Here is a 283,153-nt window from a genome sequence, read left to right as displayed (position 1 = left end):
TTGGACCATTCATGCTTGGCATCGACCCCTAGGCTGGATGACTGTGAGGCTCAACCCCCAACACAGCATGCCAGCTGCTGTGCAGGTGCTGATCACATGAAGTAGAATTCTCCTTGGCAGGGTTTGGCGCCTGCAAAAATCTCTTATTGGATCCTGCTCTGTTATTCTGAAGCTGGCCACTGGGTGTGTTCGTTCCGGGCCTCTTCTGAAAGACTCCGGTGCAGACCTCTGACAGACGCTGCCTGTGACTGGCCGTGGGCAACCTGTTTGGGGCTGTCAGCAATCCACTTGTGCCTGCCTCTGCTGGGCTTGGGTGCATGTGGAAAGGAACAAACTGTGCACCAAGGCTGGCTTTTACCAGCACTGGGCCCAGAGGCAGGTCTGCAAAAGTCTCAAAGTACCAGATATCGACCTCTGCCTGGAGGCTGCCTGTTAGGCTTAGTCATTGAAAGAGCCTCCAGCTGTACTCCTAAGCAAGTTTTACTCCGTAGGGTAGGGCAAGAGGGATTCCTGCAGGTGGGGCTATTGCTGCCCCTGAGGCTGATGCTGCGTGGAGGAGATTGCTCTGCCTGAGAAAGATGCTTCTGCAGTACAGGGAAATGACTCAGCTGATCCTTTAGGTCTTTTCCCAGAGCCACCAACCTCAGACTTTCCTCACATGGTTCTAGTCCTCTCTCACCTCCCTTCACTGGAGCCCAGGGTAAGTGACTGCAAACAAAATTTTGTGCATTGGCCCTTTAAGAGGGTGGCTGTGTCTCTAGCTGGCTCTCCCTGGTAGACAGAGACCTCGCTGCTTTTCACAGCCAGATGTTATGTGGGTGCCTTTCTCAGTTCTGGTGCTCTAGGCTCGGGGGCCCGGCTTGGGGTTAAACCTCTCACTCCTCAAGGGGAAACCTCCACAGCTGACACATCCCTCCAGAACTTAAGCTGCCACCTGTGGGAGCCCAACCAGCCCTCTCGTGCCTCCACATTTCCTATCAGTCTCGATGTGGCTTCTTCTGTAAGTCCTTGGTTATAAGGCTTCTCTCCAGCTAGTATTCAGCTGATTATTCAAGATGGTTTTTCTATAAATCAGTTGTAATTCCAGTTTGGTCCTGGGAGGAGGTTAGTGTAGCTTCTACCTAATCTGCCATCCTCTTGGATCTCCCAGAATGAATATTTATTGAGCCTCCACAATGTGCTGAGCCTTTGCTGGGCCTGTGCCACAGAAAAGAGCTCAACACCTGTTGGTCAGCTCTACACAAACATGTTAAGTTATAATCGAACCCATTCTTCCTAGAATATTGATTAACATCTTAGGAACAAAGTGAGGGTAGGTTCCCTAGGTGTTAATGACTATTCTACTAAAATGGGTTCAATTGTCATATGACATTTTGGAAATAAAACAGGACTTTGCCTAGATTTTAATATGCTGGTATGTGTTGGGAATCTCTGAGACCAGTGGTATGCAGTCTTCCCCAAACCTGTTAGACCACATTATCTTTCTTAATGGAGTATTTTGATGAAAACCACATGGAGACATTCTGATGAGGAGGAGAAAACAAATATGGGAATGTCTAAAATCCAATGTGGAAGAAGATAAACATGTTAAAAGAAGTACATGCTGTCACTCCTCACTCCCTCCAGTTACATACAGCCCGTAAGTCACAGAATAACCCAGACAGAAATGCAACCAATGAAATTTGCAGTCTTAGGGGATTTTCATGACCTTGCTATGCCAGCCATTATCATTAAAGGAAGCAATCTGATAGTTTATAGACATTGGCTCTTACAAAGGCATAAACATCCTCCATCACCATAGCAACCTGTTCCCTAATTACCAAAGTGCAGAGCTCTGGCTTAGCAACCTCTGTTTTTGCAAAACTGTTGCCCAAGATCCCAGAGTGAAACCAGCAAGAGCAAAGAGCACCACCTGGTGGCTAATCCTCTCTCCTGCATGCTCCGGCCCGTTTGAGAAGCAATGCCAGGCAATCAGAATGACAAGATCTGCCTTTCGCAAGTACCTCCCCGATTTCCAGGAAGAAATGCGCCTTGATCACACAGGATTTGCATAGTAATAAACTCCCATTCTTATCTCAATGGAAAAAAGTCCCAGACCCTGTGGGACTTAATTACGAATTTTTGCTGAATTCTTAAAACATAATAGAAAGCCAAGACAGAAAAGTAGAAACTCAAATGTGGAAATCAAACCACATTTGGTTTTTAACTGAATTTCTATAAAGTAAGTCTCCCATAGACTCTTTCCTGAAGATCTACCTTAACTGCACTCAATACCATCAATGAGAAATGAGTAAATAAGTAAACGAATGTTCTCTTTACAATGAGTGTGTATCCCAGTGCCATGAACAAGCAAACAAAGACGAACTGTTGAAAGCGACTGTAGGAATGGCTTAGGATAGATGGTTGTTAAACGGCAGTACATACACAAGCCGCCAGCCTAAAGCACGCCGCGCCCTCCCTCCCTTGTGGGCCCATGAATTCCCTTTGATGCTTACATTGGTTTCCGATAAATTTCGGTGATCTGTACCAAAAGAATATAGATTAATACATTGCATGTTCTATTTACTGTTCACTTTAAATTTTTTATTTCTCTTTTTTCCTCTGCATTCGGGGAGAAAATCTCAAGCTTGTATTACACTTGGCTTAAACTATCTATGGTGAGTCGTTCACTTATTTATCTTACCAATTTTAGCACGTGTCCTGATTCTGATATGCGTTTTTATTTTCCTTCAATACTTCCCAGTATCACAGACATCTCCATATTTCTTCCTTTCTCTTCTCAGTCCACTTCATGTTACTCTGTTTTCTTATCATTTCTTAAACCTTTGATTTGGTTCATAACTTCTTGAATTTTATCGAGGGACAAAGCAGATGCTATTTAAAATTTATTTCTTTATTCCATGATAATAAATATTATTATCATGGAATAATAATAATGCGTGGTCAAAACAAAACCACGCATTCTTGTACACATCAATATTTTTGTCCTTTTACTTTAAGTCTTTTTGTGCTTTTATATTTAAAGTGTGTTTCTTGCAGGCAGCACACAGGATGAAGGGAAAAATAACCAAAATTTCCCCAGGAATAACAGCAAACATCAAACTGCAGATTCAAGATCCGAGAACTAAGTAGACAAACAAAAGAAGACCTTGAGGGCAGTCAGAGGAAAACACACACAGTAGCCCTCCCTCATCCACCAACCAGCACGCTTCATTTTAAGGTTCCCAGACGCATTTCCTTGGGAATTGGAAGTGTAACTTAGGAGAGTGATGTTAGCATCACGGCGGAGTGACAAAGTATAACTTAGTTTGCCTCATGAAGGATGCACAACATGCCCAAGTTCTCTCAGCCTATAAAAGGCAGAGCCAGCACTGACTGATGTGGCTCAGTGGGTTGGGCGTTGTCCCACAAAGTGAAAGGTCATGGGTTCAATTCCCATTCAAGGCACACGCCTGGCTTGTGGCCCCCTATTGGGGCACGTGTGGGAGGCAATTGATCAATGTTTCTCTCCCACATCGATGTTTTTCTCTCTCCCTCCTTTCCCCTCTCTCTAAAAATAGCAAGTAAACTCCTCAAGAGAGGCAGAGCCAGAATATTCTGGGTGTTGGGAAAGATTATGAGTTCTGTTGTAGAGCTGTTTGGAATGCACATCTTGGTTCTGCCTCTGTGAGAGACCCTGGGCACTATCCTCAGTCTCTGAGACCCTCAGCGCACCCTGTAAAATTGGTGCGTAACACCTTCCTTACGGGGCCACAGTGATGCGCGAACCAGCTCGGGTAACGTGGGCAAAATGCCAGCCACACAACGGGCACACTGTAGGCACCTCACGTCTGCTCTCTTCTCCTGAAATACAAGGTCAAGGTTATAAAATTTCCCTTGGGTATTTATAAAGAAAAAAAATCTAAAATTAAATAAGTGCCACAGGTAATATTTCTAGAAGGTCAATCATATCAAAACAATATTTAACAAAAAGATATTTAACATCTAGTACCATTCACCTTCAGAGAAGCCACAAAAATAGACCAAGGAAGAAAGTGTGAAGATCTCATTACAAATACACTTAGACACGGTTTTCTCTTTCCTGAAGACAGTAAATGCTCCATGGTCTTAATTAAACTTTTCAAGATTCATTTTGATTCTTCCTTCCAGTCCTTTGAAATCTTTTCTACGAGTCTTCAGGCTCTCTTCTTCCCTCATGTACTGCTGGGGCACCTATTAAACCCACACACATACACATTCTCTCTGTCTGTCTGTCTGTCTGTCTCTGTGTGTGTGTCTCCCTACCTCCCTCCTTTCCTTCCCCCAACTCCCACCCTTTGCCCCAAATTGTCTGAGTCCCTTGGAAAAAAATTGCAATGACATCGTATTTCCGCATGGAGTCCCTTCACAATTTTCTTGGCCACAGAACTACAAGGTTCATTGAGTCCAGAACTGTGGGATCACTGTCTGGCAGGCCACGAACAGGCTTATCTTCGCAGATCACGTGATGGCTCCTAATGACCTGTAGATCAAGTCCAAATTCCTCAGTTTGATCATCAAAGCCCTTGCCAAAGGCCCAATCATTCCAGGCTCCTCTTCTGCCAGTCCCATTGCATACGGCGTTCTGGCCACTCTGGGTAACATACTCTTCCCTAAACACACTAGCCTTCCAGAGACCACTGCCTAGAAGTTATACACACCATCGCCTTCACCACGCTGTATGAGCCTTGGAACGCCCTCTCCCCACACATCCCCCATACCTGGCAATGCCCTCCTTATGCTGGGGCTTCACCTTAAATGTCACTCTCACTCAGCCTGGGCTAATGACCCCCTCTTCCATGTCCCCGGTGAACAACAGCAATGGAACCTATCACCTGTTGTTTTGGTTGGTGAGTTGTGCTGCATCCCCCATAGAACACAAATTTCATGGTCCTTTTATTTATATATAATATTTCAGTGCTTTGGGGGTATTATTATGATCTCAGGATATAGGTAGGGCAAAAATTTTATATAAACTTTACTGCTGAAAACAGAAATTAAATCCAATGTGATTACATCCATTTGTGACTGACAGAAAAACAAGTTCTCAAAAACGGGACTTATTTTCCTTTTACGCATCTGAAGTAGGTTTGGTGCCCGCAGTGTGAAGGCCAGGCTTCTGCCACCCTGCTGTGGCCCCAGCATGCTTCCTATCTTCACTCAGGACCCAGATGGGTTGGTGCAGCTCCATCCATCACGCCCACATGCAATCCAGCCAGAGATAGAAAGGGAAGAAAAAGGGTACACTCCTGCAGTTAAAAACACTTCCTGGAAACCACATGGACTGTTTCCATTTCCTGGCCAGGAGTTAGTGAACTGACAACACCTAGCAGTAGGGGAGACCAGGGAGTGTAGAGTCTTCATCTAAAGTTTCACCATGCAAACGAAACGCATATTCGTGAAGCAGACTCCCTGCGACTGCGTGACTTACGATAATTTGATGTTATGTTGCATGCAAATTAATGTGCAATACGTTTAGCATTCATTACTCTAATTCAAGCATATATTTTCACATGCATTACAGCTAGGACTTAAACGTAACTCGCTCATGGGTTAGTATATTATCGCAGTCACTGCCTCTGAGAGTGCCCTTGTCCACTTTTAGCAGGATTGCTCTGCCCAGCTTGGGTTATTAAAACACAGAGCCCCATGACTCCCTGATGGTGTTAATGAAAAACAGCTCATAAGCAAGTTGTGTAACTTAATTGTAGTCAAGAAGTCAGCTTGGTTACATTATTTAAAGAAATCGTATCTTAAATTGAATGCCCCAGCCCTGGCTGGGGTGGCTCAGTGGATTGAGTGCTGGCCTGTCGACTGAAAGGTCGCCGGTTTGATTCCCAGTCAGGGCACATGCCTGGGTTGCAGGCCAGGTCCCCAGTTGGGGGTGTGCAAGAGGCAACCACACAATGATGTTTCTCTCCCTCTCTTTCTCCCTCCCTTCCCCGTCTTTAAAAATAAATAAATAAAATCTTTAAAAAAGTAATGCCCCAAACTTAATCCTTCCCTATGGAAATTTCCCCTCCTCTCATATTCTCATCTTAATCATAGCACCACTATCTGCCCACTTGTTCAAGCCAGGAACCTGGAAATGTCTCTGTTCAGTTACCGAGTTTTGTTGATTCTCCCTGTTTCAGGTCTTTCCTCTAGCCCCTCACGTCACACGCTTAGTTCCGGCTCTCACCCAGCCTGGCCCCCTCCAATCCATTCCTTCCCCAGCCAACTCCCTGCATCTGGTCACCGCCCCTTCCCCCATGCACCCCTGCGGTCAGAATGACTTTGCTAACCCTATGTTGTTCCCCTGCTTTAAATTGGCCTTAACGCTCACAGGGCCACGCCCACACCCCCCGGCTCCCACCCCTCCCTCAGCCTCGAGAAGCCTCAGGACCCTGCCAATCCTTCTGGCTCCAACTCCTGGCACGTCCTCTCATTACCATAAATCCTTCCTTTAGGGAGCTCCTTGTCACTTCCAGAATGCCATGTGACATCCCTCACTTTGAACATGCTGTTCTCTCCATTCCATTCCCCCAGCCTTTTCTTCCTGTCCTCTGCCTGTCTGACCTCCCAGCTACCCTCCGAAAGTCAGCTCAGACAGCATTCTTCTGTGCACCGGTCTCTGCCGCCGCACCCGCCTCCCACTCCACCGACGGGTGGGGCCTTCCCTCCGCTCCACCCTCACAAAACATACAGCACTTTCATTATAGAAATTGTCACGCCTCCCTGACCGCTGTGGCTCAGTTGGTTCGCGCCTTCCTGCAAAGCAGAAGGTCGCTGGTTCGATTTCAGGTCAGGGCACGTGTCTGGGTTGCGGGTTCAGTCCCCAGTTGGGGTGTGTGCGAGAGGCAACCGATGGATGTTTCTCTCCCTCCTTTGCCCTCTCTCTAAAAAGAAATAAGTAAAATATTTAAAAAATTATCATAATATCAAAACACTATTTCATCTAGATTGCAAGACATTTCAGAATGAGAATTTTAACTGTGTTTATATTTGTATCTTCAAAACTTTGCACAATACCTAATACATAATAAGATCTCAATAGAATGAAAACTAAACATATAAATTAGCATGTTGGTGTATTTATGCCTATATAATACGGTTGTGAATTGCAGAGTTGTCTATAACTTGATATCCTGTTTTTTCCATTTAAAATGATGTAATAATGTTACTTTTATTTCAAATGATCTGCTGAATCAAGCTCCTTATAATGCTAAACCTTTTACAAATCTCCATTGTACGACTGTCCGATACTTTCAAAATTATTTCCCTGTTGCTAGACATTCACAATAGTTACATTTTCTATTACATTTGACACTTTGATGAACATTATTGTCCATAAGTCTTTGTATTTCATAATATTTCTTTGCAATACATTCCTAGAAAGAAAGTAACTCAGTCAATGGTGGGCCTGGACGTGTTAAGGGCTGTGTTACATACTGCCCAGTGGTTTGCTAAAATGGCCAAACTGCCCTGGCCGGGTGGCTCAGTTGTTTGCAGTGTCATCCCACACACCAAAAAAAAAAAGGTTGGGGCTTCGATTCCCTGCCAGGGCACACACCTACATGGTGAGTTCAATCCCTGGTCACAGTGCATACGGGAGGCAACCAATCGAAGCTTCACTCTCACATTGATGTTTCTCTCTCAATGTTTAAAATCAATAAGCATATTAAAAGTAAATAAATAAAATAAAGTGGCCAAACCCATTTGGATTCACAAAAGTAGTACATGAGAGTGAGCATCCCATTTTTAGAGAATGTAGGCCAGAAAAAGCATCTGTAACAGAATGAGATACACTTGAGAATTTGTGAGCGCCCCATGCACGTCATTATTGGAGATACATGGAAGGTTTACCTGACACAGTGCTGGACATGGTATATCTGTCATGAGGAAGATACTGCAAAAATACTATCATGAGGAATTGGAAAAGACGTGGGTGTCTTTACAGAGAACAGTGATAGAATATCACTAGTTACTGTTTACTGCACATTAGCTACATGCCAGGCATTATACGAAGCAGTTTAGCTATACTAGTTATTGAATCTTCATTTTACAGGCAGATGACTAAGACTTCACAAATTTTAGTCGCGTAGCCAGAGTCACAGAGGTAATTAATAGCAGATCTGGTATTCGTAAGTCTAGGTCACACTAGTTCTGAATGGATCGCACGTGTTTTTAACCACCGCCCCAGGGTTTCCGACCTTTTGCACCCAGGTGAGCCTAATGGCAGACCAGAGTGAAAGCCGGTCCTTGTGGTATGTTGGGTATGACAGAGCTAACCCTCTATAAGCTAGCGAATTCCTAGAAGCCAGTGTTTTTCTTTAAAAATCCACACACATTTTTGCAACTACTGTGGAAAACAGTAGGGAAGTTTCTCAAAAAAATTAACCTTTGATTGAGCAATTCCATATCTGGATATTTATGTAAAAGAAGGGAAGGAGAGCTCTTGAAGAGATGTGTGTGCACCTACGTTCATTTCAGCATTATTCACATTAGCCACGAGGCGGAGGCAACCCTAGTGTCCATCGATGGATGAATGGGCAACCAAATGCAATGCGTGCACACAACGGGATGTTATTCAGCTTTAAAAAGGAAGGGAATGACCCTGACAGATGTGGCTCAGCTGGTTGGGCACCGTCCTGCAAAGTGAAAGATTGCGGGTTCGATTCCCAGTCAGGGCACATACCTAGGTTGTGGGTTTGGTCCCCTATTGGGGTACGTGTGAGAGGCACCTGATTGATGTTTCTCTCTCACATCGATGTTCCTCTCTCTCTCCCTCCCTCCCTCCTTTCCCCTCTCTAGACAAACAATCAAATAAACAAAGGAAGGGAACACTGTCACATGTTACAATATGGATGAATCTTGATGACATTATGTAAGTGAAATAAATCAGTCATAAAAAGACAGATACTATATGAGTCCCCCAATATTATTTACTTAGAGTAGTTAAAGCCAGAAACAGAGAGTAGCATGGTGATCACCAGGAGCTGGGGAGAAGGGGAAAGGGGAGTTGTTTAATGGCGTAGAACTTTGGTTTTGCAAGATGAAAGAGTTCTGTAAATCTGTTTCACAACAACGTGAATATAATTAGCACGATGAACTGTATACACTTAAAATGGAAACGATGGTAAATTTTGTTATATCTCTCTACTACAATAAAATAAATCTAGGTACATTTTTGTATTGTATTTAATTTTTATATCATCATAACAATGTTTCCCCCTGACTTGTCAATAAACATGATCCTCTCAGAAGACGTGCAGTTTTTCCTGCTACTTCGCATATCCCTGCGTGTCATGTGCCTCGTCTGCATTACACACCCAAGGAAGCCAAACTCAACATTACCCATGAGGTACTGCAGTTTTTATATCTTCATCCAGAGGAACAATTGACCGTTTTCTTTCTTCCATTTCATCGATTTCTGCTTTAATCTTTATGGTTTCCTTCTGGCTACTTTGGGTTTGTTTTTTCTTTTCTAAATCCTTACACCATTGATCTGACATCTTTCTTTTCTAGCACAGGCATTGAAAGATACACATTTCTCTCTAAATTTTTCTTTGCATCCTATAATTTTTGATAGATTGCAGTTTTGTTTTCATTCAGTTCAAAATATTTGTAATTGCCCTTGTGATTTATGTTTTCCCCCAAATGGTTGGGGATTTTCCAGATATAGTTCTGTTACTAATTTCTAGCTTACTTCCATCATGGTGGGAGAACTTGTTTTGTATGGTTTCCATCCCCTTAAGTTTTTTGACACTTGTTTTATAGCCCAGAATATAGCGCACCTGGATGAATTCCAGGCGCACTTGAAAAAGAACGTCTGTTCTGCTGTTGTTGGATATAATGTTCTAGTTGGTCAAGTTGGTCAACTATTTCTCCTTGCAGTTCTATTCTAAGCTCTGTTATTATGTATTCTAAGCTCTGTTATTAGGTGCACATGTATTTAGAATTTGTGCTTTCTCTTGATAAATTGACTTCTTTGTCATTATATGTTGTCCCCCTTTATGCCTGATTAAAATCCTTGTTCTGAAATCTATTTTGTCTGATATGAATATGACACTCTGGCTTTCTTTTGATTAGTGCTTGCATGAAATATCTCTTTTCATTCTTTTACTTTTAACCCATTGTTGTATTTACATTTAAAGTGGGCAACTTATAACTGGCAAAAAAACTGGGTCTTGCTTTTTTGCTCAATATAACAGTCTATGCCTTTTAATTGGAATGTTTATACCACTTACATTTAATGTAATTACAAATATGGTAAGGAAGTTGTTAAGCAAGTAAATCCTAAAATTCTCATCGTAAGGAAAAAACATTTTTGTATCTCCATGAGATGATGGGTGTTCAGGAAGCTGATTGTGGTGATCATCAGTCAAGTCAGCGTGCTGTACACCTTTTCCAGAGTTGTGTGCCAGTCTTATCTCAATAAGACTGGAAAGAAAATGATCAGTACGGTTAGATGTAACTACACCATTTTGCTATTTGTTTTGCATTTGTCTCATTTGTTCTTTGTTCCTTTTCTCCTGTCTTATTTTGGGTTGGATTTTTAAAAAATATTCCACTTATCTCCAGTCTTGGCTTGTCAACTACACCTGTTTCCCTGTTGTCGTTGCTGTTTTAAGTGTTGCCCTCAGACTCAGAATTACACCCTCAACTTATCTCAGCCTATCTTCAAACAACATCATGCCACTGTAGACCCTTACCACAGTGCACTTCCATTCTGCGTCTCTAGTCTAGTGCCTTGTGATACTACATTTCACTTTTCCGTAGTGTAACCAGGCTGAGCCTGCCCCTTGTGTTAACCAAAATTGCTGCTGTGCGTGTCCACAATGCCTTACAGAGGGCGATATTGCCCCTGTTGAGAGCCACAGGCTTGGGATCCTAGGATTTAGAGCGTGCCTCTTTCACTCTGTCCTTCCTTGGCCCCAGTTCCTCATCTTGCCACATCATCAAGAGGATCCCAGAGCCCTTTTCTTTGTATGCTCTTCCTGGATGATGAATTCATTCACTTCGGTGGCTGCAGCTGCTGCCCAATGCTCTTGGCTCCCAACACATCTCCGGCCCACCCTCCGGCTCCTGTCTCTTCTTCTGTTCGAAGTCGGCTCCTCCTTAAAGGCTCAGATCAAGGGCTGCCCACTCCATGAAGGCTTCTCCAATGACTGCTCTTCCTCTTGTCCCTGGAGGTTCCGCCTGTGGTTTAGTTCTGAATTGTACAGAACTCCTCAAACTGGAGTCAGGTTTGGCCCCTAAAAGCCTGGACAATGGCTTGTTAAAAAGTAGGTTTCAAGCAACATCTCCAAAAAAACAACATCTTAGTAAACCTGGTCAATTATTTTCATTTATAAATACCCAAAGGTAAGGAATGTACATTTTAGAAGCTCTCAGGAGGATTTTGATAGAAATTGAAAATCTAAGAACCAGTGCCTTGGACCTTTCATTTCCTGTGTTTCCAAACTGGTGTGTAAACCCTTTCGATGTAGGACCTACTTTTTAATTTTTGGAAGCTAGCCCCATGCTGAGGACATCATTAGAGTTTTCAGTTTTCAGAGCCAGGCATTGGGGATTAGTGGGACCCGGGGGGGCCCCGGTGGGGGGGTGTTAGTCTCTGGCATAAGCTGGATCAGCCATCTCCATTCTTTGATATGTGTGGTTGATAGTGCTTTCTGGGACTCGGATATAGTGTGTCAGTGAAGAGCTATACAAATGACATTTTAACACCAGTACCCTGGACTTTCCTTCAACCAGATTGCTGTTCCTAATGCCATCCCATACAGAAATTCTGGAGCAGCCACAGCCTGGGACACAAACATGAAGAAAGATGGTTCCTGTTTGTAGGGAACTTCAATAGACGAGAGAGATAGGTAAACAAACAATCACATGGTAATCGCATACATATAAGAGGTACAAAAGGACTTGACCAGTATGGTTCAGTTAGTTGGGCATCATTCTCACAAAGCAAAAGGTCACTGGTTCAACTCCCTGTCAGGTCATGTGCCTGGGTTTCCGGTTCAGTCCCCAGCTGGGGGCGTGTGAGAGACAGCTGATAGATGTTTCTCTCTCTCATTGCTGTTTCTCTCCCTTAAAAAGAAGAGGTACGAAAGTATTGGCTAAGTCAGGGTACTTGGTATCTGAGCAGAGTTTAAAGGAATACATAAGAATGAATTCAACCAGGCATGGAAGAGAAACCCAAGCGAGGAAATTGCATGTGCAAGGGATGGAGGTTTGCATCAGTACAGTTAATCAAAGAATGAATGGTAAGTGCAAGAGTTTGGTGAGAGAGAATGGTGGGAATGGACCTTCCTCCTGGCCTTGGACATTCCACTGGGAGGAGAGAGACCCCGATGGGGTAGACTTGTGGGACTACACCCTTCAGGACATTAACATCTCCTGTTACTCAGGAGCAGATAGTTCTTGAAGGCGCGGCCACAGCTCCTCCCTCTCCCAAACACAGCAGGTTCCCAGAGCCCCTGGAGCTGCAGCTCTGGTCCCACATTCACCGTAGAGCACTGACTTTCAAGGGGTTTGATTGCAGCCCCCAGGAAGAAATACATTTCATGCCGTAACCTAGAACTTACACACACAAATATAAAACTGGAACACAATTTTCATAAAATAATACTTTCATTATTGCCTGTGATCCCTTTGATATTTTGTTTTCTACTCTATTCCATTAAAAAAATTAAAATTGGGTGGCACCCACTGAGTTATTGCACAATGCAATGAGTCACAACTCATGGTTTGAGAAATGCTGTCCTGGGAAACACACCCTAGTCTGGGAGCGTCAGGGCCCGGCGCAGTGTGGTGGCTAAGAACTCACACTCGGGAACACTGCTGGGACTGAAGTCCTCGTTCTCTCACTTGTCGCTGTGTGGCCGTGGGCAAGGTACTGGTCCTTCCTATACCGCGGTTTCCTTGTCTTCAGCATGGGAGAGTGACGGCACCTACCTTGTAGGGTTGTTGTGAAGGTTAAGTCATATATATACATAAAATCACCAGACAATTAAGTCGTGTGTGTGTGTATGTATGTGTATATATATTTCCAGACAATTGCCAGGCATCTATTAAGTGCTTCTTAAGTGTCAGCTGCCATTATTATTATTCATCATTATTTTCATCATCATCTTTGCCCCCCTCCTATTACCCCATCCTAAAATGAAGCTAAGCTGCAGTACCACTGGTGGGGGAAAACAATACCAAACAGTTTATTTATAAAGCTATACAAAACTACAGTGCCTGGGGCAAGGTGGGGAGATGCCCTGGGACGTGGCCCACACAGGCTGCCTCCTGCCACACTGCTTTTTGCAGGGGAGAGGAGGGAACTCCTTTACCAGCCCTGGTGGGCGTTCTGGAGAAGGTGACTGCTGGGTCTTCAATGACCCCCTCTGCCTTCCACTAACAAACATTTTATTTCCTCACTTGCTTTTTGTGGCCACCTACAATCCCATGCCCCCCAAGTGCGGAGAACTTCCTTATTACTATGCATCTGGGGAGTCATATTAGAAAGCCAATCCAGAGAAAGATCGGAGTTCTTTTCCCATCAATTCAGTGTACGGAATCCCATAGGGACAGCCCACAAGAAGGCGGAGGAGGACGAGGAGGGGCTGGGGAGGGCGGAGGGGAAGGGGAAGAGCAGTAACTTCTTGGTTATGCCAAAGGCTGGCACATTTCAACCCGCCTCGCCAGCTCAGACGCTCTGATGGTCAAAGTGAGGACCCACAGGGGCATCTGCCCGCTGGTGGGTGGGAACCACATTCACGGACGTTCTCTCAGCCACCCAGAGGGCCAGTTCGGGAAATGAAGAACCGGAGACTTGGAATGAACGTTTCATTGCTCGCGATGATCAAAAGATGACAGCGCGCACGCGCTCAGACCTCACCCCACCGGCGCAGGGCTGAGCGACACCTCTGGGCCCCCCACCCCTCGCTGGGCTCCCCGGCCACACCCTGCAGCCCCTGCCGCACCCAGGCCTCTGTCCTTCACTCAGGCTTCTGCTCCGTTTTCAGCTTCTCTCAACACGCTCCTGGACGCTCACTGTCAAGAAAAGTCGAGGACCTGACATGAGTCTGCGGTGGGCAGGGCTGCAATGTCCGTGAGTCCTTCTTTCTTCATCTCCCTTTCCCCGCTTCTCTCCTCGCCCCTCCCACCCCGTCACTCCTCCCCAGAAACAAATAGGATGGCTTCACTGGTCAATTCTTTACATGTACAAACACCAAAAGCAGAGGAAACACCCCTGGCCACCCCCCTCCCCCCAAACCCCGGTGCTGCGAGAGCAGCCAGCGGTGGGTGAGGCTGCCTCAGGAACTGCGGAGCTGCTGCAGCTGTCCGGCTGTTCTGGAAACTTCTTTGGCCTCTGGGCTTTACCTAGAGGCCTCTTCCTTCAGCTCCTTGTTTTTCCGCACCTCTTCCGCGTGCTTGTCCTGGGAAGGAAGGGAGGGAAAAGGGCAGGTCACACTTGGGGGACAAAGGGAGGGACGAGAGAACCCAAAGAACGGCCATCACCGGAAGTGAAGAGCAGGGTCTCAAGGAGTCCTGAGAAGGGACAGAAGGTGGCAGGTGAGACTGGCAGAAGGCAGGTGAGTGTCTGCTGGTGTGGCCCCAGGGGGCTCCCTGACTGGGGCCAACCTCCCAGGGGACCCACCTCATAGTGACCCCAGTCCCTCACCTGTCCATCCTGGGGTTTGCAATGAATGTGCTGCTTGGCTTACATAAGGAGCCATTCAGCGTAGCTGCCAGAGGAGCAGGCAGGCCGCACTACAGGGGTGCCCCCAACACACATGCAGCCTGACTGCCACTTCAATCTCTTGCCTGTTTCCTTATGAGAGTCGTCCAGCCCCCCTGGTAAGAGATGAGGGCTCTTGAAGTCCAAATGGACTGAAGAATTTTTGGAAAGGTTGTCCAGCCCCCAAAAGGTGAGCTTTCTTACAAGTGTATTAAGAGAACTCTCTTTTGCTTCACAGCATCATCAAGCCAACTGATGGGATTTGACTTCAAAGGCCCATGAGCTCTGTGACCTTGACCAACTCCCTTCACTGATCAGGCCTCAGTTCTCTGGTCTTTAAAGAGCGGGGCATGCATGGGAAGCCCGTGTACTTCTAGAGTTCTGCAGTTCTAGTGTCCGCCTCTCACACTTATCATTACAGCTTGTTCAGGTCCTCCATTGGGTAGCTTCCCCGTGGGCAGCAAGCGTGCCTTGTTCTTTTTGTAACTCCCAGCTCCTCCTAAGGCAGCTTGCCCGTGCTAGGTGCTCGATAAACATTGTGGCTGCCGGACCCTGGCATCCACCCAGATACCATCACATCCAGATACCAAGAATCAGCCCTGAACAGGCACACAGAGGCAGTCTAGGTTCCCAGGATATACCACCTTAAACTATACATCTGTCCCTGCAGAGGTCCTAGAATGTTGCATGGTCCTGGGGAAAGTATGGGGAGTGGTGCATCTAAGGCAGCAGTTCTCAGCCTTGCTACGTGTATCACCATGACCTAGGCAGCTTGTGAAACTGCAGATGCTCAGGCCCCATCCCTGGACAGCCAGCATGAGTGAGTAGGTCTAGGACAGGATCCACGTGTCTGTAGTGTGAACTTGATACCACATGACTCTGGTGCAGGTGGTCAGTGATCCACACAGGTACTGACACAGGCCTTGTTGAAGGTGTCCCTGGCCTGAGCCAGGGCAGAAACCGCATACCCATCTCCTGCTTCACTGGTGCGCAAGGGTGAAGAGAGGCCAAGATCCCAGAGGAGAGAGGCCTGCTCGAATGTCCGCTCCAACAGCTTGCCTCTTTGAGTTACACCTGACCTCCAAAGCTGTTAGCCCAGAGCCTGGGCCTTCCCAATCTCTTGGAATCTACCTTCATGCCCAGCTGAGCTCACTGGGCAGAGCCCTAGGTTTCTGGACTCCCTTTCCTTGGCCCCCAATGTTCTCCTCTCTAACAAAAAGCCAGCGGGCCAACCGGAGCCTGGCTTCCCTGAAACAAGCTGTTGAAAGAGCCTCCTGGACATGTAATCAAAGAACTGGGTTCTAGTCCCAGCTCTACTGCTTAGTGGCTGTGTGACCCTGGGCAGGTCATCTGACCTTCTCTGACATGGTTTCCTCATTGGTGCAACAAGGGTGACACCTGCCCTTCTTACCGCATGGACTGGTTGGGCGGACAGGGGTGCGAAGAAACACAAGTGTTGGGCCCTCTTCCAAATACTGTATCGTGCTCTAGACTCAATGACTTCCTCTGGGTTTGGTCTGGGAGCCCATGCCCCATCCTAGCCCAATCCCATATTTTTTCCTTCAAGAGTTTGCTCCTAGCTATCCCTCAGTAACTGGGGAGGCCTGGCATTGGGCAACATCACTTCCCTCCTATCTGGTACTTGGTGGAGGCCTAGCTGCCCCCAGAAGGATGGAGTAAAAGAGTGGAGGGGCTGTACATGCTGGCCAGCTGCAGGGACTATGTGACATTCAGATCCCCTATCTTTCTAGTAGCTCTTGTGAAGGGCCTGTGACTCTAGGCCGATGGGCAGGAAGGAGCGGGGACCACGCTGCTCACCATGGGACGAGGCCACCGATCGGGTCCAGGGAGTCACCGCGCAGCAGGCGGCTCCTGGAAATAAAACACAGAGCTAGAGCTCTCCCAGGAGCTGCAGGAGAAACTGGGGCAGCCTCGAGACTCAGGAAACGAGGCCAGCATGTCCTCAGCAGAATGCACTGTTATTCTGCTCACATGTGGGACCAACCCCAGCCTCTCACGCTTCTCATATTTAGGTGACACCATTTGGTTTATTGATGAAAGGCAGCATATTGGAAAGACCCGTGACTGCCTCGGCCCATATCAAGAGAGTTGGAAAGAATCACGTTTCCTGCTTAATGGGCAGCTCCGGTCACCACGCCCTTGGCTCAGAGCCAAGAGCTCAAGTCAGCATCTTTCATTGAGTCAAATTGGTCCATGCAAGGATGAAGCCAGGAGTGCACAGCTGCTTGGTTATCCCTCCTCCTTTGTACTAGGTGGGCGTCCTCTAGATGGCAAGAGGTCTAATCTCCCTGAGACAGTGAGAAATTTTGACTATGTAGCTGTGCAGCGCTCCCCCAAGGAATTCAAAGCTCAGTGTGTGTTTCTTGCCTATGACTTCCCAAATCATCCCTTGGAGCTCATTAAGGACCCAGACTAACAGAAACATCGCCATTCCTGCCTGAGGCTGCTTGCTCCCCGAAACGATATATAGGTCCATCATACTTGCCATGGGAGGGAAGAGAGCGTCCCAGGAGTCTCCTTTCCGATCCCAGACCACTTACCTTCTCTTGCAGCCGTTCCAACATAGCGGCAAGGTGGGCCTCTCGGTTCTCCTTATTGGATTCCATCTTCTGGGCCAGTTTTTCTTTAGCCATCTTGATGAAGTTGTTGTTTTCCTCAATGGCTTTTTGGATCACTTCCCGCTCATGTTCCCGTTTCTCCGCCAGGTGCTTTAGGAGCTCAGCTTCCTGATACTAGGGATGCACAAAGGGAGAAAGACACCCTTGAAGGCCAGGGATATTTTTGTCATCGTAACTTAAAAGCTCCACACCAGGTCTCCCTGAGCCTTGTCCTGGCCCATGGCAGGAAGCAGGACGTTTCCTGGATGCTCCCACTGTACCCTCAGTTCTCTTTTCCTCGTGCCCATCGTTCATTCATTCATTTATTCACTCACTCACTCAGAAACACTACATGACCATATACTATGTGCCAGGCACTACTCTAGAAACTCGGGAAAGAAAAAAGGCTATTAGAAGTCAGCCATACGTAAACAACTCGAACCCAGCCTAGCATGTGACATTTGCCTTCAGACGTAGAGAGGAAGTGCTTTAGGAACTCAAGGGAGGAAGAGGTTATTTTCTACTTGAAAGATGAAGAAAAACTTACACAAAAATGACATCAGAATTGGGCCACAGGAATCAATAGGAAACACAGCAGGCACCCTGGGGGGTGCAGTTAACCACATCATGACCTTCCTCCCCCTCCCAAATTAAGAAGCTCCCCCACTGTTTTTTAATTGTCTAGTTTTCCCCTAAATCCTTAGTGTCTGTCAATGCCTTATTCTTGTCGCTGTGAATACAAGGCTACCTCTTGGGTGTCTAACGCAGTGCCTTGTCCCCTTAACCAAACTGTAAGCTGCTGCAGACCAGGGACTTGTCCTTTGCTCCTCTCAGCCATGCCTCCTTCTCTGCCCTGAATATTTTTAGGTTGGTGGTGATTTGACCCTGGCTCAGAGCCACCACCTGTCTCCTCGGGCTCCTTCCCCTTCTGCTAAGGTGGAGGGGAGAAAGGACAGCACTCACCTTCCTTCGCTCTTCTGCTGCTTCTAGTTTCTTCTGTATCTCTTCCAGCGACGGGTCTCTCCGCCTGGGTAAGGAGGCATTGAACTCGGGCACCCCGTCAAAGGAGGGCGGCTTCAGGATGACTTCAAAGGATTGGCCCGAGGTGCATTTGTTCAGTTCGATAACTTCCATGTCAGAAATGACACACCAATTCAGGTCCACCGTGTCTGCTGTAGACAGAAGACAAGGGGCTGCTCACCCCCTGAAGGTTGCATGGGCCCCCACAAAGCATACACACATGCACACAAACGCGGGGGGCCTGGGTGCCCAAGGCAAACCAGTGACTGGAGTTCCGGGCCTGTCTCCAGCATGGCACCTAAGTTCAATGGGCGCCGATGGGGCCCGAGGAGTTGGTAGCCACAGTGAGGTCTCAGGCTCCAAACGGAAGGTCCCAGGTCGTGTGATTTCTAACAAGGGCTGTAGGAACTGCTTTTGCTTCTGCCACAGGGCTCCTCCCATGGCTGAGCTCTTGCTCAGACTGTCATCTCTGGTGGCCACTGTGGTGCTTCCCCGCCGCCCACCACCCGTCCACTCCTCCACTCCTCGTCCCACTACCCATCTGATGGCTCGGCCTGTGGACGCCTCTCCCCCTCTCCCTCCTACCCTGCTCTCTTCTTTCTCTCCAGTCAGCACTGTCTCTCCGCTGGCTTTCATCTTTTCTCCTACACTGTCTCCCACACCAGCCTAAACAACAGAAAAAAACAATCTCAGGTAACCCAAACACCCCCATCTCTCATTTCCAGACCAAACCCATCCCTTCCTTTTAACCCCCAGGAAATTAAGAGGGGACCTGTGCCTTGACCACCCCCAGTCAGGGTGTGGCCGTCCGGTGCTCCAGGCCAGCATCCTGGGACGTGGTGTCCTGGGAGCTGTCAGCACCGCTATCCTGGAGCCTCCCTGAGAGGCTGCAGGTGAAAGTCCTCTCCCCAGCTCTGCACTCTCTCAGAGCATTTTCCACCCTCCCCGGAGGAGTCTTGGTGACCATGGACCCTCTGATTTATACCCGTCTTGCCTGCTCTCTGGTCTAGGTGTCCCTGAGGGCATAGTCTCTGCGTGTCCTCTGCATCCTCCCCAGCATCATTTGTTAAGTGAATGAATGAAAGCTAAGACCTAGAGCTCTCTGCCCAGGGTCTGCGGCAGACCTTCAGCTGCTGTCTGCCCCCCCAGGCCCAGCCCCACGCCTGCCTTCACATGGCGCCCAGACCCTCGGAGTCAGCTGTGGTGACATTACAGGCTCTGGGAAAGGACAGGTGATGTGGGGAGGAGAGGTTCAGGAAACCAGAGTGGGGCGCTGTACTCGTGGGTACAAGCCGCAGAAACCCTCAATCCGTTCCCTTCCCAATTGCGGCCCTCTCTTACCTTCATATTTATAGGATGACTTATTGAGGGGATCGGCCAGGAAACAGGAGCAGAACAATGACACCAGTGGGAGCTCCTTCATCTTCTCTTTGTAGGCTGTGGAAACACGCAGTGGGTGAAGATGGTCACCCTCTCCTAGACTCAGAGCCAGCATCCATGTGAGTCTGGATGCCCCAGCAGCCGGGGGTCCCCGGGCTCTGCAGAGGCACCCAGACCCACCCCTTGGCTGGGGATCCAAGCCCCTGTGCCCCAGACGGCCCTGTTTAGGATTCCTGTGTGTGGTTCAGACTCCATTCTGTCCACCGACTAGACCTGGAGCCTCCCAGAGCTCTCAGATGACCCCAGCTGCTCCCTGCTACATGGTCTCTCTTCCTCAAGCCGCATGCAAAATGCTCTCAGGTGAAGACCGTGAGCACCAATGTCTATGCCCAATCCAGCTGCGCACCCTGGCCCAAGCTCTCTGTCTCCCCACACTTGTCCAGGATCCTCTTTTTTTTTTTTTTTTTTTTTTTTGGCTCCAGGCAGTGTTTTCCTGGAAACCCTGGAGGTAAAGAAGTAGATAAAGCAGCTCACCCCCATCCCTCTGCTCTTGGCCCTCAGTGGGTGGCCAGGTCAGGCTGTGAGCCTTCCCTGCCTTCCCAGCCCAGGGGTCACGGCCAGAGGGGCTGCATCCATGACTGCTAGAGTGGTACCCCCACCCCTGTGTAGTCTCTCTGTGTCTGGGGAGGGTTTGAAAGCCAGAAGGTCACGAATCAGAGCCCGGGCTCCTGGCCTGGCACGTGCTCTGGGCAGCCCCCCTCCCCCGTCCCACCTTGGGACTGATGGGCCTTGTTCTAAGCTCAGGCACACTCAGGCTGTCTCAGCTAATGTCCAGTGCGATGCCTGGACACTCTCTTTCTCTTTTCCTTTTACAAATTGAAAACGTAGTTGACTGCAAAGATAATACATGTGCATTGTAGACACTTTTTAAAGCGCACACACAGAAGAGCCACAGGAAGCGGAGCTTGGCTGTGATTCCTCCCACCGCCTGGAGGTAACCTCTTTCAACCCTGGGCGCAATTCTTTCATCTTTTTCTGTGCACAAGGGAGCACATATGTGCGTATACAGAAACGAGCTGTGCCACGGGGCCCCCTTCACATAAATAGTTTTGCACCTACCAGCGAGAGTCATATTTTCTGGAATGTGAGAGCTGAATCTGACCGCAAGTCACAGAGTAGGTCTGTCACCAGCTCAGGACGCTGTTACAAATTGAGAAAAAGAGAGTGTGTTACCACTGACAGGATATTTGGCCGAGGAAGGTCTTCATTAAAGCAGGGAGGGACCCCAGGAGGTGCCCCCTCCTCCAGGCCCTCTGCACACGGGCTTTCCCTCTCACAGATCCGACCACCTTGTCCACATCACCCTGGTCAGGTTCAGTTTCCAGACACTCGTGATGGCTTTGGAATTGGTTTCCAAGCCCCCTGAGTATGCAGAAATGGGTTTCCCTAAACCGTAGGGATCAAGGGGTGTTTATCTGTCTCCCTGAGCCACTTGCTGGCCTGGCCCAGAGCAAAGATTAGGGTGAGAGACAAATCCTGAATCAAAATTGCCCGGGACACAGTCACAAAACAACTGTTGTGAATTTCTTCTTAAACCCGCCCAGTGCTTTCCAGGGCCCCATTCTGATATGGGTGAGAGAGAACTGACCAGAAGATGCCAAAATGCCTCCCCAGGTGCCCTCTCACTCCCTTCCCCCAGGAAGCACCCTGCTCAGCCCTCCTTGACCTCCCTTAAGACAACCCCAGGCTACAGAAGAACACACCTTATTGAGAAATGATGTCATCAAACTGTAGTTAGTGCAGAGATGGTAAGCGGCACGCAGGCTTACTGTGGGAGTGGACAGAACTCTGCCCTGCATGTGGCCTGGGGAGCCAGGCAGGGCCCTTGGGTGTTAGCAGCACACAATGGAGCCTTAACTGGTAGGTCAGAATCGGTCAGGAGGTGGCAGGGAGAGTGTTCTACCCAGGAACAGCACACACAAAGGGTGGGGCTGAGGAAGCTTGGTCTCAAGAAATCTCAAGATGGTTGATGATGGACCGGAAAGTGGGAAGGAGGAGGGCGTGGTGAAACAGGAGAGGCAGGGAGGGAGTGGACAAGGGAGTATCTGGGACAGCAGGTGACAGAGCTCCACTGAAGGCGACTATTGGATGGAGTGGGAAATAACCGACAGCGGGTGGCTGTCATGGGGACCACTTGTCCCTTGGCCACTGTGATGGTTAACTTCTGGTCAACCAGACTGGGCTAAGGGACGCTCACAATGCTGGTAAACATGGTTTCTGGGGTATGTCTGTGAGGGTGTCTGAAAGAAATGAGCATTTGAACTGAGAGATGGAGTAAAGATGGCCCTCGTCAATGAAGGCAAGCCTCATCCAACCCATTGAGGGCCTGCATAGAACAAAGAGGTGGAGAAGGGATGAATTTGCTCCCTCTGCTGGTGTTGGGACACCCGTATCCTCCTGCCCCAGACATGGGAGCTCCTGGCTCTCAGCCCTTCTGGCTGGATTGGATTACACCGCCAGCTTTCCTGATGGCGGGCTGATCGTGGGCCTTGTCAGTCTCCTTAACTGCACGAGCTGACCCCTCATAGTCACTGTCTTCTTGTGCATCCATGTCCATCCCGTTGGTGCTGTTTCTCTGAAGAGCCCTGACTAATACAGCCTCACTCAGTGGTCACTGTGCCCGCGGAGGGTGGCATGGGCCAATAGCTTCCCCACCAGCACCCTCGCCAGACAAAGGACCCTGAGACCGACTTAGAACCCTGTCTTCTCTGAATGAGGTGTTTTGTTTCTGGGGACCAGGGTCTGCACTGGCTGGGGACAGGCAGGGAGCTGATGGGTGCAGTGGGCTCAGCTCCAGCTTCAGGGCTCGACCATTGAGGAGTCAAACACAGACTTCACCTCCTCGCTAGCTGTCACTAGTCACTCCACACGTCCAACCTTGCTTTCCCCGTCTTAATTTTGCACGAAATTGTACAGATTAGAGGAGAAAAGCATAGGTACAGCATCTAGCAAAAACGAGGTGCGCAGTAAACGTCAGTTTCCCTTCCTCGGCCTTTCCCAGCAGGGTGGTCACCTGGTTCTGCGCACCTGCTGCAAAGTCATTTCCTCTGGTTCTCACCAGCCCTGCCAGGACTGTCACCCCCATTTTCAGATGAGGAAATGGAGGCGCAGTGGGCTTATGTGGCTGGGAAGTAAAAGAATGGAGATTTGAAGCCAGGTCAGCAGGCTGTAAAGCGCTCTCTTCCTGCTGCATCTCCGTGTACCCGCCTGTCCCAGCGCAGCACAATGGGTCTCTCTGCTCCAAGTCAAGCTGCTCCCGACAGTGCCAGTGGGTCCCTGCACAGGGAGGCAGGCCAGAGTGCCTGGACGTGACACCCTGGCCATGGGTCTCCTCGCTACACGGTCTCTGCTCATGACCCACCGACTGTGAAGGCAACTGGTGGAGTGAGGAGCCCTTGCCAGGAGAGGGAGCGGCCTCAGACTTGACCGTGGGTGATGGATCAGAAGTGGGGGCCCAAAGAGATGAAGCGGGGACAGAGAAAGACACCCTGAGAAAGAAGGGGGACCGAGCTGGGCTTTTTGTAAAGGGGCAGGTACCTGGAGTCAGGGAGCTTGCCCCCGGGCATGAGCTGAGAATGGGCATTAAGACCCCACGCTTGTGAAGACATGGCAGGTCACAGGTTCTGTCACCTGCACTATCCCAGGTGACCTAGGCTTGAGGCTGGGCCAGGCTGACAAGGCAGGCATCATCAGCTGCACTTTCAGATGGAGAACCTGGGGCTCAGAGAAGGCACAGCTTAGGCTAGGGTTGCACAGCCAGTTGGAGGTAGAGCTGGTTCTAAGATCCAGTCTTCTGATTTGTTAACTCCTCCTCGTGGGCCGTGGAGGGGCCAGGTGCTAACTGCTCGGCCTTCCACGGTGCTGGGGCTCAGGAAAAGCCAGTCTGGCCTAAGGGCATGATTTAGTTATATATTATATTTAATCATGTGTATATTATATATGGTATAATATATGTACACTACATATATGGTATATATACATTATACCATACGTATAATGCATCTGTATATATTATAATAAGTGCTTTCTACACTTCTATGATGCTACTGTTCTCAGAGTTTGAGGAGCAGGTGGAACCAAGTAGAGGACTCAGGGCAGAGAGGCAGAGGAGGAGACCAGGGCAGGGGACAGGAGCTCCCTGGAGATGGACGGAGGTGTGCGTGGCCCAGGGGTTTGTAGCCCAGAGCACTCACTTTCACAGGGTTGGAATCTGCATAATTAAAAACGTGTGTTTATAAAGCATCTACTGTGTGACAGATGCATTCACTTTAATTTTCATAATAACCTGGTGACAGAGGAATTGCTGTCCCTGTCTCACAGATGTGGGAGTGGAGGCCCAAGGAGGCTGTGACATTTCTAAGATCGTCCATGTGGTGGGTTGAGGTGTCCTCCAGTCACGTATAGCCAAGTCCTAACTCTGGCAACTTGTAAATGTAACTTTATTTGGAAAGAGTCTTTGCAGATTTCATTAAGTTAACGATCTCAAGATGAGCTCATTCTCTATTATCTGGGTGGCACCTAAATCTAGTGACAAGTGTCCTTGTAAGAGACATACAAAGGAGAGACACACAGGGAGAAGAGCATGTAAAGATGGAGGCAGAGATGGGAAGGATGCTGCCATAAGCCAAGGAATGCCTGAGGTCACCAGAGACCACCAGAGTCTCTGGAGGGAGAATGACCTTGATGTTGGACTTCGGGACACCAGAACTGCAAGAGAATCAATGTCTGTTGTTTGAAGCCACTAAGTTTGTGGCAATTTGTTCCAGCAGCCCTAGGAAACTAACACACTCGGTAAGTGACGGAGCCAGAGTTCACACCCATGATTCTTTGGCCTTATCTCATCTACCAGTGTTTTTACACAGTCTGCTATTTTCCTCTGTGTGCACGTACCTACAGGTCCCTTACAGATCTTTGTGCCAATAGTCACCTCATTTCTATTGCACGCAACACCCAGAAGATGTCTCTGCCTGTGGAACATTCTGGGAGAGGATATAAGGGGGCCGTGAGGCAGGCATGGCTCTTTTGAAGGGCCCAGCAAAACAAAGGGGCCCTAAGCCGTTGGCTGGTGGCAGCCACAGCAGGGAGCCCGACTTTACCCCTAGTTCACCTGTGGCACCAGCGTTGGGTAGGGCTGGTCACAGCGCCTCCCCAGCACTCGGCCTGGCTGTGAGAATTCCAGGTTGCCATATGGGTCAGACCTGGTTTGAAGGTACACCACCTGGGAGATCCAGCGATGTTAACCTCAGGCCTGGATGGCCTTCAGAACAGCTCTTAGGCCTCTGTTCTCCCGTCTTAGACACCAACCACCCAGGCCTTTCTCCTGGGCACGTCCAATCAACCCTAGGGCCCACCAACCAGCCATAGTCCTAGAGGCCAGGGCCCTACAAGCTTCTCACAGAGCTATGGGATCTGTAAAATGGCTTGGAGGTTTGGGTCTTACTGTCATGCCTGCAACACCTGCAATGGAGTGGGGCCACCAGGTCTGTCCTGGGGGCAGTCGGGAGCTGTTGCCCAAGGGCAGACAGAACCGAATGCCGGGAATTCCAGCAGGCAGGACAGAGATAAGAGATAATGGAGGCTAGAGCAGGCATGAGGCATCAGCCCCGTCAGTGGGACATTCTAGGAAGGGCATCAGACATCAGGGCACCATAAGGCAAAACCCCATGCCGAGGCAACTCCCTGGCCCTCCCAGAGGCTCCTTGCTGTGTTTTCTGTTAAGGCAGAGGCCGATCCTAGGCCTTGCGTCGCCCCTAACAAGGCCGCGAACTGACTGCAGGCGTTCAACGGTAGCAAGGATCAAAGGGCCCCCCACCTGAAGGTTGGTGTGTCACAACGACTCAGGTGGTAACTACAGAACCAGAGCTCGAGCTCAGGAGGGCGGCCTCCTGACTCCCGCCCAGTGCTTGATCCCAAGCACTTCTGATGGACACAGACAAGAGGCAGGGCCACCCTGGGCTGCCAGTTATGATCCAGCATAGCAGCTGGTGAGAGTGACTCAGGCTTTGGATGCGAAAGGTGGGAGTGTGATGGGGTTATTATGCAATTTAGTTTCTGCAATGCTTCTAATCTTGCAACGGCTTTGGAACTTGACCGTGTGATGGCCGTGTGACTGAGTTTCATGTGGGTGAGGGGGGCCCGTTGGGCAGCCTGGCGGGTGCACTGGGGCTGATTGCTGGAATAGGAAGGGGAAGATCACAGACCTCCAGACCAGGGAAAGAGTTTGTGCTTTATCTCCTTCTCAGTGGGAAGCCACTGATATCTTTTGAAGAAGGGAGAGGAAATGGTGATGCTGACAGCAGCAGTGACAATGGCTACCGTTTCTTGAGCACCTGATTCGTACCAGGAAACCACAGATGTTATCACAGCTTATTCTCTGAGGTTCTGAACCTCTAATAAGGAGATGGGCGCTCAGCAGGGCCAAGCCAATTGCACCACATCCTACGGGGAGCAAGGGGCAGAGCTGGGATTTTCATTCTGAAGCCTGGCTCTATCTTTAGGTTATACTACTGATGCAAGAAGATTCATCTGGCAGCATGACTTTGCGGGGAAGATGAGGAGGGGAAGGCTAGAAGCGGAGACTGGGTGGGAAGCATCGAGGACCTGCCTAGAACAAGTCAAACCCTGGACTGATGGCAACCTGCCCAGCACTGCTTTCCTGTCTGCAAACTGATCCCTACATTACCCCCAGCTCCAGCACCTAAGAAAGAGTCCATATGGAAAGGCAAGTCATCACATATTTTCCCCCCTGATGGACTGAACCATTAGCATACTTGGTAAAATAATTAGTGAGAGCCCCACCAGGCCAGCAGAGATCCGGGGCCATCAGGAGGTAAGACGCAGAATGAGTAAGTTTTGATCTGGGGTGAGGGTGGCTGATAGCGAAGGTCTAGAATCAGGCTTTGGACTGGAGAGGGATCTCCCGGATCCCCCAGCATCCCCTAGCACACTGGAATGTCTCAGGTGGAGGGACATGGCCATCACCAGCCAGCGGTTCTCAACTGGGGGCAGCCTCACTCCCAGGAAGTCCGTGGGACTTTTTGATGGTCACTAGACTGGGGGTGGAACTTGGAGGCACTCAGTGGGCAAGGGCCAGGTAGGTTAAGTATCCTTCACTGCATGCAACAATCCCACACAACCTGCAACTGTCCCTTCTGAGAGGCCAGTGCCCTTCTGCTGGGGACCAAAGATCCTGAGGTCACGCTGAGTTGGTGGCAGAGGTACGATCGGAGTCCAAGCCTCTGGATCACAGTGCCAGGACCCTCCCCTTTGTACTGACCCCTTCTCTCTGCCCCAGACCAGGAAGCGAGTGAACAGCCCACACAGGGCCAGCAGAGCCTCAATACAAAGATGGGGATGCTTAGGGGACACCATAGCTGATAGACTCATTTACATGACCAGAATGGTGACCCACCCTCCCAGGCTCTTTGTAATGCGGTCAATGACCAGCAGCTGACAGAGAAGAGCAACCAGTTCTCAGAGGCCAAATGGCCATTGATTGGGTGCACGCCTGTCATCCTGAGGTGCCTCCGATGGCCCTCTCGGCCAGAGTGAGCAAGCATTTTATTTGTCACTGCAAGGAATGCCTGGGGAATGCCATCAGGATGTGTCAACTCCCATGTGGACTGTTTTTGAGAGATAAGAAGCTAATGCAAATCTAAGTGGTTCGAAGAGAGCGGTTTCTGGCAAGGGTGTTAAGAGACTGTAAGGCACTCAGCACAGAACCAGGGCATGGCAGCCGTGAGTTCTGACCTGGGCCAGGACCACAAGCAGTACGGGGACGCGGCTCTTCAGGTCCTTGCCAACCTGCTGAAGTTACGTATCTCCCTGCAATAAGCGCACAAGCTACCCAACTGTCTTGGAATCATATCATTTCCGCACAGAAACCCTGGTTATTTCATGCTGATCAGAGGCCCTGATTGGCAGCCTTATTTTATTTCGGTTAAAACAAAAACGAAGATAAATTATTTTTTTTCATGAATGTGGTTTTCATTCTTTCCACAATTATTATTGAATATTTAATTCTGTGCCAAGCCCTGGGCTAGGTCCTAAAATATAACAACAGGGGTTTTTGATCATGAATCGTGATGCAGGCCCCCTGCGTGGGAATCTGGAGCCTCTGGAAGTTTCCCGGATGCCCCATGGGCTTCGGGCAGTTCTCTGGCTGCCACGTGGGACATGTTACAACAGGAAAGGAGCGGGTATTAGAGAGCACAGGCTAAGACACATGGAGGGAGACCTGTCAAAGTGGAATAGCGTGCGATTCACCGGTTTTGGGGACTGGTGTTTGTGTGACCGCCCCCCTCACGCTGGTGGTCACCTAACGAGATGAAGAGACACCAGCCAGTACCCAACAGGCTTAGCAACGCCGCTTCAGTTGTGCTTCTAGGAAATAAGGCGGTGCCACTTGTTGGCAAACACAGAGCTCTGGGGTTTGTGTTTCTTTTGGGAGGCAAGCCAGAGAAGGAACATTAAGCCTGGGTGACCGACAGTCCCAAATAATCCACACAGTGATGGCACCTTCCTGGCTATTTTTTTTTTTTGAGTCGATATACACAGAAGAAGCAGCATGTTAAAAGTTAAGTTCAGGGGCACAGATTCCATTCAGTGCTGCTGGATGGGGGGCAGGGCTCTGTGACCCGGGAGGCGCGTGTGGGGCCCCGGGCGGAGCATGGGAGGGACCAGCATGTGGAACGGGCCTGTGTGTTCTTGCTCTAGTCACAGTCACGACGTTGGGGTATTTTGCAGTATTTTCCAGTTGACCAGGCACTTCCACATGCATAAGGGTGCATATGTGCATTCATATGCAGTGCTCTAATTACAGACATATTAGCGTCATATTCCAGACCATCCGTGTGACGGAGAAGAGAAAAATTGCTGGCACCTGGCTACTTTTTGCTATTGGCATTTCCTTGTAGGTTTTTTCCTTGGGTCTGTTTTCTGTAATCTGGGTTTTAATTTAAATATGTTATCATTTCTTTCTCTCTAAATCCTATGAAATAGATACTTTTATATCCATTCTACAGATAGTCAGTTCAGATAAGTGACTTGATTTGCCCAGAAGTCGTACAAGTAAAAAATAATGAAGATGAGATTTGAACCTAAGTCTTCTATTAAAGGCCAAGCTGTTTCTAGTAAACTCCCCTGGTGCTTCCTCAAATCCAAGGCCAAGCATAAATGGAAGCCAGAGACAAGATTGCCTAGAGCCTGAGGCTGAAGGGTGTACAGAGGCTCGTTTGCCCCAAATCTGCCTCTCGCCCGTGGGTGGCCTACGTGCTTCACATTCTCACCGCTCAGCTCCCCCCGAGTCAGGCATTGCCTCGGAGAGCCCCCGGTAAAATGCGCACACACGGCCTCCCAAGTGTAGTAGAGTAAATCATCTTCCTATCAGCACAGCACAGGCGATAGAACTTGGAGACATTTTCAGAAGTCAAGCTCTCTGCCCACAGATGGGAGGGGCCGTGGAGGTTTCTAGCATTTTCATTCCCACCCTTTTTCAGATGAGGAGACAGAGGGCCCAGGAGACCCAGTGCCTTACCCAAGATTAAGTAGGAGTGGCAGCCAGCTCTCGGGCCTGCACGCAGATGCGCCAAAGGGAGACCACCTTTGCGACAACACCCTTGTTTTCTTTGTTCTCTCACTCTCCAGTGCTTTGTAAGTTTTACCTCTTGTTCTATCTTTAAGTTAGTGTCACTTGCACCTATGTTTCACTACACTGAGAATGAAACGGTATCTAGTGGTTTTCTTCGTGTGACATGGCTTTGTCGGAATAATCCGGGTTTTCAGTTATGAATTACTGTTACTGATTTATTTATGGAGAACCTACTATAAGCACTGTGTGAGGTACTAGGAAGGAATACAATGGTGAATTTAACAGACATATTTCCCAGCCTCAAGATATTTGGCAGTGGCATGCTGCTTTATAAATGCGTTCATTATAATTAGGCCAGGATTCTAACTTCTAGTGTTTTCTTCCTTTATGACCGTGATCAACATCCTTTTCGTACCAGAGTTCTCTAATTGGATAAAAAATTGTGGATTAAAAAAAAAGGCTAACTACTTCCGGAGTAATTTGTTTCTAGGAAGCACTCATGAAATGCTTGTTGAGTCCTCATGTGTCTTGCTGGGTGGCAGGTGCAGAAGACAGACCTGTCCCAGCATCAATACTCAAGGTGTGTTTGCCTGTCCGCAGACAGAGCCTCTCCACCTGTTCCCACATACACTGGCCCGTCTCCAGCTGTGGGGCAAGCTCTGGGACCTGAGTCAGTGCCTGAAACTGCGGCTAGCACTGCACTATACACACTAAGTTTTCCCCTGCACATTCATACCTTTTCACTTAAAGGAAGCACTTGACCGTTTCTTTGACACGCCTGCGCTGCCAGCAGCACTAACCTCGCCCTTTGGGGCCATCACTAAATAAAATGAGGGTGACATGGGCACAAGCACCGTGGTGTCATGGGGGCCGGTCTGATGACCGAGATGGTCCTGGGTGGCTAAGGGGTGGAGAGTGAGTGCAGCACAGAGACTCTGGACCCCCCCGGGGGGGACAGAGCAGGACAGAGTGAGACTGCATCATGCTACTCAGAACGGCATGCCAATTAAAGTTTATGAATTGCTCATTTCTGGAATTTTCCATTCAATATTTTCAGACTACTGCTGACCGTGGTAACTGAAACTGTGGAAAGCAAAACCGCGGATAAGGGGGTGGGCGGCTCTACTCAGTTTGAGCCTTGCTCCCTACCTAGTCTGGGTTGCTGGGTACTGACACGCATTCTCTCACCCCCTTCCCCACCGGGTCTTCCTCCCTAGAGTCTGAGCTCAGGTCCTTTTTCTGGCTCACATTCCCTGATTTGTTCTCTGAACTCCCAGGCTGCCTGTGCCCTGTCATAAATGAGGCCAAGCATCCCACACTCCTGCCCCTTCTGACCTGCTCTGTGCTCCTCTTCCCACTGCCCACCTCTGACGGCCAGACCCTACGCAGGAGGGCACATAGCTGTCAGTTTTGAATGATGGAAAAGGCCAGTGAGCTTTGGTGGGAAAGATGGGGAGGGGATACGGAGGTGGGGGTTAATGGACCTACAGCTGTCTGTCTTTCTAGTGGGACTAAACGTGCAAAAAAAAAAAAACAACCCAAAATGCTTTTTACAGCGGCAGGAGAGATTTTTTTGGTCTTTACTCCTCCCCAAAGAAAAACTGAAAAAGTAACCTTTTCCAGACTATCACATCTCTAAATATAGCCAATTCTAACTTTATAGGCACACTAAATTGTATAAGCTGTGAGAGGGAGAGAAAAGGAGAGAATTTGGTTCTTACAAAAATTATAAAAGTTACATTAAAAAAATTATAAGACATTATAAAAATTACATTTTGCATATTTTATAATTCCCCTCTAATTTATACCCCTCTGCAATAAAGTCTCATTTCCAACTACCCATGACTTCAAAATTGCTGGGAATTCAATGCCTCCAAATGGGAATCTCCAGGTAAGTAGGAAATAATATAAAAATATCAAGGAGGCCCAGAGAGAAGATCTTAGAGGTTCAGGAAAAATTCAGCCTTTCTTTAGTTACGATCCTTCCTGTGTGGTTGGGTTAATGAAGACACTATCTCCTCTCTCCCCTCCCCGCTCCTTCTTTGCCTCGTGTCCCTCGTTTCTCCCTGGATCCTGCTTCATCGACCTTCGCTGTTTTGTTTTAAACCTTCTCAGTCGTCCCACTTCTGTCCCAGAGGCGAATGCGGTTCAAACGGCCTGGTTGCCTGGTCAGCTGAGAGAAGGCAGCCAACCTCACTTGGCTCTTAGATTTCTTTTTTCAAGATTTTATTTATTTTAGTCTGGGAGGAAAGGAGGGAGAGGGAGAGAAACAGGGATGCGTGGTTGGTACATCAATAGATTGGTTGCCTCCCAAATGCCCCCACTGGGGACCCGGCTCACAATCCAGGCATGTGCCCTGACTGGGAATCGAACCGGTGACCTTTGGATTTGCAGGCCGGCACTCAATCCACTGTGCTATGCCAGCCAGGGAGGCTCTTGGATTTCTTTTATGGAGCCAAATGAAATCTAGACATTAAGCAAAAATGCAAGACACTCCCACTAACCCACCACCAATAGTGTGTCTGCTCAGCTGTCTGGCAGCTCAGGACACAGGACTTCTCTACCTTTCATGGAGGCTTAGAACAAAGTATCTCCCTAAAGAGATGTAACTCTTTCCCCTCAGTTTTGCCTCTGGGCACTTATTTTGTCCTGGTCATAGGGACACATATGAACAAGTCAGTTCTCCTTCAAGGAGTTAATCCTACAGCATGGGTGGGCCTGGAGGACATTATGCCAAGTGAGATGAATAACGCAGTCACAAAAGACAACTACCGCGTGACTCCCCTTACATGACAGCATATGGAGTGAGGGTGGCCATGGACGGGGCGGGCGGTGACCCGGCATTGTTTAGGGGGACAGAGTCTCCGTTTGAAAGATGAAAGCATTGTGAAGACGGCGGTGCTGGCGGCCCACAGCATCGGGAGTGTGTGCGACGCCCTGAACCGCACGCTTAAAGGCGACTAAAATGGGATGTGTAACATTGTGTGTGTTTCACAACCAGTAAAAATAAAAAAATTTAAAAAGAAGTTTATAGTCTAGTAGGAGTTATCCACAGGCTGACAGTCTTATAGTTAGAAAAAGGAATTACAGGCTTCTCAGCTCAGTGTTTCTCAAACCTTTTCCTTACCGGGATCCATAGTAAAGTTCAACATTATATAGCGTGGCCCAGTATGTACATGTCATGTTGCTGATATGTGTGTGTGTATGCGTGTATATATATGTATACACACATATAGTCATCGACATACACATATATGTAAAGACAGACAGACAGACATGTGAATGTTTATATAACTGAAATATAAGCATAAATATATCAATATCTATATATTTATACATATATACATAACTGAAATATATAACAAAAATGGTACAGGAAACATTATTTACTCTACTATATGGGATGTATTCTGACTTTTTTTTTACACTCTTTTATCTCATTTTATTAAAAGAAATACCAGTTACAATCCGCAAATGATTTTACAATCCACTAGTAGGTCTCGATCTACAGTTTGAAAAACATTAATTTAGACCAGCCTCCAACACAATGCAGAAATCTCCTCTATAGGCACCCTGCTGGTGGTAATCCCCCATCTGCTTGAATGCCTTTTGTGATGGGGAACTCACTCCTTACAAAGCTCTGGGGTGGATCCATGTAGCAACTAAAGATTTCACTCATTCCAAATCTGTCCCAGAAAGGCTCGGACCTGCTGACAGGTGCTCAGGTGCTGGTGAGGGCAAGTGAGCTTCCAGGAGGGGTGAAGGCACAGTTCCAGAGAGCAAGGTGGGGGTTGGGGCGAGTGGAGGAGAGGGGGTTGGCTGGCCCCAGAGGACAGGGCAGGGTGTCTGAGAGACTCGAGCTCTGCTGATTAGACCTTTCGCCTCTGCCTCCTTCCTGCTTGCTCCAGCACTGTGATTATTTCCTCACCTGACAGATGATCTCATTCCCCCAGCACCCTGACTCCCTGCCTGTGGGAGGAGTTTTCTCCCCCTACAGGGGGCCTCGGCCTCTGTAGAGACAGATTCCCCCACCTTCCATCTCAAGCTCCCGCCCTCCCTGCAGGACTCCAGCGGGCCACCCCTGTGGATCCCTCCTGCTATTCTCTTGGTCTTGAAACACGGGGTATCCATGCCCTGGTGTTCAGACATGGGCTGCCTGCATATTTCTGAGCCCCTTGACGGGATCTGGAGACCTGTCCTTTTTCAGGACAATGGGACTCCTCCACACCTGACTGTATTTTACTGGGAGGAATCAAACAAAGACAGCACCGCCACGTGGGGGTAGCTGGCCACCGGGCATCAATCCCTGGGTCCTGCATGAGAAGAGGGCAGTGCCTAAACTCCAGGTGAGGGTGGTGGGCTGAGTGAGCACGGCCCGGCCGAGCTTGGCCACAAGCAGGGACCAGGGCGTGGCAGTGTGCAGCTCTACAGCCAGCCACCCTGCCCAGGTAGGATCCGGGTGACCTCAGGGTGGGGCGGGGCAAGGAGGAGCTGGTGATCTCATTGCCTCCTTAGGACCAAGAGAAAAAAGTAACTCAGTGCAGATAGAGGAGAAAGAAATGGATGATACAAAGGGGAAGGGAGAGGAGAAAAGCTGGGGCTGAGAAAGGAAATGTAAAACACAGGGCAGCTTCTAGCTTGAAAGAGGTCTGGGGGTCAGAGCCAGCTCCAGGGAAGCTGGACTCTGAGCAAAACCATTCTCCCCAGCAACAAACATTTTTATGCAGGAAAAAACTCACCGTGGGCAACTGACCCAGGCAATTCCCGCCCATCTGCTCTCTCCTGAGTTCTGGAATGGAAGGAATGCCTGCAGCCCACCCTCACCCCTCTGCCAAGGCCATTCTTTTCTCCTCACCCAGTTTCCCCCAGGATTTGACAAAGTTTAATTGATTGAGCTAAACCAAAAGGCAATACAATGGGTGCCAGGCCCCTAGCTGCTTCTCCTCTTTGCGGCTGCTGGTTTACTTTTTCTTTTATCTGAAAAGCCTCAAATAATTTGCATTTTATTTCACCTTACCTGCAGTCCAGTTAGAAGCGAGCTGCTCCCTTCCTCACTCCCTCAATTAGTGGTACCCAGGGCTTCTCTCCACATCAGCACCACTGCTCTGCTCTCACCATGACATCACCTTTGAGCTCTGTGATTGGCCAACAGTGGGTTGCTTGGCAATTGGACGGTCTCCTCTGGTGGAGCAGGGATTGCCTGAGTGAGTAACTCTTAGCAGGCCAGGGAGTGGAAGATGATGTCAGACAAATAGCCTGCTTTCCATGCTGCCTGTGGAGCCGGAGGACCAGAGGGTGAGGGTAGGGATGAAGAAAGAAAGAGGGAGTGGTAGGGGAAGGTGGGGGTGAAGGCACAGCTTGCAAGCAGTGAGTGACAGAACCTGGAGAGGGGGATTGGTGAATGATCTCCAGAATTGTTAGCTCTTTCAGATCTGGGTGTGGGAGAATATGGAATCTAGAGGAGAAATCAGAAATCACAGATGAATCCTAAAAATAGCTTCCCAGAGGGCTTGGTGCCTGTTTCCTGCTCCGTCAGCCGGGATGGTGGGTTTGAACAGTGACTCAGAAGGCAAGGAGGGACTGCAGGTATCCCAGACCCTGGGGGAGGGGAAGGCGCAGCACAGGGGTCCCAGGAGAGCGGGGCTTCCCTCTTGCCACCTCACTGTGGTGTTGGCCACCCCTGTGCTGGGGCTACGTGACAGGCGCTGGTGGGTCCTGACTGCCTAGCCAGCCCACGTGGGCCTTCTGTGCCTGGTCTTCCTGATCAGGACTGAAGCTGGGGGTCATTACTAGCCTGGGGGTTTCTAAATGAGGAGGAACCCCTTGGGGAGGCAGTGGGCCATCCCAGGGGCACCTTCAGTCCCCTCGGGGAATGGGGGCAGGGAGTCTCTGATGTAACCTTCTCAAACTGCTCACCCGAGACAGGCAGCTGGATGTGGCAGGGTGAGGCAGTTGAGGGGAGACAGTCTGTGGAGACAGCCCCCCCTGCCCCCCCACCCCCCCTCCCGCCATCGGAGCCTCCCTGGGTCTGTCCTCTTTCACGGGCTCCCAGGGCAGGAACGTCAGCCTGCCACCCAGCCTGGCCTCGCCCCTTTTTTGGGGGCGGGGAGGGGATACATTTTTTTACTATAGTAAAATATACATAACATAAAAAGTATTATTGTAACCATTTCCACGTGCACAGTTCCGGGGCATTAAGTACATTTACACTGCTGTGCTTCCATCACCACCCCACACCCCCAGAGCTTCTTTATCTTCCCAGACGAGTTCTGCAGCCGTTCAGCCCTCACTCCCCATTCGTCCTCCCCATGTGCGCCCCCTCCCAGCTGACCTCTCATCTACTTTTTGTCTCAATGAATTTGCCTATTCTAGCACACTTGTTAGCCCTCATACTACCTCGGTAAGCGGAATCCTACGGTCTTCGTCCTTTTGTCTGGCTTATCTCACAGAGTATCATGTCCTCAAGGCTCCCCCACGTTGTAGTGAGTGCCAGACTGTTGGGACTTCGCCCTTTTCAAGGAGGGCTCATTCGAGTACAAACAATTTCATGGACCCTCACCCTCTGCCACCACCCCCTGACTGAGCGACCGTGTCAGGACAACAGGTCACCTTGAATTCAGCCCAGGCTTTTCATTTACGTGTTTAAACTGCAGGAGCACAAATGAGTGTTTGCACACTGCAGTCCATGTGGGAACCCGTGTCGTGGGGTCACTGCGGGCGGCTGGGGAAGAGGTAGGCTCTCAGGCCCTGGCACCGACCCTGGCCTGCACCCCACAGCCGGGACCCACTGGTTGAGGTCTCACCGTCCAGTGTCCTGTGTGGTTCTCCAGGGGGTGGCCCATGTGGATGTGTATCTCCTAACCCCCCACTTTATGTCAGGCAGAGAGAGCGCCTGTTAGGCTGCCCCCTCTGACTGACCACACCCAGGGGTGGCCAGAATAATGAATGACCCTGACAGCTTTTGGGGGCCTTGGTGTCATCCCCCAGCGGGGCCACCAGGGGAGCTGCAGGAGGCCAGGCTTCTGTCGAACAACATGCTCATTGTGCCTGCCACATGCCACTAACCCCGCCCCTGGGGCCCTGAGCTGGCCCATTTCCCAGGGCATCGGTGTGCCTAAGGATGTCGGGATGGCTTCTCCACATGGGGAGACAACAGAGGCTGCACGGTGCACCAGGCTGGAATGGGAACCAGGCCAACCTGAACCCGGGAGCCTCTCTCCCCTCCGCCTGCTCTCCTTCCTCTTCCTGCCCAACCCTGAGGAGTCTGGAACTCCACAAATCTGTGGCTGGCCCCGGAGGAAATTGAGGGGATGGGGGAAGGAGACAGTGAGTTGCCATGGTGATGGCAGCCAATGAGATATCCTATGCTACTAAGGGAGGGGAGCACTCTGTCTGCGTCCCCCTGACTGATAGGAGGGTGGAGCTGGGACAGAGTGGGGAACAGAAGGGACAGTGACCTGAGAGCAGAGCCCAGGATAGGGGGCAAAGGGCCATCGGGAGGGCTGCCCTGCTTCTGAAACTAGCTAGCTACCATCTGGGTACTAAGCTATTATGGGAGAGAGATGGATTTATATTTCCCCCACAGTGTTGGGCTACCGTCATCACCACCCAGAACTTTTCGTCCTCCCAGACTAAAAACTATGCGCCACGAAACAACAAACCTCCGTTCCCTCCTCCTGGTAACATTTAACCAGCAAATCTCCCAACAGCCTCGTGAGAACGGGCCGCCCAGAGACAGAGAGAGGAAAGGTGAATTGCAAACAGCCTGGCTGTTGAGTAGTGAGGCTGGAGTTGAACTTCTGTTGGGGAGGGGAAACAGTATTGGCAAGAAGGGGAGGAGGCAGAGCCACAGCCCCTGGGGCCTCCCTGGATGGGAGTGTTCCGGGCCTTCCTTGAGGTAACATAAAGCAGTATGGTGATATGGAACAAAGAAAGAAACACGATTTGGGTAGGGAAATGTGCCAAGCATCAAGTCCAAAGGATAAAGGGGGAGAAAAGACCAAAACCAGGAGAGAAATCAGCAAGGTCAAAGCTGGGGGGGTTCAGAGGGGTGGGACTGAAATCAGGAAACAGGCGGGGGAAAGGCAGACAGGTGTGTGCTCCTCACACCTCAATGTCCAAAGCTGGTGTGAGGCTGGCTGAGGAAGGTGGGTGAGCGTAGGCTGTCCCTTGACCTGCTGGGTCCGCTGGGTCTCCTCTCTGTGATCACTCCATCCACATGCAGTGGCTAGACATCGGTCAAGGGGATGTGGGGGCCACGATGCACAGACCTGTGACTTTGCTCTGCTGTCATCACCTTTCACAGCGCAGGTGCACTGTGGCAATGACGTGGGGTGGGGGCAGGCGTGGCCACTCCCTGAATGCCCATGAGCTGCCTGGCTGCACCGTGGGGCTGCCATCATCCACCTCTTCCAAGGGTGGAAACATGACTGTGTAATGCGTGGGAATGGGGACTCCTGTCAATTCCCAAGTGTGGAAAGAGGCAGCAGCAAGCACGATCGATAGAGGACTGATTATCCAGAAGCCAGGCATTGACTCAACTCGACTCACAATAACTTACACGTTTGGCCCCTGGGCCACAGGGGACAGTGCCCAGACCCCAAAGGGGCCCTGCCCGTCACAGAGGTAGTTCTGCTGTAGGGCCAACTGCACAGTCTCATTGGGGACCCTCCACAAACCCCTGCTCTCTTTCCAAACCTCAGGGCATACAGTCCTAGCCTCACACAGCAACTCAGAATATCTGAACACTGCATGTATATTTGCTTCTTTCACACTGATGTAGTTTTATAAATTATATAATGTAGCCCTGGCCAGTGGCTAAGTTGGTCGGAACGTCGTCCTGCACACCGAAAGACTGCGGTGTGACTCCCGGTCAGGGCACACACACCTAGGTTGTGGGTTCAATCCCTGGTGGGGGCGCCTACCGGAGGCAACCTATCAATGTTTCTCTCTCACATCAATGTTTCTCTATCTCCCTTCCTCTCACTCTAAAAATCAATAAATATATCCTCTGGTGAGGATTTAAAAAATCATAAAATGTAAATGGGCGTTTATGTTCTGCCTTTATTTTAGGAGACTACAGCTTGAGGGATTTTTTCTGTAGAATGTGTTGAACTGAGCATTGCCAGGTATTCCCTGAAAATAAATAAAAACGTGTGTGCTATGCAATGTTTTTTGACTGTGAATGCGGTTATTTCATGTGATGAGCAACTGCCCTGACTTGCGCACTCTTGTGACATCAGCGGCTTAGCTACTATTCTTCAGCCGACAGAAACACGAACTCAGCCAGCTCCAATTAGGCAGTGCTGGCCGCCTGGGGCCATTTGTTTATGCTAAGTATGGATAAGCTGAATTGTAATGGCAGTTAGTGACTAGAACCCTGAGATACGATGTTTACAAAAACAGCATACCAAAAGTGAGCTAAATCCTATAAGTCACTGATGTGCCCGACACAAAGTGTGTGCTCAGTACATGTCAGCTATTATTGATTGTCACTGAAGACAAAAATAGAATGCCCATGAGTCTGCAAGTAACAGAAGCCCATTTCAAACTTGTTAACAAAACAAGATAATTTGTATCAAAACTTGACAGTAAACACACACACACACCAGTGAGAAAACGGGCCACGATATGAAGGAATATTTCATCAATGAGGATACACAGACGACAAGCATACATGTGAAAAGAAAAGTTCAACATTACCAGCAATACAGAAAATGAGGTTGAAGCTGACAATGAGATATCACTGTATCGGAACAGGTGGAATAAAAAATGGCAATACCAGATGCTGGCGAGGGAGCAGAGGCGCTTGAACCCAGCCACAGATGGCATGAATGTAGAATGGTTCAGCCACTCCTGAAAAGAGTCTGCCAGCTTCAAACGTATACTTACCATCTATGCAGCAATTGCACTCCTGGGCATTATTCCCAGAGAAATGAAAACATGTTTACAAAAAAACCCATAGACAAATGCTCATAGCAGCTTCGTGTGCAATAGCCCCAGACTGGAAACAGTCCAAGTGCTCCCCTACGTGCTCCAGCCTCTTTGCAAGGCTGCTTCCTTCCTCTCTTTGTAGACAGCCGTCCCTGCTGCGGACCTCTGTCCCTGCTGCGGACCTCTGTCCCTGGTGTAGGCCTCTGTCCCTGCTGTGGACCTCTGTCCCTGGTGTAGATCACTCTCCCTGCTGCGGACCTCTGTCCCTGGTGTAGACCTCTGTCCCTGCTGTGGACCTCTGTCCCTGGTGTGGACCTCTGTCCCTGCTGTGGACCTCTGTCCCTGGTGTGGACCTCTGTCCCTGCTGTGGACCTCTGTCCCTGGTGTAGACCTCTGTCCCTGGTGTGGATCACTCTCCCTGCTGTGGACCACTGTCCCTGGTGTAGATCACTCTGCCTGCTGTGGACCTCTGTCCCTGCTGTGGACCACTGTCCCTGCTGTGGACCTCTGTCCCTGGTGTAGATCACTCTCCCTGCTGTGGACCTCTGTCCCTGGTGTAGACCTCTGTCCCTGCTGTGGACCTCTGTCCCTGGTGTAGACCTCTGTCCCTGCTGTAGACCGCCATCTCTGCCGCTCCTTGCACAGGGCTGCCTCACAGCAGTGAAGAACCCCGTTGCCACCTGGCAGTGCTGGAATCCTATGCAGTTGAGCTGCACAGAGAAATCCATTGGTTCTCTCTTTGATTCAATTCAAAATTCCCAGGAAAACAAAATCACCCTATGCAGGCCAGGATCCTATGCCTTGTCCCACGACAGTGGGTCACCCGCACAGCACAGATGTGTCTGCCAACCCAAACACCTTCGCCACGCCTCATTGAGGCTGTAACACAGGAGCCCCAAACCTGGGAGTTGCTCAAGTGTAGGTGATGTTCCGAAAAGAGCACCAGGAGGACCAGCGGACATGGACACGGCGTTTCTTACTCGCATTACAGGGGAGCGCACCAACAGCGGTGGGTGGGTGCGAGAGAGACCACAGCTCCTCCAGTCTAGGCTCGTTATAAGGGGTCCCACACGAAGGCAGCACGGTCCACGTTACACAAACCTAGGAGTGGCCCGGAACTACATTACATTGGTGTGCACAGTGTAGAAGGAAAGGTCAAAAAGCAGTCACAGGACAAGACACCCCGCCCAAAAGGAGATAAGGAGGGAGTTACAATCCATTCCCCAAACAATACACGTTCCTTCTGGCCAGGGGCCCCCTGGCCAGCCCCTGTCTTAGATGGTGGGATCGCTGTGTATTTACCCCACAGAAGCCCTGATCCCAGGTCATGTCCATTTTTCATCCAAGTCAGTCTCTAGCTGGTGCAGTTAGTGGAGGGATAATAAAATCTGCCGTCTGTATCCCACCTGATAGAGAAAATGGTCACCAGGTATCTGACAAAGCCTGCGGCCTTTGTGTGGTGACTCCTGCAGGCACCTGGGAGAGGTCCTTCGTTAGCCACTATCTGTTCTCTGGGACATGGCCCTTGTTTGCAGTCCTCCTGGGCCACCCCTGGGAGACTCGAGAGGAACTGGCTTTGGGTGTGTGACACCTTCTGAATGGAGGTAGCAGCTTGCTGGATGCCCCACTCTCGGGTAGTCTGCACCCTCTCCCTTGGGGGGCTGCTTTGCTCCTGAGGTTTACCAGGGGGCCAACCCCTGGGGGGTCCACACCCCCTCCACACAAGCAGAGCAGCGCACCACCCTGGAGAGAGGCGAGCATCCACAACAGCCTCAGCTTGTTCCCGGTGGGGGCGGCCCCACAAGATGCAGAGAAGCCACACTTGAGCATAGAACCAAAACTCAGGGGGTGGTTAACCAGGGCTCTAGCTCGTCAGTCAGAATCATCTCACCCCTTCCTTCCCCTTTTGATTGTCCGAACCGGGAAAGAACATCTATAGTAAATAAAACTGTTTCCTTTTGCTATTCATTTTGGCCTGGGATCCAGGCAGAAAACTACACCAGAATCCTTTATGACATAAAGGGTTACGTCATATATTCTGAATTTGAGTCCTTTGTCGGATTACAGGTATCACAAACATCTCCTCTCCCTCTGTGGCTTGTACCATTAGTTTCTTAATGATGTCTTTCGATGAACAGAAGTTCTCAATCTGCATGGAGTCAAGTTCATCAATCTCCTCACTACAGTCAGGTTTTTGTGTGTGCTTTATTTTGCTAACCGAGGTCATGAAAATATTTACATATTTAATCTTCAGAAGCATTATTTGCCTTTCACATTTGGATCTGCAATGTACCCGGTATTATTTTTGTAAACCATGTGGAACTTTGGCTGGAATTGTGTTGCATCTGTAGATCAATTAGAAAAGAGCTGACACTTTAGCAATATTGATTATTATAATCTATGAAATGGTATATCTCTCACTTAGGCCTTCTTTAATTTTTTCAAAAATGTTTGATAATTTCCTGTGTAGAGTCCTGTAAGTATTGTTATACTTATCCTAAATATTTAATTTTTCAATATTATTGAAAAATATTTTATTGAAAATATCTTTTGAGTTTTATATTGTAGTTTCTTGCTAGACTCATTTATTAGTAACAATTTATATGTAGATTGTTTTATTTATACAAATAATTGTATGATCTGCAAGTAATGATGCTTTTAGTTTTTCCTTTTCAATCCTTATACTTTTTATTTCTTTATTTTGCCTTAAGTTATTGGTTAGGGACTCCAAAAAGATGGTGAATAAAAGCAGCGATTGTGGACATCCGGTCTTGGGACCGATTTCAAGAGAAAAGCTTTCCACATCTCATCATTATTAAATATGTTTTCTCTAATTTTTTGTACATCCCCATTCTCAGAAATGGGTATGTACGAAATGGGTATTCTCAAATTCAGAATATATGTCATAAAGGATTCTGGTATAGTTTTCTGCCTAGATCCCCGGCCACAATGAAGAGCAAAAAGAAACATTTTTATTTACTACAGATGTTCTTTCCCAGTTCAGAGAATCCAAAGCGGTGATATGATCCTGAGGGAGGCGCTAGAGCCCTGGTTACCACCCCTGAGTCGGAAAGTTTTCTTCTATTCCTAGCTTCCAAAGAATTTTTTCCTGCTGTTGAATTTGATCAATTATTCTGCATCTACTGAGATGATCATATACTTTCTTCTTTTTTAATGTGATGAAATAATTGATTGATTTTGAACTTTAAGAACAAAGACGAGGGGGCCGGCCGAGCGGGTCAGCTGCGGAGGGCGTGGGAGCGTTCCCCAACTGGAGCTCCCTGGCTCTGGCGCCCAGGCAAGCCGGCCTTTGGCTGAGGAGTCTTTGCTGGTGAATATCCCTTCAGCCTTCCTGGCGTGGCTGTGAGTCTGGTTGCTCTGCTGGGCCCCAACACCTCCTAAAGCTGCATCCTGACTTGTTTCCACACCTGCACACTGAAGGAGCAACGTCTTGCTGAGCTTAAGGATTGTCACAAACATCACAGCATTCTGAAATGTTTTGGTCATTGCAATGACCTTGATTGGGAGATGAGAAAATGCTTGGAGAAGGAGTACAGGGAAGAGAGGACCAAGAGCAGGGAGTGTGGCAACTCAATGTGAAAGGACTTTTTACTTCCCCAGATGCATCTGAAACATAAATTATATTTTCACTGGAAGCCTTGGCTGAGAGAAGACCTAAAGACTTTTGACTGAGAACTGAAAGAATCCTATTTCTTTTGGGCTCCAGAACCTTTTCAATAGCAAGTGACCTTTACCAACACACCAACTTTTAATGTTTCTTTCCTTTGCCTACAACCAGTTAACATTTCAGTAACTTCTATTTCCCTAATAAAATAATGGACTTAAAAAAAAGCTTATAACAAATTCTTGAAATAAACTTAACCTATTTATATACTGTTTTAAAATACTTTAAGATTTGCTTCCCTATTTGTTTAGCGCTTTTTTTTTTTTTTGGTAAGGATCTTTGGTTTTGAAAAAAATTGCTCTATAATTATCATTCTTACGTTTCTCTCGGGTTTTGATTTATAATGCTAATTTCATAAACCAGGGAGTCTTAGTTATGTTATCTCATAGAACTAAGATAATAACTATTGAAACTACAGATAGTGTAAGTACTTACCAAATTTTTAAAGGAAAATAATGCAAAGAAAATACACTTTACAGAGCAAAGTATGTGTGTGGGGGGGGATGAATCAAGCAGAATGACTGTAAAAGTACGTTTTAGATTTTTCTATGAGACATCCCATCTCACGGTCCCACTACAGGCACATGTGCAACAACGACACAGAGAACTAAAACGGAGAGGATGGCTGGCCGTAGCAGACAAACGGGCACAGGTGATGAGAGCAGCACTGTTACGTCAGATGAGATAGGGCCCCAGAGGCAGCAGAGTGCATCCGTTATGTACTGCTGTAAAGACAGTGCTTCAAAACTTAAAACGACCAACATGAATTGTCTGTTTCCGAGGGTCGGTAGCCCAGCTGTGGCTCTAGGCCTGTCACAGGGTTGCAGCCAAGATGCCGGACGGGGCTGTGGTCCCTGGAAGGCCTGACTGGGGCTGGAGGATCTGCTTTGGAAAAAGTTCTCAAGACACAGCGGAGTCACGTAGAGGGAAAGAGCAGCTGCGACGGCAGCTGCAGCCCCTTTAAGTGACCTACTTTCCAAAGTTTCACACGGTCACTTCTGCTTCATTCTGTTCCTTAGAATTGAGTTGCCGAGTCAACCCGTGCTTAGGGAGAGAGGAATTGGATCTCTCCCCTCAAAGGAGGGGCATCAAAGAATTTCTGAACATGTTTTTTTAAACCACTATGTGGAGCATAGAACACCTTAAAAAACGGTTATACAAAAAGGAAGCATCCACAATTACAAACAGCAGCATCACACAGGCTGCCTTCATTGACGTCAATAAATAAAAACGGCCTAAAATTTATATTATAAGGGTAACCGCCAGACCGAAAATAAAAACCTTCCACATTATCAGAAGCAACACATACATGCACACAGATACATAGTGAAACATTTATTTATTTAAAAAAGATTTTATTTATTTACTTTTAGAGAGGGGAAGGGAGGGAGAAAGAGAGGGAGAGAATCAGTGTGTGATTGCCTCTTGTGTGCCCCCTACAGGGGATCTGGTCTGCAACCCAAGCAGGTGCCCTGACTGGGAATCGAACCAGTGACCCTTTGGTTCACAGGCTGGCACTCAGTCCACTGAGCCACACCAGGCAGGGCGATGGTGAAATATTTAAAATTCAGAAGACATAAAACCTGAATCCATAATATAAAGTTAATGACAGAATTAAGTCTAAGCGTATCTGTCATGATAATGATTGCAAATGGACTGAGGTCGCTTAATGAAACAACAGCCCACAGATATGATACTTACGTGTAAGGGTAGTTATCGTTGAATTATTTGTAATGGTGAATATTAGAAATAACCTTAATTTCTCTCAGAAGTGAGGGAAATTTAATTTCCATACAAGGGACGCTACGCAGCTCTTAAAAAGAATGAGGTAACTTTATATGTATTAAATAAGACAATCTTCAAAATGTATCCTATTTTAAAGATCAAGATAAAAATATGTATAGTCCGTGAAAAGAATGTACTTATTTTCAGTATACTTCTGGAAAGATCCATAACAAACCAGTAATATGGTTGCTTATGAGAAGGGAAGGTAGGTGATTGGGAGCAGAGAGGAGAGGGAAACTTACCTTGCCCTGTCTTCTTTTTGAGTTTTATATTCGTACCCGTGTATAGTATTAACTTAAAAAATTTTAATAAAGTTTAATAAAGTTCTAATTAAAACTTTAATTATTTTAACTAAAATAATTAAGTTTTAAATGTTTAATAAAGAATAGACTAATTGAATTGAATTGATGAATAATTATGTAAGGTATTTAAAAAGTGGCCAAAGGATTACCTCCAATGATGGTTCTGGTTCTCTACACTTTCTGCGACCCTGCAATATAAACTATTCCACACGCAGACAAAGAGGAAGGCCGTCCAGCTGCAGCACCAACATGACCGAACACTGAACCCAGACCTGACAAAAGTAGTGTAATGAAAAGCCCGTATATTCACTTATGTACCTATGAAAAACGATTCAAGCAAATACTGTCAGGTTGAAATGAAAAATCTTGCGAGTGGATTAGAAAATGACAAACCTCCTGATATAAAAATGGGCAGAGAAGACAGATAATTCAGAAAGGAGCTGTGAGGCATTGGATACGATTGTGGTCAACATCACTAGTAATGAAGGAAATGGGGCGGGGAAAGATTCATGAGCTACCTTTTGGTACTGGATTGTTAAAGACGTAAATGACTAGACACCCACGTTTGTTTAGGCTGTGAAGAATTGGACACTTTCACGGACTGTTTACAACATTTTTGGAGATCAGTCTGGCAACATGTATGCTAATCTTGGACACTGGAATTTTTCTTCTAGGAATTTATCCTAAGGAATGAGCTGGTCAAGGGTTGTGCAACACAATGTATATACAATAGCGTTCACAGCAGCAGTGACTTGGGCACTTTTAAAATAAATGATGATATATTCATAGAATTCCTTATAGCCAGTAAAAATGATAGTTGAGATTTATATACTGGAAAATGATACACTTATGAAATGCCCATTTAGTTGAAAAGTTTTACAGCCCTTAACTACTGTGCATTTGAAGATTTAAAAATTTTTTTTTGTTTATTTTTAGAGAGAGGGGAGGGGAGGGAGAGAGGGAGAGAAAGAAACATCAATGTATGGTTGCCTCTCACGCCCCCCCATTGGGGACGTGGCTCACAACCCAGGCATGTTTCCTGACTGGGAATCGAACCAGTGACCCTTTGGTTTGCAGGTTGGCACTCAATCCACTGACCCACACCAACCAGGGCTGAAGATTATTAATTTAATAATTTAATTAATTACATATCAATAATTTAATTAAAATTCATAAGTGAATTAAAAAAATGCTGCAGAAATATAGTGAGTTAATTTTCATTAAACTCATATTTTTTAGTTTAAAATATAGAACGAAACTGCATCGAAAAGTTTAATAGTATTAACTTTGGGTAGTGGAATTTTGTGATTCTTTTTACAATTTTCAGAACGAACATGCATTACTTTTATACCATAAAAATTATATCTATCTATACCTATATCTACAAAATCTGGCACCGTCTGACCTTATTTGTTTTATTTCCATCGCCACCTCCTCACTTCCCTACCCTCGAAAAGTACAGTCAAAAACGGATGAGGGGCACTGTTTTTGCTGGCTCCTAAGGCTTAGAAGAGTTAATCAACTCCTAACCTGGGAAGAGCAATTGACTTCAGATTGGATGATGGTGACATCATATCAGTAGCAGTAGCCAATAGTAGCGTACCTGCTTAGGAAGTTTCCTTAAGACCCGGATGCTTCAATGAGGCATCCGGACCAGCTCCCCAGACACTTCCACCCAAGACGTGGCCAGTGGAGCACCGTGGCCACGCCCTGCGGACCTGGACTTCGTCCGCTCAGCCCGTTCTCCAGGCACGCGCTACGGTGGGATCGTCTCCAAACGGGTTCTGGCCTTTGTGCGCTCTAGCTCCCCAGCCCCTCTGTCCCAGAACTTCACCACTTCTTGTCTGAGTACCCCTGCCGCTAGCGTCCGGCTGAAAACACGCAAGGATTCACAATGAGTCAATGCAAATGTTTCCGTTTGTCCCCTTGTGGTCACCCATCCTGTCTCTGGGGACCCAGCCCAGCGGTTACCTCCCTCCCTTGTCTCTGTTAAGGCTTCCTCTCCTAACCTCACAGTTCAGAAAATAAAACCCTTCTTCAAGGACACCAGTAACCACTTAATAGCCACATGTAACACTCTCGTTTTCTCAATGTTACCTTTTTAAGTGTAATGCTTTCTCTCTTTAGAAAACAGGAGGAGCCAGGGAGGAGGAGGAAAAAGAAAGTCATGTGTACAAACACCTCATCCGAACACAGCCATGGTAAACAATATTGGGTATTTGTTTCTAAAATACGGAAGATTTACAAAATTGAAATAGCTCTGATTATTCTTTGTTAGTTAATTTGGCTTTTGTCAAGTATTTCCTCTTGTCTTTAATATTCTTTTATTTATTTAGTGGCTTTGTAGTATTTCAGCATATGGAATAATTCACTGTTCCCCTTCTCTTGTATATTTAGATTTCTGGCTCTTCCTTAGTCGAAATAATTCTGTGATGAACATAAATTGTACATAAATGGTCCCAATATCTGAATATTTTCTCAAGATGAAATCTGAGGGATGTGATCATTTTTCCTCCCAAAATATTTGGTTTAACCCTCCTTGTTGTTTCAAATGAAATTAAAATAACTTTGTCAGATTTCACAACCACACAGCTAGGAATTTGGAGTTATGACTGACTGTCCAGACCCTCCAACTCGTTTCCGTGTGCCTTTATGTTCCTCCTGGGCCCACATTGTTCCCGGACTGTCTGCTCTCTGAAATACATTATGCAAATCCCAGCCAGCCTAGTATCCATAGAAACCAAAATCTCCCATCTTCCTCAGCCTGTTCCCTAGCAAAAGAAACCCACCCAAGTGACACCCACCAACAAGGACAAAGCACCCAGAACAGGGGGGCTTCCTTCTGCCTGGGGGTCACTGGCTCTCTCTCTCTCCTGGTCCTCCAATTGTTGCTGGGGAAAGGAATGGGTGCCACAGTCCAGTGTGAGAAGCTGCATTTTCTTTTTGAAACCTTGAAGGGAGATGCTTCAACCCCCTCCTCGAACAATTCTCTTTGGCCCAATCCAAATAGCTCTGCCGTGGCTGAGATCATATTCACGGTGGATATGAGTCAGGGTTTGACATCATCTTTGTTCTGGCACATACAAGGACATAAGTGACCCATCACTGGAACATGACAATATGATGTTACTCTGCGTGGACTGATTAGTAATTTTAGGAACAATATTTCAAGACCTGCTCCTCCCTAGAATAACCTTTTCTATACTTCAGATATTATGACTCTTTGGTCTTGTCTCCATCCTCAAAACTCAAGGTAAAGCTCCTGGTACCACACCCAGGTTCTTGATTATTGGTTGGCAGCAGTCCCTGCTACATGCAAGAACTAGGTTTTTGCTAGGGACACAAATTGTGGATCACAGGAGGTTAGAATTGGAAAAGACCTTGAAAAAAATATGCAAGTATCCTAGTTTCCCTGCTACAGAAGTTTATCTAAAGTCTCACAGCTATTTAATAGCAGGGCCAGGTAACACAATAGTAGACTCAATTGCAAGTATGTGCCAGACCCTATTCTAAGTGTTTCACACATTTGCTCATTTAATCTCACAACCACCTTGTGAGGCAGGTCATCTCCATTCATCTTAAGCTCTCATACTCTCTCCATCTTTCCCATGATGGAGCTAAGGCACTGAGAAGTTAAGTAAATCTCCCAAGGTCACACAGTGGATGAGTTTGAGTTTGAACCCAGCCTTTCCAATCCTACATCCCAGCCTCTTAATCACCAGGCTATTTACATTACTAGATACCTTTGGGAGGACTGAGATTTTTAAAATGTATCTTGAGGTCTCAGGTTTAAGGTTTATCTTCTAATGTCAGGAGCAACTAAATTCCACCTAGTTCCCCCCCCCCCCCATTTTAAAACCCTAGGGTGAATTATTTTGACAAGGACAAAAAACTAAATCCACCAGTTGAACTGACTGCATGAAAACACCCATGACAAACTGCCCCCTTGAGGGAAGGAAATTATTTTAATAATATCCTTTGTTTTTCTCCTCTTGTTGGGTTGCTTAGAGATACAAATCTAGAGTATCTGCTCTTAAATTATAGTGTATTGGGAGAACCAGATACAGTCATAAACAGAATATTGCTGTGCAGAATATCTCTGGAAGGATTTAAAAAAAAAAAAGATTTTATTTATTTATTTTTAGAGAAACATCAATGTGTGGTTGCCTCTTGAGTGCCCCCTCCTGGGGACCTGGCCTGCAACCCAGGCATATACCCTGACTGGGAATCAAACCAATGACCCTTTGGTTTGCAGGCTGGCACTCAGTCCATTGGGCCACACCAGCCAGGGTTGGAAGGATTGTTTTCTTTTCTTTTTTTTTTTTGTAATTCAAAGTTCATTTTATTTTCTTATTTATTTATTTTTTAAATTTATTTTATTTTTTAAAATATATTTATTGATTATGCTATTACAGTTGTCCCATTCCCCCCCACTCCACTCCATCCTGCCCACCCCCTCCCTCCCACATTCCCCCCCTATAGTTCATGTCCATGGGTCATACTTATAAGTTCTTTGGCTTCTACATTTCCTACACTATTCTTACCCTCCCCCTCTCTATTTTCCACCTATCATCTTTGCTACTTATTCTCTCTACCTTTCCCCCCCTCTCCCCCTCCCCCTCCCCTATTGACAACCCTCCATGTGATCTCCATCTCTATGGTTCTGTTCCTGTTCTAGTTGTTTGCCTAGTTTGCTCTTGTTTTTGTTTTAGGTGTGGTCGTTAATAACTGTGAGTTTGCTGTCATTTTTACTGTTCCTATTTTTGATCTTCTTTTTCTTAGGTAACTCCCTTTAACATTTCATATAATAAGGGCTTGGTGATGATGAACTTCTTTAACTTGACCTTATCTGAGAAGCACTTTATCTTCCCTTCCATTCTAAATGATAGCTTTGCTGGATACAGTAATCTTGGAGGTAGGTCCTTGCCTTTCATGACTTGGAATACTTCTTGTGAGCCCCTTCTTGCCTGTAAGGTCTCTTTGGAGAGATCAGCTGACAGTCTTATGGGAAGTCCTTTGTAGGTAACTGTCTCCTTTTCTCTTGCTGCTTCGAAGATTCTCTCCTTCTGTTTCATCTTGGCTAATGTAATTATGATGTGCCTCGGTGTGTTCCTCCTTGGGTCCAGCTTCTTTGGGACTCTCTGAGCTTCCTGGACTTCCCGGAAGTCTATTTCCTTTGCCAGATTAGGGAAGTTCTCCTTCATTATTGGTTCAAATAAGTTTTCAATTTTTTGTTCTTCCTCTTCTCCTTCTGGCACCCCTATCATTCAGATGTTGGAACGTTTAAAGATGTCCTGGAGGTTCCTAAGCCTCTCCTCATTTTTCCGAATTCTTGTTTCTTCATTCTGTTCTGGTTGGATGTTTCTTTCTTCCTTCTGGTCCACACCGTTGATTTGAGTCCCAGTTTCCTTCGCATCACTATTGGTTCCCTGTACATTTTCCTTTGTTTCTCTTAGCATAGGCTTCATTTTTTCATCTAGTTTTCGAACAGATTCAACCAATTCTGTGAGCGTCTTGATAACCAGTGTTTTGAACTGTACATCTGATAGGTTGGCTATCTCTTCCTCGCTTAGTTGTATTTTTTCTGGAGCTTTGAAGTGTTCTGTCATTTGGGCCATTTTTTTTTTGTCTTGGCGCGTCTGTTACTTTAAGGGGCGGAGCCTTAGGTGTTCCCCGGGGCGGGGTAACGCTGGTCACTGCTGTGTGACACTGTATGTGGGGGAGGGGCCAAGAGGGAGCAATGGCGCCCGCTCCACTCTCCACGGGACTCCAATCTTTCACTCCGATACCCACAATCAAACTGGGCCCCTCTGGTGCTGGTTCCCGAGTCGGTGGGCCTGTGCACGCCCCAGGCCCCTGTGGGTCTCTCCAACGACCTCTCCTGTGAGGCTGGGAGTCTCCCCTGCTGCCGCCCCAACCCCCACGGACGTTTTCAATCAGAGGTTTGAGGTTTTATTTCCCTGCGCTGGAGCCCTGGGTTGCACGGTCTGCTTCGCTCCCCGCCGTTCGTCTGGTTTATCTGTGCGCGAATGTGGGGCTGCGGGGTGCTAACTGCCGCTCTGCCTGCCCCGCTCTCCGCCACTCTGAGTCCGGCCCTCTGGGTTTATCTGTGCAAATGTGGGGCCGCAGGGTCTGCTAGTGGTCGGACTGCCTGCGCCGTTCCTCCCACACTCCGCCAGTCTCTGTCCCGCCACGGCCACACGAGTCCTCTCCGCCCAGGTGCCCGTCTCCGCCCCTCCTACCAGTCTGGATGAATGTTTATTTTTTATTTCCTTGGTGCCGGACTTCCTTGCCGTTCGATTTTCTGTCAGTTCTGGTTGTGTGAGGAGGCGCAGTGTGTCTACCTATGCCGCCATCTTGGTTCTCCTTTATTTTCTTTTTCTTTGGAAGGATTGTTTTCTTAATGGTACTATGATTGCCCACAAGGAGAGGAGCTGAGTGGGAAAAAGTGGGAGAGACTGTTCTAGTACTTTCTGTAGCTTTGGAATATACTGCCATGTGAATGGACTATCTCATCAAACGGTACACAGAAATTAGAGACAGGACCTTGCTTGTCTTTTGGTGTGTGTTGCACGTCTGTGCGCATAACTCTGAACCCAATTCTTCTTGGTTATTATAACATAACCGTGTCCCCATGTCATTGAAACTTTTCATAAACTTAAGTTCCATGTACATATCCTTGTTAAAAATCTCAAGAAATTTGGGTACTTCCAATACAGTTAACTTAGATTTCTGTTTCCTTTGGGATTCTTCATTAATGTGAATCGTAACATTGACATTCAGAACCTCCCACTTTCCAAAGAATTAGCCAACACGTAGAAAGTCTATGTTTAGGTACATGGTATTTGCACCAAAAAAGTACCTCATTTTAATCCTCCAACAGCCTGAGGTAGAAATCGTAATCCTCGGTTTAGATGAGAGCAGAGGTTCAAAAGGTACAGGCAGCTCGTAAATAATGCAGTTGGTATTTGGGACCAGGAATCCGGATTTCAGGTTCTGAGGCTGCCAGTTTTGTGGGATGTTCAGGGACAGCTTCCCTGAACCCCAGCACACACACTCACTAACTGCTTGTCAGGCCCCAGCAGTGTGCCTGGTCTAGCAGCAGAAAGGTGAAGACAATACGCTTCCTGCCCTCAAGTCTCCGCAGAGGTCAGCAAAGGCAGCTCTGCCACCCAAGCGCCCTTCCAGGAGAACAAGTGCGCAATGGGGCCAAGGGAGCCCTGGGCAGGTCGCAGAAGGCGCCACCCGAGTCCAGGCCAACTGAAGGCAAGTTAGGGAAGGCAACAGGCCTGCAGGCAGAAGCCACAAGAGGCGGCTCCCAGGGACATGCACGGACCTGGGGCTCTGCAAGGCTGGGCAGAATCTGTGCAGGGAATGGTGGCGAGGGTAGGTAGAAGCTGCAGGGAAGGCTCTCGAATGCCACTCTTAAGGAGCCAGAAAAATTCCAGGACAGCAGAGTCATTCCATGTGGAAGGTCCTGGCACTGCCATTTCAGGAGCCATGGGGGTCATGAGAGACTTCCACTATTCTGAGCAACAGACAAACTCCGCTGAGATTTCATCCTCTACAAGCAGGAGGAAGGAAGGAAGGAGATGGCCACAGCACTTAATTCTGCCCCCAAAATAACTCGTGGCTGAAGTGGGAGTGACGAGGAGCCAGGGAGGTCAATGAGAGAAACCTATATGATCTCTTTGCCTGCTCCCAATGGCTTCCAACAAGTGTGCTCATGTGGCACAGCACCGCGCAGGCACGCTGCATCAGACCTTAGAAGGTGGACATTGTCCCCGTTTTCATAGATGGGGGCATGAACTCGGGAAAGTCAAGTGTGTGCCCGGGTCACAGCACTTAAGTGTTGGGGCCAATATAACCAGATGTCAGGACATTCCAACTCAAACAGCCAGCTGTATGAAGAAAACCAGGCAGCTGGGTCTGAAGGGTCGCGAGAAGCCCGGGCTGGCAGGGCCGTGTACGCGACAGAAGTCAGGGAACTCCAGGTCCAGAGGCAGAGCTGGAGAAAGGTGAACGCCGAACACTGCCCTCCAAGACTAAGTGTACCTGCGCAGGTAGGGGTGGCGGGCCACTAGGGTGCCAGGTGCAACTGAGGCGGATGCATCTGGCAGCAGCACACGGGATGAACTGAAGGTGGGAGAAACTGGAGAGGGGCAGGCTGCATGGTGGGCTGTTGTCTTCAGCCTGAATGCAGTGAGGAGCAGGAGAGTGAAATAGGGACAAGCCGCAGTGGATGAGGATAGGAGAGGGTTCAAGGAAAGGAAGCACAGGTCCTCGGCCTAGGGCTCCCTGTGGTTAGAATGACTGTCCCCTGCCCGAGCCAAATTCTACAAGTTGGAATATACGGGTTTAAGGGCAGTGTCAAAGGTGAGAGTTCTGGGTAATACAAACAGCAGAAGAAAAAGTAAACAAACTGGACATCATCAAAATTGAAAACTTTCGTGTTTCAAAGGGCATCTTTGAGGAAGTGAAAAGACAACACACAGACTAACAAAATTTTTGTAAATCGTGTATCTGATATGGGACTTGTATCTAGAACGTATAAAGAACTCTTACAACTCAATAATTAGAAATACAAATAACCTAATTAAAATGGGTAAAGGATCTGGAGTCATTTCTCCTGAAAAGACATGCAAGTGGCAAACAGGCCCACGGAAAGACGCCGAGCATCATCAGGCATCAGGGGAATGCCAATTGAAACCACAATGATACACCAGCCCCCCACCAGGATGGCTAAGTTGAAAGACATGCAATAACAAGTGTTACTGAGGATTCGGCACAGTTGAGATCCTCATACACAGCCGGTAAGAATATAAAACGGGACGGCCACGCTGGAAAACAGACTGGCAGTCCCTCCAAAGGCTAAACAGAGTCACCACATGATCCAGCCAATCTACCCCTAGGTATATGCCCAAGAGAACGGAAAACATACGTCCACACAGAAGTTCAGAGCAGCAAGTGGGAACAATCCGCATGCCCACCACCGAGTGGGTAAGTACAATGTAGTCTATGCATACAACAGAGTATCGGCCACTAATAAAAAGGACTAAAGTTGAATACATGCTACAACATGAACTTTTGCTTACAAGAACACTAAAAGGAAAATGTCAAAAAAAAGTGGGTTTTACCCCAAATATCATTTTTGTTTTTGTAAAAAGGGGTCTAGGCTATCCAAATTATTCTGTAAAAAAAACTCTTCCAACATCTAAGGTGGAAATATAAAACACTTTAGGAAGTTTATTGTAACTAACAAAATAACTTCTGGTCAAGGTAACTATGTAAGAATTGCATCAGAAGGGCTAGATAAATACTTGATTTGAGAGAGCGCACACCGGCCTGGGATGTGTTTGGTATTAAAGTGCCATGAGCTTTTCTGAGCGCCTTTAAAGGGGCCCACTCACCAGTTCACTACCATCCTCACACTCCCGACCTGGTTGCCTTTACTCAGTGGCATTTCCTACCATGTCCCTCCCGGGGCCCCTGCCAAAGTATGCACCATGTTTATAATCAATTTATAGTTTTGAATCATCATTTTTGTTTAAAATGTCCACTTCTGTGAACCGGGGGTACACGCAGGAGAAAGGATATGAATCCTTGGGTCAGGAACGTGCCACCCCCAATGTAAGTGTTGCTACTATAAAAAATATTTCCTTTCACAATGCTGCCCCCAGGACGCGGGGATTCGAGCATTAAAAATCACCTGTAGGCGTGCGTGAGGTAAAAAACGTGGAGGTCCATGTCTGGCAGGCATGGCAGAGGGAGAATTTGGGATAAAAACGCAAAAGGCAGCAGAGCAAGCATAAGCAGGCTGAGGTCAGCAAAGACGCAGCTCCCTTGCTTCTCGCTCCCCGGACCCCCAACTATACCCTCTTCCCTTCCCTTCTCCCGCCTGTGGGGCAGTGGCCGGAGGGGCTTCCTCCACAGCAGTTACAGAAGCACATCACCTTCCAGTCCTGCTGTGTCACTTACAGACGGGGAAACCGAGGACCAGAGAGAACACCTATGTTCTCTCTGGTCTAAACTATGGTTTTAAAATTGTGTTTTTTAAGAACTCTGAAATCTCTGTTCAGAGGAAATTATCCAAAAAGTGTCAAGGGATAAATCAGAGTTGATCTGATGGGCTGCCTTGCCTTGAGACGTGCGGGGCCCCAGGGAGGCTCTGTACGGCAGTTTTAAAACACTGGTAAAAAGTGACAGATAAGCCAAACCCTGGTCCTGCCCCAAAGCCACAGCCACGGCCCTGCATCAACTGTATTCCACTGTTTTCTGTATTCTTGATACTGAAATGTGGAGCTCACAGGTCACGGGGCTGCCCCTCCCAGGGCTAGCTGAGCTATCCGGCCCTACACCTGTCCACCCTGTACCTGACTCACCTGTTCCTTCCTGTGAAAACCACAGCAGTCTCCCACCTGTGCTCTGCCCTCCCTCTCTCTGCCTCCCATGGGACCTGGTGCTTCCCTGTGTGTGCCCCCCACCCCCACATCGCACGGCCTCTCTTGGGAACTCTAAGTAACACACACTTCTCTACAGCAATTTTCTCCTGGTCTGTTGGCCTCACCATACCTGAATAATAAAACCTACATTAAAAAATTTTAAAACAGGTCTACTCTAGAGGCAAACATCATCCCCAGAAATAGGGACATTGGGGTTCAGAAAATTCACGTCCTGCCACGACTCTGGGGAGAGCCTGGCCCGCAAGCCATCTAATGGATGACTTTTGACTGGGGATAAAGACCAAGAATGAAGAGGGAGACTTGGGGCCTGGAGCCATGGAGAGGGATCGGACAGTCGGTAGCAAGATCCTGGCAAGAAAGCAGGAGGTAGAGGTGCCCAAGGGAGTGGGCTTTAGGAAGAGGGGCTGAAAGAAAGCAGGACCACGGCCTACACCTGGGCAGCATCTGGCGGGCTCCAGCGGCCTCAGCCATCCAGCTCCTCCTTGATGGTGATGCGCAGGGGGCAGATGCGCATAGGTTTTGGGGGCCCGTCCCCCCGTGTGCCCCCCAGGTAGAAGTAGGGCCGCACCTCCCCAAAGCGGGCATGGAAAGTGTAGAGGTGGTTGTGGCGCTCGGCATCGTAGAAGGACAGCTCGCCCTCCTCACATTCCAGCTCCACACGCAGGCGGCGTGGGATGGAGGGAACCAGCGGTGATGTGGTCGGGTCTGAGGTCACGCAGTGGTCACCCTCCACCCCCTGCGTGCGGCACAAGTACCAGAAGCCGGAGCGAGTGTCCTGGTAGCAGCTGTGGGAGTGGCCCCCGCTGCCAGCATCCTGGCGCATGCGCGCCACGCCCACTCGCCAGCTGGGCAGCGTCCCCAGGTCCACCTCCCAGGCGTGGGAGCCCTGGGAGAAGGTGCGCGAGCCCAGCAGGCAGGGTGCCGAGGAGAAGCGCTCCGGGTTCTCCACCTGAACTCGATAGCCGTGGTTGGTGACACTGGTGAGGTCATCGGACACGGACAGCCAGCCGGCTGCGGTGTTGGGATCAAAGCTGAAGGGCACTGAGAGCAGAGAGGGAGAGCGGGGTGAAATCGGAGAACCTCACCTCCTGCCCTTCGGCCATGCCAGCTGCCGCCCCAGTCCCCCAGACTGACCACCGGTGTCCCAGCTGGCCCCAGTCCAGGGAGGGAGCTGCCGTGGGCTGAGGGGCAGCGTTATGGTTTGAAATGTGCCCCACCAAAAAAGGTATGTGGGCGCCCTAACCTCCAGTACCTCCGGTGGCCTTATTTGTTTCAGACGTCTTTAGGCTGGAATACAGTGGGGCCTTAAGGCAAAGACTGTTGTCCTTACAGAACGAGAAGCAACACAGTGAGGGGAGGAGGTCACGCAACCACAAAGGTGGAGCCAGCAGGGCTGCAGCCCGAACCTCGGATGGCCTGCGAACACCAGGAGTTAGGGAGATAGAGAAGGGTCTTCCCCTACAGGTTTCAGAGGGTGCACAGCCCTGCTGACACCTTGATTTTGGACTTCCAGCTTCTGGCAGTGTGAGAATCCATTTCTGTCATTTTGAGACATCCAGTTTGCAGTCTTTGGTTATGACAGCCAGAGGAAGCCAGTAGAGTTAGGGAGCCGGATGCTCACAGAACTCCCGTGCCATCTTAGAAACGTACGTAATATTCCCGGGGTCACTGACATTTCTCCCAGTAAAATCATGCGTCTCAGTCAGTTGGGGCGGCTATAAAAAGAGTACCACAGACGGGGTGGCCTAAACAAGTTTATTTCTCCCAGTTCTGGAGGCTGAAGTCCAAGATCAGGGTACCCCATGGCCAGGTGCTGGAGAGGGCCCTCTTTTTGGTTTGCAGATGGCCATGTTCTTGCTGTGTCCTCACAAAATGGAGAGACAGGAAGCCAGCTCTCTTGTCTCTTCTCATGAGTACGAATTCCCATCAGAGGGCCCCACCCTTATGATCTCAACTGATCTGAATCACTTCCCAAAGGCCCTGCCTCCCAACACAATCACTCTGAAGGTTAGGACTTCAGCACAAGAATTTGGTGGTGGTTAAAGGGGGACATACGTTCAGCCCACTGCACGTGACACAGTGACCCTGTGGGCTGGAACCACCTCGAGGGAGGCAATCCTGAACCGGGAAGGGCTTTCACTGTGTACATGACACCGTGCTGAATAGAGAGGACAGTCAGTTTCTTTCTCTGAAGCGGTGGCTGAGTGTCATGACTCAAAGAGGAAGGAGTGCTGCTGGGAGGGGTTTGAGCAGCGGGGCAAGGAGTGGAGGAGGGGCAGGGCCAGGACACTGGGGGCCTCTCTGAACGAGGCCGGAGAAGGGATCGGTCAAGGGATGACAAGGTCCGATGAAATGGGAGGCTGGAGAAGGTGAGTTCCGCTGGTTCTGTCATGCATGAAGTGCCCCCTATGACCTGTATCACCTGCCCGCACCCCCACTCACCAGATTCAACAGACATGACCATCTTCCTCCAGACGCGGTACTGTAGGGAGTCCAGGTACTTGCAAATGTCGATGAGCATGCCAGGCTGTATGGGTTCTGGCTCCATGGTGCAGAAGAGGCTGGAGAAGGAGAATTGGGCCTAGTGGGCAGGGCCAGGGCCATGCATCCTGGGCCTATCTAGGTCAGCTGAATTTAACAAACAATAGGACTTCCTCACTTGTCACAGGCCTAACTTCCCCACTGCCCACCCAGGACAAACCCAGACTGGGCTCTGATGGAGGATGAGCCAGGAGCCAATGGGCAGCTCATACCGCTTCAGGATTCAGTCGGAGGGCTCCCCCTGCCCAAGCTGAGATACATATACATAGGACTTTCTCAGACATGGGTCCCATCCTTGTGGGTAGAGATCACACACATCTGCTCATAGGATGTCTGAGTTGAAAGGGACCTCTAACCTCTAGTCCAACAGTATGAAGATGTCACTGGCCTTTGCTTGAACACCTACAGTGACAGGGAACTCACTATTACCCAAAGCACTCTCTTCCATCTTTGTACAGCGACACAGTTCTTCCTTACTCGTCCCTGTGTACAACCATCAACACAAACCAGTATGTGTCCTGAGGCTCTAAGAGGGAGGGGATGGCCAAGAAACAAGCTTAAATGTTGGGGTGACCTGAGAACCAAGCCACACGCAGGATGGCGCTATCTGTCCCCACCCAGGAGATGGTAACGCCTCACACTCAGGAAAACGACACTGTACCAGTGGGATACCTTGAAAGAAGGCCTCTCTGCATCGGCCAGTCCCCACTGCTCCCTCTGTGTTACACCCAGCTGGCTTTTTACCTGCCTGGCCCTGGAGCCACCAGAGTTTGCACCCCTGGTATTTCTGCCCGCTCTTTCCCTCCCCTACATCAGCCTTGGCAACTTACCGGCGTTTTCGGCTCTTGTGTTTCTGAAAGAGAAAAAAATCAGACACAAACATAGACACACAGAAAACATGTAAGTTTCTGATCTCCAAAGGAGCCACACAGCCCATGTGAAGATGGCTGTACCCTCCACATTAACCACAGATTCAATGTAATTTCTATCAAAATTCCAGCTGGATTCCTTGGAGAAACTGATAAGCTGATCCTAAAATTCATCTGAAAGTTCAAGGGACCCAGAATAGCCAAAACAATCTTGGAAAAGAACAAAGATGGTGGCTCACCATCCTCCCTATTTTAAAGCTTATTAAAAGCAATGGCAAGCAAGTCAGCGTGGTACTAACATTCCAGACAGATGTAAGGGTCAGTGGACGTGCAAAGTCTAGAAGTAAACCCTCACGCTTACTGGCGATCGGTTATGTACGAGGGTGCCAGGACCACTCAACAGGAAAAGAACGGTCTGTAACAGACGGTGCTGGGGCAATGGGGTGTCCACATGCAAAGGGATGAGGGCGGGTTCCTACCTTGCACCACGTACAAAAATTAACTCAAAAAGGGTCAAGGACTGAAATGTAGAGAGAAAACCATAGAACTGATGACCTTGGACTAGGCTATGGTTTCTTAGATATGACACCAAAAGCACAAACGAGCAGCAGAAGCAAACAGGTAAGTAGCACTTCATCGAAATGAAAAACGTTAGTGCTTCAAAGGATGCCATCAAGAAACTGAAAAAAACAACTCAGAACGGAAGAAAATATTTATGAATCATATAGCTGATCAAGGTCTAGTATCCACAGTACATAAAAAAACTTACAAATTCAACAAAAAAGACAGGCAACCCAATTTTTAATACGGCTAAAGGACCTGAATGTACATTTCTCCAAAGAAGATATGCAAATGGCCAACAACTACCTAAAAAAAGATGCTCAACATCACCAGCCATCAGGGAAATGCAAATCAAAACTGTAAGAGATACAATTTCACACCCATTGCGATGGCTACAATCAAAGCGACGTAAGTGTTGGCAAGGATGAGGAGCAACTGCAATCCTCATGTACTGTTAGTGGGAATGTAAAATGCTGCAGTCTCTGGGAAAATAGCCTGGCAGTTCCTCAAGGAACTCCGCTCTGATTGAGATCTTTTCAGCCTCTTGACCCAAGCAGAAGGTGTGGTCTGTGAGCTCCTCCAACCCAATGTCTGGAAGCTACGGAAAGACTGGGGTGCTTGCGGCTGCTGGTCTCCTACTGCCCACTGGTTCCTGAACATCCAGTACCTATCACTGACTGAAGACAATGAGCTCCTCACCATGAGAAAAGAAACATCATCTTCCTTCATTTCCATCTGCAGCCGCTCGGTCTCGTGCATCAGAGTCTTCGTGTTTTCCCTGAGCTGCTTCATCTTCTCCTCTGCCAGGAGCTGCTTCTGCCTTGTCTCCTCGGCGACGGCATCCAGGATGGCCTGCTCCTCCACTCTTAAGAACTCTCGAAGCTTATCAAACTCCTGCCGGATCCGCTTTTCCAGCCAGGCAGACTTCTCCTGCAGCAGAGTGGGAAGGAGGCGCAGAGGATCAGGCGTGGAGGGAGCCTCAGCCATGGCCTAGCCCAGTGGCTCTCAGATTTTTAGCAAAGGAACTCTACTTTCAAAAGAAACCATTTGTAGAACCCAAATGGATAAAATATAGATGCAGCTTTCTTAGCACAATTTACCAGTTTAATTTTCAAAATTAGTCAAACAGCATAATGAAGTTTTGATTTCTTAAAAGTTGAAGTTGCTGCTTACACATGACCAATCTAGTCTTGTAACCTCCTCCACACACAGTATTCTGTACCTGTTTACATTGCATGACAGCAAAAGAAACCCTGGATCACGAAAAGTATCGTTGCAAACAGCAACTATTTTTTAAAAATTACCTGCCTTCCAACCTAGGACTTCAAATTTGTTTGAGCAAGAGGCCTACCAAAAGAGGAGTGGGAGTATTTATTTTAAAACAGAATCATTTCAAACAATTTCAATAACATGCATACCCTTAATCCTAACTACAAAAAGCTTTTAAAAAGTTAAAACCACAAATGTACTCAAAGAAAAAGCAGAAAAATATCTCTCCTCTTACGATGAGAAAGACCTTTCTTACTATATTATGAGACTGAGAAGCCTCAAAGAAAGAACGAAGTAACTGAATACATGTAAAAATAAGAAGTTTTGTGTGGCAGGAGACCACTAATACAGGTAAGCACATATTTACGGAAATAGAGAAATTGTGTATTTCATCACGATGACTGTTGGAAAAGCAGCTCAAAGTGTGTGTTCTAGTAGTGGCAGTTAGGGATGCACCTCTGGACTGAAGATTCAATGTATGGTTATGGCGCTGACAATATGATGATAAAATGATTCACTGACAAAGTGAAAATGACCAAAAAAGTGAAAATGAATCACTGAGAAAGAAATGACAAACTAGGAAAAATATTTCCGACATATATATGAAATATATACATATTGTGAATATGTATAAGAATATACATAAGAACATATTTTTCTGAATATGCAAAGTGCTCTTATGATGCACAAGGAGAAAAGAGAAATATTCTAAGAAAAAATGACTGAATTGGCATTCCCAGAAGAAACGCAAATGGTTATTATACTTGTGAAAGGATGTACAAACTTACTAATAATCTGAGAAATGCAAATGAGCAGATTATATGAGCAGAGATGGCCCTGTTGAAATATCAAGCTAAAAAGACTGATAATGTATAGTGGGAGGGAGAGTGAAATCTGGGGTGATTCTTGTCACACAGGAAGAATCAAAACAGTAGGCAGGAAAAACCAGCCAGAAGACTTAGCTCGTGGAAGGGACAGAAAGCAGGCCAGTGTGGCCGAAACAGAGAGTGTAGCCCAGCCTGGGAGGAGATGAAGGTGAGGGGCAGGCAGGGGTTGGGCGAGGGCCTTGGAGGCCATGGTGAGGAGTCGGGATTGTACTGTGTGTCACGGGAGCTGCCGGACAGTTTTAGACAGAGAAGTGACATATCGATGCATTTTTCTAGAACAGTGGTCTACTCTGTGGAGACAGGATTGCAGAATGAGTGGAAGGAAGCAGGGGGCCCAGGTAGCAGGGCAGGTGAGAAGAGATGGTGGCCTGGGGACAAGACTGCTGATGGAGTGGACATGGAGAGTGAGGGGGAAAGAGGAGTAACTAGTGACCCCGGGTCATCACCGGCTTGAGCGCTCAGGTAGATGAAGAAGTGTGCCACTTAAGTTAGTCTGAAACCACAGTGCAGATGGTGAAGGTGGCTTTTTAAAACAAATCCTCACTTGAGGATATGTTCATTGATTTTAGAGAGGGGAGGGGGAAGAGAGGGAGACAAACATCAATCGGTTGCCTCCCCCATGCACCCCAACTGGGGACCAAACCCACAGGCTAGGTAGGCATGTACCCTGATTGGGATAAAACCTGCAAACTTTAGGTGAACAGGACGATGCTCCAACCAACTGAGCCACCTGGCCAGGGAGCAGGTGGCTTTTAAAGCCACTTCTGTGGCTGCTGGCATGACCATGCCCAGGTATTCAAAGAGGCCCCGGCATGATGGCCACAATCAGTGTTCAAGAGCATGGCTATGCCAGACCACCAGAGTGGGGAGGGCTGACTGTGCATCAACAGCCACAGCCAAGGCCAACCCGCCTTCACCTACCCCCCAGATGGCCCCAGGGGGCCCTGGTCTTCAGCGCAGCCTGAGCACTCACTCACCTGATTGTGCTTGGCAATGGCCTGGTAGGAGTGCTGTATGACCAAGGAGGCCTTGGCTTTCTCCCGCAGCGAGTGCTCCATGTTCCTGCACTTGGCCTGATGGGAGGAATGAGGGGGAGGCAAGAAGGCAGGTTAGGAGTGGAGGTCAGACAGGGAGGACGACACATTTACACCTGGAGTTCTGCTCAATCACAATCCTGAACCCAGTCCATCCACAGACTGCAAGGAACAGCAGGAAGTATAGCCCTGACCTTGAACCTGACATTTACAGCATAAAGGGCTCTCAGATATACTCTAACCCAACCCTGTTGTTTTATTCCCACTACAGATAGGGAGATGGGGCTGAGGAGGTCAAGGGACCTACTCCCTCTCAAGCTGGTCACGGTACAGAAAAGAGGGACTGCACCTTGCTCAGGCCTAAAGCTGGTCCAGGCTCAGCCATGAATCTGGAACCGTGTGTATAACTGTGAAGACAATGTGCCCACAGGCTCCCTCTGCGACCTTCTAACGTGCACTGGCCTGCAATCACCAACCAACAGGTCTGACCACAGGGTTCATCCCCTTATTCCCATGGGTCCTTATCTAAACTACATGTCTCCCCACATACTCTAATATGTCTCCCCACATGTCTCCCGATATTCTAATTTTGCTTGGATCATGTGAAATACTTTAATCAGCAAATTCAAATACCTTTTTGTTTAACAGTTTTTGTTTTTTAAACTTTAACCACTGCTCTAATCTCCTTGGACTCCTTGAAGAACTGGGACTAAGTGGGTTTTTTTAAAGATTTTATTTGTTTACTTTTAGAGAGAGGGCAAGGGAGGGAAAAAGCGAGGGAGAGAAACATCAGCGTGCGAGAGATGCATCAATCAGTTGCCTCTCACACATCCCCAACACCCCAACCGGGGGGCCTGGCCCACAACCCAGGCACTGCCCTGACTGGGAGTTGAACTAGCGACCTTTCCGTTCACAGGGCGGCACTCGATCCACTGAACCACAGCAGCCAGGTTAGGACTAGTTTTATGTTGAATTCCCACCTTTTGTATCCAAGGCCTAGCATTTTCTCTGTCTTTACCTATTTCTCACTACATTCTGAGAAAGCTTTTCAAGTTTTTTCTTCGGAAAAATAATTAAAAAAATAACAATTCTAGTAACAATAATTATAAATGACTTTTATTATTTGCCAGGGACTGCACTGATTACAGATATCACTTAATCATCACATTATCCCTATTAGGTAAGAAATATCATTAGCCCCATTTTACAGATGAAAACAACTGAAGCACTGAAGTGGGAAGTGACAAGCCCAAGGGCACACAGGTAGTACATGGCAGAATAAGAACCTGGTAGGCAGCCTCTAAGACAGCCCTGTGATCCCGCACTCCTGTGAGATGAGGTTGTGGCTTTAAGCTGCCCCTTACTTATTTATAGCTACTGGCACTCTAGGCATTGGGAGGTTGAGAAAGTGATCCAGAAAGAGCCAGTTGCCCAGGGCCAGAAGCCTCCCCACAGCCACACAATACAGGGGCCTGCTGGGGGAGCCGGTGACCGACCACATGGGGGATCTCAAGGCTCCATTTCCATGGCCAGGCATTGGGCTCCCGCACCTCTAACCTGAGTGTGCCAAGCTCCAGGTTTCTCGAGTTTCCTCCACACTTGTGCTTCTCAAAGAGGCAAGGGCCACACCCTACTGGCAGAAAGGGTGCGTGGCGTAAGAAGTGGGTGGGGCTGTCTTGAGAACCTAGCCTAAACCCCGCTCGCACGCTAGTGTACGTTCTCTGTTCTCCCAGGCCCCCTGGGATGTTTTGGTGACAAAGGCAGCCTCCATAGGTTACCAGAGTCATCCAGGTGGGGGCCCTGAGGCGACACCAGCAAGCTGGCATCAGGAAGAAGGGCGGGACTGAGCACAGTCAGCTCTGGCAGGCTGGAGTGGCAAGAATAGCGGGCTCAGGGGTGCTGGGTTCCAGTGCTGGTTCGGCCACCACGTGCGCGCTGGGCCACCTCTCTCACACATCCGCGCTTACCCGAAAATCTTGGGCAGTGTCCTTCACTGTCTGCACGCGGTGTCCCTGGTGCCGGGGGTCGGCCTGGCACGAGCAGCACAGTAGCTCCTTGTCATCGATGCAGAATAGGTTGAACTGGCCGCGGTGCAGGCGGCAGAGGCGCGGGAAGCGGTGGCCCTTCCAGCGCGGGCCTTCGGCCTCCTCGCGCAGCAGCTTTTCCACCAGGTTGTTGAGGGTGTGGTTGGTGCGCAGGTCGCCGGAGGCCGCGCGGTCCTTGCACACGGGGCAGGAGGGCGCCGCCTGCGCCTCCCAGCAGCTGGTCACGCACTCGCGGCAGAAGTTGTGGCCGCAGCGCAGAGTCACGGCATCGCGGAAGGGGTCGTAGCAGACAGCGCAGAGCAGTTCTTCCTTGAAGGAGCGGAAAGGCCCGGGGGACACCGCAGGGCCCGGCTCCATGGCAACTACAGACCGCAACTTTCGCTTTCCCCACTCTCACCTACCTCGGGTCTCCAAAGACCCCTGGGTGAGCTGCACCTAGCCCCTTTCCCTCGGAGAGCTAAACGACAGCGGCGCCGACCAATCGTGCGGCGCATGCTTAGAGGCTCCGCCCTACTTCCGGTCTACGCGGGAAAACCCCGGAAGGACGAGGCAGAGCTGGTGTGCTCTATTGTCCCCGCCCACCTGGCGGGCTGTCAGGATTTAGGGAGGAAGAAACTCAACAGCCGAGTTCTAGGACTTCCGTGTCATTGGAAAGGTACTTCCGATATCAAATGGGAAATGAAGACTAGGACCCCCTTCCTTAACCAATCCCCTAAATGTCAGGCCCGCGAGGTAGGAAAAGCGAGAGCTCCCCACTTCCTGGATCGAGGCTGAGTCTGAAAGCGCGGTTAGTGTTTTCACCACTTAGGATTTATAGTGCCCTTTCAAAGATCTGTGGCCACTCTTGCATTAGTTGCTTACTTAATTTTGGCCAGTTTTATTACCCTCTGGGGAAAGGAGGAAACAGGTGAAGGAAGACGCCATTCTTGTTTCCTGATTCAGTAAGTGCGCAAGTCACAATGTTTCAAATCTATTTCCGTGTGTATAAAGGGACGCTAATATCTCTTCTTTCCGTGAGACGTGAGGATTAAAGTGAAATAAGTATGAAAAGTGCGTATTGCATTAGGCAGGCCCTTACTAAAACAGAGTGAGGACTTATCCAAAGTTAGCACTGGGAACTAGCATCCGCCGTCGTGTGGCAGGCAGGCCCGAATCTCTCCGACTCCCCGTTCCTGACCCCCCCCCCCCCCCCCCCCCCCCGCTCGATCACTTCACAGCCTTCAGATGAGGAGTCCTTTCCCTGATATGGAACGAAGCGCTCCCATTCCTGGTTTCCGTTGGAAGACGATTTCCACATGTCTCATGTTTCTGTATGGAGCAGAGACATTGACGGCCTTTTTTGGGGGGGTCTTTCCAAGGATGTTTCTATAGTAAACAGCCTTGGATGGCAGAAATAATAATGTCTCTCTCCAGAAAAAAAAGTCTGGTGATCTCTCCATTATGAAATACTCAGGTTCCCTCAGCTTCAGGCATTTTAAACTCTCCTGTAGTGCAGCCTCCTGGGGCCTTCATGTCATGGGCTTGTGGGAATTAAGGCACAGGAATATGGCCCCAATGATAGTCTGAATAGTGCTATCGCTGTTAGTAATGAACTGTCCGTTGTCTCTGGCCTTGGAGTCTCATCTACCAGAACTCATTAAACTGGCAGACTCACTTGTTAGTTTGCAAGTAGGCTAAAATGGCCTACCTTTTATAGTTCTTGACAATTTTCTTCCAAGCTTTTCCGCAGAATAATCCTTCCTCCACAATGCCAAGGGGATGAATACCACTAATTCTTTTGCCTTCTGCAGTGTTTCTTATACATGATTCATGGCCCCCCTATCTGTAGCTTAACCACTGGGGTCCCTGAGAGATTCCATATGAATTTTAGGATGGATTTTTTTTCTACTTATGCATGAAATACTGTTGGGGTTGCATTAAATCTGTAGATCACTTTGGGTGGTCCTGACAACAATACTGTCTTCTAATTCATGAACACAGGATATCTTTCCATTTATTTGCATCCTATTCTTTCAGCAATGTTTTATATTTTTCAGTCTAGAAGTCTTCCATGTCTTTGGTTAAGTGCATTCTTAACTATTTTATTCTTTTTGATACTACTGTAAATGTAATCCTTTTCTTAATATTCTTTTTGGGTAGTCATCTGCTTTTTCTTAAAAAAAAAAGAAAGGGCCCTGACTGGTGTGGCTCAGTGGGTTGAGCAACGGCCTGCGAACCAAAGGGTCACCGGTTGGATTCCTGGTCAGGGCACATGCCTGGGTTGCAGGCCTGGTCCCCAGTTGGAGGCGCACAAGAGGCAACCACGCATTGATGTTTCTCTCCTTCTCTCTCCCTTCCCCTCTTCTCTAAAAATAAATAAATAAAATCTTAAAAAAAAAAAAAAGAAAGGGAGAAAGAGAGAGAGAGAGAGAGGAAGGAAGGAAGGGCGGAAGGAAGAAAAAAAAACTTGGCTACACTGTTACATTAAGCTTCCTCTCCTGCATGCCAGTCGACTTTTGGGCTGAAGAGCAGTTGCTTCCTATAGGAGGGATGTGTGTTTTCCAGTCCCTGTACAGCCAGCCTTCCTCACATTCCCTGCTTTGCTTCTGCAGGTATTTGGGTTTGGGGTCCCTTGTTCCGATGTCTCCAGTGAGGGTCACACACTGCTGTGACTCACTGAGAAGAAGTTAGGGTGGTAAAATGCTCTGGTACAGACAGGCAACTTAGCAACTTGAAAAAAGTGAAATCTAAGCTGATTTCCCCTGTTCCTGAAGTTTATCTAGAAGCACCCAATTATTTTATTGCAAACATTTGAATAAAAACTTTTTTGAAACATAGTGTATGCTTTTTTCTCTAAAATATAGGATGCAGAACATCATTTAAACTTTTCTTCATGATGTCCAAAGTAGGCAATGGCTACTGTGCTGCGCTGAGTGATAAAGAAGCATGGAGGGCTGTGTGTCCTGTAAATGGCCACAGTGCCCGTGATTGGAGGGTTCTTGCATTTGTTAGGCATTTTTTTGTTTCTTTTCAAGAGGTTCCTCTTGTACTCACAAGGATGCCTGTAGCAATCTACTCTCACTTCCTAGTTGATGCTCCCAGCACAGTGTGGGCTGGGAGCAGATAGCCACATTTGTTAGAATTTGTGAGAATTGCATAGGTCAACAATGGCAAGAAAAGGTTCACAGTCACTCCATTGCTTTAGAGCTTAGTCACAGGCTGCAGCAACCTGGTGAGCTCACTCACAGGTGGGAGCAAGGGGCTGAGAACCGGGAAGGCCATAGTCACAGCAGTCGCGGAGCTGACTCGGAACGGGCAAGGCAGCGGGGCAGGCTGCACCTGTGCGCAGGCAGCCCGCAGGAGTGCGCTGCAGGCCTGACAGCAGAGTCCCGGCTGTGGAAACCGCCTGGCTTCAGGGGCACAGAGGCCCTGCTGGTGGCGCTGTAGTGGAAAAACAAAAGCATTCTTTTGCCTTCTTCATCTGTCCTCCCCCTTGAGTACCCAAATTAATTTCTCAAAGGATTGAATACAATTTTATTTTCCCCAAGAAAATTCACTTTGGATTATGTCCCGGAATTATTATTTTTGTCTGTGGAAAGATTGTATTTGTTGTAACTTTTTTTTCTCTATGAACATTTTTAAAGACAGTATTGGAGAGAACAGTATAATTAACCTCCATATACCTATCATTCAGTGCACGCCAGTTATCAACTTTGCTATTTTTGTTTCTGTTCTCCTCTCCACATGGGGTGGGGCTGTGGAGTATTTTAAAGTAATGCTTATTTTTATTTCCGGGATGCATTTTTTACAATATAATTACAATAGGATAGAATGCCTTCCACTTTTCATCACCCATGAGCCATAGCACTAGCAAGGAAACTTAGAAATATTATTTCAGTCCTTCCAACAACCCTGAAAGGTAAATTATTCCCATTTTATAGACAAGGAAATTGAGGTTTTGCCTTAATTTGTGTACGAAAGAAAACAGGCCAGGTGGTGGCACGTTCGTTAGGGTGCATGCACTAGGCTGTGGTGACAGGAAAGCCCAAAATGTAATAGCCTGAATAACATGTGTCTTTTTCACGTGAAAGTTCACCTAGGTCCAGACTGTTTCAAGGACTAGCATGGTGGTTTGGTGGCCCCAGGAACCTAGACTTCATGTCTCACCGTGTCCAGCTATTCTCAGCACCACAGATCAAGATGGCTGCTCCGGTTGTCACCATCAGGTGGCATGGAACAGGGAGTAGTGGAGGGTATGTCCATTCCCTTGAAGGCACCATCCTGACATTGCACAAGCAACTTCTCACCAACCATTGCCAGGAACTTATTACACCCGTGAGGAACACTGGGAAATGTAGTCTTTATTTTGGGCAGCCTAAGACCAACTAAAAATCAGGGATTCTATTGCAAGGGAAGCAAGGGGGACAACCAGGAGTGCTTTCATGGATGGAGGAAAGAGTTTTTTGAAGTCAAGGACATGGTTTTGAGTTTTTCATTTTGGCTTCAACTGTGGTCCATTTAGTAAACCTAGTAGTACCTGATTAAATTAGAGATGGATATCCTTTGGTGAGGAAGGACCTCAATGATTTAGCTCTGTGCCCATAAGACTGTTTTTTGTTCCTTTTTTGTGTTTAGAACACTTATAACCATACTATTCTTTAAAAATGAAATTTATTTTAATAGTAAATTTATATTATGTGATTTAATTCCATTATCCCCAGTGGAAAGACCCCCAATTATATACCATCACAGCACTGCCAATGATGGTTTGAGATTCAGCTCCACTCTTGAACACCTGGGGGGGTGGTAGACAAGTTATTTTCCTTCTTCAAGCCTCCTTTTCCTTTCTACAAAATAGAAGAACTCTTACAACCTCGGTTGTGAAGACTAAATAGATGATGGATGAAAGTTCTTTGCTCACAGAGAACACTGAACAAGTTATATCTATTAACAGATACATATGTGGTATCTCCTCTCTAATCCTGGCCTATTTAATTGCTATGATTTCTAAAAATAATAATTACCGCGTTTTCATACCTATCACTTACCCTAGTGGCAGGTCTCCCTTGTACCCTGTGAAATATGTAGAGCCGCTAATACTTCCGCTTCTACTTTTCCTGCTTAGGAAATACAAACTCAGAGCGATGAATTTGCTTGCCCAAGGTCATGTCTTCTCTCTTAGCTGGATCCTGCTAGTGCATTTAAACCTGCTCCACTAGCTACCATGTTAAACCAGTGACAAGACAGCCCTCTTTCGACCCACAACTCCCTCCACCACCACCTAGCCCCTGATTCCCCTTCCAGCTAAGCTCTTCAAAAGTAATTGGCACGTGCTGCCTCCACGTCTTCACTTCTGGTTTGTGCATCAACCCGCCCCATTTGACATAGGCCTCTTCTCTGAGTTTGCTTCTGGCAAGGGCCTGACCTTCAGGTCTCTGCTTCCTCTTACTCCTGCTGCAGACAGTCTCATCCATTCCTGTGGTTTCAGAAGCCGTCCCAGAAGTTCATCACCCACGCAGGCCAGTTTTCTGAGCTCCAGCCCCAATTACTCTTGGGGTGAGAGTGGAGGACAGGTTAGCAGAACCCTTTTCACAAGAGTCTGGTTGTAAGCCAGAGACTATGAACCCGAGAGGCAATAGGGTAAGAGAATGATAAGTAGGAAAGGTGCTGGAAAGGGTCCCCAGGGCGTGAGATTGAACGGCTATGAGGTAAGGAGGAAGGATAGATAGTCAAAGGTGACTAGGATTTTAGCTTTTGGCGTCTGGGTAAATGCTGACACTCTTGGGGAAGACTGGCAGGGGATCTAGCAGTATTGTGCGCAGTTGAAGACCTGAATGTGGGGTGAAGGTGAAGCATTTAAATGGGAAGGTCAGTCTTCTTTTCCGTATAGTTTTCTCTGCCTGCTGAAGTGCCCACACGTTTCCCCACTTCCAGCCAGGGCCTGCACAGTAGCACCATCTCTGCTTGGACACAGAGAGAAGCAGACTGAAGGAAAATAGTTTCGCTTCTCCACTGGGGTATATCACTATCCCAACCCACAATGAGCCCTCAATAGAAAAGTTTTAGAGCACCTACATGGACTTCTAGGCTCCTGTAAGCATTTCTGAGGGTTTTTTTTTTTAAAGGCAGGCACCAGACAGACATATGTGATGCTTTCACTTTAGCTCCTACACTGGACAAAACATAAGCGACCTGAAAGCAGAGTTGGCTATCCGAGGGAGTTTTTCAAGGTCTCTTTCATAGATAAAACCTATGATTCTACTAGTCTAAGAGCTAAGTTTAGGAGCTTCAAAAAAATCGCTGAAGAATTCAACAACCTCTGGAAACTGAGTATCTGATTAACTTTTCTTTCTGGAATCAGGGCCTAACGAAGTTGTAGTTCACAGACTTGGCCACGGGGGGGCAGTATATACACACTCACCTTTTCTTAAACCTGTGTGGCTCGGTCGCGCACTTAGCTCCCACTGTCACCGCCCTAGCACAGACCCTGAGCAATTCACGCAGGTGTCTAACCTTCACACCACTAGCACTTCCTCACCTCCCTCCATGCACGGGGATACAGAAGGGCCATCCGCTTTCCAAAGCCATCTGACAACTTCCTTGCAGTGTGGTCAGTTAGTCACCTGTCTCTCCCACACATCCCCTGCTCTCTCCAGTTTACTCTGACTTGCTCTGTCTCCCCAAGCCCTCGCCAAGATCCTCCTAGACACCCACTTGGCCGCCTTCTGCATGCTATGCGGTCACCAGCGTTACTCCCAAGATTCCAAGTGAGTGCTGGGACCATGATGGATGGGTGAAAAAGGACAGTTGTGGCTATGAGCTCCCATCAGATGGTTTGTAGTTACCTTGTCGGGACAGGTGGGCCCCAGGCTCAGTGATGCTGATTTTCAGTAGACCTGGGGTCGTGCCCAGGTATCTGTGTTTTAAAAGCTACAAGTAGTCCACTGATATTACTTTGAGAAACGATGACTTTCTGACTTGGTGGCCAGATGTGTTAGTTAAGTCTCCATTTTCTTTGCAGAAAATGGGGAGAATTAAATAAAATCATGTAAACTGGGTGCTTCCTTAGCACAGTGGTTGGCATTTAGACATGCTCACCAAATACTGGCATTTCCTGCTGTTCCCCTGGGGCAGCTGCTCAGCTGGGCTTGGGGATGGAGGTCAGCATGTGTTCTGGGGGTCAGCACGTGTCATGGGGGTCAGCACGTGTCGTGGGGGTGGTTGTGTATTGCTGGGCTGTCACACGTGGCCGCACCACTGCAGGAGCTGCCATCCTCAGGGCTGACCTTTTGAAGAGCATCCTCTAGCTGTGCGGGGTCCCGGTCCTTCACAGGACACAGGATGAAGACGTTTGGGGCGGGGACCCTGGAGAGGAGCTTTAAGGATGTGGGGGACACTGAGCACACACTGACTTTTTGACCTTACACTAAATCCAGTTCACCTCTTTCTATTCAGGACAAAGTCTGGAACCTTGCTAGTGGCAGGGGAAAAGGTCTCTCAGTGCCCTTGGGTGACTGCCTTGGATCTCACTGCCCCCCTGGCCTGAGTTCTGCCAAGCCCCTGGTAACGTTCACCTGATGTCCGGTGTCCTGAAAAGGGGCTGGCACTTTCGGACATGGGGAAACAGGTGCTGAGAGTATGGGAGGCAGGTACAGTCTCTGGCTCTGCAATATGTCTGGAGGCTAGAGAGGAAACAGCAACCTCTAAGTGTGCCCTCCAAAAGTCTGCAGGTGGAGTGGGAGGAGGGAGGAGTGGTAGGGATTGGGGGGCAGGTGTCCCCAGAGGGCACATAGCAGGAGACGGCGTCTGAGGTGGGTGAGCACGTGCAGCTCAGGGAATGAAGGCGGCGTCTATTTCAGAGTTTATGGTAAGAGGCTTGAGCAGGCACACACTCAGCACCACAGACAACACACCCCACCCTTTAAGGAAGTGGGGAGGAGAGCAGTAGGGGTGTGGTTAACTAAGAGGAGGAGAGGGGAAAACACAAATCTCTTACTCAGCGGAGGCCTCCAGAGCCTCCGTGAGCCCCGTACCTGCCACAGCCCTGACGGACTCACCTGTACCTTCTCAGCCCCGTCTCACCTGGCCGCGCCAAGAGCCACCGCTGGAGCCGGCGCTTCCCTCCGCGTGAGTCCTGTGCCGCGATTCGGGCTGAGCACCAGCCAGAAGTTGGCTGGACAAGGTGGAAGGGGTGGAGGTGGGTTCTTTGGAAATGTGGGTACCTAGACGGGACTGAGTTCCTGGTAACGCAACCTGGGACCCAGCAGGCGGAGCTGCGGGTACGCTGTCCTCCGGGCTTGCTAATCTTCCGCAGGGGGAGAGGGAGTCTGTTTTGGAGTTCATTTGAGACTAAAAGGTGTTTCTCCCTCATTTTCGTCCTTAACGTACTTGGAGCGGGGAGTCTGGGGGCCGCGATGAGAAGGCACAGAAAGGTGATCTACCGCTACAGGTCAGATCAGAGAGCCTCGTGCAGGGCTTTTCAGAGCCCTGCCTTTGGGCAGCTCCCTGTGCCCCACTCTCGCCCCTCTCCCCAAGCCCTCAGACCCCCACCCTGGCCAGGCTCCCACGCGCACCTCACTGCACTTGCATCCACTTCTTACCCCCGAGAGAGCATCTTCCCAATCAAGCCCGCACTGGGAGCAAGCAGGAGTCTGCAAGGGGGAAGAGGCAGAGCTCTGGGGCATGTGTTTATGTGTGTGAGTGTTTTGTGGGGGCTAAAGTTAACCACTAGCCACCACGCTGCTTCTTTGTGAAACTACCTTCCGAATGCCGCTAAAGGGTTAAGTTCTGTGCTGCCTTCTCCTGTCAGGCTGTGCGTGGGCAAAGCCTTGGGTGGGTGAACAGGGAACATATGGGTGATGTTCTGAGCCCACCGAGCCCCACCACCTGCCCTAACCCTCCGCCATCTGACCCTGGCATCTCCCCACACCCCACACTTGGAGCTCAGTCCAATTAGATTCCTCTCAAAGGGTCAGGGGGACAAGGAGAGCAGAAGTTGGGACACGGCGGGGGCATTCACAGGAGGATTTGTAACTCAGAGGAGGAAGAGCTGAGCTTTCTGCTGACCTGTAGCAGGGCTTGAGCCGACAGGGGCAGTTGACTTGGCATGATCAGCTAGGGGACATGAGGAGGTCCTTCTGTGCTACAGCGTCTGTCCCCTCACCTGAGTCCTGGCCAAGAAATGCTGCTGTGGACCTAAACCCAGCCTTTCACAGCTCCTCTAGGGGAGGGAGAAGAGGAGGCAGAGATGAAAAAGTAAGTCAAGATGGAAGGGAGGAAGGAAGTAGTCGCATTTAAGAGACTAAGCTCTGGCAGGATGTCTGCCTGCCTGCATTCATTCATTCATTCGATAAGCATTTACTGACTTCCTACTTGAGGCCAGACTGGGTGGGGGGAGACAACAGTGTGTGTGACCCAGCCCCTGCTCCCTAGAGCAATGTGGTAGATGCTGGGGTCCTGGATAGGAAGGAGCACTAACCAACCCAGCGCTGGAGGATTGTGGGAGGAGAGGGTCAGGGGTGCACCCCAGGAAGGCTTCCTGGCAAAAGTGATGCTAAGTGGAGACCTGAAGGATCCACAGGAATTAGCTGGGGAGGGGAAAGGGGGGGAAGAGCAGGCACAGAGCACAGCAAGTGCTAAGACAGCTGGCCAGAAGCAGCATGACGCATCTGAGGAAACTGAAAGCAGCTCAGAGTGTTCAGCACATGGAGGGTTGCAGGGGCGAGGTGAAGCGGGAGAGGTAAGTGGAGACAGCTCCAGAACGGCCTGCTCAGGCTGCCATGGCAACTCAGCGTGGAGCAACACTTGGGACCTGGAGCCAGGCCTGAGACTTCCCAGCATGCCTCCCACTCTAGGGTGGGCTGCCAGATTTAGCAAATAAAAATACAGGATACTCAGATTTGAATTTCCAGTAAGCAATGAATATTTTTCAGCTATAAGTATGTCCCATGCAGTATTTGGGGATATACTTATATTTAGCAATCATTCACTGTTTATCTGAAACTCAAGTTGAACTGGGTGCCTGGTATTTTATCAGGCGGCTCTTCTCTAGAAGAAAGCTGAGGGCCGCTGTGATGGGGTGAGAAGGGTGGGTAGCGCCCAGGGGCCAGAAGAAGAGTTTCAGGACAGATTCACCTTGTAATCAGTTTTCCTGGATTCCAGGCTGGGACTTGTCCACTGACTGACAATGTTATTTCTTAAAAACACAAACAAACAAAAAATAATATTAATTCCTTGCTCAGCTCGTTTATCTCCACAGCCGAAGGAGGATGGTACCCTCAGAAAGAAATTGGGCTTTGGGTTGGACCTGGGCTCAAATCCCAGCCTGGCCACTTGCCTACTGTGAGGCCTCACAGAAGCCACTGAGCTTCTCTGAGCCCAGAATCTTGTCTCTGAAATGAGGACAAGAATCTCTGTTGGGTTTGCTGGGAGGATCGGTGATAATGTATGTGGATTGCCTAGTAAGTACAAAAGAAAAAGTCGTGATATTAATTTCTGTAACACCTCAAGGCCACCAAAGTAGCAACCATGAAGTGCTCAGGGCTCATGTATTTCCATTTCCATTTATGGAGCACTCAGAGGCCCCAGGGGGAATAGTGGTGGGGAGTCTTGCTTCTAGTGAGAGAGCAGGTGAGCTCCTGTGCAGACAGGGAGAGTTGGAATCATTTCTTCAGGTTTGCTATTCCCTTCCCATAGGACTGGCTTCCTGGGGAGGAGATATCCAGCCCTCCTGCTGGAGGGCAGTGGGGGGGGGGGGAGGGAGTAGCTCAAAGTAGAATTAACTGAAAGGAAATGTGAATGAATGAATTGAAAGAGAGAACCCACGTAAAACACCTAGGACAGTACCTGACACAGACGAATGCACCTTAAAATTTGTCTGGCATTATTCCATTTGTATAATGAGTGCCTTATTAGGTAAATAAAGCTCAGGGGTAGGTAGATGAAGTAGGGGTGCCTTGGGAACAATGGTTGGACTTTAGTTGGGGGCATTTCTAAAAGCACAGTAGGGGCTTCCTAAAAGGGAACCAGAAGGGAGTTAAGAATTGGTAAGAGAAAGAGGAAATGGAAAGTGTGTTTCTCTTGTGGGAACTGCTGGCTTAGAAATGGTCCCTCTTTCCAGTGGCTAAATCTTCCCACCCCCTTGCCCAGGGATAAGCCCTTTGTCACCCGTTCTTTAGAGCGGCATTTGCCAAATGATGTTCAGAGAAGCTCTGTGCCATGAGGTAGTTCCAGGTGCTCCACTGGTGAAACGTTCGGATGCGCCCTCTTGGAGATTTGTCGTCCGTGTTGGCACCGTCAAGGTCATGGCAAGTCCTCCAGAAAAGATGCCTGTATCACTAGGCTCACTAGCGTTCCCTAAATCTGACTGTACAGCCCGTGCGGGGGCATGAGGGGGACACCTGGTACTGTACTAAAGACAATAGTGCTCCCCACCCAGTGAGTATGGGTGCAGTTCTGGGACCAAGCCAGTCTTTCAGGGGTCATCACTCATCCCATCCTTCTAGCCAGGATGGACCTAGACTTGGCAGTGTCCAACTTATAGAAGATCCCGAGAGACTGAGCGCTTGAGTGCCAGGGTCCCAGCCTCTCCCACGGACCCAGACTCCTCCCCCGTCAGCCTTAATCTTTCTGCTGCAACGTACACGCCTTCCCATTGGTTAGAAGACCTGGGAAAAGTGTGTTCCTTAGCCTGTAGCCCTCTCTGGGGGTGGCAGTCACTCCGTGTGTCCTGAATTCTGCTGAGACAAGAACGATCGATTGGGAGGTAGGGGAAGAGAAAGGGCATACCTGGGGTGGACCCCAAGTCATAGGCCTCCTGCCCCCAGTGTCCCCCTTTGTCAGCCCAGGAGTTGTGGGCTGACAAAGGGTGCTCTGAGGTGGCCGCACGGGGTTGTCTGGAGCACAGTCACACACCTGCTGGTCCGCGCGGGGCTGAAAGGATGGGAATGAAGAGGAGTTCTTGTTGGCCTGGTGATCGGGAGTTTCCCTCAGACTCTGCCTCAGGTCTGCGGTAGAGGGGGAGAGCGAGGACAGCGTGGCATCTCTGTAGCAGGAACATGGCTGGTGGTCCGGTGGTCGAGTCATCTGGGTCCTGGCTCCAGCTCTGCACTCAGTGTGTGACGTTAGGCAAGTTGCTGAGCCCTGTCTTCCTCACCTGTAAGGTGGAGATGGTAACAGGGCTTCGTGTGAGGGTGGAGTGGGATTGTGTACCAGGAGTCAAACTCAAAATATCAGCAGCCTCGAAAGCATGGGCAGGCATCTCACAGAACCGACATGAGCCATGGCCCTGAGTGGGATCAGCGAGACCCCCCGGGGTCGGGCACCTGGGGGCGGAGGAGTCAGGCAGCCCGGAGGCTGGGGTGGCAGACAGTTACCACCCCCTATGGACTATTTCAGGATTTGAGCCTCCTAGATGGCCACATGCACCAGCTTAAAAATAGCCTTGTCTACACCTAAAACATCCAGTCCTTCACCAGGCAGCACACAGTAGGCCTTCGCTCTGGGTTTTTGTTTTTTTTTTTTTGAGTTCATCCTGTTTTTAACTTATGGTCAGTCTGACCTGATGGGGAAACACTCTCTTTCCCCGCTGGGGAAAGAGGCCATTTGCTGCGGGGCAGGCATCCTGTGAGTGCCAACTCGTGGACACGCATCGCTCGGACAACAGTACTTGTTTCTTGCTCCCCTTCCCTGCCCCTCAGTTCACTGTGTTTGATGAACACCCAGGCCTACTCGGCTCTTCAACCAGCAAAGAGACTTCTCCGACTGCCCATCAGACATGGGAGTCCAAATGGCCCTGTAAGGCCCTGAGAGAGCCGACGGGCAGGAAAAAATGGTGGCTTCCCTCTCCAGGGTTCTCGGCAGAGCTGAGCTGTGTGAGGGGGTGGCGCTGGGGGGAGGGGGCAGGGTTTTGAGTCACTCTGCTGTTTCTCAAGGCATAAATTATTACTCACGATGACAGTTTGATTAAGAGAGCGTACTGGAAACTGCATGTTCCCCTGCACTTTTTACCTAGACTCATGGTTGGAGAGCTGGGATTGCAGGATTTAATCTTCGAGGCCCCCCCCAGGGATGCTATGAGCAGGCTGCAGGAAGGGACGGCCTTCTGGTTTCCCGGGTCTCCCCCAGCTCGTACCTTCTCCCGGCACTAAGGCTCCCCCCGCTCTTATGAGGCAGCCAGTCAACATGATTGGGACTAAGACCAGCGACGGCCACTACCCACGGAAGGGTGCGCCTTCTGCTTTTCTGTCTTAGCTACAGTTCACTAACATTTTCCTCCTCTCCAATCCCCTGCTTCCCTTTTATGTTCTGAAATCCACCTAGACAGAATCTGGCAACATCCCTCACTGGAGAGGGGACTCAGAGGGATGCACCTCGCCCAGGATTTAGAACCTGGGCCGGCTTTAGTTCTTGTCTTATGGACTAGTCTCCCTTTCAGTGGGGGCAGTTCTTCCAACAACTCTTGAGGGTGGGCACCAGGACCGCTTCTTCCAGCCCCTTCTTTCCCTGAGGGTCCTGCGTCTGACTCTCGGACTCTCCCAGCTGTTGTGATCCCACTGTGTCACAGGTGGGCCCCCAAGCTCCTTGAAGACCTGCTAGGAATTCTGCCCTGAGGTTGGGCTTTGCTCTTCTGGGGGTTCCCTTTGCCAGCCGATCCCTCCTCTGGTCCCGGCCACTAGAAATATCATATCTTTTCCTGGTTTCTAAATTAATGCAGTTTGTCCCTTCCTAACCTCAAGCGTGTCTCTTTGTTCTCCAGGAGCATTTGGAGCCAGGGTCTGGCTGCTCTCACTTCCGCTCAGGTTAACACTCTCCCCACCCCCAGTTCCTGCTCCAGGCAGGTTACAGATGACTGGATCCACAGGCACAGCTGGAAGAGCTCCTACCAGCATCCAGTTAGGGTCCTGGTCCCCAGCCCCCAGTGCAAGGCAGGCAGCCGGGGTGGGAAGGCGATCTGGAGTCAGGAGATAGGCCCCTAGGTTGGGGTCTGCCCCTTGCTGGCTGGGTGCCTTTGGGTGAGTCCTTCACTCTTCCAGGCCTCACTTGTCTCACTTGAAAATGAAGAAATGGTGCGGCATCCCTCCAAGGGGCACTGATTGACATTTTTGACTCTGCGAAAGTGCCCTGTAAACTCCTGCCAGGCACTCTCCCTGGAAAGATAAGGAGTTTGGGGTCAGAAAGAGGTGGGTCTCAGTCTTCACTCTGTCACTTTCCACCCCTGTGGCATTGCCAAGTCGCATAATCCCTCTGAGCCTTCGTTTTCCTATTTGTAGCTTGTGCTGGGCATTTGTTTAGTATTTCTTCACCTCTTCACCCCCGTCATGCTCAGGGCATGTTCTTATTTCCCCACGTTTGAGGGACTGTATCTGTCCTCAGTGAGTTTACAGTCTGGTAGGGGAGGTAAGACGTAAAGATAAATAGCTGTTAGACAAGGTGGAGACTTATGGTGACATAAAAGAGGTACCGATAAAGTGCAATGAGGTTAGAGGATGGAGAGATTACTTCTGTCGGCATAATCTAGGAGTGCTTCCTGGAGGAAGTGACATTTGGAAAAGCTTTGGAAGGATGGGTAGGGTATGGCCATAGAAATTTGGGATGGTGGTTGTGTCAAAGAAGAGTGTAAATAAAAGCAGGTGAGTGGGAAGTCATCATTCCGTGACTCATTTTGGGTGGAGCCAAGGGTACTGAAGGAGAATGAAGATAAGGTATAAGGGCAGAAAGTAAGATAAAGCTTGACCATGGCAGCTGAAGAGTTTTGACATTATTCTGAAGGCCGTAGGGAGCTGTTGAACTTCACTCTGAAGGCTTCAGGGAGCAGTTGAGATACTGTCTTGGGTGAAGGAACCTTGATCGGATTTGGGCAGCAGTGTGTAAAGTAGATCAGAGCGAAGAAAGCTTGCAAGAGGAGCAGGTAGGCGATTATAATAAATAGTTTAGGTCTTACTTAGGAGGCTGGATAAATTGTGTAATTCAGGATGCTTTGGGGGTCCTGGAGAGGATCTGCAGGTCACTTGGAGCTTCTACATTCTCTGAGTTGAAATTGGTCCTTAGATAAATGTAAAAGACCTAGGGTTTATGGGAGCATCGCATTGTTTAGGCTACACATGTAATTTGCCATTCTCCTTAATTTCCTTTCGTGCTCTTGATTCACAGGTAAGTCCTTTCCCCCAGACCTCGTCTTGGCTGGGTATACATGAGCTGTCAGCCTGTCTAGAGGGCTAATGGCCGCACCTGCATGGCGGTCTCCTCTAGAATTGAGGAGGAACACGCACTTCGATCTGCCCCCATCCACCCTCATCGGTTCAGAGGACTCCTGGGCTCCACCTCTAGACTGACCCCCCTCCCTTCTTCAGCTCTCCACTTGCAAAAGGCTGCAAGACAGTGCCACTGAAGGAACCCATCTGCAATGCAACATGTCTGGAACTAATTCATCATCTTCTCACACCAAACCATCTTTCCCTTCTGGTGTCCTTCCTTTTGTTCATGCCTTTGTCGTTCTTCTTGGTACAGTATTTTTCAGACTATAAGATGCTGTCCCCCCAAATTTGGGAGGAAAAGGGGTGTGTATCTTATAGTCTGAATGTAGCTTACCTGGCTCGCTGTGGGGTGGGGTGGGGGGGCGGTGGTGGCGCGGGGTCACAGGAGCAGGACCACATTTTTTGCTTCAAAATTTTTTTTTCCTATTTTCCTCCTCTAAAACTTGGGTGCGTCTTATGGTCTGGTGTGTCATATAGTCCGAAAAATATGGTACTTGGGTCAAAAACAAAGAGTTATCTTCCCTTTCTCTTCTTCTCTGCTTTTCTGCACTCATATTGTCCCCCTCACTAATGGGTCCTACAGATTCTACATGCCTCTCATTCCTTCCTTCCCTTTTCCCTGGCCGGCCCTGCTGTAGCCAAGCCTGTTACCTAATATCACCCAACATTACCCAAGAGCCTCTCCCCTTCCTAGCTCTAGCTCCCACGGTGCCTCTGGGCAAACCCAGGCCCCTTAAGTTTACTTCCCCAGGGCCCTCCATAATGTGACCTTGTCTACCTGGCTCACCTAATTTCTCCCCATACTTTTCCCATCTGCTCACTGGTCCTCATCAAACCTTTACTCAAGTCCCGTTTCCTGCCCCCCCAGCCTGATGCCCTTGGCTCAGCTCCCGACCTGGGAAACCTCCTGCAGTCTCCGGGCTTGGGCTTGGGCTTGGGGGTGTGAAATTCCTCAGGGCAGGGAGGTGCTTTTCCCTTGACTTTCCTTCCAAACTCCCTCAAATTCCAAGAATAGGAGGTCCATTTCCCTCCTTGCGCACTTACTCATGCCTGGTTCACTTGCGCCAGATGGGTCCTCCTCATTGCCTGTCCTGGGTGACACGACAGCCGGTCGACCAGCACAGGGACCACATTCTCCCTTGAGATCAGGACGCATTCCCTGCCTCTCCGGAGCGTGGAGGGTTCCTAGAGCCCGGAGAGGGAGTCAGGGTGCAGAGCAGGAGCTTGATGGTCCCTCTGCTACACTCCTCTGTGTCTCTAACCCGTCACATCCTTGCCTTTCCCTTTTCCCTCATCCTCCAGCTTACTGAGCCCATCTAGGCCAGGCTAAATGACAAAGAAAAGCGTAGGAAAAAAGACAGGGTGCCTTTGTAGAGGGTGAACTCGCTGTAGGGGTCCCAGAGAGAGATCAGCCAGGCGGGAGCTGGCCGGTTTAGTAAACTGGACTTTGACCTTCGCAGCGCAGGCACAGCGCTTGCCGTGGGAATTGTAAGTGGAGCTTTCTGGGTTTCGCGTTCCGGAGATCTGAAAATACTTAGTCCACTTTGACACCTTTATCTCCAGAGGGTGGTCCTCTGTTGTCCCCAGAGTGCCTCTTTGTTTGCTTCTCTGTGCAGACAAATCCTTCCCACACCTGTTGGACAAACACTTAGCCACCCACCTGTGTTCACTTTCAGAAAAAGGTGTGAGGGACAGAGAGGGTGCTGCTCTGTTACGGAGTCCTGGGGAGCCCTGGGTGTGGTCGCTGGTGGCTCTGTCACTGTCCCACCACATGACCTTTGTTGAGTCACCTGGGTAAGCCTGGTCAAGCCTCAGGGTTTTCATTTGCACATACAGCAAGGGGGAGGGGAGATGGATTTGTTAACAAGCGGAGAATTTTCTTCCAAAAGGATGTTAGGAGAAAGCCCAGTATATAGGATTACAGAAGGCCCTCCCAGGGCCGGTGTGGGGAGGGCTGGTGCCTGCCGGACACTGGACCCATTTCTGCGGTGGTCCCTGGGCCCTGATCATCTTGGCTCTTTTTCAGGCCTCCAGGCCTTGAGGTCCTCATTGCTCATGAGCGACAAGGGCTGGATGGTGGGTCTGGATTCAAGTGGGTTCAGCAAAGAATGATCTCAGGGAAGGAATCCACCTGGGCCACGGCAGGTGCATGTGCTGGGGCCAGGGGCAGTGCATACATGCACACCCGGAGAAAAGACGCACAGTGTTCACCTTGGAGCCAGTACACGTGTTTCTGGGAGGGAAGTCCAGGGCTTTCTCTGAGCACCAGGCCACTTCGGCTGCCCAGACATGGAGAACAATGCACGAGGCTTTACCATCATTTGTACAAACTTTTCATAGTAGTTGCCTCAAGCTCAAGTCTCATTTTAATTAGGATGCACTGGCTTAAGCTCCATTGAGGCCAGAACCCTCTCTGTACTGGGGTCAAGGTCAGGACTCCAGGACGCAGCCGGGTTTGATGAGCACAATGTGGGCTTCCCGGAAGGAGGGTTGTTGAAAACAGTGACTGTGAATGTTTCAGGGTGATATTTAGTACATCGTTTTGGTGATACATGGTTTGAATCACAGACTATATAAAATAATACATAAAATTAAAAAATACGGCTTTTCCCCAACCCTCCCTGTGGGTACAACGTCCAGACGCCTCTCTCACGCCTTTGACTTCACTGCTCCTCCTCCCAGAGCCTCTTTGAACCAGCTGTCTGTGTTCCGACCCATGTCCTTGTCCCGAAGGAGAGCTGGCCATTTCTCATTAGGCCAGAGGGTGCTCGTTTATTTAATTAATTAATTTATTTATGTGTAGTTAGCATACAATCTTATATTGATTATGTTAGTTTCAGGTGTACAATATAGTGATTTAGCATTTTTATACCTTACAATATGATCACCCCACTAATGGTTTTTTAAAAGAAAATAATGGCTTCTTTTTGGAGATCTAATTCACATACCATAAAATTCTTCCTTAAAAAATGTACAGTTTAGTGAATTCACAGAGTTGCGCAAGAATCACCGCTGTGTCTTTGAAGAACATTTCATCACCCCCAAAAGAACCCATTAGCGGTCACTCCTTATTCTCCCCTCCCCTCCGTTCCTGGCAACCACTGATCTACTTTAAATATGATTTGCCTATTCTGGACATTTCATATTAATGGAATTGTGCAACATTGTGACTTTTGTGACTAGTTTCTTTCACTTTGCATAATGTTTTCAAGGTTCATTCATGCTGTAAGCCGTATCAGTCTATTCCTTTTTTTATTGCCAAATAATATTCCGTTGTGTGGATATGTAACATTTTGTTTAACCGTTTATTTGTTGATGAAGATTTGAGTTGTTGCTACTTTTTGACCACTATAAATCATGTTGCTATGAGCACTCGTGTACAGGTTTTGGTGTGGACATAGGTTTTCATTTCTCTTAGTTTTACACCTTGGAGGAGAATTGCTGGGCTGTGTGATAACTGTGTTTAACATTCTGAGTGATTGCTGAACTGCTTTCCACAGCTGCCGCACCATTTTACATTCCCATTATCAAATGTGGAGGCTTTCCCCCCAATTTCTCCCCATTCTTACTGACGCTTTGTCACTGTCTGTAATTTTGATCACAGCCATTCTCGTGGGCATGGAGTGGTAGCTCACTGTGGTTTTAACTTGCCTTTCCCTTATGACTAATGACACTGAGCATCTTTTCATGTACTTACTGGCCATTTGTATGTCTGCTTTGGAGAAACGTCGAATCAGATCCTTTAGAAGGTGTTTCTTTTAGATATCCACAATAGACCACTTAGTATATTGCTTTTAAATGATCTTTTAAATGTTTGTTTACAACGAAATTCAGTACTCGTAGTTGTGAGGCCAGACCCCCAAGAAAAGTTACTAAACCTGCACTAAAGTACCATGCTTAAAAAACCCAGCAGCTCCACCCAGTGACTTTGTCAGCATCCAAGGCTTGCATTGACTGAACGGGAGTCAGGTTAATTAATATTTTTCCCCAAACAGTGTATTTTTGTTCAAAACAGAGAAATTGAGAAAGAATTCTGTCAAGGGCTAGAATATAAACTTCCTCTGTTCTGACGGATAATTTGGGGGAGGGGGAGAGCTTTACCTTATATTTCAACATGTACACTACTTAAACGTGAGTGGTGGATGGACAGATGGACAAATGACTTTAGGTGTGAATGAATGAAGGAAAGAAGGAAGGAATGCAAGCCGGTAAGCCAGTCGGCCAAGCAGCCACCCTGATCTGACTCTCTGCATTCCCTCTTAATTCCCACCCAGAAAACCAGCGTTGGTCTTTGTCTTATACTCTACAGAATCATATTTAAAATTGTGTAGGAAACAGGTTTGCAGTCACAAGTTAGAAACAAAACACCATATTTTCTGTTGTCTGGAATATCTTTATCATCTTCTTTTGAAATGGGAGAGCCTGAGTCGGCCCAGTTTCCTGGAGGTGACCGAGACACCCGAAGACCGAGTGACGTGGCTGTAGGATTTGACTGGGGGCCTCGCTGCTGGAGCAGAACCTTTAGGGCTGTGACGTGCTGCCAGGATTCTCTTGGGGTTTGCCTTGTTCACGCCCCGAGCCCACTGCTGCCCTTGCGCCAGCGTGAGGACTTCGGGGTTGCTGGTGCCTCATTTAAGGGTCTTTGCCTTCTCCCTTCTCTGTGGTGGGATAGTCACACCCTTTTCCAAACCACGCTTACTAGGGATTCACCAGCGAATTCCACACACTGCCCCATCCAGTCTTCCCCTTTGGTCTTCTGTTGAGAAGACACATGCGAACTGGAGAATAGGACTCTGGATTCTGGGGTAGAGTGAGGAAAGAAGAGAGAAAGAATAGCAGGTAAAGGGACAAAAATGGAAACTGTGGCCAGACATATGAAGAAGTGACAGAGACATGGGCTAAAGCTGTAGAGGTGGCTTTTAAAGGCACAAACTCTGGAGGGGGAATAAGTGACAGTTGATTGCTCTCTGGAGGGACCTTCGTGGCAGCCACAAGCTCCTGCCTGTGTGTTTACTCTGCAGTGTGTGTGGCTGGAGTTGAGGTCAGGGAGCGGGGGACAGGGGAAGGACATGGGGCCATGGCCTGGACTCCTTCCTTTACAATGGTGGTCTGTACAGAATGTCAGGGGTTCAGGTCTGAGTGTGTCAGGCGAGCATCTGGGTCCATCCCATAGGCTTTTAGTCCATTCCTGGATGGGACCCCAGGGACGGTGACAGCTAGCCTTTCCTTCTGTGCCATGGCAGGACCGAGGCTAAACTGTCCCCCAGTTGGTTTTTAAACCTCTGCCAGGACGGAGAGTTTCTCGTCTTCCTCCTTGCAGTCCTGCTTCTTGTTTTGAGGGTGTGGGCTCAGTGGCTCTGACGTGGTGAATCTGAGACCCACTCAGCTCCCCATTTCTCAGCACCTACCATGGGCCAGGTGTTGTGCTAGGCTCGGGGATACAAATGTGAATGAGAGACCGTCCTCAAAGTCCTGAGCAGTGCGACGGGTCCAGTGGAACCAGCTGTGTTGTGAGAGGGTGGGCAAATACCTCGGCACGGGAGGCTCAAAGGGCTTGACAAACGAGTGCTTCCAGGAAGGGTTTTGAAGGATGGATGGGGTGCACCAGGCAGAAAAAGGGCAGGAGATGCTCTCCCAGGTAGAGAGCACAGTGTGTTTAAAGATAAGAAGGCACCGAATAGCATGGCCTGTTTGGGAAACTGTGAACCGCTCCGGGAAGCTGAATCCAGCAGGACCGAGGAATCGCCCTTTGTCGCGGTCTCTTGGTGTTGGACATTATTCTCTAACAACAGGACGCTGTAGGACATATAAGATAATCATATCCTTAGGCTATATTGCTCTGGGAGTTTTTAACCAGGGTAGAGAGTCAGATTTTTATTTTGGAAAAGAGGACTCTGGCCCCGGGTCAGAGCAGCTCTGGTGCCAAACACAGAGAAGGCTCTGGATTGGAGACCCTGAGACAGGCATTTCTGGGGCTTGGACAAAGGCTGCCATGCCTGTGGCCTGGAGTGCTGCTGTCGGCTTGGGTGTCTCAGCTACCCACACTGCTGGCTGGCCAGAGAGGGTGGTGGCAAGGGTTGGCCCACAGGGCTGGCTCGGAGGAGGAACCCACTTCCTGCCTTCTTCCCCTTCGCATCTGTGTGCAGAGGGGAGTGGGGCAGAGAGAACAGGGCCAGGCTTGTCCGGATGAGCCTGAATCCAGTGGGAAAGTGCCCTCTGGTGAGAAGGTGCTTCCTCTACAGGAATCGGGAATCTATGAAGAAGTCACCTACCTGGAGAGCGAGGGGGTGGACAGGTATCTAATTTTTGCCCAACAGTAGGAGTAGGGTGTTCCACTGGAGGTATGGAGCAGACGGGATACTCAGGACTGGGAGCCTCTGGTGGAGGGAAAGGGACTGGGCATGGGACAGAAGCTCCCGTGCCACCTTCCGGCACTTCTTCTGCCAGAGCTCTTGGCTGTGCCAGCTGTTTAGGCCAGGCACATGCTGCCTGGAGATAAAATTATTTTTCACAAGTACATGCCTTGCTAAGCAGAGCGGGGGAAGGCAAGGACCATGTCTGGTGTCCCTTTGCCTCCCAGTCATTTTCTAGCAAATGTCAGGATGTGAACGTTGCACTCGGCCAACGTTAGCTGGGATCTGAGGAGGTTTTAGGGAGACGAGCTGAGGAAGAAGTGTAATTTAGAGCGGGTCTCCAACACCTGTGGAAGTGAGCGTGTCAGAGGGACTTACATGAAAACGAGACGCACACAGATTCACCAGCTGCTAAAAAAGACCTGGCAGCAGGGGCTTCCTGGTCCCAGGGTGAGCGTACTCAGGAGACATCTGAGTGGGAGCAGCCTGGGCCCTCCAGTGTAGCATGGAGTGGAGCTTCTTGAAGGTCAGTCCCTGGGATAGCACAGACTGCTGACTCCAACTCCAGACTCACCACTGCATTTTGTCTGGGTGGGGGCCCGAGAACCTGCGTTTCCCACAGTCTTGCAGGTGAGGCGAATTCTGCTGGCCTGGGAGCCACACGTTGCGAACCATCAGTGCGGAGCCAGTTCTGTCACTCAGGGGCTAGTGCTTAGAACACCCCCAACACCCCCCCTCTGCAGTCAGGCCCAGGCAACCATTTCTTCCTTTTTTGGTTTTGCTTTTCTTTCTTTTTTAAAGATTTTATTTATTTATTTTTAGAGAGAGGGTTAGGAAGGGAGAAAGAGAGAAAGAGGGAGAGAAACATCAATGTGTGAGAGATACATCAATTGGTTGCCTCTCGCACACCCCCATCTGGGGAACTGGCCAGCAACCCAGGCATGTGCCCTGACTGGGAATCGAACCGGTGACCTTTCAGTTCTCAGGCAGCACTCCATCCACCGAGCCACACCAGCCATGGGTGCTTTCTTTTGTTCCTAACACTCCAAACATGATTTTGATGCCCACCATTCCCTAGCACCCACCCTGGCTCCATGGACTCTGCCATTGAGCCCCACCTTTCATCTGCCCAAGGCTGCCTGAGGGCTTGGTGGACTTCCTGGCTCTGGCCTTGGTCCATGCTCTTCTCCCCGTCAGGAATGCCTCTCCTGGGCTAAATTCCACCTCTCAGACCCCTCTAGGCCTTTGCCCTCATGCCAACTTGGAGTGCCCTTCTGCCACCATGCCCTCAGTCTGGCTTCCTTCCCATCCTCTCTGTTCCTTCAATGCTCTTCCTGACTCTGACGGGACTTTCCCTCTGCCTTATTTTGTTGCTGATTATATGTGTGCCTCTGTCTTAGTTGGTGTGGGCTGTCATAACAAAATACCATCGAGCACGTGGCTTAAACAACAGACATTTATTTCTCACAGTTTGGCAGCTGGAAGTCAGACCAGGGTGCAGCATGGTCAGTCTCTGGTGTAGGCTGTTTTCATGGCCCCAGGCCTCGGCCTTCTTGCCGTGTCTTCTCCTGGCCTTTCCTCGGTGTGTGCGCACCAAGTCAAGAGAGAGAGAGGGTGGGGGGGAGAGAATGCTCTGGTCATTCTCCCTTTTCTTACAGGGATACTAAATCTGCTGGGTCAGGGCTCATACCACCTCCAGGTACAGTCACAGAGGTTAGGGCTTCCGCATTTGTATCTTGGAGGGACAAAAACACTCAGTCCAGAACGCTGTCTCTCCCAATTAGACTGTAACTCTTGGCGGTCACCATCATGGCGCCCGTGTCTGCCCTCAGTGGCTATGGTGGGAGTTGGTCCATCAGTGTCTGCTTAATCACTGAGAAGTTTTGAAAAACAGATCAAAACAAGCCAAGGCCTGTTTGTTTACTTTGGCCCTTACTGGCCCCTAGGTCTCCAAATGTATCCACAAAGGCCAAGGAGATGGAGAAGAAGGTGCTGGCTGCGCCCCGTCCATGAGGTGGTGTGGCTGTGTGCCAGAGCTGTCAGTGGGCCCATCAGCCTTGAAAATACTGTGATTACTAATCTGTATCAGTCAGGGAACTACCACCCCCAGATCTGTATTAAGAATGTTTTCCTCAGGCAAAAAAAAAAAAAAAAGCGCTGCCTTTGGCATCCAAGTCCGCCTCGGGAATCTCATTTTATGACGGATCCTTCTCTTTTTTTGCTCCTTCCTGCACTTCCCCCAGATCTGCACCTTCCGATTCTCCGTCTCCAGATAGCCGAGCCCTTGTTCTGCTTTCTTCAATACTTGAATAACTTCCAAACATGGTTCCTTTCCTGAAGACTGTATTTTAGTTCTTACTGTTTTGCCTTGTTCCTCTCCAATGAAACCTCTGAGGTTCCCCAGGCTCATGGTATCCCCTGGCCTGAGGACCCACACGAGTCCTAGAAGCCCAAGAGGCCCAGATACATTTTTGGGAACTACTGCCCTTTGCTGTCTATTTACAATGGTTTGATGACAAGCCCCGGGGAGACTCCCAGAATGTGCCTTGAACTGGTCATAGCTTATTTCTCCTCCAGCCTCTACCGTATTCATGAGCCTTGTTCCCTGCCTTCTGGCCTTTCCCTATTTTTTCTTTTTTTCCTATTTCTCTGAGTCTCCTGGATAAAGGAAAAAGAATGGAAACATGCCCTATGTTTGGAAAAAAGGTTCCTAGACTCAGTTCTCAACCCCATCTTTCACTCTTTAGGCAAACGGCAAGCTCCTCAGCTTACTTCTTTGTGTGCCATCCCACCACTCCATACCTGCCCTCCCCTCCCCCTCCCCTCCCAGCACACACTTGAGCCCGATATCATCGCTCCTTTAAATATGGAGCAGTCCAGTCTCCCAGTGGAGTCAAGGGAACATCCGCCTTCACACAAACAACTCTCAATCCATCAGCAGGCAGTGTTCATAATGGTTAGGAGCAAGCCCTCACACTCAAGGTGTGGCTCCTCACTTCCTGGAGATGTGGCTTCAAATGCATTCTTAACCCCTCCAATCCTCAGCTTTCCTGCAGCCTAATGGTGATAACGGTAGTGCTTTCCTTAAAGAGATAGTGCAAAGATTAAGAAGAGGTAATATATTTACATGCATAAAGCACTTAGCATTGGTGCATGGCACATAAGTACTCAATACGTTGAACAATTATTTTAATCAATGGTACTTGCTATTAGAACACAGTAACTGAGATGTCACCTGTGTCCCCCCCCCCACCCATCTATCACACTTGGTGGACACCTCGGCCCTGCAGGCTATGGCAGCCCAAGGTCCCGCCCTAGGATCTCCACCAGTTCTACACTCACTTCCTTGTGCCCTGGCTGCCTCTGTGCTGTGAGGTCTTGTTTGGTCTCATCGCCCCAAGGCCCAGAGCTCAGACCATTCACCCATGACCCGAGAAGTCCAAACCCACAAAATGCTTGATTTTATGATTTTACTGAGGAACTGGAGGGAGGAGGAAGAGTGTCACAGAGAGGGTCAGGTCCTGCGGCATTTGTCTCTTTTTCTGCTCTCCTTCCCCTCCTCCTTCCTTTGCTTTTCCAGAGCAATGAACAAATTATACCTGCCCAGCCTCCCTGAGCCTCATCTAACTGCAGCGATTTAGTGCAGTGTTATCTAGTCATTTGGGCTGCCATCACAAAACACTGTGGCCTGGGTAGCTGGTCGACAGCCTTTCTTTCTCATAGTTGTAGAGGCTGGACAGTCCAAGATTGAGGCCCCAGTGCACTCGTTGTCTGGTGGGACCTGCTTCCCGGTTCGTAGACAGTCTTCTCACTGTCCTCGCCTGGTGGAAGGGGTGAGGAGTCTCCCTCTTTTATAAGGACACAAGTCCTACTGTAAGGGCCCCACCCCCCCTCATGACCTAGCCCCCTCCCAAAGGCCTTACCTCCTAATACCATCAATTTGGGGGTTAGGATTTCCACATAGGAATTTGAGGGGAATACAACTATTCAATCCATAGCAGGCATATTTCTAAACAAATACAGTTTTCTTCCTGGAGGAATTCTGTTACCCTCTCCTAAGGAAATAGAAACGTCATCTTTTACTCGTGTTTAAACAAAAATGCACCCTTGGGGCAGGACAGTCCGTGCAGACATCTGGGTGAGCCTCAGTGGTGAGCGGGGAGGCGATGGTGAGGGCTCGGAGGACAGGGCCTGTGGGAACAGACGCCCGTCCCCAGCAGAGGCAAACTGGGCCAGAACTGGGTTCTTTGCAGCTCGCCAAAGGAAGCGGTTGCCTTCCCCAGACTGCAGATCTGACTTTCTGGCCATGGGACTTTGTAACCCATCAAAAATGTAAGAAGTAGACAAATTATATTACACAGGGTTGGTTCAGGCATGAAAAGTGAACAAGACCTGTGACGGGGTCAACACATATGGGAAGATGGCTCAGGTAAGAATGTACACACGCCGCCATGAAGGAGACCAGGAGCTCATCGCCCTGGGGGTCACGGTGAGGCTCTGGGCTGTGGCGGGAATTTTGAGGAGCAGGAGAGGCTCATGCCACTGGCTGCAAGTGACTGGCCTTTGGGACCTGTCGTTTCCAAAGATGCCCGCATTCCTCATTTCTCAAAATGGTATTCATGTCTCACCTTTGTCAGAAGAGCTTTTCTTCTACCCAAATGCTCCTCGCTGTCCCTTACTTCCTCATTCTTTTTATTCGTCCTTTGAAGTCCTCCTCAGCTTTTGGCTGCTCCTCCTCTGCCTTCCTGATCTCCTCTTGCCTGTGGTCAGAATGACTGGCCCTGTTCTCATTGCGTACCCAGCACATGGCCTTGGGTGACAATGGCCACTTCCTCCTTTGGACTCTCAGGGAGCTGTGTAAGACCACCTTACCTATCCTTAAATCCACTCTCAGCCCTATCTGGTGGCTTAGGCAGTGTCTGGCATACAATAAATTCTCCACATATCTTTTTGTAAATATTCACCAGAGGATGTGCTTATTGATGAGAGAGAGGGAGAGAGAGCGAGAGAGAGAGGAACATTGATGTGAGACAGAAACATTGATTGCTTGCCTCTCGTACGTGCCCCCAACAGGGGATCGAACCTGCAGCCTTTCGGTGTATGGGATGATGCTCCATCCAACCGAGCCACCCGCCAGGGCTCCACATGTGGTTTAAAAATCCATTCACTGTGATTCTGAAGTGACGGAGAGTCTCATTCAGCTACAAGTCTGGTCACTCCAGACCATGGTATTTGTGACAGGCAGTTTGCCCTCTTGGAATTTCCATTTCCCACTTGTGGATGAGGAAGAAAGAGCTCAAGAAAGGGGCTCTGTGAATCCTTATTTTTACTTTGTTCTTGTAGAACTACTTGCTTTCTGCTTGCCATGCTGCTGTGATTAATGGGGAAAGTGATGGAGAATTTTCTTCAATTGCAGAAAAGTGGAGCATCTTAAAGGGCCAGAAATGTCCCCCCCACACCTCCCCTGGAACAAGAATTATTTGGGGAAGGAGTGAATAGACTGCAAAGTCAGCTAGTCTAAACTCCATCCCTGGGAGAAAGGTCTTCTTTCTTTTGAGCACCTGTGGAACATGTCTCCGCAGAGAGCTCATCATTGTGGGAAAAGTCTTATTGCTAGAAGGTCCTTACTTTCACAGAGCTGAACTCTCTAAAACACTCCTGCTGGAGCTGGAACTGCCCTCTGCAACAGCCCAGAATGCTGACTGGTTCTCTAGACGACAGCCCTCAAAGAGAGCTCAAAGAGAGAACCAGCCCTCCTGGCTCTCTGGACCACCCCTCCATTAATCTCTGACCCAGACCTAACATGAAGAGCAGTCTCCCACCCCTTCCTTGAGTGACATGGTTTTCGGATGCCCTGCCTTTCTGGCTCTCCACTTCTGCATAAATCATTTGTCACTGTCTTAAAGTGTCACAGCCAGTAGTGTACATAACACTCCCCAGGAAACAAGACCTCTTAGCTGGTGGTTCCCAGACTGCGTCACTGGGGGCTCCTGTCTTTCCCCTCTCCAAGTGGGCCTTTTGTTTGGAAACACTCTGCTAGTTGATCTCGCTGAGTAAACCCGTCTACAAATCCCATTATGTTTGAATTCCTCGGCCTGGCTTTCACGGCCCTGGACCCCTCTGCAGTCTGTGTCTGGTCCACTCTCCCAGCCTCACTTCTTGTCATTCCTGTATTAGCCAGTACAGGCTGCTGTAACAGATACCACCAGCTGGGCAGCTTAAACCAAAGACATCTTTTTCCTCACAGTTCTGGAGGCTGGAAGTCCAAGATTGAGGTGTCAACAAGGTTGGTTTCTTCTGAGGCGTCTGTCCTTGGCTTGTAGATGGTTGACTTCTCCCTGTGTCCTCACATGGCCTTCCCTCTGTTCGTGTCCTCGTCCTGGACCAAATTTTCTCTTCTTCTAGGGACATTGGTTGTATTAGATTAGCAACCACCCTAATAACCTTATTCTACCTTAATTACCTCATTAAAGTTCCTATCTATAAACACAGTCACATTCTGCAGTACTGGAGGTTAGGGCTTCAACATGGGAATTTGGGAGGGCACAATTCTGCCCCTGACATTCTCTACCCTACCTTTGTCCAGTTAAGCTGATTTTACCTTGTCTTCTTAGAACATAGCCTTTATTTTTAGTTCTGATGCCTCTGTTCCTCTGCCTCTTGCCCTGCCTCCCCTACTTCTCTTTCAAGGCCAGTCTTCCAAGAAGCTTTCATGCCAAGTGGTTGTCCAGCCCATTTAGACCCACAAAGATGGAGAACTCCCTTCCTCCCAAGCCAGCCTGTTCTGCTGGCTCAGACAGCATTCCATTCTAGCAACATAGTCCCAGAAAGGACTCACGTTTCACAAACCGAAGGTGCTCTTCCTTCGAATTCAGATAAAATGATCTCTCGATTAAAAGAAAAACAAAGCATCTCCAGATAAAATGAGAGCTGAGTAGCATGGGGGGAAATAAATCTGAAATATCCCAGAAGTTGAAAACTAGTGAAACTAGATGCCTGAAACCTGTCTACTCTGAGATACTGTTCTTGGGGGGCAGTCTCACCCAGAACTTGGTCCTCTTTCTATGTTGTGAACACCCGGACATTTCTTAATTGGTTCCCTGTACTTCAGGAGTATTGCCACCCACGTTCCCTCTGCAGGACAGGGCTCTCCTAGACTTGACTGCCAAGATCCCTCAGTCAAAGCAAAAGCAACAGAGCCCACTTTTCTCTCCACTCCACTCTGCAGTTCCACCCCAGCATGCACACACTCCAACACACACACACACACACACACACACACACACACCCCTCCTAGAGCTTCAGCCTTGTATACCGTCTTAATGCTGTTGCTTAGCAACCAGTAAGGGAAGTGTGATAGCACCTCCTAGCACTGTCCATGGAACACAGCAGACAATACAAACAGTTCCCTGGCTTCTCTCTGCAACTAGAGGGAGGTAGCTGTCAGAGGTGGCCAGCATTATGCTCCCTGGCTTATCATCCAGGGGGCCCAAATTGGTTGCTGCTTTGCTTTTACTTGGCATTGGGTAATGTCTTTGTGGGGGCGGCTGGGTAGGTGGTTCTTGAAGGGCCGGATCTCTCTGCTTGCACTTGTTCTCAGGATGCCTGTGATGCAGAAGGGCAGCTTGCAGAATCCTCTCTGCTCCCACGCAGCCCTGCCCTGCACCAAGCCCGTGTCCCACCAGCCACGGTGTTTCCTGCAGTCTTTTCCATTTGGAGGTTGTTCCACAATGCTGCGGCCCTGCTCTGCCCTGGCCCCCTTCTTGAAGCCATCTGTGCTTCTGGTCCCTGGTTCCTCTGTCTTTTGGATGCAACTCCACACTGCTGGACAGCCCCCTACTCCTCAGATCACCCACGTCCCTCCCCAATCTCTGTCCCTTACATTCCTTACATCCCAGCCTCAGACCACTGGGCCGGATGCCACACAGGTGGCATCTGAGGTCCACCTGCTCTCTGTTGGTGTTCTGATCAGGGAATTCCCAGATGTTGTCTAGCATGAAACAGCAGAGAAGGCTAGAGGGTCTAGAATCTGAAAACATACATTTCAATTCTAGATCCTTTTTTCTTTTGTCTTGACTATGTGATTTAGGTCAAGTTTTTCTAACTTCTCTGAATCTTTGTTTTCCAAGGGGATGGGAGTATTTACCTCACTCAGTTATTATGATAATTATATAAACTAACAAATAGAAGGAACCCAGCAAAATACACAGCATACAGTTGGGGAACTCCAGTCCCTTTCTGTCCTTGCACCTCTCCTTCTGTGTTCTTCCTTCGGCACCTGCTCTTCCTCAGGCAAAAACTGGTCTGCTGGCTGGATTCTCCGAGGCAGTGCCACGTCATGACAAGTCATTGGCCGGGAGGCAGAGGGTCAGTTCGAGGTCGACCACTTAGTACCTCTGACCTTGGGTCCTGCACTCAGCAGCCCCCAGGTTCCTTTTGCTCACCTGGGAAATGGGACTAAGAACACCTGGCTTGTCTAAGGCAGAGTTGCTGTGAAGCTCAAAGGAGATAATAAAGTCTGTTAATGTCCTTTACACATGTCAAAGTCTTTTACAGATTTAGAGATAAGAGTTCTCTCAGACAAACCTGGTCCTACCCCTCCACCTTGTAAAGTGAAGGAATTAGAGTCCAACATGTCTCAAGTGCCCTGAAGTTCTAGAACTGTGGCACACTGAGAGATGACAGCCACTGGCCCCCAAGGCCTCAGCAGACAGAACCGAATCCTTCTTCAGAGACACAGTATTTGTCTTGTGACTGTGAGAATAATTTGCCTAGATATTTCTACTCCCTAATCCCTAGGGTCCCATGAGCGAGCTGGCTGGTTATCACCCAGTCAAAACCTCACCCAGGAACATTCTGGAGGCTTCTTATAGCTCTGGCTTGGGAATGCATATGGCCCTGTCCTTTCAATAAGGAAGCTGAATGAGTCAGAACATGCCCACAGAGTGACAGAGGTACCTGGGAAGCAACCACTGGCGCAGGTGTGCGAAGCGGTACTTCCCCGGTGGCAACGTGCTTAGTAGTGGCCTGAAAAAGAGCTGAATTTGCAAATACTTGAAATAAGAGATATTAACATATGTAACATCAGTAATTTACAGTAATTTAAGTAAAAGTAGGACCAACAAATAGAATTTGGATATTATCGAAGTCTTGAAGATGGGGAGGCTGGCTAAGGATGAACAAACATTCCAGAGATATCTGCATCCTCTTCAGTGAGATTTCCTCCGGGCAATTGTGGAGTCTCCTTATAGAGGATCCCAGCAGGAAATGCGGGTGATGCCAGCCGTTCTTAAAGCTCTGGCTTGGCTTGGAAGAAGGGTGCAGCTTCACTCAGGGACTGTACTGCCACTGCCCTCTCTAATCCCATGACTTCAGGGGGAAGATGAAAAGAGCCTTCTGTTAAAAAGTTGGGAACTCCTGCTGTATAATAAGGTTGCAAGAGGTCAGATATAATGCAAGTGTCAAAGATTAGCCACAGTACCACTGACTCCTTAGAAATATAGCTATTTGGTGGGGGAGGGGCAGTAGAGAGACAGATGTGGTCTCTGCTCTGACTGGATTCATGGGATAATAATCAGAATTAGAGAATGTCAAATTGGAAAGGACTTGGCAATTGTCAAGTCCAACCTTTATAGTAACATAAGAGAATGGTCACCAACATGTTAACAGTGGTCAGTCAATTTGGGGTTTTGGAAATGTGGGTGATTGTTATTTTCTAGGTTGTTTCTTTTACTTTTTTAAATAAAAATGCAAAAGTAAGAAAACAGGAAAGTGACTTGCCTAAGGCCTGTGTTGTAGCAACATGGAGGCAGCACTTGCCTGGCCCCCAAATCTGCTGACTTTCATCCCTTGTCTCAAGGGGATGGGGTGGGGGTGGGGGTTCTGTCTGAGACTAGAACTGGGCTTCTAAAAAGATCTCTTACCATAAGAATATAATCATGCTGTCCATTAGTCTTCACCATTTAAAATTTAACTTTAAATTATCCACATCTTAAAATTTCTAGGATAATTTTATAAACCTTTTCTTCTGAATAAAACATAGGCTTATTCTACAGGAAAAGTTAAAAATAAAATGTCAGTTGTAAGCAAATCTCTCAGCCCACACCTGGTTCTAAGGGTTAAAACCACCCACCGAAGGATAATGTGGAAATGGAACCTGTGTTTGGTTTTCTTATCCTGCATCCCACGTAGCCCATCACTTTAGGAAAGAGGAACACAGCTAATGGGGTGGGCAGAATGCTGTGAATACCGTCCCCCACACAGGCCCCTGTCTACAGCCTTTGTTCCATGGTTTTGCTGATACATATGACTCAGTCTGCTGTTTGGGCTCCGCCTTCCCTGCGCTCTGCTGTGCCTGCCATAGGTGACTCAGGGGGCCCTCGGGTCGTGCTGCCTCTCATCAACCCAGCTGACCAAACTCCCTTCTGTGGGTCTGAGCCCTGAGATCCTCCGCCCTTCCCAGCTTTCAAAGCACCGGTTAGTATAGGATGCTGTCACCCCCACCATCCCATTTTTTTGAAGAAAGTGCTGTGCATTTATCTTGACAAACTGCCAAAGTGCTTTTGCCGTCCACCTACTCACCTATAAAATTCGTAGTCTTCAGCACATGCCTGATGGCCAGAAGGCCAAGGAAAGGTCAAAATGTGTTCCTGTGAACAAGAAAAACAAAAGACAGGAAAGCCTCCCAATCACCTCTATTCTTGTAAATGCCTGTGAGAGCAAGCACATGATATGCTTCGTGTGGCCAGAGGGTGGGTCACCTGGGCCAGCCCACACTTGCGGACTTGTTGTGGCTGGAAGAGTCACGGTAGGAATTGCAATTTTTTTGCAGGCACTTTATTTTGAACTCAAGGGAATAGTAAAATGTCCCAGCATTTTCTACAATGAAAATAACAAAAAGCATTCAAAAAGAAGCATGGGGTCTCCTTCTTCTAAGCCACTGAGGCCACAGTCACCTCAAGGAGCGAGAGAGGTGGCACACTGCCTGTGCCTGGGGCTGCTGACCTAGGCTCAGGATTAAAGGGGATTTAATGCCAAAAATATTTCTGTAGCAGCCACTATGAAAGAGGCCCAGAAGGTCTACAGCACAAATTTGCCATGAGCATGAACCAGGCTGTGCTTTATCAGATGCCCAAGATAAAGGCAATGTGGTTACTACGTCAAGCCAGTGAGACACCCCGAGTATGGGGGTTGTTGTGCCCTGTGTAAGAAGGTACTGTTGTTTGCCAGGACATCTTGGATGGAGGGCCCATCGCTTGCCCATCTGTGGTAGGATTTTTCTCCCTCCTTCCACTTTCTTCTCATGGAATAGGAAGGGCCCATCTTGGCCTAATTGTACATGGTGTTTCTGAGTATGAGGAAGCAAAGTCCCTAATGCACTTGCTCACATGTGAGTTCTCTCTCTCTCTCTCTCTCTCTCTCTCTCTCTCACACACACACACACACACATACACACACAGAGTCATATTTTGGTCAACACACCCCCATCCTACCCTGTAGTGGCAGATGAGACCAGTTTTGGAACCAATGAGGCATGTTAGTGGTTGGGTGGTTCTAGGGGGATGTTGCTTTGGGGGTGTGATCTCCCACAGTCCATCTGCTCCGGAAGGAATAGCCTGGGAACACCAACTCGTTTAGCCTGTCAGTCACTGAAATCTGACCAAGGGTGGCTTTGGAAGACTTTCCCCGAGAATAGGAGAAATACAACGTCAGTGGATACAAGCCTACTACTGAGGATGAAGTGAGGAAAGGAAGGCACCACACACCTGTTAGTATCATAGTCAGTACTCTTAGAGTTGCAGGTGATGGGAACCCCAAAGAGGGGGTTTGCTGGCTACAAACTCAAACTAAAGGAAGATTCGGGAAGCCGCTGAACTCAGAGATGACTGTAACTGGAAGCTTAGACACGACCAAATGTCTCTGTGGGTAATCCCTTTGCCTCTTTGGTCCTCTCTGCATGTTAGCTTCATTCTTTCAGGACAGCTTTGGCAAAAGACAGGGGCGCATAGCTGCTGATGGCATCCAAGCTCTCATCCATAGCCTTTTCAACCACAGGAAAAAGACTTTCCCCTAAGATAAAGTTTTTAAAATGCCAAGGAAGAACTATGATTGGTTTAGCTAAGATCATGTGTCCAGGTTGGACCAATCCCCCCAGCCAGGAGGGTGAGGAGCCATGTTTGCCCTCGTTTGAGTAATGCATCACATCTGTGGTCCAGACTACAGGGAAGAGGTAGGAGAGAGGGTCTACCACGATGGCAGCCTCCTTGAGCACTAGCCAGTTGCCATGGGAGGAGGAATACTTCCCTGCAAAGACTGTGGGTGAAATTTCTGCGAAGGGGGAGGAGATGTTGCAGGCAGACAAAACAATTGTGGTCCCCAGCAATAAATTCGCAAGCTTTGGTCATGTAGCAGTTTGTGATCTGTGGCGAGCAGATATGTGAATCTGTTGGGAGGGTCATTAAATTTGAGGAACAATAACATCTAAAGTGCTTGGGAATTGGTGATGTATAATTGTGTTATGGCTAAGAACTAAAGGAAACTTTGCAGAGAAGACAGGCAGCAAGCTCATGAATTGTACGTCAATAAATCGTTTACATACTGCTAGACTGTTTGACAATGGTTAATATATAAAAGAGATAACTGAGCTTGCCTTCCTGGTCAGGTTGGCCTATTTATAAGATTTAACAGACCAAGTCACATGTTTACAGGTTGTTCTTTCTTTCCTGGGCTTGAACGCAATGTCAATATTAGGGACAGTCTTCTCACAGAGTCATCCCTGGTTTTTTATTGTGCTGCATGTGTCTGAAATTGAAAACTGACCTTGCCCTTCTATCTTGGGTGAATGATGTTCTTAGAGTAAATGGCTATTTTTGATTCTGCCTCTTAACTCTTTGGACTGTGCTTTACTCTTGTTCAAAGGGAGTCTTAATGTTTTAATACGGGTGGGTACATAATAATGGCCTGCCAAAGATGTCTGTGTCTCATCCAAAAACCTGTGAATATGTTAATTTATATGGCAAAAGAGACTTTGCAGGTGTGAATAAATTAAGAAAATTTGGAGTTGGGGAAATTATCCTGGATTATCAGGGTGGACCTAATGTTATCACAGGGTCCTTGTAAGAGTGAGATAGGAGGGTCAGAGCAGGCATGGACAGAAGGAAATATGACAACAGAAACAGAAGTTAGAGAGAGAGCGCGAGTTGAAGATGCTACTCTGTTGTCTTTGAAGATGGAGGAAGGGACCATGAGCCAAGGAATGCACAGTTTCTAGAGGCTGAAAAAAGCAAAGAAAAAGATTTTCCCCTAGAACCTCCAGAAAGAACATGACCCAGATGGCACCTTAATTTTGGGACTTCTGACCTCCCAAACTGTAAGACAAATTTGTGTTGTTTTAAGCCATGAAGTTTGTGGTAATTTGGTATAGCAACAGTAGAAAACTAATACAACTTACCTCTCTGGAAAGCAACTTGGCAACATGTACTTCAAGATACAAGAGTTTATGCTTCCAACTCAGTCATTCCACTTCTAGGACTCTCCCAATGAAACAATCAGATATGCAGAAATGTACTTATCTATTAAGAGATTCATTATAATATTATCTATAATAGCAAAACCTTGGAACCACCTGAAGACCCTACTGGTGGTCTTATCTTTATTTCAGTCACAACATTGTTCAAGTAAGAATACATGGCCCGCTGGGTCATGGCCATCCTCCTTGAAATGTCGCTTCTAGAGTGTGTTGTAATCACACGTGGGGATGGCCTGTGCTAGAAAATGACCAGGATGACAGTATTGCTGTTAATCTACTGATTCAACAAATACTGAGACCTGTGCTGGTTGGGGGTGGTATACAGGGTCCAAGGACACATGGGATTATGGGAGCTGTAGGATCCTGGCCAGAGGGTTGGTTATCAACACAAAGCCTTCTCAGGAAAGGTGATGTTCCACTTAAAACTTGAAGGATCAGTAGGAATGAGCTGCAATGGAAAAGCCAGCTCACGGAGTGCGGTCATTTCCCCATGCTACGCATGCATAGTGCCTGAACGTGTACTGCTCATCAGGAATTCAGAAGGCTCTGCAGTCTGAAGTAAAACTAATTGACTTCTTGTTAAAGAGCTACAGAAAAAAGCTGGAAACAACCTAGATACCTTTCAGTGTGTGATTGGTATAGCCATGACATAAAATACTGCTCAACAATAAAAAGGAATGGACTTGATACATGCAATAACCTGGATAGATCTCAAGGGCATTATGTGTTGTGAAAACAAGTCAATCTCAAAAGGTTTCATACTATATGATTCCATTTGTGTAACATTCTTAAAAGGACAAAAGTAGAGAGATAGAGAACAAATTAGTGTAGTCATGCATTGCTTAATAATGGACATGGTCTAAGAAGTGCATTGTTAGGCAATCTTGTTGTACGAACATCATAGAGTGCACTTCCAAAACCCTAGATGGTATAGCCTACTACACACCTAGGCTACATGGTATATCCTATTGCTCCTAGGCTACAAGCCTATCAGCATGTCATTATACAAAGCAACCTGAGATTAAATCAAGCACAAGATAAAATGATGCAACCAACAGTAGACATGAGATGTATGAGGCTGCTGCAGGCATAATGTGGCATACTGTTACAAAACTTTTCCTATAAGTAGAAAGAGTACACTCTGACTTCCAGTCAAGATGGAGGCATAGGTGGACCACTTCACCTCCTTGTGCGACCACAAAAAGGAATTACAACTAAATCTCAAAACAAATAACACCCAGAACTGTCAGAAAATTGAACTGTATGGAAGTCTGACAACCCAGGATTTAAAGAAGACACATTCATCTAGATGGGTAGGAGGGGCAGAGGTGCGGAGTTGGGGTGGAGAGGTGAGGAGATGTGTGTGGTGTGGTGTGGTAGGGCCACGGTGGCGGTGGAACGGGCACGGGCAGTCCCTCATTCATGTGTGGTGGGTAAAAACTGGCAGGATACCTTGGGATTGAGTGTTCCCAGCCCCAGTCCAAACTAGGATTCCAGTGCTGGGAAAATGAATCTCCATAATTCTGGCTGTAAAAATCAGTGGGGGTTGGGGTGGTGGGATAACACTGCCAGATTTTCAGAAAACTTCACTTAAAGGGTCCACATAGTTTTAAAATGTATGCAAACCTACCTACTCTGGGATTCAACACCAGGGCAACAGCTGGGAGGGTGCCAGTACATATGGGGAGTGGGTGAAGTGACTGGAAATGGGGCGAGTGCCAGGCAAGCCCCCAGAAGCCAGGCAGTGGCACAGTCCCCTCTCCAAGCCCTCCCCCCACACAGAGCCACAAAGCAGTGAAGTGATTTGCTCTACCCTGGCCATTACCTAAGGCTCCGCCCCACACAGTTTACAGGTGCCTTTTACAGGGAGCCAAAGCAACTCTACCTAATACACAGAAACAAACACAGGGAGGCTGCCAATTGAGGAGACAAAGAAATATGGCCCAACTTAAAGAACAGAACAAAAACCCAGAAAAAGAACTGAATGAAATAGAGATAGCCAACCTATCAGATGCAGAGTTCAAAACACTGGTGATCAGGATGCTCAAAGAGTACGGCAACAACATGAAGGAAGAAATGTAGGTTAACACTGAGTGAAATAAAGAAAAATCTACAGGGTACCAACAGTGAAGGGAAGGAATCCAGGATTCAGATCAACGATTTGGAACTTAAGGAAGAAATAATCATTTAACCAGAACAGAAAGAAGAAATAAGAATTCAAAAAAAATGAGGATAGCATAAGAAGACTCTGGGACATCTTCAAATGTGCCAACATCGAATTATAGGGATGCCATAAGGAGAAGAGGAAGAGCCAGAAATTGAAAACTTATTTGAAAAAATAATGAAAGAAATTTGGTGAAGGAAATAGACACACCGGTCCAGAAAGCACAGAGTGTCCCAAACAAATTGGATCCAAAGAGGACCACACCAAGACACATCATGATTAAAATGTCAAAGGTTAAAAATAGAGAATCTTTTAAAAAATTTTTTATTTATTTTTTAGAGAGAGGGGAAGGGAAGGAGAAAGAGAGGGAGGGAAACATCAATGTGTGGTTACCCCTCACATGCCTCCAACTGGAGGCCTGGTCCACAACCCAGGCATGTGCTCTGACTGTGAATTGAACCGGCAACCCTTTGATTGTAGGCCCGTGAGCAATCCACTGAGCTACACCAGCCAGGGCAATAAAGAGAGAATCTTAAAAGCAGAAAGAGAAAAGCAGAGTTACCTACAAAGGAGTTCCCAAAAGACTATCAGCTGATTTCTCAAAAGAAACTTTGCAGGCAAGAAGGGACTGGCAAGAAGTACTCAAAGTGATAAAAAGCAAGGACCTCAGCCTAGATTACTGTATCCAGCAAAGCTATCATTTAGAATGGAAGGGCAGATAAAATGCTTCACAGACAAAGCAGAGCTAAAGGAGTCCATCATCACCAAGTCATTATAACATGAAATGTTAAAGGAAGTTATTTAAGGAAAAGAAGATCAAAACTGTGAACATTAAAAGGGCAACAAATTCACAATTATCAATAACTGAATCTAAAAAAACAACCTAAGCAAACAACCAGACAGGAACAGAATCACAGAAATGGAGATCACATGGAGGGTTATCAGCTGGGAGGGGTAAGGGAAAGAATGGGGAGAAAGGTGCAGGGATTAAGAAGCATAATCAGTAGGTAGAAAATAGACAGGAGCATGTTAAGAACAGTATAGGAAATGGAGAAGCCAAAGAACTTATATGCATGACCCATAGACATGAACTAAGGGGGGGATTGCTGAAGGGAAGGGGGATACTGGGTGGAGAGGGACTAAAGGGTTAAATTGAGAGAACTATAATAGCATAATCCATAAAATATATTAAAAAAGTATAATTGGTAGGTACAAAACAGACAGGGGGATGTTGAGAATAGTATAGGAAATGGAGAAGCCAAAGAACTTACATCACCCATGGACATGAACTAAGGGGGGGATTGCTGGAGGGAAGGGGGTACTGGGCAGAGGGAAGCAAAGGGGGTAAATCGGGACAACTGTAATAACATAATCAATAAAATATACTTAAAAAAAGAAAGAGTACACTTTGAAGTAACCATAAAAAATAGTACAGTAAACACATACACCTGTGATAGAGTCATTAGTTATCATTATCAAATATTAGGTACTGTACATAATTGTATGTGCTACCCTTTTGCACGGCTGGAAGAGTAGTAGTTTTTTTACACCAGCATCGCCACAAACACGTGCGTAATGCATTGCTACACGCTGTTATGAAGGCTATGCCATCCCAGGCGGTGGAACATTTTTAGCTCCATTGTAGTTTTACGGGATCGCTACGGCATATGCTGTCTGTCATTGACTGAACCATTGCTGTTGGCGCGTGACTATAGTTGCAAAAAGCGGGAGGCGAGTATGGCTGTAAAGAGGTAACATAAGGCAGATCCTTCACGGTGATAGAACAGCTCTGTATCTTGACTATGGAGTAGTTACAAAATCATATACATGGGATAAAATCGCATGGAACCACACACACAAGTCCATGTTAAAAATGGTGAAAATGGAATTAGAGCTGTTGTCTCATCACAGTATTGTATCAATGTCATTTCCCTGGGTTTGCCGTTAAACTACAAGATGTCACCATTAGGGGGAAGGCGGGTCAGGGTACACGAGACTCTCTGTGCTCGTTTTGCAACTTCCCATGAATCTATAATGATTTCAAAATAAACTTTCTGGTTTTTGAAATTTGCACTCCGACCTCTGAAACCGCTGGTGGTGGGTTCAGTTGCTGACAGCACAAATTCATCGAATTACGCCAAGGATTGGATTATTTCAAGAGCCCTGGTCTCAGGAGAAGTTTAGACTTTCACACGGGGCCAGTGGTTCATTTAAAACACAAAACAAAAAAGATTTTTTAATCCTAAGAATTAACTAACACCCAAAATGCTGCCTTGACTCATGAGACCCATTAGCTCTGACGTCATCGAGACCTGCAACCAGAACTCCACTGTCAAATCTTTTTGGACACGTGTTAGGTTTCTGAGAAAACTTTGTTTACATGTAAACTTCACACCACACTGTCAATTTTTGTCTTAATAAAATTGTGTAGATTCATAAAAAACCAAAGAGCCACAGACTAAAATTCCTCTGCCTGGTGACACCACTTCTGTCCCCGAGAACTTTCGCCCCTCTCAAATAGTTCCAGGTCTATCTCAATTGGTGTTGAAATACTTCACGGTTCCCCCATCATTTCTAGGCATCGGCTCATGGCCACATGGGACGGAAAGGTGATGCCAGTGACTGACAGCAGAGGATCCCCTCCCAAATCTGGGAGGCACTAGGCCCGCCTGTGCCTGCCCGCTCCCTCAACAACCATCAGGAGCACCATTTCCCAGCCAACCGCCTGTGGGGAGATGGGCTGTGTTTGTGAGACACCCTGGACATGCTGTAAGAGCCCTACTTTCTTCTCTCTCCTCGACCAACTCTGGATGAGGGACCAGAAGTAGTCTGCAAACGGGCTAGAGGGAGGACAAGCCTTTGTAGAAGGGGAGATTTGGGTGAAGTGAAGAGGCAGCGCGTAGGTGCTCTGGCATAATGGCAAAAGCACAGGCTTGAAGTATCTATTATCTGAATGCATTCATTTATTCAAGCAGGTGTCTTTGTTTAGGCTGCTACCACAGAGAAACTATAGACTGGGCAGCTTAAACCACAGTTCTGAAGGCTGGGAAGTCCAAGACGAAGCCACTGGCAGGTTTGGTGTCTGATGAGGACTCACATTCTGGTTCATAGACAGTTTTCTTTTTTCTGTGCCCTCACTTGGTGGAAGGGGCTCAGGGCAATGAAACCCAATGCGGGGGTGGCAGCGGCAGGATTTCCCCTGGCACGATGCCCTAAAATGCTGCGAACTGCCCCTAAATAATGCCACATATGCTGTAAAAAAAGAAGGATGTGAGAAACTGTCTATAGAACATTGCACCTGGTGTATTTTGACTAGCAGAATGGAGGGGGGAAAAAAGCCAGAACAGTATTTCTTTTGCCTTCTGGGTCTAGAGTTGGGGATTTCTCTCTTTCCAGATGACAACCAGGAAAAAGAGCCCTCGATTATTCTCTAAATAAAATGTTTTGGTCATTCAAATAACCAGTGGGGCAATGAAGGGAAGGGTGGAGAAGATTTGGTTTCTTAAAGGAAAGAGCTCTGGGCTGGGAGAGCCACGGCCCAGCTCTCCCTCCCACTCCCTGGTGGCACCATGGGTCAGGGGCACATGGGAACCAGGCTCTTTTTATGTAAAATTAGGAGGTTACACTAAGGGAGCTGGAAGGACCCTTCTTCCTCTGGTAGCCAAGATGGTCTCCAGGGGAGACAGGGTGCAGCTGAGGCCCCAGCCGCCCTGCATTTCCGGGGTTCCCAATGAGCAGCAGTTCCTTGGGCCTTGAGACCCAGGTTCTCTGGGCTTTGGAGCAGCTTTCCTACCCACCTCCCTACCCCCACTTCCTGTCACTGATAACCTGGGGGATCCAACATGCTCCATCAGGAATGTTTCTCATCCTCAAATCCATCTGAGCAGCCAGCCCTGCTCAACTGTGCCAAGAAAATACAGTCTCTGTGTCATGAAGGTGAGCTGAGTGTGTGCGTCCTTGGTGTTTACTAACCTGCCTGGGTTGGGCTGGTGGGAAGGGAAGGCCCTGCCCTCCCTTTGGAACTTCCTTTTATGGACGCAGACTGCTGACCAATCACTGGCAGGTCTGCTCTAATCTCGGTCTGGCCTGGAGCCTCCCATCGTTTTGCTGACCCAGTCTGTAACACTGGAGGCAGGGCCAGAAGAGTTGTAAAGTTAGTGAAAAGTTAGCGCCTGTGGCACTGCCAGCAGCCAGCACTGCCCAGGGCCTGGGCCCTCCTCCCCTTTCCCCACCCTTTTCTGGGACAACGGGTTCTGTCTTTTTCACTTCCTGGGCGTGACTCACCCAGGGGCTCCCTCTCAGCATGGCAGGTATGTGTCATTTCCTTGTGTTGGTGAGACCCAGACTTTCAGTGTCCCTCCTTCCCAGGACAGATTTAGTCTGGTTGAAAGGGATGAAGGGGTTGGCCCCTGCAGGCCACAGCATAATAGATCCTGGTGAAGATTTATTATTGGGGTGAATTTACGCCCTGTGGGAGGCTTTCTGTGTGTTCACGGAGAGATGTTTGGGAGAAATGGGGGCCTGGGACAGTCTGGTTCATCCTCTTTCCTGCCACCCCCATCCCTGTCCCCAGTCCCACTGCCATCCCCAGAACTGCTCCACTTTCCCCTTACCTATCCCCCACCCCAACTTTCTGGGGACCCTTTGGCTTTGTGGGAAGCCCCTTGGTAGTGTCACCAAACAGGGGCCTGGCCCTGAGAGGCCCGTCTGCCCAGGTCCAGTCGGGGTGTGTGGCTTCTTGACTTCACGTAGGAAAGATTTCACTACATGAGGCCAGGTGACTGTGAGGATACATGTATTTACTTATTTATTTATTTATTTTAAGATTTCATTTATTTATTTTTCGAGAGAAGGGAAGGGAGGGAGAAAGAGAGGAAGAGAAGGAACCGTTGATGTACGAGAGATACACGGATGGATTGCCTCTCACACACCCCCAACTGAGGACCTGGCCCGCATCCCAGGCATGTGCCCTGGCTGGGAGTCAAACCAGGAACCTTTTGGTTCACAGGTCAGGGCAAGGTACATTTATTAAAGTGGGACAGTAAAACGAGGAAGGGCATAGCATGAGGAAGCAACAGGGGAGCCTGGGCAGAGCTGCTGTAGCCCACTGGGAAGTCAGAGAGGAGGGGCCTTGGGGACAGGTTTGGGGGATCAGCCTGGGACAAGCTGCCAGCTGCCAGCTGCCTTAGAGTTTAGGAGACACACATGCTCCTGGGGAAAGAAGTGGGGGAAGAAGTGAAAGGAAATGCATCTGGCTGCTCCCCAGAGGGAGATTGCAGGCTGGGTCCTTTGTCTAGAGGCTGTTGTCTCTCCCTTGCAGGTGGGAATCTTAGGGGCAGTCTCAGGGGAGGGTTTCAGTAGAATAGTCATCAGTTTTCCAGATGTGCTCTTTTAGGGTCGTGGTCTCCACGGATTGGTCAGTGGCAGGGCAGGTGGTATTAGTCACTGCAGTTGGTCCTGGAGTTGCCCACCTGGTTTTGCTGCTTTTCTGCGCCTAGAGCTGAAGTACAACTGAGGCCTAGATGTCATCTCCAGGGAGGAAAGGCCAGGGGAGGAGGGGGTGAGGCCCTTGTTTTCCCAGTTTTACCCTCTGTCAGGCACTCAGGCCTTCTGCCCTGGTGACCTCTGCTCCTGACTGTGAATTGCTGGGCCATTGTGTTCAGCTACCTTGTTGGATTCCTTATTTCACTTCCCAAGGAATTTTCCTGGCTTCTCACTATCCTGTCTCAGTAGCATCCTGACCCTCAATGGCAAGGCTAGAGGCTAGCAGGGGTGATGCTGAGCCCCGTGATTGGGCAGGGGGGACCCAGCATCGCAAATCCATCACTGGCCAAGTCCATCGCAGGCTGACCTGGTTAGTGCTTCTCTGTCAGGCCAGGATGAGAGAGAGTCAGCGTGCAGGCAAAGAACCATTCCCATGTGAAATTGAAAGCCACTGGGTGGAAGTGAGGTTCATTTAGTCAGTGCTGGTATTGTCAAAACTGCTTTACCAGCATCGTCTCAGAGAGACCCACGGGGCCAGGGTGGCTGGGAATTCGTATGATATCGGCTCCTGAGTCAGGTCTTCCAAGGATAGCAGCCATCGAGCTCCCCTCATGGTGGAAAATGGGAAAAAGTGCAGGTATTCCCTGGGGCCTGGGAAAATCTCCCTGTTGGGGTAGGGACTAGAGAAGGGCCAATACATTCTATCGGTACTTCTGTGGTCCCGGACCCGGTTTTGAGGGCCCCGACTTGAGCTAGTGTGAAAGAGTTTCCTGGGGGTATCCATCTAGGGAGGTGAAGGACCTGAAGAATGCATCTTGTGAGACTGAAGGACACAAGGAGGTTTAGACTAGAGAAGCTGGAGGAGCAGGTGAACTGTTGTTTATATGGGAAGGTTGTTGGGTGGAAGTGAAATGAGTTCTGCTCTGTGTATGGCAGACCCAGGAAGTGACAGAAAAGTGTAATCGGGCTGAATATAAATAAAACAAGGCTTTCTTATCATTAGAGGTCTGAGCAATGGAACAGGCTGCTAACATTTTGAGGTAGTGAGTTCCTTATCATGAGAAGAATTCAAGCAGCAGGTGACCGGGAGGGAACTCCTGCACCAGGCTGGAGTTCGGACTGCATGGACTCTTACATCTCTTCCCACGCTAAGCCTCTGTGAGGCTCCGATTTGGCTCCAGCCCTGCCCTTTCCTCCTACTCCACAATGCTCCCGTAGCCTATCTCCACCTTTCTCATCACAGGCCTCCTTCCTTGAGCAAGCCAGAGACACCCGGTCTGTCCTGTGCCTGTGCCTGTGCCTGGGGTGGGGCTTGGTGACAGCTCTCGGCAGAAGCCCCAGGAGGGTCTGCCACATGCAGAGCTGGTACCGTCACTAAGCGTTTCTGTGGCATGTTTCTGTGAATTCTTACCGGTCATCTCAGCCACCCCAGTCCTGTGGGTCAAGATTACTCTGCCGAGTGCTGCAGATGAGGAAGTAAGGAAATACCCAGGGCCACTGCAGGGCTAAGATTAGACCTGGACTCTGCCCTCCAGTTCCCGACGCCATTTGTGGAGTGCCTGGGTGCGTGTCTGTGTGCTGTACGTAGCCTCGGGTGGAATCCTAGTGCAGCCCTGAAACAGCTGCATTATTGCCCTATTTCACAGAGGAGGAAACCAAGGCTCAGAATCATCGGAACTGTGTCTGGGACACAGCTAGTAAGGGATACAGCTATGCTGTTAGCTCCTCCACCAGAGCTGCAAGGGATAGTCCCGAACATGCAGGGAGGGGGGCCCCGGGCAGCTGTGAAATGTACGTCAGGGGACTGGCTGTGGCCCCTGAATTTCATCTCCCAGGTGAGTGATGGCCTGCTTCATACGTTCCAGGTCCTGTGCTAAATGCAACTGGAAACAGTGTGTAAGGTACTATTCCCGGCTTACGAGAACCCTGTAGCCCCAACCAGCGAGCCTGACATGTTTACAATAAACAAGATGTGCCTAATACAGAGCAAGAGCTGATCTTATTAAGGGATGGGAAGGAAAGCTTTGTGACAGAGAGGGGAACGAGAAGTGCGCTTTGCAAAAAGCCTTAGACAGGCAGACACACAGGGGCATGGGACTGGGAGACACTGTGTTCAGTGCCACATGGACCAAACGGAATCGGGCCCCTGAATTCTGGAGTTTTTATTAAGCAAGCCTGATTGGCCCTCCCATTTTCCTCTACCCATCCATGGGTGGCCCCAGCCCCAAACACGACTTTCCAGCCCATCTTCTCATCCTCTGACTTAATGAATGACCTCACTGTGGTCCCACGTGCTAGAAAAGGTTGTAGATGACTCAGGCTCCTCCTCCAACTGGCTACCAATCCCTGAGGATTCCAGAAACCTTCCTGTATCCATCCCTTATTGTTGCCCCCCATTTAGGGTGAGACTAATTCTTCTTGCTTAAATGAATGCATCAACCACCAAATTGCCGCCCCAATCTATCTTAGGCATGGCTGTTGGGTAGAGTCACCTTCATAAAGAAGCCTTAGCACTTTGAATCTGAAACCAGAAAAGACACTGGAGCTCATGCTGCCTGTCACTTGCCAAACCCAATAAGCAGAGACGGAGGTTGAATCTTTACGGGCACTTTATTCAGATGGCCGTGGATCTGAGAACAGGCAGGTTCACGCCCTAAGACAAACGGTCTTACATTTTCTCTCCAGGCCAATGTTTTTATAACAGGGAATAAACAAGGTGCAGTGAGGGGTTTTGAAATTCAGGGAAAATTAGATTTAAAAACTGAGTATTATTGCCCTGGGCAATTAGCTGTTCCCGGGGTAGGTGGTCTTCTGTCTCTTCCTGGAACACATTGCCTCCACTTATTTCCAGGTGGTAATCTTTAGCAGTGCCCTAGGAGGTGGGCTGTCTCTCCCAGGAGCCAGGATGGGCCTTATCTGTAGGTTCTGAAACAAAAGCTTTAACATATTCATTACTTACTAAGCTTATAACTATTTACCTTAAACTAAAATTTTCTAACTCTCGAGTCCCCTATCAAATCCTTATCAAGCCTTCACTTTTCTGCAGTCTCGTCCACATTCATTCTAAGTTTTGCTGACAACCTTCCACATCCACCTCCCTTGTTTACAAACTCATCATCCTGGAAGGCCCAGCCTGGAGGCTGCCCTTCCCAATCAGGTGAAGTTAACCCCTTTCTCTTTGGTTGCTCCTCGGGTGTAATTTGATTTGTGGACACATCTGTCTACCCAACTTGGTTATAAGTTCCTGCCTCACACTTTGCCTCCTTTGTATTCTCTCTCTTGTCCTCCCACTTGGTGGGAGCTTAGTGATGTTGTTGAGTTGATTGTAATCACAGCCCCAGGCTGAGGGAGGGCAGGCTGAGAAAGCTGGGAAAGAGGCTGCTCGGGCACAGAACTTACCACAACGCAGCACGCTTTCTATGGGGAAAGAAACAACTTAGCAAGAACGGGGCCTGCCAAAGCCCTGGCTGCTTTCCTCCAACTACTGACCTCTCTGCTTCACTGATAAGTTTTCTCTCCTTGACCAAATTTTACTCAGGCTCCCCTGAGACCTCTTCTCAACTAGGCCTCACCCTTTGCCTGCTGTCCTTGGCCTGACAAGCTCAGTTCAGCAAGAGTCCCCTCACCCTCGATACCTAACCTAGTTCCTCTTAGTGATTTCCATCCACTGATTCCCTCACCTTGCCCATAGGCTGTAAACTCCCAGCTGCCCCTGTTGTGTCTAGAGATGCCTTCAAGCTCTCTCCCTATTGCAATAGTCTCGGATAAAGTCTTCCTTGCCCATTGAACTCCATCTCACACCATTTTTCTTTGTGCCTGCGTGTGCACACACACACACTCTTAACACAGCACGCTTCGCAAACTCCCTGTGTTCTCTTGGGCTGTCTTACGCTCTCTCCTGTGCTCAGAAAAGCTTTGGGGAAAGGATATTCAGGTATGGGAAGAAGAAAGCCATCTGTCACACCTGGCCATGCCATCCCTGTCAGCGAGGAGCTGATCACTCGTACTAGGGCCTGTGAGTGACTGCAAGGCCATGCCCTGCTCTGCAGCCTTTCAGCTCTGTGTCCATGAGGCTGTGGAAAGGACCACTGCTGCCACGGGCTGGGAGGGAGAGGGAGGGGAGCCAGCAGGCGGGAGTGGAAAGAGCACCCAAGGGTGTCTCCCTTCCAGGCTCTTCTCTGCTCTCATCCCTTGGAAAGGGCTGTTCTAACCTTGGTTCCCGCAGATTTCTCTGTCATTAGAGGCGGTTCTTGGCATATCTATTTTGGAGCTGCAGCTGGTTGCTTCTCAGAATAAACAGAGCTGTGATATTGGGATAAAAGAAGAAAGACATATTATCTGCTCTATGCCCTCCCTCTTCCCAATGTTTTCCAACCTCCACTGCTCTCTTTCTAAGGGCCTTGCCCTCAGACCCCTTCCACCTCGCCCCTGCCCTGTAGCTCTTCTTCTGCCCTCTTATAATCAATCCCAGGCTCCCCTCCCAGGTGTGAGGGCCCTGCTATGGCCAGGCCCTTGCTGGGCACGGGGCTCCAAGGCTCGCGTAGAACTCAACGTCAAGTTATACAGTAATTCATACATTGAGGACTTAAGCCAAAGAATCTAAGAGCTGGTCCAGCTCCTCATGCTTAGACGAAGCAGCTGAGGTCCCCACTGGGGACGTGAGGTGCTCAGGGTCTCAGAGCTCCTGGGGGTTAAGGTAGGAGCGGTGGCACCCTGACCGTGAAGTTGTTCTCGCACTTTCCTGTGTCATTATCAAAACGGCTGTGCGTTAATGAAATTGAAATGGGAGCTTGCTGCTGCAGGGACAGGAAGAGAAATCAGACTGTTGTTTGGGACACAGCAGATGTGAGGGTACCCTGTGTATTTATGGACTGACATGGCTTCCACGAGGGAGGAAGGCAATCGGGGATACTTTCTGGAGGTTGGAGGGTCTGGTCAGTGAGGAGAGAATGAAGAGGCTTGTGTGTGTGGCCACATTCAAGACCAAGTTTCTCATCGCCCCTCGTCGTGTGTGCGTTACACCTGGAACTGACAGGTGCAGGTGCACTGACAGGTGGATCTGACAGTGCACCCCTGGTTGTGCAAGCCTGCTACCTACCTGCTCTGGTCTAGCGGGAGCCCTTCCTTCACTGCCTGTGTCCTTTCCCACCTCCTGCCTCTTCCCTGTGCTTGCTGCGCCTTCCCTTTCATGAGCTGCACCTAACTCCCCGCCTGGCCAGCCCTGTATCTGCAGCCTGTAGTGCGGCCTGGCCCCCATGGGGTTACAGAGACGGAAGAGAAAAGGGGACAAGCCAAGGCTGCTGCAGTGGGTTTCCTTTCTTGCTCTTGTTTCATTTTCAAAAGATGAAACTGTGGTTAAATTCTCATATTAGTCTTGGGAAACTTCAGTGGACCACCAGCAGCGGAGCTGCTGCTGAGGGGTGCTGAGCTGTGAAGGGCCTACACTCTGAGCACCCCCACTGGCAGAGAGAGTTGTAGGTGTGAATGTCAAGGTCAGACACTGGAGACAGCCTGGCTCTTCCATGCACCCTGGGAGGGGGTAGAGGGTCAGGAATGTGCATTTTGAATTCAAGTGAACTTGAGATTGTGTCTCTGCTCTATCATTTCTTAGCCCTGTGACCTTGGGCTGGTTATTTAAGTGTCTTTGGAACTCTATTTCCTCATCTGTAATATGGAGCTATTAACAGTATCTATTTTGAAGAACAGTCCATCCCTTAATTCGATGCATAGTTAATTGAGCATTTTCTCCTAACCAAGCCCTGGCCCAGGCGTGATCGCAGGCTGTGGTGGGCAGGACTTGCGCACCGCCTGTCCTTGCGGTGCTCCTGTGTTCTGATAAGGGAACAGGGTGCATACACACCCTGACTTAATGCCACGATGATGCACAAACGTGCTCGATAAGTCGTAATTGTTAGTATTATGTTCAACACTAAAAATGTGGTATAAATAGTCAGGTAGAGAACCAGAAAACGTGCTTCCACTCTATAAAATGTGTAGCTTCTTCTTTAGATTTATAGCTCTTTTTTGGTTAAAGAGAGCATATTAGTCAAGGTTTCCCAGAGAAACAGAACCAATAGCACAGAGATGCATATGTCTTATGCATATGCATGTAAATATGCATATACAGCCTAAATATATGATGCATATAAATGACACATACATATGTGTATGTGCACAAGGACATTTATTATAAGCAGTTTGCTCACGTGGTTACGGAGGCTGACAGTTCCCAGGATCTGTAGTAGGCCAGCTGGACACCCAGAGGAGGCAAGGGCATAGTTCTTGTACGAAGGCTAGCAGGCTCGGGACTCGAACTTGAAAGGCAGGAAAAAGCCAGTGTCCTATTTCAAAGGCCATTGGTCAGGAAGAATTCTTTCTTATGCCAGAGAAGGCCCGCCTTTTTGTTCTATTGGACCTTCACCTGATTGGACGAGGCCCATACACGTGGGGAAAGGCAATCTGCTCACTCAGTCTCTAGATTCAAATGTTACCCTCACCCAAAAACACCTCACAGAGACACCCAGAAGAAGCTCTGACTATCTGGGCACCCCGTGGCCCAGTCAAGTTGACATGCGAAATTAACTAGCACAGGGCACCGTGGTTGGAGGATGTTGTGGCTGAGAAAGCCCTCGGGGAAGAGCTGAGTGCCCACCCTGTCCTGAAGGGGAGGGGACCCCTGGCTGAGGTCAGGGTGAGATTCAGACTAGTGGTCCTGGGGCTCAGTCCAATCCAAAGGTCTGTTTTCATTAGTTTACACTATGTTTTGTAAGTTTGTGCCAACACTTAAAAATGAAAGAGTTCACATTTAAATCTGAATTTCTTACTTCTTATGAAAAATTTAACGAAGTGGTCATGTGGAGGTCAGGAGCCGGGCTGGCTTTCCTGTTGGCTTAGCCTTCAGCACCTGTGCCTGACCCGCCGCACTCCTGTTTGGTACTACTCCCCTGCTTTATGAGAAGAGATCTGAACTTCAGGCCCCTCCCCATCCCAGTGGGGAGCCTGTCCACTGCATGCTATGTTATCTGGTGAGAGTGGGGCGGCGGGCAGCATGAGGCTGTGTTCAGTGCACACACCCATGATCTTGCCCCTGGTACCCTATAAGCTTCTTTAACAAGTGTCTGCTAATGAACCCCCAAGGATCGTAGACCTTCCGGGGATCTTTGACAGGAAGGGCCCTTGAGCAGGGGTGAAAAGCTCTGTCCCCTCCCACTAAGGAAGAGCCAAGCCACCCAGCGGACTTGGTCTTGCACAAGTGGCTGGGGGAGGACCAGCAGCTTCTCTCTGCTTATCATGTTCTGTAAGTTTGTACCAACATTTAAAAATTAGAGGCTTCACATTCAAAATCTCATGAAATACTAGAAGTGGTTGCCTGGAGATCAGGCATCTTTCCAGGTCAGGGTGTCTTTTCTTTTCCTTCAGGCTTGACCTTCAGACATGAGTGTTGAGGTGGAAAGTTCTTGAACCACAGAATCATGAAAAGCATGTGTCTTGACGTATGAGGCACAATGAAGGAACTGGGGGTGTTTACACAGAAGAAACACCTCTTAGCAGACCAAGATCTACAGGTTTGAACCAATTCTGAATGTCCCCAGAGGGCAGGAGTCCAGCCGGGGACCAATAGCTGTGAAAAGGCAGGTCTGTGGTGAGCACGATGCAGACTTTTCCAGCAATGCCAGTGCCTTAGAAATAGAAAGGCCTGGTGTATAAGTCAGTAGGGCCCCATGGCTGGGAGGCAGTGGGGGCTAGAGAGGGGGTTTGATGATTGGGTGAAAGGTAGACTGGATCAGGAGTTCCAAACCTTTTCATGTGTGGTACACACAGACAATGAAAATACAGGTAGACTGGAGGGGATTTGAACCCCCAAAGGGGTTGCCCACAGTTCCAGAGGTTCGGGCCATGGCAGGCCTGTTTGAGGGGACCCAGCATTTATCTTAAGCAGGAATGGTAAGGCACGCAGACTCAGAGACGACTCTCATGAAGGAAGTAGTTTATACTCACAGGTCCCGGGCAACAGGAGCACAGGACACTATGCAGGGCCACGTGGGGAAGCACCAGGTCAGTCGGGAGGCAGAGGGAGCAAGGGAGGAATGTGTGCAAGAGTCTTTAATGTGGTTTTCTTGGGAAGGAACAGGTGAGGCAGGGTTCGCAGGTTTAGGATGGACTAGTTCGGGTCATTTCAGTGGGTCGGGGAGCACAGGGTCTGTCCCTAGTTGTCTGGGGCGATTAGGAGTGTACGAGCAGGTAAAGGAGGTGGGGGTGGGGGTGGGGGTGGGGGTGTGAGCTCTGGATTGGCTGGTTCCTCCCTGAAGGCGCCCTCCCAACAACTGGCTAGCACTGGGAGGAATAGTCCAGAGTCGCATGGCCCCAGAGGTCAAAGAAGCAACTGCAGAAGAAATCGGAAAACATGGTTATCACAGGGTCCTGCCCACATGCCTGAGGGTTGAGATCTGTTTCTCAACATGTTGTCTATACCTCTTTCTGGCCCTGAGGTGCTGCAACCAGATAGCACATTCAAACCAGAAGTGGCCTGTGGGTCCAGACTTACTCCCTCTTTGTCAGAGAGGAAGCTGACCCCAGAGGGGTGAACCGACTTGGTCGAAAGCTCAGAGTTAAGTTGCAGAGCAGGGCCTGGAACCCAGTGCTCTCTCGGTCAGTTGTGCAGTTGGAAGGGACTGGAGGTGGCAGGCATGGGGTCTTCATCCATGAGAGTTCCCTGTAGGATTACCTGACCTAGGAAAGGCCTTTACCTGCTGCCTTGAGGGTTCCCAGGGCAGTAGGAAGACTGGGGGTCCAAAGTGCAGTCTCTGCCAGAACATCTCTCCTGGCTCCCCCTACTCTGCCCTGGACACGCAAGGAAGACTTAGAACCTAGGTCTCAGAGCTCGATGCAGCCTGGGATGAGAAGACCTGATGCAGGTCTCAGCTTTGCCCAGCACCGAGTGTCTGCTTGGACAGTTCATTTCCCTCCCTGGCGTCAGCCTTGCCAACTGAGATCCAGTCATCGCCAACTTGCTGTATAACATCCTTCCTGTTAAAATAACCATTCCTGTCCCTTCGCCCCACCTGCTCGTTCTGATCGACAGCCTCACGGTAGGCCACCTGTCTTGGCCTTCGCCTGAGGGGTCTCCACAAGACTGGAAACCACCAGACCGGATCACCTCAGAAACCCACTCTGAGACTAAACCTACATTGTTCAGGCCCTCTGGGCTGGTCCATGTGGGTAATTCATTAGCACCTCACTGCAGAGGCCGTGGAGGAGGGACTAGAGAGCCAAACTAACTCACTTCTTAAGGTCACAGCTCCTGGGTAGGGAAGGGGTAGAGACCAGAACCCAGGACCCTTGCCTGTGGCAGTCTGACCACAGACTGGGAGACTTGAACAGCAGACATTTATTTCTCACGTTCTGGAGGCGGGAAGTCAAAGATCAAGGTGTTGGCAGGGTTGGTTTCTTCTGAGGCCTCTTTTTGCTTACAGAGGGCTGCCTTCTTGTTATCCTCACGTGGTCTTTTCTCTGCTTGCAGCTGCTGTCTCTGTGTGTCCAAGTAGACTCTTCTTATGAGGACACCAGTCAGATTGGGTCAGCACCCACCCTAATGGCCTCATTTTGTCTTTAATCACCACTTTAAAGGCCCTGTCTCTAAATGCAGTCCCATTGTGAGGTGCTGCGGGTCAGGGCTTCAGCATTGGCAGTCTGTAACCCTGCCTCCCAGGCTGTGTTCTTCCCTCTGCTCTGAATGCCTCTTCCATGGTTGCCTCTCCCTCCCCCAGGTATGCACTTAGCACTGCTCCCGACCTTAGTGGGCCCAGCTGTGTATACTAAGTGTATCATGTCCATCCACGTCTGGTTCAGTATTTGTTCCTACGGCCTGTTTGTTCCCAGAAGGGCTGTGGGCTGCCAGAGAAAGCAGGGAAGCCTGTGTTCTGGAGTCTTTATTCCCCTGACCTGGCGCACAGCCATGTTCAGTTAGGCTCTTGACAAATGATGGCGATGTGATGGCGATGTTGACAGCCCAGAATAGAACCTGTGAGTGGGAGGTTAGTCTGCTCAGCTGGTGCTGTGGGACCAAGAGGGTTGTGGTTGCCACCTCAGCTCAAGGATGAGCAGGGACCATAGTTCGGATTGAGCATTGAGCAGGAGCCACCGCTGTGACTGCAAGGCCGTGGGAGAAGGTCCAGGGGTGTGTGACCTTCAGTGTCCATATGCAGCTCTAAAATCCTAAGAACTGAAGTCTAGACCCAGAGAGCTGAGAGCTTCAGGCCAGGCTCTGGCCAGGCAAGCCGGGCAGGCCCTGGAGGCTTGACTGCCAGCACCCCCCAAGCCCCAGTCTGCTGCTGGTAGGCTGAATGGCCCCTGGAGGTGTCTGCATCACTGATGTCAGGGTAGCTCATCCAAAATGATTTCTATGGGCTTCTTGAGTTGACGTTAAAATGTATAGGAGCAGTTGGTGGTCCTGGAATGATCTGTGTATTTCTGAGCCAGTGTTCCCTCCCGTATAAAGGGGCCTGCAATGCCTCCAGAAAGAGGAGGAAGGAGAAAGGACCAGCGCTTTGGGAGCTTGCTGCTTGTTACAGCATGTGGAATGGGAGAGTGTGTCTACTTCAGGCCACCATTACAATGCGGGCTCCCCTTCTGGGGAGGCAAGCACATTGGCTCAGGCTGGAAGACGCCTCTCCCAATAGGCCAGGTCCTGGGGGGCAGGGGGAGGTAAAGACCAGGGAGGTGTTGGATGCAGGTGCAGAAGGTTCCCGAAGACAGAGGCCTTCTCCTCTGTTTGACTCTGTAGCTGGCTGGCATCACAGTTAGTTCATACAGGTCACGGGGACTCCAGCATGTACCGGGGGATTTACTTTGGGTGAGCCGGGCCTCCTGAAAAGGATTCAGGTCCTTTAGCTCTGTGGTTACACGCCCTCAAAGGGCCCCGCGCTCCCTGTCCCTCGCAGTGAAGATGTCTGCTTCGATGACTCTGACCCCAGTTTTCTCATCCGTAAACCAAAGGAAGTAAAACAGATCGTTTATAAGTCCCCTCACCACCGTTCTCACCACCTGTGTCTTAGCTGTTATATTTTCTCACTTGTCAATATGCTACATCCTTTTTCTTTCCTTCCTAACTACTTCCTGGTCTCTTACATTTTTTTTTTTCTCGCAGCCCTCACATCTTGCTCAAGGACCCAGGGTCTCTCGTTGGGGCTTAGATTTTAGCTCTCAGAATTTTAAATCCAAGAGGGCACTTTGAGAAGCATCTAATCTGGTCCAGTGGCTTTAACCTGAAATTTAGGGCCACTGAAAGATGTTTTGGGGGGTTCTGCAAACCTTGAAACATTTTCAGCCAAACATGAAAAATTAAGTCACCTCAGGATCCAGGCTATCACTTTGAACAGCTGGGAATATCCATGCTTAAGACTTCATTGCAAACACGTTCCTCTCACCTAATTCCTCACTTTTTTCCATGAGAACACTGAGGTCTGGACAGGTGAGGAGGCTTGGCCCAGTTATCTAAGTGTGTTTCTGGCATTGAACTTGAATGTGATTCAAAAGAAAATTCTCAGTCCCTAGGAGAGAAGTCCTAGACCCAGTTCCTCTGGGGGCTCCTGAAGACCCGGACGTGGAGGCAGCTCCCTTGAGACCCTCTCACCCACTTCGGCCAGGCCCTCCCTGCTCGCCCCGCGTGGTCTCTCCGCGTGGTCTCTCACTGCGGCAGGCTCATTCTGGGGTCTGCTCTGCTCTCTCCCCCTCGGGCCTGTCTGCGGCAAAGCTGTGGAGAAATGGGTTGCTGTTAGTTTTTTTCAGACTTCCTGTATGCTTCAGAAACCTCAATGAAAGAAGAGCTAAAGTAAAAAGGACCGTTATGCCAAACGTAGTCTTGTATCCGACATAGGGGAAGCTGAATTCATGATTTTTATAGAACTAACGCCCAGGGCTCGGATACTGCCCCGTCCAACTTGGCTGCTGGGGAATATAAGTGCTTGGGCTAGAAGTAGGTAGTGGGGTCTGGTCATTCTCAGACTTGGGTCAAATGTACCTATAGAGATGGCCAAAGTGATTCTTGGGAGGTATTTATCATTGAAACCAAACCCATCAAAAGGAAAACGTAATTACCTGTCTACTACAACTGTTAGAACGTTCTGTGTCTCTTTTCTGTACATGACCCAGTTGTAACCATGGGAGCATATTTGTGTAGCAAATATGAATATAATCTTTAGAGTTTTTACATTACTTTAATTGCATATGCCTAAGTAGTCTCCTTATCAATTACCTTTAGGACTGACAGGAATTAATTTATGGGGGGAGTTTTTTACCTGGGTGAGAAGGACAGTATTATGGAGAAACATTATGCTTCTTTTCTTTCCTTCCTTCCTTCCTTCCTTCCTTCCATTTTTTAAAGATTTTATTTATTTATTTTAGAGAGAGGGGAAGGGAGGGAGAAAGAGAGGGAGAGAAACGTTAATGTGTGGTTGCCTCTCACGCACCCCCTACTGGGGACCTGGCCCGCAACCTAGGCGTGTGCCCTGACTGGGAATCTAAGGGGCGACAATTTGGTTCGCAGCCAGCACTCAGTCCACTGAGCCACACCAGCCAGGGCATCTTTCCTTCCTTCCTCCCTCCCTCCCTCCCTTCCTTCCTTCTTTTCTTCCTCCCATTTTCTTTCTTTCTTTTTTCTTTTCATGCACGTTGCTGAGCTGTGTGTCCAAACCTCTCATTCTCGGGGCCTCCTACTCAAACTGTGGCTCACAGGGGCCCCTAAGGATCAGTCCTTTCCTGGCCTAGCCTGGCCACCTGGCTCTGAGTTTGTATGCCTGACCTTAGGTCCGTGAGACCTTTCTCTTCCACAGCTCTTTTCAAAGAATAACTAATTTTGCTACTTTTTGGGCTCAGGAAATTTTGGGTTGGGTTTTCCCGTTGTATTTGGTTTTTGTTTTTCTAACCAGGAAAGGAAAAAAAAAATCCTACCGCAGTTTGAGTAGTGGTTGGGAAGACCGAGGGAGAAGGGCCCTGAGCTGGGGACTTTCTTGCCGCTGCACTTGGGGTTACCCTACCTCGGAACGACCATGGCTGGAGTTGTAAGCAACCAGAGCTCCCCATAATTTTCTGATTTTCTGAGCTCTGAAAAACTGAAACCACCTGTTTCTTCTCTCTCTATTTCCCCATAATGGGCTTGGGTAACATCAGCAAATGAAAACAGAAACCACAACTGCTGTGAAGTCAGAGATTCAAAGATACCCAGGAAGGTCCTGAATTTGAAAACGGAAACTCACTGCCAAAGGTCATTCCACCAAGTATTTGTCAGTCACCACACTGGGGGCAGGAGGCCTGGGCCCCAGCTCAGAGTCCTCGCATTGCCGTCCCTCTGAAATCCAGTACTCCCCAGCGAGACAATGGCTAACCCAGCCCTACCCTCCCTGGGTGTGTATCAGAATTACCTGGGTGTTATTTAAAAATACAGATGGCTGTGCCTCAGTTCCTGAGGTGGGACTAAGGCTTGAGATATGTCTACATAAGTATGTATGTAGTGTTACAAAATTATTCAGACACGTTAAAAAAAACAGCAAAGCAGACTTTATTGGCAGGGCTACCGCAATGGGGTTTTGCAGTCGGGCACGGGTGCCAACGTCATTTTCACCAGGGGCCACATCAGCCTCCTGGTTGCCTTCAAAGGGCCGAATGTAATTTCAACTCCTTAACAGTTAAGGAGTAGTTACATTTACACAGTCCTAAAATTATTTCGGCCCTTTGAAGTCAACTGTGAGGCTGATGTGGCCCCCGGTTAAAATGAGTTTGGCACCCCTGGTAGGGAAAAGAAATTGCAATAAAACAAGGGAAAGTGGGGATTTATAGCCATGGAGCAGGGTGGGGTGAGTGGATGAAAAATTACTAGGACAGTAGGGTGATTCTTTTCTAAATTGACCTAACCAGATTCTTGCCGAAGGCAGACCAAAGTGATCAAATATCCCCCAGGGGATGGGGCTGGTGTGTGTGTGTGTGTGTGTGTGTGTGTGTGAAATTTGATCAGATAGCAAGTGTACTTAGCCATAGAAAGTGGGGAATTCTGTCTGCACCCACTGAGCAGGATTCTTGCTAAATCTGGACTCTACAAGGACAGAGATGGAAACTGAGATTTGGGTCTAGGCCAGCAGAGAACTCAGAGAAGTCTGAAATTTGATCAAGGAAAGAATCTTTATCAGTATCTCTATGGCCACGTATGCACAGCCAGGGCGTAGAAGCCACAGGACCAAGTGCTGTTTGAGGAGATATTCCAGGCCCCACAGTCCACTCTTCTCCCCACGAGAACCCAGAGCCCAGGGGCCATTACCCTGGGGCATCTATGAGCCACGGCTGCCTTTCACGAGCAGTCCCCGACTCTAGATTACTGCAGGGCATAGCGGTCAAGACCACACCTGGAGCCCCTCTGACTTTGTTTGAATCATGGGTCTGCTCTCTGCTTGCAGTATGACCTATGGGAAGTCTCTTTGCTCAGCCTCAGTCGCCTCATCTGTGAGATGGGTGGTAACAGAACCTACCTGGGGGGTTTGTTATTAGGATTGAATGGGCCCATTGTGCATGAGAAGTGCTGGCCCAGGGCAGGTCTGGGGAAGAGCTCTGTGTTAAGTACTGTTAGCTCTCAGAGGTGAGCCCTTTGACAGGCATGCAGGGCGAGAGGAAGGAGGAGGACATGCGCTTGGGGTCTCGGTGATGGAGAGGGAATGAAGTCACCGTGGGCAAAGACCCCAGCCTGCCGCAGGCATTGCCAGTCCCTCTGTTCTCTTGGAAGATGGCCTCAAGTTGAGATAACATTCTGTAGTCCCAGGGTTCTCTTGGCAGATTTCACTGCAGTATCTTTCTATGCTATTTGCTCTAATCCTGATTTTGGATAGGATTCAGAAATCTAGATTTCAGGATCATATTGACTCTCTAGTCTAGCTTTGGGGCAAGAAAACTGGCTAGTCTCTGGGCTATGTGGAGAATCCAGAAAGTAAGACTGTGTCCGAGGAGGAGCTCAAGGTAGATGACAGAAAGAGAGCTGGCTTCTATCCTTGTGGAAAACCCTTATTTTTAAATACATATGAGAATAACCGATATAATCATAAGAGAACTTAAGATCTCTTAATTGCATGTAATTCTAAATATAGAAGCATCTTATGTAGTTACAATGACTATGTTAACTCCATTCTCTTTTAATATTTTATATAGCATTTTCATGTATTATCACCACTCATACTGTCATCAGAGTTAATCGTCATTGATATTGCTTAGAATGGTTCCTGAGCATTTTGTTTTGATTTCACTATTTAATTTTAAATAATACAGCTACGAACATCTCTGTGCAAATGACCCATGCCCACCCCTTTAGAGATAGGTGGGGGTGGGGAGCGTTTCCCAAAGTTGGGTGACCTGGTCAACATGTGTGACTCATTACGTATTTAAGAAGCTTGCTCTTCAGAGAACCAGTTCTGAATCAACTGGCCATTGTACCAGTTTCATTGAAGCCCATAAACAAAAGATTTTAATATTTTTATCTTGGCATCTTGGCTTGTTTCATAGGTTTGTACTGCTACCTCCAAAGTTGTTTCCTGTAGCATTTCTAACTGCTGAGGATTTTTCTATCTATTTTAAATTTTCCCCATCGTTTTACACACAGGTGACATCCTGTCTGCTTGACAGGGCACCTGAAGTGCTGTTTTAGCCGGTTCCCATGGAAATGAAACTGATGGCTGCAGCGTGCAGATGGGGACGTCACCGTGTTGAATGGTTTTGATGTCTGTTTACGTAAAGCAAATTTGTGGTGTGTGCTGGCTTTGCAAAGAGTAGCAAATTGGGGCCTGGCAGGTGGAGAAGCTTGTTCAAGAGGATGCTCTAGTTGTTTTCAGGGCGGTAACAGACCAGTGGACAACAGCTGCACGTTCGTTATGGGTTTGTACGTTCCGGTTGAAAAAAGACACTACTTGAGTTCATTTGTTATTCTCATTTTTCCTGTTTATTAAATGCATCATAAAAGATAATAATAAAATTGCATTTGCCATCATTCTTATGCATATTAATAAACCAAAAAGCCAGTGTTCCTTTCAGTGCCGCACGGCTGGAACTGCTGAGCTTATGCGGAAGTTTCTGTGTGAGCAGAATTCTGGGGCCACGTCAGGAAAGCGGTGTTCTGAGCGTCCCTCTTTGGCACAGACATAACCTCGATGTGTGGACACAAAGCCCAGAGTACTGGGCTCACTGGTGGAACTTGGGCGGTAGGCTGGGTCTGTTGGGCTCAGATGGGAAATCTGAGATCTTGACCTGCCTCCACCACTTAACAAAGGTGACCCTGGGCAGACCAAAACTGCTTGGTCACTTTTCCTCATCCTCCAAATGGGACCCACATCTGCCTTGAAGACATTGGCAAGGTAGCGAGTGGGCCAACATTCTAGAAAGAGATGCAGAGTGTGTAGTCTGCAGACATAGAGACCCTCATCCCTTCTGTGTGTTGCACTTTTTTTTTTGAACTTTGATTTGGATGAAGAGGTTGGGTCCATCTTTTGCGTGGCAACCCTACGACCATTTAAAGCCAGCAATGCTGTCATCACTTCTCAAGACGCCCCTGTCCCTTTAGTTTTCAGAATCTGTTTCATGTGACAAGGTCCCCAGCCACAGAGAACTCTGAAGGTCCTCGCTCTAGAACACAGTCTCTCTAACCACAGGGCCCTGGACTGGCAGCGCGTCGATAAGGTCGCGTCTGTGCAGAGCCCCGCGGGAAATCACCGTCCTTATTTTAAAGATATGCCGGTAACCCTGACATTGCATGAACTTTGGCAGCCATATCACGGTGACTAACTATGAGTTCACAGTTAGCCTAAGCCCCGTTTTTTAAAATATCCGTCATTGCTAAGCCACATCTTCCTCATCCCAGTTTGGGGAAGAATTTTTAAAAAAATCTATATGGAGAACTTCATATGTATCCTACTTCACGAGTTGTATTTGGTAACACTTGGCTTGTCTCGCTCGCCTGTGTAGATTTAGGGAATCTTTGTGGTCTGCAGTGAAAGTCACAATCTCCCTTAATCCTGTGCTCAGCTTGGCGCTTCCTGTCTGGTAACCACAGACTCCTTAATGCCTAATTAAAAGGTGTGAACAAGGGCCAATTAAAACAACAGCCGGTCCTTGGCATACTATGGACATTTGGTCAGCAGCCATGGGGAGAAACCATTTGACCAGTTGTGAATCCGCCTCCTTGTCATCTGGCTTCTCATTAGCCTCTTAGGAAAATGGGGAAGAACTCCATCAAATACCCAACTGAAGTGTTGATTCATCATGATGCCAAATTTCCCTGCTCGCCAGCCAACTCCTTAACTCTCACAGAGAAGGGAGTGATATTCACCAGAGTTGAAGGCTGGGGGAGAAAGAAAAGTTTGAGACCATGACTTTGAGTGAAGAGGTTGGAGAACAGTTCAGTGTGGGGTTAAAGATGACAAAGAATGTGGTTTGAGACCACGACTTCAAGTGGAGAAGTTGGAGAACAATTTAGATTGGGGTTAAAGATGACAAAGAGTGTGGTTTTCAAAACTACAAGCATTAGGAGACTGGAGAGTAACAGAAGGTCCTTGGAGGGAGGCACGCGTCTTAAATTCTTTCGTACACCTTGTACCTTGCTGTCTTGAAGTGCTGAGTTGTGATACCACTGCGGGGACCAGGTGACATCAGGGTCAGAGGCAGGCTTGAGGCAGGTGACTCTGAAGTCTGCCCTCCCCGCCCCCCGGGGTCTCTCGCTGTTCGGGCAGTGGTATGCTGGAACCAGCTCTCGCATAACTGGCGGCACCCATTTCTGCCCAAGCCTCTTTCAGTGAGGTCAACTCAAAATTAGCAATCATGGAAGCACAGCAGAGCAATTGGCAAATGCTGCCAATCAAGTCACAACTCCTCTGGGTTGCTGTGGAACATATCCTGGCCTCCCTAGAATTGCTCCTGCTGCCTCCTCGCTCATGCCTGTGCTTCTGCCTATGGCCAGAATTATATTTTTTTAAGTGAATAGCTGCTTCTCCACAGGGTAAAATTCAGATTCTTTAGCATGTTGCCCCCATCTCATCCCATTTCCCAACAACCCCGTACTACGCTCGTCGACAGCCTTACATCAGGGCATGCAGTTTCCCCATCAAGCTGGGTTGCCTTTTCCCGAGTTCCCAGGGCTCCTGCGAGTTCCCTTCCGAGCTCCTCTGGCACCGAGCTTAGACCCCTATCAGCCCATGTTGTGTTCAGGCTGCTCTGTTTTCCTCTTTTTCCTCTTTACTGGATCATGAGCCTCTGGCGGACAGGGACCCTCTTCTGTTTCTCTCTGTATGTTCAGAGTCTGGCATGCCCTCCACCCCCAGACACAGAGGGCAGGGTGAGGGTGCTATGGAAGAAAGTGGGAAGGTGGAAAGAGGGGAAGAGGAGAAGAAAAGCAAGAAAAGAGGGAAGAAAGGAGAGAAGGATGGAGGGAGGAGGGAAAGGGGGAAAGAGGAAGAAGGAAGGGAAGGGAGGGGGAGTGACTGAGGGAGGGAGAAAGAAGGGAGAAAACAGACCAGCCAAAGTCACTCTTGAACTGGCAAATAAGGAGGAGGGTAAGCGATTGTTCTGAAGGATTGGAGCGATGGTGGAGACCAGAGGTCCCACAGGAAGTAAGAAAAATCTGACCAGCTGTGGGGATCACACTTGTTGAACTAGTGAGGTTCCATGAACAAAGGTGGATGAGTAACGCATCCCTGTTTCTCCCCTCCTGCCCCCTGGAAGCCAGCCCCAAGTCAGCTGACCTCTGGGCTGGCAGGTACTGGTGAGAGAATGATCCTGAGTGGGTAATGCGTGCGAGGGGTGGTGGGCTGAAAGTGTGCTCGAGTCTCACTAAATGTTTTTGAATGACATTGAATTATAGCTGGCGATAACCGCCATTTTCCTGGTTCCTTCCTTTGGAAGGTAATGGGGAGGGGCACTTGGAAAGCATGGGAAGGGATTAGCCAAAAGGTATATTGGGCGGCTCTGGAAAGGGAGGATGCTGGTCTCTGGGAACTGGGGACCGAAAGGGCTTGGGCTGGGGAGGGCTTGCTGTGTGGAGCCATTGGGGCTCAGCTTGCCCAGAAACGCAGGCCTGGCTCCCTGAGACTGCTAGGTCACTGCCAAGTAGTTAAGTGGCTGTTCTCAGCAGGCCTTTGCAGAGGAAAGGCAAGTGTTCCCCATTTTGTTGATGTGGAAACGGCAAGAGGAAGTGACTCAGAGATGGAGTGGAAATAAAGTGGGTCTTGTGACATTCTGGCTTCTGTGAGATCCAGAGGGCTGGTGTTTTGAAGTTGCTGTGAGGCTTCCTTCCACACATCTGTGGTGTCCTCAGGGCAGACGACGGCCCTAGGTGTGGGCAGCGAGGAGGAGGTAGAGGCGGGCAGGTGGATGGAGGGAGGCGGGTGTTGACGGGCAGGCGGCCGCAGAGAACTCGAGACAGAAGGGGCTGCCGCAACCACTCGACCCTGGACTTGCCAGGCCAGTTTAATTTTTTGCAAGTGAGAACTAGTATTGGGTTTCTGATCCTTTCTTCTGCCAAGTTACAGGCATTTAAAAATTACATGTGCCAGGGAGCTGACATAAGTAATCTTTGATTCTCCAGAAACTTCTGTAGAAAGGATCGCGTTAGCCTCAGATCTCAAGAGAGGAAGCCGAGGCCTTGGGAGGTGACCTTGTCCAGGTTACATAACCGGTAAGTGGCAGAACTTCCAATTCTGGAGACAATGCATTTTTAGCCTCAGGCTCCCAGTGTCTGCTTTTGTGCGGGTTTCCCAAGAGGCCAAGCTTCCCAGTCAATTTCCATAGACTATTGTTGCCGTTTCACTAGGGAACGAACATTGGAAACACCTCAGAATGTGGAAAGACACAATGTCAGAATGAAAGACCGCCCTCCAGCTGGAATATGTTGAGCTTTATGGTAAATTCTCTCCAGTGTCCTTATTTTCTCCATTTTGCCATGGACGTGGAAAACATCATCGAAGGCTATCACCCACCTACCGGCTGCTGTTTGGGAGCTCTGACCCATCTGGCCTGATGTCTCGAGGCATTAGAGCCAGTCAGTGGCAGAGCTGGGCACTAACTCCAAAGCACGGTGGCAGGGTAGCATGACACCAGCCGTCTGGGCTTCGGCCGTTGACATTGAAGCTTGGCCTCTTGGGAAGCCCGATGTGAGCGCAGATGCTGAAGAGTCCCAAGGATAAAATACGTTGTCTTGAGGATTGAAAGTTATGCCCTGGATTTAAGGGAGAATGAAAAGGGGACAATTAGTCATAGAGGTGGCACTTTGTCATGGGAGAAGGTGCACACACATCTGACTCATCGAGCCTGGGTTTAAACTTGTGTCCTCAGGGCCGTGATGCCGCACCAGGCTGGGACGTTACTCATGAAGGACCTCAGAGTTGGTGGTGTGGTGTGGACAGTCCCCTCGCTAGGCCTCGGTTTCCTCTCTTACAGTCTGAGGCTGACGTTACCAGCCCTACAGAACTTTCCTAGAGACTAAAAGATTACTTACATACACTCCCGGGCACACAGAAAGTGTTCAGTAAGACGCAATGTGACCCTGCAATGTCTTCAATGCAAGATTGTACTTTTCTGGGATATTGGCCCCTATAACCCGGATATGACATCTTCCCACGCCAGGAACACAACCCTGGGTAAGCTGACAAACCAGAGACACTGAAGGGACTTAAATTCTGCTGCAGCCCCCCTTCCTTCAGGCAGGTGAGTGTCTTACCATTCAGGAAGAGTGTCATTTATTTTCTTCCTGAGGGCCTCAGAGATTGCACAGCCTTTCTTAGTACGCTTCGCAGGTTTGGGCCAAGACGTTCTCATGGCCAATCAAAACTTTTCCTGTTTTAATTTGCGCCCATTTCCTTGTGTTTGTTATTCTTTGACTTTGACTTAGGCAGATCTGGGGGTTGGGAGGCAAGCTGGAGCCCACGATGGCTCAGAGCCAGGGTTTTTGCTGGTGTGGTGGGATGCACTCTCTGGCACTGCTCACGGGGTCTGGGACAGGCCAGGATGCAGGGAGCAGGGATTGCTGGGCTGGGGGTCGAGGTCTGGACTGGAGAAAGGGGCCGGGCTTTTGGCTCACAACTTGAGAGTCAGAGGATTTTGTGATCACATGACTAAGTCCTAGCTTGGGAAGGGGTTTTGCTCTTTAAGCCAAGAGGACTTCAGGATTCTTCATGGGCTGGGAATAACTAGTGCTGGGGTGATCGATTTCTTCCTTTGTGCCAACCTCAGTGATATCGAGAGATGCTGCTTCCTTCAGAGAAAGATAGGAAAGTGGGAAAGACTTTGAGTTTGGATTCGAATCTGCTTTGGGATCCAAGTTTGCTATTCGAGAAGTGAGAATCCTGGACCAGATGGCCTAAACTTTCTTGAGTATGTTTTCTCATCCATACATGGGCTTAATCGTCCCCTGCTCATCTCCCAGAATTGTGGCGAAAAAAGAAGTGTGTTTGTTTTAAAGCTTTAAAATCATAATTTTTTTGGAAATAAATAACCCAAGGTGACTGTTGCACAGAACTGAAGGCAGAGAGAGGAGCTTGCATCAGGCTGAAGGCAAAGGTAGATCCTGGGGGACCGAAATGACTTGGCTAAAATGTTTCAGGGGAGCCCTGTTGTCCACTGTGAATGACGGCGCCTGAAGCAAGGGTCAGGACACACCGACGATGATGAGACGCCAGCGTCCTTCAGGCATGTTGGTGACAGCCAGCTCATCCCTCTGGGTGGGCCGTGCTCAGCCAGATATACGATATGAGCATTTCTCTTTGGTCAGGGCGGGGTAGGGGCTGACTCCCGAGTGGGCTGGACACTGTGCAGCCTGGGCGGGGGTCAACTATTGTGCTGTGGTTTCTCAGCATTACATTTTTTTCTTAATAATTATTTTTAAAGAATAGTTTTAGGGTCACAACAAAATTGAAAGGAAGGTACAGAGATTTCCTACATACCCCTTGCCCCCGCACTGCGCACCGCCCCCTCCACTGTTGACACCCCCCACCGGAGTGGGACATTTGTTACGCTATGAACCTACCTATGTTGACACGTCACAATCACGCGAAGTCCATTGTTTACATTAGAGTTGTACTCTTGGTGTTGTGCATTTGTCCAAACTCATAGGATGTACAACCCTAATATAAACTATGGACTTGGGTGATTATGGTGTGTCAGTGTAGGTAGGTTCTTGGTGTAACAAGTGTCCCTCTCTGGTGGGGGATGTCAACAGTATCATTCGGAGTCTGTTCATTGACCTAAACGCCTGTGCTTCCCTTAGTCATCGCTCCCCCCTCCAGACCCTGGCAACCACCTGGTCTTTTTATTTTCTCCGCAGTTTTGCCTTTCCCAGAATGCCCTGTGGTTAGAATCAGAGAGTATCTAGCCTTTCAGATTGGCTTCTTTTACTTCGCGATACACCTTTAAGGTTCTTCCATGTATTTTCATGGCTTAACAGAGCACATTCTTTAGCACTGAGTGATATTCCATTGCCTGGCTGTGCCCCAGTTTGTCTATCCGTCCACCTATTGCAGGGCATCTCGGTTGCGTCTAAGTCACGGCAATTGTTATGAATAGAGCTGCGGTAAACATCCATCTGCAGAGTTTTGTGTGGACATGGGTTTTCCGCTCCTTTCGGTAACTACCAAGAAGCGTGACTGCTGGGCTGTATGGTGGGAGCGTGTCTAGTTTTGTAAAAACCACGCGGCTGGCTTCCAGAGTGTGCACCAGCAATGAAGGAGAGTTCCCGTTGCTCCACGTCCTCATTACACGTGTATATTTTCTCGGTTCCTCAAGTTTAGAAAAGGGCCGCATTTCATTGCCCTGTTGGCGGTAGCTGCACAGGTTTAAAAACACTGTGGGGTCTAATCCCTTTCTACCCTCTCCCTACCCAAGACTGCCCTGGCCTCTCTCCTATGCCACGGTGCTCTGCTTTTCAGGAAGGGTTTATCTCCCTCACTGTCCTCTTCAGGAAATGATGCACAAACTGTGTGCAAATAGGGCTTCTTAGATTGCACCAACCAGATCTCTTGAATTTTACTGACATCTTATTTCTACGCAACTGCTCTCTTTCACACTCTTCCCTGGTGTTTCAGGGAGTTCCTGGGGGGTCTCCTATTGGCTCATTGCACTAGCAACATTTGATTGAAAAGATTACTTGGGCCAGGAGGATATGTCCCAAGTGGCACCCCTCCATCCCCTTCAATTTGAATGCCCAGAAGCCGCGTGGTATAACCTGCAGATGTGAATATAATGTTCTTCTTTCCAGCTCTGAGTTCGAGTTCCCACCAACCAATATGGCAGCACTGATTCTGCCCCTGGTTTCCAAATGGCCTTTGGCCTGCAGGCCCTCTGGCTTCCCTTAGTAGGAACTAGTCCCTGGGGACAGACGCCATCAGCCACTTCATTTCTTCCTACCCCAGATACCTGTTTTGCAAAACTGCCTCATGAAGGCCCTGCCTGGAAAGTAGTTTATACAAATAAAAGCCGGGATGGTGGGGCCCCTGGCTCAGTAGACACCGCGGATCCCGAATCTGTGTGCGTTGGTTACTTGCCTGCGCGTCTACTGCGCTGGTTTATCTCCATACTGGAGTGCACGCTCTTCAGGGGCAGGACGCCCTCGTCTCATTTTCACATCAGGTAGCAGGTCTGTCACTGTTCCCTCTGATAGCCCCTCAGGCCTGGTCATTTCTGTATCTCCCTGCTTCCTTCTCCACGCTAGTGTCTGCACCTTTGTCCCTGGGGGCGTTCTCTGGTTCCCAGAACCGGCTGAAAGCCTGGGAACAATGGCTATAAGAAGTGGAATGGAAATGCCCAGGCCCCTTCCTCCCTGGGGGGAGTGGCTCACTCTGTAGGGTTACTGGGCGGTTGCCCAGGTGCTGATAACTGAATCTGTAACCCTTCTTTGGCCGTTTCCCCTCCCAGTCACACACTTCCCACTCCTGTGGTGGCTTCCCCTCAAGCCACTTCCCCTTGAGTCCCTGTTGAGGGTCTGGGGAAGCTTGGGGACATGTCTTTTACATAGTGGAGAACTGGCACATAGGACATGCTTAGACGATATTTGTTGAGAAATGATGGATACTTCTAGAATGTTCATATTAGTCTCCAAAACAAAACAGACTGGAGATTCTTTTCTCCATTTGTCTTGTCCCAAATTCTGGCTGCCCTGTGGCCGCGGGCTGCCGCTCGGCCCATTGTCTGCTTGCCCCCCATGGAAGGGGCACACGCCCTGCTCCTTTCCTCGTCCTCACAGTCTCCTTCTCGTGTCTCCTAATACACATTCCCCCCCCCCAAAGGAACGACTCTCTGAAGCTAATGAGTGTGTGTGCATCTCCCTTTCTAGCGCCCAGCAGTGTGAATGAATGAACACAGACTTTGCTCCCACTTCTAAAATATTTGACTCTGCATTTGTATTTTAACATTGCTAACTCCATCTTTTTGCCCCTAACTCTGGTCTAGGGGTATCCCCTTAAGTGTCCCCCAGTCTTTTGTTAGAAGGGAGATGTCTTTCTGTAGGTATGGGTTCAGAATGAGAGCAAAGCTTAGTCTAGAGCAGTGGTTCCCAACCCAGGCTGAATGTTAGAAAAATCCTTGGAAACTTAAAAATACTAATGCCAGGCCTCCCCACAGACCAGCTCAGTGGTAATCTCTGAGCCTAGGGCCTGGGTTCAGGCTTTCTTAAAACCTACCCAGAGGATGTTAATGCAGAGCTGCGGTTGACATCATCAGGCCGGAGATAGAGCTTCCATCGCTTCCTTCGGGCCCCCTGCTGTAGACCCGGGTGGGCGGAGGAGTACACTCAACAGTGTTATGTTGGATCACAAGGGCCAGTTTTGCTGAGATTCAGGGTGAACTAAATACTCCTAGGGTTCTTATCATCCATGTAAGTGTCAACCAAATTGTCATCAGAACTGGGTGGGTGGGTCTTCTAGGGGCCCAGTCCAGCCGCCTTCCTCCCAGCAGAAAGGCTTCCCAAACTGGGCAGCTGGAGTGATGTTCCTCTTGGACTCTCCTGCATGCAGTGAATGCTGTGCTGTGCGATGAGTTCCCGTGGACTGAGGCCTCCTGCCCGGAAGGTTTGGGCTGGTGGCTTCGGGTGGGGCTTACAAAGCTATCAGCTATCATAGCCTGGCCCCCTCTCCCCCAACTTGGGCCCTTTCCTGCCTTGTTCCTCCGGGCCACCCTGTTTTCAGTTCTGTTTCTTCTTGGTTTTTCCCTCTGTCCCTGAGTCTCTCCTGCTATTTTCCACTGTCCTGTTTGCTTTTTCTGCTCAGCTGTGCCTTGGAAGCATGCTGTGGCCGCCTCCTCTCACAGCTTCATTTGCAAAGTATGGGCCCCTTGCCTAGGAGCCGGTGGGTGTGGGAGGAGAAAAGGAATGGGAGAGGGGAGTTCTGGAAGAGAGTGCTTACAGCCTGGGAGTTTGAGGTCTGGGTTTCATACCTGGATGTTTATGCAAACTGATCCTTTGTGCTTCAGCTTCCCCTAGTCAAAAAATCCCAGTGCCTTCAAGAGAGGTTTCTGGGAATGGGGGAATGTGTTGTCTGCGTGGGTCTCAGCTTGGTGTGTGCTGTCTCGGGGTGGGGGGGTGAGGCATGTGGGCCTACACAGACTCGCTTCAGGGCTGTCCCTCCACTGTCTCTGCAGGACTGCGATGTGCTGGCCCTAGCTGCTGTCTGAGAGGATGTCTGGGGTGTCCGAGCCCCTGAGCCGAGTGAAGGTGGGCACGTTAGGTCGGCCGGAAGGCCCCCCTGAGCCCATGGTGGTGCCAGTAGACGTGGAAAAGGAAGACGTACGGATCCTCAAGGTCTGCTTCTATGGCAACAGCTTCAACCCTGGGAAGAACTTCAAACTGGTTAAATGCACTGTGCAGACCGAGATCCGGGTGAGTGTGGCAGGCGGTGCCTGCTCTGTCTGTTTGTCTGTTTCTCCCTCTCCTTCCTGGGCAGCTGAGTGTCTCTCCTTCAGCTGAGCGTCTCTCCTTCAGCTGAGCAGGCTCCCCTGTAGCCACCCCTGGGCTGGGGGCACCAAGGGAGAAGCTCTCAGCTTGCAGAGCCAGGCCTACTCTCAAGTAGTCTGCAGCCCACTTCGCCAGTGGCCTGGGGGACAGATTTTGTAGCTTTCGTTAGAACCCCAGATCATTTGCTTGGTCTTTGCTTCAACTCATTTCCACTCCTTAAATATATATGACATTCGAGTCTCTGTAAGAGATATAAGAGCTCCCACCCTCAAAGAGTTTACACTCTGGTGGAATTGGAATTAGAGAGATACACCAGTGATGAAATTGAAAATAGAGCAAAAATGGTATAAGACGTGTGCTGGGTGCTTAGACAAGGGAGGTGCGGTGGGGGCATTTAGAGGATGATGATGCCCTAGAGATGCCCTAGCACAAGTGAATGGTCGGCAGGCCCTTTCTGAGGCAATACATCAATCAGCTCATTCTCATCCAGCCTCATGGAATCTGTTTTGCAAGTTCCGGTATCCACCATCATCAGGACACCTAGGCACCAGGAAGCCAGTTCAGCTCAACCAAACATATAAGACCTTGTCATCAGAAGTAGAGTTACAATACAGTGATTGATTTAAGTGCCTACATTGATCGAACAATTACTGTGTACAGCCTGGATAAATTCCTCTAGGTACATTATTTCACTGAATTTTCCCAGCGACCCCATGAGGTTAGATAACAGTGAGGACATCCCCTTTTACTGCCCTTTCTATTCCTTTCTGTATTCCTTTCTAATGATGCAAATGAAAGCCAAATTGGTTCTCAAAAGGTTGCTTGGTAGGGTGATAATTTGAACAGTGGAGGCAGGGGACTTTTGGGAAAACTCACCAGGTCTGAGAAATCTGGATGAAGTAGCGCCAGTGCTCTCATTACCAATCCTCCCCCGCCTAAAAGTCAGTATCCCCCAAACTCAGTGAGTGTCTCTTCTGGTCGGTGCTGGCAGCGCCCTCTGCATGTCTGTCTGCCAGGCTGCCTTCCATCTATTACAGCGCACTCTATGCTTCAACACACCAGAGTAATTGCTTAGGTCATTGCTTGGAGAGTTACCTCAATTGATTACGGTTTGGTTACTCCCTCGGTTTCCTGTAACTGATTTGATTAGGGCCTTATTTGCTCATCTCATGGTTCGGGAAATGTAGGTACAATTGTGTACTTAGAGTAAGCCCTGGACATCTTCTTCCAGGAGGGTCTTTTCGTATCTCTTTAACCCTCTACTTCTTGAGTCTTCCTTTGGGTGCATCATCTTTACAGATAGCTGATGCCATCCACTGTGGGTTTTGCTGGTGTAACTTTCAGAGGTTAACCTGACTTCCAAGTTTGGGGGCACCTCTTTGCCTTTTTGCTGAAAACCAGAGAGCGCCTGGATGGCCCGGATCAGGGTGTGTTCTGTGGAGTTAGTGAAAAGGGACCCAAAGGACAGGCAGATTTGAGGCAGCAACTCTGAGGACAGCAGAGGGCTTTCCACGAGGAGGGGACAGCAAGAACAAAGGCAGGGAGGCTGCTAAACAGTGAGTAGTTTGGTTAGGCTGGAGTGTGGCTTACATTCAGAAAAGTGTCTAAAGTCAAGATCAGAAGGGGAAGTTGATGGCAGGTAAGGGAGGGCCTAGAACACCAGGCTGAGGAGTTTGGACTTATTCAGGCACACAGTTTCCAGGCCGGGGAGAGGCTTTCCTGGAGCTGTCTGATGTCTTGCTGGGTGTTTAAGGGGAAAAAACACAACAGGCCCCAGAAAGGGCAATGAGACCCAAGTCTGAGAAGAATGGCTAGCACCCAAGGCGTTATCTGGAGGTATGAGAACAGAGATGGAGAACAAAGAAAAATGTAACAGGCTTCTAGGAATTTATGTCCAAGCCTTCTGGTTTTTCCTGTTTCTAATCCTGCAGGCAGAATATCACCTGTTTATTGCCAATAGCCATGGCTTTAAAGCCACCTAGACCTTGAGCCAAATACTGCTTTCTACCAATAGGTTATGTGGTCTTATAGACCTAATACCTAACCAACCTGGCTTCGGGCTCCTCATTGGGTATCATGCCCATAGGGAGCCTGTTGTAAGCATTAGAGATGATAGATGAGAAGTGGCTACATATAGCAGGAGCTCAATCATCGGAAGCTATTGATTGTGTAGGTATTAGATTGTTACCTCACTCAGGAATCTCCAAGGTTTTCTAATTACCCGTACAATAAAGTTCAAATTATCTTCTTTTAATGTTTACCCACGTATCCATCATATTTTCAAACAGAGAAGTAAGGTGATCAGATTTGTGTTTTGAAGCGGTACACAGTATCCTGCAAGATGTTAAGAGGTGTTTCATGGAGAAGGGGTTTTATGGCCAAAGAAGTTTGAGAAATGCTTGGTTAGTCAATTCCAAACGGATTTCTTTGCGACAGGACTTATCAGAACCTTCGATATGTGGCTGTGCACGGCGGGTCACTAAGGGCAGGGCCGCAGAGGGGACGTTTTCTTACGTAAGCCACTTCTTAATTGCCTAAGAAACCCTTCTTTAAATGCTGGACCACTAGTTCTCTGGAAAATCATTTAGGGATCTCTGCTCCCTAAACTCTGACAGCAGTACAAAAGGGGCAGGAGAGAGGAAGGGCTGGTGAGGGGGAGATGGACTAGAGAGCTGTGGCCACAGTGCTGGTGGGAAATGATGAGGGCCTGAACTAAGGGAGTGGCATCGGGAACAGAGACAACTCAGTAGATCTGAGTGCATCTGAGGAGGCAGAATCTACAGAATGGATGATTAACTAGATATGGGGAAGGAGAGCTGTAGGAGACGAGACGACTCAAGCTTTTGCTTGGACAATTGAATGGGTGTTGATACCATTCATTGAGCTAGCACCAGAGAAAGAAGGGGAGTTCTGAGATTTCAGCTTTCCACATATTGTGTTTATGAGACAGCTCCATGGAGGGAAGTGGGCCTGGAGCTCGGGAGGGAGGGAGAAAGGACCCAGAGATGAGGATTTTGGAGTCATTATGCAATGGACACCATGTGAATGGATAGAATCACTCACAGAGAATGAGTAGAGCAAGTGAAAAGAATTAGGAAATCTTGGGAAATCAGCTTCTGAGGGGCTGGTAGAGAAAGAAGAACAAATGAAAGAAAAAGATGAATCATCCAGAGAAAGATCAAAAGAAACAAAAGAACAGGCAGGGGAGAGGAAGGAAGAAGAAACTTTGAGGAAAGAGAGGTTAGCAGTGTCACAAAGATCGAGTCAGATAAGGCTAAGAATAGATTTATTGGTTTCAGCAACAGGTGACATAATGACTTCTTGCTGGAAAGTTGCAGTGGAGAGATGGGGGTAGAAGGCATCCTGCAGCCAGTCAGAGTGGAGACAGGGAGTACAGGCAGCATTTCAGAGAGATTATGATCGTGAAGGGCAGGGAAGAGAAGGCAAGAGAAACGGTGTTACCAACAGAAGGAAAAGCACATGATGTAGAAAAGCACAGGACAGGTTTGAGGCTAAAGAACAGCCAAGGCTAGCTATTTAGGCCACATTAATGATTTTGGATTCTACCCGATCTCTTGTGGGAAGCTACTGATTTAGTGTAAGCATATGAATGACACGAGATTGGAGGAAATGGATTGGAGGAAGGCAGGAATGAGTGTGGGGAGGTGTTGGGTGGCTATTGCAGTAATCCAGGTGGGAGACATGGTATCTTAGATTAGGGTGATAGTCAGGGTGAGGACTGTCCACGGTAATGATGGTGGTAGTGATAATGACATCTGTGATGGTGTTGGTGGCGATAATGAGGACGGTGGTAATGGTGATGGTGCCGATGGTGATTGTGGTGGTGATGACGACGACGGTGATGGTGGGAATGGGGTTTGATGATGATGATAGCGATGATGATGTGGTGACGATGATGGTAATGCTGCTGCTGAAGGTCAAGGTGGTGGGCGTGATGGTAGCAGCTAGCACTTTTGAAAGCACAGCATATGCATTATCCTACTGACTGCCCAAAAGAACCCTATGAAGCACGTAGTGTTACTATCTCCACTTTGTGTAGCAGGCCGTAAGGTCCAGAGGAGTCAAGCAAATTGCTAGTAAGTGGCAGAGCCTATTTGCAAACCCAGTCAACCCACCTCTGGAGCCTGCGCTCTTAACCACCGTGGTGTGTGGGGAGGAGCAATTATAATGCGAGGGATTTAGGAGATGGAAATGAAAGGTTTTGCTGAAAGACAGGAGGTGTAGGGACAGGGAAGAAGGAGGTGTCAAGACTGGCAGCCCTGCTTCAGATGGACAGGGTCCCACTCCCTAAAATGAGGGACACTGGAGGAGAAGCTAATGGGGAGTGGGGAGGTCACAGTTCAGTTTTGGACCCCTCAAGGGCAATTGAGAGGCTCTAACATTTTCATGGGAAACTGCTGAGTGGACTGTTTGAGACATGATTCTAGAGGAGAGACCTGGGCTGGAGACAGAGGTTCGAGTGTTGTCCGGTGGGAGAGATCACTAATCAAAGAGCCCTGAACGAGTTCATCATCCATTCCACAAATGTTTGTTGCGTGCCCCATGTACCTGCACCATGCTTGTCGTGCCTGGGAAATATCATCGTACCTCAAAACGCAGACATGCTCCCTGCTTTCATGGAGCTTCCAGGCCAAGGGTGAACCTGACATTGACTCACACTGATGAATGAAACTTTGCAAGAGGAGGCAAGTACTCTGGCAGGAAGAAAGAGGTTCTGTGAGCGTACAGAGTACAAAAGATCTTGGCCCAAACATCGAGAAACAGCTTTGCTATTCAGGGCCGTTTGTGGACGCCGCATCTGGCCATGTAGGTCCGGACTAAGCATCCCTGCCTGAGACCCTCCTAGAGGGGCCCCTCCCTCCCCTCCCTCCCTCTGCTTCCTGACCTCTTCTTGCGCTTTCCTTCCCTAGCTAGGTTTTGTCCTTTGATGGATTTTTCTACTTCAGCTCCATAGCTTCTTTCACCATCCTCCCCGAGCTCAAAATGCTGCCAGCCCTTTCAAACTTGCCAAGCACTTGTCCTTCTGTAAGAACACTCCTCAAGTCCCAGCACCCCCCCATCCCCCCGTCTAGCTGTGTCTGATCAAATAGACGCAATCCAGAACCACCTTGGCGCAGTCCATTGCTGGCACATTTCCAAATCATAGTTACTCCATGCATACTTGCTGAATTCATGCGTTTCTTTTTATTTTCCACTTCTTTCTATGTGAATATAATAGCCTCATGATGCTTTCTCTGTGCTGTTGAGAGCTGTGTGAGTAAGAGCTGGCCCTTGGGCTTAGGGCCCAGCAGACATTAGATAGGTGTTGAAGAGAACAGAGCAATGAGCTGAATTTTGCTCCCCCTGATTTTCCATTTCCCTTTTGTTTGACATTTGTTGGAAATTGTGTTTGTTTAGGAGCTCTGAATCTCTGCAGCAAGTGGAGGCTTATATCATTATATATTTCTCTAACATGCTAATTTGCTTGTCTGGGAAAGGGGTTAAGATAACACTTTGTAAACACCCAGCAGAGTGCCGCCCAGACGTGCCCACACAGGGCGTCTCTCCGACTCTTACAGCCTCTCTTTCGTATCCTCTCTCTCTCTCTCTCTCTCTCTCTCTCTCTCTTGCTCTCTCCTCCCTGCCCCCTCTCCTTTCTCTTTCTCCTCTTTGCTCACTGGGGTCTGTTGGATGTGTTGACCATACGTCCTGGTTTGCCTCACACAGTCCCGGTTTACACACGCTGTCCAGGGGTGACTGTTAACACTGCCCCTGCCAGTGTCAAGAACATGATTCTTGGGATAAGTTATCTGGTCACCTACTGCTAAGTGCCCTATTTGCTCCTCTCTCTGCTTCTCACTGACTGGCTGAAAGTGTGTTTTCTTTCTCTGGATGATCTCAGATGACCCACTCTCCGCAGGGACCCATCTCTGTCCACCGTCGGACCATCCGTATCTCACAAGGAGGACCTTAAGCAGAAGAGCAGGCACTTGTCTGTGCGATATGGTGTGGTTCCCAAGGTGCAGACAGAGCCCCCACTTCCCAGACCCTCTCCCTCAGCCAGCCTCTATCATGCTGAAAAGCTGTGTTCAAGATCCATGCTTGTTTTTTCTCAGAGCATCACCTCACTTAGATCCACATTTACATCCCCGGGAGGCAGAGACCGAGCCATCCTGTGCCCTTCCCACCAGGTCCGGTCGTGTCCCCTCCCAGGCTGCAGAGGTGGCAGGTGGGTGCTGCTTGCCTGATGTGTGAGGAGGGCAGAGGCCAGTCCCAAATGCAGCCTGCTCTGCCCATGTCGGCACTCACTGCCTTCCCCAGTGAGTTCAGTGGTCACACAAGTCATCCCAGAACGTTCCCAGAGAAGCAGATTTCGGATGCTGTGGTCTGTTCTCCCCTGTGCTGACCAGAAGAGCCCCAGTTAGTTTGGAGGTCCACCCTACCACTTAGCCAGACACAGGGTGTTGTGGACTGCGAGCTGTGTCTCCCACCCCCACATTCCTGTGCCGAAGTCCCAGCCCCCAGTGGGGAGTATTAGGAGGTGAAGCCTTTGGGAAGTCCTGAGGTTTGATGAGGTCATGAGGGCTCCCATGATGGGCTTCGTGTCCTTGTCAGAAGGTGAAGAGACTCGAGCTCTCTCCCTGCTGTGTGAGGACACAGCGAGAAGGTGGCCATCTGCAAATGAGGAAGAGGGCCCTCACCCCAAAACCAAACGAGCTATGAGAAATGAATGTCTGTCATTAGGCCACCCAGTGGCTGGTATTCTGTCAGAGCAGCCAGCTGCTCTGTGTGGGCAGAGGAGGAGTCTCCAGCCCACAGTGCATCCGCTCAGGTTCTTTGTTTCCAGAACAATCCCTGCAGCTCGCCTTCAGGTGCCTCTAGGGGAAAGACCACAAGATTTGCGGTGCAAGAAGGGAAGAAGGCAGGATTACCTGTTCTGGGAAGTTGCTGTTTCTAACAGAAAGGTTACCCTACAGAGAATGAGCAAAGCCGGACAAGGCTACCCCCACACCTGCTATGTGAGAACAGTCCCTGGAAACCTGAGAGGAAAGGGTTCAGCCAGGAAACCACAAACTGTTACCACAGAGACACTCACAGCAATGAAAAAGAGGTACATTCACAAGCACCTTCTCCTTTCTGCAACGCCCCCTCCCAACTTCCTGTATGTGCTCACCAGGCCGGCCACCCCTACCCACAGCCGCCTGCAGGTGGGGGCTCAGGCATGCAGAACTCTGGGTCTGTCTTTATTTATCCGTATGACTACATTCATTATATCGACAAATTAGCAGTCAGGTGCCTGTGCTTTCATGTCTATTTTTGCTCTGGCAGTTGCGTTTCTGAATGTCCTGGTTAGAGACAGGCTTTTATCACATCAGAATGAATGCATTCAGAGTGGGATATTATGCTAACTTTTATTATTATGTTCATCAATCACTTTTAAAAAAATGATCCCTTAAGTGTATTGAGAACTTGGAACTTGTGTAGCTATTGTTCTTGGTTCCTAGGGCTGCTATAACAAATTACCACAAAAGAACCCCCACCAAAAAATGGCGGTTTAAAAGAACGGAACCATGTTCTCTCATGCTTCTGGAGGCCGGCGGGACGGTGCCACCTCCAAAGGCTCGAGGGGAGGAAGCTCCCTCACCTCCTCCAGCTTCTGGTGGCTCTGGGTTTCCTTGGCTTTATGGCTGCGTGACTTCTGTCTCTGCCTCTGTCTCCACATCCCCTTCTCTTCTTCTCTCTGTGTGTCTTTTACAAGGACATGTCATTAGATTTAGGAGCCACCCAGATAGTCCGGAATGATCTTGTCTTGAGATCTTTGACTTAATTATCTGTGCCAACCCCTTTTTCCCACTGAGGTCCCATCACAGGTTCCAGGGGTTAGGGCTTGGTCATATCTATTGGGGGCCACCATTCAGCCCACTACGGCCATCAGCTGGGATCACAGTGTCTGTTGCTGGTACCCCCATTTCAGCTGGACACAGTCCCATGTACACAGTGTGCAGGTGAGAGTGAGCAATGTGCCCACATACGCACACCCACGCTGACGCGCAAAGCCCAGCCAGGAAATGACCACAGGGCGCAGACTGATGAAAGCCTCTTTTCCTACTGCTGCCGGGGTTCTCAGTTGCCAGGCAGCCTGTGGCCGGCCTGTGCCTTGGCACAGTATTTCCTGTGACGTTGTCAGGCTGTGTGATGCCACAGGCTGGTCCCTCGTCACTCCTCAGGTGATCTCATCTAGTCATATAGCTTGAAATTCTAATTTTAACCAGGGGAGCCCAAATTTGTAATGCTGGCTCTGATTGCCTGCTGCGACTCCAGCTCACTGTCCACCTGCCTCCTCGCCAGCTCCAGGGGCCGTCTAACTGCCATGCGAAGGCTCAGACTGGCAACCTGCTCCCGAAAGTCTCCTCCTCTCCCAGCCTGTCCCGGTTCCATCGATTGCAGCTCTGTTCTCTCAGGTCTGTCCGAGTCATTCTGGGATTCTTTTTCCTCTCGCACTCCGTGTTCAGTCCATCAGGAAATGCTGCCAGCCCTACCATCAAAACATATCTGGCCCTGGCCGGGCGGTTCAGTTGGTTGGAGCATCATCCCATACACCAAAATGTTGTGGGTTCATTCCCAAGTCAGGAAACATACGTAGGCTTGTGGGTTCGATCCCCAGTCAGGGTACATAGAGGAGGCAACCAATTGATGTTTCTTTCTCACGTCGATGTTTATCTCTCTTTCTCTCTCCCTTCTTCTCTCTAAAATCAATAACATATCCTCGGGTAAGGAGTTAAAAAAAAAAAAAGATCTGAATTCTGACCACTTTATTCTCACCACATGTACTGCCTCTACTCTGGTCCAGGCCATCAGCATCTCTTACCTATTGCCTCCTAACTGCTTCTGCCCTCCTACCCCTGTGGTTCATTCCATAGGCAGGGAAAGTCTGTAGAGCCCGTGGCTGGCCAGAGGCGGCGCCAGAGCACTTCCATTTTCGCCCTTCTAGCACTCATGGGTCTCTGCGCAGAAGTGGCCTCCTGGAGAGCAGGGGCTCTGTCTTGCTCACCGTTGCATCCTCAGTGCCTACGTGGAGCCTAACACGAAGTAGACACGCAGTAGATGTTTGTAGAGTGAATGAATGAACTGATGCCTAGAGGGTGCTCACATGAGGCCAGTAATCTCCTAGATCACTTGATATGAAGACCGAGTAGGAAGCTGACTGGAGGGAAGATTAGCATTCATAAATGATAAAGTGTAGGAGGTTAATAGAATTTCAGCTCGTCTAAAATAGCATTCCCTGTGTATCCTTGAGCAAGTCCCCTGACCTCCCTAGGTCTCAATTTCCTTGTATAAAAACGGAGTCAATGTAAATGATCTCTACATTTACTTAAGGCTCTAAAATTCCAGTCTTAAGTTTTACGAGCTTACTAAACATCTGCACAGTTGAGTACCGATAGAGCTGTAGCTCTTACTTCTGTGGCTGTGCCGGTAAGGGCTGCTTCCCCAGCTGGGCTACCAGGCGGAATATGTCATCTGTTCAGCCTAGGTTCATCGGGACCCGAGTGAGTTTTGGCTATTCTTTTGCTCTCTGGCCCTGTGACGTGTACTGCCTGGTCAGCACTTTTGTTTTAGAGTTGTACCTCTTACAGTGGATTTATTCACCTCTAAGAAGCTGAGCTTTACCGGTAGAGTGCGAGGTCCCCGCTTGGTAGCACATGAGCCACGCACACCGGCATGAGCAGTGGCATCTATCTCACTCTGGAAGATAAGGTCTGTTCCTCTTATTTCACTTTGAATGTTTTATGTCTAATCTGCAAAACCAAGCTTATCATAGCTAAAGCCAAACATTTATTTTAGAAGAGATATTTTTACAATTATCAAATGAATATATGAATGCTACACGTGAAAGGAAAACTACAGACCAGCATTGCTCATGAATATAGACGCAAAAATCCTTCGCAAAATGTTAGCAAGTTGAATCCAATATTATATAAAGTGAATACATCTTTATTGAATAATAATGGTATATTCCTTTAGCATTGCTATTCACAAAGCCCTGAGCTCCTTACTTGTATCATCTGATTTAATCATCAAAAGAACCCGACGAGAGAGGAATGTTCTTACATTTTACAAATGACCAGTCGGAGAAGTTCATTTACCCAAAGTCACAAAGCACATCAGAGATGAAAAGTTTCTGACTCTGAGGCCATCCTCTTAACTACAACATTATATATAAAAGTCCAAACACAGGAAACCTGGAAGAATAAAAATCTGCGTGTGTATGATTGCACTAACCCAAGACCACACTGTTCCCATTTTGACATACTGCATTCTGGGTTTGCTTGTCTCTGCTTCTATCACTGCCATACTTTATCATAACACAAACAAGAAGTCCAGGAGTTGAGTGATATGCGGAAACCCCATTAGAAGGTGGAGGGGGGCTGGTGTCACGTGCTTATAATTTGATATCTGCTCTTTTTATTTACACCACATGCTGTCTGATCCTGCCCCTTCTACAGATGGGGAAATGGGGGTTAGGTGCCCAGATCCTTTAGGCTCCAAAGCCTGCAGTGGGGTTAATCACCACACTCCTGATGTTTTGAATGTTTTTTGATGGTAGGTCGCCATCCTTCATGAGCCCAGCTTGTTGTCCACGGAGCTGGCCACTATTTATTTCCTCAGTAGTGGAGGACCTTCTGTGTGCCAGGCACTGCGCTTGGGATTGGAGATGATATTTTATGTAAGGTTTGGCTTCTGACCCTGATTTGAAAGGTTAGGAAGACAAATATGGTCTTAGTTCTAATTGGTAAATGTCTATATTAGTTTCTTAGGGGTGCCATAACAAAGGACCACACATGGGGTGACTCCAAACAACAGAAATTCATTCTCTTGCATTTCTCGAGGCTGGAAGTCCAAGATCAAGGTGTCGGCAAGGCCACGCTCCCTCTGAAACCCGTAGAGAAGGGTGCTTCCTTGCCTCTGACCAGCTGCTGGCCATCTTGCCCACTAGGTTGCTGGCGATCTCGAGCGTTCCTTGGCTTGTAGCTGTGGCGCTCGTGTCCTCCGTGCTCACACGACATCCTCCCTGTGTGCACGTCTCTCTCTGTTCAATTTTCCCCTTGTGTGAGGACATCGGTCATATGCATTGGGGCCACCCCAGTGACTTTGTGTAATTTTGTTGGTCTGTAACATATAGATATTTCCAAATAAGGTCACGTTGTAAGGTACTGGCTATAAGGACTTCAACATATCTTTTTTGAGGGACATGATTTTTTAAAACATTATTTATTTATTTTTAGACAGAGGGGAAGGGAAGGAGAAAGAGGGGGAGAGAAACATCAATGTATGGTTGTCTCTCGCGCGCCCCCAACTGGGGACCTGGCCTATAACCCAGGCCTGTGCCCTAACTGGGAATTGAACCAGTGACCCTTTGGTTCGCAGGCTGTTGCTCAATCCACTGAGCCACACTAGCCGGGGCTGGTGACACAATTTAACCCATGACAGTATCTTGCTGGATGTGTATGTAAAGGTTTTGGGGAATCCAGAGGAGGAAACAAACCCTTCAAGGCGAGTCAGGGGGAAGCTTTCCAGACCTCACAGTACTGATTGGGTTTAAAGAGTAACTGGAAGCTCCCCCGGACGAGAGGACAGGAGGGAGTGGGAAACCAGGCATCCTCCAGGCAAGACGAACATGCTGTGCTTGGAGAAGAAAGCGAGTCAGCCTGGGAGGTTGGAGCTGAGAGCACGGCACGGATGGGAGTGGGGGCCGAGACCGGGGAGAACACGCGCAGGAAAATTCCGAAGGGCGTTTCTGCCTCCTGCTAATGAGCTTGGATCTTATTCCAGCACGTAGAGAATGAGGAGCCAATGAGGATTTTCAACAGAAAGTCACCTGTTTGAAAATGCCCTCAATTTCAACGTGACACTTTTTTAAATAGCATTCAGGCAACAAGACTTTTTGGAAGGAAGGCTTTGATTTATTAAAATTTTAAATTCTGTCACTTCTAAAAAGAGGAGCATTTGACTTCCTAGAGCAAAAAGCAAGGAGGGTGAGTCCAATCAAGCCTGAAAGCAGTCTGAGGGCCAGCGCCCTCAGTGTCCCAGGAAAGCAGACCCCAAGAAGGTGGTCTGCACGTGTGGAACGTGTCATGGATACTCTCGGGAAACTCGCCTGGGCGGAGTGAGGGACGTGAGATGGGCAGAGGGAGAAGGTGGGCTGTGATGCTGTCATGACCCAGGGAGCTCTGAAGCTGGGATGTCCCAGCAGAACTGTCCCAAATTGGGATGAAAGGACAGAGCCTTTACACCCCTGAAGTGACCAGTCACCAGATGCAGGCTGCCCCCAGCAAGAGGTGAGACTTTAGTGAAGGTGAGGCCAGTTCTAATAGAAGGGGTGGAGGGGTCTCAGTTATCACAATGCTTCTAAAAACCCAGTCACTAATGTGAAATACGTTTTTTAAATTCAAGAATAAAAAAAAAGTTTAGATATTTTATTTTTAGAAAAAGGTGGGCCGAAGAAAATCGTGAGACTGCCGAGATTACTACAGAAGTTATCAAATGTGGCTGAGGTACAGGGATAGACTATTAGGAGAAGGGAACAGAGAAAGACAAGAAACAGCCCCACACATACGTTGCCTAATGTTAGACATCCTTGTAAAAACAAATCAATTTTAAACGACGCGATACACAAACATCAATTTCCGATGGGGGTTAAAAATGTGACTGAGTCCTGATAAAGGAGGAGAAAGTGGACTGAGAAATTGATTGCTCCGGTGACCTTTCTCTGTTTTGGAAAGAACTTAACCCGGGCATGGAGATAAGCATCCAGTCCTTTGTTTCTGACCTGTAAGAGGAAATGCCAGAGAAGAGGGACAGAGGCAGAGGCAGTCTGGGCTCTTCACACTATTTGATAAAGAGAATAAATCAACGTTAGTCCAGCAGGAAGGAAAGCCATAGAAATCCCACTGTTCCCAGTAAAGCACCAGACGCATGAGCCACGGACAACCTGAGGGCCCACTTTTCAGTGGCTCTCACATGAGCAGAAGTTTTTCCTGTAGCAAAAAAGAATCCTGGTGTTATCTAAATAGCGACTGATAAAACTAAGACAGCTTTTTCTTTTTTCCTATCATGTTATCGATAAGAACTTAGTGAGTAGGCAGACATCTCATACTGTAGTTTTTAAAAAGTGGTTTGTTAATAGAGAAAGAAATATTGAGTCCTTCATGACAGTGCGTGAGCTGGGGGCAGAGGGCTCGTTTCGCCGCTCCCATTGCTGGCTTGCGCAGCCGTGTGAATATTTGGAGTGGCAGTAAAGGGTGAGGGAGGCAGGGCTGACCCAAAAGCCTCCACAGTGAGATCGTGCCAAACCTCAAATGTTTTCTTTGTTTAAACTGATGCCTTACTCCACTCTGGGAACCCCTCAATTTAAGCTGCTTTCTTCTGCCCACCCACCCAGTAGAAGCTCCTTGTGGTGTGGGCTCCTGTGTGCACTGGGGCGCCTGGGGGTGCTCTGCATGGTATGTCATAGATTGTTGCTGATGGTTTGAATGGAGGAAACGCTGCAGCTTCACATGACGAGGTGGAGACTGGGGTTCAGGGCGTGAGTCATCCTGCCGGAAGTTTGTGTTGGAACTGGGGCCAGACCCTGGGATCGTGTGACTCCTAAATGAGTGCTCCTTCTCTGTCACCTGTGGTGGTCAGCCTCGCCGCTCCCCACTGTGAAGCGCACCTGAAGGGCTAGTGCACCTGACGGCGCCATTCTGGAGCCAGCACAGGCTTCCCGGGTCGAGCCTACGGTGCCCTACCAGACACCCCTACTGCGACCCCAGTCTCAAACTCCAGGGTTCTCGGGCCACCCACACGTAACTGGCTACAAAATTAACTGGATTCAAACACCTAACTGGCTACAGACTTAAGGGTTCTTGGGTCTAGGACCGCACGCTGCATTTAGTTGTCCTATCTCTTCGGTCCCCTCCAATCTGAAAGAGTTCATGAGTCTGAAAGAGGGCAGGCCTTTTGTTCTCTCCATCTCTGAGAAGGCCCCTCGCCCTGGCTGTCGTGACTCGACTCACGAGCTTTTGGCAGAAACATCTCAGAAATGGTGCTGTGTTCTTCTTGGTGGATCAAGGTGAGAGACACGCTGTGTTTGCCTGTTCTCCCGATGGCGATGATGTTAGCATGGGTGGCCTGGTCACTTGCGTCTGCCAGGTTTTCCTGGGCCTACACTTAGTGTCTGAGGGAAGGGACGTGAAGACCATGTCACTGTCCCATGTATCATCCGAACTCCCCCCTCCAGCTTTGTCATCCACTGATGAATCATGCCTGAGTGAACCGATGCTGGTTGGCATGCTACTGTAAGGAAGATCGTTCCCTTCCCCTCCTTTCTTTCTTTGTCTATCTCAGATTCTGTTTGTTCAGTGGGATGTAATCTATTCCTAGCTTGCATATTTTAATGCTCAGGTTGTCCCGGATGTGGCCAGTGCCAACGCTTTTAAGTTGATCCTGTTTCCTTGATAGATAGCCCAGACATTGTCCAAACTCTCCTTTTTTTCCCTAGCACAAAAACATATTCCAGGCTCATTTTGTACTTTATTTGCCCCATCCCTGGAACCAACCATTTCTTCCAGGAGCCCTGCCTCCTCTCTCCCCCACCCCCTCTCTCCCTCTCTCCCGGTGAGTTCTCACCAGTACTTCCGATTCCAATCCCTCACCAAGGGTTCTCTCTGTCCCTCCCCTCTCCATATTTCAAGTGCTTTCTCCAATGGTAAGAAACCCATTTCCCACTGTCTTCAATGCATTCACTCCTTTGCTCAATCTCCCTGTATGTAACCAATCGCCTACCCACTCTGGCCATTGCTGCCCAGCCCCATCTCTTCCTTTGCTCCGATTCTGGCTTGGCAGCCACCCCTCAGCCTCACGACTGTGACCCGTGGCCATCCCATCACCCCCAAGAGAAGAAAAACAAGGAGATTAAGAAGGTCAAGAATAAAGCAGATTTTTGTTTTGTTTTTTCAGTCTTTCTTTGTTTTCACAAAAGCACCAGAATTGCCACTGGATTGCTGTGTTAAAACAATGCTAGCTTTTTTTTTTTTTTTTTTTTTTTTTTTTTAGTATTTACCTCATGCTGCGTTTTGTCCTGAGGAGTTTTGCCTAATTTAATCCTCATACAATCATTTAAAATAGGTGCTGTTATTTTCTCCATGTTATAAATGGTTGTATGTAGGCTCGGGGATAGGCACATTGCCAAGATATGCCACAGAGATTGATCAGTGCCTGAGAGTTTCAAAATTTGCCTTCGAGGGTCCTCTCTGCCCTGCCAGGAGTAGGTTCGATTCACCAGTTACGTATGGAACCACATGAGAAACCTGAGTTAAACTGGAACCCACGTGATTCAGAAGCAGGCACGGCCTTATAGGTGGGCTCCCAGGCAGCTGCCTAACTGCCCTCCTCTTCATTCAGCTCCGGCTCTAGGCCAGGCAGCTACGGCATCAGGATGTCAGGCAGGCTGACTTCGGGTCCAGAAAGCAGGAATAAGGAAGGCTCCTAATTTCTAATAGAGAGTACTCTATTTCCTGTGGTCACGCTTCTTGTGTGGAGAGTGCCACTCAGTCCCTTAATGCAAGTCCTGTCCTTCCGTCTTGCCCAGCCCCACCATTCCACAAAGCAGCTCGGTCTAGTGGAAACCCTCAGAGTCCAGTGGACCAGGGTTGGAAGATCCCAGCTTAATTCCATGAGCTGTGTGGCCTCCATCAGTTTTCTTACCAGCCAAATGGGGATGTAACACCTACTTTCCTGTGTTGTATGGATTTAACAAAATAATGAATGCCAAGTGCCTAGAAGTGCCTCCTGCAGACCCTGAGTAATACTAGCTAACCTGGAAACCATTCAGAGGGTGCTTTTTGCATGGTGGATGCTTGATAATTATTAGTTGGTTTGGTTGGACTGAAATGCAGAAGCACGGAATTCAGGCTCTTTGCCTCACTGCATTTCCCCTTTGCTTGTGCTCTCTTCTCTTGGTTCCTCTGTCTCTACCTCATTTTGCCAGTTTGTTCATTCATTTGACAGAGCCCACTGTGTACCAGGCCTTGCACTGAGAGCTAGAGAATCGCAGATGAATAAAACGCTAAGATGGAACCTCACCCTAGAGTCACGCTTCTGGGGCTGCATGAGGGGGGCGGCAGCCTGGGAGGAGGCGCCTCTGAGTCGTGTCCCTGTCTCCTCCTCCGCAGGAGGTCATTGCCTCCATCCTGCTGAGCGGGCGGATCGGGCCCAACATCCAGCTGGCTGAGTGCTATGGGCTGCGGCTGAAGCACATGAAGTCGGACGAGATCCACTGGCTGCACCCGCAGATGACAGTGGGCGAGGTGCAGGACAAGTACGCGTGTCTGCACATGGAAGCCGAGTGGAGGTAGGACAGGAGCCCTGGGCCCAAATGGGGGGACATGAGTGTGGCATGGGGAGGCCCTGGGAGCACTTCCCAACCACTGAGAATCTTCTAGAACATCTAAGTTGACATTTTAGGCTTAGTCCTCCTATAGCGTCCAATGCATGCATTTGCCAAGGCTTAACGTGGGCTCCCAGCACATACCCACCCAGGGCTTGGCACCATGGAGGAGGAACAGAAGTGCTGGGAGGAGGGTGAGCCAGGCCAGTGGCTGGTCCAAGGAAAACCATTGCCAGGAAGAGCAAGTATGGGGGGTCAGCACTAGAACTGACCACCACCTGTTGGCCACCCCTCTGTCCTCCGTGGTTCTCCACCCAAAAGTCCTAAATGGGTGGCCAGGAACCATATGGGAGCCCCTTGGGTGTGATGGACGAGGTTGCTTCTGCCCTTGGCTGGTCCTACTCCTCCTTTAAATACAAGAGAGTCTCAATTTCCTGTCCCAGGTATGACCTTCAAATCCGCTACTTACCAGAAGACTTCATGGAGAGCCTGAAAAAAGACAGGACTACACTGCTTTATTTTTACCAACAGGTAAAAGATAATTCTTGTGCCCAGGGTCATATTACACCTTAAATGCCAAGTACTACCCATGCTCTCCTAGGAGATGGAAGGACAAGCCCTGGAGGTCCCAGTCAAGGACACTTCACTTGGGGACGTTCCTTGGCCCCTGGTTAGTTGTCCAGCTCTGCTTCTCTCACAGCTAATTGAGTGCAGCTAACCCTGCTCCACATGCTCACAGCTCCTCTTGGAACTTCCCTGGTGGCTGTTTATTGCCCAGGAGACCTGGCTGGTGAACCAGGCAGGGCAGGTTTGAGGAGAAGGCTGTCGTCTCAGACACGCAGGCTCTGCCGTCTGAATCACTTGCTTTCTTGTCCAGCTCTGCCACTTACTAACCTGGTACCCTCGGGACTTCACCTGCCTGAAGCTGTTTCCTCTTGTATAAAATGGGGATGATGATAATAATAACGACGCCTACTTTGTAGGGTTGTTGTGAGGACCAAATGATATCATTAGCCATGTGCTGGTAAGCCCGCCCCCTGAAGCAACAATACCTGATTTGTAGGACTTCCAATTCCCATGGTGTAAATAGGCCTGTTTTAAGCTGCTGATGTGATATCAGCCAGCTTGCAACATTTCAAAAATTTAATAACTGGCTCTGACGAGCTGTCTGGAGCTCCTCCAACACACTGACAGCAGTACGTGTAAAGCGCCCAATGTGAGACCCGGCACTGAGTGAGCGCCGGGCACAATGAGGTGCCATCACTCCATTCTGCCAAACCTCCGCTCCCTCCTGTGTGTCTCCTGGTTTGCTGGAGACCAAGCCGACTTTTCTTGTAGAGTGAGTGACATCTGTCACTGCTTACCAGCAAGGCTCTGGATAAATTACCAACTCCTCCCCCAGAGCCCAGTTTTCACATCTCCAAAATAAGGAGTGGGGGAGGGGAATCTGAATTTCCTGCCTTGTGTAGCCCGTGGGAACATGTCCAAAGTACCTCAACAACCCGAACGCCCAGTCCTGTGGAGGCTTGATCAGCACTGCCGGGGTTCTGGAGGGAAGCCGAGGCAGAGCAGAGGGCGGGCCGCCCCTTCTGCTCTTCATCCCCTGCTACGTGTTTGTGCGTGGCAGGCGGGTGAGGGAGACAGCCCAGGGGGACAGGGCTGTGTTCAAGGCACCCGCCAGCTCCTGGGGCCTCTGCTCAGGAAAACAGGGAATGAGGGTGGGAGTTTCAACCTTGGCCTTTCTCCCCACCCCCAGCTCCGGATTGACTACATGCAACGCTACGCCAGCAAGGTCAGCGAGGGCATGGCCCTGCAGCTGGGCTGTCTGGAGCTCAGGTAGGTGGCCTTGTGGCCTCTCCAGGGAGGGTGCTGTGTCTCCCCTCCTGTGTTGGGCTCCCGGGCCACTCAACTGTCCTCCAGTGCGGGAAGCAAGAGTGGATATGTGAGCTGGGAGGGGACAAGTGGTGTCCGACAGAGGGTCAGGCCCCGAGGTACTTGCCGTCTGTCCCCTGGGATAGAAGTAAGTGCCAAGTCCTCTCGGGCTGGTGTCCCCATCTTCCTTTGGCTGCCACTGTGCTTGCCTCCAGGATGCCTGCTTCTTCCCTCTGGCTGCCATCCTAGTGATTCAGTAAACGTTTCTTTGAGCCTTAGGTGAGATTCTGGGAGGTATTCAAATATAGAGAATCCCATCTGTGTTGTTCGCCGCCATGGCCCCAGCTCCTGCAGGCACTACTAAATATGTACGAAATTAGAGAATCATCCAGAGAGGCCCTTAAACGTACGGTGTTTGGGAAATGACAGGTGTGTTTACAAGTGATCATAATACAAGGCAGGATGAAATACGTGCCAGCCAGATGTACATATAGGAGCCATTAATCCTGCCCTAGGGCATCAGGAGGAGGAGATTGGAACCGCTCCAGGAAGGAAGAGAGAGCCTCCCAGCGGGAGGTACTGGGGCAGGCGCGGGCAGGGGAGTGTGCATGCTGGGCTCTGTGGCCAGAGGCCCGCGGGAGGAAAAGACCAGACTGGAGGATAGAAGTTGTGGGAGGCGGGTGGGGGCTGATGGTGGGAGACTTTGAGTGACAGTCTAAGAAGTAGGTCTTACTCTGGGCTGTTGGGCCAAGGAGGGTGATGTGGTTAAACCTGTGTTCTAGTACATTCTTGCCCAAAGCAGCACCATTCAGTTCGCCACCCATCATCATCCATCTGCCCCTTCCACCCTCCCACTGCTTTTTCTGTAACCCCTTATCAGTCTTACAACAGTGGTTCCAGAATCTGGGTGCAAATCGTAATCACCTGGGAGCGTATTAAACTAGAATAACGCTAACCCCACCCTTAGAAATCCTAGTTTCCTGAGCCGGATGGGACTTCAGGGTGTGCATTTCTGACAACCGCCCCCTCCCTACCTCAAACATGGTTATTTAGCCTCTTGAGTGGATGCAGGGACATCCAAGACCATTGCCGGGGAAACCCTTGGCAAAGGGTGACTTTTGCTTTGCTTGGAATGTGGTTGCAGGAAGTCCTGACCCTGTCTGTGACATTGAAGTTACAGAGAGTGGGACCCTGCCGCTGCTTCGGGGGGCCGTGCAGGAGTCCTGGCTTCCATCCAGAGTCTCAGAGAGAGTGCTGAGGCGTCCCCTAGGGAGGGCTGTGGGATGGGAAGGGGAGGACCTCACTTTTATCTCCACATCTGAGACTGCTGGCGTTTGTGCCAGAAGGTCAAGGACAGCCTCGGAGGGCTCCTCATTGGTTTCCTGCTTGGCGACTCTGACTCAACAAGCCGGGGAACACGAGGGTCCTCTGTGCAGAGGACGTCTGTAGCCTGTGATGCTAATTGGGAGACAGACCACCTGGCCACAGTTGGCGGTGGCCCTGGGGGCTCGGTGCTGGTGGCTTGGGAGTTATCTGTGAAGCTTACTTACTACGTGTGCTGTTTTATACCTTCCAAGACCACGGCAACTCCTATAACGTGCATCCCATCTTACACAGTCTTATCTCCTCTGAAATTAGATACCTCAGAAAAGCTTACCTTTCCCTTTTCATCTGTGGCTCTCACACCCAGGACTCTGCATTCACTTTGAGACGTCAATCATTTAAGTCACCTCTCAAAATTCCATCACTTAGTTGTCACTTAACAGTAATGAGAAGACCGTTTAGTATTCTATCTTATTCTTGTTTTATTTTTATTTCCTTGAATCATTCCTGAGTTATTACCGGTAATAATAATAATAACAACAACGACAACAACAAACAACAACAACAACAACAATTATTATTATTATTATCATCTAGCGCCAGGCACTGAACCAGACGCACTGGAGGACACAATGAGCTCTCGACGTGTTTCACGGCGTCTGCTGCCTTATCAGCTCAGGCTTACTCCAGATGCTGTGTCTGGTAATGGCGGGGACACATTGTTTCCTGTCTCCTGGGTCTGAGGAACAGAGTCAGATAGATGTTCCTACTCCTACAGGTTGATCTTTGAGTTACAGGTTATGTGATATTTGGGAGAGAATGTGGGAAATGCCTATTTTGTAAGTTTAATAGAAGATTTAAAAACCTATGATTTTTAAAGTCAAATACAAAACTCTACCTTACCATACACCATATATCATATGGTCTATATGATTTTACTGTATAAAATCAAGTTATAGCTATTTCTCACCAAGAGAAAAGGATACATTTCTGAAAACTGGGCCGTAAGGCAGAATTTTCCAGGGCCGGAACCTGCAAAGTTTCCAAAATGCAGTCTGCCCACAGACCACAGGCAAAGTTCCTTGTCCTATTAACATATTTGATTATATCACCTAGGGAAAAAAGTATGGTGTCTCTGGAAAAAAAATTCTTTCCTGGCTTAAAAAAGAAGTATGATATATGCACAAGATAAGAGGTTAGCAAGATGAATCCTCAATGGATTCAATTCATATCAAGGAGCAACTGGGCATGACGATGAAGAACACAGGGCCTGAAGCTGGGCTGCCTGGAGGGTCCTAGGTCTTCCGTTTCCTGGGCAAGTCACTTAAGCTCTTTGTGCCTCAGTTTTTCTGTCTGTAAAATGGGAATGATAATTATAGCAGCAACCATATAGGATTGTTATGAGGAATAAATGAATTAATGCATTTAAAATACTTAGAACAATGATAGGGACCGATAAGTAGCCAATAATTATTTATTATTTGTACTAATTATTTTTCTGTTTACCCTTATTCATTCTTTTAAAATTTATTTTAATAGACTTTATTTCTTAGAGCAGTATTAGGTTCCCAGCAAAATTAAGGGGCAGGTACAGAGATTTCCCATATGCCCCCTGCGCCCACACAGGCACCGCCTCCCCTCTTATCAACATCCCCCACCAGAGCGCTACGCTTGTTACAGTCTTCGAACCTCTGCTGAGACCATTATCACCGAAGTCCATCGTTTACATTTAGGTTCACTGTTGACGTTGTATATTCAATGGGTCTTCACAAGTACATGCTGACATGTGGCCACCATCACAATATCATCCAAAATAATTTCGCTGTCCTAGAAATCCTCTGTGCTCCACCTATGTGTTCCTCCTTCCCTCCAACCCCTGGCAACCACTGATATTTTTACTGTCTTCATAGTTTTGCTTTTTCCAGAATTTCATATTGTTGAAATCATTCCTGATCAATTTAATGAATTTATCGGAGGTGCTTTATAAATGCCAAGTGTATTATTTTATCTACGTGCCCCCCAATAAGTTAAAATGTGAAATTCATGGCCCGGATGCCATGAATTAGTACCTGCCCAGTGTGAGGAACCAAATAGCTTCCCCTTCACCTGAGACATCAGGACCGTTGCCAACCCCTGGGTGTCAGAGTTCCAGACACTGTGACCTGAAAGCTCAGAGTGAATGTGGAGCCCAATATAGTTAACTAGTAACTAATAATACGTAGAGATCAGACAGAAAACACTCAGCTGGGTTCAAAAGGCATTTCATCCCATAGTTTACAAATGTTAGTGATGAATCAGTATTTTTATTGTTTTTTAGAAGGAAAACAACCCACTGGATTTTCAAAGATGTTTCTTTACTTTCTGCTGTCCTCACCTGGGTAAAAGTCATGGACTTGTGCCTGCCCTTGGGCCCTCTGTCCCCTCCATGTGTTAGCCGGTCACCATGGCAGCCCTGGGCTGGGGAGAACCAGCCAGGCACTAGAGGGCGCTCCTAGCAGGCACATTCTCATTCAAAGACGGCAGTTGAGGCAGGGTGGGGGTCATTGGGTGCTCATGGACAGCAGCTGAGAGGGGGCTCAGTCCAGAAGACTGTGAAGCTCAGTCTCTGGAAAAAGCAGTACGTCTGATTAGCAGTGGTGACTGGCTTTCTCAGACACCCCGGTGATGTCCAACTGTCCAAATGTTAGAAATGCACAGATCACGGCCCCCTTGAGTGGCTGCGTACCCGGGTCAGGAATAACGAACACAATAGTCGATATTCAGCGCACGAGGCGGGGCATCAGTGATGTAGGGAGTACGCCGATTTCAACAGACTGGGACGACCTAGGAATGTTACTGAGTTACCTTTTCCCTGATTAAACATTTTCCCATTCACCACCCACTTAATCACTTTAAAACTGCTGTTATTTTCGTATGTTTTAATTCCTCAGTGTTTATGTCAAAATTTGTTTACCCTTCCATTTAACCAACCCCAACTTTTGTTTTGCTAAGGCTTATTTAAATATTCTAGTCCTCAAAAGTATTTTATCCATCCCTAGTCTCAATTCTCATTCATTCATTCAACAATGATCATAAACCAGGAGTGACATTAACGGACCCGTGGTTTGGGACTCGGAAGCAGCTCTCACCCCCTTAGTGAGTAATGCATCCCCTCTGTCTGTCATACTCTTCTCATTTCCCTTTTCGGCCTGGTAAACTATGCTTCATTTTGGAAGCTTTAGAAAATTTACTAAGCCAGGATTGCCTGCGTGCCCTCTGCATTCGTAGAAAACCTCAGAGCACACCTGTGAGGTGCCGATAATAAGCAATTTGGTGGCCATAGGCTCTTCCTGCAAAGCCAGCTCAAGGATTTCTCCACCTGGAAGCCTGTCCTTCCCCTGCCCACCCCACCCACCCCACCCACCCCACCCACCCCACCCACCCTGCCCGAGGCACCGATTGGCTTGGCTCACGTGCACTAGACTGTGAACTCTTGTCAAATCCTTGAAGTCAGGGTTGGCATTCCCTTCACCTAGCACTCAGTGAGGGCACAGTCCATATTTGAATGAATGGATAACCCCAAAAGATCTAAATTTCTCCTCCCTCGTGCACTTTTGCCAACACTTATTCTGTAAGAATTAAATAATTGCGTATGGCAAGCCAATTTGTTCAGTCTCCTAAGAGTTCCTTTCGTAGCTCACTCAGCCAGTGGGAATTGTGGACGGCCACCTCGTGCTTGGAACCGACGCCTTGCAGGAGTGCTCTGAAGTTTTCTATGAAAGTGGAGGGCAGGTGACACTGACTCAGAATACTTCCTAAATCTGTCATCATTGGCTCTGTGGAAATTTGGGATCTTAACCACAAGCACCTCCGGTAAAAGTAGGATGAAATGATTTTCCTCCAGAGGGGAATCCTGGATAGGGTTCATGGTTTTTTTTTTTAGTTGCAGTTGACATACGGTCTTGTCTCAGGCATCCCCATGATTAGAGATTTGTATAACTTATGAAGTGATCACCCTGATAAATCTAGTACCCACCTGACACCGTACACAGTTTTTACAATATTATTGACTGTATTCCCTGTGCTGTACTTTGCATCCCCACGACTATTCTGTAACTACCACTTTGTACTGCTAAATTGCTTTGCACCTTTTTCACCCTGCCCCCAACCGCTCTCCCATCTGGCAGCCGTTAAAATGTTCTCTGTATCTATGAGTCTGTTTCTGTTCTGCTTGTTCATTTATTTTGGTTTTTTAGATTCCATATATAAGTGAAATCATCTGGCATTTGTCTTTCCCTGTCCGACTTATTTCACTTAGCACGATACCCTGTAGGTCCACCCATGTTGTTGCAGATGGCAAGATTTCATTCTTTTTTTATGGCTGAATCATATTCCATTGTACACATGCACCACTTCTTCTTCATGCACTCATCTATTGGTGGACTCTTAGGCTGCTTCCATATCTTGGCTATTGTAAATAATGTTGCAATAAACATATGGACATATGGGGTTCTTATGTTCTATAACGGATTCTCTTCCCTGCTTACCTGTTGTCTGGCTTCCAAGGGTCAGACTTGCCCCAGTCTGCTGGAACACTTCGCTAGCCTCTGCTATCTTGTTCTGTCAGACACCTGATAGAGAGAAGGGTTGGGGAAGAGCCACACTTCCTAGTTCCCTAAGTTCTCTCCTCGAATCAAGCTGCCAGGGCTTCTCAACCTCAGCAATGGGACATTTTGAGCTGTGTAGTTCTTTGTCATTGAGGCCATCCTGTGCTTTGTGGGACACTTAGCAGCCTCCCTGGCCTCTACACACTGGAGGCTGGTAGTGAAACAACCAGGTATGGCAATCATAAAGGTCCCCCTACATTGCCAATGTCTCCAGGCTGGGGAGGAGGTCAAAACTGCCTCCGGTTGAGAACCACTGAGTGAGACCATTGGAAGGCCATATATACTTGCACCGCTAAATGTTAGACCTGCCAACCATCACACTGATGGAATTGGGCTTGAATGTAATATCATTTCTATTTACCAAAATTGCAATGGGAGAAAAAGGGACATATAATATTGCCTTCTCATTTTTTTGGTAAAATAAATATTGAGAATATTAATTGTCTTTCAATAAATAGTTTTTCAAACTTTTTATTTTAAGAAATGAAATCTCTCTTTCATGGTAAATGTTTTCACTGGTGAATTATACACTTAGTGAGACCTTCTATCCAATATCCTGGCTTCCTGGACAACTGAACCCCAAACCACAAATTTGCCACATTCTTTAGCTCATTTATCACATTGCCTGGTTTCTTTCTAGGCCTGTTTTATTTAAATATGTAAACTGTGTATCCTCTCATCTTTCCTTGGAGGGGCACAGGCTAGAAATGTGTCTCCATATTGAAAGATATCATTTAGCAATATTCACTGAGCCACCATTAAATATTGTTACTCCTTAGTGCTCATTCTAATGTGCCCATTTTGGGTTCTATCAGATGAATTTTATATCAAAGACTTTATCTTTTGCTTTCCCTTCATTCCAGCTACTGGCGTTGGAAACAACCCAACTTGCCCCAGCTAGAAAGAGCCACCAGCATTATTGCGCCCTTCTCCCCACACAGACCTGCCCCTCGTCCTCATTGGTACTTCACCTCTTCTCCTCTCCTCTGAGTGAAGCAGTTGAGGTAGCTGAGGATGGTGACTTGGGGTGTGTGTGTGGGGGGCTGGGAAGACAGAGGGGGCCATACTGAGGACAGAGGTCAGGATTAAATAATTACTTTCAAACATATGATACCTAAGAAAGGAATTAAATTGAACATTTGTAGCTCCAGGGGCCCAGAGAGAGGAAGGGAAAGGAACAAAGAACCTTCTGCCACGTGGCCGTGGAGCTCCGGAGGGGCTACCTCGGCAGGCAGTGAGCGCAGACAGCTTGCATTGTGACGGACTGGATAACCTCACCGCCTTAATTTTTTCAAGTAAAAGGAGTAATACTTGTTCAATATGGAATATTTGGAGCATGTAGAAAAGGAGGAAAAAACGGACTCACCTGCAATTTCATTAACCAGAGCTAATTTCCGTTAATAAGGTAGATCCAGTCTGATTGTTTCCAATGCAGTTTTTCTAAAATTGAAACCATATTTATTAAAAAGTAGCTACTTAACATGCTTGACAATATATTTAAACCCAGCATGTATTGAGGTGAAGGGATAAGCAGTTCACGTCGGTGGCTGCAGAATAGCCACAGAGACGTGGGTTGCGGCCTGGGGCGTGCAGTCCGTAACTGGGAGATGATGAGGTATGGGGCCGGCCGCGTGCTTGGGGCGGTGCGGGCGGGACCAGAGTGCGTGGGTGTCCAGCCACTGAAACTGGCGTGCAATGGGGTTGAGTGTAAGCGGTCACTGAATAATAAAGTGCACTTAAATTAAATTTTAAAACCACCAATCATTATTATCGCTTCTCGGCCTTTGGCTAAGATCAAGTGTAGTATCTGCTCTTATCCATTTAAAAACACCAGTTATTAAACAGTATTAAATAAATATACTTACACACACACGATGAAAGATTATGCAGCGATAAAAAAGAGAGAAATCTTGCCATGTGCAACGACACGGATGGGCCTAAAGCATATTATGCTCAGTGGGACAAGTCAGACATGGAAAGGCAAACACCGTGGGGCTCCACGTATGGTGGCGTCTGAAGACAAAACATGCAAACAAGTAAAACACAGCGGGCTCATGGAGGCGGAGACCAAAGGGACGGTTACCAGAAGGAGGGGGGGGTGGGTGAAAAAGGGAATGCAGTTAATAATACTGTGATAAGTTGACAAGGTGACCGATGATTGGTAGAATTAGTGGGGTGGTCATATTGTAAAGTATAAAAATGTCAAATCACTATATTGTACACCCGAAACTAATATAACCAATAGAAGATAGTATACAAACTATAATGAAATTGAAAAGAAATTAAAAACAAAACAAAAACACACCATTTATTAAGAGTTGCTAAGGATACAACATTATGTGTTTTAATTGGGGGTTTCGTCTATGATTTCATGCTTTCGATGTTCTTTCCAATCCCACGACGGGGGAGTATTTTCCCAGATTTTCTTATAATTTGACAATGACTTTATTGTTCCATTTACCCCTGTAGCCCATCTAGAATAAGTGTTTAAAATAAACTGTGAGATGAAGATCTAATCTTAATATTTTCTACTCATAGTTCGTTGTCTAAATTCCTACCTTTGGAGTCAGACGTTGCTTGCCTCTCCCTGCTTGTGGTGTCACAGCAAACTGTTCTCAGAGGTGTAGGCACAGCTGGCTGAAGGAACGGAGTCACTCTCGTGTCAGATGAAAGTGTGACAGTGTCTGCAACAGTCAGAGAAATCCCTAGACACGGTGATCCAGGCAGAGCAGGATGGAGACACAAGTGGGGACATTGGCCATTTGACCTTTCCTTAAACAGCAATTGCTATACATAAATAATACATAACCATCTCCATCCAGACATACATTTAATGGGACTTAGAGAATATACATATATTAAAAAATTAATACATGTCCCCCCTGGCCCTAGGATTATGGATTACTTTTATTTTTCTTCTTCTGCTCCACACGTTCTAAAGTTTTCATATGCACTACCTTTAATAACTATTTAAATGAACACACCAGCACACACACATGTGATGTTTCAGGGAGAGCCAAGAGGGAGAAGGAGATCGCGCAGGGCACACAGGCCCTGCAGGTGGTGGTCAGTGTCCTTAAACTGACAGCTGCAGGGCTGGCGGCCCCCGGCCATTCGTTTTCAGAGGCCACAGAGCTGCCACTTTCCTCCTCTGCCAACAGCTGGGCAGCCCCAGAACGGAGCCTCCCAGAGTGCAGGGCTGGAATCTTTTCTAGAAATGAGATTTTGGGGTTTTCCTGGTTTTCTAGGTATCAAGCTTTTTGACTCTCCTAACTTTCTCCTTCCCAGTGGCTCCCACATGTGACAGGGGAGGGGGGCTTCTAGGCCAATGTGTGGGCGTCGGGCGACCTGGCTCTGACGGCTCCTTGCTCCGGCCTTCAGCCTCCCCATGGCTTCTCTCTCTCTAGGCGGTTCTTCAAGGACATGCCCCATAATGCGCTTGACAAAAAGTCCAACTTCGAGCTCCTGGAGTAAGTCCCGAGACTGGCCCCGGCCTCTCCTCCCTTCTTGCTGCCCTGCTTTTCCTGCTCACCCTCTACTCCACTCATCCCCAGACCAGAGAAAGGCAGGGCCACGCCTCTCCCCCCACCCCCACTCCCATCCTCTCACCCTCTCACCTCTGCCTGACTGGCCAGAAGTCCTGGGTTGGGGGAGAGGGGGTGTCAAATGATGCTTTTCTTTTTCTTCTTTCAGGAAGGAAGTAGGGCTTGATCTGTTTTTCCCAAAGCAGATGCAGGAGAACTTAAAGGTAGGTGGGCAAGGGGCCCAGAAAGACCCCCTTTGTGCTGGTCCCCAGGACAGGTATTCCCCAGGTATTGCGCTGGGGAATACCAGGGACAGCCAGGATGTCTGTGTCATCTTGGGCCACCTGGACATAGGACCACAAAATGCGTCCAGTGGGCCCTTTCCATGGCAGGGGATCAGGAAACCTGGCTCTAATTCCACATCGGAGGCCAATTAGCTGTGTCCCCCCCGGCAAGCACTGGCCTCCCCTGCCTCCCTTCCAGGGCTGTGGTGAGCCTCGTTTGAGACATCAGGTGTGTGCTCTAGGTAAGAGACCCCCAGTGCTCTCACTGCAGAGGCCCTGACGTCCTACAGCAGCAGGCAGGCTCTCCGAGACCCTGAGGGAAGGAACCAGAGCTGGGAGGGGCCTGCTCAGCCCTGCCCGTCTCCCCACAGCCCAAGCAGTTCCGGAAGATGATCCAGCAGACGTTCCAGCAGTACGCGTCGCTCAGGGAGGAGGAGTGCGTCATGAAGTTCTTCAACACCCTCGCCGGCTTTGCCAGCATCGACCAGGAGACCTATCGCTGTGAACTCATTGTAATTCTCTCCTCCACCTGAATTCCGGGCCTCTTGGGAGAGGGAGCCAGGAGACCATCAAAGGGGAGGCGGGGTCAGGAAGGGGCTTTGCTTGCTTGTACTGACCTGCCCTAAAATGCATCCAATGTTAATCTACTTGCCTCAGGAAAGGAACTGAAATCTTGGCTCCAACTCTGGGAGGTGGGCAGGGTTTGGGGACGGGGACAACCTCTGTGGCAGGAGTTTAGAGTGGAAGGAGCTGGAGGGCCCAGGAGACAGTAGCCTGTGTCTAGCATTGTGTTTTTGTTTTCAAACTTTCTGAACTAGGAGGAGGGCAGGGCTTGGGTAACCATTCCTTCCTTTCATTCCAGCAAGGATGGAACATTACTGTGGACCTGGTCATTGGCCCTAAAGGCATCCGCCAGCTTACAAGTCAAGATGCAAAGGTAGAGAGACACTGGGGGCGTGCCCCACCCTGCCCTAGGCTGAGCTGCCTTCCCTCTCTCTGCCTCCTACACTGGCTTGCCCCATCCGTTCTTCCTGCCCATGGGCATGAGCAGCTGTAGTGAGAGTGTTTGACATAACACCATGGGGCTGATGGCTCTTTGTTGCCCTGTGACTACCCCCTGCGCAGAGGCTGGGGGGCAGGGAGGGCTTGAGGGTGTGGAGCAGAGGGAAGGTCACTATTTTGGCTCTTCTGGCTCAGATAGGAGAGTTGCTCTTTCAGTGGCCAGATGGGGCCATCCCTCCCCTGGGAGTCAGAAGACCTGGGTCTAGTCCTGGCTCTCCCACCGACTCAGCATATGACCTTGGGCAAGTCCTGGCTTTCTCCAGACTCATGTTCTCATCTGCAAAGCCAGGGGCTTGGACTAGATGATCCTTCCAGCCTTAATAGTCTTTGATTCTCTCTTCACCCTGCTGAGAGACTCCCAAATCCCACTTTTTCCTTGTGCCCCCACCCCCCCATACTGACCAGTTTCCATGGCCTGATCCCAGGAGTAGGGTGGTCTGACTGCCCCTCCCTTCCTCCCCTACAGCCCACCTGCCTGGCCGAGTTCAAGCAGATCAGGTCCATCAGGTGCCTCCTGCTGGAGGAGGGCCAGGCAGCGCTGCAGCTGGGCATCGAGGGTGCCCCCCAGGTGAGCGTCTCTGGGAACCCGGAAGCTCCAAAACAATGGACTCCAACTGCAAGTTGGGTGTTCTTGCACAGGTAGTCAGGAAGCTGGGGATTCTCCAGCTTCTGAGATCCTGCTGAAAAAAAACTGGACCTGGTTCTCAGACAAAGTTCCAGGACGATGATACATTATATGGAAGATAGCTCAGGACCCAAGCTATTGTCAAAGGTGTTAAAAAAAAGCTGGGGAGTTTTCCGGGCCGGGGCTGAGGGTAGGGGGAGTAAAGGTGACCAGAAATCTGGTGCGAATGAGAGGCCTCACTTTGCACAAGCAAACCGTGACTCAGAATTAAGACCTCAAGGACCCAGGATTTTGTGTGGGTGTGAGAATCAGAGAGACCTCAGACTGAAAACAGATTTCTATCTCTCCTTTCATTCATACATCCCCTGCCCCCTCGCTCCCTCTTCCCTTTTCTGTTTCTGTTCTTGTGTATTTTGTACCTACCAGGCATGGAGAGATTAAAATAAACCGGACCTGGAACTGGCCTTCCTAGTTTAAGGCAGTCAGTTGGGAGGGATGACGAGAGCGCTCCCTGGTGGCTGGTGGGGAAATGCAAGCCAAGCCACAGAAGAGGCGCCAATGGATTTTTTGGCTGGGGGTGGACGGCAGGAATGTGCAATTTCTTCTCTTTCCCATGGGTTAGACTGCAGCCGAGGCTCTGGGGTCTCATGCTTGGCTGGTCTCTTCTCTGCAGTCCTTGTCCATCAAAACCTCCTCTCTGGCAGAGGCCGAGAACATGGCTGACCTCATAGATGGTTACTGCCGGCTGCAGGGGGAGCACAATGCCTCTCTCATCGTTCATCCCAAGAAAGGTGCGTTTCCACTTACAGGCAAACTGGCCCAGTGGGCATCTGGTGGCACAGCTGAGCCAAGCTGCCTCCCCCTCTCTCCCCCCTCTCCCCCCCTGGGGAAAGTAGGGGAAGCTAAGCCATTGGCCAACGTGTGAAAGAAGTGGCTGTGATGGTGTGTGGAAGTGCTCACCTGGCCCCTCAGGGTGTCCCCTGTGGTCCCACCTGAGTCCCAAGCTGCAGGCCCCAGCCCCACTGGTCAGTGGTGGCCTGGAGGCCAACTTCTGGAGGAAAGGTCATGGTAGCCCCAGGAAGACCAAAGCTGTTGCTAGAACCTGGCCGGTTTCTCTTGTGTGGGTGCCTCTGCTTTGGAATGGGATCAGGAAGCAGGGGCCTGGGCTGGAGGAAGCCCAATAGTTTCTTCTATGAAGAGGGTTCCAATTCAGGACCGAGGCTGCATAGCTTCCACGCAGGCTTTCAGAGGGCACAGAATGGTGGGGAGGGTCTCCCTTCTGCGGGCTCGTAGCAGCTGTGAGGTCGGCTGACCAGCAGGACCTGTGTCTCTGGCTCCATCTCCTTTCCTTCCTCCCCTCTTCCCAGATGGTGAGAAGCGGAACAGCCTGCCCCAGATCCCTGCGCTGTGAGTACAGCCAGACGGCAGGGAACAGGCCCAGCCCTCGGCCTGTCTTCCCGGGAGAAGGCAGAACAAACAGGGAGCCTCCAGCCCCGTGGTTTCCGGTCCCCAGGGGAGAACGCTGGAACCCAGCATGTCACGAGTGGCAATTTTTTGTCAGTAAATTTCTCCCAGTAAAGTCTTACAGGGATAGTCATATGTTCTAATGCCACCTGGCATTTAATCCTAGGGAATATTGTCCCTTCCTTCCTGCCCCCAGGTTAGGATAACCTGGCCATGCTCCCGGGTTATTGCCGTTAGGACAGGCTGTGGACCCAGTGTCGCTGGCCCTCCGGGTGGGATGGTGGGACAGGGTGTGCCACGACTGCCCGGGGGAGTGTTGCCAGGCTCTGAGCTCACTCGCTCCTGCGCTCTCATCTCCTCCTACAGAAACCTGGAGGCTCAGCGGCCCTGCCTCTCAGAAAGCTGCAGCATAGGTAAGCCTGCCCGCCCGCTGTCCACCACCTGCGGCCAGAGCCTCTCTTCTGCTTGCTCCTGTGACGTTGTCAGGGATCCCCTCAGAATTCCACAAACACGAACTTCCCCTAGGATGTCTCAGTGATGGTGTAAAATGCCCATCAGTCACAATAGCAAACGTGTTTTGAGTAGTTCGTATGTGGCACCATGTCTGTCTCAGCTCAGGCCACCATAACAAAGCGCCGCAGACTGGGCGGCTCATACAACAGACATTTATTTCTCACAGCTCTGGAGGCTGGGATTGTAAGAGCCACGTCCGGCACGGTCAGGTTCTGGTGCGCATACTCGTCCCGGTTTGCAGACAGCTGCCTTCTCTCTGTTCCCATGTGGTGGACAGATGGAGAGCTCTGGGCTCTTCCTCTTCTTATAAGGGCGCTCTTTCCATCACAGGAGCTCTACCTCATGACCTTGTCTAAACCTACCTGCCCCCCCAAGGCCCCGCCCCCAAATACCATCACACTGGGGCTCAGGGCTTCAACATATGAATTTGGCAGGGGGCATCACAAATGGTCAATCCGTAACAGCATTAGATACATTAGAGATGGTTGTTCATGTGACCTTTAGGATGTTACCCAGAAACATTCATTTTACAGGAAAGGAAACTGAGATTAAGGGGGAGTAACCAACTTGCCCTAAATGAGGCAACCGGGCAGTAGCAAGCAGGGGCCCCAGCCAGGTACCCTGGGCTCTGTGGCCACTTAAAATCTACGCCTCCTCCCCTCTCCCCTCCCACTGAGGTCAGCCTTGGTTCCCCTGGCCTGATGTGGGAGCCACACCCCTGGGTCCTGGGGGTGCCGTCCGGGCGGGGGGAAGGGCATCGTGCCCATGGGATGTTCTTCCCTGTCATTGCAGAGTCAGACATCTATGCCGAGATTCCCGACGAGACTCTGCGAAGGCCAGGAGGTAGATCCTTGACCCCACCGCGTAGGCCACAGCCAGGGCCCTGTGCAGGGACACATGTGACCCCGCAGGGGGACTTTCTTTCTCTGTCCTCTCCCACGTGTGATTCAGACAGGGGCAGCCTGAGCAGGGCACCTTTGGTTTGGGGCTCCTAGGAGTGTGGCCATGGGACGCGCTTCCAGAGGGAATGGGGCAATGGCTTTTCCCTGTGTCTGAGAAAACAGGATATTCTAGCACCCCTTTCCCAGCCCCGCTCCCCGTTCTTGGCTGTGGTGTTGCAGGGGGTCTGGGTACACCTGAGCAGAAGGGGAGCAGAGCCTGGCATTACAGCCTGGGGACGCTCAGATTCTCGGGTGTCAGCCGGTTTCTGAACTCTGGGACTCCGCTCTGTCCCTGTGCGCAGGCCCACAGTATGGTATCGCCCGGGAAGATGTGGTTCTGAATCGAATTCTTGGGGAAGGCTTTTTTGGGGAGGTCCACGAAGGTGTCTACACGAATCACGTGAGTTCCAAATCTTCCCCGACGCCCCGCTTCCACTTTGTGTAGGGTGAGGGAGGAGCACGAACCTTCCAGGGCTGGAGGCGGCAGCCATGCTGTGTGGGTCTTCACGCACTTGGCAATTGCAGTATTTGTGAAATACCCAGGGTGTGATGGCAACAAGAGTCATTTCCAAGGACAGCGATGCCAGGGATCAAAACAGAGGCAGCTCCAGGACAGGGGCGACTGACCCTTGGTGGGAGAATAGGAGCGGGGAGGCGCGATACCATGCGGTTCTGAGGACGGGGAGGGCGGATCTGAGGCAGGAGTTAGTGCTGAGGCCACCGATGGGGTGGACGTCGTTTGTGACTGTGCTTCCACCAGGCCTGGGGAACAGGCAGAGCGGAAGGAAAGGGGCAGGAGAAATGTGAAAACTGGCAATAAAGAGAGAAAGACGCCTGGAGGCTGGGTCTGATGATGGCCTCACACCTGCTCCACAGATGCCCGCTTACCTGGGGCAGGTCCCTTGGCCCCTCAGCCTCCGTTTCCTCATCTGCACAGCCAGGGACTCGAGTTACCGGATCTTCAAAGTCACTCCAGTCCTTACACACCCTGACCAGGAAGAGAGAGTGGGGAGGAGAGGAGAAGGGACGAGATGAGGAAGAAAGGGCAGGAATGAGCTATGCAGACACCCGGAGGCCAGATGTCACCGGCCTTCCCTTGGCTGGCTGGGAAGCCTGTGGGGAGATGGCGGTGGCACCTGGAAGGGACACTTTCTTTTGGGCACTGGGCTGGGCCGAGGGGCCCTGAGCTCACTCTCGTTGCAGAAAGGGGAGAAAATCAACGTAGCTGTGAAGACGTGCAAGAAGGACTGCACTCTGGACAACAAGGAGAAGTTCATGAGTGAGGCAGGTAGGTGTCTGCTGAGGAGGGACACAGCGCCCGAGAGCTGGAGAAGACCCCGAGGCGACACAGACCTGCCGGACGGCAGAGGGGCCCGGAATTCGGGAAGGGGGTGGTGTGGGCAGTGCTGGGACCCACACAGGAGGGGGTGTTCCTCCCCGTTCCTCCCAGTGGGGACAGCAAAGCACGTTTCTCCCAGTGGACCTCAGAGCTGCCCCAGCCTGTCGCTCTCACCCCCAATTTCAGTGATCATGAAGAACCTGGACCACCCGCACATTGTGAAGCTGATAGGCATCATCGAAGAGGAGCCCACCTGGATCATAATGGAACTGTATTCCTATGGGGAGGTGAGCGGGAGGTGGCAGTAGGGGAGCCCTGTGATGGCGGCTGGGCCGCAGTGGAGTGGGGTGGCATGCGTTTAGAAGGAGGGGCCCTTAACTCCCAGCTTCCTGCCTTCTGTGTTCAGCTGAAACAACCCAGAGACCATTTGTAGACGAAATCCCTGGGACCTCTTGCAGCCTGGGTTGGCCTTCCCCTTCACCGCCCCCGCCCGCACCCTTTGGCCTGTCTCCCAGGCTCAGGCCAAGGCCGTGCCCAAATCTTGATGGCACCTTCCCCCTTCTGGCAGCTGGGCCACTACCTGGAGCGAAACAAGAACTCCCTGAAGGTGCTCACTCTCGTCCTGTACTCGCTGCAGATTTGTAAGGCCATGGCCTACCTGGAGAGCATCAACTGTGTCCACAGGTGCGGATGGGGTTGAAGCCGGGCCCCTTGATCTGACCCTGCAGAGCTCGGGGTAAAGCAGGGCCCTGGTGCCACACAGACCATGTCAAACCCCCAGCTCTAATGTGACAACGTGAACACCTTCTATGAACCTGTTCCCTCATCTGATGAGTGGAAATAAGAATATGTACCTCATAGGATTGCTATTAAGGATGAATCTAAAGTCCTAGGTATCTGATGGTAACTGGGTGCATCCTCGCCCGCGTCCCTGTGGGTTCCAGGAAATTGCTTCCCACTTGCTCTCTTCCCCCTAGCCCATTTGGTGGCACAGAACCCAGGCAGGAGGGACTGGGCTAGGGCAGCGCTGGGAAGATCCCGGGGTTTGGGCCCTTCCAGCCAGAGTGGCTGGCAGTGCCCGGCACCCCCAGGCTACCAAGTCCAATCCTCCCTGTCTGTGCCGCCAGCCCCTTCTCCTGGCTTTGCTGCCTCCCTAAAAGGAGGTCCCTACCACGGGGGACGTGATCCCCTGGAGGAAACAGAAGGATGCTCTCAGAGCACTAAGGTGTACAGGTGACTTCTTTAGTCCCGCACCATGGATGTCAGCTGTGTGGCCTTGTGAGTGATGTTATGCAAAGCAGTGTTGGGGGATATAAACATTCACTCATTCATTCATTCATCACTCATTCATTCATTCACTCGTTCAACAATCCTGTGCAGCTCTCGCCCTGTGCCTCCGGGTGCTGTCCTGGGCTTTGGGATAAAGTAATAAAACAGAGAAAAACCCCTCTCTTGTGGAGCTTACCTTCTAGCATGAGGCTAAAATGAGACGGAAACAGTCATGGGGTGAAGATGGTGGGGTAACAGATTTGTTTCCTCTGTTTGTGTGACATCTTTTCAATAATAAAGATGAGTGGCTGGGAGGGAGCCTACCTGTGAGAAACAAGCAGACCAGCCAGTTTGGGGTCAGAAGTGATGCAGGAACACGGGGTAAACCACGTCAGCAAGTGCTGCCCTGTGAGGGTGAGGCTGCCTCCTTTCCTACCAGCACCCTGCTGGGCCAGCTCCTCCTCTGCCGGGGGTGCAGGGGTCTCTCTATCACCACGGGCTCCGCTGCTCTGAGCCGTGCGCAGTCCTCTGCATGCATGAAGACAGAACAGCTGTGGCCGGTCAAATGGTCGGGGTTCTTGTCTGGAGAATCAGCAGGGGGACAGCACCCCTGGCAGAGGGACAATACAGGCACAGGGCCGGAGAGTGTAGGGAGCAAGTCCCGGGAGCCCGAAACGGGCTTCGAGGTTGGAGACACAGGAGAAATGATGGGAGTGAAGACTCAATGGTGACGTGAAGAGGGACGACAAAGGGCCTGGTGTGTGGTGGGGGTTGGAGGGCCACCTAGGCTCCCACCTGGGCTGGGCTTCAGTAAGATGACTCGGTGGGTCAGGGAAGCTGCCTGACTCCACTCCAAGGCCGGGTCCCGGCCAGCACTCTCGTTTGTCTCTCTGTTCATCCGTCGGTCTGCCTGTCTGTCTGAGGCATTCCGAACTGCCTTACCCTTGTCTTTACATCCTTTTTCCAGGGACATCGCTGTCCGAAACATCCTGGTGGCCTCCCCTGAGTGTGTGAAGCTGGGGGACTTCGGCCTGTCCCGCTACATTGAGGAGGAGGACTATTACAAAGGTGAGGGGGCGTTCTGGCCTCTGCTTCGCCCCTGGAGAGGGCGCTGAAGCCGAAGTCCCAGGACAAAAGACTACGGTCAGAGGTCTGTGGGTCCTGGGCCTCCAGAGAATAGGCTGTAGTTTTTGATAATTCTGGAACTTTCTTCCCTAAATACCACCTGTAAACCTCTACACTACTCAAAGCCTCTGTGACGCGTCTACCCATCAAATGGATGTCACCTGAGTCCATTAACTTCCGCCGCTTCACCACGGCCAGCGATGTCTGGATGTTCGGTGAGTTGAATTTCAGAAGGGTTTCGATTCTCACCCCATGACCAGGCTAAGGGGAAGTGTGGGAGCAGGGCTCTGGCCTTCTGCTGGGTGGCAGGGTTCTGCTTTGCTGCGTCCCCTGAAAAGCGTCAGAAGGGAGAGGCTGGTGGTGGCGGGGTGATAGGGGCTCAGGGTCAGCCTGGGCAGTGTGGGTTAATCTTCCTGGAAATGGCTCTTGAAGTGAGCATGTGTGCCACCAGCCAGCCCCGGGAACTAGTGTGGGGACACCGGGGAGGGATCCTCAAAGGCAAACAGGTTTTTTCCGAGAAGGAGGTACAGGGAGAGGGGAGGACGCACCCAGGTGACAGACAGACAGCCCCTTACAGAGCCACGGCCTCGTAGATTACCTCTCTCAGTTCTCCTCAGCCAACCAGTGAAATCTCATCACTATTATGCCCAGTTTCCAGATACAGAAGCTGAGGCTCAGGCAGGTCAGGGGCTTCCCCTTGATCACATAGGCAGCAAGTATTGGCTTCAAACCCCACCTTTCCGATGGATGCCATACTCCTTCCTAAGGGAAGGTACCAGTGGTCCCAACGACGTGCCCTTGACTGCCCCACCCCACCCCACCCCACAGAACTGTAATAGCTGCATGTAGAGGGGACACAGAGAGGGGGACCTTTGTTCACTTACAGATGCAGTGACTGGTCCCTCAATGACCACTCTGGTGAATAGGACCCTGGGGGTGCCCAAGGGGGAGGCAAGGGAACACGGGAGCTCCTCCCTGCAGGGATGGAGAGCTGATGGGTATGGCTGCTCCTGGAGGGGGCGCACTGACCCCTCCAGGCAAGTCCCTGCCCCAGCGCGGGTCCTAAGCCCTCTCCTCCCGCTCGCAGCTGTGTGCATGTGGGAGATCCTGAGCTTTGGCAAGCAGCCCTTCTTCTGGCTGGAGAACAAGGATGTCATCGGGGTGCTCGAGAAGGGTGACCGGCTGCCCAAGCCTGACCTCTGCCCGCCTGTCCTCTATACCCTTATGACCCGGTGCTGGGACTACGACCCCAGTGAGCGGCCCCGCTTCACCGAGCTTGCGTGCAGCCTCAGGTGAGCATGCAGCAGGGGTGGGGGCTGCGGGCACAGGATCCCGAGGAAGCCAGGCTTCTCTGCTGCAGCACTTACGGGTTTACAGTGTACTTTCCTAAACAAGACTCAAGGCGTCCTTGTCCGCACCCTGTGGATCAGAGAATCAGGTTTAGAGCTGGTGACTCACCCAAGGCAGTAGCAGGTGGGGCTGGGACTGGCGCTGGGACCTCCCCTCTGACCTACATGGAGCTCCTTGTCCAAGTGGAATTAGCCAATCCCTCAGCAGAAGCGCGGACCCTTTGTTTGTTCCTCCCAGATTACAGGGAAGTGGGTCAGTGCTGACTGTGAAGACAGTGACTGAGGGGTCACCTCTCCCCTCTGAATGGAGCATCAGTGGCCTGGGGTCCAATCCTCATCAGGTGCCCGGAGCCATCATCCTGGGAGGTGCCTGGAGAAGGGTGCTATTGGAGTATATTTTAGAGGGTCCCCTGTTTCTTTGGTGGCCTCCCTGACATCAGCTCCTCCTTGGGTGGTTTGACTTCTTTGGAGCCTGTGAAGGCATACTTCTCCTGTAAAGGGCTAGATAGCAAGTATTTTGGGCTTTGTAGGCCATGTGGTCTCTGCTGAAACTACTCAGCCTCTGAAACTACTCAGCTCTGCCGCTGTGGCTTAAAGCAGCCGTGGACAGCAGGTAATGCACGGGTGTAGCTGAGTTTCAGTAAGACTGTGTTTGTGGACACATGAAATGTGAATTTCATGTCATTTTCACATGTCCCGAAATACTTTTTTCTTCAGTCATCAAAACATTTAAAAACCATTCTTAGTCTGGGGCCATACAAAAATAGGTGGTGGGCAGAGCGGGCCTGTGCGTGGTGTTTGCTGACCTCGCTTTAGGGCATCTGGTGCTGAGTTCACGTTAAATAGTGCGACCGCAACCCCCGCAGTCACTGTGATGGCATATTTTTAAGGCAAGAAAATAGCCTCTGTGGGAGGCACCCTGGGCGGGACACTGGGAGGCCCAGGCCGGGGCACTGGGACTGACACTGCGTTGCTTGTAGGGGCAGGGGTGGCGACGCAGTGTGCAAGACCCCCAGCTTCAAAGGCCTTTCTGTTCCTGTCTACCCCCTCATTGACATCCCTGATTAATTCCAGACTCACCTTCTGGCCCCTTAGAAAGGAGATTTGGGGAACCAAGGGATTCCAAGAGAAAAGCATTTGAAAGATGTAACCCGAGAGAGCAAAAGCTCTGGGGTGATGAGGTGATGGTAGGGGGGTCTTACTTCATCCTGGGGCTTGAGGACCAGGGGGAGCAGTGGCTGGGTGCCCCTCTCTGGGCTGAGACACTGGGCCAGTCCCTGGCATGGGTGGAGTTAGGAGCTGGCCTCTTTTGCTGTGATCGGAAGGGCACCCAAAGTCCCCAGTGACCCAGGCTGCCTCCCCTAAGTGACAGTCTGACAGTCCTCTGTTAGAGCTAAAAAAGGATGTGGTAAGTGTTTCCCAATCTTTTGGGGTAAGAGGGCCCTTTTAATACCAAAGTTTGAGAATTCCTCCATGTAATGTCAGTTACACTTTTAGAATCTGTTGATTGACAAAATGTAGTAGCTATATGATGAATTGTTTACTTCACACAATATAGTGCATATAAATCCGAAAACACAGTATCAGCTATTATATATTCAGTAGTACTGTTATTGAAAGTGATTAAAGAAGACAATTTAGGTGCTATAAAGTTTATTAACACTCTGTGAAGCATTCAGCCTCCATTCCCAAGGGTCAGAGAATTGCAAAATGGAGAAGAAAGTAGGAGCTTTAATGTGATAAAGAACAAGGAACAGGGAGAGAAAAGCAGGAAATGAATTAGGAACCAGGAAGCAAGCACAGAGCCCAGAGTCGTCTTGGCGTTTGGGGATGGGCTGGCTGATACATTGCATTTCTGGTCAAGCAAAGGATCTAGAGGGCCACAAAAGCTGCCTAAGTTTTGGCTTGCTCGTGTGACACCCCTAAGCAACTCTATCTTGGGCCTAGACATTTATTTTCTTTCTTTTTAATAAAGATTTTATTTATTTTTAGAGAGAGGGAAAGGGAGGAGAAAGAGAAAGAGAGAAACATCGATGTGAGAAGCATTGATCCATTACTTCTCATATGTGTCCTGACCTGGGACCGAACCTGCAACCCAGGCATGTGCCCTGACTGGTTATCGAACCCGTGCCCTTTCGCTTTTGAGAATGATGCCATACCAGTCAGGGCTAGAAATTTATTTCAATCATACATAATACTTGGTCTACAGACAATGCATGGTACACCTGTGAGCATGTGGACTCATGGACCTCTGCAATTATTCCAGAATCCTTGGGGGGTTGCAATCCCCAGGTTGGAAACCAGTGGATGGGGTGAGAAAGTGAAAAACATGCACGTGGCCTGCGTGGGAGTGAGCCACACACCAGCAGTGTGCTGATGGATGCTCAGTGAGAAACAGGAGATGCAGAAGCCAGGCCTTGGTCCTGACATTGGCTGGAATGTCAGAAGTCTACATAGGGGATCAGGGCCAATGGCAGGCACAGGAAGGCAAGAGGCATAGGGAAGTGGGCTGGAGACTGTCTCTCCAAGGGGTTTTTCCCTCTGTGGATCTGTTTCTGAAATCCTCCCAGCCTTGTGTGGAAGCGACATCGGGGCCCATGTCCCAGCCTGTCTCGGAGGGGTCTCCCCAGCACACTCTGCGAAGGAGATAAAAATGGGGCCCAGTGGTCATCTTCGGGCCTCTCCAGGCTTCGGTGGAGTGCAGAGAGGAGCCCCCAGGAGCATTTTTGACCTTGTTTCCCTCTCCCTATCTGCCCTGACCCCTTGGCAGTGACATTTATCAGATGGAGAAAGACATCGCTATGGAGCAGGAGAGGAATGCTCGCTACCGACCTCCCAAAATCTTGGAGCCCATAGCCTTCCAGGAACCCCCACCCAAGGTAAGCCAAGCCCCAGCCTCTCTGGGCCCCGTCTGGCCTACTGCTGGCCTGACGGTGCGCCCCCTCCCTTGCAGCACAGACAGGGTGTGCCCCTACAGTTCTCCCAGCCCCTCGACACAGCCGTCTGTCAGCACTGAGCTCGGCCCCTGCCCCCTCGGTGCCCTAGTAGACGGAATCGGAGACAGCCAGACAGAACCTGCCAGTGGGGCAGCTGGGGCCGGGAGTCACCCTGGAAACACTCTCCTCGAGAAGCTTAAGCACTTCCTTTCTGGTGTTTTCTAAGGACAAATTAGATCCCCACACGGGCACGTGAATGAGGAGTGTGTCTGGGCCTCTTAGGTCCGGCCTTCGTGTCCACACCCTCTGTGACATCTCTGGGCTCAGGAGCCAGTGCCCCGCGTCCCCGTCATTGGGTGGGTGGGTTGTGAAGGACAGCGCCTCTATTAGTCAGCTCGGGCCTCCATAACCAAATGCCATAGACCAGCTGGCTGAAACAGCAGGCGTTTGTGGAAGCTGGGAAGTCCAAGATCAAGGTTCTGGCAGATCCAGTGCCTGGTGAGGACTCTGCCTGTCTTGCAGATGGCCACCTTCTCACTGTGTCCTCACAGGGCTGAGAGAGCGGGAGCTCTGGAGTCTCTTCTTAGTGCTATAAGGACACAGATCCCACTATAAGGGCCAACCCTCATGTCTTCATCCAGCCCTTACCTGCCAAGGCCCTGCCTTCAAAGGCTGTCATACTGCGGGGATGGGGTGGCAGGGCTTTACCATGCAGCTTTGGTGGGGACACAAGCGTTCATCTGTAACAAACCCTGTCTGGTGCAGGGCCTTTTCTCAGGTGCCTCTGGCCCAGGGTGCCTCTCCCCTTCCCTGAGTCAGGGCCCAGCTCAGTTTTCACTTCCCCTGTGAAGCTGCTGTAAGTGCCGGAGCTCCCGTGACCTCCTATCTCTGGAAGCTACGTACCCAGAGCCCAGTAACCCCTCACCTGGCAATGGCCCCCAGCAGGACAGAGAGGCTGGCCTCTGTGTACCCTTCCCTCACTCAGTGTGTAATGGGTGCTCAGGAAGTGAACACAACAGAAACTGTGTCCCCTCATCTTCTTCGTTCTGAGCAAGCCTGACCTGTCTCTGACCTGACTCCCCTTCAGTGCTCACACAAGGAGAGACACCGGACTGACCTCTCTGTGCTCTCTCTCCAGCCCAGCCGACCCAAGTATAGGCCCCCTCCGCAAGCCAACCTTCTGGCTCCCAAGCTGCAGTTCCAGGTGAGCATAACCAGGGGGCTGGGGGAGTTCAGGGCCATTTCTCATCTCGGTCCTTCCTGAAATTCCATTCTCATGCCTTGAGGAGCAGCAACCACTACTCAGGTAACGGAGAGGGCCTACTTTGGTACCTAGAAAAGAATCTGAACGCAGAGTCCCCAGAGATCAAAAGAGACCAAACGCAGTCCCACCAGGCTATCCTCAGCGAAGGCGCGCTTCATACGCCCAGCCCATCTGTGCACGGTGTCTGCTGCTGCGTGTGCCTGCCTACAGCTGCCTGTCCGTGTCCAGAGCCTCCCTGAGCAGAGCCTTCTGAGAAGGACTCCAAGGAAGCTGGGGACAGTCCATGTTCCTCAGAAAACGGAGTTGCTCCCTGGGGCTCCCCACAGAGGTGGCCAGTGAAGAGAGGGAAGCGTTTCATCTGAGCGCTGTCCCACCTTTGTCATCACTGACGTTGGCGTCTTCCTGCCCGAGCCTAGGCCTCTGTCCCGTGTCTGTCTCTCGCATCTCGGTCACAAGGAGCCCCAGCCCCTTTCTTTTGTTCTCTTACATCCCCCAGCTCAGAGTCCCTGCCCAGTGCCCAGCCAAGCCCAGCCAAGAACTAACATAAATCCTCTTCATTTGAAGAAAAAAAACTTGACACAGAAGATAGAAGCAATGCCCTATAAACAAATGTGCCTTTTGTGATGTTGAACACAGTGATCACGCACACACACACACCTGTGTGTGAATTATACCTGACCATGAAATAGAACTCTCTTCTGAAGGGTCCTGAGGGAGGGGACGTGCACTTGGTCGGTCGGTCGCATGTGTGGGCCCATCTTTTGCAGGGCACGGAGGGCTGCTAGCCACGGTGGCAGTGCCCAGTCCCAGCCAAGAGCTGTCTGTGTTGTTGCTCCGCCATGTCTTCCCCACAGGGCCAATGAAATGCCGATATTCCATTCTTTATTGGCTCCTGGAGACCAAGTCCTTTTTCTCCCGTGGTGCTCACGTATTGTTTCTTTGTGCTAAGTTTGTAGCAGCTAATTGTCTACCTTCTCGCCTTGTCCCTGTGCGTGGTGCTTCTTTGCTTCTCGTGACTAGGTCCCCGAGGGTTTGTGTGCCAGCTCACCTACGCTCACCAGCCCTATGGAGTACCCATCTCCCGTAAACTCGCTGCACACCCCACCTCTCCACCGGCACAATGTCTTCAAGCGCCACAGCATGCGGGTAAGAGGACTCTGCATGCCGGGTCCCACCCCGAACTGAGGAGGCTAATGGAGGGGAGGTACCTGGGACACCGGGAACCCCACCACCTCAGGCTCAGGATACCCTGCATGCTTCCACGCACCAGTCAGGCTGCTGAGGGGCTCTGTGACTCTCTCCTTTGCAAACACATCAGAAGCTGGGGGCCAAGCCAGGCTCTGCTCGCAAGGACACCGGTGGACCTGGACCGGCCCCATGCACTCTGGTGCTGTGGCGAGTGCCAGAAACCTCCCTCTTTCCTGAGCTCTGGGTGTAGTGAGGAGTCTTGCAGGGAGAGGCAACTAAGCCTGTTGGCACCGGAGAACGAAGGGCCCTGGAGGTTCTGTTCTGCTCTGCCCTTCCTGCCCGGTTGCTTTGGGTGTTCAGTCTCTCTCCAGTCGGAGGAAGGCTTCCTTGTGGCTTCCATTCCTGCTGCTTTTGTAAAAGTTGCTGCTGTTTGGGAAGGAGCTGGGGGGCTACACCCTCTCCAGTCACCTCTTTGTCGTAACTGTCAGTATGAGGCCCTGAGCACTTCATGGGTTCGCATCTGATTGTCACAGCTTGTAAAATAAATTAATAAACAGCCCTGGCCAGGTGGCTCGGTCGGTTGGAGCATTGTCTTGTAACCGAAAGGTGGTGGGTTTGATCCCCCGTCACAGCACAAACCTAGGTTGTGGGTTCGATTCCCAGTTGGGGCACATGTGGGAGGCAACCGATTGATGTTTCTCTCTCACTTTGATGTTTCTCCCTCTCCCTCTCTCTCTCCCTTCCTCTGTCTCCAAAATCAATGACTGAGGCTTCGAGTGAGGATTAAAAAATAACAAAATAAATAAAAGCACCCTTGCTTGCCCACTTGTCACTGGTCAGCACCCATTTCTCCTTCAGTCCAAATAGCCCTTGTGGTCGCCGCGAACATTTAATATATTTTACTAAACCAAGCCTTGCTATGTGACAAAACAGACTAAAGCCCTTATTGTTTTAGCTCTGACTCCATATACACGCACAATATTTCACGTTCAGTACATATGCCTCTGAAATTTTTTGGAAAAACTCCATGATTATTCCAATAGATTTAGAAAATGTAGGAAAACACATAGGTTGATATATTCTGTGCCCTTGTTCTTAATTTAGTAAAATTTAAAAATGAGTAATATAACTTAGAATTCTAGGCATTGAGATCTATTGTGGAATAAATTTCCCCATTTATCATTTAAACAATTTATACCCTAGCATATGCTTAATGGTAACAAAGCTGCATTTTGAAGCCTGCACTATAATTTGGGCAGCGTTCAGTTCCTCCGCCCTCCTGCCCTTGACTCTTTATTCGTAATTAATTGAGTTTTAGTGAGTTTCGCTTTACAATGTGACCTTTTAGAAGGAAGCTATTTTGCATGTGTGAGGGGCGGCATTGCCTTTGTCTAATCCCTGCTTCCCATAAGGACTTTGTTCAAGTCTGTAAAGACAGGCTGTGCTGCAGGAAAAAAAGACCTTTTGTGTCGGGGGTTTAGAAGTACTTTCCACGAGGAAAGTCTGCCTAAAAGAACATAATGAACATTGCTTAAAATAAACCAAAAAAGGTTAAAAATATAAACTCCATTTTATGGTTACATCAGAAACGTGGATAAAGCCTTTTCCAGGTAGAATGCTGAAAAGGCATAGGCTCCCTGCAAAGTATTTAACACAAATCAGAGATGTTTTTTCCCATAAAAACACCCTTTTCACTGACTGACGGTATTGCCTGGCTCATCGGGGCATCTGTGGGATGCCACACCAGAGCCATAAGGCAGCAATCTCACAACCGAGGTTTAAAATAAAGGGAATTTGGTACATTTTGGAGGAATGCTTTGCTGGGAGCTGTCCTAGGTGCTGACCAGAGACCCGGGGGATTCCGCCTTCAGTGCGCTTACAGTTGTCCTGGAGAGACAAGCCAGGTGCACACCTACGTGTAATGCAAGCCAGAAAGCTGTGAGTGGCACACACATTTCAGCAAAATACGGCAAAAGTGCAGTGAGAGTTCAGAGAGGAGAACAACTCTTCCAGCTTTCTTTTCGTCAGCTGGGCTTGGAAGGATGGGTAAGATTTGGACAGGAAGGAACTGGGATGAGGGGATTGGAAGGGGCAGAGGCATCAGTAGGAGCCACGACTGAGTGCTGGGAAACCAGAGGGCGAGTGCGGGAGCTGTTTGGCCCGAGCGAGGAAGAATCCCTGTGAGGACAGACGTGAGGACGGGAGGGGAGGAGCGGAGAGCCAAAGTCTGGAGTGGTCACAGCTTGTGGAGTCACGTAAAGCACCGCAAAGACCTGATCCCTTTTACGAGTGACCAACCACATAAGTATTTATTGCCTGATAAGAATATCTGAGGTACTTTTCAGACAAGTAAGCCCAAAAGAGATTCAATTTTTTTTAAATCTCACTTTTTCCTTGGATTTGATTATGAAATTGGAAGATGTAGGAACAAATCTGTGGATGCATCTTAAAATACTTTGTGAGATGCTGATCGGGCCCGGGGCGTACTAGGCATCTGAGTGGTGGGAACCTTTTCTTAGCGCTTACAAATTCCATAGTGTTTACTTGTCTCCGGTAACTCCTCCTACCAGTATTACCTCTGGTCTTCCGCAGTCCACACATCTTCCCTATGCCTGGAGATTCCTGCCTCTATATTCAAAGTGTTTGACTCTTGGCTCCTGTTGGTCACTCTCTGTCCATAGCCTGGGGCAGCCACACCACTGTGTTTGCAGGTGCTGGTATAAGTGGGGTTATCTGTAACCTTAAAATTCCCTCTTTTTGGAGCGTTGTCCTCTGTGAAATAAATCTTATGCATTCGTATGATTCCACAATTATAAAATACTCTTATGCTCTGAAATCTATTTTCTTAAAATAAGGTCTAATTCAGGAACTCTCAACTGAGGCTGATTTTGCCCCATTTGGTGATTTTGCCTGGGGAGGTGCTGAGGCGTCTGGAGGGCAGAGTTGCAGCCAAGCATCCTGCAAAGTGCAGGACATCTTCCGCCAGCAAAGAATTATCTGGCCCCACGAGCCCCTGGTGCTGAGGCTGCAACACCGGGTCTGGCTACTGCTCACATAGCCCCGTGCAGACAGGGACGTCGCTGCCCTCGCCGCACCCATCCCTACTCTTGCCACAAAGCAGTGGCTTAATATATAGTTGTTGAATAGAATAATGAACAAAGAACATTTCACTAAGAAGTCTAAGAAGTGGGAAGAAGTATTGTTAGAAATTGAGAGCAGTAATTGAAACTGAATGAGCACTAGGAAGAAATCTCAATATTTACCTGTCTTGTTATATTCAAGTGTGTTTACAGAGTTTAGTGGGGAAAATAGCTTTAGAGGTTTGGCAGAAATTATGGCTTGCTAAAGTAGGTAGAGAAGGATTTTTGGCACTTTAGACAAGTGAAACTGGCCACTTCAAAGGAAAAACTAGGAGGGGCCTGCTGGCCTGGATGTCGGAGGGAAGTCTGGCCCCCGGCCAACGCCATCCTTGGCTTTATGCAATCGGAAAAATGCCGGTCACATTCCAGGAGTGTTAGTGCAAGTCCAGGAGTCCAGATGCAAAGCTGGGCAGCAGAAAAGAAAGCAAAATGGTTTGAAGGGACTGAGCAGATAACTATACAAATGAACCCTTGAGAAGCCTGAGGCTAAAGCAAGTGGTAAGAAAACACACAATACCTTCTTTTTGGGAAATAGCTGGTAAAACAATGAGTAGGCCTAAAGTCCCCCAAATGAGTTAAAACAAGGGTTGGATCCCTAAGGCTAGGAGAGGAAGTGTGTATTGCATGTCTATACACCTGTATTTCTTTAAATTTTGTTCTTCACTTTGTCTCTTAGCTCATGCATTTCTTTTGGTTAAACAACCCAAACTACCATCTTGAAAAAGAGCTTGTTTTAATGAAAAGGCACGATCCATGGGTGCCTGCTGTTGCTCCTTCTCTCAGGCCCGGCCCCACACACAGGCCCCGCCCCACTGTGGGGCTGCCTGGGCCCCACACACAGGCCCCGCCCCACTGTGGGGCTGCAGGCAGCACTGCAGCTGCTCGAAGTTTCCAGACCTGTGCAGTGTTGTTGGGCTGGAGAGCAGTGCCCGAGGCTTTTCTAGGGCGTTGGCTTTGCACTTCTAAATTGATCAAGTGACAGCAACCATGACAGATAACCAGCTGAGAAAATAACATTAGGGCAGTAATTTGAAAATTAAATTGTCTAACAGATCATGTAATCGTTTGAATACAATGCATGTTAAACACCGTGTTCCGGGTTTGGCATTCCATTGCAACACAGGCATGTGCTTGGGGCTGACGGACCCAATAATAACTGTCTGCTCGTGTGACTGTGGATTTAAGAACAGTGTTGTGAGGCCAAGTCTTGTGGCCGCCACGAGGCTCTTCAGAGGACCGTCCCTCCTCTGAGTCTGGGGACTAGGCTCACTGCGTCCTCCCCTCTCTCCCCGCTGCCCTCCCAGGAGGAGGACTTCATCCGACCCAGCAGCCGGGAAGAGGCCCAGCAGCTCTGGGAGGCTGAGAGGGCCAAGATGCGGCAGATCCTGGACAAGCAGCAGAAGCAGATGGCGGAAGATTACCAGTGGCTGAGGCAGGAGGAGAAGTCCCTGGTGAGCAGCCGCTGAGCTGTGGGTGGGATGGGACACCGTTCTCGGCAGCCTGCTGAAGACACTCTGATAAACGTGCTCGCACGGGAGACACATCCAGGCCATCACGTCGTGTTGGTGTGTCCTCCTCTGTGCCCCCAGCTGTCCAGTGAACGCTCTCTGTGCGTTCTTGGGGTTCCTAGTTCTGGAGCTCTAAGTCCTTTGCTTTGGTTTTCTCCTCTGCAGGACCCCATGGTTCACATGAACGACAAGTCCCCATTGGTAAGTCTCTGGGAGAGGCCTCTGCCTTAGAGTGAAGGCTGGGATGTCCTCCTAGACAGCAGGACCCCAGCCCCAGGCCCCGGGCCTGCCTATCTCTCCCCTTCTGCCTCTCACCTTGGGAGCGAGGCTCTTCTCTCTCCTCTGACCTCCACGAGGCCCTTTTCCTGAGCTCTCACTTGATCGACACCCACAGCACTGCCTTCTGCTGCCCCAGACCCCTCAGCCTTGTAGAAAGGAGGGATGTGCCTCCAGCTCGCTTTTTGACAGGAACCCCCCAGAATCTATGCCCCCCATGTCTATGATCTCTAACCCTCTAAATGCCATGTTGAGGGGGTGGACAACAGGTCAGGGGCATGTGGGTTGTCCCCAGAGCCACATCAGTGATGTGTTCTTTTTCCTTCCTTCCAGACCCCAGAGAAGGAGGCCGGCTACAGTAAGTGTCCATGCCCACCCTCTTGGTGGGAGTTTGCACTTGACCTCTTGCATTGAGCCACGGGAGAGCTGTAGAGTGTACTTGCAGTTTTAAGAAACGTCTGCCGTGTTTTCACTCAGAGTGCGCAGAGGGGCTCCGTCTTGGAGTTGTTGTCTACCCTTGCACCCCATCTGTCACCCGACGCTCTCCCAGTCCGGCGCGCTTTCTCATCTCTCTCTCTGTCCTGGGGTCCTTAGTCCCCTCCCTGGTTTATCTCCTCCTTGGATTTATTTGGAGGAGGGGGCACTCTACCTTCCTGCCCCCACTCATTCTTTTGGAGTCTCCTCATGGAGGAAAACAGGGCGGTTCCCCTGGCCTCTTTCCGCTGATACTCATTTTCCCTGGGCCGGGAGGACAGAAGAGAGACAGGGTCTCTCCAAAGGCCTCTGCTGAAGTGGGGGGAGGAGCCAGCAGTACACTGGGTACATCTCCATTCTCCGGATGGGTGGGGCTGATGATGGTGGGGATGACAGCGAGTGTTGTGATGATGACACAGTCACAGAGAACTTGACACAAGCCAAACCCAGGCCCAAGTCACTTACATATGTCAGCTGGTGTCATCTCACGGCAACTCTGTGAGATAAGACAACTTATTATTACACCCACTTTACAAAGCTCATGAAAGCAAGGACAGGAAGGGTAAGTAACTTACCCAAAGTCACACAGCTGGTGATTAGCAGAACTCAGCTCTGAGCCCAGGCAGCCTGGCTCCAGGGACCCTTCTGAGCAGCCCCCTTTCTGACCGATGAAAATTAAGGCCCAGGGAGCGTAAGTGAGCTGCCACGTCTGTGACACACAGCCCTTTGGTGGAGGAGCTGAGAGTAGAACCGGGCCTGTGACTTCCGCTCTGGGGCCGGCTCTTCCTGCAGCCCACAGGGCCGTGTGTGCCTTCGCTTATCAAAGTGGGGTGTGAGGGGTGCGGTTCTTCTGCTGCCTCACTTCCTCGACTCCCCCAGTGCTCAGAGTGGGCCCCTGGGAAGCACTCACAAACCCACCCCGCTAGCCGCAGGGGCACCGGGCTGGGGACTGATGCTGCGGCCACCCGCTCGCTGCCTTCACAGAGTGAAGCTTGTTCCTCGGGACTGTCCAGGCCAGAGGCTGTGCTGTCCCTCAGGGCCGGGCGCACAGGCTTTCAGGGGTTGGCTCCCCCTCTGCAGTCCCTCCAGTGCTGCTGTGACGTCGGCTTTTTCTTTCCGAGAAGTGGACAACAGGACTGTCCCTGGCTGCCGGAGGGCCAGGGGGGCTACTTTCTTTCCCTGCGGTCTGGAATTAGGGTTTCATTTCTCGTGTCTCCCGGTAGCAGAGAGGAGATTGATTGTTTATCAGCAGGCACAAAGGGAAGGGCCAGGCTGCTGAGAACTGCCCCCCTCACTCTCCCTCCTTTTGCAGCAGAGTTCACGGGTCCCCCACAGAAGCCACCACGGCTGGGCGCACAGGTATGTGTTGGCTTTGCCGAAGCTGGTAATGAATTTGAACCGGGGCTCCCCAAGACTGAAGTCTGTGGATTGTGAAGAGTTCACAGGCCTTCGGTAATAACCTAGTCCAGCACCCTCATGGTGTAGCTGAGGCCCAGAGAGGGGCAGCGCCTTGTCTAAGGCCACGTGGCTAAGCCACGAAAAAGCAAGGGGAAGGCCAGTCTCCTCTCTCCCCAACCTGAAGGAAAGCTCATTGGTCCTGCCCTAGGAGCAGGAGTTGGGGCCCCCTCCTCTCTTGGGCGTACCCCCTTGGGTGTCAGCACCCACCTTGTTCTTGCAGTAGCCTGGGGTGGGTGCTGGTGTTCCTCACTCTGGAACAGTGGTTCTCAGCCTTGGCTGTCTGCTAGAGTCGCCCGAGGTGCTTTTGAAAGCCACCGGCCTCCACGCCAGGGTGATGGTTGAGTTGGTCTGGCGTGAAGCCGGCCACCAGTCTGCTTGAAGGCTCCCCGGCAGATTCTAATGTGAGAACCACTGCCCCAGAGGCAGAGGGAGGGGTGCACCGCCAACACAGGGCACTGGTAGCTTGGAGAAGATCTTTTCAAATCGGGCTGGGGACTGAGTTGGCACCTGTAGTGCCTCCCAGGAAGGAATGGAGGCACCCCCTGACTCGAGACCCCCGTCCCCGCCAGTCCATCCAGCCCACAGCCAACCTGGATCGGACCGACGACATGGTGTACCTCAACGTCATGGAGCTGGTGCGGGCTGTGCTGGACCTCAAGAATGAGCTCTGTCAGCTGCCCCCTGAGGCCTACGTGGTGGTGGTGAAGGTGAGCGCCAGGGGCAGAACCAGGGCAGGGGAGGTGGAGGCTGTTCATCCCAGTCCTGCAAGCACGTGGGGTGGGGCTGAGCTTCCTGGTCAGCCCAACGTACTGGCGTCTTTCCCAGGAAGACCCCTGTTAGAGCAACGTGGTCAGAGGGCGTTTAGTCCCAGGTAGCCCCAGAAGGCAGACACTGGCCAGCAGCACTCCTCCCGAGGGCAGCATGGCTTTCTCACGGAGCGAAAGGTGCAGTCACACCACCCTTTCTCTCCCAGAATGTGGGCCTGACCCTGCGGAAGCTCATCGGGAGTGTGGACAACATCCTGCCTTCCTTGCCGTCATCTTCACGGACAGAGGTGAGTGTCCTGGTCTCGGAGGGTGCCACCCTCATTCAGCATCCCCTTCAGCTTCACCTGCCCAGCTGTGTTTCACCTGGGGGCTCACCTGGGCAGTCTCATTGCTGCCTGCCAAGCCTGCAGCGGGTGGCCCTGCGCAGCACATCTGTGCAGGTGCCACAAGGGGCTGAGCTGGTACCTAGGGACCTGGCCAGCCCCTCAGGGCCGGTTTCCTAGTTTAGGTCTCAGGTAGTTGCAGCGATGTCTTACCGTGTGTGGATGTGCAAGGGAGGACACACCTTCCCTTTCGGCCCTCCTGTGAGCCCTCGTCTAGTCTCCCTGCACGCTAAAGGCAAGCCGAGTGTGTGACGGAAATAGCAGTTAAGGTGTCTATTGTTGACCATTTAATCTATTTTTCTTTATTTAAGTGAGAAGCAAACAACCGCTGAACACTGATATAGGAGGCTTGTGCTCGGTGTTGATATAGGAGCCTGTGGTGGGTAGTACAGCCCCTCAGAGAGGGCCTTGTGCCAACTCCCAGAGCCTGTGCTATGTTGCCTTGCATGGCACGGGGTCTCAGCAGATGCGGTTCAGTCGAGGAACTTGCCGTGGGGAGAGGACACTGGGTCGTCCACGGTGGGCCGATGTAGTCACAGGTTGTCACAAGAGGGAGGTAGAAGCAGAGCTCTCACAGGAGTCAGAGAGGGATGCAGTGACCGAAGCACAGGCCGAGATGATATCAGCTTGGGCTGGAAGGGTCCACAAGACAAGGACGGCCACAGGCTTTCGAAGCGGGAAATGCCAGGGGACAGATTCTCCCATAGAGCCTGCAGAAGGAGCGCGGCCCCGCCGTCTCCCTGACTTTAGCCTCGTTGGGCCCACTCCAGACTCCCGACCTCCAGAGCTGTAAGAGGGTCAACGTATGGTTGTAAGCCACTGCGTTTGCGGTGCTCTGTCCCTGCAGCAATAGGCAACTCATGCCGCGCCTCTGCGCATTTGTTGGCTATTGGTCTGGAAACCCCACAGCCCTGGCCGGGCTGCGGTTTGATGTGGCAACTGCCCGTGGTCAGTGATGTGGCACAGGTGACCACCGAATCCCCATTGTCTAGGACTGTTCAAGACAGGACGGTGCGGGGGTGGGGGTTTCCCAGCACCCCTCTCTGTGGCAGCGGTGGCCCACAGAGGAGCCCCAGGCCGGGCTGTCCTGTCTGACGTGAGAGCACCTCGCCCTCAGCAGGATGGCCCAGCCATTCATTTCACCTGCTCAATGCCCTTGAATGCTGAGTACGAGCTCGGAAGTGTGCTACGCCCCAGGCCCAAGGCAGTAAACAACGCCCTGCAGCTCAAACCGTAGCCCTAGAGCTCCTGATCTCATGGCTAACGAATGAATAAATGCCCCTGACCCCCGGCCACCCACTTGAACGCGGGGCCAGCACAAGAAGATGAAACGTGATACAGGGAGGGCCGGTGGGGTTGGGTCAGACTGGGCTGGGGTCTGGGACGTCTGCAGTGTCTTTCCTTGGTGGCTTGGCTCCAGCCCGTTCAGGGCCTTGGACTCAGCCCTGGCCTGGGTCTGACTTGCCCCCCAGAGAAATTCTGACTGCCTCAGCCAACACTGAAGTGGACACTTGTGTGGCGTGGCTCCGACCTCTCCTGTGCACTCTTTTTCCAGATTGAAGGGACCCAAAAACTGCTCAACAAGGACCTGGCAGAGCTCATCAATAAGATGCGGCTGGCGCAGCAAAACGCCGTGACCTCCCTGAGCGAGGAGTGCAAGCGGCAGATGCTCACGGCCTCCCACGCCCTGGCTGTGGATGCCAAGAACCTGCTGGATGCCGTGGACCAGGCCAAGGTTCTGGCCAACCTGGCTCGCCCACCTGCAGAGTGATGGAGGGTGGGAGCCACCTGTCTGCGTCTTCCGCCCCCACCTGTCGTGTACCTTCCTTGCCCCCGGCCCCTGCCTTGCCTTCGGTCATGTGGGTCTTCTCAGGGGGAAGGCCGAGGGGAGTTCTTCCCTTGCCACTTTGCACGACACCCCCTCCCTACCCTGATCCCCAGACGGTGCTGTTCAGGCTGCAGCTGGACAGAGGGGACTCAGGGCTGTAGAATCCAAGGGGTGACAAGGAGGGCTCAGAGGGAGCACAGCTGCCACTGGCCATTCCCTCCTCACACCTGCCTGGCCTGTCGGGGGTCACGCCGATGCCCCTAGTGGCCACAATGGCTTTATGCATGGACATAGCAGGCCATTGGGAAACCAAGCTATTCCTTCTTGCTCTTCTGCCCACGGATGCAGAGGGGTCAGAGAGCAGTCACCAGGTGGACAGTTGGTGAGATGAGGGATGGACCTGGCTTTCTTGTACAGTGTATATTGGAATTTATTTAATGTGAGTTTGGTCTGAACTGGCAGCCATGTGCCCCCTGGAGGGGGACCTGGGACGTGGTCCAGCAACACATTATTGGTTGTTGACACTGTGTTGTCAACACGCCAAGTGTCGAGGAGAAGGGGAGTTGAGGCCAAATGGGACTTAGGTCACAGTCCCCTTCCTTCCTTCCTCCCACTTTTTCTTCCCCTACTTTGCCCCTCCTCCTTTCTTCCTCTTTTCTTGCCCTTCTCCTTTTCTTTCCCCCTTTCTCACCAGTTCCCTCCCACCATCTGTCTCGTGTTTGTGCAGAACACTTTCCATTCTTTCTATTTGACTTGTGGATGAATTAAAATTGTACTATTTGCTTTGTGGTTTGATCGCTTCATTTGTTTGAACTGCCATTAGCCACAGCCCTGGAAGAAACTGATTGTGCTCAGCTGCGCACAGACCAAGGGCTGATGCTTGAGCTCAGCCCAGGGGGGCCTGGTGACGCCCATGCAGTGGGGTCAGCTATGAGCCGCAACCCCTTCGCTCTGCACCTGACCAAAGGGGCGTTTTCCAGTGGGGACCTGGGGCAGCCCCCGACATGGCCACAGGAGGGACGTCAGTGGAACGGCACTCCCAGCTGGCATCCAAACAAACAACCAGGGTTCTGGAGGAGGCTCTGGTGGTCCTCGGGATGCTGCAAGGGGCTGCACCACCAGATGAACAGCAGCTTCGATTTTATTTGATCTCTCTACAAACTTGGAAGATGGATGGGAGGTGGATTAACATAAGGGAGCATCAGTGCACCAGGAGATCCAGGCTGGGAGATCTGGGAGGGAGGAGAGAGGCTGGGGACCTTGTGCAGAGAACAGGGAGGGGCCAGAAACCAAAATTGGCCACTGAGTCGGGGGTCTTGGGAGAGAACTGAGGAGCAGAGGCTGGGGCTGGGGGTTTGGAAGGAGAGGAACCCCAAAGATCAAAGGGAAATTGGAAGCTCGCCCTGCTCAGCTTCGTGTCTGGGGTCTCCACACTGACCCAAGAACCCAGTGTCCACGTCTTTTAGCTGCTGGGGTTCCACCCTGGGGAAGTGGGACTAGCTGGGGCGGGGTGAGGTCTGATTCCCTGGCTGGAACTCTTCTAGGCTCCTGCTGCAACTGATGGCCATGGGTGGCTGGATTCCAAGGGTCGAACACAGACTGTGCGGGCAGTTCAGAGCGGCTCAGACGCACCGTGGGGCCTTGGGAAGGACAGGAGGGCAGGCCGGGAAGGGAAGTAGTCCTGGGTCTTGCAGTGTTGGCACTTACAAAACAGTCACAAGGTCCAAAGCAAACCACTCACTCCTGAGTGGCAACCACCACTTGCCCCGTGGAGGGAGTGGGGGAGGGAGCAAGATGGATCGAGAGTGGCTCAGGCTGACCTTGTGGTTTGTTCACAAGAGCTGAAGGGCAGATGGTACCCCTGTAGCAGGGACGCTCAGTGCTGCCCAGCCTCTAGGGGTAGGCTGGTGCTGAGCCAGTTTGCAGCAGGGGCTGGTGTGCTAGCCCTCCCCCCTCTGCCTGAGGGTCCGCCCTGCAGTTCTGCTCCACCTGTAGCCTGCTCCCCCTCCCTTCCCTCCCCGAAAGCCTTTCCCACTCTCAGACTCTGAACTCCTTTCTCCACCTCATTCAAAGACACCCCACCTGCCAGCCAGTGCTTCCCACACTGGAGCCCCGCCTCAGCCTGGCTGTTCTAACACTCCAGGCTCCTTCCTGAATCCAAAACATCACTCATAGTCCTTCTGCCCCCTGTGGCTCCCTCTCCCCTCTCCCCCACACCCCTCCTTTGAGGCCTGTGTTGTGTTCCCCTTCGCCTGGCCTCACCCCTGCCCTCTGCTTCCCTGTGTGACGCTCCTGTCACCCAGAGTCTACATAGCTCCTTTGGGAGCATCTCATACACTTCACATTGTCACCACCTCGTCACAACCTTCTGCAGAGCAAGTCCCTCCCTTTCCTGCTCCTCAGCACCCGAAGCTGGGCTCTGCGCCCAGCAGAGGCTCAGTGCACACATGCACAGCCAAGTGAGTGGGGTCAGGAAGTCTTCGGACCGGCCAGTGTAGGGACTGCAGGGCAGGGCACATGGTATTAATCCCAAAGGTGGGTTCTGGAGGCAGGAGCAAGGGTGGTCAGCAGTGCCACCTTTGGGCCAAAGCCGGGGATGTGAAATCAGATCATTCCAGCCAGGAACGGGGGAAGGAAGAGTCCCACAGTCCCCAGGAAGCAGACGATGATAAACAGCCAGAGGAATATCCTGTCAATCACCATAGCCACGTACTTCCAGTCTTCCTTCACCTGCAGATGGAAGAGGGCTCCCAGTGACAGGGGCCAGGGCTTGGGAAAGGGAAGGGGTCCCACCCACGCCAGCCCCTTGCAAATGGCACAGAGGCAAAGGGACCCCATTGAGACCTTGAGAAGCGGAAGTGGGTGTGGGTGGGTGGGTAATGGGTTATCTCAAGACTCAAACAAATGCTTTCCTAAGCGATTTCCACCCTGTTCTACCCCTGACACAGCCCAGGGCCTTTCCCGAGGCCCTCAAGTTCCAGGTAAGAGAGGCTGGAGGGACACAAGAAAGTTCTAGAACACCCAGAGGCCTACAGTGGTTTAAACACACCACCCAGTACTTATAAAATGGTGAAGACTTTGCTGCCCCCATGTTGCCTCCGGATCCCCCATTCACCCATCCCCTCCAGGAGACGGAGAGGGGAGTAGGTGAGGGCAGGCGCAGCCCCGGGAAGGCTCGGGGAGTTGTAGGGGGCACTTGGTGGAATTCAGGCACACAGTCCAGGTGAGTGGGGCAGAATTCCTAGCTGCTCCCAGATGAGACAATGAGAATGTCTCTCATCTACTCATCAAGATCACCCAGTGAAAACCTCCCTGCCCTTCACGCTTTCCTAAGTTGTTAAGAAGAATTCTGTGATGCTGGGCAGTGGCCGGCTCACCTAATAATGCCAGACATGGCAGAGGCCAAGGAGGGGAGCCCACCTGGTCCAAGCAAGCTTCCGCAGGGTTTGAGTGTGAACAGTGAAGTTCACAAAATACCCAGGACTCACAAACAAGGAGGAGGAGGGGGAGACCATCAGGGCACAGGAGGAAGGCCGACTCCGCAGCAGCCTGACGTGTGGTCTCTGCTGCTGATGCTCTCCCCATCTCCCCCTGCCCCTTCCCCAACCAGCGGGTAATGGGGAGAAAAGGTGGTGAGGATGGCGTGCGAAGCTTTGTCTGGCTGTCTTCCAATTGGGCTTAGCTAGGGCATTCTCTCTCTCTCTCTCTTTTTTTAATTTTTAAATTTTTTAGAGCCCTCACCCAAGGACATGCTTATTGATTTTAGAGAGAGGAAAAGGGAAGGAGAGAAAGAGGGAGAGACACATCGATGTGAGAGAGCAATATTGATCAATGGCCTCCTTGTACGCACCCTGACCAGGGACAGAACCCGCAGCCTTAGGCAGGTGTCCTGACTGGGGATCAAACCCACAACCTTTCGGTTTATAGGAGGACGCTCCAACCAACTGAGCCACACTGGCCAGGGCGGCTGGGGCATTCTTGACTGCTGGTCTGCCACCTGCCACTTCATGTCTTAATAGTTGCCAGCTGGATGTTCTCTACCACTATTTATTCCAGACTCCCAAGGGCCATGACTGAGGGAGAAGGGTTCTCGCATGAAGGAGACTGGATTGCCCCAATGAAACACCCTGGGGTAAGGAGATTCCCTGCTGGGCTGATGGAGTCATCCAGGGAAGGAGCCCAGCCCCAGCTCACCGAAGAGTCGGCATCCTCAGACCGCAGGTGATCGGCAATGTAGTGCACGCCTTCCAGCGCCTTCTGCACGCGAAGCGAGAGCAGGAGCCCTCCCTTCTGCAACTGGGCCTCTGCCTTGGGGCCTGAGGCCCCTTGGTGCAGATCGGCATGGCTGTGGAGGACACCCATGGAGGGGGGCGACACCCATCTCTCTTCCTCTACCTCCTCTTCCTCCTCCCTCTCTTGCGCATCCACATTGGTCTCCAGCCAGTGATAGGAGGGGCTGAGCTTCAGATCTGGGGGGCCATGGAGCTCCAAGGGTGGCAGAGGCCGTTTCATCAGAAGCCACCGTGGCACGCAGCTGAGGAAGGCCGCCCGCACCCAGTGGGGCATATTGTGGGTGCTGGGGGAGCGGTGGTGGACGTTGAGGACGAAGACCGTGATGACGATGGACAGAGTGACGAAGATCATGGTGAAGAGCAGGTATTCTCCAATGAGCGGGATGACCAGGGAGGTGGAGGGGATGATCTCGGTGATGAGCAGGAGGAAGACAGTGAGCGAGAGCAGCACGGAGATGCACAGGGTGATCTTTTCCCCGCAGTCGGAGGGCAGGTAGAAGACGAGCACCGTCAGGCAGGAGATGAGCAGGCAGGGGATGATGAGGTTGATGGTGTAGAAGAGGGGCAGGCGCCGGATGACAAAGTAGTAGGTGACGTCAGGGTAGATCTCGGCGCAGCAGTCGTACTTCTTGCTGTTGTAGGTGCCCGTGGCGTTGATGATGGCCCACTCGCCACTCTCCCAGTAGTCCTTCAGGTCCACCGTCTGCTCCATCGGCTCCAGGTCGAACTTTGTCTTGTCATACGTCCAGGAGCCGAACTTCATCTTGCAGTTCTGCTGGTCGAAGGGGAAGAAAGTGACGTCGATGCTACAGGAGCTCTTGTAGATGGCCGGGGGCACCCAGTGCACCGTGCCCGTGGAGAAGACGTGGGCCTTGGTCATGTGGTTCACCACGAACTCCCCATCTGCACTGGGGAGAGAGAGGAGTTGGAGGGCCCACACACCCCACCTGCGCATGCCAGGCTGCTCCAGATAACCGGCAGCAGGGACCCCAGTAACAGAGCCAGACCCGGCCGGGTGGTTGGGGTGCACGCCAGTGTGGAAGACTCTTCCAGCACACTGACATCGATGGCTACTGGCACCGTCTTTTCAGGCTCATCTTTTTAACTACAAAAGTAGGAATTTTGAAGAATATAAAAATATTCCAAGAACATAAGAAACAGCCACTATTAACATTCTGACATATATATCATGTGTATTTTATAGATCGCATATATTTCTGTGATCATTCGATAGCTTAGAGTGATTATTCATGAGTGTGTTTTCTGCCCCCAGCAAATGGTGAGTCAGGCCCTCACCTGGGGGTCAGGTCTTCCCACCTGGAACCTCCTTTAGTGCCTTGTTGAGGAGAGACCCCATGTCTTTGCTAGTGAAGGACGATAATTCCTTGATGCACCCGTTCCTCGTGCGTTTCTGAGCCCGCCTCACCCACCGGAGCCCGCGTGGGAGCTGTGGGGGCACAGGGTGAGACTCGGCCCGCCCCTGAGGAAGCAGGAGGAGGTGAAAGGCAGCCCAAACACCGGCCACACGAGGGAAGCTGCTGCACAGCAGCGTTCTGAGGGCTCCTCAACAGGGATGGAGGGAAACTCCCTTCTGGCTGGAGTGACCAGGTCACCATGAAACCTGCCATTTGAGTGATGCCTTGACTGATGGTAGGATTTGGTGGAGAGAAGGGGTAGGGAGGGTACCAGCAGAGCATCCTCCAGAACGAGGGACGAAGGGGGGGAAGGACAAAATTCACAGGGTGTGCCTAGATTAGAGGGGCAGGGCCATTCTTGTCATGCAGCTACGCATTTAAGGGCTTACAGGGACTTCCTTAGGGCTTCTAGGGACACTGAAGCAGGGGCTACAAGTCAGGCTGGGCTTCCCAGGAGCCTGAGCCCCGTTCCCCTTGGGAATGTAACCTGGGAGGGGACACAGAGTGTTCCGCACCTTAGTCTTTAATAAGCTGTCCCTCCCTGTGCAGCTCTTGAGGTCAATTCTGAAGGCCCGAGAACCAGAAGAACACCAGGAGGGGACTTATTTCCCATGGAGTGGTTCCGGGCTAGAGACCGGAAAACGGGAATCTTTTAAAGAAAAGGTTGGAAATGGGAACTTCGAAGGAGAGTAACAGATCAGGGCGGAAGTTTTCAGAAGCATTTTTGTCAGCAGCACACATAGTTACCACTAGATGGCAAGATGTGCCCTGTTTTGAGGAAGGAAAGCCCGATTTCTCAGGTCTTCCTGTAAACCTGGCACCGAGTGTTTGGTTGGAGGAGACCCTTCTTTAAATACAAGAATTTGGTTTGAACTATCATAAGAATTACCTGTTATATTCAGGTAACACTGGCTGAAGCCTTATTGGTAACCCTAAAACTCCAGGTCTTATCTGATGTTAAGTAAGGACTTTGCTTCTGACTTCTGCCAGATGTGCAGGAAGCAGAAAGTAGATGGAGTTTGGGTCCCAGCTCAAGGGAATAGACATATGGGGCCAGGTGCCGGTGATTCTGGTGGAAGCGGCCAACACTAGGCACCTGTGGGGTTGGAGCCTCCAGGTAACCCCTGCTGACGGTGTATAGAGAAACAGCTCCAATGATTCAAAACCCTGTGGTTCTAAAAGGAAAATACACGTGAAGATCCTACAGCAAATTCATTTAAACCACACTTCTAGTGATTCAATGAACTATAATATTTTACAGGAAAGAAGAAAGGGCTCCAATGACAGGGAACCGGTTTTGTTCCCCTCTGACCTGGTTGGTGGCACCCAAACTCCAGAAGTGGGTCTTTCCCCTTTGTTTTATTTTTTTAAATGGCTTTCCCAAGGTTGCGTCAAATGGATTGGGAAATGCCGGGCTGAGCGGGTTTCTTGGCTGCACGATTTCTGACAACGTTTCAATGCTGCTGTGCTCTGACGTCTTCCAAAGGCCTGGGGGCGGGGAGCGGCGTGCAGTACTATCCAGAATCATTTGCCCACAGGGCCGTCTTCCACATTTACTCATATCCCTAAGAATTCCTTAGGGCCCCACTTTAGAACATCTTTTAGATGAGCATAGTCTCAAATATCTTTTAATTTTAAGTTCTTGACTTCTAAATGAAGAACTACCCTCTACCAAACACCATAAATAAAGTTGTAGGTCTCTATTTCTTCTATCAACCCCCCCAACCCCTCTGCCCCACTGGGGCTCCATTTAGACTCCTCTGCCTTTTATTGGCTTCTAGTCACTATGCTCCAAGACTGGTCCTTTCTGGTCTTGAATACAAGGCAACTATAAGTAGCAGGATTTTTATGTACACCCACACCAGTGAGCTTGCTCCCTGCTCTAGCAGCACCGCTGCGCTGCAGAACTCCAACCTGTAGGCGTTGTTTCCACGGCCTGCACCAGCCACGTCTTTCAAGTAATAGTGTTGGCAAGTCTGTGTCCCATTAGCATGGCACCAGGCACTGACACATAGTAGGTGCTCAATAAGCTTTGGTGTATGCATTAGAGAAATAAAATGAAAGAAATAAAGGAATCAGTACAAAAGCTAGGGGTAGGGTGGGTAGTAGTAGCAAAGCAGGACTTGGGGGGCAACGAGGGTGAGACACAAGGGGCTGCACTTCCCAAATCCAACCCAGAAACCTCTCCCAAGGTGCCTCCCAGGGGCCTTCCCAGGACCCCAGCGGCTTCCTACTTGTTGTAGAGGACAATGTCGGGGATCCAGATCATCTCTGAAGGGACCCGGAGGGATGTGATGTTGCCAAACTCCGCGGGGTTCCAGCGCAGCTTGTGGTCACTCCACTCCTGTGCGTGTGGAGGGGATTCAGGTCATCCGGTGCTGCCTGGGGAGGGGGTTTCGGGGCAAACAGGCAGCCTGGGGATGCCCTGGTAGCCGGGTTGGGGATCGCCACTGAGCTCGTCCAGCCCCACAGAGGGAAAGGGCTCTGGGTTGGGAATCAGGAGTCTTGTCTAACATGGCCAACCCCCTGGCTTTGCCTCAGGTCTAGTACTTAGAGTCTTGGGCACACTTAGTCATTGTCCCCCTAGTCCCGACTCTAGTCCTCATTCTACCCCTCCCCAGCTGGACGGCTCCGGGGGGCCACCTCACTTGTGTGTAATAATATTTTTTTTAAAAAGAGTTTATTTACTTATTTTTAGAGGGGAAGGGAGGGAGAAGAGAGAGAGAGAGAAATGTCGATGGGCAAGAGGTATACTTCAATCGGTTGCCTCTCACACGCCCCCTACTGGGGACCTGGCCTGCAACCCAGGCATTTGCCTTGACTGGGAATCGAACCAGTGACCTTTTGGTTCTCAGGCCTGCTCTAAATCAACTGAGCCACACCAGCCAGGATTAACTTTGTTTTTCTAATGCTTGACAATTTACAAAGTTATTTGCATCCTCAATGGGAGAGCCGGGCAGAGAATACCATGCAGGTGCAAGAATTTCGCCGTTTAACAGATAAGGAAACTGAGGACCAGGGAGGTAAAAGCCTGGAGGAATATACAGCTGAGAAAGGGGAGTGACCCAGTGACTTTCAAACTGTGCTTCAGAGCGCCCCCTAGGAGTGCCACCGGGGAGGGGGGTGTGTGGGGGGGGACACCAGTAGGTCCACGTGAAATTGCTTTCTCCCCCAAACCAGGTTAGAATTATTCACTGTCTGCACTTGCCGCTCTGGCATCACCACACATGGTGGTTGCGTGCAGACGTGCGCGTGCATTGATTCGGTGCGCCTGGAAGGCCCGCGAAGCCAAGGACAACGTCTCACTGCTAGCACCAGGTCCCTGGTGGATGCTCAGCGCGTGAAAAAAACCTCCAGCAACGAAAAAACTCCAAAGTTGTGCGGCCGCATTCCCAGGACGGTTTCCCCTGTCCCTCCCTTTTAGACCTAAAAGGAGCAACTACCCCAACAGAGAATGACTGGTGTTGGCACACAAGCCTGTCCTTTGGCCCGTGGGGCTTATAATCATTACAAACATAACCACCACCCTTTATAAAGTCAACTGTGTTGGGGCCCTTTGGATTATTTTTTTCTAATCTTCACAACAATCCAGTGAGTTAGGGTGAGGCAGGGTACGGACAGTACGTGGCAGCACAGGGGCTTGGACCCCACCTCCCAGACCCTAGGGCTGCCCTAGGTCCAGGGGCCGTTTTGCTTTTGTGCATCGGCACTAAAGCGGTGCAGTGTTGCGCCGTGGAGAAGCTCCCCTGCACGATGCCTCTCCCCCTCTAGGAACAGTCCCGCAACGTGTACACAAGTGCGTCAGCCTGGGTAGGGATCCAGGAGAGGGGGGAGCAGGCACGTAAGAGCAAACACATTGCCCCCCCTCCTGCCTTCACGGGGGCGGGGGGCTCACCTGCTTTAGCCAGACGTTGGTGGTCATCATTTGGTTCTTCTCATCCTGGCCAGCAGGCAGCGGGAGATAGGATAAGAGCAGTCAGAGTGATGGAACCAGCCCCAGAAGACAGGGTGACATGGGACAGGCTGATTCAACCCCTCACTCTCCAGAAGACCCTCCTATATGATACAGCAAACGTGGCCCAGCCAACACCCCTCCTGACTGTACCCCTTGCTCAAATGCTTTAGGGTCACACAGGCCACTTGGGTCCTCTGAGCTTGTGTCCAGTGGAACAAGCAAAGCATCTAGAAACCCCTCTGCTAAATCAGGGTCCCCCAGGAGGGTCTCCAGGGCTGGGAGGGAGGGAGGGACCTTGATTGAGGTGGGCTGGGGGGCCAGAAGGAGAAGGGCTGGGGCTGGGGAGGGAGGGAGGACCGTGGGAAAGGGGACCGTGACTTGGGCTCAGAGGGGGTGGGACAGGCATACCACATCGATGAGCTGGGCTATGGACAGCCCGAAGTGCACGATGACCACGTCCGAGGTGTTGGGCACTGGCCGTGCCCAGCGATTGTAGCCCCTAAAGAGGTGTTTGAAGAGGTGATCCTCGGCTTGGGCGTGGGGGACTCGCTGTGCCAGCACTGGGGGACAGGAAGGAAGAGTGGGGTCTCCGGGAGCCCAGGGTGGTGGGTGCTCACCTCTTTCTCCCAACAAAGCCACTCAATCTCACTGAGCCTCAGTTTCCTCATCTGTAAAGTGGGGACGCCATCCAGGACCTATCTCACAACACTGCTGAGGATTAAACAGAGTAACATATGTGAGGACTTAACAAAGCAACCAGCACATGGTTGGAGCTCCAGAAATGCCTGTTGCCCCGGGACCATTTGCTTAGAAGGCGTGGAAATAAGTGTCGGGGAGGTCGCCAAGGCAGAGGAGTGGGGAAGAAGTGAGACCTAGCGATGAGATTCAGCCGAGGACACTTTTCCTAAAAAGTGTCCCCAAACTGTCTGAGGGAACTGCTTGTGTCTGTTCTGTGAGCATCGTCACCTCCTGGGGCTCTGGGGCTCGGGCAAGTGGACACTACCGGTCTGCCACCCAGAAAAGCCCGTGAGCAGCAACAGTTGCCCTGTACCGAGCGCCGACGGCCTTCCTGGTGCTGGTCACACACTCCGTGTCATGGGACCCTCACCGTAGACCTGGGAGGCTCACAGCACGATGGGCATTCACAGACGAGGAGCACTGAAGCTAGGGCAGGTTCAAGGTGATGCCGCTGCCAACGTCAGAGCTGGGAGTGCCCCGCCCTCGTCTCACTGTGGAACGAGCTACTTGGAGTGCCCTGCAGCTTTGGCGGTTGCCGTGAGCCCAGCTGCAGGAGTTTCCTCCACCACAGGGGAGCTTACAGGTGTGACATGTTGTCCTGGTGATGACATTCACTCACCTGCTGGGATCAGAAGGAGCCACCACAGGCCAAGCTTTGTCGTGGGTGGGAGCGCAGGGTGGGTGAGGCCCATGGCTTCAGAGGCAGGCCTGGCTGCCGATGAACCTTAGAAGGAGGCCGGGCCAGGGCTTCGTGGTGGGTTGGACTTCGACTGCTCCCCCAGCAGGGCCTCAGGTTGCTGACAGGGCAGAGCTCTGGCTGGATTCCACACAGGCCCCTCTCGCCGCCACACCTGGGCAAGGCCGGGAGAGGGTCTTAGGGGCAGGCATCCTCGATACAGATGTGCCTTTGTCCTCACACTCCACACAGGTGTGCCAAGGGAGCCCCTCTGCCCTAAGATAAGCCCAGACCCGATGGAGAGAGGGGGGCACAGATGACACCAAAACGCCCATTTTTCTGGTCTCACCGTTGCATGTGCAAAACGAGAATGAACACACTGAAAAGGGGTGGCCCGGAGAAGAATTTGGGTGCTATTTATGATAGCCAAAAGGTGAAAGCGCCCTGATTCGCCTAGCTCCAAGGTTCTAGGAGGTTCTTCTACGCGCAAATTCACTCCCCCTCTTTCCAACCAATGTCATGGCCACCGATCTGAAGGCTATGATTTGTTTCACCTTTCGACCAAGTGCACTCAATAAAAGAAAGATTTTCCCCCCATTTGTGAGAATAGAGGGGAAAGATAGAAATCCAGGCATGCTAAAATTGCATCACATGAAATATCCGAGGAGCGGAACCTGGGACCCTCCGGGAGAATGGCGCAGAAGAGATTCAGTCGACTCTAGAGGACACGTCCCTGCAACATGCCTCAGATTTGCATCCCTTGTAATTAGGCCACTGTAGTAACTTCACTAATTTGTCACTGGAAACCAAAGGAGAAATTGTTCCAGGTAATTGACAGTAACCAGCGTAACCTTCTACCTCTTGTGAGAAAGACATTAAAAGAGAAAGAGCCCTGGACCCCTCAGCCCTGGAAGTGGCTGGATGGGCAGGCCTGGGGGGAGGTGGCTGTGGGGTGAGGTCCCTGTTTGTAAAGTGGGTCCGGGTAACTGCGGCGCACAGAGAAACCATCACAGAAACACGCACGAGAAGGGCTCTGACGCCAAAGTCCCTGCTGGGCTTGGGTCGCCGCTGATGGACAAGGGTGCCGGACCACTCCCCACTCCCACTCCAACTCATCGCAGCCTCCCTCGCCCGCCTCGTGAATCCCGGTCCCACTGAAGTCAAGGTTCTCTGGGTTGCTTCTTTGTCCACCTCCCTACTGCAGCTGGTTTTCAACTTCTCACCCACCAGGCCACATTTGAGTCTTTCCACGAGCACCGACCTCCCCGGAAAGCCTGCTCAGATCCCACCCAGCCACCCCTTGCCATCGGCACCCCCACCACCCCCAGTGTGGGAGTCCCAGCTCTTCCACAGCCGTCAATACTCCAAAGAAACCCCCTTGGTTAAAGGAAATTATACTGTTTCTTCTTCCAATTAATTTAACTAATTAAGGGAAGAGAGAACATACCGGTAGCTCTTATACCTGCTCTGCCCAAGAAATTGATCAACTGCAGAAGCTTAAAACTCAAGGGTGCGTGATCTTAAAGGTCACCTGGATCACCACGGCAGCTGATCTAGGGATCCCCTCGACAATGCCAGCCTCCGAAAAACCCCAGCGACGAAGAGCTTGCCGCCTTCCATCCAAGTCAGAGAACCCCACTGATGCCTGTTCGTCGTTGCTGAAGGAGACAGAGTACTTACTGAATGGATCGATAAATGACAAAAGAAGGAGGAGAGACAATAATGACATTGAAGCAGATTCAGTATAGTGAAGTGACAACCCCGGAAACTAAGCTACCCTTACCAGCGGGAGGGGTTGACGGTCACTGTGCCCTGAACAGCCCCGGCAGGGACAACCAGAAGACTAAAATTTTACTAGGAGCAGGCAACTTCCTGCATTCTGACATACTCCCTCCTAAACACCCAGACACTATTAGTCTGCCAGTATCCCTTTGACCTCATCCCCACAACGTCCTCACCCCCACGGTGTCCCCACACCCACAATGTCCCCAACACAAGTCTGGGGGGTACCTTTCTTACCTGTGATCACAGCCGAAGACAGGCCATTCAAAAAATGCCGAAAGCCAGCCTAGCTAGTAGACCCTGGTTCACTGACAAAAGTCCCCCCCAGAAACAGAGAGACAGGTGCAGAGCAGAGCTGGGTGACTTCATTTCATTGCCAAAAAGAGGCTAGGGGAGGGCACACCTTGGCAGATGAGGAAGACCTGATTCTGAGAGTCCAGGTGGCTTCCTGGGGAGGGCCGGACAAGTTCTGCAGACAGGTTGGTTTGCTGGGGCTCCCTGCACTGGCTGCCCGGGAAGCTTCATGCAGGTGCTACTGAGGAGGGTGTCACAACGGCTTGTGCAGGTAAAAGGCAAGCCAGTCCGCAGGAGGGGCTGCTGGCTTGGCAAGCACACGGACTCGCCCTCTCGTCCCCTCTCTCTCTCTCCCTCTCTCTCTCTCTCTCTCTCACACACACACACATTCTGGACGGGAGAGGGAGGAGCCTGTGACTATGCAGTCTGTGTCCAGTGGGGACAGACAACAGATTTGCTTCCCAGTTACTAGATGCTTTGCTCTTTGCTCTGAAGGACACCATGCTCCTGGATCACTCTCTGGGCCCCTGACCCACCCACAGGTGGGGCGTCTCCTGGATCCTGGGTCTTGGGTCCTGGGCCCTGTTCTGTCAACAGAACAGTAGAGTTCTGAGCAAAAGAAGACAGAGGACAGAGGCACTGGACAGCCAGCCTCCTTGCCCTTCTCCCCTGGAGGAACCCCCATCTCCTCTCTGCCTGCCTCCTGTGGGCACCAGGCCACTGCTGCCACCACTGGCTGGGCTGCAGCTTGCAGGCCACCTCTCAGCCTCCTTGCTGGTGACCTTGCCTTCCATTTCCCAGAGAAGCAAGGTCACCCTCCTCCACACCATGAACAGACCACTGTCCACCTTCCTCAGTCTAAATGGGAACCCCTGTTCCTCCGCCCGTGCATGGTGGGGTCAGCCCCTGTGGTCTGGATAGTGTCCCCCCTGTTACATGTCCCCAGGCCTGCTCGAGTCTTCTTCTCCCTCCGCTTGTCTCCTCCCCTCCACCCTGAAAACACTCCGTGGCTTCCGCCTCCCCCTTAAGCTACTTGCTTTTTCATCCCATATTTTGCCAAAAGCAAGGGGCAGCCCTGCACAGGGCTGCCAGGGGCTGGTTTCTGCCTCTGCCCCTGAGGAGCTGTGTGATTTGGGGCAGGCCTCTTGCGCTCTCCGTGCCTCGGTTTTCTCACACGCAACGGGGGGACGTAAATAATGGTTCCTACCTCATAGGCTTGTGGGGAGGATTAACTGGTTGGTATAAATAAAAGGCTCAGAACAATGGGATAGTACTATATATACATTTACACATGTGTGTGCGATTGCTAATATTGGCTTTTGAGAAAATTAAAATACTTAAAATACAAAAATTCATGAAATACCCATGTTCCCACTACCCACAATTAACAACTGTTAACATTTCACCATATCTCATTTGGTACATATGCATGTGTGTGCACATGCGTATACATCGCTCTTTCTACGCGTGTGTTTATTTAAAAGTGAACAAGTATTAAATGCATGCGGTCTCCATAGAGAAAGACAGAAGAGCACGCTCCCGCCCCTCGCGCCCTCGGGCCGGCGGCCAACCCCACGTCGCGGTGCCGGGACAGACTCCGAGCCACAAACTCTGAGCAGGGAAGTTCTCCACGGGGCCCCCGGTCGCCCGGACCCCCGGGGACTTGGTCCTTCCCCAGCCCCTCCTATATCCCCCGCAGGGCGGCGAGTTGGACGAAAACGGCAGGGCAGAGAGCTCCGCGCCCCACAGCGCCCGTGGCAGCCCATTCGGGACCTTAGGCCGCTTGTCCCGCCCTGGGGCGCGCTCGCCGGAGCGGCTGGATGGACTTGGCTCCCGCGGAGCCCGCGAGCTGAGGGAACCGCGCCCGGGCCCGCGATGCAGTCCTGGGCTCTCCTGCCTCCCGGACCGCTGCCTCGGACGCCACCTCGCTCCCGGCACCTCCGCCTGGTGCCCGGGGACTGCGCAGCCCCTAAGGTGTCCCATTGGTCCGAGATCTAGAGACTCAGGCTGCCAGCCTCAGCCCCCCTGCCTGGCACCCTCTCCTGCCTCCCACCTACTACCCTCCAGACCTCGCCACAACCACCAGGGGAGGGGGCTGGCCTGCCCCCTTGGGGTCTAAAGTAGTTTGGGCCACATCGCGGGGCGGGGGCGGGAAGCAGTACAGGGAGGGAGGCTCTCGGGTCTGGAACGCCCGGGCGTGTGGTTGTGAGTGGGGTTGCGCACAGCAGCCGTGGGTCAAAGCTCTGGGCCCCCCAAGCTGAGGGAGCCTGCGACCCACCTCCGGGCGTGTGCGCAGGTGAGCGGGATGCTCAGGGCTGGTTCCTGTGCCCGGTTTTGATAAGAAAGTGGTAAAGGCATAAAGCAACGGCGGGGTGGGAAGCTGAGGAAGAGCCCTGTCCTCTCCGACGACGTTGTCTTTTTCTGCCACTTTCCAGCTCTTAATGGGGCGGGGGACGGGGAACCCTGGAGGGCCAGAGCCTGAGCGGTTCTCCGCGGGGAAGGGCTGTCAGGGTCCGAGGAAAAGCTCATATGCCGCAGGTGGGCGGGGTTTCCCTGGGATGCAGGAGTTGGCTCCCACCCCAGTGAAGATGACCCAACTGTCTGAGCGCCTACTGCGCGCCCCAGACCCTTTCCAACACCTTCGGGCATCATATTGCTCACAAACGGGGGGAGAGTGAGGCTTAGAGAAATTAACCAAGCAGTTAAGAAGTTAATCAAGTAGGGACCAGGATTTGAAGCCACACTCAACCCTACAATCTTAGCCTCCTACTTCCCACTCCGAAGCCGGGGAGACGAGCGGCTGAAACCTGATAACTCCTACCTGCCCTTCCAGGGCTCAGTCCTGCCTCCTGCCACCCACCAGACCCGCCCTTTTCAAACCTTTCATCCTTCCCACCTGTGTTGTCTCCATCCCACCCACTCTACCCCATGCCCCTGCCCTTGTCCCTCTGCCTCTCCCCCGGACCCCAGCTCCATGTCTCTGAATTCCCTAAGCAGAAGAGGCCCCTGGAGTGAGACAAGCTTGGGTGTCTGTGTCTATGGCCCCACCTGTAAAATGGGGACTAAGCCTCTCCGGTGGGGCTATTATTTTAGGAGGTAAAACTGAATTGAGGCCAGAAACGAATTTAACAGCCCTGTTCCTGTGCTGGGAACACAGCGCTAAGGTAAGCAGACAAACGCCCTCTTCCCAGGGTGGACATTCAGACATTAGCATAACAAATCTTCAGGCTTCGAAACTCACATTATGGAATTGGAATCAAGCAATTCACGAGGAAAGGGATTAAAATGCAGTGACCGCCCTGGCCCGGTGGCTCGGGAGGGTGGAGCCCTGACCCTGTGTGCCAAGGTTGCCGTTGGATCCCCGGGGGTGGCATGTGCTGGAATCAACCAGTGAGGGCATGGGTAGGTGGAGCCACAGATGGATGCTTCTCTCTCTCTCTCTCTCAAATCAATAAATAAGTTTTTTAAAATGCAGTAACGCATACAAAATCAATCAGTCAATATTTGGTCCTCACTAATAGATAGGGCAACCTAGCTGTGTGACCTGGAATGAGTTCTGTTCCCTGTCTCCTCCATGAGGCCGAAGACATCAATGAACAGTCCCTATCGGGTGGCGAGGTCCAGATGCGAGCACGCAAGTGTTGGTTGCTGCCTGTGTTTAAGAGAATATGGGCTATCGTCAGCTCTCATCTTGGCAGGAAATGCAGCGCTGAGACTGGGTGTATGGTTATGTCACTGCCCCTGAGCCCCGGAAACCCATCACCCACTTTCATCCAGGCTCTGCTCATTCCCTGATGGGCTGCACCGTAGGATGGCCTGGTGCCCCCCTTGCCACACTCAGATGCCTGCCATCCTGAGCACAGCCTTGTCCAGGAGCCTGGACTCCGTGCTGGGAATGGATCTGAGGCTGTTATCTCCACAGAGCTTGTCCCCCTGCCTGTTCTTGGGCCTTGACGTGTCCCAGGTGGGAAATGGGGAAACCCAGACTCAAGTCCTACTTCTTCTATGGCTTACATACCCAACACTCCCTGCAAGCTAGATGTAGTCCTAACTTCACAGTTGAAGAAGCAAGTCTTGCAGAGGAGAAACAATGGGTTCAAGGACACACACGTGGCCAGGGGAGCCGGGGCTGGATGGAGCCCGGGTGTCTAGAATTCCAAGTCTAGTGATCTCTATGTTCTGCAGGTGAGGCCTCTCAATCCAGGGGTAAGACCCAGCGGCATAGCCTGGAGTTCTCACCTTCAAATAGAAACTGGAGTTATTAATGCAAACTCCCGAGCTCGAAGAGAACCTTGCGGGGAGAGAGAGCAAGCTGGGCTGAGAACCAGCGCCCAGAAATCTCCACGTGACCGCAGGAATGCTGACTCAGCTCCCCAGCACTGGCTGCACTAGGCTGCGCTGTATGTTTCTGGGGTTCCCCCCCCTTCTAGAGACGTCCTCCCTTTTAGAGGGCAGCTGGGGGCCATAGATGGGAGGTTCATTCCCAGATTGCTGTGGTGAGCCTGGACGAGTCACTTTCCTTTTCTGAGCCTCAGATGAGGAAATCGTATGTAGCACTGGTTAATAATATGTGCTTTGCAGCATTGCTATGAGGGATGAGCAAGATCCTAAATGGTTTTTCACCCTCGGGCTGGGCCTGTGTCGGAGGTTGTTCTTGAGATGTTAATATGCCTTGTGGGGCAGTGCCTACAGCACTTTTCTTCATCACACAGGTGATCACAGAGGCTGGAGGTTGGGCCCTGTTTAGGTTACAAAGGCCTAGGTAGAGACAGCAGGGAAAACGCTGGCTTCGGGGCAGCATCTTGGTTTCCCACCCTCGCTGTGCGACTAGAGGCAAGCCACTCGCCTGAGTGTTGGGTTCCTGGTAGGCTTTCAACAACTTTTGTAGGATGCTCAGTGTCCAAAGAACATTCAAGAATAGCGTTCATATTTTTCTCCACCCTCTCTCCCAACATTTCACAATTGCTCCTGGAAAAACATACTTTGGGTTTTCCATGCTGAAATTCTCTACCTCACTGTGGCGTGTAATCAATCGTTTGCATTTAATTTGACTTCTCAAGTGAAGGGGTAAAATTTGAGGGTGGGGGGGAGAGGAGGAGGAAAGCGAAGTTAAAGCAGTTGTGTTTTGTTTGACCGTAGGATGGTGGTTCAACAGCCCAAGTATTACCATTGTTCCTCCTGAGTTCCAGTAACCAGGAGTCAGGCTTCACTAAAAATTGCAGTGTTCTTTCCTGGCTAGTGTGGACTCGCCCTCCCCATTATTATTGTGATTACTATTTTATGTTCATCTGAGGCCACAAAGGACTGGCCAGAGAGGAGACCTCACAAATGGACATGATATACAGGACAATGTTAGCTACAAGCACGGGTTGGTGCACTATTAATGCATTAAGTGGCAACATGTCGTGAAGAGGACCACACTGCTTGCATGCGAACCTGCTGGAAAGCGTCCGCCTTCCCTGACTTCAGGAGCCAGTCCTCTCAGAGACAGAGCTCCTCAAACAGTTTAGTGCTTAGTGTTCCCAGCACAACAATGCGATTTGGGTCACTGGGTCTTTTCACAGCTCTTATCTGAGCCAGAATGGGGGCTTTCGAAAAACAAGGCTTTGAGAAAGCGAGTCATCTGAGTAACAGCCCGTTTCCCAAGTCAGGAAAGTGACTGTTGTGAACGACTCTCCTCAGATGCCCCATCGGGTGAACCCGCGGAGCCACTGAGGTTTGAGTTCGCATCTGTCCGACCCTGAAGCCACTTCGGTCCCTGGCTCAGTGTGGGGACTGCCAGACTCTGCCCTTGCACTTCCTCAGCTCACCCTCATCCTTCCTCATTCGTGACCATGACACCGCGTCCCCGGTGGGAAGGGGCGCTCTTCCGTGCGAGGGCCGTGGGAGGAGCAAGCGAAGGCCTCTCCGCTTTGCACGTTAGAAAACCGGGCCTGGGATCAGACAGCGAGGAAATGGTGGTCCCTCCGCCAGAGAACTTGGTGTCCTACCTGGTCCCTGGGCCTTGTTGAGCCCAGGGGAGCTCAGGGGAGCCAGGGTGGGAGTGATGCGGCTGCTGTCGGGTTGGGCTGGCACCCCCACCCCAGGTGGGCCATGTTTTAATCAGCCATGTGACCCTGGATGAGTCACTTGAATACTCCCAACCTTAATTTCCAGGCTTCTATCATACATTTCAATTTTCAAAGCCCTTTCTCATTCATGAACTCACTGCCTCCTTCAAATAGCGCGATAAAGTACGATCGTCCTTTTGTGAAAGGGGTGCTGAGACTCGGGTCAGATCCATGGCAAAACCAGCCCTCAACTCAGGTCAGGGTCCCAGGCTAAATCTTTCTTAATGTGGCCTCAGCCTCTCGCATCTTTGCCTTTGCACCTTCTGTCCCCTCCCCTGCAGAGCCTGCCCCGCCCGTGTTGCTGGTTGGCATCTTGCTCAGAAATCTTGAGTCCTTTGTAATCTGATTATCCATGTCGCACGGGGCTCTCAGTAGGAGTTCCTGGAGGACAGGAAGCCCACCTGAATCATTTGTGAATTCCAGTGTCTAATCAGGTCACAAGAGTTTAATGTCCTGGAGTGAGGGGTTTCTGCAGCCCCTCCAGGCTCGGGCTTGGGTACAGGTGGGAAAACCTGTGAGGTTTGATCCGCTGGCTCTGACACTGGAGCCACCCCAGTGTGACCTTGGCTGCCCCTCCCAGGTATCATCTCCCCACCAATGACACCACCTCCTGGACAGCTTGTTAGTGATTGGCAACAGGACCAGCCAGTGTCCCTATCGATGTCTCAGGCTGTTAGTCAGGTGTGGGTTCCCCCAACGTCACACCTCGGCCCAGTCTTTTTGTCCGTTTCTTTTCACACATGTATCCTCAGTGTCAAACCTTAATTTCTTCAATAACAATAATAGCAATGGCTGTACATAGAATAACAAATTTGTACGTACCATGCTGGGTGCACAATACTTAATATGTAATTGGTGAGGGAATCAATACTTGTACACCACACTCTGAGGCTGGTTTCTAGGAAGGGAAAACCACCTATCACCTCGCCCTTGTCTGGGGCAACCCTGGCATGTGTTGGCTCCCTAATTCCCTGGCATTGCCCAGAAGCACGGACTAGCGCCCCTCCAGATGGGGAAGGAGTATGCCAGCTCTGAGGGAGATACTGCTGTGATCTCTAATGCACAGAGGCAGAAACGGGGCTCAGTGTGGTTAGGTAACCGGCTCAGGGTTGCAGAGCTGGTGGGTGATGGAGCTTGGATTCGAACCCAGAGCCTGGAGTCTTTTCCCTCTGCCTCCCAGTCTGCTGAGCAGACTAGTTTTGGCTCTGACGAGGGAGGATGTGTCCGTCTTGGGGATGGCTGGCCCAGAGATCTAGGCCTGGCTCCACACAATTGCAATTTGTTTAATTAAGAGTAAGAGCTGTTACTCACTGACTCCTTTTACATGCCTGATAAGTAAGTGTTCTCCACATCCCTTTTTATTTGGTCCTTGTAACCTCCCACAGGGCAGGTACTTGAATTGCTGTTTTTACAGACAAGTAGAGGCACAGAGAAGGGACAGGACCTGCCCAAGGTCACACAGCTCATAAGCGGTGGATCTGAACCCGGGCAGCCTGGCTTGAGTGTGGGTCTACAATCCCTTAGAAAAATCTCCGCAGGCCAGATGTGTAAACTCTTCTTGAACCTGAGAGTTTTCCAGAGCCGGGCTCAGGGAGGGGATAGAAGGCAAGAATTGACTACGTGACATTTCCTGGCCCCCTGAGCTGAGAAGTGCAGAGTTTATCTGTCCCCCGTGCGCTGTGATTCCCGATTCCTGGGATAAGGGAGAGATGGAGGTGGGGAGCACAGCAGGGCTGTCCTTGTGTCTCCGGGAGCAGGGTCAGGGGGAGGCCAGAGCAATTAGCCTGGCTGAAGCCGCTGCTAGCTCAGCAACCTCTGGCCTTGAGCCTGGCCCTCCTGGGTTTCTGTCTCAGGCTCTCGTGTCTTCCTGGGGTGGGAAATCTCAATGGCTGACTTGTGTGGACAATTTTGCTCTGAAATTTCCTCCTTCAATATCCAAATCCCTGGGCTGGCCTCACTTCCCCTTTTCAGAGGAATGGATCTTTTCCTGCTGGGTAGCTACAAGATTTGAATAATCAAGTGTTTTCCAGCTGGCCTCCTGGCTTAGCAGAGCTAGCTGTGTGAGGCCTCTCCCTGGGGCTGCAAGGCAGGCCAGCCAACCTCCTCATTCCATCAGCGAGGACTAAATATGGGGAAAATTGCTGTCCTGTTGGCTTTGCCAGGCCAGGACCCAGATGATTCCTGTGACAAAAGCAGTGCTAGCCTTGGGCTTTGTCCCCTCACTGTCCAGAAGTAGTTCCTGGTGGGAGAAGAAAGGGGCTGCCCCTGTTGTAGGAAGTTCCTTCAACAGTGGCCTGCCTTGCTTCTCAGCCCAAATAAAAGGTGCTGGTTTCTTGGCACCTGTCAAGGTGGAACAGGAGAAAGCAGAGTCAGGAAGGGGGAGAGGTGAGTGCAGGAGCACACTCATTCATTCATTCATTCATTCATTCATTCAACAAACATTTTTAGCCCAACTGCCTGCTAGGCTGAGGGTTAGGTGCTGGAGATGAATCTGGTCTAGTTTTTGCTTTCAAAGAGCACCCAGTGTGTGGGGAGATGGTTGTGTTAACAGACATATGCAGGGTCCCAGGTGGTGGTGTAGGGTGACAGCAAATGCAAGAGCCGTGGGAGCAGAGGGGCCCATCTACCCATGCCGTGGGCAGAATGACCATGACGAATTTCTGGAGGAGGTGGCATTCCATCCTGTTTTTTTTTTTTCTCCAACAAATATTTACTGAGCATCTTCTATGGCAGGTGTGGTTCCAGGTGCTGGGGAAGCAGCAGTGAACTGCACCAAGTCTTGCCTCCTGGAGCTCAGTTGTACTGGAAGAGCTAGACCATAAAGTCTTTAAGTTAATTGTGGACAGTGATGAGCACAGTGAGGTAAATAAACAGGCTGTGAAATAGTGAGGGAGTGGGGTGTGGTGGGGGCTTCTTCACCTGCTGTGGGCCGCGAAAGACTCGGAGAATGTAGCCTTGGAACTGAAAAACCAGAGGGAGTGAGCCAAGCAAGTGCTCCCGGGCGAGAGCAGAGCACAGAAGTTCTGGGGGAGGGGCAGGCGTCAGGAGATGGCGTCAGAAAGACAGGCAGGACCCCAAGCTTGTAGACATGCAGTCAGCTCTGGAAGAATGATCAGGGGCCCTCCAGGAGAAGTAAGGGACTCAGGGACCTCCCATTGTTGCATGGTCCCTTAAAAACAGTTTGAATAAGAGTGGCTTTATAGTAGTTCCTGTAATCCCCTCTACCCACTGTCCCCGCCCCCACCCCCCACCCCCGCCCTTGCTATTGTTACATTGTTCTTAACTTCAATGTCTCTGGTTATATTTTGTTTGCTTTTTCCTTCTATTGCTTATGTTCCAGTTAAAGGTGAGATCATATGGTATTTGTCCCTCACTTCCTGGCTTATTTCACTTAGCATAATGCTCTCCAGTTTCATCCATGCTGTTGCAAAGGGTATAAGCTCCTTCTTTCTCTCTGCTGCGTAGAATTCCATTCTCCAAGGGGGAGGGTGGAGAGGGGGGAGGGAAGTGGGTTCACCTGGGGTGGGGTGAAGGGATGGGGGAAAAGGCATACAACTGTAATTAAATAACAATAAATAAATTAAAAAAAAAATAAAATGCATGCTGATATGACAGCTGTCACATTACAATCTAACAAAATTGTTTTGAATGAAGTTAAAGACTACTAAGTACTACTAGAGCCACTAAAAAAAAAAAAAAAAAAAAAAAAAAAAAGAGTGGCTTTGGGGCTCGGCACTCCAGGCTTCTTCAGGTACAGATCAGGTGGCTGAGGCCCAGAGGGGAAAAGTGACCCTCTTCCTGAGGTCACAATAGCATGTGGTGGGACTGGTCCCCTATCCCCCTTGCCAGTTTCTCACCGTTATGCCCCCACAGCCCCTCTGAATGAAGGTGGATATTTATTAATCACTTAGTATTTGCTAAGAAAGTTACATTCCTTGCTAGTTTGACGGGAAGGGCGAGGCTCAAGGACCTGGTTAAGGGTCATTTGTATCTGGATTCGTTATGATTGACCCTGGCCAAGTGACCACACTTCAGTTTACTCATAAAATGGGGCTAATACTACCCTAGTTCCCCCTTTACCCGCAGGCAAATAGTATAAAAGTATACTGTGAACCCCCCCTGTCTGTTCTGTAACACTAATGCCTTAGAGGAAGAGTTGGCCTTAGGCTGGACCAGATGCAGCTGCTGAGTGCAGCTAGAGAAAAGGTGGAGTAGAAATGGCCACAGGCACAAGCAGGTGGGTCAACAGAGGGGTGAGAGTTTGTGCGAGATTACTGGTTGCTTCAATGCTCTCAGTGAAACAATAAGCCAAGATGCTGGCTGAGAGTGACCATGCGGGGAAGGCACTGGCGACTGAGGAAAGAAATACATTTATTGCTCAGTCTTCTGAGAGATTAGGAGAGAGAACGGACTAGAGAAGAGTAATAGAGCTGTTAGGTGGAGAGCAGTACAGTCTGCTGAGGCACGATTAATGGTATGAATCTTCAGGGAGCATCTGGCAGTGACGAGGACTCAAGGACATCTGGCCCATTCCCTGACCAGTGCTACCAGAGCAGGGGGGAGAACAGCAGACGCAGGTGCCCCAGGGTAGACCCAGATTTCAGACAGAGCAAGAAGGGAAAGAGAATAGAAAAGAGATTTTACTGATGATAAACCGAAGTTCCAGAGGGCATGGTGAGTTCCAGAATGTCCCAGAGGGCACAATAAAGGGTTTCAGGAATAGGGAAGGAGTAAGAGGTGACTCCTCTGGCTGATTTAAGCAGATAATGTATTTAATGACAGCATATTAATAAGGCCCTTTGGGAGGCTGGAGAACCAAGCTGGGAGAACGAGCATAGAGGGGCAACACCAAAATCGTAGCACAGAACCAGACTTGTAGGACACGGCTGCTGCCACCGCCGAGGCCGCGAGGCCTGCGCCATCTCTCTCTCCCTCCCTCCATCCTTCCCTCCCTTCCTTCCTTCCCTCCCTTCCCTTCCCTACCCTCCCTCCCTCCCTCCCTCTCTCCCTTCTTTTTTGTCACCACTGAATCCTAACAAAGTGCCTGGCACATAGCAAGTACTTAATATGTATTTGTTGAGTAATTTAAGGATATTTGTTTGCTGCACTAAAGGAAGGAAAAGCTTAGGTGGAATGTGGGTTCAAACAACAGACAACTTTAATGGAAGCTTGATTCAAACACCGACAGCAGGAAAAGCAGCAGTGTGAAATTAAGAATTAAAATTAGGAATTAAACAGAGTTCTACAATAAGGTTGAAATAATCAAGGTCTAGCAGGAGGTGGGAAAGCGGTGGGAGGGGCAGGACATCCCAAACCAAACCTAATGAGTTCACTGGAAGTTCTCCCAACTCTTATGGCTGACACTGAATTTTCACCACTACATTAGCCTGTTTTATGATTTTATGCTATCACCTAAGATGGTGATCTTCCACCTTTTTCATCTCACGGCACCCATAAAGTCATTACTAAAATTCTGCAGCGCACCAAAAAAATATATTTTTGCCAATCTGACAAAACAATAGGTATAATTTCTATTCATTCACACCAGATGGCAATTGTGTTGGCTGTTGTGATTTTTTAATTTGACAATCTAAGGGAAGAGTGGTCAGTGCTCCTGACTAAGGAGTCAGGTGCTGCTGTGGCACGCTGATTGAAAATCGCTGACCTAAACCATGTTTGATAAATATGAAAATCAGCAGACATAAGCATTAGGATTTACATTTCAAAAAGCTACCCAGTTTCCCCAGCCCAGCTGAGTGAGCTCTTACCTTCCTGTACCTCGGGGGGCAGAGAACAGAGAGCTGTGACCCATGAGAAAGCTGGAGCCTGTAGTAGAATGCAGCTGAGACCTCGAGTCCTCCTTTAAGCAATTCAGCCGAGAAGTCCTGTAACTCACAAGGTATTATAAAATATTCCAGACTAGATCAGCTACTGATTGACTACTCCTGAATAACCAAAAGTCCGTGTGGCAGTTTTATACTTTCCCCTTTGCCAAAGATAATTCCCATCTTAAAGTGAAGTTTCCTAATCTCAGTTTGTTATTTTGCTTCTCAAAAGGAGGATCTATAAAAGCCAGTTCTGTAGCTGTGTTCTTCCTCTTTGCTACTTTCACAAGCATGCATGTGTATTCATAAACAGTACCAGTCAGGCAACAGAAGTCACTCTACTTATTTTAAATAGGGATTTAATGCAGGAAATTAGGAGCCTACAAAACCTTTGAAAGGGGTGGAGGAGTGAGCTCCAGGCGTGGCCTTTCAGAAAGACTCCCGGAGAACAGCTCCGAAATTAGAAAACATTAGAAAATTAGAGAACATTTTCTGTTCTCAGAAAACATTAGTAACTGTCTCAGGTAAGATCCTAGAAGAGGTTATAAAGCAAGGGAAGTAAGCATGAACACGGTTTGTCAGAACAAAACACCCAGGAATAGATTCATTTCTCTTGTCAATCAGATTGATGACTGGTAAGAATGTAGATTAAGTACCTGTTGATTTCAGTAAGGTATCTAACAATCGCTCACACACATTCTAAATAGGAGAAAATCTCATAAATTCACGGATGACACGTTCAAGAGGGAGGTCTCCGCTGTCTGTGGCCTGCGCCCAGCGCCAGCGGGGCGGGACGCTGGGCTAAAGCGCCTTTTAAGTCGTGGAGCTGCACTGCGAAGGCGTGGGGGGCCGGCAGCCCCGATGCGCGCGCCACTCACACCCTCCTAAGCAAAGCTTTAGGTCTCCAGAAACAGAAATGAGCCCACAGTGTGAAATCTGTGATTTAAAACAAAGACCACACATTTTTAGGTGGCATTAGTAGAAGTCGAATGTGCCAACAATGTCATAAATAGTCCAGACTTGTGTCTTCTACGCCCCATTCCACGACTTGGGAAAGAATGTGTTCTGGGTCGGCATACCACCCCCAGACCATTGTATTTCGTTCTAGAAACGCATTTCGCATTCCTAGAGTAAAAGGAGCATGCACGGTCAGGAGAGTGAGGCATCTGTAAATGTATGTACCAAACCTACAAAACAGGAGCAGCAGAGCTACTCGTTTACCGGACGTGCCAATGCAAACTAACATAGAAGGACCCCAATACTGAAGGAAGAAGCTGTTGACCACACACACACACACACACACACACACACACACACACACACACACGTAAAGGGGACGTGCGGGCCCCGCCTCTTTCTCAGGCCTTCCCTCTCTCTACACCTGCCCAGGCCGGCGAAACTCTGGCCAGTTCGCATTAAGCGGTCACCACGCCCCGGAGCTTCAGTTTGCCTCTTCGAGGAACTACTACTGTGGGAGCAGGGGGCTATTTCGGGCTTTAGACGTAGACGACAGAAGGAGTTTCATCCAGAGACGCGATTCTCGCCCCGGGTCCAGGTGCCGGGAAGCGGCGGAAACGGAGACTGTGCGAGTGCAGGACTCAAAAGCAGCTCGGGGTGGGGCGTGACCCCAGCAGAACCGGGGCCGGGAGCTCGGCCAAGGCCGTCCTGCGGCGACGTGGAAGCTGAAGGGGAGTGACCGAGTCACACGGGGCGAGGCAGGAACTTATCAGAAAGGGGGGCGGGACGCAGGCTCCAGCTTGACCAGTCCCAGGACAGGGGGCGGGGCGGAGGCTGAGGCCTGGGCGGGACGGCGAGAGCCGAGCCGACAGGATCCACGAGTTCCCCACTGGCAGCCCCAGTCCAGCCTCGGAGCGCTTCGTGCCCTGGGGTTTGGCTGAGGCTCAGGCCGCCATGGCGTTGCGTGCGGTCGTGTTCGACCTGGACGGGGTCCTGGCGCTGCCATCGATCGCCGGAGCCCTTAGCCGCACCGAGGAGAAGTTGGCACTGCCCAGGTAAGGGGACCCGGCGCCCAGCCCGCGCGGTTGGGTCAGTGCCGTCGGGGCGGAATTCCTGCCTAGAAGTTGCCTTTCAGCCCTGGTTTCAGATCACCGTTGTTTGAGAGCCTTACGAAAGGTTAAAATAATTACCTGGCCCTAAAACACCAGCGTGTGTAAGTGGATACAGTGTCTTTCTAAATCTTAAGTAATTAAACATCTCCAAGGACTCCAAAATTGCCCTCTATAGGGGAAGCTTTTCCTCAAATGAGAGGAATTATTCGCTGAGCTAGCTGCTGCCCGCCTAATTCTGTGTGATGGAAGGAATTTTATTTTATTTATATATATATTTTTAATCCTCACCCGAGGACATTTTTTCCATAGCTCAGAGGGAGAGGAAGGAAGGAAGAGAGGGAAACATCTGTGTAAGAGAAATCGATTGGTTGCCTCCCATCCTCACCCGAAACCTGGGGTGCTCTAATCAGAAATTGAACCCCAAACCCTTTGGCCCACAGGTCCACGCTCCAACCAACAGAGCCACACCAGCCAGGGCTGGAATAGATTTTAAAGACTGTTTTGAGATTTTTGAGGAGAAAAAAGTTCTGTGTCTTGCATATTTACTTCTTGTAACAGCAAGCTAGAGAAAGAGCTTCAAATTTGAGAAACATCGATTGGTTGCCTTCTCATACGTACCCTGACCAGCACTTGAACCCACAACCTGGGTATGTGCCCTGACCGGGAATTGAACCTGCAACTCTTTAGTATATGGGACGACACTCCAACCGAGTCACACTGGTCAGGGCGCAAATGTAGGGTATTTAAAAGAGCACTGGTTTCTGCGTCAAACTCAGATTAAAAAATCTTAGTTCTTAACATCTACCATCTAAAACCATAGTCTTCATATTAAAATAAGAAAATACCTTCCCCTAGACATTTTTGTGAGGGTAAAATTAAATAACATGCAAGTTGGATGGGCAGCTATGTTCCTGATACATTTACATACCCAAATCTCATGCATCTGCAAGGTGATTGTTGGGCATCTTCCATTTGCCTAGTGTTGCACTGACTCCCACACTCCCTCTGACCATGGTTAGGATTGTTCCCAGCAGCAAAAATAAACAAACAAACAAACCCACTCCCCACCCCCAAAGAATAAAAAAGTAGGTCATAGCAAAACTAACTCCAGAAGGTCAGAGCCCATGACCTTGATCTTGGCCTGTGGAGTCTGTGAAGGAACCACGAAGACATTAATCCAGAGGGTGAGCCTGAAGGACCTATTTCATCATGCCGTCGTAAAATATGAAAGCTCAAGACATCCACAGATAGCCCAAGTTCAAGATGAAGGCAGTGTGGTAAGAGGCTCAAAGTTCTTAGGTGTTTCAAGGAAGGGAGAGATTAGGTCTGACCAGGAGAATCAAGAAAGCCTGAATGGAGTCAGACCCTGAGAAGATTGATAGGAGGTTGATGGGGAGAGATGTGAAGGGAGAGCTTCCCAGGTGAGGGAACAGCATGAGCAAAGGCTGGAAGGTGACTGCATAATAACACTGACTATTCCAGTGTAGCCAGAGGAGGGGAGTCACAGAAGAGAAGTGGGGATGTCGACTGGGCCTGCATCGAAGTGTGACGTGAAAGTCAGGCTACGCATGCACCTGCTTTGATAGTCCTTGACTGACGGGTTTTGAGGTGGGGTGAAAAGGAGTAAAATAATCAATGCTCTAATCAGGGTAGCTGATTGTTGGGGTGATGGTAAGGAGGAAGAGGTGCCACTTACAGTAAGATCTGAGAGTTTGGCAGCTTGGAGGTAAATCCGTGTGGACTGATGTTGAAGCCTGATGGAGGATGGAATTAAAGTGAACAAGACCTTGAGCTAGGAGTTTGCAGGGTCATTGGCATGGAAGATGAAAAGCCTGGGCTACAGGGCCTGGAGGAAGGCGAAGGAAACCCGTGAGCCTGGTGCTGAAACTGTGAGGGGCGTTGGGGGTGAAGGTCCTGGACGTCTGTAAATATCTGCCCGAGGACGAGGTGATGGGAACCCAAGTGGCCGTTGGGAACTCCAGAAGTGGAGATTGTTGAAGACCCAGGGTGGACCAGGAAGATGCAACTTCTTCTGGTGTCATAGAGCGAAGGACAGAGGGGCAAAATCCATTCTTGGTGTGGTCATCCAGACCAGGGTCCTCTGAGAGTTAGGCTGCTGGAGAGGGTGGCCGCCTCGGCACGCGAGGCTGATGGGATCTGAAGGAGCAAGGGTGGTTCTCTGAGATCCAGAGGTGACGTGTATGCTCCATTCAATACCTTCTGGCACAGCTTCATTGTGGAAGGTCTGCCCGGTGCCACTGGACTGAACACCAGGGAGGGAGAAAGCGTCAATTTCTTAAGTCACTCAGAGAAAGACAAATGCCATATGATGTCATTTATATATGGAATCTAAAGAACAATGTAATTGACCAAACAAAACTGAAACAGACTCACAGACACAGAGAACAGACTGATGGTTGCCGGAGGGAAGCACGGTTGGGAAACTGGGTGAAAAAGGTGAAGGGATTACGAAGTACAGATTGGTAGTTACAAAACAGTTACAGGGATCTGAAGTACAGCACAGGGAATGTAGCCAACAACATTGTAATAACTGTGTGGTGCCAAGTGGGTGCTGGAAATATTGAGGGAGCACCGTGTGAAGTGTGGGGCGGTCTGTCCAGTGTGCCGTGCGCTTGAAACTAATACAAAATAATGTTGAATGTAAACTGCAATTGAAAACCAAAAAGAATTTGAAAGAAAAAAGTGTCCATTTCTTTCAAAACTGTGTACTTTAGAATCTGAGGTGCTTTCAATATGCAATGCTAAGTAAAAATATTGTTTTGAGTAAAAGAAACACGTGATCAGCAAACACAGGAAGAGAATTTGCTAACCAGCATTTCTTATTCATTCTTCTTATTCATATCCGGTGTACATACGGGAAACATGTACTGAATACTTGCAGGAGCTCCTGGGGCAGTTTCTGGATTTGCGGTTGCTGTTTGGCACTTTGGGGCTTTTCTGTCCCCTTTAAAGTATGTTTCCTATTTTTTTAAAAAAAATTTTACATGTGGGTCTTAATCACACAACTAACACATAAGTATATTCTTACTATGAAAATATTCAAATGAACAGAATTATGTAAAGAGAAAATGTAAGTTCCTACTAACCTTTCCCTTTTCTAAGCTCTTCTTATGAGACTATCCTGAATTATCCTAATATCAAAAGCAGATAAAGACACTATAAAGAAAGAAAATTATAAGCCAATATTTCTGATGAACATAGATGCTAAAATAGCAAACCAGATCCAGCAATACATCAAAAAGATCATACACCATGATCAAGTGGGTTATATTCCAGGAATGCAGGGCTGGTACAATATTTGCAAATCAATAAACATGGTATATCACATAAACAAAATAATGAATAAAAATCATATAATCATATCAACATATGCAGAAAACACATTTGGTAAAATCCAGTACCCATTTATGATAAAAACACTCAACAAAGTGGGAATAGATGGAACATACTTCAACATAATAAAGGCCATAAATAACAAATCTGCAGACAATGTCATATTCAAAGGGCAAAAGCTAAAAGCATTTCCCTAATGATCAGGAACAAGACAGGGGTGTCCGCTTTCACAACACTTATTCAACAGAGTACTGGAAGCCAAAGCCACAGCAATTAGACAAGAAGAAATAAAAGGCATCCAACTGGGAAAGGAGGAAGTGAAACTGTCACTATTCACAGACCACATGACAGTGTACATAGAAAACCCTATGTGCTCCACCAAAAAACTACTCGATCTAATAAGGGAATTTGGCAAAGTAATGGGATAAAAGTCAATATTCAGAAATTGGTGGCCTTTTTATACACAAATAATGAACTATCAGAAAGAGAAATTTAAAAAACAATCCCACTTACTATTGCAACAACAACAACAAAAATAAGGCACCTATAAACTTATAGGTTTATAAGGTTTATAAACTTTATAAGGAATAAACTTAACCAAGAAGGTAAAAAACCCGTGCTTGGAAAAATATAGGACATTGAAGAAAGAAACTGAGGAAGATACAAATAAGTGGAAACATACACTGTATTTATGGATTGGAAGAGTGAACATACTACCCAAAACAATCTGTAGATTCAACTCAATTCCTATTAAAATACCAATGGCATATTTCACAGATCTAGAACAAATATTCCAAAAATTTATATGGAACCAAAAAAGACCCCAAATAACTTCAACAATCTTGAGAAAGAAGAACAAAGCTGGAGGGATCACAATACCTGATACCAAATTATACTACAAGGCCACTGTCATCAAAATAGTACTGGCGTAGGAACAGGCATATAGATCAATTAAATGGAACAGAGACCCCAGAGGTAAACCCACGCCTTTATAGTCAGTATTTGACAAAGGAGACAAGGGCACACAATGGAGTAACGACAGTCTGTTCAATAAATGGTGTTGGGAACACTGGACTGGTACATGCAAAAACATGAAACTAGACCACCAACTTACACCACACACTAGAATAAATTCAAAATAGATAAGAAGACTTAAATGTAAATCATGAAACCACAAAATCCTAGAAAACATAGATGGGAAAAGCTCAGACATCTCTTGTAGTAATATGTTTGCCATTGTATCTTCTAGACCCAGGGAAACAGAGGGAAAAATAAACAAATGTGGCTACATCAAACTAAAAAGCTTTTACACAGCAAAAGAAATAATGACGCAGACACAGACACAGGCTTTCCGCCCTGGTGACCTTCTTTCTGTACCCGGCCTATTGTCCTTGTTCTGCTCATGTCTGTCTAACTGCCTACCACAGGTACAAATGGTGTCTGTCCCCATATGCCACCGTGATGAAGTCATTGGAATGTTCATGACGTTGTGTCTTCCAGAGGCTTTCTGAACGGAGCTTTCACGAGGGGAGACTCGGATGGCTCCATTGTCCGTGTCATGAGGGGAGAGATCACGTTTTCCCAGGTGAGGGGACACCTCGTAGACTCCCTTGAGAAGGCGATCGGTGCCTGCGTGCCTGTCTCCTGCACCGACCATCCCCCAGTGAGGGCAGAGCCGTGTCTGCTTTACCCATGTACCCTTTGCAGCATTTAGTTCACAGGGCGGGTTGGGGACCTGGAGAGACGTCCTGGACTGGTTTGTTATCTTTTGGGGACAAACAGAGGGACATATCCCAAGGACTAGGAAATTTCCAAACCTTTGAAGATCTAGGCCAGGGAGTTACAATAGCCAGAATAGCCTTCTTTTTTAAAAAAAAAAATTTAAATTGTGGTAAAATACACATACCGTAAAATGTACCAACTTTGTGATTAAGTATACAATTGAGTGGTGGTAAGTATATTCACACTGCACACCATCCATCTCCAGAACTCTTTTCATCTTGCAAAACTGCAATTCTATACTTATTAAACGATAACTTCCTGTTCACCTCCCCCACCCAGTAACCACTTTGCACCTTCTGTCTACAGAGACTTTCTGTCTCTGTACTGTAGGTACCTACAGGGATCATGCAATATTTGTGTCACCGCTTACTTCATTTAGCATTAGTCTTCAGGGTTCATCCACGGTGTGGCATAGGACAGGATGTCCTTCCTCATAGGAATGAAATTACACTGTGATAAATGCTACTTAGATTCCGTTTGTCTATTAATGTATACACTGCATTTGGTTTATCCATTCATCCATTGACGGACACTTGGGTTACTTCCAGCTTTTGGTTATTGTGAATAATGGCTGCTAAGAACATGGGTGTAAATATCTGAGACCCTGCTTTCTGGGTAAATTGAAACTGCTGGGTCATGTGATAGTTCTATTTTTAATTTTTTGAGGAACCTCCATACTGGGTTCAATAGCTGCTGCGCCATTTTACAGTCCCCCAGCGGTGCACAAGGGGCCCACTTTTTTCACATTTTTATTGGAATAGCTATTTTAGACAGGGCTACTGGGGAGGAGGAGTGTTAATTATTAACTATACCACGCATGGACTTCGGGGTCAGAGATTGGGATTTGAACCATAGTTCACACTTGTAGACTGTGTGACCTCAGCAAATTGCTTAATCTTCAAAGTTTCGGTTTTGCCATTTATCAAATGAGAGTGACAATAGTATCCATTTCCTAGGTTGTTATAAAGCTCAAAAAGTGCGTATTACAGTGCCTGGCACATGGTCAGTGCTCAAAAATAATAGTTATTATTGTCACTACAACCTCAATCATTTTCTAACAAAGTGATCAGGATTGAAAACCATTTGAATTCTACTTAGTACCTCAAAGAAGAAACACTACTGAGAATGTACTCTATAAGTACACAGGTAAAACCATCTATACAGTTAAAATTTTTTATGAATGACAGTCACCTGTAGGTCAGCCAGAGAGTTTGGTGCCTACTATACTGGGAAGCAAGAGCCCACTTTTTCTGAGAAGGCAAGTGGGGGCTTAGAGGGGGAGGTATAATAAGTTGCAGTCACTTTAAAACCCCCTCTCTTCTCTCTCTCTCTCTCTCTCTCTCTCTCTCTCTCTCTCTCATGCACACATAGGTGAATAAAAACTGGAATGATATTATTGGGAATAAATGTTAGTAAGCTTGAATCAACCAAAAATCTGCAGTAATATTGTTGGAAGATAATGAAAGAAGGAAATACTGTACAGGATCTGGCACAAATAATGCCCTTTTTTATTACAAAATCTTTTACTACAAAATCATAAGCATGTAATTCTATAACGTAGCCATATCACACCATATGACATTTTAGGTGAAATGTTCAAATTAAAACTATAAGTTGTTACACCCATTTTATTGCCCTACCAACCACACTCAAGCAGGCCTTACTTCTGCCGGACCCTGTACATTTTCAATGAACATAGGAACGATAGAGGGAATTTTTAGTACCTGCTATGAAAATCCGATACCCATTCAGACTTCTTTAGCCTGTGTGTAGCTTCTGTGAAACTCTAATAGGTTAGAGGAAGAGGTCTGAAAAACCAAATTATACTGTGATAAAGGCTACTTAGATTCTGTAGTCTTTTAAAGAGGTATACCCTGGGGATGAATTCGTCTTTTAACTTTTATACATACTGTACAAATAAAAAGACACAAAGTGTACAGCTTGATGAATTTTCAAACTGAATACACCTTGTCACCGGCACCTTGATGGAGAAGTAAAATGTTATCGGCACCATAGTCACCCCGCAGGCCCCCCCCCCCCGCCACCCCCCCCCCCCCCACACTAGCCCTCCAAGAGCAGCCACCGTCCTGGCTCTTACCGTTCAGATCGCTCCCGCCGATTGTTCTTCCTGACACGGTCATGCAGACACACTCTTTTGCACCTGGTTTCTCTCCCTCAACATTATATTTAGGGGAATTATAGATGCTCTCATGCGAAGTTGTAGATAGTTTTATTTTTTTGCTTCGTGGTATTTTACTATATGTATATACTTCGATATCTTTTTCCATTCTGTTTTTCTTCTTTTCCTTTTTTCTTTCTTTCTTTTTCTTTTTCTTTTTTTTTTTTTACCCTGAGTGAGAGGGAAAGGCATCGAGAGATTTTTGAGCAGCAAGGTGATGTTATCTGACTTACACTTTTCAAACCTCACTCTGGCTGCTCTGCGAATAGACTGAGAAGGCAAGGACCATCGTACAGAGACTAGTGAAGACAGCTATTGGAAAATGCAGGAGAGAGATGATGGTGGCTTGTAAGGTAATATCGGTAGGAGTAGTAAAAAGTGGTCACATTCTGGGACTATTTTGATGGCAGGTTCAACATGTTTTCCTGATGGATTGAGTGAGAGGCAGGAAAGAGAAGTTAAGGATGACTCAGGTTTCTGGCCAAAGCAAACAAGGAGTAGGTGTTGCTCTTAAACGAAACAGGGATGATGGGCTGCAGGGGTTGGCAAATCAGGTACGCAGTTTGGGATATTTTAATTTGAAATGCTTATTGATATCCAAGTAGAGTGTGGAATAGGCAGCCGGATGTACAAACCCAGAGTTCAAGGAAGAGGTCGAGGTTGAATTAATGCATATATATTTTCAGCAGGTAGATGGTATTTTTAACACCATTGGACTCAATATGATCACGGAGAAAGAGAATATAAATGGAGAGGAGAAGGGGTCAGAGTACTGGGTACTCCGATGTTAAAGGTCAGGTCGGTGAGGAGGACACAGCAATCAGAGAAAGGGGATGCGTCTCCATTGTAAGAGGAAAACCAAGAGAGTGAGGTGTCCTGAAAGCCAAGAGGTTTTCAAGCTTTAGATGAAGAGTATGATCAACCGTGTTAGATGCAGCTGACAGGTCAAGTAAAACGAAGACTGGAGAGTGCCCATTAGACACAGCAGCACAAGGAGGAGGTCACTGGTAACCCTGACGAGAGAAGTCTCTGGAACGTGGAGATGGAAGTTTGATCAGAGTGTGTTCAAGAACGAACGGGAGGAAAGGCTTTGATGACTGTGTACAGCACAGCTCTGGAGGCCAATAGCCCGAGATGAAGACATGTGCAGGGTCGGCCTCTCCTGGGCCTCTCTCCTGGGCGTGCGGATGTCTGTCTTCTCCCTGTGCCCTCACAAGGTCTCCCCCGCCAGGGTCTGTGTTCTAATCTCCTGGTTTTCTAAGGACACCAGTCAGATTGGATCAGGGCCAAACCACTTGCCTCATTTTACCCTCATCACCTCTTAAAGGCCTTGTCTGTAAAGACAGTCGTGTTCTGGGGTCCTGCGGGTTAGGGCTTCACTAAGAATTGGGGGACGGGGCACAATTCGGCCCATAGGAGAGGCATGTGAATATTTTCCAGCATGGGACTCTAAGGAATAATGCTGCTGTGAACATTTTTGTTCGTGTTTCAGTGAACATATGTAGACATTTCCGCTGGGTATGTGTCCAGGAGTGAAATTACTGGATCACATGGGATGCATATGTTCGGATTTCAGCAAATGCTGCCAAAAGCTTTTCCAAGTGGCTGTACCAATTGACAGTCCCTTGGCAATTTACTTCTGCAGTGGGTGCTACTCGCGGAAGAAGGCTGCAGGAAACACGCTGAGGATTCCGGAATCGCCCTCCCTGAGAATTTCTCTATAAATCAAGTCTTTCTCAAGGCGATTTCAGAAAGGAAGATCAACCGCCCCATGCTTCAGGCAGCTGTCGCTCTCAGGAAGAAGGGTAAGGATCCGGGACTGGCCACCTTCTGAGCCAGCCACACCAGGACCTCTGGCAGGAGAAGGTCAGAATACCTCCAAATGCGTTTTGAGATCACAAATCTTCCAGACCTTGATGGAAAGTTGTTCTTAAAACATAGCCCCAGAGTCAGTTATACCAAATGGCAAAAAGCAGCCCCCTCAGAGTGGCTGGGAAAATGAAAGAGTTTTCTGTAATAAAGCGATCTGTGCCAGAGCCTGCCTTGTGAGCAAACTTCTCTCCTCTGACAACACCAGTAATGACCCAAGTGACCGAACCTCTTGCCACAGTAATTTAAAAATAAGGTCTTTTAAGCAATTACGATCTTTCCAACCTCTGGTTAGCGCGATGATGAGCTATGAGTTGGCTGACCTGGATTGAGCTGGTGTCACATGGTCTACGACCTTTGCTCATGCTCGCTCAACAGCCACTCATTTAGTGTCGGAGCCTGGCTCTTCTCCACAAGTGTATTTGAAATCATTCCACCCACTTATCAGTAGACTTCCCTGACTGCGGCTAAGCCATCCATGTCCATGTTTGTCACTCATATATCACGTGGGAAGTGTCACACCCTTGCCTTAGCTGTCTCGTTTCCAGTATCTCCCGGTTCTTGCCTTCTTTGTTTAGACAGAGAAAGCCCAAGGGGACTGCTATGTCTATTTACATTTCTCTAGTTTTGAAATGGGAATGCAGTCTCTGAAGGGCAAAGCAGGTGGTTTGAAACATAGGCGCAGTCTGCAATGGCGCAGGCCAGGAGGTGCGGTGGAGCGCACTCTGAAGGCAGGGTTTGGGCTGCGTGGCGCTGCCTTCACTGTGTGAGTGGTGCAGCTCATCAACTCTCCGAGCTTCTGGCTTGCTCATGGGTGGAAGTGGGATGGCAAGATCTGACCTGCCCAGCACAAATGGGGTGAGGATTGAATGAACCGAAAAATGTCATAACCTCTTGCTTCACAACCGCGAGGAAGTAAGGCATGCAGCGTCTCCACCTGGGCTCCTGAAAGCCCCAGTGAACACAGCAGGCTCACTCTCATGTCTCTGTTCGGGAGGTGCTCAAGGGTAAAGATGATTCTTTTCCAACTTGGCAGTTTAGGTGTCAAGCATCAGGAGACTGAGGTAAGTGAGCAGAACCCTGCTTGGCTCCACCCAGAGCTTCTTAGAGCAACGTTCTGTAGCCGGTCTGTTCACTGGTGACTTCTCGCTCAGGACTGACAACCTGCATCCTCACCAACAACTGGCTGGATGACAGCACCCAGAGAGGCTGCGGGGCCCAGCTGATGTGTGAACTGAAGCCACACTTTGACCTCCTGATAGAGTCATGTCGGATTGGAATGGCCAAGCCCGATCCCGAGATCTACAAGTTTGTGCTGGGCACCTTGAAGGCCAGCCCCAATGAGGTGCGTAGTAGATGCTTTCTCGCAGTGGAGAACGGTGTTCTAGAGATAAGGTAATCAAGAAAAATCAAGGAGGAGTAAGCAAGTGGGGGGTATCTGGGGCCTGGCAGAATGGCTCTAGGTCCAGTGGCAGGTTCCACTTCTCTCAGGCCAGGACTTCTGTGGACTTTTATCCATCCCTTCTAGAAAGTTCTACCAGAGCTGGGCATCTGAATGCTCTCTGTGGCTCTTACAGGACCTTGATCAAAACAGGTATTGCTGAAAGCTTTTAGACCAGCTGCTTCAGTTTACCTGCAAAAACACTACAACCCTGAGAGATTTTCCCAAGACCACAAGGCTAGCTGGGGTCACCCCTCCAAAGGGTGAGCAGGAATGGGCTCCAATATCGCAGCAATCTCTGAGCATCCCAGCACCCCTGCATTCTGTCTTCATACTGTCTCTAGATGACTTTTTTCATTGTGTTCCCTTCCTCTGACCTTCAAAAAGGCAATGAGAAGTAAGATTAAATTCATTCCCTGCTGTTTCTGACTCTTTCATTGGCCCTACCTCACCCATGCCTGATCAGATGGAACCCTGAGCCCGTCATTGGGAATCCTTGGCAGGCTCGATACTCCCAGGACCCTTGCCTTCCCCTCTAAAACTGCTTGCGCTCTCCTCAATGCCCAGGTTAGGTGTGATAGCAACCCTCTTAACTTTACTGTGCCTATAAAGGAAAGTCTTTGCACGTAGGGCTTTTAGGTTGGATGAGCTGCTTGGAAGGCTGGGCCTGCCCTAACCCAAGATTCTAAATAAAAACACCATGTTTTCTTCTATACCTCTAAGGACCTTTCTTTTATTTTTATTGAAATTTAAACCTTTGAGCCACTAGAAATTTATTTGGAAGTAAGATATGAAGGATCCACTTTTTCCCTCAAACTGTTAAAACAATTAAACAATCTTTTAATAATCTTTTTCCTCGTTGATTGGACATGACACTTTTATTAGAAACTAAACTGTAATTTGTATTTCGGTCTATTCCTTGACTCTCTTCTATCTCATTGATATGTCTTTTTTGTCTATTTCTTTTTTAGTACCAAACTTTTTTTTTTACCTTTTGTAGCTTTATGTGTTTTTCTTATCTGCCTTTATTATGGTTCTTTTCCAGACATGTTTTTTGTCAATTCATAAATGTTGATTTTTCTAGATAAATTTTAATGTCATTCTAATAATTTATACTCTTTCTTAATCTTCTCACAGCTTCAGAATTGAGGCTGAAACCAGTAGACACGTGTGGGAACACATATGTCTGTGTGTATATGTGATACTTATGTAATTAAATGTTTTTAATTTTAAGAACAAACAGTTCCATGCAAATAAAAATCATTTTTAATCTCATCTCATAAAATAGCCACTATTCACAATTGTTTTTTATCCTCACCCGCAGACATGCTTATTGGTATTAGAGAGAGAGGAAGGGAGACAGAAAGAGAAACATCGATCGGTTGTCTGTTACATGTGCCTGAGTGGGACTGAACCCACAACCCAGGCATGTGCCCTGAACGGGAATCAAACCTGCGACCTTTTGGTTTACTGGGCGATGCTCCCAATCAACTGAGCCACATTGGCCTCTGTTCATATTTTAATGTGTTTCTTTCCAGTGTTGTTCTTTGTACATGAGTTTGCTTTGGTTGAAGTGATGCTAGTGCCCATGCTATTTGGATTCAGGTTGTTTTCTTGGATGACATGGGGTCTAATCTGAAGCCAGCCCGTGCTTTAGGAATGGTCACCATCCTCGTTCACGACAGCGACGTCGCCCTGCAAGAGCTGGAGAAAGTAACCGGGATGCAGGTAACTGTGTGTGCGCTGAGGCAGATTTCCTGCCCCTCGTCTGCGTGTAGGTACACAAGACAAAACAAGAGGAGAATCTGGCTCTCAGGCAGTTCACTGCTCCAGGCGTGGCTCTCCTGCGCAGGTCTCTTGGGTGGGAGTTCATTACCCGTTTCGCAATCATCACGATGTCCTTGAAGAACATCTTGTTCCTTTCGCTGCAGTCAATGAACAGAGAAACAATGCTCTGGGAGCAAGAATCTATACTAGTCAGAGTCGGGCTCTCCAAGCCAACCAGTCCTTTTCAGAGTGAATATTGAGAGTATAGCTACTAGGTCTACCCCAGTGGGAGCCCAGTTCTTACCTTGTGTGCCTGGTCATGCCGCTGGCACTCAGGTGTGGCTGCTTGGCTCCTCCTGGTACACACCCTCGTGCCAGCCTGAAGGAAGGCTTTTGAGTAAAACCTGTTCCTCTTATTGAGAATGGGATGTCCTTAAGGATCCCCCTGGGGGCTGCATGGGAATTAGCCTGCTCTGCTAAAGCCAAGGCACCTTTGGTTCTTTTGAGCTTACCTGAGACCACCCATCCCACTGAGTCCAGGAGTGACAGTTACACAGACGTTCTGCAGCAATGCCGTGCTTAGCTCAGGGTTGTCAGTGTGATGCGATAGGAGGGAGGAGGGGGTCCATACACTTGATGGAGCTAGATGGACTTCAAAGGTGTCAACCGTTTTCTCAAAGGGAATTGTATCATTTCCTGGGGCTGCCATAACACAGCACAGACCGGGTGTCTGAGACAACAGCCTCACCGGGGGGCTAGAAACCCAAGATTAGGGTGTTGGCAGGGGCTGAAGCATCTCTCCTGGGCTTGTAGATGGCTACCCTCTCCCCGTGTCTTTGCATGGTGTGGCTCCTGTGTCTTCACATGGTGTGTCTCACATGGTGTGGCTTCCCTGTGTGGCTCCTAATCTCCTGTACTTATAAGGATGCAGTCAAATTGGATTCTGACTCCCATTGGTCCACCCCAGTGATTTCTTTTAACCTAATCACCTGTTTAAAGACCTGATCTCCAAATGTAGTTGCATTCTGAGGTCCTGAGGGTTAAGATTTCAACAGGAGGAGGTACAATTTTGCTCAGAATGATTGACTTTTTGTTTTTAACAAATAAATAAAAATGTGTACTTAATGACTTAATAACCTTAAAGAACCTTGCCCAAGTGTTACTGAACAAAAATGGGGTTTGGCTGACCACCGTCAAACACAGGCATATTCCGAAGAGAAAGGGTGGTAGGGAAGGCAAAAGCTCTTTATTAAAATATTGCACAATTTGGGGGACCACGTTCCTCTCTTCTGCAAAACACAGGGAAAAAACACTTGTTCAATGACTGACACCCAAACCCTTGCTCCACCCTTATCTGTCCTTTGGAGCACAGGCTGCTGGGTAGGCTGCTCTTGGTCTCCCTGGAGTCTGCGCATGGGGCCCACATCACCACCGCCATGCCATGGCTTCTTACACTAGGAGCCTGTTACCTGCCCGCTGGCCATGTGGCTTCCAGGGCCCGCCGGTCTGTGAGCACTCTGGCCCCCCTGTCTGTGTCGAGCAACCCAGAGGAAGAGAGGAGCATTGTCTGGGACCATCCCCACAGCCGCGGAAGGTGCCGCTAAGTCTCACAGGTCACCGCCAGGGCACGTGTCCCCTGAGGGGTAGCCCAGTGTGCACAACTCCACCTTGGCAAGAGCCAGCCCTGACAGGGCCAGGTTGGGGAAGAAAGGGCCATGTTTCCGCCTTCTCTCTGTTTAAGTCTCCTGGCCACAAATTCTGCACACTCCCAGCCAATCCCATCTTTTTCCCAGGCTAGACTCATAGGTCAACACCTCCTATAGATTGCATCAGACATTCAGCTGGAAAATAGGGAAAAGAGAATGTAGAGGATTGGGTGGGGATTTCCATGGGCCAAGCCGACCAGCCATACTCGTCTGTCTGCATGTCACTGGTCAGAACTCAGAGGCCTCCGTGGACCCGAAAGGAAGGTGAGATGAAGTCTAGTGGTGTTCTAATCAGATAGAAGCAGTCTGAATCCTGGCATTTACCAAGCTGGCATATTTAGGTATATTTTTAGCACTCTGAATCTCAGTGTCCAGAGCTGTATAATGAGATTGATACTACAGGACAGGATGGTGGGTTGGCGAGTCACTGAAAGGACTCAGGAGGCCGTGGCAGAGGGGATCTGTGAGCTCACCTCTGGTGCCAGCACGCTGGAGTTCTGGAAACTCTGAGAACCCCTCAGGGGTGGAAGCTGCAGGTGCCTCCCTCAATGTGCCTCTCACTGTATCTTCTACTTGCAGCTTCTCGAAGCAGCAGCCCCTCTCCCAACCCCATGCCATCCAAGTGATGTGAGCCACGGGTATGTGCCAATAAAGGTAAGTGAGCTGTTTCTCGGTCAGTCGAGTACTCTCTAACCAGGTCACCAAACATGACTCACAGAGACATTTGTTAAATGTCAAGGGTAGTTGAATAGCCACTGTTTATAAGGAAGTCATATTTCCCACGAATATCATTTCTCAAACATCAAAAGACACGGACCATGCCTTGGGATATGCAAAGTGGTGTGGTGGATACTGTGAGATCCCCAGGAAACAAGAGGCTACTTATACGCACAGTTCAAGCCTGTGTGGTTCAAGGGTCAATTGTCCTTCCCTCAATGTTCTTGTGAGAATTAATTAAAATACCACACGCAGACCACAGGCATAGCAGCGGACGAAGAGGGGCTCTGGCCTCATCTGAACAGGCCAGATTGTGTGAGACCTGCTGTCCTGGGGGAAAACCCTGCAGATTTTTATTGAGCATTTGCTATGGGCTGGGCACAGGGAGAAATACCGAGATGAGCCGAGGGTCTTCCATCACCCGAGGAATTTTACGGTCCACTGAGATAAACATTTGAAGCCCTTGAGGTTACGTCAGAGGACAAGGTCTGAACCTAACAGCGGTGCCCTGGTGCACTCAGAACGGGCTCTGTGAGGGGCAGGCAGCACCCCAAATGCCAGCAGAGGGGCTCAGCCGATGTGGTAAAGTGGGCATCGAAGGATGAGTGGGAGTTGGAGTGTAAGAAAGTGGTACTGGAAGCTGTGGGTCAGCGTCCGTGCAGCCCCTCCTGTAACCCCGGGTGGTCCTAAAGTGGGGGGGGGGGTGAGCATTTCATAAGGTCCCTTCAGACCTCACCTCTATACTGATGAAGAGTGAGGGGCTCTTGGCATGGGCCGGGGTCTGGGCTATAACCTTGTGTCTTCCACCCCACGGACAGGGTTATTCTTGTCATCTCTTGATGCTTGCATATCCAGCCAGTTTCAATAGATTCCTCGTTTGACCTTGAAGGAGGGTGGTCAGAACTGCTTGCTACTCCCCTGCCACCACTCCAAATTCAGCAGCTGGGGCAGTGCCCCCTGGGGAACCCCAGGGGAGGCCAGGCTTGGGGGTCCGCCTGCATTCATCTCCGCTGGCTGCAAATGCCACCCAGACTGGGTTGCAATAGATCTTCCTCCTTTTCCGGCTAGGTGGAAATTTTATTAACATATTTAAAGGGTGTGAAAGCACATGTATTTGCTAAGTTACTCAGCTGGTTCAAATATGAAGCAGCAGAACAAGGCTTTGGTTAGGATCCACTTAGAACAGAGGCAGATGAGGGTCATTTGATTGGACATGGACAGTATAACATTTTCAATATAAGGAGTGTGGAATTGAAAGTTCAATTCCCTCCCTTTACCAAGTACTGAAGGGAAGATTGTGGAACATATTCTGATAAAAAAGATTGTAGTCCATGAAAGGGTTTGTGAAAGGTCAGCCTAACGCTTCCTTGAGCAAAACGGCTTGTTGGGAATCGTGCCTGAGACGTCCAGTTTGGGACACCAGCTTGGAGAAGGCTGAGATGCAGTGAAACAGAATTGTTTCAAGTGAATTTCTACAATGGGAAGCTCATTTTTCTCCTTTTCCATTAGAAAGCTGGAGATAGGCGCGTTTGGGGAATATAGTCTGTATTGTGACCACATATGGCTTTGGTTGGTTTGCTTCAACCCCACTTTAGTAGTCAGAGGAGGCTCAATGCCCTCACGACCAACCCCCACTTTCGGTGGCTCAACACCGAGTCTGTTTCTTGGACAGCACGGGCAGTAGGCTCTCTCCATGCGGTCATTTAAGTGCCCAGGCTCCTTCCTTCTGCTGATGCCCTCTTCCTCAAGGCCCAATCCTTCAGATACAGATGGAAAAAGACAGGGAGGACCAGTATAGAGGCCCTGGATACAGCACTCATTTCCTCCACTCATATGCCATTGGCCAGAACTCAGTCATGTGGCCACACCCACTGCAGGGAAGTGGAGGGGGAGGTCCGGAAAATGCCACCATGTTCCAGGGAAAAGAGAGGAACACAGATATTGAGCCCTAGCAGCCTCTGCCATACCCATGTAGCCCAGAAAGTACTAGAAGTATAGCAAACTTGAAATACATTCATATTCAAGAAATAAACAGCTTTTTAATAAAATAATCATGGTATTCTGCATGTCAGCATGAATGTTATGCTCTGCACAAAATTAATCCCAGGCTTTAATATTGGAAATATGACAAACCGCACCAGAAACTCTGATAGTATAAGGGCCTTTTCGGGAGGAGGCATGATTGTTTTGGTTTTTTTCCTCCAACATTATACTGTTTTCAAGCTTCTTAAATAAGTTATAATAAAAGCCGTGTGTCTTTATCACACAATTTGGCTAGTTGTCTCTTTTTAGACCTCTTCTAGCGCTGGGGACTTGGGTTGAGAAATACGGGTCATACAAGATCTGGAAATATACTTAGGTGGCCCGGACTGTCGCAGAAGAGAGGCCTGGTTCCGCCCAGCCTAGCGCAGCGGCCCCTTCCCGCTCACCTCTCTCTCCTACAGCCTGGGGTGCGCCTGCACTTTGTGGAGCTGGGCTCTGGCCCTGCCGTGTGCCTCTGCCATGGATTTCCTGAGAGCTGGTTCTCTTGGAAGTACCAGGTAAGGAAAACTGGGCGAAGGCGCGCCCCAGTCAGGGTGAGGCAAGGAGCATGTCTAGATGGTGGGCCCCAGCCTGAATGTCATTAAGAAGCCAAAACCAAAGTCTGGCTATGAAACCTCAGAAATGTTGGGGCTGGAGATTTCTCGAGACCTCAGAGCTGTGCTAGCCAATACGCTACCTTTGCAGATTAAAAGAGGCTCCTTCACTCTGCGCCACCTGCCAGAAGTCTGTAATGATTATAGAAATCTGCAAGGTCTTTGTTAAGAAAGGTGGTCTCTTAGATGCAGCATTAGATGCAGTGCACAGAGCCTGCCACCGTCCACGGCAGCCCTATGCAGCTGGGCTTGTTCCAGTCCCGTAGAGAAGATACCAGGTAATGTCACATGGCACTTAGGATGGAGCCATTTGCAAAGAAGAGCGGGAGAGAGGAAACAAAGAGGGAGTGTCAAACAGTGGTAGGACCGCACTGGAGTGCACCTGAATTGTTTGTTTTCTAGATTCCTGCTCTGGCCCAGGCAGGTTTCCGGGTACTAGCTGTGGACATGAAAGGCTATGGAGAGTCGTCCGCTCCTCCTGGTGGGTTCGCTGGCTTACAGCTGTTCTCTGTTGGTCATGCTTTTGGGCTGTCCGAGCTCTCCAGCTGCACTGCCTTCCCCTGGTCCCAGGTCAGAGCAGGCAGTCCTTCAAGGGGGTCTGAGTTTGCATCTCCCCTCTCCTGCAGCGTCCTCTGTCTATGCAGTCTGGGTCCCAGATACCTCTGCTCCTCATACTCTGAATGAACACAAGAATGTGTCTTCCATTGGTTGATGGGGATGTACAGTGTAGGACGTACCATCCAGCTCCAGAACATATGTCATCCTGCAGAGCTGAAACTCTACCCATTAAACAATAACTCTTCATTCCCCCTTCCCTCCAGCCCCTAGCAACTACCCTTCTGCTTTTTGTCTCTATGAATTTGACTACACTAGGGACCTCATGTAAATGAATCAAACAGTATTTATCCTTTTGTGACTGGTTTATTTCAGTTAGCATAATGTCTTCAAGGTTCACTCATGTTGCATCATGATTTCCTTCTTTTTTAAGGCTGAATAATATTTCATTGAATGGGTATACCACATTTTCTGTTCACCCATTGATGGACACTTGGGTTGTCTCCACATTTGACTGTTGTGAATAATGCTGCTGTGGATACAGGTGCACAAATATTTGTTTGAGACCCTCTTTTCATTTCTTGAGGTTGTACACCCAGAAATCAAACTGTTAGATCATAAGGTAATTTAGAGGCCAGAGCCTTAACCCAGTGTCCATGGATCCCAGTGGGAGTCTATCCAAGGGTGGGTATCAGGGGGCCTGTGAGCCCCCAAGGCCACATGTGGGTTTATGAGCATTTTTTCATTGTTTTGATCAGTTTCAGAGGGGTCCTCAGTCCAAAACTATTTACGAATCCCAGGTGTGGAGGCAGCAACACGAAGCAGCAGCCAGGTGTGCAGCAAACTCCTGGTCCCTGTGTCAGCGATGCTGTTAGCAGTGTTGGCTTAGTGAGCCAGCTCAGCTGCTCAACACCCCTTTTCTGAGCTGCTTCCCCCATACTCACATTAGGCCTGTTGCGTTGAGTCTAAAGCCAGCAGACGTGGACTGAGGCTCTGGGTCACTCAGGTGGCCACCAACCAGGCCCCTCAGCTTGTCATAGCAGGACAGCGCCTCCATAATTTCCCCGGAAGAGTCATGGTGTTGATTCAGTAGCTGCTTATGACTCTGAATGATGCAGAAGCGTTTTAGACAGAAGGACAGCCTTCAGTTCAAAAGCCCGGGAAAGGTGTCTAAGATTTTTAAAAAAATGTAATTATTAAAAAGTCTTTTTATTCATCTATACTGCAACGTTCCCTGAATCCCCTAGGAATAACTTAGTAATACAATTTATCATTCAAACTGGAACACTGTTAAAAGTAAAAAGAGGCACTATTAGTAATAGCACACTGAAACTGGACCCAGGACTTACGGTCATACCCTAATTATAATTTTTAAGGAAACCATAATTTACATGTTAACTGTTGTTGAAGATTTTGGAAACTATGAATTCTAAACAATCATAATGACTTTTGGAATACATACACATCCAGTTCAGATCATTTGTGTGCAAAGTTCAAACCATTTGTTAATAGGTTTTAAATAACAAATTATTTTTTCTAAAACTTTGAAGCTTTGGTCTCACTATCTTCCAGTTTTCCTTGTTGCTACTAAGAAATCCCATGCCATTCTGATCCATAAACCTTTCTACGCGACCATTTGTTTTTTTCTTTCGTACCCTTGACACTGGGATCTCTTCTTTATTTGTTGAATTCTAAAATTTTATGTTATTGTGCTGTGCCATAGGTCTTTTTTCATCTACTTTGCTGGATACATTTATCTTTCAGTTCTTGGAAATTTTCTTGAATCACTTCTTTGGTAATTCTGGGTTTTTTCTTTTTCTTTCTGGAATTGCTTTTATTGTTAAAATATTCATACTACTCAAAACAATCTACAGAATTAATGCAATCTCTATTAAAATCCCTGTAGCATATTTTACAGAGAAAGAAAACACAATTCTATAATTCATATGGATCCACAAGAGACCAATAGTCAAATCAATCTGGAGAAAGAACGAAGCTGGAGGACTCACACATTCTGACTTGAACATACATCACAAAGCTACAGTAATCAAAACAGTATGGCACTGACATAAAGACAGAATATGGAGCCCAGAAATAAATTCACACATATTCTACATATATACGGTCAACTGACCTTTACAAAGATGCCAAGAACACACAGTAAGGAAAACACTGAGAAAATTACATACTCACATAAAACGAATGAAATTGGACCATTATCTTACACCTTATCTTACAAAAAAATAACTCAAAATAGATTAAAGACTTAAATGTGAGACTTGAAACCAAAACTGCTAGAAGGAAAATAGGGGAAAAGCCTCAGGACATTGGTCTTGGTAATGCTCTCGTGGATACCACACCAAAAGCACAGGCAACAAACACAAAAGCAAGTGGACTCCATCCATCTGAGAATTTAACAAGAACTTTTGTTTTGGTAAAAGCGTCCTCTCAGCGGTTGGTAAACTTTAGCCCTGTGTATTGAATGTATTTACTTTCTCTTTAATTGCAGAAATAGAAGAATATTCCTTGGACGTGTTATGCAAGGTAAGAAGGACCTTTGGGTAACATCTGTAACATCTTTTTCATCTCCGTATTTTTATCAACATAAGACAGAAGTGTGGGTGTTCATTTCAATCTCAGGAAAATATCATTTCACAACATTTAGGTATAATTCTTACTAAAAGTTTGCTGTGTCTCCAGTACTGCTCTCGGCATTTGATGGGAGGGGAAACTGAGTCCCAGGCAATTATATGGGTTAGAGTAATTACCTGAGGTTAACAGCCAGGAGAGCCAGGTCTGAACCCTGCATTAGCTCCCACATCTCTCCTCTTAGCCTCTCCACCGTATAGTCGTTTCATCCTGGGAACTTTAAAAATCACTGTATTTTGGTACAGATGTCCGGTGGCCAGACCTAAGAGTTAGTGTGTGGATCAGTGACTGTTCTAAGACAGGCATAAGCACCGGCGCGGAGGGGGACCCTCATCTCAGAGCTTGAGAGGGAGGATGGGGAACAAGTGAGGAGCCAAACCTCCTTAGAACGAAAGCAAAGGCTGGAGGGGTCACGGGGGAGACACAGAAAACTAGCAACACTGCTGCTTACCCTGAAATTACAAAGAGCCTCCATCTTCGCGTCACCCATCTGGAGCCCCACCCCACCCGCACCCCACCAGCCCCCACGCAGCCTCTGCATCTCCCGAGGGCAGCACAGGTAGAAGCCTAGTTTCCAGTCAGGGCTGTGTTTCCTCCCTCGGTTTCCAAGTCTTTGCTCCTCCGCTCTGCCCTCCGAGAGCACGCGGGATGGGGAGGGGTGAGGGGAAGAGAACTCCAGAGCTGGCGGAAGGAGCGAACGCCGGGTTGGTGTGATGCGCTAACAGTACCGCATGCTCGGTGGCTAAAGCAACAGGTCCATTCTGAGGCTAGAGGTCTGGGGTTAAGGTACCAGCACGCTTTTGTCTGAGGGTTCCAGGTGAGGCTAGACGATGGCCGTCTTCCCCCTGTGTCTTCACGTGGCCTTCCTCTGTAGGGGTCTGCGCCCAAGTCTCCTCTTCTTATAAAGACGCCGGCCAGAGTGGACGAGGGCCTGCCCTACTGACCCATTTTAGCTGCATCCCCTCTCTAACGACCTATCTTCAAATACGGTCACCCTCGGAGGAACTGAGGGTTAGGGCGTCAACCTGTGAGTTTTAGGGAGACAAAATTCAGTCCATAACAAAGGTGAACGCAGTCATTCGAATCTTGAAGTGGCTGAGGTGGGTGGATTCAGTTTCTGATTTGTTTGTGTGTTTTCTTTCTTAGGACATGGTAACCTTCCTGGATAAGTTGGTAAGTGATGATTTTGAGCTGAACTCTTTGGAGAATTCTGTTTGGGTCTGGGCAGTTAAAGACTAGATGGTGTCTTTCAAGGTGCCGCTGTCAGAGCCCTCCAGGGCCCCGGAAAGGCCCGCTCGGGCAGGTGGGAAGCGGGGGTGGGGGTGGGGGTGACCAGACGGGATTACAAAGACAGAGATGGCAGAGAGGTGGGAGGACAGTGTAGAGATAGTTTTTTGTTGTTTTGTTTTGTTTTGTTTTGTTTTTGTTTCATGAAAAGCATCTTTCAGGGAATAGGATACTTTTGTTGGCTTGAGTCAAGAAGTTTGGGAAATATCCTATAGGCTAATATTTCACAACTTTTTTGAATATCTTTTGAAAATCTACAATCGAATGCCTTCATTTAACTTCATCCAAAATGCCAAACTCGAAGCTAATCGATGTTGATCTGTGAAGACGCTTTCGCACGCAGAGCACCCGCACTGTCCCTGGGGTTACGGCCCCGTGACACCCTCCTCCCACCCTCAGCTGGGTCTCTGTGCGGAATGAAAGCACTGGCAGGGCAGGGGTAGCGACGAGAGCCTCAAAGCGACGGGATGGATCACCTGTTAAGTGCATGTGACTTCCCAGGGAAGAATCTGATAGGGCTAAGGAGTCCCAGACCAACAGCCAGGCTCAGTGCCAGGCACTAGTAAATGAGGCAAAAACGTCACGGTCCCTGACCTCTGCAGATTCTCGGTCCCATGGAGTTGGCCTTGGCACTTGAATATGCTGGGGACATCTAAGAGGGCACGGCCCGGTGTGGCCGCCCCAGTCCTGATGCTGTAACGACCTTGTTACCGCACAGTCCGCGGAGGAGCCCCTAGGAAGGGAGCGAAAGGATTGCGCCTGAGGGCTGGGCCTGCGGAGAACACAAGGCCTTGGGCTCTCGGCACCTCTCCCCAGAAACCCACCCACATTCGCCTGCCTCCTTTCCCCTTTGCTAGGGCATCCTTCAAGCGGTGTTCATTGGCCACGACTGGGGAGGCATGCTGGTGTGGAACATGGCTCTCTTCTACCCTGAGAGAGTGAGGTAATTAGGCCGTGAGCATTAGGGGTTTGGGTAAGACGGGGGCTGCATTCCCATCAGATCCTTCCTCGGGTCTTGAACCCCAGAAAACTTCTTGAAAACTAATAGGTTATCTGGGAAGGTACCCCCTTAAGTCTTCAGTGCCCATTGACACACTAACAAGGAGGACTTAATGAGCTAATGTCTTAGAAAGCGAGGTCTGTTCCTGTTACTGGTAGTGTGACAAATAATTCAGGGACAGAGAATTCAGTGGGCATGCAGGAGAATCACAGTAGACTTTGAGGGGAGTGGGGGAAGCAGCAGGAGTGTTGAGCTTATAGAATTAAGCATCAGAAGCGACTCTAGTCCTGGGTGGAGAGTCAGAAAATGTGTCTTCCACTTTTGCCTTGAACGAGCACTCCACCCATGAGGCCTTGGTTTCCTCGCCCCCAGAGTGGTGACGAGAACTCCTACCTGACTGCATAACCTGCGCACCACTGTGCAGGTGTCAGGTGAGCGCGCATTTCGTGATCATCCTCATGTTGGGCATACTCGTTCTTAGAAGGGCTTTTCGGAGCACCGGCAGGGGCTTCAGATGGTGGGTCTGGAACCCAGAAAGTCAGGTGTGTTTTTGCAGCCATGCTCCATTTGCGCTGGCAACCAAAACTAGAACTTGTCTGACCTCCCATTTTGGCCGGGGATCTTAGCAAATGATATAAACATTACTCTTAGCAGCCATCTGTGTTTCCCCGACTACTGTAGTTACTCTTTACTTGGCTAAGTTTATAAGAGTGGAAACACTGGAGAACTTGGTTCAACTCCACCACAACTCAAATGGGAGAGTGGTATCAAACACTAAGAAGAATCAAACATTTTCTAAAATATCTTAAAATTTGTTCATACTGTTGTTCTGATTTCTTTAGCTGTTCTCCCTGTCTTCTCTCTCACTCCAAAGCAAAGTAAGAGCTCAGTTCTTAATAACTGGGTTCCCCAAAAGGTTACTGTACTTACTGTATTAGATGCCAAGTTCAGATTTCCATCAGGGCTTCCATGATGCCCAAATGCAGAAATGTCTTATCCCCTTGAATGCCGACGGTATTCTGTGCTATTCTTATAGCCTTCCTTATTAAATTGTGATAAGCCCCTTGAGTACTGACTTTATATTTTCTCTCCCCTTGTATATAGGGTAGAATTATAATCAACACAGAAGAGACACAGTGAGTGAAGGAAGGAAGGAAAAAACGAAGGCTAAAAGCTAGGGAGAGATTGTACTGTTCACATACCCGAGTCAAGGTTGATACACTGCATGTAGAGTGTGTGGGCGGCAGTTGTCTGTCTGTCTTCATCTCAGGCAAGTGGGAAATACTACTGTTTGATGAGGGAAACACCCACTGGGCTGGGAGGGAGGAAGTCTGAGTGCGGAGCCCTTTCTGCCACACACTGCTAGGTGAGAGCTTGCGCCGTCACTTGCCCACTTCCAGCCTTGGTTCGACTTGTAAGGTCCTAGCTGGTTCTTGCAGACTGTCTTCAGGGTGTATGTCTTGGTGCCTCTTCTTTCCACAGAGCCGTGGCAAGTTTGAACACTCCCTTTAAGATGGCAAACCCCAACTTTGCCCTCATGGAGATGATCAAAGCCAACCCTGTATTTGAATACCAGCTCTATTTCCAAGAACCGGTAAGTGCGGGGCCCCAGCAAGGCACTGTTCTCCTTTCCCCGTTCTCTCTCCTCCTCCTCGCTGACTTGGTGTATCTCCGTCCCCTGGCATTAGTCCGAAACGACTTTGCCGACGGGCTTGGGTGAGACTGACTCCGGAGCTCAGCTGTCTTTTCTGGGAGACGACACATTTCTGTGTTCGTGTATTTGGGGTGGTGAGGGGAACAGCAGTGGGGGTGATGGCACACCGGCTTCTCCTGCTCCCCCAAACCATGGAGTGGGGACTGAGTGCTAGTTTGGAGCTGTCCCCTCTTAGTTCTCTGGCTGGGAGGGTGGTAGGACCCATCTCTTGTTGGTGACAGCCCCTGGCCTCTTGCCAGGGACCTGCTATCTCGACTTCTTGAGAAGAAAGGTTTGTGATGACAGGGAGCAGCAGAGCCTAAAAGCCCCGCAGTGACCTCTAGTGTGCTTTGGAGATATGGGGCATTTCTAGGTGTCACCTGATGTGCCACAAAACCCAAGATGCCCCTTGGAGCTCAGGTGACATGTGTGCTGGGGTATCACTGCCACGTGTCACTGGGATTCACTGAGAGCGGCAGCATGAGTCAGCCTGCCCCCCGGAGTCCCACCGCACCGCTTCCCTAAGCTGTGGTGGCCCCTGCTACTCATTCATATGTGGGCTCTGGACCCCAATGTCCAGCTACATCTGGGTAATTCAGAAAGGATCAAAGTTTTCCTTAACACTAAAGAGAGAACAGTGGATCAAATCAATTAATGAAGAGCACAAGAGCATTGCTCGAAGGTGGTACCATTTCCAGCGAGGGTCACAGCCACCCCAGTTCTGACTGGTCAAGTAACTTTCCTCTAAGAATGACCTTAATAGATAAGATGGTGCCTCAGAGGAGGACGTTTTTGATCCCAGCAACAACCTGACTCACTCAGAAAGACACCGGAAGCCTCCAACAACAAACATCATGAAAAGATGCTCGATGGATCACATCCTCCTTTGCAGCCCGTGCCCGTCCCAGCCACAGCCCAGAGTTGGGAAGAGTGAGCGTCCTGCAGCTTGAATTGAATCAAAATGACTTGAATTAGTTTGAAGCAGTCTCGGTCTTGAAGGGCGGATATGATTAAACGGTATGTCAGTCAGTTAGGGCTGCAGTAACAAAATACCACTGGCTGGGGACTTAAAACAACGACATGGATTATCTTGCAGTTCTGGAGACCGGAAGTCAGAGACCAAGGTGTGTGCATGGTTGGTTCTTCTCAGGTCTGTCCCCTTTGTTTGTAGATGGTCCGCTTCTTGATGTGTCCTCACATGGTACTTCCTCGTGCCTATGTGTCCAGATTTCCTCTTTTTAAAAAAAAAAACGTTTTTTTCTTTCCATTCTCTTTCTTTCTTTTAATGGATTTTATTTATTTGTTTTTAGAGAGAGGAAGGGAGGGAGAAAGAGAGGGAGAGAAACCTCAGTGTGTGGTTGCCTCTTGCGTGCCCCCTACTGGGGACCTGGCCCGCAACCCAGGCATGTGCCCCGACTAGGAATTGAACCTGAGACTGTTTGGTTCACAGGCCAGTGTTCAGTGCCCTGAGCCATGCCAGCCAGGGCAGAGTTCCCCTTCTTATAAGGACACCTGTCACAGCGAATTAGGGCCCACCCTAAAGACTTCATTTGAAGGACCTCTTTGAAGATCCTACCTCCCAGTACCATTACATGCTGAGCTACTAGGGGTCAGAACTTTATAGGCATTTCTGGGAGACACAATTCAGCCCATAAAAGATGGGTAAAAGAAAAAAGGGACAGTGTCCCTTGTGAAAGAAACAGGTGGAGGACAACAGGAGGGGGTCAGTGAGGGCGAAGTGTGGGGACTGTGAGAGGCTGACTCATTTGGAATGAGGTCTGGGTGAGTGGGACCGGAAGGACCTAGGGACACTTGTGCAAAGGTTGGAAAGTAAGCCCAGAGTCGCAGCTGGTGTCAGCGGTAGTGGGAAACCGTTGTAGGTTCGTCACCCCATCAGAGGTGGCCGCGTGAAAATCCTTTCAGCTGGACTAGAAAGCTGAAGCCCAGTCTCAGGTGTGAGGCTCTGCCTGTCACCCTTTCCCAGGGGTTTGCCTCACCCAGGTACCCTCACACTGGAGAAGTATCTGGTGAGAGGGAGAGAAGCAAAGTGCTGGTTCTAGGTTCTTGAGCGGCAGCTCCTTGGCCTTCGGGAATTGAGGAGGGAACAGAGTCCCGCACAAAATTCGGAAGCTGGGGTTTGGGTCCCTCTCACCTCTTATCTGACCTTGTTCTCATTCTCCGGCTCTGCTTGGCCCCCACCCAAGAGTCCAACCCCTCCCACCGCCCTCTGTGTGCCAGAGCTCCCCTCCCAGAGGACACCGCCCCACAGGTCCCTTCCATCACCCCAAAAGCCTCGCACACCTTAGTCACTTCTCAACCCTCTACCCTCCTCCCCAACCCGGCCCCCATGCCCTATGGGTCAGTTCCAACAGGCCCCCAACACCCCGGCCCCGACCGTTGGGTGCCCCATGTGGGTAATCCAGAGGGAGAGAGAGGGCATGGGGTGTCGTGCCTACTTTTTTTTCTCCCACCTCCTTTTTCCTTTTTCTCTTTTTCATCCTTTTGAATTGAATATTTGTAAGAAGACTCCATCTGCTGCAAAGCAAAGGTGCCCTGTAACGTGTGTGAGGGATGAGTGTTACAAATATTTGTAAACGTGGAAATGTTTTGATGAGGGTTACTTGTGAAGAATTAATGTTCATTACTTTATCTCGGAAATATTTATGCATCTTCTATTATGTATGTGACAGTTTCAGGAGCGGGCCTAGAGATGAGTAACCACCTCTGAGGGCTTCGGCAGTTCCCGGGAGGACAGGCAGGTGACAAGGGCCAGGAGGATGAGGTAGCTCCTGTTCCTCCTGTACTGAGGTACAGTCTATTCTGGGAGCCTGTAAGGAAGCACAGTTAACTTTTACTCACTTAAAGGAGAGAGCATTGGAACTGGGCCCGGGACGATGAGTAGGATGTGGAAGGGCGGGTGTGAGCGAGAAGGATATTCCAGTCTGAGGGGCAAGTGGCTGAATTTGCATGTAGAAGTTGTTTAACCTGGGCATTAATATCACGGGAGATGAGAGTTTCTAACAAAATGGCCAGCGATCCTTAAGGCGAGCTTTGTAACGTCTGGAACATCTTGAAATTGCCCACAGAATTTAACGTGTGCACACATTTTTCCAGGGAAAGAGTCCCTAACTTTCATTGGAACCTTAATAATTCGGTAAAGGCTAAGAGCTGCTGGATGGGATGGGCTTGGTGTTTCAGGTGAGGAGCAGGGAGCAGCAGCCCCAACATCACCTGGGAGCTTGCTGGAAATCCAGACCCACAGGCCCTCTGCCATCTACCCTGTGAGAGTCTGCGCTTTGACGAGGTCCTCCAAGTGACTCATTTGCTCGTTAACTGCCTGAGGAGTTCCTGCCAGCTTTGACTGACACGTTCTCTAGCCCAGTGATCCTCAAAGGTCATCACAGTGCAAGGCTAGACCCCTGGACCCCAGCCCCAGAGCCCTGATGGGGTAGGTTTTGTTGGGGCCAAAGGATTCACATCTCTGACAGGCTCTTAGGCATCGCTGCCCCCCCCTCCCCCGCTGGCCCTGCGAGCACACCTTGAGAACCAGGGCTGTAGCCCCAAGGGAGGAGCTAACCCGGCCATTCCCCAGGCAGTGCCCGGCTGATAGCCGTCCTTCTGGGGAATCAGAGACCTCTGGGCAGCGGTTTCCAGTAAGGACTGCTGGAGCGGACCGCGGGGCCGTGGCTGCCGCACTCATACAGGGCACCTTTCCTGCAGTGATTCGCAGACTTTCTGGTCCAGGCTCCCTTCCACTCCTAAAAACCACTAAGGACTTCAGGGTTTTAGTTCACGTGGATTATATCTCTATCTACGGATATTTACCCTACTAGAAATGGAAAGTTTAAAATATAAATATTGTTATTTAAAAACAACATGCCCACGTTAGTGTACATAGCATTTTTATTTTTAAACAAATTTTACTTTCCTTAAACAATTTAGTGAGTGAGTAGCATTGTTTTACATTTTTCAAATCCCCTTTATGTTTGGCTTAATCGACTCAGCTGGTTGCCTGCGCTGCTTCTGCAGTCAGCCCATGGGAGAGCACGCAGGGAACCTTTGGAGAACCTCACGGTTGCCTCTGAGAGCACCGGAGTGAGAAGGACATGTGGCATGCGGGCCTCGGGGCTCCCCAGGTCTCCTCCAGACAGACCTTTTGAAAAATGCTGCTTTTTAAGAAAGTTGTATTAATGTAATTATAGGAGCTAGGAAAAGGGAAGTGGTAGTTTCACTGTGTATTGTGTTCTGATCAAACATCAGTTAGAGTATTTGTCAATGGGATTTGACTCATTTCAGTTATTTTCCTTATTCATTTTTAAATTGTAGGATGCGCGTGATGTGAATTTACCATTTTCAGTGTGCAGTGCGGGGGCGTTAAGGGCTTCCCCACTGCTGTGCGGCCGTCCCCACCGTCCAGTCCAGAGCTCCTTTCATCTTGCAGAACTGAAACTCTGTCCCCACTAAACACTAACTCCCCACTCACTCCTCCTCCAGATGCTGGCAACCCCCGTTCTGCTTCCTGTCTCTATGAATCTGACTACTTTAAGCAGAATCGCACAGTATTTGTGCTTTTGTGTCTGGGTTATTTCCCCTAGCACGTGCCATTCACATTGTAGCACGTGTTAGAATGTCCTTCCTCTTTAAGACTGAATAGTCTCCTACTGTTTGTGCAGACGACATTTTGTTTGTTCGTCATTTGTTCATGGGCAGTTGGGTTGCAGCTACTGCTTTGTTTGAGTGCCATATGCCGGTTAGTTCTGTTCGCAACCGCGCCAGGGCATCAGTCCCGTCTTCTCAGCTGAGCAAGCAGAGGCTCTGTGACAGGCTCCCTAACTCGCCCGATACTAGGTATGTGCCTGGGTCAGGGTGTTGACCTGGTGTTTGACTTCAAAGTCCATGTGCCTCCCCTTAGGCCATGCTGGGAGGGAGTTTAGGGTTGACCATGTCTTGCACATCTCAGCAGAAAGGGGAGAAGCAAACCAGGCTAAACTCAAAATCCTGATGGAAAAAGTGACCTCGGGAAAGATGCGAGCTTCTTGCAGTCCTGGTGGGACGAAGGTTTTGGTTTCAAAGTCTTTTCCCAAGAGTCCTGGTGAAAACAGTGCCTTGTTGTGCTGTTAGGACAGGTGGGTGTAAAAGCTGGATGAAGAGCTGGGGGTGGTCTTGTTCTCAAGCAAAGCCTCTTGTCAGGGAAAAGTTAGATATTCGAATTAGCGATCTGGCCACCAAAACGAACCCAGGAACCCTGACAGGGTGGTCTGGGTAGGCACACAGCCAGGCCTTGTGGAGGAACCATTCGCCTGGGTTCTGCCAGTATGTCTGCTACCTGCTTGGTAACCGGGCAAGTCCCTTCCTTTCTCCGGCCTTTGGGTTTCCTCATCTGAAAAAGGATGGCCTCGCTGGATGGTTTTCAAACAGATTATAGCTGCAAATGTATTCTGGCCAATAAGTAAAACAACATGTACAGCAACTCTTTGCTTTCAGTGATGGGTATTGATAACCAGCCCTTACTTTGTGCCTCTTTTCCTCCAACCCAGTCTCCATGGCTCCAGCCTGGAGGAGTCATCCTTGAGGACTCAAGGTCATTCCGGACTCATTCAGCCTCAGGAAGGCTCCAGTCTGTGCGGGTGCCCAGCCCACCCACCTTTTGCTCCTATTCGCAGAGTACACTGCAGGGTTCGGCTTAGACAAATTTCAGGTTTAGATCCAACGCCCCACCCCCAGCTCTTTGAACCCTTAGCCTACTGTCTTGTCCTGGGAATTTGCCAAGTCTGGTGGAAACCAATATTAAAAGGTGTCTTTTTCTTTGCTGCCCAGAGAAGGGATAATAGGCTTTGCATTTGTATTAGTAAGAAAGGGAGGACCAGGAGGCAGCTCTGGGCAGCAAAGACAAAGAATCAGCTGAGTAATTTTAGCAAGACCTGTTCCATTTTTTTAAATCTTCAGATTCTTCCTGTCTTGCTTAGCCCAGGGTCGTCTCAGCCTCTTTGCCCCGCTTCCAATCAGAACGTGTCTAGTTTGTCCTATTAACCCTGCCCTCTGCCACCTCTCAGCGCTGGCTTTTCTTCGCTTCTTGCTCGCAGCACAGATGTGTTCTCACTGGGTTGTGGGGTGTATGGCGCGCCCGTGTGCGGGTTTGCGTGCGCATGCGCACACGAATCTGGAACCATGTAACAGGCTACAGGCAGATTTCAAGCACCAACACCTACTTTGTATTTAACTAGCTGAGAAACTAGGGTTAGAGAGAAAGTGTAGGGGAAGGAAATTCTAGGTCGTGGTCATGGAAGAGGGTTTTGCCTGGCTGAAGGCGCTTCGACATCCACAAACGATCTTTCTCCCTCACAGGGTCGAGTCTTCCTTAATCCCTAGCGCACCCTAACTCCCTCAGGCTACAGGCACAGCTGGTGACTTGTTACATCCTTTATTTTTTAGGCAATTTATGCTTGCTACTTAAAAAAAAACAACTGAGTTGTGTAAAATAAAAAGTTAAATCCCCCTCCACTTATCTAGAACTAGCTACTATAAATAATTTGGTGCTTCCCATTTCTACAAATGTTTAAGCGTGTGTGTACATAAGTGTATACATAACTTTTAATGTAATTTGAGTCGTTCTGCTTTTTCACTTAATAGATCTTAGATTTTCCTGCAGTACATAGAGATGTACCTCATTCTTGTTTTTCTTAAAAAGATGTTATTTATTTAGTTTTAGAGAGAGGGGAAGGGAGGGAGAAAGAGAGGGAGAGAATCCTCAATGTGTGGTTGCCTCTTGCATGCCCCCTACTGGGGAATTGGCCCATAACCTAGGCATGTGCCCTGACCGGGCATTGAACTGGCGACCCTTTGGTTCTCAGGCTGGGACTCACTCCACTGAGCCACACCAGCCAGGACAAGATTTACTACATCCCTTTTAGTGGCTGCTTGGTGCTTCATAATCAAGATGGACCATAATTGTTTACTTAACCAATCTTCTATTGAGGAGCATGATTTTGATGGAATAATACATTGGAAAAAAACATGCCAGTGTGAGCTACCCTACTCTCCTGTCTTTGTCATGGTTTTTGTTTTGGTGCCATCCCTGGGAGAAACTGTTGGCATTTCGTTTTTGTTTTCTGAAATGGGCTGTGTTATGTTCTAGTGAAAAGAACCAAATACCGAGGGGCTTCAAATTGGAGTTGTCATTTCCAGCCTGGCCATTTATAATCCACCTTCGAACAAAATCACCCCAACCTGCGGGCTCTTCCTCGATGGCACTCCCAACTCAGTGCCGTTGTGACGAGCAGAAGGGTCCTCCCAGGGGAAGTGGGGTCAGAGTGTCTCAGGTCTCCTCACAGCCCCTCTGAGGCCTGACCCCTCTCTCTCCCGTCTGCCTGGCTAAGCTGCAGAGAGTAATAAACAGTTTCCACTTTTTGCCCGGGTATCAGATGCCTCTACCCGCTGGCATCCTCAGCCCCAGGGACAACCACCCCAGCCGAGTTTTCTGGCCTATTTTGAGAGAACTCTGCCCCAGAGTTTCAGAGGAATTCAAGTGATTATCAGGGTAGCCAGAACATGAATCAGAATTGCTGGCCCCAACCCATGGGTTAGAGGGACCCGCCCATCTCCACCCTGAGTCAGTGTCTTGTGGTGTCAGCTACAGAGTTAGGCAAGCTGCCTGGTCTCCTGCTTTGTGGGAGCTGCCATTTGATTTAAGTGGCTGTCTCCACTGTCTTAGCCATGAGACAATAGGCCCAATTAAGGGCATCTTCTGCAGCAGACCTAATCTACATCCTCCTGGAAAGAACAAAAGGGAAGATGAAAGAGAAGTTCCACTGGGCTGGTGAAGGGGGAGGAGGTGTCTGTCGGGGGTCTGAGTCGGAGAAGGCGGCCTGCTGTGCTCTCCCAGCTGCAGGAACTGCCCTGGTAGACGAGGCGGATCGAGACCTCTGTCCCTGCCAGCGTTTGGGTGAAAAGTTAAACGAACTTGGGCTTTTTGTACCCTAGTTTTCTGGGGCTCCTCTGACAGTGAGTTGAATATATGCATGGGGAGTAAAGATGGAGTATAAGGAGAAGTCTGGGTGCTGTGGCTCCTGGGAACCCCTGCACCCCCCACCCTGTGGTCAGCACATGCGTCTTCCTGTTGCTCAGTGAGCCCCATGGGACCTAGTGGCTCTGCAGACCTTTCACCTTGTCCTTCCTTACCTACCCCTCAAATCAAGAGACTCCTTGAAATGGCAGATCAGTTTTCCAAAGCTGCCGTAACAAATGCCTGGAATTTTGGTAGCTTAAAACAACAGAAACTGTGTATCCGCTCACAGTTCTGGTGGATAAAAGTCTGAACAAGGCCCTAGCAGGTTTGGTTCCTTCTTGGGGCTCTGAGGGAGAATTCTCTCTGTGCCTCTCTCCTAGCTTCTGCTGGCTGCCAGAAAGCCTTGCTACTCCTTGCCTTGGCCGCTCATTCCTCATCTTGAGATCCTAACTTAATTACATCCACCAAGACCCTGTTTCCAAGTAAGGGCAGATTCACAGGTCCTGGGCGTTTGGTCTTGGCCGATCCTTTGGGGGTCACTATTCAAACCGGTAGGGTGAGGTGTGATGACACCGGGGTATGCATCAAAAAAGTATTTCATCCAATACTACATTTTCCTTATTGGTTTTTACAGTTCATTATAACAATCACATTGAGGCCTGAGGCATGATACCCACATGGACACATTGATGAGACAGTGGGAATGTGTCTCAGGAGTAAGGGTGAAGCTGGAGATGCTGGTTTGGAAGCCACAGACAGCAAGGAGGATGGAATTAGATGCTTCCTTCTCACTAGGAACGTCTGTGATCTCAAGTGTAAAGTAAAGAAGTGGGGAGAGAAGTGGACCTGGTTAGTGAGAACGGCCAAGAGATTCTGATGAATTCTCTAAGGTGGATCTCTTATACTTCAAGTCATTCACACCATTTCTAAGAAGCCTAGTAGGAAAGCTTTATTCTGAAACATCCTCAGAATACTCGGAGACAAAGCTCCAGGATTCATGGAATTCCAAAGGCTTTCTTCCTAAGGAGTTTCTTTTAGGACCTAGAACTTTCTTCAGCTTGCCTGCCCCAGGTGATAGCTTTTGGGTGATAGTAGATCAGATGCCTTCATTTGACGTTGTTCTGGAGGTTGTGCTCAGCTCCCCCTCAGAGCTGGAGGTGAATTACCTGGTTTGGTTAGTGTGAGCTGGCAGTGCAGCGCAGAAAAATGACAGCCCCAATCCCTGTGATCATTTAGAAGCCCCTCCCTCCCAAGTCTTTATCTCACGTGCCTTCCTTTTTGTCCTCCCTTCTTCCCTCTCTCCCTCCCATCCATCTCGCCTTAGCTGGGTACCTCCTCTTACCATGCTCTGGTGGTGGGAATGAGAATACGAACGAGGTACAGTGTGTTGTCCCTAAGAAATTGGCAGGCTGGCGAGGGGTCCAGGACCAAAAGTAGACAATTCTGAAGCACTTCGGTAACTTTAGTGATGGAGATCATAATTGTGATGACAGTGATAACCACTTATTGGCATCTCTCTTATATGTCAGGCACTATAGGAAATAAAACTCCCATTGGATAGGTGAAGAAACTGAGGCTCTGGAAGATTAAGTCACCCAGTTAACAACTCTCAGAACTGGGGCTTGAAACCACGTTTGTAGAATTCCAAAGTCTATCGTTTAAGTCCTAGGTTCCACAGCACAGAGGGAGGCGCCCCATCCTGCTGGGCAGGCAGGAGCCTTTACATTGGTCTGTAGAACCTGAAAAAGAATTTCTGTAAGTTGCAGAGGGCCGACGCCATCTGCAAGGCACACAGCCAGAGCACAGACGTTACTGGCTTCCCCCCTTTCTGCCCTGACCTGTGTCCTCGTTCTCTCTGTTCACCTGAACTAATTCCACGTGGGTGCACAGACTTATTTACCTTTTGACCCCCTTTGACTTTTTTATCGATCCTTTTGGCATCTGTTTGCTCTTTTAAGGACCGTTTGAGGGCCAAAGCCCTGGCCAGACCTCTGGACCTGCGGAGAGGCCTGCACACACTGAGGTGCACCCTGAGCTCATGAACCGCAGAGGTTCTGGGATGGGGGCTGCTCTCTATAAATGAGAGTGATGACTGGGGTGATGTGCTGGGCTGGCCGGGGCTGCCATCGACCTCTTAAAATGTGCTTCCTTCCATGGCTATTTCTTGCCTCAGCAATAATCAATAATCTCGTAGCAGAGAGCCGTGATTGATTTTCCACCATAATTGAATTTTACACGTGTGAGGGGATTGTAATTAACTCACCAACATCAATTTCCTCGGAAAGTCTCAGACTGCGGTTCCAGCACTGCCTGATGACAGATGCGTCCTGTGCTGTGGTGCTGGCAGCTCATAGACCCAGCGCTCTCGTGCTTTGCCGTGTGCAGAACAAATGAAGTGCCGTGGAGAACGACCTCTTACAGTGTGCAGGGACAGAGGGCCTCTGGTCACTAGAACGCTTTATTGACTTGGCTTATAGGGTCCTCCTCTCTGGGAACATTACTAGGGAGAGAGGAACAAACATCATGTCAGCCTCTACTCTCTCCAGGCCCAGTCACGGATAATCCCGGGAATGAGACGAGTGCATGCTTCCCTGCTCTCCGGGTGCTCCAAGGGGAGCACATTGAAGGCCCATGGAATCCAAGAAGAGTAGAGTGATTTTATAGTGATGGGGGAAAGCAGGACTTCATGGAGAAGGCAGTGTTTGGGACAAGTGTGGAAGGCTTCTTGAAGGCCAGTCTGAAGGACGTTAGTGTTCTTGGTGGAAGTTACAACATGTTAAATAAGGGAGGTGGGAAAGCAGGGCATCCTTTCAGAACACATTCTGCAATCCAGTTGAGTTGTTACCTGGGTATGTTCGGGTGAGCAGTTGGAAAGGAGGAGAAAAAATAGCTTGACACGTTCCTGTAGACTTAATGCTTGTGTTTACCCCCTCCCCACCACCACCCTGCAAATTCAGATGTTGAAATGCTAACCCCTGATATGATGTTAATAGGAGGTGGGCCCTGTGGGAGATGATCGAGTCTTGGGGGTGGAGCCCTCATAAATGGAATTAGTGCCCTTAGAACAGAGACCCCACAGAGCCCCTTTCCCTCTTCCACCATGTGAAGACACAGCAAGAATATACTGTCTGTGAACCAGGAAGCGGGCTCTCGCTGGTGCCTTGACTTTGGACGTCCCAGCCTGCAGACTGTGAGAAATAAATGTCTGTGTTTATAAGCTACACAACCTATGGTTCTGTTCCAGCAGCCTGGACGGACTAAGCCACCACCATACTCTTACTCAGTTTCTTCCCATAGCGCGGGTCCCTCAGGGACTGTCCAGGAAGGATCTGTTATTTCTGAGCAGCTGCCCCTGAAGGCTCTGGGCCTCAGGGACAGCTGACTTTCTTTACTCTGATTCTGTAACAGCTCTCAGGTCCAAGGGCTTTCAATTTCTGGAAAATACAGATTGTATTAACATCTTCTCTTTCTGCCCCAAAAATCACGGAGCCAGGAGACCGGAGCCAGTAGAGTAAGATCCCCGATGGATCTTAAAGCCCCACGCCACCTGCCTCGCTGTTCTTTGCATCTGGAAATGCTCCTGGACAGGGGATGGAGTAAGAAGGAAAGGTGGTGGGAAGATGAATGCAGACCCTTCATTTCCAACAAGAATCTCTTCCCCTGCCCCCAGAACTAGGGCACTGTACTTTGGTCCCCATCTAGCCATGCCCCCACCCTCAGGACCTCAGTTTTGTGAGTCTGCATCCCTTAGCCTGTTTTCCTGGAAATGGCCAACCAACCACGTGTAGATAAGGCAATTGGATGTAATGAGGCTCTCGGGAGGCAGAAAGACCTGGGGATTTGCCAGCACAAAGGGTCTGTGTCCCGGCTCTTTAACAAGGAACCTTGCTGCCCTTAGGGAGGCAATCCAGGGGAGTCTGATGGGCTGTAAAAATTTAGGCCCAAATGGAAGGAGACGGATTTGAAGTTATTGCAGCAAAATGAGATGCGCGAACGGAACAGCATTTGGCTTTTCCTCTTGGCTTCTCAGAGTCCTGGGAACCCTCTTCTCTTCTCATCCCCCTTCAGCCCCAACCTACTCCTGTGCCAGCCCCGCCCCTTGCCCTTAAAGGGATTATTACAAGTAATACGTTCTAATGGTAGGGATTTTGAAAAACAGAAAAGAAAGCCACATCTATAAACCCACCTCCCAGGGGAGGACCGCCGTTAGCATCTTATATTGAACTTGAACGTTTTTTTTTAAAACACGTTTCAGTATGAAGATTGCAATGAATGCCCTTCTAATGAAACTTGGGCTGGATGGGACGGAATGTGGGGGCTTCCTGCTCTCAGTCAGATCGGGGAGGGGTACAGTGGCCAAGGTTTCTGCGGAGTCCCTCATTTTGCTTTCTTGATTGTTTTAGGGAGTGGCTGAGGCTGAACTGGAAGAAAACCTGGATCGGACTTTCAAAAGCTTGTTAAGAGCACATGATGAGGTAAGGAGCAGGGCAGGAGGGCCGGAGTGGGCGGGGAAGCAGGGCCGCTGGCCTGCCCTAGTCAGTGGAATCGGGATCCTCATTCCACCAGTCACGTTAAGGGGGAAAAGTTACAAACCTGTCGAAACTGAAATCAAAGAACTATTATAATAGTGCCATTTGAGAAATTATACCATTTTTACCTTACCATTTTAGCATGCATAATTGTTTATGAAAGTTCAAAATTAGTTTCTACCCTTAAATCTTTTCTTGGACAAGCAAAGTTGCTTCTCCTGGTTTACCTCCGTTACCACCGCCCCGCTCCGGCCTCGGGTGTTAGTGGGCGCTGTCACTGCCCTTGGTTCACAGAGGCAGTTCCTGCCCGGCCTTTCCCACGTCTGCCGCTTTCTCTGCTCGTCACCTTGAGCAGTTCACTCTTTTCTACTGAGTCACTTGCTTTCTTCCTGAAGGGCCTTCCTTTGCAGTTCTACCAGCAGCCGGGTAGTAGTGAACTCATGGGTGTTTTGGCCTGAAAACGTCTTTATTTTGCTTTCAGTCTTGAAGAATAGTTTGAGTGTGGAACTCCAGGTTGATAATTTTTTTTTTCTTTTAGAGGCTCTTGTTATTGCTCCGGAGAAACTGACCTTGGGTCCGCCCCGTTATTGGTCTTTTAGGGGTGTCTAGTTTGCAGTTTTACCCATCCTTGAAGTGTTTTTTCTTTTTTTAATTTCAATGAACATTTTTTTAAATTATGAAAGTCGTGTTCGGTTCTTTTTCAGATCGTTTGGATCTCTTGTTCTGTTCTTGTTTTCAGGTTCTTTTCTATGTCTTTAACAATTTTAAGCATACTCAGTTTTCATTCTCTCCCCCCGTCTCTCTTGCAAGTTCTATTATGTGATACTCTTGGAAAGTCTTATTTCACTATTTGGTATGTTTGCTGTCCCTTGCAATGGGATTCTCGGGTGTGTGTGTGCAAGAGAGAGAAGAGAGGAGAGAAGTTTTGCACTCTTGGTTGTGAGCTCATCTACAGCAGCCCTGAGTCTGCACCAGTCTGCTTAGTTGGCACTGAAGAAGCGTCGCTGTTGTGGTTTAGCATTTGCTGCTCCTGCAAGGCCTCGTAGTGGTTCCCCCAGCCCAGCCACACTTCACGGTTGCTTTTGTCGTTGACTTTGCGCCTTGGAGGTTTCCAGATCATAGAGATAGTGTAAATTCAAACTTGTGAAGGCAGCCGCTACGAATTTCTTGGTGAACACGTTTTGGTTTCCTCTTAGTACCAAACCGAATGGACCAAGTCCTTTGACATCTCTCTATCATGAAGGGTGCGTTTTTTCCTAGTCGACCCTTCAACTGAGGACCGCAGATTTACTGGATTTCTGGTGGAAGGCTGGGGAGGATCCCATTTTTAACTTCCCATCTGCCACAGACCTGAGGTCTCATCTCTAGCTCCCAGTGGTTGATAAACCCAAGTTCTTACACCACCAAGACCTGCAAGTGCTCGGTGGGGCAGCCTCGGACCAGAACTTTGGTTGCTGGCTGCTTCTTCTGCTTTGACCCCGGAGGACTTGCCTGTCTCTCTTGGGAGTTTAGCCTGTTTGTAATAGTCTCATGGCCCTCGTAGGTCTTCGGTGTGACAGGGTTGTCAGATGACCTGTCCCAGTCTATTTTTTTCACTTCACCCATGACATAACTTCTAACTCTTCTCCCTACAGGTTTTCCCCATCTTGCTCAACATCCGTAAAATGGGTAAGAGATGTTCTCAGGAGGGAAGGGAGACAGGAGGGCATGGCAGGGGCCAGCCGGGCATTACATGGCTGTTTCTCCATCTGCCTCCTCTGAGCAGCCACAGCCACCTGCCACTCTGAACTGTGACTGGTGTCACTTAGGGTCCCCGCAGGTGAATACCGCTCACCTGAGCCCTGGGCTGACCGCAGGCCTCGGGTTCCTTTCCTTTGGGGAACTTTGGAGTCAAGATCTTGTGAAAATCGCAAGGCTCTCGGGGGAGACATCTGAAGTGGGGCGCAACCCATTAGGCTGTGTAGAAAAGGCTTCGTCTAGGCGCGGAGGGCGCTGGAGGGCTGGCAGGGCCCGAAGACAGGGGAAGACAGGTGTCATCCTGGGACTGAGTTGTATGCTTCTGAAGGACAGGAGGGCGATGGTCAGTCCTAGAGCTTTTCCTGGAAATGGAGGCCCGTGTGTGTGTGTGTGTGTGTGTGTGTGTGTGTGATATTGTTGCATTCTGGAATGACAGAGGCAGCACAGACTTGGAGCTTGAGAGGAGATGGGATTATTGTGGTTAAGAGAGAATGAATGAGGAGCACCAGGGCACATGAGAGGCCATTAAGAGCTTCTCGGCCTCAGTGGAGAAGGCCAGCATTCGTTGCTGGGACGTCTGGCCCAGGGATGGGATTGGAAAGAAGTGTCTCTTTGCAGGAGGACTCTTAGCGAGAGTCCCCAGAGAACCCAGCGTCAGCAAGCTCATGCCTGAGGAGGACATCCAGTACTATGTGCAGCAGTTCAAGAAGTCTGGTTTCAGGTAAACAGAAGGGCACCCGAAACACAGAAGAGAGATGGTCCCCAAAGAGGGGCTGTTGTGCTCCCAGGGTGCAGGGCAAGACCCAGTTCCCCTCCACCATAGCCCCATGAATGCCTGGCCTGCCTCTGCTTACATGCCTCCAGTGTTGGGAGGCTCACTACCTTATAATGCTTGGCCCACTCGAGTTTGGAACAGATCACCTGGTTCTGCTTTATGCTTAGGGGCCCCTGCAGAGCAGATATCTTTACCTGTTTTCAGTCATGACCCCTGTGAGAACCCAATGACAGCTCTGAGCTCTTTCTCCACCTTCCCACCCCCACCCCCCACCCCCAGTCCTAGAAGGCAATCACCAGTCTGCCTTCTGTCTCCATGGATTTGCCTATACTGGTATTTCACGTAAATGGAATATAATACGTGGTTCTCTGTGCCTGGTTTCTCTCGCTGAGCTGATGTTCTTGGGGTTCACCCATGTTGCAGCAGGTGTAGGTACTTTATTCCTTTTTCTCAGATCTGTTTTGATGCCAAAGTTCAGGGCCCTGCTCTGGAACCACAAAGAATTGCTCCAACAGCCCCTTCCCTGCACAGCCCCTCAAATATTTAAATATCACAAATCTTTGAAACTCAGGGTTTCTTCAGGGACACTGCAGTTCACCACATGTCCAGCCTTCTTCTCTCCCTTGTGCCTCTCTCTTGACACCTCCATCCTTCACTCGAACCCAAGGACGCAGAGAGCCAAACCGTGGTCACTCACTCACTGCCTGGTCAGCCCTGCCCCGGAAGTCTGCGACACGGCAGCCTTGGCCGTGAATGCCTGTGGCTGCCGCCCTTTAGCCCCCAGCTTCTCCTGCACCACCACCACCTGCAACTCTTCCCTAAGCTGCTTCTTTTTTTCTTTTTCTTTTCCTTTTTTTTTTTTTTTTAAAGCAGAGACCATTGGAGAGTCTCAGATTTGCTCTGAAAGGGTGCACAGAGATAATCTGGTCTCACCCCCTCCTTGTTTAGGAGGAAAAGGTAAAAGTCCACGTGGCTTGTCCACGGTATTCCCAGGGCCTAGGTTCCACAGGGGGAGCCTTGAGGGCCCGAGGGCACCGACCCTGACCTTGCCTGAGGACCGGGAGAGTGTTCTAGGTCCAGCCCCACGGCCAACCTTACCTGTCCTGGAGGAGACCCCTCTGCACCACGCCCTGATGTCCCTTTTCAGTGGGTTTCCCAGGGAAGGGGAGTGGCCTCTGGATGGAGAGGGGCTAAACCAAGCTCCGCACCCTGTTACACGACAGCCCTGGGCTCGCGTGGGGAATCCTGTGGGCTGGCTCCTGGGTGGCAGCTGCCCCGTGAGCTCTGCACGCTCACGAGGCCTTGCTCCGTGTGACGCTGTTGTGCTGGGCAAGAGATGCGACTCCTGGGCTCTGTTCTCTTCCCCCTGCCGAAACTTTGCTCTTCCTGGGAAGATTGTCTCCGTGCGAAGCTGGTTCCCGGTGGGGTCCATAGCGTAGTCATTGACTAAAAGCTTTCCTGTTTTTATTCCCTGATCTGCCCTCCCAGGGGTCCCCTGAACTGGTATCGAAACATAGACAGGAACTGGAAGTGGGGCTGCAAAGGCATGGGAAAGAAGGTGAGTGCTGGAGCGCTGGCTCTCCTCCCCGCTTCCCACTGACCAGCCGATATGCCCTTGGGTCAGAGCTGGGTGTGGACAAACTGACCTTCTGGCTTCCTCCCTTCTGTCCTTTTCCTCTGGGCTTTTCGAAGTGCCTCCAATCAAGAGTCTCCCCTAGGACCCCTTGCCGAGGCTTCTCTTGAAATGGTAGAAGGTGGTGGTACAGGCAGAGCAGGGGTCTGTCCGGGTGACTGCAGGGTCAGTCTGTAAGGCCCAGGTCTCCTGGTGCTACCCCAGCTCCAGGAAGCAGATGGTCCAGGGTGACTCCCAAATGTGGCCAAGGTGCTGGCGCTCACGGTTCAGAGTAGGAGCATTGGGTGTTCTGAGAGACAGGGGGCTTAGCCTCCAGCTTTATCACAGGACCAAGCCAGTCGGAGTCTCAGTTTCCTTGTGTGCCAAGCAGAAGGTGGTTTCCAGTCTCCGGGTCTGCAGGAGGAGTAATGGGGTCCTAGGTTACATAAAAGCTTATGGAAAATTGCTTTTTCACGGTCTTCAGCTCACATCCTCTGTGTGTCAGGCACTGTGCCGGACCGTGGAGACTCCAGGCGCATAAAACAGATGAGGTCTCGACCTCGTGGGTTAGGTCTGGAGGCACTGTGGTTAAGGGTGGGCTGGATGGCAATTCAGCCTGGGATCTGATCCCTGTGTGACCTTGGCCAAGCCACTTACCTACTCTGTAAGAACGGTGCCCCCCTCGTGGGGCTGTGTACGGCTAACGGGTGAGTGCACATAAAATGCCTAGAACAGTACCCAGCACATAGCAGTGGCTCAAGTAATGCTCGTTATCCTTATCGTCACTCTGATCTGCGATGGACAAAGGACAAAGGTGACAAAACCACAGTTTGACGGACAAACTCTCAGCATGGAGGGCCATAATGACAAGGTCTTTGGGGAGGTGAACCCTGAGGGCGCGTAAGTTGGGAACCCCCTTTTTCGCAGTTTCTTTCAGGTGTTCTTCCTCCCCCACTTCCTCCCATACACCCACCACCAGGTTGCTTTTTGACCTGGAACATTCTAGAGTTTACACAACCCCACAGCAGCCTCGGGTGAGTTTCAGCAGCAAAGGCACTTTGGAACATCCCCTGGTTCTTCATTATTTGGAGGACAGAGCGCAGTGAGAAGCAGGTGGTTCTGCATGTAGGTTAAAAAAAACAAAATAGTGCAAATTCCTTCATCAGGGACAAATTGAAGCTGTTTGAAAATTATAATGGTAGAGTGAGCACGAAGAGGCTAAGTGGAGGCTTCCGTGGCCTCTCCATGCCCCAGGCGTCGGTAGGTGAAAGGGAGCCACGTTTGCTGCCTCTGGTGTCAGGCTGACACCCGTTGTGGCTGACCCGTCACTCGCTAGGGTCTCGGCTGCCACTTGGAAGCGCTCATTTAATTCAAAGAAAAGGCGTATTGATCTCCATTCAAGGGCATCTCTTCTCCTTTCTGGGGCTACCTGTTCAGTTCCATGGCACAGAGCGGGCCAGCCGGCACATTCTTCCTTAAACACACGTGTGCACGCTCACCCAGGCCGGTCACTGCCCTAAATTCATCTGCATTAGAAAACCCCAGTGTTTTCCTCCTTCACTTTCACACTTCACTTCTGACACTTCTGGTCACAAAATGTGTGGGGCTTTCCCCCCACCAAGCAGTTCTCTGCAGTATCAGCGGGTGTCCTACAAGGCTGCCCACTCCCTGACACCACACAATTCAGACACCAGTGGCAAGTCTGGTGGTCACCTGGGCTTCCGACCCTCCTGCAGCTGTAAATCTGAGGCTCCCACGGCCCCCTCCTCAGGTGTGATCAGTCAGTCTTTGCTCGAGTGGCTCACAGAACTCGGGGAAACCCTTCCTTACACTTAACGACTGCGTAAAGAGTGTGATCATGGACACCGGGGAAGAGCCACATGGAGACATACACAGGGCGAGGTCTGGGAAGGTCCTGAGAGCAGGAGCTTCTGTCCCTGTGGGGCCGAGTGCGTCACCCTCCCCGGTACATGGGCGTGTGGACACTCTCCAAACCCCATAGCATCGGGATTTTTATGGCGCTCCCTCATGTGGCCATGATTAACTCCATTTCCAGTTCCTCTCCCCTCTCTAGAGAAGTTGGGGGGTGGGCTGAAAATTTCACGCTTCTGATCATGGCTTGGTTTTTCGGGGGATCAGCTCCGCCCAGGAAACACCCAGAGTTGCCTCCTTAGACCAAAAGGTGCTCCCAGTGCTCTTGTCACTTAGGAGTGTCCGGGGGTTTCGGGAGCCCTGTGCCAGGACCCGGAGGCGGAGACCTATGCGTACGTTTTATACTATCTCCCTCACCACTCTGGATCCGCAGTAAGGGTGATGCTGCCTTCGTGCGGTGCACACCAGACACAAAGCCAGGGCCACGGTGGCGCCACTGGGGGTCCGTTGAAGGAGGTGGTAGTGAAGGAAGCCACATAGCATGAAAATGAAGCCCTTCTCCTTGCCCCCAGGGAGGGAAGACCTAAGTTGTGGAGGGTACAAGAGAAGACATTTCTTCCCTCTGGCTGTACCTGTTTCCTGTCACCCTCCCCAGATCCTGATTCCAGCCCTGATGGTGACGGCAGAAAAGGACTTTGTGCTCACTCCTGACATGTCCAGGGACATGGAGGACTGGGTAAGGATGGTGCTGCCCTGGGGCCAGCGGTGCTTCTGGGAGGGGGCAGGGGCCCCAGAGAGAAGATGGCAGCTGAGGGCAGAGTGGCATCTTCGGATGAATCACTTGCTTGACCAGGGGCTTCATCCGGAGCATCGTTATCACCTCTTGGGAGCCAGAATCCTGACTGATGCTTCCTTTTCCTTGTGCTGATGGAGTCTGCCATTCGCTCACTCACTCACTCATTTATTCATTTCACGGGCTTTTACTGTGCACTGTTTTGGGACTGTGCCAGATACTGAGAAGGCTAAGATGAGTAAGGTACAGGCCCCGCCCTCCAGGAGCTCCCTGTCCTGCAGTCACTCCCGTACTCAACGCAGGCAGAGAGAGAGGACACGGGAGCAGACAGGGAGTTGAGAAGTGAGAGCACGCATGCTTGGAGAGTGGCAGAGCTCAATGAGGCCGGAGGGTCTTGCTGCGTGCTCTGGCCAGCCTGGGCCGTGCAGGCCCACAGCCATGAGAGCCACTGCAGGGGAGTGATAGGCACCAAACCCAGGATTGGAAGCTCACTCTGTTCCAAGTGTACAGGTTGGTGGTGATTGGGGAGCCCTGCAGGTGGGGTGACTATGGGCTTGCTAGCTGCTGACAGCAGCTCATCCGCCCTTGGCTTTGGCTTTGTTAGTATCACCAGGCACAGCGGGGGGCATGTCTTGGGATGCTGCCACGGTGCCCCTTGAGGGCTCTGGATCCAGCCAAGGAAGGCGCTACAGAGAGCTCTGAGGCCAAGGGCCTCGTCTCTCTGGTCCTGACCCTTGAGGGTTTCTGTAGAAATTCAAGTTCTTCAGCTGGCCTTTCCAGCCCCTGTAACTGACTGTTAACGTCACCCAGGTGATGCTTAGGAGTGGCAGCCTCTGTCTCTCAGAGGAGAATGGCATTTCCCCCATCCTGTCATGGTGCGAGGTGGTGCAGGAAGAAACCCGCTTGGCCCAAGCTTCTGTGCTGCTGCTTCCTCTCGGTCCTCAGTCCTCAGCACTTGTGGCTGTGACCCACTGTGAGAGTTCAGGTTCCAGAGGGGAAGCCAAACAGCCCCGAATGCAGACCACCAGCCAGAAAGCGTGAGAAGGCAATGCAGCTGAGACCGCATGGCGAGAGCCAACTACTGAGCGGCTTCCAGGGAGTGAACAGGCCGAGAGTGAATGACTCTGAAGGGAGACGGTCGTAATGAGTATAGGTCCGCCCTGAACGCAGATCTCCGGTCAGCCGCCCAGGCCTTGGGCAGCTAACCCAACCTCTCTGGGCTTTCCAGTTGCCCCCCCGGATTGTGGGTGAGGTTAAAGAGGCAGCGCGTGTAGAGCAGCCAGCACGCGGTAGTTGCTCAGTAAGTGGCTGTTCCTTCCCTAAAGAATGCAGAGTTTTCAGGAAGGAGGGTGGCCTATGAGTTGCCGAGAGGAAGGGGCCTCCTGGCAGCGCTCTCCCTGACAGGCTGCACTAACCAGAAGCCAGGCCTGCTTGCGTTCTGTCATTTACCTTTCCGGGTGGTGTTTTCTTCCAGATCCCCCACCTGAAAAGGGGACACATTAAGGACTGTGGACACTACACACAGATAGAGAAGTAAGGAGTTGGGGGTCTCTGGGTGGGGGGCATCGGGACTTCATGCTCACCTTCAGTAAAGCTTTTCCTGGGTTAGCCGTTCACTTAGTGAGAGGCGAGTGGGTGCAGACGGTGTGAACCGCCCTTCGTTCCCTTTCCAGGCCCACCGAGGTGAATCAGATCCTTGTTCAGTGGCTGGAGACTGACGCCAGGGACCCGCCAGTGGCTGCGAAGCTTTAGGGTGTGACGTGTGCCGGCCTCCAGCAGGCTCTCCAACCCCTTCCTCTTCTGGCTGCTGCTCTTGGTGCCAAGATGGGGCCCTACCACGCCTCTCCAGACCGGCAGCCTTGTTCTGAAGAGTGATTTTCTTTAAGTGAGGCGATTCCAATTCAACCTAACTTTTAGATACAGGAAAAATTGTGTGTGATTAATTCTCTGGGTGTAAATGCATCACTTTATGTCTAAGGATGATTAGTGTCCTGCAGGGGGACAAAGTGGGACGGCCAGGGGGTGATTTCTCTTTGACTAACCAGTTCGTAGCTTTTGCATCAAAATCAGCAGTTAATTTTGAAGCATTTCAGCCGAGATTGGAACTCTTTTGTTCAATAAAGCTAAGACAACTGTGGCACCGCTGTTTGTGTCCTTGAGGGCAGCGTGGTGGTTCTAGGAACTTCCCTTTAGCCTCGCCCAGAAGCCTTGCCCTGCCGGCGTGTCGCCTGGCATCATCGTCGCTGCCCTGTTTCGAGTCCTCACCCTCTCCTCCCAGAGTGCCGCTGCGGCAGCCTGCTGACTGGCCTCCCGCACCAGGTCTGGTCCAAGCGTGGCAGGCCCTCCGCTGGCCCGTGCACTGCCTGGACCCTCCCCCAGCCGACCCCCATCACTCCCTGACTCCTGGCTGCCCTCCAGTGTCACGGATCTTGAGGCCCTGCGCACACCACGCTCGTCCTCCGCCTCAGCTAACGGACTCTTTTGCCGGCGGTGTTCCCGCCTCCCAGCTCCTGCACCAAGTCCCCAGGCGGGGTCGTGTGCCCTGTCTGCCTGCCCCCCAGCACGGGGTGCTTCTGAACCGGTGCAACCTCCCTTGCTGTCCTTTCTACAGGGAAAGCTTGAATTGTGAATTATGATGAGTATGAATTAACCAGGCCCAAGGACACGTGTGTCCTGTGTGGGCAGAAAACAAGGCGAAGGTCGGAGCTGTTCGCAGCCGTCCTTGAGTACCCCTGTGTGCCCGGAGCCCTACGTACACTACCTCTACCCTCCCATCAACAGATGGGGAAATTAAGGTGCAGGCGACTTGCCCAAGGTCACTGGCTAGTGAGAGGCAGAGCCTGGATTCAGGCGCCGGCTGTCTGGTTGCAGAGGCTGAGCCCCTCCCATGGAAAGTCTCTAAGTCAGATTATCTAGATCAGGCTCCGGTCTGCCACTTGCCACTGTGCGACCTCGAGAAAGGGTTTCCTGTGCCTCAGTTCCCCTCCCCCCCATGGAAGGGGAACATTGACTGCACCAAACTCATAGGTAGTTGTGAGTGGTAGATGAGTTACTATAGGCAGGGCCCTAGACCAGTGCCTGGCATGGAGGAAGCACCGCAGAAACGTTAGGTTTTTGCAACAAGAATTGGGTGGGAAATACCATATTTCACTCTTCCGCAGAATCCATCCTGCCACACGTGATCAAGTATTTTACCTCAGCAACTGTAGAAGTTTATCCCAAGTGTTGACTACTGCACCCAGTTGTTAACTGCCTGCCCTCGGGACTGCAGGGGCCCGAGGCTGCCTGTGCGAGGGATTCGTCCTTGATCCTAACCCAGCCCTGCCTGGCATTTTGGAGATGCTCACTAGCTGTCTGCTGACTAAATCCGAGAATGAAGGTGTAAACGGATGAACGGAAAAATGAGTTTGTTCTAATTCTTGATTTTGATGTCCTGCTGGGGGCTATGGACGGCCAACTGCGTGACTTTTTCACTACTCCAAGCCTTGGTGGATCTCCTGTTGGGACCTCGGGCATCCGTGCTCTCAGGCATTCAGAAGAACATGGCACTCAGGCTCCAGACATCTATGAATCATCACTGGGGTTCATGGGGTGAACTGCAGTGTGCATCCGTGGGTTTCTGCTGCATGAGCCGCAGATGTAATAGTTACTGTGATAACACAGCCGAAGTGCTTACGATTACTGTAGTTCACAGCTTTCATGTTATCAGTGGAACCGCTTTGTCAGCTCACCTAAATACACGCTGTCCTATTCACATGCTAGGGGTTTGAGGCTCTTACCTGCTTTGGAAAGAGTGCTGATGATGTTCCTACTCCGGTAAGCGCACATTCTTTCTCTTGTGGTAAAAGATACATGATGTGAATGTTACCATTTGAGCTGTTTTTCAGTGTACAGCTCAGTGGCGTTCAGTGTATTCGCAGTGCTGTGTAACCACCACCACCATCTCCCAAACCTTCCCATCCCCCCAGACAGCAACTGTCCACCCCCTCCATCCCCACCAGCCCTTGGCAAGCCCCCTCCTACTTCGCCTCTCTGAATTTGACACTGTTGCCACTCACACAAGGGGAATCATACAGGAGTTGCTGATTTTGTGACTGGCTTGTTTCACTTAGTATCAGATCCTCAAGGCTCCTCATCTTGGAGCATGTGTCAGAACTTCTTTTTAAAACTCAGTAATATTCCAGTGTGTGGATATGCTCTATCTTTTTTCAGTCACCCGTGGGCTGAGACCTGGGTTGCTTCCACCTTTTGACTGTTGTGAGTAATGCTGCTGCGAGTGTGGGTGTGCAAATATCTCTCTTGAGTCTCTGGTTTTAGTTCTTCTGGGAACATACCCCAAAATGGAATTGCTAGATTGTGTGGTAATCCTGTGTTTAATTTTCTGGGGACCACCTACTGTTTTCATAGTAGCTGCACCCATTTGCATTCCCACCAGCAGTGCAAAGGGGTCTCTCTCTCCATCCTCACCAGCACTTGTTTTGTCTTTGTGTTTTGATAATGGCCGTCCTGATGGGTGTAAGTGGCATCTCACTGTAGTTTTGATTTTCATTCCCCCAATACTTTGCAATGTTGAGCATCTCTCCATGGGCTTATTGGCCATTTGCACTTCTTTGGAGAAACGTCTGCACGAGTCCCTTGCCCATTATAAACCAGGTTGTTGTTTTTCTGTTGAGTTGTAGGACTCCTTTACATATCGTGGATATTAATCTCTCACAAGATGTACGATCTGCAAACATTTTCTCCTGTTCTGCATGTTGTAAGCTCACTTCTTAATCAGTTGACAACTCACTTCCACGTTCAGAAGGATCTGGGCTCAGACCTAACCCCTGTTTCTCATGCAATTTGTCACTGTTTTCCATGATGTTGGTGCCAGGACTGGGGGCAGAATGTGTCAGCCTCGGTGACCCTGTGTGACTGCTTGGCCTGTGTCAGAATTTGGAAGACAGACACAGTTCTTTGTTTATGCAAGTCAAAGTTAGAAAATTCCAGAGGAAGTCCCCCCAAAACAGTGGTGTTTGTTGCCCCTCGAATAGGATAAGGGGTGGACCTTTGGTCGTTGCCTCCACCTGTTTTCCTGGATTCAAGTGGAGAAACAGCTGTGAGAGATGGGGGTGGGGGCACTTTAGGGAGTGCTGTGGGCGGGGGGAGCTTTCCTCTCCTCTGGGCTCCTTCAGCTGGTCTAATACTCAAACGGACATGAGATAGATTAGCAGGAGAAAATAACCAAGTTGCATACAGACGTGTAATGTGTATGGGAACCCCCACCCGTGAGAGAGTCAGAAACCGCACGTGCCAGAGAGGCTCCAGGACAGAAAGGGAACGTGGGTGCATAAGACACCCCAAGCAAACGGTCACCGGGGGCGTCAGAGGGAGGAAGGCCGTTGAAGGACAACTAGAAGAGCAGATGCTCAGTAATTACAGGTCGCTCTGCCGCGCAGATAGGTCATCAGACACTGTCGCGGATAAGCTCTCCTTCCTGGCAAGGCCCCCAGTTCAAGTTCTAGGTGGTGAAGAGGGTAGCGGCAGGAGTTTCTCTTGAGCTTGCAGGGCTCAAAGCAATCCACCTACCACAGAGCCGTATCTTTGGGTGACTCGTTCTGAACCCCCACAATGCCATCTCACTTCGGGTCATGGGTTGGATGAACTTGATGACCTGCATCGTATTTTAAAGGGAAGGAGTCGGCCGAGTGGGACAAGGAAGCAGATCAGAAATCCTTAAACACTCTCCCAGGCGTTCCCTGTGTTTCCGAGACAGGAGTTGCGTTTCCACGTACAAACTGTGCACGAAAATGCTCATTCTCGCTGGCTCGCAAGTACAGGAAGGGACGAGATCAAAAACAAGCTTCAGTGACCATCAGAACGGTAACATTGATTTTGCTTGCCAACAACCGCGTGGAAAATGTTAAGACTCAGCAATTATTGGGCAGCTGAGTCCTTCAGACAAGAAGAAATAAGCAATAACTTAGCAACCTCAGCTTCGGGAAGGAGGCAGTGCGGATCGAATGAACTGATACACGTTGTTTTTGCTGATTTGTAACTTTCTTTTCATGTAATTTACTTTCAACAAAGGCAATTTATAAAGTTGATGTGACCGACTTGGGGGTGGGGGAGGAAGCGTCCCATCCAAGGGCAACAGTTCAGGGTAAAGAAAGAAAACCTGGAGCGTGGCTCCAGACGCTGAGAAATCTAAGCGGGGAGAGAAGGGGACCCCTTCGCCGGGCCACCCACTCCCATGGAACTGGCTTCCAGAATGTGCCAGGGCAGAGCTCATTCACTAAAAGGAGAACACTTGGTTCTGACCATCATCGAAAACGGCCTTTGCGGTCGGGAGGACACACTCTACCTGGAGTTGTAGGGACAGGGCTTGAGGGTGAGCAGAAAACAAGTTATTTGGGATGACCCCAGGCTGTCCCTCCGTACTCCCCCCGCCCCCTGCCATGGGCCTCTCTTGTCCGCTGGACTCGATGCTCTCCCGCCTGTTGGCCACAGCTCCTGGACCTGCTTCTAGGGCTTCGGGCTGGTGAGTGTAGAGAAGGGACAGTAGCCAGCCTGATGGGTGCTTTCTGCATCCCTCAGCCCCAAGGCTTCCCTGCACCAAGCCCTGCCCCTCCCAGGCAGAAAGTCTGAGGCTGTGTGGGGAGGTCCCACGCTGTCTTCCCTTGGGCTGTTGGGGCCGCAGCCCTGGGGTGCATGGACCCTGCCTCCTCCGTTAGGCCCAGCCCAAAGGGAGCAGGTGCAGAGGCAAGAGGACCAGCCTTGCCCTTCTCTCTCACAGAGGCCTCACTGGAGGCCCCAGCCCCAGGGCTTGCAGACATGGTGTGTTACTCAGCTGGGGCTGCCATGACAAAGTACCAGGAGATTTAATTTCTCACAGTTTTGGAGGCTAGAAGTCCAAGATCAAGGTGTGAGCAGGGTTGGCTTCTCCTGAGGCCTCCGCCCTTGGCTTGTGGATGCTGTGTCCCCCTGTGCCTCACATGGCCTTCCTTCGGCGTGAGTCTGTGTCCAAGTCTCTCATTTTGACCTGTCCTGTTGGATCAGGACCCATCCCAATGCCCTCATTTTAACTTAATTACCTCTTTGAAGGCCCTATTGCTAAATGCAGTCACATTCTGAGGAATTCTGGGGGGCCCAATTCAACCCATAACACAGCTCATCCCCCCGGTTGGCTCTGTCCTGTGGTCGGGAGCTCCACCGACCCCTCACCTGTCTCTGGGATGCCCCTGTCTGTGACCGAGCCGCCTCTGAGCAATCTCGTCCACTTACCGGCTTTTCCTGTGGGGCACGCGGCCACCACGCGCACCTCACTGCTGGTACGTTTGTGTTGGGGGTACATTTCTGTGCGCACACGAACACGCATGTGCTTGGCAGCTCAGCAGAAATGCTGGTTCGGGGACCCAGGTGTGACTCTGACCTCCTCCCCCCGACTTTGTCCCAGGACTTCCCATGTCCATGTCCGGCCCCAGCCCCACCCCTCCAGCCTGGCCTTTCTTCCAAAACTCCAGAGCTGTTGCTCACATTCCCACCAGACAGACACCAGGGCTTGGCTCGGAGAGATCTGCTAAGCCAATCTGTTACACAAGTGTGCTTCGGATGCTGGCTCTGAGCCAGGTGCTGAGCTAAGGGATGGTGACAAAGCAATAGTGTCCCGAGGATCCTGCCCAGTAAGCTCACAGCCAGGGGCCATGCAAGAGCCTGCTGCCATTTCAAGCTCTAGTCATATCCCCGTGCTTCCCGCACGTCTTCTCCAGCCATCAGGGGCATCCAGCCCACGGCCCACGGGCCCCACGCCGCTCAGGATGGCTGTGAATGCGGCCCAACACAAAGTCATAAATTTACTTAAAACGTTACGAGATTTTTTTTGTGATTATGTGTTGCAATGCACTTAATGTGTGGCCCAAGACAACTCTTCTTCTTCCAGTGTGGCCCAGAGATGCCAAATGGTTGGACACCCCTGCTACTGACCCAGAGACTTAGGCTGAAATGCCCCACCTTCCTGAAGAGGAAACAGGTGTGTGGGGAAAAGAAGGGCTCTGTAGAAAGCAGCCTCACGGCGATCTGAGCACAAATCCCTCACTGCGCAGGTCCCGGCGGGCAGCCACACCCCCAGCACAGGACTTCTTTAGTGAAACGCTCATCTTCACCGGAAGCAAGCCCTGTCCATTGTCACCGTGCTTCTAGGCCCACACACCTTTGAGATCACCGCCCTGGAGAGAGCACAGAATCTTGGTGACTATCCTGTAATTCAATTGCCACCTTGCTGCCCCCACCTCCTTACACTCCCTCCCAAATTTTAAATGCACAGAAGAAACTGCAAAGCTGTTATTCATGGGAGCATTTGAGATCTTGCTCCCTGGAATACATCATCTGTTTGGCTCAAATAGACTCATACAAATTCTCTACAGGTTTGGTTCACAGAGGCAGTGAGCAGAGCATAGATGAGGAGCCCAGGTCCCGCTGCCCAGGAGCCTGGGGAAGGGGAGCCCTTGGCCAGGAAGACCCCCCCTGGGCCCAGAGTCCCTCATCCTCGGTGCCACCGCCACCAGTGCCCTGTTCTCTCCCCTGCAGCGGTGGCAGCTTGGTGTTGTGGGGGGAAGAGAAATAATTTTCCTTCTACCCTTCTAAGTTCTTCTGTCTGGACTCAAAGTCAACCGATATGAAACAGGTTTACAGGAGAAGATGATGTATTTACATACAAATTTTCAAAAAACAGTTTTACCAGAAAAGATTTACACATTTATTCCATATGCCTGCAGGGGTTCCATGAAAATATGAGCCCTGGGGATGTATCGGGTAGTCAGGGCATCTGTGCCATTTCGAGCTGAGGAGGAGGACGCGGGTGGGGAGACATTTGGGACTGGGACTTTTTATTTATTTATTTTTAATTAATTAATTAATCTCTTTTCTTATTGTTGTTCACATACATTTGTCTCCACCCCCCCCCCACTCCCTGCACCCCAGCCACCCCCATCTCCCACCCTCGATCCCATCCCCCTTTGGCTTTGTCCATGTGTTGGACTTGGACTTGAATGGACAGGAAGGCAATTCATGTGGATAAGGAAAAGCAGATGTTTAGTAAATAAAGGTTTGCTGCTCCACCTTTAACAGCGGGACCCAAAGAGGACTTTGACTAAAACGGCCTGCGGGGTCCCACCCGTGGGTTACACCTAGTTCTCCTGGATGGGAGCTCCCTTCCTGGGGCAGGTCCTCCTGTCTCAGTCCTTTTTGGCAGGTAGGGGGAAGGTCAAGGCTTTTTCCTGAGTCTTCCTTCTCTTAAAAACAACGGAATAAAACAGCCTAAAGTAATCACTATCCCAAAAGGCGTACTTTGGGGTGAAAAATTTGGGCTGGGATATTGTCCTTGCAATTCAGCCAGCCCTCAGGGACCACCAGGGGTGTGCTGGGGAGTCCAAGAGCTGGACGCGTGCCCAGTGACTCCTATTCCCGCCTAACAGGTCCAGCTCCCCCAAGTGGTCATTTTTGCCAGATCACTTACCTCCTCTCCACCCAGCCCTGCTCCAGAGGTCCTGAGTGCCTCCCTGCTATTTATTGCCTTATTTGCTCAGGCTGACAGTTTCCACCTTGTACAAAACATTCCGCTCAAGATAGCAGTCACGGTAGAAATTAACTCTGATGCTAATTAGTGAGGATGGGCTCCGGCAATTGATTTTGCCAAGCTCTGTCCTCAGGGTCCATGGAACGAGCTTGTTCTCTGGAGTCACACGGATGTGGGTCCTCACCTCAGTTCCCCACTGATGTTGACGTGACCTTGAGCAAGTGGCTTAAGTCCCTGAGCTTCAGTCTCCTCCCTGTGGAGTGCAGAGACACTCTTCCTCCCTCCTGGGGCTGCCATGAGACTCTGGGGACATAGCACCCTTCTTTCCCGTGGCAAAGAGCTGAATAGACATTGCTTCGCCTCGCCCTCCCTGTCCAGCTCTCGTCTTGGCCTAAGTCCCCCCAAGGTGAGAGTAAGTGAGAACTTAAAGTCCATCTAGCAAAGCCCCACCCAGGAGTAGGCCCTCCCTAGTGGGTGACTCCACACACCTACACAAGGAACCCCACCTTCGTAGTCTGGATGGGGTGGGGGAAAGCGCAGCGGTGGCAGTTAGAAGCCCTGAACACTCGTCCCAGCTCTGCCAGGGACCACGGGCAAATCCCCTCTCTTCCCTGCTCCTTCTCTCTTTCTGCTGTGAAAAGAAAGTGCTGCACAGAATATTCCCGAAGCCCCAGCTCTTCCCATGGCCCCTTTGGCTGCTGGCAGTGGGAGTTGGCTCAAGCTGACAGCAGACGGGGACAGACAGGCTCAAACACGCAGGGAACCTGGCCATGGGGTGAGGGCTGGGCGATGGCCCCATCATGGAAGGCTGTGCTGGTTGCTTGTAGGTGGACATAGAGAAGAAGCAGGTGTCTGTGGAGGCTGGTGTCCTCCTGGCCAACCTGCACTCACAGCTGGATAGGCGTCGCTTGGTCTCGTCCCAGTAAGAGCCACCTTCTCCATTCCTGGATGGACCAGAGCTGCCGGACACCCCCTGGACTGGCCCCAGCCAGACACTCAGAACCTGGCAGGAGCCAGAGAATAGTGCTTCCCAGAGTGTACCCTGGGGACCCCTGTTTTCCCCTGTAGGTACCTGTCTCCCCATTCCCATAGGTTCAGGGACTTTTATGTGAGCATAGATACAAGCAGGCCAGAGATGAGCTAAGGATTAAATAACAGCCTTGTAGGGGGTGGGGGTGGGGAACCATGGATTAAGTCTTCCTTAAACTTGCAACAACCATCTAGACCTCACCAGAAGGATATGCAAAACCAGCACTTTGAGGAAAGGCAGAGCCTGCTGGCTGAGCCACAGGGCTTTCTGGTACATCTGCCTGTGGCTTCACTTGTCTCTCTGTCCAAACATGGTGTCAGCGATTGCTCAGGTTTAACATCTGGGGGTTTCCATGGAAACAGTAGTAGTCACACACAGCCAAAGGAGTGAACATCTAACTGTGGGATTTCAACCACGAGAAAAAGGTGACAAAGGTGTTTTGGATATGAGCGTAGCAACGTTTTTGCAGCTGGAAATTGCCTCCATGTAAGTCTGTGGTTGGTCGTCAAGTACAGGTGGTTCATTCACCCCAGCTTTCTTATCCCAGGCCCTGGGGTATTGCTCTACCTGTCACTCTGGAAACCATGCTGTTCTTGCCTCTCCAAGGGACATGGCAACCCAAACATTTATGGGGTGTCGGCCCTGGGCAGGCCTTGCTCGGGCCCAGAAGAGGCAAAGATAAATACAAGGTCCAGACCCTACTCTCAAGGAGCTCTCCCACAGGGGCAGAAGGACAACCACAGGGACACGCACAATGCAAAAAAATAGGTTCAGTGTCAGAGCAGGCTCAGGGCCCCGCCCCGGGTCCAGCGTTGGCAGACTGGGGGAGTCTCTGAGGGGGTGGGACTCGGGGCAGGCTCCCTGAGGGAGGGCCCCCAGTGAGCGCTGAAAGATGACTAGACAGGAACCAGAACGAAGAGAGAGGCCGGGGGAGGGAAAGAGTGTGGGGCGTGCAGGGGCCCATAAACAGTGGTTCAAAGTCTGTGACCAATGACAACAGGGGGAGGCCTGTTCTATTGACGACAAGTATTAGCTTCTGCACCCAGAAGCACCTCTGTGCCTCCCTGTTCACGATGTCTCTGTCCTCCCTGGGGACCCAGGACCCCCCAGTCGCTGCCTGCATGGGGCTCATCTGCCACTCAGAGGGAGTCAGGCTGTCGTGTCCCGTGTGGCCCAGGGGCTGCCTAGGTCACGGCCTCACGGATGCTGTGGGGACTTTTGGAGTGGCTGGGCAGCTGCATGCCGAGTGCTTGACGCACGGTCTCATTTCATTGTCACAGCAGCCCTGCGAGGAAGGGCTGTACCCCCCAGTGATGGTGAGGAACGGGGTCTGAGGCAAAGGGGCTTACCGAAGAAACGCAGCTGGAAAGCTCGGCAGGGCTCCAAGGCGTGGAGAGCCCGGGGAGGCAGGACAGCAGCAGACAATCTGGGTACGAGTCCCACCTGCTTCTCACACTAGATTTGTTAAGCTCCCGGGCCTTCCTGGGATTCAGAATTCTCATCTAGAAAATGCGGCCATAAAATAGGGGAGCTCAGAGGACTGGGTGACTGAGAGGTGCTCCACGTAGCAAGTATTCTGTAAATGTTAGTTCTTGCTCATGTTCCTGGCTTGGTCAATGCCTTACTCCACGGCCTCCGGAAGTGACATTTCCCCTAAGCTTCTTACCTCCACTTTCTTGCAAGCTGAAGCCTGTTCCTTCTTTCTTAGGCCCTTCTCCTTGAGAGCCTCCCTAGATCTGGTTTATTTCTTTGAATCTTGTTGCAAGAATGCTTCTGTATTGTTCTTTCATCTTTTTAAAAAAGATTTTATTTATTTATTTTTATTCAGAGGGGAAGGGAAGGAGAAAGAGGGAGAGAAACATCAATGTGTGGTTGCCTCTCGCACGCCCCCTACTGGGGACCTGGCCTGCAACCCAGGCACGTGCCCTGACTGGGAATCAAACCAGTGACCCTTTGATTCGCAGGCGGGTGCTCAATCCCCTGAGCCACCCCAACTAGGGCTGTTCTTTCATCTTAATAAATTCACAGAGAAGAGCAAATAGATTGCAATGGGACCAACCACCCCCCTTGTGGCATTTAGGCTGTTCTCGGTTTTTCACTGTTAAACATAATTCCGGCTGAATGTCTCTCTGCTCGTGCCTTTCCGCCTTCCCCTGGGGCATGGTGTCTATGAACCTCTTTTAACATTCTGGTCTTTTCAGAAGCGGCAAGATCACCGAGCAGTCCAGTGCATGGGGACGGAGACCACAGGAGACATAGGGTGGGGGAGGGGCGGGGCAGGGATGGTTGGACGAGGCTCTGGTTCCTTTCACACTCCTCCGGTCCTGCCAGGACAGCCCTGGGAAAACCTCCTCGCCTCTTCCTCTTCGGGAAACTGAGGCTAGCCTTCTAATCATCTCTGCTTGCGCTGAAAGCAGAGCAGAGCCGCTGGCGTCCTGCAGCCTGTGTCTTCAGGGGCCAAGGTGCCTTGGGGCCCCCTCTGTGCGAAGGGTCAGGGTCCTGTCAAGTCCCTGCCCCCATGCCAAGCCCATTCCTGGAGTGTGAAACTCCTATGTACCAGGTAAGGCTCCAGTCACCTTGGCACCCAATGGGCCCTTGATAAATACATTGGCTTCCTTCCCCTTTAAGCTAGCGCTGGGTGTCTCAGAGAGAGATCCTGACAAACAAGCCTTTTATACTCCTGACCTGCTCTTTTTCTGTGGTGGCCCCGAAATCTGGACACATCTTTCTAATTCCTGGCCCCAGAGCGCAGACCACAGGAGGAGGGCTGGGAACTGCCCCCCTTCAGGAATCTGGTCCTCTAGCGCATACAGAATCTTCTATCTACTCCAGGGCCTGGGTCGCTGAGCTGTGGAAGGCAGGCTCTGTTCTGGAGTGCCGGGAGCCCTGAAGGTTTCTGAGCAGGGGGTGACTTGGTCTCTTCCCTCCTTCCTCAAGGCTCAGGGTGGCTCCGCCTCCTCAACCTGCCCTGGGCCTCTCTGTGCTCCAGTTGAACCAGCACCAACCCCTGCCCTCCCCCCCCCCCCGCCACGCCCCAGACTTCCCAGGCCTCGACAGGCTGGGCTGGAGAAGTCTTAGCAGGAGCACTGGGTTTGCTGGAGAAGACGCTGTCGGTGGATGGAGGACAGAGGAAGAGAAGGTTCTAGGCTGTGGACACCCCCGAGCCAGGCAGGCCTCCCCTCAGAACTCAGCCATGCCCCTACCAGCTCATCGGACAGGCCACTGTGGTGAGGAAACTGAGGCTCAGACAAGAAGGAGAAGGACCAGCCACTAGGCAAGCTCAGTCATGGTAAGTGGGGGGCGGGAACCCAGGCAGGAGTAAATGTACTATTCTTCTCTGGGGGGCCTCACCCCACTACCTGAGGGTTCATTGTCCCCGAGAAGCCTCACTGGTCCCTTGGTTTCTCTCCTCCCTCTGGCTGAGCCCAGCCTGGGAGCCATGTCAGACGTGACTGCTGCTGGTGTCACTGGGTGTGGAAAGCACAGCCCGGGGATTGAGCACGGCATCCTGGCCACTCAGGTGAGTCCACTTGCTTCTCCGCACTCCTCTGACTCCTGGGAAATAACATGGTCCTCGCGCATGTCTGCTCAGCTCTGTGTGGTCTCTCCCTCTGAGGGAGACTTGGCAGGTGCCCTCCAGGAACAGCATCTCCTTCTCCAAACCTCATCTGTCCCTGACAGACACAAGTGACGAAGGAGCCCTTGTGCATGGTGATACACCTCTACCCCTCAGGAGCCTCCTGGCCACCCTGTGGAAAAGGGAAAGAAGGGCAAGCAGTTCTATCCCCATTGAAACCTGGAGCCTGGCAGGACAAAGGGCCTTTCCAGGGTAGCAAGTCCGGGAAGGGCCAGGACAGAAGCTAGAGCCACTTGGGGCAGAGCCCAGCACCTAAGGGCTTGGGACCCACACCTGACCTTCATAGAAAAGCATGTTTTAAACTTCTCAGGAGTCTGGTTTGGGGAACTGGTTACAAGCACAGATTCTGGACTTAGACCTGGGTTCAAAACCTGCCTCCAGCAGGCACTGGGAGTGTGTGTGGGGGTGGGAGGGCCGGCTGAGGGCCCTATGTTACTCAGCGCCCCCCAAAGATAAGAGCAGGTGCAGCTGAAGCAGGTAGATTTTGTGGGGCCTGAGCCCCAGATGGACATGCCATCACCCCTCAGCACTGGCCTCACTGCCCAGGAGGGTCCAGCGGTGACCGTGAGTGACAGATGACACAACAGCACTGCCCTCCCCCAAGACTTGGTGCCTCTCCTAGTTGACTGTCTAGGGCTGACAGCACGCTGATTGCCTCAGTTTCTCAAAGGGACCAGCAGAGTATGCAAATAATTCCGGGTGGCCACAGATCAAAACGTACACAAGAGCTACTGGCCCCTTCTCTTAGAACGCCTGGCTGAGCAGGCCAGCCTTTGGACAGAGGCGGGGGACCCCACCGTTGGGTTTTACACATTGTGCCACGCAGCAGGGAGCAAGGGTTGGGTGGGGGCTGCTCTCTCTGATGCCCACTGCACACCAAGCACTTAGCTGGGTGCCGTGCACACTCTGAGACAGTTATCCTCCTTTTACAGGTGAGGAAACAGAGAGATTAAGTAACATGGCCAAGCTCACACAGCTAGTAAATCAGGGCCAGCCTGTATTCATTGCTGGACTCTGCTGAAGTTTTCCACTGGCCAGCTCTCATTCACTGCTCCGGGTCTTACACAAAATCTGGTTTTATAAAAGTCATTCTGACGCCCTCACGGCCTTGTGTCCTGCTTCTGCCAGTTTCTCCTCTCTGGTCACGGTCACTGTGAATCAGAATTAGTTCAGCGTTATCTGTTCTTTCACCCCGAGCACCCAGCCACCAACTACACACGTCAGAAGCAATTTCCATCCACATTAGCAGACGGCGGACTGTGGAGAAGTGCTTTAACAGGCAATGAAAGAGGAGTCCTCTGGAAATGAGGGCAAAGGGGGCAGATCCTAGAGCTAATCATCTGTTTCCAATGAGCGTCCTATTCTTTGTAGAAACCCAGAGGTTTTGGTGGGGTGCAGCTAAGTAGGAGAATCTGGTTCCCAAGGAGGGTGGGTCCCCAGTGGGAGGATGGACTCAGCTTGGCAGAGATGGTGCCCAGGAAGAGCAATAGGCAGAAGGCACTGCAGGGGACCCTGGTGGCGGGCTGTGAGCTGGGACGGCAGAGCCGGCCCTGCCCCAGGCGCATGCACACCCCCAAGGCACCCCACCCAGGACCTCACGCTCTTTGGGGCCCAATCTTACCTTAGGCCTCCTCCAGGCAAGAGAGAGTCTTGCTGCCTCCCCGCTGTGATGCCCACAGAATAACCAAGGCAGCAAGGAAGCACAAGCCACGGGGTCCCATGGAACCTCATGTGATGGATGAGTCCCCTCCCTGCTGAGAACCGATGTCGCTGAGACATAGCCTCCCTGTGCCCATTTCCTCCTTCTCCCTCCCCCAACACTGAGACTCCCCGCAGGCTGTGGGACCCATCTGGCAAAGTCCCCTTTCGCCAGATGACAGTGATCTTGTGGGAGCAGGCGATGCCTGGCCTCACTTCCAAGGACAAACAGGAAAGTGAGAGCTTTGCCCAAAGTGAATGGAGAAACACGCACCAGGATTCTGAAGTGTAGCTCCTCCCCCACTGCCAGGTGGCAGCGCTGACCCTGCTGACGGCCAACTGGACTGTCCTGGAATGCTCTGGGTCCAGTAATGCAGAGGCGTTCCAGGCCCTGCGGGTGCACCTGGGCTGACCTCGCCAACCCCTCCTGGGCCCTAGGAATGCTGTGGCCAGAACCCTTTCTGAGCAGGTCAGTGAAGCTCAGAGGAATTGTTGAAGGGTGGGCAGAGGAGGGCAAGAAAGGAGGTTGGGTAGAGGCTGGCCATGGGAGGTATGGTGCCGACCAAGCTGACTGCTCCTTGGAAGGTGTTGACCTTCGACTGCACTGAGCCACGTCCAGGGTACTTCCAGGGTTTCCTTTACAGAGGCTTCTTACAGCAAGGTGGATGGGGCAACTCTTGGGCTTGCTGTGTGCCTAAGGACTTGGATCTAGGAGTTGGTGGGGGGAAGCAGAAAGGCTGGCTTCTGATCGATAGCAGTATTTTTAGAATGAATAACAACCCATGTCAGATGGATGGATGATTGGATGGATGGATGGATGGATGGATGGATGATGGATGGATGGATGGTGGATGGATGGATGATGGATGGATGGATGGGTGGATGGGTGGATGGAAGGATAGAAGGAAGGGTGGAAGAATGGATGGATGGATGATGGATGGATGGATGGTGGATGGATGGATGGGTAGCATACAGCAGTCCTGAAATGCCTGGCAGGCCTGGATCTAACCCTGGTAATCCCTAGGGTATAGGACTCAAATTTATGTTTCCAAGTTCCTTGGAGTTTGAACTCCTCCCCTGTCACCTGATCATTCAGAATGAGTAGACCTCCGCACAGATGAAGTTGGCAGTGATGTGACCACTACTGACCCAACATGTGTAAGGTGGGCTTTGGGGTCAAATTTTCCTTGCCTTAGGTGCTGGCTCTGCCTTGAGCCAGTCAGTTAACCTGGCTGAGACATAGTTTCCTCGTTTAAAAAAGAGAGTTAATAATGTCTGTTTTAAAGTGTCGAGTATGAGGATTAAATCAGACACACACACACAAAGTGTCCAGTTCAGTACCAATAAAGGGAAAATTTGTTACCTAGGACCTGGTCTAAAATCCCTACCATTAGAACATCTAATGCATGGAACCACAAGGCCAAGGCCTGAAACCCAGAAGGACCCCACGCAGAGGACTGGTGCTTGGTGGGAACACCCCAGCACTTGCAGCTGGATCCTGGCAGAGTGGTGCCACAGCTCTCGGGCATTCAACACTGATTTCTAAAGGACCAAGGCCGGGCCTGCCTGGGCCGGTACTGGCAAAGGAGCGCCTGATGCTGTGGCCAAGCAGGTAGGATAAGTTCAGGACAAGGATGTGTCATGGAGTTGTTTGGCACCGGTGACAAGGTGTGGCTAAGCCAGGGGGCCCCGTGAGGGTGGGGCAGGTCCCCCCCAGCCATAAGCCCCGGACCAAGCTAAGGGACTGACCGTGGCCCCGTTCACTCTGAGCAGGGTCCCGAAAGCCTTCCACCTTCTGCCTGGTGCCGGGCACGCCAACTGCTCCCTGCTGCGGGCGCTCCCCTGAGACCGTGGAATGATGTTCTGAGTGCCCATGGTGAAGACCAATCTCCTTCAGCCCGCAGGCCTCTGCTGTTCCGGTCTTTTTCTTCTCTCCTTCTGGGAAGAGTCTCCTCTAGGGCCCAGACTCCTTCGACAGTGCTCCTGGAAACGCAAGTCAGGTCCATGGACATTCCCGACCCCTGAGACTGTGCTTCTCCAGAGGGGACTCTTTGCGGGTTCTAGGGAGAGTTCAACTCACAACGGGACGGGGCTTGGGGTGGGCCTGTCATTCAGTGACTGCTCGGAGCTGAGTTGGGGAGCTGGAGGGTGCAGAGCTAGATCAGGACGGCTCGTGGTTTGTGCCTCCAGAACTTATAATTTATCATGGGGTAGGGGAGGGATGCTTTGTCCTGTGGTGCAGGGAGGACAAGAAAGGATAGGTGGCAGGAGGGAGGCACCACCTGTGACATCGAGGTGACCCGCAGCGCCCCACTCTGGGTGGGAAGCTGGTTGTGCATCTCTTGGGCACCGGAGCTGAGAAAAGGGCAGCGTCACACAGTCGCTGTACAGTCACTGCCAGGGTTCCGGGCAGTGGAGCGGGGCAGCCCAGGGTGCCCGCACACGAGGAGGTGCGTGTATCCTGCTCCCCAGCGCCCTGGCCCCGCTCTCCAGGCCAGCCCGCCGGGCTGCGTCCTGATCTCCCAAGGGGAAAATCGGCTGTACCCAGAGGCTTCCCACGCGACAGCCGGGTGGCCACAGTTCATCCCACTGTCAGGATAGAATTGAGAGCAGCAAGGGAAGTGACGGGAATGCATCTTAACATGTATTTGAATTTGTAAAAATTCTGACTTACGCTTCTTCTGTCAGTAAGTCTGACTTGGCTGGTGGGTTGGGCAGTGAGGACAGACTGACTAGGTGATGAGGCCATGCTTTCCCTACGTCGAAGGAGGTGAGGCTGAAATTCCTAGGCCTTGTCGGAATGATATCTACAGCGATATATATATATATATATATACAATATACAATATATAATATATAAATATATTATATAACATAACATAACAATATAATAATATATATTATATAATATACATAATATAATATATGAATTATATATATAATATAATAATATATGTTGCAAAGAAACCACACCTCTTGCCTGGCCTCAGTCTTTTATGGTGTATTTCTTCAGCATATAAAAATCCCCACACTTATAAAATTCCCAAGAGACCCTTCAGGAATGCACTGTTCTGGAGGGGAGACCCAGAATCCAGAAAAAATCCAAAAGTTATCATTACAAATATATACTATATAACTATGAATACATAATTATATACTATATACTGTGCGTATCTGTACACACAGTTCTTTGAACTTAAACTCACGATACCCTGCAGATGCCAACGAAAAACTGTGGAGAGGATGCAAACCCTTTCCAATCCTTCAGGGAGGAGCCGTGAGCAAAGGCCCTCAAGTTGCTGGGTCATCACTGTCGGTGTGCTGCCGGCAAAACGAGGTCTTAACCTCCATGTCACCCGCCAAGTTCCAGGTGTGGCTCAGAGAAGGTGCCAGGTAACCGTGTGGGGAGGTTGAGGGTGGAAAGGGCCTCATTTCCTTCTGCCCCACCCCCAGGTCCTTAGGCAAGGCCGTGCGGCATCCTGGCTGGCCTATGAGAACGTCATGAAGAAGGTCGTGGGCCGGCCCCACTGGGCCACGGTGGGACTGGCAGGTCAGAACCTCCCGGTGGGTGTCAGCCAGGGAGCGGCTGTGAGTGAGGAGTCCCACCAGAGGGCGCTCTCTTCCCTGTTCCCCGCTCCTCTGCCGGCGCAAGGCTGGGATGTTGGGAAAAGGTGCTGAGCAGGTCAGGAGCAGGAGGGACTCCACCACAGCGCTGTATCCAGCTTCCCTCCGCATTCATGTTCCAACAACCCGGTGATTCTAATTCCCTCTCAGCTGTCGGAGAAATTCCTTCTCTTTCCCTTTATTTGATTCTTACAGAAACCCTATGATCAGGATAAGGCAGAGGGCAGGGAATCCATCGAACAGAGAAGAAACTGAGGGTCTCTCAGAGGTGATGGGACTTACTAATTAGCAGTAAAATTAGGGCCAGAGGCCTCTCCACTGTCAACTGCCTGATGGTAACGGGAATGGAGACTTTGCGAATGCATTTTTTCCAAAGATTTTATTTATTTACTTTTAGACAGAGGGGAAGGGAGGGAGAAAGAGAAACATCAATGTGTGGTTGCCTCTTGCACGCCCCCTACTGGAGACCTGGCCGCAGCAGGCGTCACACAGCAAGTTAGGAAAGGCAGTGCCTCCAAACTTTTCAACCAGTGAAGGTCTCACAGCCCTGTATTTCCAATAGCTTGAACTTAACTTTCAAAATCTATGAATTTGGGGTTCTATTCCATTATGCAATTGGGTTTTAAACTTTTGAGTAGTGTTTTAATTTCAAAGTCTTTAAATGACATGTCTGCTCTAGGAAGGAGTGCCCTGTTCAGTGGCCCTGGCGCCTCACACCTGCCCCAGGGGGAGAAGGACAGGCATTAAGGGGCAGGCCGCCGTGACCTAAGTCTGGAGCCTTGAAGTTTAGTACAACTTCAACTCCTGGAATGCTGAGGCAGAAGGATGTTCTGGAAATAGACTTTCTAATCACCAGAGAACCCAGAGGCCCTTTCCGGTTCAGGGTTTTGATGACTGTAATTTACCATTCCTTTGATTTGGGATCCTTTGATGCATGAAGGTCACCACTTCCAAAAAGTTCTCATTGCAGAATCCTTTTGATACCGAGTGGTGTGTACCGAGCCCATAAATTGGGATCCCTTTTTCTCTCATTCCTTGCTGCCTTCTCGCTACTTCTGTCTCCTCCCCGCCCCCCTCCCCCAGCGCCACCTTATTGCCCAAGCCTCAGGGAGCATGGGCCAGCTGTGCTCCCCGGTGGCAAACAGTCTCCTCACCTCAGGAAACTTGGAGAGTCGTGGTGCCGAGGCTTGGAGCCCGCAGCTCTCAGACCGGACTTCTAACAGTGGGCAGTAGCCTCTAAGAAGAAATGAGGCGGAAGGAGGAGGAACGTTGGGACGCTAATCAGAGCACAGCATCGGGGCTGCGGTGCCATGAGCGTCTCTCAAAGTTGAATTTGGGGTGAGAAATCACAAACCGAAAGGAGACGTGAGATTTTCAGCAAGGAGAGAAGGCGAACCGTGGGCAGCTTCTCCGCTCAGGGTGGTCCCCGGGCCCCTGCACTCCACAGGTGCGTAGTGGAAAGGGAGGCCTCCCAAAATGCAAAGATGCGGGACGTTCTACCCGAGGCAGATGCCCTCTCACTTCATGGGCTAATCCCAGTGGAGAGAATGTATAACCAATCCCAAACTGTCCAAGTCAGCCTGACCACCTGCACGGGCTGGGCCCAGGGGATAGATAAAGGGAGGCGGGTAGGTGGAGTGAAGGCAGCGTCCACCGTCAGCGGCAGAACAGGGGCTCCAGGCGCCCCCTGGTGGCAGCTGAGCCGACCCAGCTGAAGGACGCAGGCAGAAACAGCGGCCCCTCTGTGTGTGTGCAGCTGCTAGTCCCAAACTGCCAAGTGGGCGGGAAGGCCACGGGGAAGGCAGCAAATCCCGAGGGGGGCGCTACAGGGAGCTGCTGGAAGGAAAGAGACCTCTAGGCCTCAGTAGGTTTCTAATTTAGCAGGGATGAGTCTGGGTCCCCTGCGAGGAAGATCTTACCTGTAGGTCTCCAGTTTCTGAAATGAAGCCAATGGCAGCAGCTGTTCGGAGGATGGAGGAATGCAAACTGGGAAAACAGCTGCAAGGACGCCGATCCCAAAGGGCCCTTGAGGAACCCGTGCACCAAAGGGAAAACATACAAGGCAGTGTCTGAGCGAAGTTGCACTAACTTGGCTGATCTTAGTTTACACTGGCCTTTTTCCCGGTGTGGTAGGGCTTCTCAGAGGTCAAGAAAGTCCCAGACATTTCCAGAAAATACCCAAATAGAATTATCAAAATGTTCGTTTATTTCAATTGTTTGACATCCACAAAAGAATGCCCGCACACAGAGTGAGGTAAGTTCTGCTGTGCTCCAGATAAGTGCAGGGTGTTGTTTCAAAGACTGGCACCGTGCTTGCTGCGGGCAGGTGACGGGACGGAGGTTTGAATTTGGAGAACGAGCATCTTCCTTCGATGCTGCCAGTGCATCTCTATGATCTTGTGTACGTGAATGTGAATGTGAACATGATCGTGAACATGAACATGAATAGGCTGAAGGCAACTGTGGACCACTAGTGAGCCGTCAGTGGTGGGGACAGGCAGGAGGGGCAGGGCAAGCTCCACTGTTGCCCACCCCGCAGTGCTCAATGGCGTAAGCTGGGAGGGTTATGACTGAGGGGTTGAGAATATCTCAGAGGCAAACAGAAGGTTCATTATTAACCTTGTAAATTTGTTCCACGTGGTCCGGCATTTTCTGTTATCATATGGACTGGTGTGGTAATCACCAGTGCTGTTAATAAGCCCTGCAGACCCAAGTCCTTTTCAAGTTGTCCTTAGAATGAACTATTTAATTCGCCCTGGGTTCGCCAAGCTATTCTGTTACAGCTGGAATATACCAGGCAAATGCTGGGTCTAGGTAAGATAATGAGGTGGGAAGCTCTGGACACCTTAAAGGTGGCATCGAGGGCCCCGTGGAGCCGGGAATCAGACCTGGATTCAACCCCGACTTTGCCTCTTTCCAGCTGCGTGCCGAAACCGTCCCTGCTGTTTCTACAACCTCACTCTCAATTCCCTCTCCTGGCACATTTCACGTCTAAACTTCACGCTCAATTGTGAATAAGAGTTCCTGGAATCTGTTTATTGTGGAATTTCGACTCTTTTAGAGGCACAAACTTGAAACCATTTTAGTCGTTCCGACCACCGTTCCCATCACTTGATAAGCTCTTGGGCAGACGGTTATTCCTGAAAGCAGTCAGCACACAAGTGGCTTCCTTTGGGCCTCCTTTGGGCCGTCCATCTCATATCCAAAGCTCTTCCCCTCCCCTACCCGAGGAGGAGGGGAGGGGGTGAGTGGCATAAACTCTACCCTCTCACTCCCCCTCCTGTTCTGAGGCCCCCAGAGCAGAGCAGGGAAGGGGCCTGGGCCAGCTCTGGACCAGGGAGTGACAGGGTCTCTCCTGGAGGTCCCTCCTGGTCTCCCCTCTCTCTGGTCAAGGTTGTCTGAGGTGGGGGGTGTCTTGCTTGGCCTGGTGACTGGGATTGCTACCACCAGGTGGTCTTCTCCAGACAGGACGACGGTTTCCCTGGACAGGCCTTGAACTTCACTTGGGCCCCTCAGAGAGCGGCATCTGTGGGCTCCTTAGGTCCCTGCCTGCAGCCCCAGCTCTAGACCCCTCTGGGTGGAACAAAGGCATGGTTATATGGTGAGCATTTTCTTTTTTTTGAATGGAGACCATTTTAATTTATTATATTTATAACCACAAATGATAAAATGCATAGCTTTTTAACATTTTATACACTAAGTCCATCCCCTGAAACATTTTACCTGACACATTAATGATTTAAACAGAAATACTTAAGGATAAAAAGGTGTTTGCACCTTGGGAATTTCATATTTTTGAAGTTTTGCTCAGAAAGTCCTCTTTTCAAGTGTACATGTGATCGTCTTCTGAAAACTGGTGTTCGCCTCCAAGTATTTCGCAATACATTCGCCCAAAGTAGAGCTCCCAGGGGAAGCTGCGTTTCCGAGGGTGCAGCTCCCCTCGTGGCAAACACTACATTTGTCTGCCGGTCACTTCATTGTTCCATCCTCAGCAGCCCTCTCCCCTCCTTTTTATTTATTTTAAAATTTTTATTTTTCAAGTACAGTTTACGTTCACTATTGTTTTGCTTTATTTCAGGTGTGCCGCACAGTGGGGAGACAATCGCACGCTTTACAAAGTGCCCCCCCCCCCCCGATGTTTCCAGCACCCGCCTGGCCCACCCGGAGTTATACGCTGTCACCGACTGTGCTCCCCACGCGGTACTGTGCATCCCAGGACGTTGTGAGCATTTCCCCGCAATCCTGTCAGTTTGCCTCCCTGCTCGCGCAGAATGTCACGAGCCTAATGGGAGGCCCTGGGGGAGAGTGAGGTCTGAGGCAGCGGCCCTCCGACCAACCCCAACCCCAACCCCACCCGCGGTGGTGCGGTCTGCTCTGCACACGTATGCGCAGCTTCCTTGGTCACCCCTCCTCCATTCCCTGCAGTTTCACCGCGTAGGACCGGCAGCCAGAGGTTCCTTTCACTGGAGCTAGGGTTGGGTGTGTTCCCATCCAGGTTCTCCAGCTCTAGTGCAGGCTACTCCTGGAGCCTTTGTAATGCGAGGCAACTGACCCCTGCCTGGAGGACAACTGTGGGGACCGACTGGGATTACCAGAAGCAATTAGCCCAGGTGTTAGAGCACTCCGGTTGGTCAAGGCTGCCGGTGGCAGTTACGCCAACTGCTCCCTGCACAGCCCTGGTGCCATGTCACCGTTTAGTCGTCAGAGATGGTGTCTGACTGCAATCTCCTGGCAGAGGCCAGCCAAGTGTCAACACAGGAGCTCACAGCAGGGCTGGTGCCCCCGAGCAGGAGCCAGGCTCCCTTCTCAGAACATCGAGGCCTGCTCCCACTCTGCCACAAGCATCCAGAAGCCGGAAACCAAGGGCTCCTTATTCACCATCCCACCTTGGATACAATCCATCAGAATCACCGGCCTCTTCTCTCCTTGCCCTGGTGACCTGATGGGCCTGCCTCAGTCTCTCTAGCGCCTCAGGCTATAACCTCTGTCAGGGCTGGAGGAGCATCCCAAGACCCTCAAACCGAAGACCCTCAAACCAGGCCACCGAGCAAAGGAGGGAAAAGGGTGGGGAGAGGTCCCGGGGAAGCTTGGGGTGAGCTTTGGACTTGGTCTTTTCAGGAGCTAGTCTGGGATAGTTTAAACAAGGTTCAGAAAAGAAGGAACATGTGGATGTATAATGACTGGCAGAACCTAGCAACGTAATGAAAACCAGAAAACGATTTTTTAAACATGCCGTGTGACATTAATGTAATATATAATTTACAGTCACGGTCTTTTTAAAAAATGCCTTCGGAACCCATAATCCTAATTTATGTATATCATTAAGTAAATTGTTAACTGTACTCTGAGTTTCCTTGAAAGAAATGCTAAAATACTAGTGTCTTTGAACATGCATATGGCAAACTCCTAAGGTTTAGAGTTTGGTGCCTGTGTGGTAGAGGTACCTATAACTTAAAAGAGACAAGGGACGGTCACCTAAATTTCTTATAGCTATCAATTTACAGGTGGCCTTGGCAACGAAACAGAAAATTGAGATGCAGTCACATTGATTTCCGCTTGAGGTATACTTGATGAACAGGATTCTATAATTAGAGAACGCAGTTGACCCTTGAATGATGTGGGGGTTAGGAGCCTGAACCCTCCATGACGTCAAAGATCACAAATTCATAAGTGGAAAAACTTGCTGACTAGATTTTGAGATAAACTCCATGGTTCATTGGGACCACCTACTGGCTACATGGGGTACTGCATCTCAGCTATATTTCAGAAAGTGGTGAATTTGTCATTTGGCAGGGGGGGACCCTAGCAGAGCAGAAATTCCTGTGGTTGAGGGACAGATATAAAGGTTGCGGGGACTGACAGTGGACAAACACCACCACGGTCAAAAAGGTGCCACAGGGATCCCAAGCTCTTAGAACTATAGTGAAAACTGCCCCATTTCTTCTTTCTGAGACTACAGTGTCCACAAGGAAAAAATCAAGTATGCATTAAAGTACTCAGTACGTGTTACTATTGCCCCTTCTCC

At 49.9% G+C, this 283,153-nt stretch overlaps 5 protein-coding genes, 1 long non-coding RNA gene and 1 pseudogene across 21 annotated transcripts; 4 read left to right on the top strand and 3 right to left on the bottom strand.

Annotated features, from left to right (window-relative positions):
- Positions 1–13,684: 13,684 nt before the first annotated feature.
- On the bottom strand, positions 13,685–34,508 carry STMN4 (stathmin 4). Of its 7 annotated transcripts, XM_053912005.2 has the most exons (8): positions 34,413–34,508; positions 20,866–20,946; positions 19,708–19,803; positions 18,952–19,032; positions 18,310–18,518; positions 17,290–17,481; positions 16,547–16,600; positions 13,685–14,426 (listed from the first exon to the last, which is right to left on the bottom strand). In XM_053912005.2, exons 2-7 carry the CDS (start codon positions 20,876–20,878, stop codon positions 16,580–16,582), a joined length of 612 nt encoding a protein of 203 aa, XP_053767980.1. In that variant the 5' UTR covers positions 20,879–20,946; positions 34,413–34,508; the 3' UTR covers positions 13,685–14,426; positions 16,547–16,579. The 7 variants fall into 7 exon arrangements, with proteins under 7 accessions (XP_053767980.1, XP_053767978.1, XP_053767979.1 ...); XM_053912003.2 differs by lacking the exon at positions 16,547–16,600; XM_053912004.2 differs by lacking the exon at positions 16,547–16,600 and having other exon boundaries at positions 18,310–18,515.
- A 20,112-nt stretch (positions 34,509–54,620) lies between these two features.
- On the bottom strand, positions 54,621–65,273 carry TRIM35 (tripartite motif containing 35). 2 transcript variants are annotated; one of them, XM_024569103.3, is made up of 6 exons: positions 64,692–65,273; positions 62,668–62,763; positions 60,234–60,464; positions 58,935–58,957; positions 58,006–58,124; positions 54,621–56,604 (listed from the first exon to the last, which is right to left on the bottom strand). In XM_024569103.3, exons 1-6 carry the CDS (start codon positions 65,124–65,126, stop codon positions 56,027–56,029), a joined length of 1,482 nt encoding a protein of 493 aa, XP_024424871.1. In that variant the 5' UTR covers positions 65,127–65,273; the 3' UTR covers positions 54,621–56,026. The 2 variants fall into 2 exon arrangements, with proteins under 2 accessions (XP_024424871.1, XP_071075270.1); XM_071219169.1 differs by lacking the exons at positions 54,621–56,604; positions 58,935–58,957 and having other exon boundaries at positions 57,871–58,124.
- A 7,424-nt stretch (positions 65,274–72,697) lies between these two features.
- On the top strand, positions 72,698–187,255 carry PTK2B (protein tyrosine kinase 2 beta). Of its 6 annotated transcripts, XM_053910709.1 has the most exons (32): positions 72,698–72,875; positions 104,626–104,816; positions 133,173–133,410; positions 149,700–149,878; positions 150,358–150,445; positions 151,671–151,750; positions 161,163–161,225; positions 161,449–161,503; positions 161,935–162,075; positions 162,426–162,500; positions 163,092–163,193; positions 163,924–164,041; positions 164,618–164,657; positions 165,081–165,127; positions 166,020–166,070; positions 166,471–166,568; positions 167,372–167,456; positions 167,694–167,794; positions 168,076–168,191; positions 169,744–169,844; positions 170,027–170,116; positions 170,989–171,193; positions 174,021–174,129; positions 175,325–175,390; positions 176,471–176,596; positions 181,083–181,229; positions 181,452–181,487; positions 181,896–181,920; positions 183,349–183,395; positions 184,064–184,201; positions 184,468–184,548; positions 186,200–187,255. In XM_053910709.1, the coding sequence occupies exons 3-32, from the start codon at positions 133,210–133,212 to the stop codon at positions 186,413–186,415; spliced, it is 3,027 nt and encodes a 1,008-aa protein (XP_053766684.1). In that variant the 5' UTR covers positions 72,698–72,875; positions 104,626–104,816; positions 133,173–133,209; the 3' UTR covers positions 186,416–187,255. The 6 variants fall into 6 exon arrangements, with proteins under 6 accessions (XP_053766684.1, XP_024424648.2, XP_045058345.2 ...); XM_024568880.3 differs by lacking the exon at positions 104,626–104,816; XM_045202410.2 differs by lacking the exon at positions 104,626–104,816 and having other exon boundaries at positions 72,698–72,945.
- On the top strand, positions 159,525–159,627 carry LOC112312705 (U2 spliceosomal RNA; annotated as a pseudogene).
- Positions 187,256–188,745: 1,490 nt separating the features above from the next.
- CHRNA2 (cholinergic receptor nicotinic alpha 2 subunit) lies at positions 188,746–196,605 on the bottom strand. Of its 2 annotated transcripts, XM_071222304.1 has the most exons (5): positions 196,543–196,605; positions 196,075–196,119; positions 194,414–194,523; positions 190,667–191,672; positions 188,746–189,202 (listed from the first exon to the last, which is right to left on the bottom strand). In XM_071222304.1, exons 2-5 carry the CDS (start codon positions 196,102–196,104, stop codon positions 189,077–189,079), a joined length of 1,272 nt encoding a protein of 423 aa, XP_071078405.1. In that variant the 5' UTR covers positions 196,105–196,119; positions 196,543–196,605; the 3' UTR covers positions 188,746–189,076. The 2 variants fall into 2 exon arrangements, with proteins under 2 accessions (XP_071078405.1, XP_045058466.2); XM_045202531.2 differs by lacking the exons at positions 194,414–194,523; positions 196,075–196,119; positions 196,543–196,605 and adding an exon at positions 191,712–191,736 and having other exon boundaries at positions 190,667–191,536.
- Positions 196,606–213,348: 16,743 nt separating this feature from the next.
- EPHX2 (epoxide hydrolase 2) lies at positions 213,349–259,723 on the top strand. Its single transcript, XM_024568872.4, has 19 exons — positions 213,349–213,571; positions 218,483–218,567; positions 222,589–222,748; positions 223,967–224,157; positions 225,859–225,981; positions 228,306–228,380; positions 230,888–230,983; positions 231,482–231,560; positions 234,144–234,178; positions 235,430–235,456; positions 236,428–236,513; positions 238,053–238,164; positions 250,672–250,743; positions 252,432–252,465; positions 253,153–253,255; positions 254,798–254,867; positions 257,449–257,529; positions 259,061–259,119; positions 259,260–259,723. The coding sequence occupies exons 1-19, from the start codon at positions 213,471–213,473 to the stop codon at positions 259,336–259,338; spliced, it is 1,668 nt and encodes a 555-aa protein (XP_024424640.2). The 5' UTR covers positions 213,349–213,470; the 3' UTR covers positions 259,339–259,723.
- An 11,512-nt stretch (positions 259,724–271,235) lies between these two features.
- On the top strand, positions 271,236–276,849 carry LOC139441135 (uncharacterized). Of its 3 annotated transcripts, XR_011651557.1 has the most exons (5): positions 271,236–271,689; positions 273,815–273,973; positions 274,872–275,116; positions 275,278–275,504; positions 276,723–276,849. It is a non-coding gene; the product is annotated as an uncharacterized lncRNA (long non-coding RNA). The 3 variants fall into 3 exon arrangements; XR_011651556.1 differs by lacking the exon at positions 276,723–276,849 and having other exon boundaries at positions 275,402–275,936; XR_011651555.1 differs by lacking the exon at positions 276,723–276,849 and having other exon boundaries at positions 275,278–275,936.
- Positions 276,850–283,153: the final 6,304 nt, after the last annotated feature.

Source organism: Desmodus rotundus, chromosome 9 (genome assembly GCF_022682495.2).
Source record: "Desmodus rotundus isolate HL8 chromosome 9, HLdesRot8A.1, whole genome shotgun sequence".
Classification (NCBI taxonomy): Eukaryota; Metazoa; Chordata; class Mammalia; order Chiroptera; family Phyllostomidae; genus Desmodus; species Desmodus rotundus.
The sequence above is the reverse complement of the archived record's forward strand: the minus strand, read 5'-3'. Positions and strand labels throughout refer to the sequence as shown.

Excerpts from the sequence above, each read along its gene's own strand:
- STMN4 (XM_053912003.2), bottom strand. Across the intron at positions 19,033-19,707 it reads GTCATCCTATAAATATGAAG|GCTGGTGTGGGAGACAGTGT; the intron begins GTAAGAGAGGGC and ends TCTGTTGTTTAG. Across the intron at positions 14,427-17,289 it reads TGGAACGGCTGCAAGAGAAG|GACAAGCACGCGGAAGAGGT; the intron begins GTAAGTGGTCTG and ends CTTCCTTCCCAG.
- TRIM35 (XM_024569103.3), bottom strand. The coding sequence starts at position 65,126 with ATGGAGCCGGGCCCTGCGGTGTCCCCCGGGCCTTTCCGCTCCTTCAAG. Across the intron at positions 58,958-60,233 it reads ATGATGTTTCTTTTCTCATG|AAACACAAGAGCCGAAAACG; the intron begins GTGAGGAGCTCA and ends TTTCTCTTTCAG. Across the intron at positions 56,605-58,005 it reads GGTCATGTCTGTTGAATCTG|TGCCCTTCAGCTTTGATCCC; the intron begins GTGAGTGGGGGT and ends CTCTGCTCTCAG.
- PTK2B (XM_024568880.3), top strand. The coding sequence starts at position 133,210 with ATGTCTGGGGTGTCCGAGCCCCTGAGCCGAGTGAAGGTGGGCACGTTA. Across the intron at positions 149,879-150,357 it reads CACATGGAAGCCGAGTGGAG|GTATGACCTTCAAATCCGCT; the intron begins GTAGGACAGGAG and ends TTCCTGTCCCAG. Across the intron at positions 167,795-168,075 it reads AACTGTATTCCTATGGGGAG|CTGGGCCACTACCTGGAGCG; the intron begins GTGAGCGGGAGG and ends CCCTTCTGGCAG.
- CHRNA2 (XM_071222304.1), bottom strand. The coding sequence starts at position 196,104 with ATGATGACCACCAACGTCTGGCTAAAGCAG. Across the intron at positions 194,524-196,074 it reads CCAACGTCTGGCTAAAGCAG|GAGTGGAGTGACCACAAGCT; the intron begins GTGAGCCCCCCG and ends CCACACGCACAG. Across the intron at positions 191,673-194,413 it reads GACATTGTCCTCTACAACAA|TGCAGATGGGGAGTTCGTGG; the intron begins GTAGGAAGCCGC and ends CTCTCTCCCCAG.
- EPHX2 (XM_024568872.4), top strand. The coding sequence starts at position 213,471 with ATGGCGTTGCGTGCGGTCGTGTTCGACCTGGACGGGGTCCTGGCGCTG. Across the intron at positions 224,158-225,858 it reads TGAAGGCCAGCCCCAATGAG|GTTGTTTTCTTGGATGACAT; the intron begins GTGCGTAGTAGA and ends ATTTGGATTCAG. Across the intron at positions 259,120-259,259 it reads CACTACACACAGATAGAGAA|GCCCACCGAGGTGAATCAGA; the intron begins GTAAGGAGTTGG and ends TTCCCTTTCCAG.